This window comes from Diuraphis noxia, unplaced genomic scaffold (assembly GCF_037042655.1).
Source record: "Diuraphis noxia isolate RWA-SAM2 unplaced genomic scaffold, SU_Dnox_SAM2 contig0002, whole genome shotgun sequence".
Lineage (NCBI taxonomy): Eukaryota > Metazoa > Arthropoda > Insecta > Hemiptera > Aphididae > Diuraphis > Diuraphis noxia.
In genome coordinates, this window is record NW_028301712.1 from 54,151,962 (window position 1) to 54,388,424 (window position 236,463).

The 236,463-nt window shown below is 27.9% G+C and overlaps 5 protein-coding genes and 3 non-coding genes across 11 annotated transcripts; 2 read left to right on the plus strand and 6 right to left on the minus strand.

Moving 5' to 3' along the window:
* Window positions 1-45,743: 45,743 nt before the first annotated feature.
* LOC107170355 (G protein-coupled receptor dmsr-1-like) lies at window positions 45,744-164,566 on the minus strand. 3 transcript variants are annotated; one of them, XM_089221415.1, is made up of 5 exons: window positions 164,442-164,559; window positions 124,507-124,612; window positions 77,397-77,954; window positions 46,991-47,276; window positions 45,744-46,366 (listed from the first exon to the last, which is right to left on the minus strand). In XM_089221415.1, the coding sequence occupies exons 3-5, from the start codon at window positions 77,933-77,935 to the stop codon at window positions 45,980-45,982; spliced, it is 1,212 nt and encodes a 403-aa protein (XP_089077541.1). In that variant the 5' UTR covers window positions 77,936-77,954; window positions 124,507-124,612; window positions 164,442-164,559; the 3' UTR covers window positions 45,744-45,979. The 3 variants fall into 3 exon arrangements, with proteins under 3 accessions (XP_089077541.1, XP_089077539.1, XP_089077540.1); XM_089221413.1 differs by lacking the exon at window positions 124,507-124,612 and having other exon boundaries at window positions 164,442-164,566; XM_089221414.1 differs by lacking the exon at window positions 124,507-124,612 and having other exon boundaries at window positions 77,397-77,963.
* On the minus strand, window positions 100,864-100,935 carry TRNAG-UCC (transfer RNA glycine (anticodon UCC)). Its single transcript has one exon. It is a non-coding gene; the product is annotated as a tRNA-Gly (tRNA).
* TRNAG-UCC (transfer RNA glycine (anticodon UCC)) lies at window positions 110,800-110,871 on the plus strand. Its single transcript has one exon. It is a non-coding gene; the product is annotated as a tRNA-Gly (tRNA).
* Window positions 115,548-120,728, minus strand: LOC149058678 (uncharacterized). The gene has a single exon (XM_089218437.1). The coding sequence runs from the start codon at window positions 120,726-120,728 to the stop codon at window positions 115,548-115,550; it is 5,181 nt and encodes a 1,726-aa protein (XP_089074563.1).
* Window positions 129,037-129,108, minus strand: TRNAG-UCC (transfer RNA glycine (anticodon UCC)). Its single transcript has one exon. It is a non-coding gene; the product is annotated as a tRNA-Gly (tRNA).
* A 35,862-nt stretch (window positions 164,567-200,428) lies between the features above and the next one.
* Window positions 200,429-200,854, minus strand: LOC149058680 (uncharacterized). The gene has a single exon (XM_089218438.1). The coding sequence runs from the start codon at window positions 200,852-200,854 to the stop codon at window positions 200,429-200,431; it is 426 nt and encodes a 141-aa protein (XP_089074564.1).
* A 3,278-nt stretch (window positions 200,855-204,132) lies between these two features.
* Brr2 (U5 small nuclear ribonucleoprotein l(3)72Ab) lies at window positions 204,133-214,005 on the minus strand. Of its 2 annotated transcripts, none has more exons than XM_015513976.2 (33): window positions 213,776-214,005; window positions 213,536-213,699; window positions 213,302-213,473; window positions 213,024-213,219; window positions 212,802-212,953; window positions 212,475-212,739; window positions 212,077-212,415; window positions 211,818-212,011; window positions 211,599-211,754; window positions 211,357-211,527; window positions 211,117-211,287; window positions 210,864-211,044; window positions 210,691-210,806; window positions 210,378-210,620; window positions 210,136-210,304; window positions 209,857-210,074; window positions 209,542-209,775; window positions 209,059-209,468; window positions 208,770-208,991; window positions 208,550-208,667; window positions 208,156-208,482; window positions 207,245-207,364; window positions 206,953-207,165; window positions 206,568-206,804; window positions 206,296-206,498; window positions 206,070-206,220; window positions 205,770-205,994; window positions 205,570-205,657; window positions 205,220-205,503; window positions 204,958-205,134; window positions 204,648-204,890; window positions 204,452-204,575; window positions 204,133-204,393 (listed from the first exon to the last, which is right to left on the minus strand). In XM_015513976.2, the coding sequence occupies exons 1-33, from the start codon at window positions 213,818-213,820 to the stop codon at window positions 204,278-204,280; spliced, it is 6,444 nt and encodes a 2,147-aa protein (XP_015369462.1). In that variant the 5' UTR covers window positions 213,821-214,005; the 3' UTR covers window positions 204,133-204,277. The 2 variants fall into 2 exon arrangements, with proteins under 2 accessions (XP_015369462.1, XP_015369461.1); XM_015513975.2 differs by having other exon boundaries at window positions 212,802-212,956.
* Window positions 214,006-221,323: 7,318 nt separating this feature from the next.
* On the plus strand, window positions 221,324-229,516 carry LOC107165640 (signal transducer and activator of transcription 5B-like). Its single transcript, XM_089221009.1, has 12 exons — window positions 221,324-221,942; window positions 222,033-222,321; window positions 222,386-222,550; window positions 222,628-222,742; window positions 224,086-224,231; window positions 224,302-224,422; window positions 226,077-226,312; window positions 226,370-226,519; window positions 226,605-226,729; window positions 226,795-226,953; window positions 227,601-227,799; window positions 229,165-229,516. The coding sequence occupies exons 1-12, from the start codon at window positions 221,777-221,779 to the stop codon at window positions 229,250-229,252; spliced, it is 1,959 nt and encodes a 652-aa protein (XP_089077135.1). The 5' UTR covers window positions 221,324-221,776; the 3' UTR covers window positions 229,253-229,516.
* Window positions 229,517-236,463: the final 6,947 nt, after the last annotated feature.

The window sequence follows — 236,463 nt, forward strand, 5'->3', positions numbered from 1 at the left end:
TTTTGAGATATTAATAGATATTTTATACTGTCTATTTTTTAGTCAAAAAAATGTCGATAAAAAATTTTCACTAGGTCAAAAGCTTAAAAATTAAAAACAAGATTTCTCATTACTATTTACAATAACCCAGAAAATCGAATATTTATTTAACACACTATTACACTAACACAGTTTTTCTTATGGATATTTTTAAGTTCAAATTTAAACGAAATTAGATATTTAAATGAAGTAAACAAATTTTAGTTATTTTGATGACATTTAGCATAATTATTCGTGGGTACTCAAAACTTTTACAGTTCTTATTTTTTACTCATTGACATTATAAAATGAAATTTTTTGACGACTAATAATTCAACACTACGTTATTATTAGTAAAATAAATAACTTAAAACATCAATAATATCATAAATTAATATTACTTACCTACTTAGTTGTTTTTTAGCCTGACATTCTATGGTCTTTGCTCAGAATCGTTTTTCTTATACAAAGATTTTATATCACTGAGTTAAAATTTAACTAGACCTTTACAGTGACCGACATAATACCTAATGTACAACAGAGTGGTATCTGCATGTCCGCCTTTTTAAAATTATTATAATTAAAAGTTTTGCTGAGAAATATTTTTAAGTTTAGGATTTTGTTATTTAAAATTATATAATCAGTATACATAGAGAGAGTTATGCTAACAAAGCTCTTGCAGGAGTGCAGCTTTGGCACTTTGGCAGTTTAATTTTAGTAACCCTAATAGGTACTATTATGATATTTTAATAGCTTACCTATTATACTTTAATATTTAGATTGGGTCCGTAGTTGATTGAAATGTTCTTATAGGTATATAAAGAATAACGATAAATTACATCTACTACGCTATGCGCTAATAGTTACAGTTGTTCGAAGTATTTGTATATTATGTCAAAAATATAATAAATTAACTATTTTGTCTCTGTCGCAAAGAAGTAAAAAAAAGTTTTAATGTCGTCGAAACCATTAAACTTGAAATGTATGTATATTTAAATGCTTATAAGTTATAATTAGATTTTAGACTTTGTGTTGAAAGCATATAATGTAATAATATTATCAGTTTTACATAATGGAATGTGCCAATTTATCGCAGTTTAAAGTAAATGAGTAAATACCAACATTATTATTGCATAATATATTTGATACCTATATAAATTTAGGGGTACTGATTTTTTTTTCAATTTGCGTCATAGAAATATTAATTAATATCTGCATTATAAAGAATTCGTATCTGTCGAAAAAAATTTGACAGATAAGGCTTTGCATGTTAATTTCCCAGAACTCGTGTATTCCAATATTATATTATGTTAATATGCAACTATTTGGCACATTTTATACGTACTATTAATTATTATTTTTGTTTTTATGCTAGACCAGTAAATTTGATGTATTTATGAACCTACCTATAGGTAACAGAGATATGAATAATGAATTCACATCACACATAGATCAGTTGGGACGTTATTAAGTTAGTTACTAGTTTACTACGTTATACTCGGCCAGTTTCTCGCCCATATTAAAAATGGAAAAGATAAAATAAAATGTTTGAAATTTAAATATTGCCGAAGAAAAAATTTCGCATGCACAAATTCTAAAAGTTGGAACAATTCGCGAGGACAATGATTTTATCGCAAGCGTTCTCAATAACAATTTCTCTACCCATCATGAGAGTCGATTTTCGATTACCAATATCATAACTTTTTTTTTATTCCATTTGATATCAGTAATATGATGATGAATGCTCTTTATTACATTTTATCTAAATAATATACTGCGACAATTCGAACTTTCATTCTCCCATCATCGATTTGATCATAGCGATGGTTAAACCTTTCGAAGGTTCGTCCGGTGGTCGGCTGTTTTATTAAAATCTTTAAGGTACTACATACAATTTTGTTTGACGATCAAAAAGACTTGACGATTTTGATTAATCGTTAATATTATAAAATGATTAATAATGACACACGTCTTAAGTAACCGTTTACACGTTTTAAATTATAAAAAAGTCTTCTTTAGCGTTTATAGCATCAGATTGTCTCCACTCTATTATAGTTGTTAATGATGATTACGTACAACTGCTTTACCTAAATGAAAAATTAATTTTTTTAAGTCTCACTTGTGCGTTATCGTAGAAAAACAATCATGCGTTTAAGTTGCACTCGTTTTGTTGTGTTTGCATCCACAAAACAATCATTATTGTGATTACTTCCTAAACATTTTATCTTTTAACTTGCACCATGAATACAAATGTCAACAATGTAATAGATATAATATATAATAACGTAAACATGTAAAACTGCATTATAATATATTATCATTTTATCATTACAAATGAGGTAAACGAGTCGGCGTAAAAGAAATTCCGATTCCTATACACTGTGTTGGCGTTTGTTCGATGCGATAAAATTGCGTTCTTCTAGGGATTTTTGTTGCTTGGGCACGATACAGGTATTTTAAGTTCTAAATATACATATATATATTTTAAACTAAAACGAGCGACGTTTTGGAGCATAATAAATTTTTTATCAACCCTCGTGCGCTCTCTATTGTATTAAGAAAAATGCATTGTGACGATAGAAATGTTCAATGTATTGTATTCCGTCGACAAAAAAATCTGTTGGCTGGTACAAGAAAATACAAAGGGTAGAAATAAAAACAGATATTTTCCTTTTACACCAGCAATCTTATAATCGTATTTATTATAGTTTGCTTTGTGGTTTTTCGATGTACGCACCTGCACATAGGTGCACGTATATAATATATATATATATATCCCATATTTATATGTCCTACAGAGATCTGACAAATGAAATAACTTTTGTTCTAATCAATATTTTTAAATATAAATCATAGACACTTGCGCTACATTTTTTATTTTTTTATACTGAAAATAAAAAACTTAAAAATTGATAAAATTTTTTTTCGAAATATTCAATATAGCCAATTTGTAAATCTGATTTTTAGAAAAATGTATATGGTAAAAACACTTATTTAAGTCAAATGGCTGATTTTTTAAAATTTTTTTAAATATAAATATTTTCGAATAAAAATAAAAAAAAAAATTATTATATTTTAACATGCACCTATTTAAAAATTTTCTTATAAAAATATTTTTAAAAACTTAATATTATTTGAAATTAAAATGTTTCTAACATAAACTGGATTGTAATTTACTTAACGAAAATATTGATATTTAAAAAAATTGTAAAAAATCAGCCATTTTACTTAAATAAGTGTTTTTACCAAATACATTTTTCTAAAAATCAGATTTACAAATTGGCTATATTGAATATTTCGAAAAAATGTTTTATCAATTTTTTATTTTTTTATTTTCAGTATTAAAAAATAAAAAATGTAGCGTAAGTGTCTATGGATTATATTTAAAAGAAATTTTTAAAAAATATTGATTAGAACAAAATTTATTTCATTTGTCAGAATGTCAGATCTCTTTGGGACACCTGTATATATATATATATATATACATAGAGTGATACAAAAAAAGTTCTACTGAACGAAAAACTGTTTCTAAGTATAGTGAGACTTCCAGTTATAAATAGAAAATATAGGATGATTTTTTTACACTCATTTCCTCAGTCAATTTTTGTGATTTTAAACTTTAACATATATTTTTGTTTCTTGCAAGTTATTCATAATTCATATATATTATATTATTATAAATATATTATAATTATATACCATAAATTGTTTGTTTACTATATTTTTGCAAAACGTCTACAACACGTTACCGTTTTTTATCTTATCTATCAATCTGTGAAGTTGATATGTAAGTATCCGAATAATATGGTACAATTGATAAATCTGTTATATGTGCCAATCTATCAATGATGGTAGCCGATTAGATATACCAGTACAGTTGTTCAGTACCTAATACATTATAAAATGATCCTTCCTAACTCTCGTTGACTTCAAAGTCCAACATTCGAAGGGCGTTTCAATGATTTTAATTTATAATGGGGCAATTTACAATATAAAGATGATATTTACTACAATAATATAATGACTTTGGATAGCCTATAGTTCTATATAGCCTTATTTGATTTTTGAATGATCGACCATTAAATATGTACAATAATTCCCATAATATTCAAAACGAGTACGCGAGAAGGAAAATCGTATCACAGTTTATGCTATACCATTGAGTATGGAATATACACTCAAAGCCACTAAACAACAGATTTTAAGTTAATATCGTTATTAGTTTAATTTTAGGTTATATGAATACAAAATATCAACCAATTTCACATAGGTATATCGTATATTATTCTGTGTTATGTATAAGTAATTTACATATTTATTTATGTATACATGTGTTCCTTGGGTGGCCGGTGACATATGGTAATATGTATAATGTTTATCATAATTTATGAAAAAACTTCATTGAAAGATCGGAGGGAGTTGAGCTTAAGTATTTTATTTTTTTTATTAATTAAAAATGAATTTTTGAAAATTGTTTTTCCTTTTATAATTTAACAAAAATATTATGTATATTTCTGATTAAATTGTGTACATCCTTGTGGACAGAAAATTAAACTAGATTTTGAATTAAATTAAATAAAAATCAAATAAAAACTAAAATAAAAAAAAAATAATATTTAATAATAATAATAATAATAATTAAGTTAAAACAAATAATTTAAAAACATAAGTGTCATCGGTGGGTGGCTTCTTAGCTCATAATTTCATGTTTTTTATTGTCTTAGCTCATACTCTTATTGTGCCGATTGTGTACAGATTGTGTATTACAAATAAAAAAAAGAAAAAAAAAAAGATTTTGAATTAAAAAATAATTAGATACGATAAAAAGTTGAAAAGTTTTGAAGATATATCAGAAAATGTGTTGTAGGTTTGGTTTTAATTAAAAAAAGTTAAATAGCTCATAACAAAAAAAAAATAATAGAGTAAGACCCCTCACTTTAATGGTTATTTTTTCAAAACTTAATGTATAGTATCATCATTATATGATGTCGGTCAGTCACTTCCCTTGGGACGCATTGTATATAATATAAAATTGTGTGTACTTAATTATCTTTAAATCTTTTTCAATGTTTTATCAATTATAATTATTGCAAAGGCAATTAATGTGGTTTTGACACATTTTTGTGATCTAATATATAATATTTTTATACATTTTTATTTTATATTGTCGCACATTGATTACCTTTTTGATGATTTTTATTTAAGTTGGGTGTTATTACTTATTATCAGGATTCAGGGCTCATAATTTATAGCTATAAAAATATTATTATAAGCGAAACAATATGCTCTTAAAGCGATTTATATAAGCTCTTAAATATATACTAAAATATGAAAAAAATATCAGGTTAAAAATATTGTTGAAGTTGAACCATATAGAAGTTTTAGTAAAACGGGTCCTTATCATTCGTTTTCAACTCAAGGAGTATAAATCAGATCACGACTGCGTCTTCGGTATTATGTGGTTCGCTGGATTCCAAAAATGTGAAATCGTTTTCGGTTTATCGTAACATCGTACATCACTATGACGGTACCTTTATTTTAGACGGCACGTATCGTTCAAAATTGACGTCCCAAACTTTTGTTGGTTATAATTGTTCTCGGAAATATTCGTTTGAAATTTTAGGTATTTATAGAAATTCAGACGTGGGCCACACCTTGCAAGGACGACGTGCTATATCATGAACGACGTTCTACCGAACAAAGTAGATTAGATAATTATTGATTTTTAATTAAATGTTTTAATAATTCCGAATTTGTTTATAAAAATATCAACTTACGTTTGCACGAAGGTTGATACACATAGGGATTTAGTTTTAAAATCATTTTTGTCCGAAAAGGGAATCAGGATTCCAGGAATATTCGTAATTAGTTAGATTGTTTCGTTACGTTTTATATAGTAACAGTAAATAATATTCAGTGGTGCATATTATTATGGCATAAATTAAAAAATAAATTATAACGCCTATTTTGCAAAGTCAATAGTTTTCTGTGTTATTATTTAATAAAACTAAAATGACAAACATGCACTTAGTTATGTTTTATATATGTGTTGGCAGTTTGATACTCGTGGGAGGGGGGGGGGGCGGATTAAAGAGGCTAACTATATCCCATCACACTGACCACGTTAAAATATAATAATCAGAATTGAAAACTTTAAATGTAAAAACATTATATTAAACAGGGTGAGTAAAGCAATACACCATAACTTCGAAAATTCATATCGTGGCAACCAAACATTTTAGAGGGCTTCTAATTGTTATACTTGGTTAATTTCATTTAATTGCCGAAAGATATAGCTATAGGGTAATATCTATCGCTACGTAACGACTAACGTGACCTTGACATGCGTAACTGACATACTGATATGCTGTAGAAGAGAGTGTAGAATGAATTAAAATACCGTGTCAAGGACCAAGGTGGTGATATTGAAAATTTATGATCGTGTCTTTAATGGAAAATAACTTTCTTTCTTATAATGTGTACAATTATTTTTTAAACTATATTATCATATTTCAAGCTATAAATACAAGTATTAAAAGTTTCGGTATTCTTTTTTACTCGCCCTTATAATACAGTATTGAGTACTGAATGGCTACTAAACTACATGTTTTATCTTAGATTAAATCAACATTACATATTTATCTCGTTATTAAAATATTTAATGATAATTTCTAGTTTACGTAAGTAGAAATTAAAACATCAAATAAAATCCAGTAAAATATTTTTTCACTAATCCGTTTATCTATACATTATTAAATTAAAAATAATTTTTGACATTAAAAAAATGATGAACTTTTTACTAAATAATTTTTAAGTTTATCGATGGTGGAAAAATTATTTGTCGACAATAATAAAACAAACTAAAAAATCTAAAATTTCTCATGCCAATAAACAGCTCAAAAATAGTTTTTAATTATTGATTTACTTAAGTATTTATGGATTCTTTCCTCAAGACACTCAAGCCATTGCACTTAATACAGTAAAACCTCGATAAGACGGAATCGTACGGGCCATGAAATATTTCCGTGTTAACGGGGTTTCCGTCTTGACGGGGTTAAAAAAATTGAATTGAATTAAATTAAAGATTACGAACGACACGAATGTAACGATATACGATTTGATACTGAACCAAGCAACTCAGATAGTAATGTTGTATAGTGCATACTGTATGTATACATATCGATTTTATTAGTTCCTAATATCATCGTATGCGCTTGTATATTGATTATCTATGGGTATCGAAAATACGATAATAAATTTATTACATTAAATTCATGTTGTATTTCCGTCTTAGTGAGAGTTTTCATCAACTTTCATCATAAAAATGTGTCCGTTTCCAGCTTGGCGAAGTTTCCGTCTTAGCGGGATAAAATTATATGTAATTTGAAACGGGACCAAAAAAAATTTCCGTAATACCGGGGTTTCCGTCTTACCGAAAGTCCGTCTTAGCGAGGTTTTACTGTATAATAAAGCATACCTCATGCTTTTTGTACTTTATTTTTAGTATAGATTGTATATAAGTTCTAGATTAAAAACAAAATCCGTTTATTTAGTATTCTAGTACCTACTCAACTTTATGTCCACCAAGTTGTGTTTCAGAATTAGAAGATAGGTATCCAAAAGATATTGATGGTTTTTCTCATACTTGATGAGTTAGGAATAAACCTTGTTACATCGATAATGGTTTAAATTTATCAACTAAAGACAGTTATAATAACGTACTTAATCTGAACTTTCTATTTCAATTCTATTTTTATGCCTAACGTTGAAGAGAGTAACATTAATAATCAAATTAATTTAAGGATAACATTTCTAAACCCACTTAAAAATGTGGTTTTTGTATTAAAGGTGGTGGAATTCTAAGTTTTGTTGGTTTCATTTGTAAAAAATAAGTTTATCACGACACTGATCATGATAGTTATTTTAAATTTAGTATCTATAAATTTACATAACTTAATTATATCTATCCTAAACCTATATGCTCTATATATATATAGCAATAATATAAATGTATGTATCTAATACACTAGTTATTAATGTATATAGATACTATACTAAATATACTTCAATAATAATGATTATTAAAAAAAAATTTCGGAATTTTACTAACACTGCAGATTGTTAATCTTAAGATTTAATAAATCCCGTTTGTAAAAGTCCGAACTACAAAAATCATTTGTGTTTTGACCAAATAATTGTTTTTTTCCTAGATTTAACCGAAATCAATTGGTAAATGTCCGAATTTCAGACAAAATCATAGAAAAAACAATCGATACATGCATATATTTTTATTTTATTCAAAATAAATTCCTGCCAGCCAGTATTAAAAAAAATCAAATTACTGATATTTAACATACATTCATATTTTCTAATATTAAAAAGTTTTGGTAGAAAAATATAAAAGGTGATACATTCTGTATGTAACTTTAGTTTATTGAGTTGTATAATATAAAAATGTAGGAGCGTCTAGAACCAAGGAATTTCACAAGCTTGCGGGAGCTCTCCTAACTTTCTTCAATGCATATTTTTAAAATTTTAATATTTACATATTAAATAATAATTAATAAACTAATATTTATACCCGCCATACCTTGTTGCTATGGGTAACGTAAGTGTTAAAATTATATTATTTACATTCTCGTCTTATTAATCATCTGCTTGTTACAACGGACACTTTGAATAATTTATCATACAGTAAACAGTCTATAAGTAATAAAGTTTATAACGTACTTTACTTTTCATCAAAGACTTGTTAATATTATACGTTAAAATATATGATCATGTTAAATATTGCAGCACTGGAGATATCTTAAAACGAGATCTTGCAGTCTGCACTGTCTGCAACTGATTTAATGCTTTAGGTTTTTGCCGATCACCTGACTTATCACCCAAAATCATTATAAAATCGTGGTCTCGCGGGTTTGCGGTCACGCAGAAAATTTAGTCCGATGACCAATATGGAAGTGCAAAGAATTTTTGCTAGCGATACTTTGCTCGCTGATCGGCTAGAAATCTGCTGAAAAGTTAGAAAGTCGTGGTTTTGCGGGTTCGACCCTGCGCAGATAATGTAGTTCGATGACTAATATTGCAGTGCGCATTATATAGTTGTATAAATGTCTAAAAATCATCTTGTTTATATATTATATTGACAATAAAAACATGATTTTCCAAAATACCCAGAAGAATGTAATTAGATAATTGCCCAAATAATAAAATTATATCATAGTTAATACAACAATAAAAAAAAAATATATAATTTACTACTATAGTTCAACATATCATGTTCTTACTTTTATATAAAAAAGTAACAACCATTTATATACGTTGTATTAAAACAACAATTATTGAATTTTATAATATTATACTAGTGATATTACTATAATAATTTATAATGAAAATACATTTGTTATTACACCTAATTTACATTTACGATTTACTATATTAATTGTTTAGGCACTAAAATTTCTTAGGTACACTACCGTGTGCCAAATTCAAAATTGGAAAGATATTATTTACAGTACATTATATATTGTGTTTCAATTTTTTGTTACTATAATAATGAATAATGATCAATGCTTATCTTAGGATATTGAAAAATGGACACACGACATGTATGTAGCTAAGTTGCCTATCTAAGGTGCCGTGTAGTCATAGTATAATTTATTTTAATGTATTACGAGGATAAATTTATTGCTAATATTTCTTATGAGACTAGTTCAAAGTGTACATTTTAAGACTTTTTGAGTTTAATTATAAAGAGAATGAAAAAAAAAGACGGGTAAGTCGTGGATGTCGCTCTGCTGTACAGTACAAGTGGTTACAAGTGGATTACTGTAATGGATGAAATTAAATTTGAATCCAATGATATTATATCATTGTATACGAAAAACGATTCTGAGCGAAGACGGTTTATCTGTCTAGGATATATTATAGATATTAAAAATTTTCAAATCTTAGATTTAAAAAGACAATTTTTTATGAATTTCTAGTTTAAAATAATTTGCAAATTTTCATGATTTTTACAACTGTTCTCAAAATTTAAACATTGAATGCTTGCGGCCATTTGTTTTAGACTTGTTTGTTACAGATTTTGTTACACCAAAATAAGAAAATCGCTAAATGTGAAATCCAGTGAAAATCCAATGTTGTAAACATTTAAATTTCAAATGCTCATAAAAATTTAATTTGAATTTCCGGTGGACTTTTTATTTGTGATAAAGATTGAAAAACTTTTAAGGAATTTTGTATTAAATTTTCAAATCTTTGATTTAAAAAGAAAATTTTTTATGAATTTCTAGCTTAAAATAATTTGTGAATTTTCGTGATTTTTACGTATTTTGTCAAAATTCAAACTTTGAATGCTTATAAAAAAAAATTTTGACTATGAATTTCTTTTATTTTTCAACTGCTACTGTAACAATATGTTAAGAGCCTTGTATTAAATTTTCAAGCTTTTCTTGATTGTTTTTTTACTATATGCACTATATGCATTTATATTTTTGTTTTGTTTTGTATTTGACTGTGTATAAAATAATACTATCAGATATAATACAAAGTATTTACCATAGCGCATTATTTTCATGTAAACAACAATCGAAAAAAAATATTTTAGGTATTATATAATTTACTCATTTATAGTAGCTGAAAGTAATGCAATGCATAATAATATATATACATTAAACTGATTTATACTAATTTATTATTATATTAAGCTACTATAAATTTATGGTAAACATCATTTGTAAAACAAAACACTTAATCTTATTATATGTGTACGCATCGTAAGATAAAATAATGAATTATATCTTATTATAATATTATGTATAAAAATATAAAAAGTACGAAAATGTAAACAATTCCAGGCCTGTTTGTTCAGTAAAAATTAAATTAAATTAATTAAATGTTAATCGTATAAATACCGCTATGTGCACAGTTTATTTTATTAAAATTATGCCATGACTGAATTATAAGCCAGTCATTTAATATGATTTAGGTAAACCACCGTTTGGTTATTCGATTCTTTTATTTATCTACGACTTGTACACACCATACAATTCGTCCACGTGAAAAATAAAAAACACCGACAAATACTTTAAATAGATATTTGATTTTTATTTCGAAATCCTACGAATTTTCATATACGTGGCATATATAATCAATTGAATATATAATATAACATTATAGTCGTTTGGATTTGCAAACTTGCCTACATTTTTCGTAGCAATGTGAAAACTTAGTTTACTGGGTGATTTGAAAGAACACCAAAAAAGTCGAACGCGTTAACTCTAAATGACTAAATGTATAAAAGTGTACGTGATAGGAGACTTTAATTCTGCGACGAATATATTAAATAATGGTACAGAAATAATAATAATAATAATATTATATAAGTATAATATTGGGAGTGTCTACCGTCTGCAGTTAATAACACGGTAGGCCCGTTTAATGGACAGTGGCAACTTAAACAAGAAAATACAAAATTCGTCATCGTCGACTGTGACGGATCAATACGATTGAAAATTATACCAAAGACTATTAAAATACAAATATATTATAAGAATTTACCTTTATTTTTGCAGGCGTTATTACCATAATAAATAATAATATTTACTGTTTCATTATGGATCAAAAATCCTGCGCGACTTTATTAGGCACGATTCGTTATTTGTTTTATGCGCATACCACGAGCTCGAGAACGCAAGTAACATTTTGTTTTTGGCGGATTAGAAAACCTATTCAACATTTAATAAAAATTAACGAACCCACTCCGATATCTAGAACGATAAACACAACCTCAAATATGGCACTTAATGTGTTATGGGTACAGAATTGAAGTGGCGTACCAACGTCAGTTTTCATTTCTGTCTTTTTATTGTTTTTTTGTATTATTATTCTTTATCAATAACCGAAATACTGCAGTATTTTGAGACACCTGTTTCAAGATATTGTATCCATAAGACTGTTGTTGTCACTATCGCGGAGGTACTTTTACCCGTAAATTGTACTATGTACATTCTATATGCGATTATATGCATAACTGTACAAGAATAATATATACAAAGTGATTCATTTAACAGTAGGAGATTTACAATAATTTCATAAACTATTTAATTTTCAAAATGTTCTGCTTTTTATTAAAATTTGATAGTTATAGATAGAGACCGGATTTATATGCACTTAAAACCATAGAAATAAGATGTTTCTATGCTCTATAATTTCATCAAAATATTCTTTAATATGCAAAAATATTCTTTTTCGTAAAAATGTATTGATTACTGATAAAATAAATAACAGTAATAGTTTACAAAATGTATAAGATAGATAAATTAATCCTAATTGTTAAAAAATATTCAAACAGTCATAATTTAACCTATAATATGATGATATACTAGTGTAACTATATGTTTAATTGTATTTTAGATGTGTGAGTTTACAACCAATAATAATTACAAGTTTTAAATAATAAAAACATAAATGTATTGTGTATTGTTGAATAACAGAATAATATTATGTATTAAAACAAATCAAAAAAAAAAAAAAATTCAGGCTTATGAATTCAAAAAATAAAAATTCCGTGATATCAGTATATAACAGATAGAGATGTTAGCGTACTCTACGCACATGCGCAGAAGTATAGGACAATGAAGTGTGCGGAACACGATCAGTGCTACCCACGTAGAACGCGGGAACTACTACCATAGAATACTATTCTATTGTACTATATTATTCTATGCAACTACCATGGTCCATCTATAAAAAGAAGATAAGAGAATATAGTATAGGAAATAATTATTATTATTATAATTGATTTTCTTATCAATTTTATGTTCTTTTCAATATTCCTTTCGTCAAGATAAATAATATGATACTACAATAAAAATTGTTTTGGATTTTTTTTTATAAACTATTAGATTTTTAATAAAATATTCAAATTAAACCCCAATATACCAATATATTCTTAAAACATGTTTTTTGCACAAAATATTCTCTAACCTTGAAATATTCTTTTTTATGCTCTAAAAACTTTTTTATATCAGATCATAGGTAAATGAATCGTCCAGAAAGCTTATCCAATCGGAGCTGCATACTCTCAGTAAAAAGATGTAAAAACATAAAAATCCGGTCTCTAGTTATAGAATATAGGCAATATCTGTATTTTATATAATTTAGGGATGGATAGGTACATTCGTTTTTGTTACATTAGCAGTGCTTAACGTTGACTTTTAATTGTTATGTGGCAATACCTATATTTTTCATTTTAAAAACTAGATTAGAATAATTTTCAAAGCATTTTAAGAACAATAGAGTCTTTTTTATGGTTGTATAATTATATTATAGTTTTCATTTTTAGATTATTATTAATTAACATTTAAATCTCAGACAAACGTAGTCACTAGCTATTGGTGACAATACACATTTTGAAGGGGACATTTTTTAACTTATCTTTTATTCAAATTAAATACTAAGATAAAAAAATAAATTAAACATTCAATATATTTACACGAAATCATTAAAACAACAAATACAAAACGTTCAAATATATTAACACAAAATTATTCATGGTTAAAATAATCACTCTGTAGATTCCCATGTGCTACAAAGTGGAGGCTAGATTTGTAATAACAGGTTATATGTAAACAAACTTATAAAGTGTCTGGGTATGTCACAACTATTTGGTATGTGGCATATTATACATTTATATCGTTTTTAAATTTAATTTGACTTAAGTTCGAATGAACATGGTATATAAATATTTATAAAAATGGTTTTAATACATTGTTGATGCAAACGTTTTTCAAAATATATTATTATATGGCGTAGATAGACAATGTACTGCCTATATTATAAATATAGTTTAATATTATAATATTACGTTGTGTATGTACCAACTACACTTTACATTTTATTTTTATTTATTAAAAATAGCGAACAATGTACAAAGGAACTCGCAATATCACGTAACTACGTCTACATTTTAGTAGGTTCATGTATGTGTATACAAATATTGCACATAAATGCAAGCACAAAACAATTCGATTAAACTCGAAATTCTATATTACATTTTCTTAGGTATAAAATCATAAACGAGATTGTGTGTCATAACGAAAATCTTCTAAACTGAAATTGCGTGTAGACTTGACGAGAAGATAATATCTGTGCCGCAATGATACGAAAATATATTTATTAAAAAAGTTCAACAGAATGAGTTGTAACGCAAAAGAGCAACTTGTTGACTCGAAGAGAATAAAATGATGTTTTGTTTTTTTTGAACAAAATAAAAATTACTATGTGATAATTTTAATTTGACTAACATACCTGTTATTTGTATATTAAAACAATGCCATTTTCGACAATTAATTATTTTAAGTACAAATCATAAAAGTAGGTAGGCGCAGAAAAACATTTTTAAATTAAAATTAATTTCCGTTTCATAATTTATTAGGTAATCACGCGATGCGTGCAAGTTCAGTGATTACGTGAATGCATGTTCTTCTATTGTTATTTGTAAGTAATTTATTATTATTGCGAGTATTGCAATTATGCTTAATTTAAAAATGTATAATGCACTAATGATAATTGATAACGAAGCCGTCAATTTTTTTAAAGTGTTTATTTACACGTAAAATACGAATGTGTACTGTGTTGTAATTTTATAATATTTGGACTAAAATGGAAAACAAATATTCATGTGACATGATTAGATTAATAATATTACATGTAATTTTTATCATGGTACAGTTAAACCTCTCTATAACGAACCCTCTTTTAAACGGAATCCTCCTTATAACGGAAAATATCAATAGTTTCGGTGCAAATAATATTTGAAATTACTATCTCTATCTCTCTATGACGGAAAACTCTTTATAACGAAAAAATGTTTGGTCGCAAGAGATTCCATTATGAAGAGGTTTTATTGTATCAACATTAACCATTAACTACAAATTCTATACAATGTTTATTTCCGATGTTTTCGTATAAATATGAATGCGATATTCATTCAATGAAGAAGACTCGAATCGAGTACCTTGTGGATACATTATTGAAGAATATTTTTAAGTATTTAGTTAAATATACATAGGTATCTATACAGACTCTGTAAAATGTAAACAATGATTAACAACCACATTCATTATAATTTATAATGTTTGTGTACTTTTGGTTTGTAATTATTATACCGTAATAATCGTCGAGCAATATTTGTATAACTTAAGTACCTATGTAAAAAAATACATCATTATAAAAATATATATTTTTTTTTTAAATAATTTTTAACAAGAAATAATATATATTGAACTATATGAAGAAATAATTATAAACATCTATGGATTAAAAAAAGATCTTATAATTGTTCAACTCGATCAGAATACGTTTAATTCCATACCTCAAATAATAGAATTAAAATCGTAACATTTTAATTTTATTTTGTACATGAAATGAAAAGTATTAAAATTGATTTTCGAGATGAAAAAAGTATACATCAAAAATTTACTGACCATAAAATACATACAAATTTAAAAATTAATTTAAACAAATTTCAGATGTATCTTAGTGTGTTTTATAATTATTGAAAAATTTGTTTTTATTATATGGTCAATGGACAAGCATTTCCTTAAAAATAATAATGAAATGTACATAGGTAGGTATTATTAAGTATGGTGATGATTATTATTATTTTTTGTTAATATAATACTCTGAGTTCTAGCCATTGGGAGAAACATTTTTTTAAGAGGATCTCAGCGCACTATTTTTTTTCTTACTGGCTCAAGCTTAACATAGTCGAAACGCATTTACGCATTTCTGTGTTTTTAACTAGACTTAGAGTAAAATCATCCATTAAAAAAAAGATAGTTATTAATATTTTTGAGGAAATTACATATCGATATTGTGTTTTATTGTTATTTGTTTTGTATTTGACTTTCAAAATAAGCAAAAAATATTGTACATTTAAATTATGTTCAAATCGTTTTTAGACAATATTTAGAAAAATCGATATGTCATTCCTTCAAAAATATTATCCTCTATCTTTTTTTAATATGGTGATTTTATTCTGAGATTACTTAAAAACATAGAAAAAATGATTCCGCATAAATGCGTTTTGTATATATTGAGCGTGGGCCAGAGTGAGAAAATAAATGGTGCGCTGACATTCTATTAAGAGTATGGACAAATATTACATAAATATAAGAGTTATATATATCTTGAATAACAATAAATGTGTAAAAGTAGTATGAGCTTAAATTTTAGACAGCATTATTTTGGTGATTAAATTAGTTTTCCAATCTTGTCTCTTTAAGGGAGACGAATATGCTTGGTGTTGTAAGAACAGATATGTCCGAAAGTTGATTGCAGTTCCTTGTTTCGAATTATGACTATTATAATTTAGTATAATGTATGTATTGAAAAAATTAAATTTCATTGTTGTATGAAATATTAGCAATACCACTTATGCAGACTAGTTTTTAATGAATACGAGTATAAGGTAATCAGCATGTTAGTGCGCTGGATGGCTTGTTGAAAATCTGTTGAATTTTATCATTTTAATGTAGGATATACATTTATGTATGAGATGAATATTAATTAGTGTATTCAAGCAATATATATATACATACATACCTACAAAAACATTGGAAGTTTTGACGATTTGAAAATATCATCTGCTAACATCTATACTAGGAATGTTAAAGTGGTTTTTGTTTGTATTATATTTTTATGTAAATACAAAATTATATTTATTATTAAACACAAATATTAGTAATCCTTCTCCTTTCCACAACGTTGTAATATAATAAAATACTCTCTAACGATTATTGTTAATATGGTCCATGCCCCATGGTAAAGGTCAGGAGTCGGCAATTTTTTTTTATTAGAGTCAAAAGTTACAATATACAAAATTGTCTTGATTTTAAAGAGCCATTACATTTTTTTGTAATTTTTTAAATATAATTTTAATTTTAAATTTTAACAGCTATAATAATACAATTTTACAGCTATTAATTAACGGGTTACATCAAGAGAGACATAAAAGATATATAAGATTTAACGGCGTGTACTATAATAAACATTTTACTACGATAGCCTGTGTCCATTCGGGTACTATCAAGTTATTATTATATATTATTTCATATTTTTAAAAGCAACAAAAACAAATTTAAATTTTTATATGATTAAATATTGTGTTTGAACATAAAATATTAATTTTTGCCTGTTACTGGAGAGCCGCAACTTAAGATCAAATGAGCTGCAGGTTGCCGACCCCTGGTATAGATACCTACACAGTGTAAGTGTATCTATAAGAAAACACAAACATTATTTATAATACTATATACATTGACTATGTTCAAGAACACAGTGTTCTATGTATTATTATATCGTAGTCTTCTAAAAAGCGTACATAAAAACTATATTCATTTAGATATAATAATATATTGTACTATACAGAATAATCGTGTGCTTTATAAGACAACTATGGCGCGTGTACCGTATTTGTATATTCTTGGATATGAAAAATACTTAATAAAAAAAATGAGGAAACCAGCCTCGGGGGTTATACTATACAATATGCGAATGACTATTCACATTCTGTGTACGTATATTGTACAAGCAGCGCGCTGATGCAGCATGCCTCCATTTTTTATATTATTTATATGATTTTATTTTTACAATAAGTATCTAATAAAAAGTACATTGGAATATAACGGTTCAAAGTTAATGTACTTTTATTATCGAGTGTAGTTCCCAGCATAATTTTATCATGTTCGATGAAGTATAAAATACCAATACACATATACATTTCTCTAAACATGATGTTCCATTATTTAAGTTAGTGATAAATATTGTTTACAAAGATACAAAATACATGTTTTAGATTCTGAGCGGAGCGATGAATATATTGATTTTACCATGATGTGTGCTTTTTTTTTTTGTGTCTGTCATCACGTTTTAGGGCAGTAAAAGTGCTTCGATTTTTGACTTCAGTACCTCGTTCGATCAGAATGTGAATTTAGTTGGTACTTTGGGGGGGGGGGTCAAAAGTGTAAATTCTTATATATTTTTCTTAATAATCGGGATAAACAAACTAAAAATTAAGGGAAAAACGGGAAATTTTACGGATAATAAGTTTTCGACAAAATCGATTTTGATTATTGATGTAACTTTTAAGCAAATGACCATTGATACATGCAATTTTCACCGAATGTTTATATAAGTATATTTTAACCACCATGGAATTTTAAAAAATGTTCGACTTAAGTTGAACTATTCATAGGCGTATGCAATTTTCGATCATTATTAGTTTTTTTAAAATTAATTTCGATAAAAATTTATTTTTTGGGTAGAAAATCTTTAAAATTTAATACAATACTATTAACATATTTTTGCAGTAGCAGTTAAAAAATAAAATAAATTCATAGCCACAATTTTTTTTATAAGCATTAAAATTTTGAATTTTGACAAAATACGTAAAAATCATAAAAATTCGCAAATTGTTTTATGCTAGAAATTAATAAAAAATTTTCTTTTTGAATCTAAGATTTAAGATAAAATTTATAAGGAATCTTGTATTAAATTTTCAATTTTTATCACAAAAAAAATGTCCACCGGAAATTCAAATTAAATTTTTATTAGCATTTGAATTTCAAATATTGACAAAAATTCGTCAAAACCACGAATATTTGCAAATTATTTTGTAGTTCAAAATTCATAATATTGTTTGTTTTTATATCTAAGGTTATAAAATTCTACACTATGTTTTTCTTCAAATAGCTATAGAGGAAATTTGAAGGCGTTATTATAGGAAAAATGTTTTGAGTGTTTGAGTTTTAAATTTTTATGAAATCGTGTAATGATAACGATTTATCCTCAAACCAGGTTTATTTATATCTATGATAATACAGCCGAGTCGCGATAACTCGAAGCTGAAGGAGGATAAAATTTCGCTTCGAGATATGTATTATTGGAGAGGTTAGGTTAGAGGTAATCTAACTAATAATAGGAGAATAATTTTCTAGGGGAATAAAAAAAAATCGAGTTGTCAAGTTTTTCGACTTATCGAGGTTGTAACGGAGTCACCGGAAGCGAACATCCGTTACTTCAAATAAAGTATACAAATGCCTTTATGGTATCATCTGCTGGTTTATTTCTATGATAAGGAAATATTTATATACAATATAAGGGGAGTGGACGGCTCGCGCTCCCACACCGACAAGGTTGTGTATGGATGCGCGGCGGTCCTTACAAAGTTGGGTATAGGTTTAATTGAACAATGAAGGTTGACTATGATCAGCCCGCTCGAATAAGTGGCGTCGATCCTGGCCTAGGCAGGCGCGCTTGGGGGGACAGTAGTACACGTTTGTTATCGGCCCTTAAAAGGGCCGTTTTAGGTATCCGGCAACTTTACGGATTGAGTTGCGGGTGATGATCTGTTGGTGAGCCGTTACGTTGCTCGTTCTATTGGTGTTGTTGACGGCGCTGACTGTAATGCTCGACGAGCCGCGTGGTTTCCGTAAGTTTCTTGCTCGTCTCGGCTCGTAAGCTGCGTCGGTGTTATCAGCCCGGAAACGGGCTATTTTAATAATGCGGTGTGGTCGGCGTTGGCTTCAAAGATCGTCGCTGTTCGAGGGTCTGGACTCTGGTTAGTCGTGTCCGATTCGCTTCTTAATGACCTGCAACGTGTTTCGTATTCGGCTTCGTCGTCGGTCGTTCTCCTTTTCCTTCTTGTAGACAGCAATGAATCTTGTTTTGATGTCTTGAAGGTTGAAGGAGTACTGGGTGACGATCTGCTTTGCTTTGCTTTGGGAGGGGTGGCTATGCCGTTTACTATTCCAGGCTTGTGCCTCTACTAGTGGATGGATTTTGGGGTTGATTGGTAGGTTCAGTTATGTTAGTCAGTCCAATTTAATGGGTATGGTTTGAGTAAACGTTTGGTGGTTGGAGGGGAGTGGGTTTTACCTAAGAGGCGGATATGATCGTAATCGGAAAAAGAGTTATTGTAGAACATTGTTTTTGATTGAGAGCAAATGGAATTTTGGATAGATTTGAAGTTGGCTGATTTTAAAAGGGCCGAGTTTCTAACGATAGAGGGCATACCGGTTATCGTGCGTATGCCGATGTTTTGGACGGATTCAATACGTCTCCAATGGGAGGGGCCGATAAAGGGTGCCCAGGAAGAGCCAGCATATGTAAGTATGGGGGTCACGTAAAGTTTAAGTATGTTAAGTTTTGTTTTCAGCGGAACGGGACTAGTACGGTTAAGTAAGGGGTAAAGCATACCACGGACGCGGGTAGCTTTTTTGGTTACGTCTTGAATGTGTTGGTTGAATGTAAGTTTACGTCCAATCGTGACGCCTAAGTATTTGGCCTGTTTTGACCAGTTAACGGGTTGGTTATCGATGGTTAGAGGTGGAATGTGGGTTGTATCAGAACGCCCGAAGAGGACGCCTACTGTTTTGGTCGGGTTTATTTTGATTCGCCACCTGTGGAACCAGTTGGACGCGAGGTTGAGTTGGTGTTGTAGTTGTATGGTTGCACGTTTGGGGTTTTTATTACTAGTAAAGAACATCGTGTCGTCAGCGAAGAGTGAGAGGTTGGCTTTAGGAGTCGTTGGAATGTCGTTAATGTACGTCAAGTATAGCGTCGGTGAGAGACAGGAGCCCTGAGGGACTCCTGCGAGTACGTGTCTGGTAGTAGAGAAGGAGTGTTCGATTTTAGTGGTAAAAGTACGGTCGGTGAGAAAGGATTGGATGATTTTTACGATTTCTAACGAGATGTTGAGTTTGGAGAGTTTGTAGAGTAGGCCTTCGTGCCAGACGCGGTCGAAGGCTTTCTCCACGTCGAGGAAGACGGAAGCAGTGTTTAAGTCGTTGTTAAAGTTTTCGCTCAGTTGGTGGGTGAGTTTGGTCAGTTGTAGTGTGGTCGAGTGTTCTGGTCTGAAGGCGAACTGTTCGGGACGGATTTTGTTTTTGAGTTTGTCTTGTAGGTGGGTGAGGATGAGTCGTTCGTAAATTTTGGACAGGGAGGAGAGGAGGGCGATTGGTCTATAGTTTTCGGGTTGTTTATGGTCTTTGCCTGGTTTGGGAATGGAGATGATGACTGCTTTTTTCCAGGAAAGGGGAAAGTAGCAGATTCTGAAGGCGCTGTTGGTGATCCGAGTAAGGGACAGTATAACGTTGTTCGGTAGGAATTTAAGAGCCGTGTTGGTGATGAGGTCTTCACCTGGGGCTTTCTTTTTGCGAAGGTTGCGAATTATGTCTTGTATCTGGCCGGGAGTGGTAAAGAGTTTAGATCGGGTGATGTCAAGGCCTTGTAGGTACTGGGAGTGAGCGGTAACGTCTGGTAAGTCGGGGCCGGGGTTTGTTTGAAATTGACGTTCGAGCGAGTCGGCTATCAGCTCTGCTCGTTCGTTGGCCGGAAAAACTAGGCCGTCGGGGCCGGTTAGTGGGTGAGATGCTGGACGTTTGTGTAAGAGACATTTGTTGAGTTTGTATATTGAACCGTCTTGGTGGTCTAGTGAGTTAAGAAAGATGTCCCATTGGTCAGTATTGTGCGTTGCGAGTAAGGTACGTATGAGAGATATTTTGGCGTTTAGTTGTCGTTTAATTGTCGGGTCGCGGTTTATTTGCCATTCGCGGCGTATACGGTTTTTGTCTTGTATTTCCAGTTTAATGTAGTCTGGTACTACAGTGGACGGGTGATTGCGTGTCGGTACGTATACGCTGGATTCAACCGCTTGTTGGATATGTTTTGTGAGGTTTTCGATTGCCAGGTCGATAGACTCACGGTCGTTGGTCGGTTGAGTGGTTGAGTTCGGTAAGTTCGCGAGAGTTGTCGTGTATTTTTTCCAGTTAATAAACCGATTCGTAACCGGTGGAGAAGAAGAGATCGGAGTGCAGAGTGTATCTAGAAGAATGGGGTTGTGGTCGGAAGATAGTTCGTTGAGGTTAGTGATTTGGGTTTGATAGGGTAGTCGTACGAGGGCGATGTCGAGTATGTCAGGTCTGTATCGTGTGCATGTCGGGAAATGTGTGGGAGAAGAGGGAGCAGTTACAGAGTAGTCCGATTGTTGTACGTGGTCAAAGAGGACACGGCCGGCAGCGTTAGTCGTGTGGCTATACCACAGCGGATGTTTGGCGTTGAAGTCGCCTGCCGAAATTTGCCACTCGGCACTCTTTGTCAAAAGGTCGAGGTCGTTTGTCGTTAGTAGGGTTCCGGGTGGTTTGTATACGGCTGAAATAAGTACTTCGTGGCCGTTGAGTTGTACGAGGATGGAAGAGGTTTGGATGGTTGTGTTTAGGGTAACTGGTTGGTGGACGATACGTCGGTTGACGAGAACGGCCGTGCCTCCGTGGGCGGGCGAGCCCCACACGGGTGGCAGGTCGTTCCTGTACGTAAAAAAGTTAGGAATGTGAAGTCTGGCAGAGGGTTTTAGGTGGGTTTCGTTAAGTAGGATTATGTCGGTTTTCAGTTTTAGTGCTAAAGAGCGCAGTTCGTCAAGTTTGTGGTTAATGCCGTTTGAGTTCCAAAATAGAATTTTTAAGTTATCCATTTTGGGGGGATAGTATGGTTAAGAATGATTGTATTGCTGTTTGTATCAGGGTTTTGGGGTCCTGGTTGTTTACTATGGCTGTTAAGAGGTTGGTCAGGAGGTTTAAAATGAGGGACAGGTTAATTTGTGGGGCTTCGGGACTGGTCGGTTTTGGTGGTGGTGGTGGTGGGGGCGCTTGGCCGGTGGTGGCTGCAGCGTACGAGTGGGTTAGGGGTTTTATTGTAGTTGTTGGTGGGGGCGGGGGTGGTGTAAAAGATTGAGTTGTCGGCGGCAGGGTTTGAGGTTTGGTTGTTGGTGGTGCGATTTTGGGTTTTATCGTCAAGAGATGTGGGCATCCGCGGAAATTAGCCGTATGGGGCCCGCCGCAATTGCAGCATGTCGGGGTTTGCTCGGGAGTTTTTTGGCATTCAGATGCCAAGTGATTTCCTGCGCACTTGACGCATCTGGGTAGGTGGCCACAGTTACGGGAACCGTGTCCAAAACGTTGGCACGAAAAACATTGTGCCGGGCCGGAAGGTTTAAGGGCTTCTACCGAGATTGTAAGATAAAATAGGGAGTTGAGAAGGAAGATATCCTTGGCGTTCGGGGTTGCCGCAATGTGTACGAGGCACATGGGCATCGGTTTTTCGGGAGTACCGAAACGGCGAATGTATTTTGTTTGGAAGTTTAGGGTTTCTAGTTCGGATTTTAGATCGTCAGTGGTGATGTCGGTCGGTATGCCCTTTAGAACGACCTTAAGGGAACGATCTTCAGGGAGGCTGAAGGTATGGAATTCAGTTTTGCTGTCAACTAGGACTTTCTGAATTTGTCGGAAGTGGGTGGGGTCGGTAGTTTGGACAGTTATTTGTCCATTGGATGTGGTTTTGGCTGTAATTGCCGATGGAGTGAAGTTCGGAAGTTTGTAGATGGTTGGTGCGATTTTTCGCCAGGACGCAGAGTTTAAGATTAAGGGGGGTGGCCTGATTTGCTTGGGTTTGGCTGATGTCGGGATTTGTTGTTCGGATGTTTTGGCTGGTGGAGGTTTAGTAGTCGGGGCGGAGTGTTGGGCAGATTTGTTTGACTCGGTGTCGGAAGAGGAGCAGTATGACGACATTGATGAGTCGGTCGTCGGAGTTGGAGAGGGGGGGGAATCCCTCTGTGGACCTTTTTGGATGGTGGACGGTGGGGATGGTGAGGCACGTGGACGTCCCTTCTTGGAACTCCCGGGTGTATGCGCGGGGCCCTTCCGCTTGTTAGCTGTTTTGCCCATGGCAAGACCGTAACAAACTCAGGGTTTTTCCACTGTAGCTCTGAAAAGAGCGATTTTCTGGTGGTGTGACGGGTGGGTTTAGGGGGGTTTGGTTTGGTCAGGGATGGGATTCTGCGGCAATGAGAGGGCGCGGCCCCTCGACAGATAAACGGTGGGAGGTGGATACCCGTCGCTTTCGCGACGGCTTACCTTGGGCGCTGGTGCCCTGTCGGAGTAGCGGTGAAAACGGCTGTTGATTTGGACTACGACGTCGCTTCCGCGGCGGCTTTGGTGGGCGCTGTTGCCCTGTTGAGAGCGGTGAAAACGGCTGTTTGCGTTGCTGACGCTTCCGCGGCGGCTTGTTTTGGACGCTGATGTCCTGTTGGAGTGAACCGGCAGTTGACGGTTGGCGATCGGGTTTGACCCGTGGGCGCTGTTGCCCTGTTGAAGGTACTGCTTCAGAAGCTGGATGCAGTGTTGAACGGCAGAGTAGGTGTTCACAGGCTGGCTGTTGACTGAATGCTGACTGGCGTGTGGACGACTGTACCGTTGAGAACTAAATGATGATGCATCGTGACGATCAGTAAAATGCACCCGTATATATACCAGTTTTTGTTGTTGTGGCTGTTTTCATTGACGGAGAGTTCTGTTATGACGAGTGAATATGACTTCGATCCTATGATCTATTCTGCTCCGTTGATGTCATTTTCGCTCGTCATAATCGTTGAGCATACTTGTGAAGATTCACCTAGTTCTTATCCGTATGTACGGTTGCTCGTATGATTCTGTCTTGATATGTGCATTAAATTGGTGGCCGTGAGAACGGCCGTTTTATGTGTTGTTGTTTGTGCCGTATCAAGGTTCGAGTTATCGCGACTCGACTGTATAAGATATTATGAATTATGATAACTACGTCATGCAATGTTTTTGGAAAAATTGATTAACCATGCCTTATGCAAAATGCGTCTTAATTGAAAAATAAAATATTTGTTTCAAAATAGAATATATGACAATATTTAAATATAATATATCCTAGACTGACAAATCATCTCTGTTCAGAATCGTTTTTCGTATACAATGATGCCTATCATTGCATTCAAATCTAACTTACCCTAATCAGAGGTCCACCCCACCACCAGGCACGTATCCAGGGGGGTCCATGAGATCTGGACCCCCCCCTCAAAAAAAAAATAAAAATAAAAAAATAAAAAAATTTTTGTGCACCGGCACATAAAATCATTATCATTTTAATTAAAATAAAAATAAAATACGTGTTATTCAAAAAAAGGTATCCTCAAGTACATCTTCATTTTTAGCTGCAGTGGAAAAAAGTAGTTTTATTATTTCTTCGTTAGTTTGCGAACATCTTTTAAACTTTACGCTTCCGTTATCGCATTACCTACAAGATCCTGCACGTGACCTTTCATCTGCTATGAACTACGCTAACGACATTATAAATAAACTAAAACATTTAAGAAATAACTATATTGAAACATTCTCATCTATTTTTCAAGATGCTAATAAATTGAGAAAACTATATTTTGATTCAGAAATTGTATGTCCACGCATTATAAAATACCAAAAACACAGAGATAATTATGATTGTAATATAACACACCGGAAGAATACTATAGAACATCGATATTTGTACCATCGATAGACGGTTTCATTTTAAATTTGGAAAACCGTTTTAAACAAAACAATGTTGTTTTATCATCAATTGAAATCTTATTGCCAAAATTTGCCTTAAAACGAAAATGTTTCAAAACTTAAAAATTTAAATATATTTTACGAAGATCGTATATCGGAAAAAATGGCTTGTTCTGAATTTTTATTATGGTGTAAAAAATGGGTAAATGTAGAAAAAAAACCCACTGAAATGATGGATATTTTTAATGCATGTGATGCAAAGTTTTACCCAAACATATATTTCTTATTGAAAATCTTTGCAACACTACCAGTTTCAACAACAGCAGTTGAACGCTCATTTTCAACACTAAAACGCTTAAAAACATTGCTTTGTAACAAAACTGGAAATGAGCGTTTAACGGGACTTGCTCTTCTGTCAGTACATTGGGAAGTGTCTATCTCTACAGACGAAGTGCTGGATGTAATGGCTAAAAAAAACAGAAAATTAATATTATAGACATCACTACATCAGTGGAAAATTTTAAATAATAATAAATTGTATTTTGTATTGTATTGTAACTTGTAACTTGATTTTAATTTGTCAGCTAATAAAAAAAAAGGTTTTATATATCAATTAAGTATAAAAATTGTACTAACAATTTATTTCGACCTCCCCCCCCCAAAAAAAAAAAAAAAAAAATCCTGGCTACGTGCCTGCCCACCACCTAATGTACAGCAGAGCGATACCCACTTTCCCGCTTTTTTTTTTTATTCATTAATTTCAATGACAGAAGCCATCAGCGTAAAGCGAGCTTACTTTTTTACAAATTTAAAAAATGTACACAAAGTTTTTATAGACGATACCGGTGATGGTTCTACTGAAAACTCAACTAAAATACAGTAAGTATAGTATAATTAAATCGTTGATAACCTTTTCTATCATTAATTGGATGTACCTAAGTACCAAGGTTTATAGATTATACAGGTTGTTCTCAATCCGAAATTCTTAAAAAGAAGGAGTGGGGAAGATTATTTCGTGACGTCATTGTCGTACAGCTATCGTACGGGGCGCGGCGTACACACTACACATTACCAAATACCAAAATACAGATTACACACAATATTATGAAAAAAGTCCCCGATAAAAAAAATCAGTTGCATATTATATAAAAATATGTAAAATATAAAATTATAATAAATTAATTGATCTGCAGAATTATTTTCATAAAACTTTGACACAAAGTGTTCAATGGGGAACTTCATAATATAACAAATTTATTAAAAATGTTATAAAAAAGTAAATCTTATACAATAGGTAATATTATTTAAAAAATATAAAATGTATTTATTCAGTTATAAATGAATTCTTTCTTATATTTTGACGTATTTATTTTAAAAATTAGGAATATCTGCAGATTTATCTTCATCAAAACGTTAACATAAGGCGTTTAATCGAACATCATAATACATTTACCAAAAAATTTGAAAAATGTATATCTTATATAATAATATTATTTAAAGAATATAAAAATGTATTAATTCAGCTAATCAGTTATAAAGGATCTCTTCCTTATGACCTATCCTTAATAATTTGTTTGATTTTCATGGCTCCTCTTGAACCTTTATTAGCAGCATGACAATGTTTTTGTTCAAAACGTATGGTTTATAATTTCTTACGGTTCAAATCGGTAATTAATATTGCTGCACATTGCATTGATGCACTTTTTGGACATTTTTATCGAATGATACTTTAGCATTCATTATATATAGTAAAAGTATACTCGTGTAATGCAATTTTATCATTTTCTTTACTTGATTTTTACAAGTTCCACGTTAAATACACGCGTACAAATCGAAACTAATACGAAACTAGATACGTGGTACGATAGGTACCTGTAAATGATCAGCGTGTGTGAAACTGTCAAATTATAGCTTATATGTCAATTCATTGTCATCTACTATCTACAGATAAGATTTGTCAACCCAATTTATTTTATAAATAATATACAGTAAGTTCTCGTTACAACGAATACCGATACAACGAAAAATCCCGTTATAACGAAAGTAATAGAAGTTCCCTGCCGAAAAGCTATTAAAACAATGTTAAACTAATCTCAATATAACGAAATGATTGATTTTTAAAAATCCCGATACAACGAACTATTTGTACTTGCAATGTGAAGGAAGCTATCGAATGGATATGCGGAGCTTGGGATGATATCAGTCAATCAACAATAACTAACTGTTGGAAACATGCAACCACAACCAAAGACGCCAATTCTGTTTCAGAAGTGGCCGAATATGATGAATCAAATACCCACGATATCCAACAATCTGAGTTAGAGCAAATTTGGAGCACTGCAAAAAAGAAAACGTCGCTTCCCTACGACGTGAATTTAGAAGATTATCTTGGTGCAGATGACAACGTTTCAACATGTTATGAACTAACCGAAGTAGACATCGTTCAATCCATTAAAGACAGCAAAGATGAGGCCACCGATGAAAGTAGTGGAGACGAAGACGAAGAAGCTGTGATGGGAAATGATGTGCGCAATGTCACTTCATCAGAAGCCTTAACAAGTTTGGAAGTAATGCGAACATTCATTACATCACAGAGTGATGTACCAGACTTCATCTTTACAAACATTCACCAACTACAAAATTATTTACTTTCTATTAAAACAGCAAACCTTGTTCAAAAGAAAATTGTTGATTTTCTATAATAAAGTTATTTATTTTTTCGCAAATTATTTACATTTGAATTATTTATTTATTACATACATATTTGAACTATACATATTCGAATTTTCAAAATTTCGTTACAACGAAATTTCCGTTATAACGAAAAAAAAATGTGGTCCCTTGGAGTTCGTTGTAACGAGAACTTACTGTATGACATAGGTAAAAAGTATAGTGGAAATATCGTTGTTTTATTTATACTGAAACGGGAGACTAAATTACCAGTGACTTTTTTTGTTTACCATTATACACAATAAAATAGTTCAATAGTTGTTAATGTTTCTCTGTGCATTTTTTTTGTATTGAATATTTTTATTTTATTTCTACTTCGTGATTTACAATGGCAGCGAAAGGTGCAAAGAAAGACAATAACATAATTATTCATTTATTTTATTTTTATAATTATGTAGTATGACGTATTGAACAAATTACTGATATTCAATAAATTTATTTATTCCTATAACATTTCGATATTATTTAGTGTATATTTTGTATTATGTATATCATATTATTATAATATATATTAGGTATATTATTTATACTATTTGAACATATTTGTTTATTTAGATTGTGAGTGGTGATTTTAATGATTTTATAATATGTTTTTGATTATATTTTTTTTTCTTGAAAACAATAATTAGTTATTTATTAATTTATCATATATATTTGTATCACTTATGTATTTTTTTAGTAGTTATTTATTTCCTATTGCCTATTATTAACCTATTTCCATGTTGTGTTTTATTAAATACATACAATTAAAATAATAAATAAATTATTTATGGAAAGTAAAACACTAAAACTATAGGTACAAGTGTACAACCGCCCTGCTGCAGTATATCTACATCAAAATCTGTACGACAATGACGTCACACGGTATGATGGAGCTGCGGAGGGTAGGCAATATATACACGATTTTGAGGCAACCTGTATAATCTATAAACCTTGCCTAAGTACGTGGGGCCAAAATAAAATGTAAGTTCTGAATTTAATTATCAATGTTCATAATCACTGTTTAATGTCATTATGTTAATAATATTAATGTATAGACTTTAGGTCTTAGGTGTACCTATAATTTATAACCATGATACTGTAGAGTTACTATACCGAATTGCACGTAGGTACAATGAACATATTTATTTAGTTTGATTTATTATTTTATTCTATAACATTTTGTTTCTAAAACATAATTTTTTATAAATTTTGACACTTTCTAACATATATTTTTTAAAAACGTGATTCTTTTAATAATCTGCTTTTTAAAATTCGATATTCTAAAAGTTACTTACTTTTTTTAAATTTGCTCCGGAATCTTTACTTAGGTTTCAGGTATATCGTATAACACCTACCGTATATTATATTATATTATATATATTACTTGTGATAAAATAAACAACTAGGTATACAGGTATATATCAGCTAGTAATATTATATACACTGAGAGACCATCTCCGCTCAGAATCGCTTTCAGAATGGAATGATTTATCATTGTATTCAAATATAACACCAATATGACTATATATATAGTGGTTACTTAATGATGAGGTTGACATCTACTGCGCAACAGAGTGATTACCTTCTTACCCACTTTTATTTAGATTTTAAATTAATATCGATCTCCTTATAGCAGAAAGACATAATTTGAGTGAGTAATGTTTTAATCATTTAATCAGAATTTATCAGTACCTAAACTATTCAACCTATTCTGACAACCACCTACATCGTCTCAAAAAATGCTGATGTCTTGATCTCTTAAATTAGTAATTTAACAAAGTTTTATTAATAGATAGCCTATCTCATCAAGTTAATATCTATTGTTTTATTTTTTTATACAAATGTAATCATATTTACTTATTGTGCTTTTTTTAAATACTAAGATTGTAAGTTTTCTAAATAAAACTGTGCTTATATTATCTTTGAAAGTTGAGTCATCTGGGTTACTGCAACTTTTTATGACACTAGTAGTCTGTGCTCTATTAGTAAGTATTTATAAAAGTTAATCAAAAAATTAAAAATTGAAATTTTAAAAGTTTTCAAGTTGGATATTCAAATTGCAAATGTAATTTTATTTAGTCAGTGATAATATTTATAATCGTTTCAGTTAAGTTTTATTTTATTAAGCTTTATTGTTTTATGTAATTAGCACAATAATAGCTTATCTCGAAGACCAATTGTTATTTTAAGTGAACTTTATTAATATAGATATTGTAAAATGCAGTATATTGTTATGAAGTAAACCTATAATAAATCATCATTTTCTTTGATAATAATCTTTAAATATTTTAGCGAAATTGTGAGAACTGTGTCTTCAAATTATCACGAAAGAAATATTTTTAGTTTTATAGAAATAGATATTATAGTTAAAACATGATTGAGTATTTGAATTTGAAATCGTTATTTTAGGTTTACAATGTTGAAATATTATTAATAGTTTATAATGTTGTCATAATGTTTGAAATAATATCATATATCTATACATATATTTTATTTTAGTTAAAGCATAATACGCTTTTAGAGTTTCAGATTTTTCGAAACTTAATTGGAACATTTTTTCTACAAGTTTAGTGCTTATATGAGATCAAATTGCTAAAAAAAAAGTATTAATAATAAAACATGGTCATTATGTTTAAAAATATTACATTTTGTTGAAATTCAATCTTCAAACGCTGAAAAACTTATTTTAAACGATTTGTGAGGTTTTTGAATCGTGGTGGGGGTAATGAAAAACGAAATAGTAGGTATTAATTAAACCAATGAACTTCAGAATTGGTCACAATATAAAAATCTTTAAATGAGAAATTGAATTGTAAAATTAATTAATTTAGTATAGCTAATATATACTACAAAGCGAATTAATATAGAGATATGATATCTTATACATCAAAGTCGTAACTATTATAATTATTAAATGTATATTATTATATTATTATGTTTATCAGCGATATCTAATTACGATATTTGATATCCTTGTTCATCAATAAGTATAGAGACTGAAATAATTGTTTTATTATAGCAGCGTAGCATGATAATTTTGTGTAATTACTAAGTTAATAATTTATAAATGTATTGATTTATCGTAAATACTTCAAATATATATATATAATAGTTATTAATTAGTTACAGATTTACAACTGTTTAAAACTAGAATTTATAGACCGTTGACACAAGGAATAGAAGTTTTTATTTTTGTTTACCTATACTGTGTATTTTTAAGCAAAATGCACAGTTTTAAAATTGTATTAGTGTAGTTTATAATCTAAAACTTATATCGTTACTGGTTAGTAATGCCTAATAAACAAAGAGTGACTATTTTTTTACATTTATCTCAAAATATGATAAATACTTAATAGATAGAAACAGTATTCCTATTGCCTTGTTAAGCCACACGGATACAAAATGCTAATGCAGTACTTACCAAAAATATCACGTAAACGTGTTCACTTTTAAGTCGAGACGTACCTTCCCATTTATATGATGGTATGCCTAATACTGAAATAGAAGTCACAGACCATCGTTCAAAATTTCATAACCTTTCATTTATAAATATTACACATTATATCATTTACATCTTATACTCGTTCCTAATAATGTCCTTATTATAAATATTATATATATATACATAATTATATTATTATTATGTATTATAGAACTACGAATGTTTAATACAACGTCAATTTCTATATGGGTCAACCAAAAACAATTAATTAATACGTATGTATTATTATAACATGTATATAATATACATATTTCAATATTTGTGTAATACATGTGTAGTGGCTATGTGCGTATGTCAACAGCATTAAGCCAGAGTGATATCAATTAGGGTTGTTGGCAGCGTGATCCACGAATACGCCGAAGAGATTAACAGCTTTGACTGATCGTCATCGGAATAAAGCCGATCGTTTATAATAATATTTTGTATATTATATAATTACGTGTATTTTTTTAATGTAAGATACTTATCATTTCAAAAACAATGAATGTTCTTCAAAATATTTTTATTACACGTTCCAAAGTAATTTCTAGAGTATTTCGATAATATAATCGAATTTAGATCAAGAAGTGGTTAATTTGGGAGGTTTTTAAAATATATGTGCTGCAGATTGATGTGTCATAATATAATATATTCAGTGGGAAAATCATAATACCATATACACGCAATACGTTTTGTCGGGCTCAAGTAAAATCACATCTCATTATATGCAATATTCGCATATAATAGTCATAAGAACAATATGATATCCACAGTTTGCACAAAAAAAAGAGCCATATATTTCTCTCTTAAAAATTCCCTACACATATGTGTCCACCAAGCCTATTTTATATCGGCTGCTAGCGAGAGACAACTACCACTGCAAATGTCGGTGAATCATTTTGCACGCGAGCTTTTGTACCACGAAATAATGTATGATATATGATTTTTCCTGCGACCCGGAAAACAGATATAACGGTGATGCTTATTTTTTTTGTCTCTCGTCTCTCTCATACTGTATAATATATTATATTGTATAATGTTTCATATTGCAACGGTACTGGTGGATTTCACACATTTTGTTAGTAAGCGGGATGATTTAACAAACGTGCTCATTTCCATTTTTTACTTTTATAATATATTTATTTGAATTCTAATTTTTTGAATTTTAAGTAGGTATACCTTAGGGTAATATTTTCAAACTTTTGGATTTTTGCGTAATTTAAGGAATGTTCTGTGATGATACAAACTTCCATTTTTAAAATTAGAACCAACCTTTTTTACAGTAAAAAAATGTCGAAGTATCTAAATCTATATTCGAACGAGTATAGATTCTAAGTTATAATAATGTAGGTACATACCCAACAATGGCAATAGTCGGAAAATTTTTAAAAATGCTTTACAGAACTTTATTTTAAATTATACTTACTATATTTTAATCTCATACAATTTGTACAAAATATAAAATGTTAATTTTATTTACTATAATTTTTAAATCATCGTAGCTTACACATCTTTCAAAATCCTGGTCTTATTATCATTATCCTTAGCATTTATAGTTAAATATCTAAAATCTAGTCATTCAAATTTTGTTTTGGAAACATCGACATTTTTAAAATATAATATAATTACAGTGTAAAAAGTGATTATCATTCATATGAAAAGAAAGTTAATATCACCACAAGAAACTCTTTAAGTGGTACAAAAAAAAAAAACCATCTAGTAGGCATCATTGAAAATTAAAAAAAAATCAGAATTTTGAATAATTTTATTATCAAATGAAAAAATGGAAATTAGCACAAAACATATTCTGTTAAATGGAAAATCACTTAATACATTATGCTAATTCTATACTAAAGTTATAGGTATATCAAACCTGAGTAATCTTTTCGATTCACGATTTTCATTTTTCGCGAAAATGCATAACTGATTCACCAATTACCAGTCATTTAATCTAATAAATATATCACTCTAGACAAGAACTTAGACTAGTCTAACTAGTAAAATTTTTTTTTTATTCAAACCACCCTAAGGTTTTTTTTACTATGATGATCAATTTCTTGAGAAAAACATTTCAAAAGTGTACATAAATATTAAATAATTAATAAATAATTAGATATTTTACACTATGCTGCTAGATCTGAAAAAAATATTTTTAATAATGTAAATAAGAATAATTACACATTTTATAAAAAGAAACAAATGTAAACTGGTTATTACTTGAATATTACTTGTATAACATAATAGGATAAATTTCTTAAATATTATAATTTGTTAAATATAGATTACATTGTATACTATAACAACTAATTTACCTCACTACAAGCTATTCTTAATGTAGTAAATCATATAAAAAAATACATTGTAATTCATTGGAGAATTATTTTAATTAAATTAAAAAAAAAAAATTAATAATAGATGAATGAAAAAATATTTGGATTACTACTCTCAGTGAAGAGGCGCCGGCATTAGTCTAATATTTTGTACTTATATATTATTATGATTGATCGTCTTCATGTATCTTGAGAATTATCGAGTAGTTAAATTGCTTCTGAATTGATGTATCAACAGACTTATTCGTGTTAGCGGGTAAACTTAGTATTCACGTCCTGGAAAGTGGTTATAATCAAATCTTGGCGGTTGATGTTGTTTTTGTTGTATCGGTACCGGCCGTTATAAATTTATATTAATATGTACTTTAACTTTAAGATACATAAATATTTATTAAGTATAATATAAGCATGGGCTTGGTATTATATCGCTTTGACTCAGTTTTACAGATGGTGCTATAATACAGTTAACGTTCATTATCGTTTATTTATCAGTGACATACAGATTATTATTTATAATATGTACAAGTGGTTAAAACCGTTAATGTCGTTTCACATTCTCAAAAATGTATAATCTGTATGCAATGTGCATAATATAATATATCATATTGGTCACGAGTAGGTATTAAACCGAACTACGATTTGTTTGAATTTCCATTAAAACAAACAGTTTTCTATGTAATATAATGTTCGAGCGTGCGCAAAAATCGTTCTTTCGTTTCCCCAAGGTATTTCTAATCGATAAATTAAATCGTATGCAAAATGTGTAACTTTGTATGGTGATTAAATTACTGAAAGTAAATAGTAGCTTCGGTTAAATATCGTTAGTTAATATTGACAATTAAATGTACTTTAATCTGAAAATACTTTATGGATCTGCTTAAACACATTATTTGTTTGGAAATTATTCAACTGTGCTGTAATTTGTTTAATTATTTTGAGTACGAATTGGTTGAATAATAATTACACATTATACGACTTACAAAAATATCTTGAAGTACCTATGTAGAAGTGTATGGCTCTTAATTTAATTATTTGTTATTAATTTTGCAGAAAAAACGTGGGTACATAAAGATTTAATTATATATTTTATAACTTTGGTGCAGACATCGAAAAATAAAGACAAATCGTAAATATATCAACAAACTAACTTAACAATTATGGGTTATCTTGTAAGTGTGCTACACAATATAGGTACACTAATGAATTAAAGTAAATTGTTAACTTTTATATTTAACGAGTAATTTATTTCCTTTTTTTTTCTAAATACGTGATCAAACTGAATAATAGCAAGCAGTGTAAATTTAGTACAATACAGTGGAATTAGATATACATAGTTATATTAAGTATAAAAGTAAAAACTAATAGAAAACGTGATTAAAATGTAATGTACCTATCTACCTAACCTACCTACGTTTTATAATTTTTAATATGTAAAAAAAAAAAACTAAACTGTAATTAAAACGTTCTCTTCTGATGCATACCCTATATTTTTTTAATGTAAAAAAATGGTTGAAAACTGAGTTATTTGAAATTTTTTTAACAATAATTTTTTTTATATAGTTTTAATAGTCTTAATTTTAACGTTTTTTTTTTATCCCTTTAAATGTATAACCTCTTTGTCTTACTACGCGACTACGCATATTAACTATTATTATTTCAAAAGTTCATCTCCATAAATTTCTTTTAAATATTAAGATAACATCAATTGGAGCGTTACAGTTATATAGAGATATATTATAAATTATAGTGTAGGTGTGTAGAATGAAAATAACTATTCCTTTAATCGTCAATTCTAATTAAAACTTCAATAATTCAGTGTTGAATATTATGTTTAAAACAAGACCTGTAATAAATCCGAGATTAGAAATGTTTAAGTTTTATTCAATTAAATACGAATAAAGTCAATTTTTTTGAGACAATAAATTATGTTCGTGATTTCAAGATTTCAATTTTATTTCCAGGCTGCTGTGGACAGAATTTATTGTATACGTTTGTTACGTTTAATATAAGAAAGTTTATTTTATAATGATACGTGTATTTTTTTTTTATTACTTTTAATTTGGTATGATATATGTACCATATACACCAAATTGAATTAGTGAAAAGTTGAGTGAGCATTTGGAACAATTCAATCTGTTGAAATTTTAAGATTCCTAAACCTATTTTCTTTTCATTGCGGAGGTACGACCGTTGTAACATTGTTTGATTATTAATCGGTTGTTTGTGTGTTGCCCATTTTCCACTATAATTTGGTTTCAAAACTCCAATATTGTTTTTTTTTTTTAATTGACAGCTATATGTATAAAAAAAATAATTGATAATTTTTTAATAATTATAAAATATTATTGTTGAATTATTAAGACTAAAAGGCCTACCTAAGTAATTTATAAATAAAAAAATGTGTTTTTCTTATATTCATTTGTTCAGTTGTACAGTTATTGATAATTGTTAAATGTTTTAAACGATTTTTACATTACGGGTAAAGCAGATATTTTGAGTGTGTATTTAATAAGCTTTTAAAATTTTTTAGGTAGTTTCATCAAACTATTGGACGATATAATTTATTTTAGGTTCTCTATATGGACACAAAAGTTTAAAGTCAATTGATTAATTATTATGTATTTATGTAACTCATGTGGTTATATGTACCTAATTTTGTTTTATAATATACTATTTTTTATTCATTTATTATTAGTAGAATAGTATGACAATGTCATATAATAACATAATAATTATATTATTAGTTTATTAAGCTTAACTATAATATTTTAATGATATTATTGTTGCTAGTTCAGGGGCGTCATTTAAGGTTTTTTTCCGGGTGTGCGAAGTTTCAAGCAGGCCATTTTGAAATTTCACCAGGCCATATAAAAATAGATATACATACGTATATGTATATTATCCGGCATTCAATTATTTCCATACATTATAGACCGGTTATAACAATTTGATTTTAATCATATAAATAATTGTGCATTCGTGGCTCGTACATTATTTTAGGCTTCAGCAAGGCGCAGGCCAATTGTAACATTCTAAAAGTAAGGGGTGCAACCGCACACCCTGCCACCCCCAAATGACGTCTCTGTGCTAGTTATTATGAATATATCTATTTATGTTTTATTTTTTCTTACGAATGTTAAAATAAATAGATGAAAACAATATTATTCATTATTAATAGAAATATTTTTGTTCTTTAATTTTTTACCTAGAGTAAAAAATTTAAATTAATATTATTTTGTATTACGAATTACCATGTTTATCTATGTATTTTAAATAAAAGTTGGATAATATGAAATCATGAGTACAACTTTTAGTGCGTATTCTACTAATGTAATGTAAAAATTTCCAAAATATTCATGTAAACTTGATATACATAATATGGAAGTTTATTCTTAATATGTTTTAGTTATGTTATTTAATACCATTATAATATTCATTTTTTGTAAGAGTGTTAGTTTAACTAATTATGACGTTTCTTTAATTTAGTTGTATTCGCAGGTTGAATCATAATGTAATATGTAATATTCATAAAGAAATATAAATTAAAATCAAAACTAGTTAGAGGAAAATTAAATACTATACAGTTACCGAGTTTTCATTGACAGTTGTGTTTAAATGAGTTATTTTTACACAACAGTTGAAATGCGACAGAATACTGATACAACAAAAACATATAATTCGTGAAACATAAGGGTAAAAGTTTGAAACGTATAATAATATTATGTCGAAGAGCTTAATAATTTTTGTGTTTGAAAAGTAATAATTTTATACGAACCATTCTATTCTAGTTTCATCGATACAACCCAGCCAATACCATATGAGTGGGACTCTGCAGTATAGGTAGATGTTGTAAACACGTATACTGTACTGTAAACTTTAATTTGGCATCCGTTCAAAGTTTCCCCATTACTTCCAGATCTTATATCCATACTGAAAAACGCGTGGCAGAGAAGTCCACAGAATGCTGCAGCCTGCAATATTGTTCGCTGTAGCGTGCACACGGCGCGCGGAAACAATGATTTCCAAGTGAAATTGCCTCGGCGTAATAGTTTTTGGTAGGAATTCCAATGTACAAAAAAGATAGACCTAACTACTTGCAAACATTGTCGTTGTGCGTATGATGACTGTAATAGCACCGTGTAACCTTAAAAAATCTTACTGCCCCTGCAGTGCATTGCATTGTATTTTATTATTATTATTTTTTTTTATTTACCTCGAGACCAGAAACTATGGACATTAACTGTTTTAGGAAAAAGGTAGGTGTGTGACAAGGATTTGTCACTAAGAACCTGGGTGGTCACCCATCCGGGAACTAGTGGAACCGGTCGATGCCGTGATTTGTGACACAGTGTATGGTGTTATAATAACTAATAATTATATCCACCAAACGCCGAATTTAATTAATAAATACGTTTATTGTCCCCCTCGGAATATCCATAGCGAATTTAGTTTTCGTCGGGAAAATTTTAACGGTAGTATATAGTTAATACCTACTATGTACCTACGGGAGTAAATCAGTGAGTATGTTGCACCTGCAGCTATAACACGTTATGTAATTTTTAGGATAAATATAAAGATATTTGCTTATTTCCCGGAGTCGCTATAGTAATATATAAATACGATATTTTAATGTGATATATTATATCTCGTAATAAATGTATTAAGTGACAATGCACACGTGCATATTGCTTGACGAATATTTGCGTAATAATAATTATTTTCATGACAACTTACCTACAGGTATCATATTATATAAACGGATTACTACTCCGTAGCGCTTTTCATTTAGCCTCATCACACTTCCTCCACTATATTTTATATTATACATCTTTTCATTTTTATTTCTTACAACTGAAAATAAAAATTTAAAAATTTGTTTTAATTATTTTTGGAAAATTTCAAAAATGCCAATTTGTAAATATGACTATAAGAACACATTTGATGGTAATATATCTTAGTCAAGCAGCCAAGCAGTTTATTTGTTAGATATCGATATTTTTTTGGAGTAAATTAATTTAAAACGTAATAATTTTTTTTCAAAGTAGTTTTTTTTTGTGGGAATTTCCTGACATGCGTATATGTCTCAAATTATTTACCATCCATATAATTTTGTCATACATTTAATTATCTTCATTTTTTTTTTTTACCAGATATTATTATTGTTACATCCTGTATACACAAAATATTACAATAATAAAATAAGTAAAATTATAGCATTCACATATACGCTAGATCGCCGTGCCGTGTACCTGCTCCTTCCGTCATATAAACACACTACATTGGACAATTTTGCAAACATCGCCGACTTTTGATACAGAATAGGTAATGCGCGGAAACTCACTGTCGACCAACTGCAAGAAAATCATCGTACCACACCGTCGCTTCCGTATACATATAAACCATATATAGTATCATACATATTATTTAATTTATCATATATTCGAATGTTGTGCAAATGTGCAATTTATATATGTGTACACACATACACACACACACACGCATATTAGCTGTGATATTATATTCCATGCAAATTAAATGTGCACATGTTGTGTTATAACTAATTAATTATATAAATATATATAGTTATCGTTATATAATTACAGTCGCAACATATTTTGACTCAAAATTGAACAAGCATAGACGTCGGATTGTAATTGTTTTGCTGTATGTCTATACTTATTATTTTATATACGTCTACGCTCTGTAACTCAAGTAAAATTAGTATCTAATTAAATTATTGTACGCATGGTGTTTCCCGCGAGATCAATATAACACTCGTGCTTACAGAGTTATTATTATTATTATTATTTAATTAAGTATTGCGTACATATTACGAATTCCAGTAAACCTTAATTGGTTCTTAGGTTATCCGATTACATTCAGAAAATTTAATTTTTAAATTTTTAAAATAATATAAAATCAATCATTAATTAAAATATGAAATATCTATAAAAACAAACAAAATATTTTACAAACTTATTATTACAAACTTATTATTACTTATAAAAATAATATTAAAACAATATATTTGATTAATACAATAATAAAGTCGATTAAAATAAAAATAGTGTGGAATTTGTGTTGTTAAAAAATATATTTCATAAAAAATCCTAATACTAATTTCAATACTTTGCGTTGCTTGTGCTTACTAATTATACTACTTATGTCTCAATCAGAATTTTAAAATAGCTACGGGGAAAAATTTGTTAGGATATGTAGGATCAACAATCTGTTAGAAGATTTGGACGTAAGTAGCCATGGAACAATTCCTTTCCGTTTGAGATATGATATCCGGTCACGAGGACCAGGACCATTTAGTATAATAAATGTTTATGTACTAATAAGGCGGTTTTCATTTGGGTGACTGACCTAAAATCTCATATCGTTTAGGTGAATTCATATATCATTCGGATAAAATTTATTTAGACACTTTCACACCTAACATGTCTAATACGTTGTCTGGCCGAGATTATGCATGATATATCGTTTGGCCAAAAGTTATATGGATTATGGATATTGGATACCTTATATATTTAATACATTTCCCTTCTCTTTTTAGAATTCCATAACAATCTAAGATCATCAGAAAATAATATTATTAGGTACCATATGTTTTTCTCGATTTAAAAAACAATTAAAAAAAATTATTTATTCCCAAGGGAAATATATATTTTTTTATATATATTATGAATCTATTTATAGATAATATCCATTTTTTGTTGTATAAGTGAAAGTAGGAAAATCACGTTTTCTAACACAAATAAATTAGATAAAAATATATTCTACTTATATTAATTTTTTCTATATCCTTAATTATTTTTTTCTATTAAATATTTTTATCGGAATAGATTTCAAGCATAACGCGAATAAAACCGAACGGATATTCTTACCAGATTTTGAGTTTAAGTCTAGATTTTATTTTATTTTTACACGCACTGTACTACTGTTACACAGTACTTACTTCTTATTTGATCCAACGCCAAAGACTTTAGAGCGTGAATAACAAAGTTCAGGATATATTCACTAAAACAATCAGTTAATTTTTCATCTAAACTATGTACGCTCTTGTACTAAATTAAATGTTGGGTCATTCGCCTAAATGAATGACGACCCATTAATATACTGTTATCGTGGACGTTGACACGTTTACTGTGTATAGGTACAATAATAATATTGTATTATGGTCAGGTTTAGACGGTGATGTCGGACAGGTACACAAAATATGTTTTGTTTTTCCACAGAAACGTTTAGTAACGTTTACGTGCGATCACGTTCGTAGTTTCGTGTCGGAAAGGTGCCCAGGATATCAAAGTAAGTCTGTTTTTATGCGTTATACAAGTTGGTTGATGAAAAAAACACACTACAATAAATGTAATACCAACACGAATAGTTATACTTCATAACAGTTTAATATAGAATAATATTTTTTACATTATTTTAAACCAATATTCAACGTTAAATTTTATCAAATAATAACATGATAATATATATTATGTTTTAATATCCATTCAATTATTTTGAAATGTAGATATAATATATATATTCATAACAATATGGTGAACATTAATACGAGAAAATCGATTGAAACATATAATTTAATATAATATTACATCAATATATTATTGTATTTTTTTTCACTATGTAACTTATACATTTTATATGTTAAAAATATCCTGAAATATCCTGCTGTGTGTAGGATTTAAAAATACACATTACACAAATCTATTGATATAAAGTTTCACAATGAAGTAACTCGAAGTTATACCATTCGATATTTTATAATTATTTCAATTATTTTACAAACGAAACATTTAATAATGCATATTAAAAACATTAAATTTTAAAATTTAAGAGTTTTTATCAAATTTAAATTTCCTAGCCTAGATAATAATATAATATTATAAAAGTACTTATAATTACTTATAATATTATAGTCTTTTACAAAAAATGCAACTTTCGTTGATAAATTAATATAATTCTTACTAAATTATCAATGATATAACTTGAAAAGTTTTAATCTATTATAATTTTGGTATTTTCATAAATATTTCAATACATATTTATTTATTTATAAAGAGTAGCTATTTATATTTCAAATGCCGTTTATTTAATACCAGTACTCGAATATTATTAACAATGGCAGTTTGTATTGATTTTATTTACTTATTTATAGTATTTTAAATACATTTTTCAAAAGTAGGTATTAGGCATGAGTTAAGTTTTCTGTTAACAAAAATTAGTGTCATATTCTAATAATAATATATTGAAATTCATGGTAAATTATTTTGAAGAAGTGTATATTAAATAATATTTTAATTGAACTGTTTTGAAATTTATTACATTAGCAAAATGTGAAAGAGGTTTTGTTATTCTAATATAACATGTTATGTATATTTTATTATTTGTATGAACTAAAGACAACTGCTTTAATAAAATTATTCATCTACTATTTTAATCAATATGAAAAAGTTGTAACTAAATTGTTCGAAATTATTTCAAATAGTCATAAGTAGAGCCCGGATTTATATGCAATAAAAAATATCAAAATATACCATATAATATGCAGTAAAATCATTAAAATATGCAACAAATATGCATTTACAAAATTCAAAGTTATATTAAGTATATATGAAAAAAATATAATAAAATGTAATATAATAATTATTTAAATATAGTTTAATATAATGTGTTTTTAATTTTTATTCTTTATTATTAAAATGAATAATTTAATGGTGCTCAAGTGAATCCTCGGTAAAACTATGCCGTCTTTCTGTTAATAAATGTTTATATATAGAAAATGATCGTTCACAATTCACTGACGTTATCGGGGCAAATTTGAAAGAGCTTAAAATATTTGGGTCTTGATAGTTTTCATTTAGTTCAACTGCTTCCGTTTCTGAAGTAAAAACTTCTGCGTTTTTATTTGCGCAGGAAATCCACTCACGAATTTTATAACTAAAAGAACTACTAACTTTTGGCATTTTGTACTTTTGAAATTTTATATTAATTAGTATATTTTTTAGTACGGCAACTAAACAATGCCGATGTCAATTGCCAGCACGGTCGTAACTCGAGAACAGTTTACTAAATGTTTATTTAATAAACTGTAGGTAATATTATAAAATTAAATGAATTATATTGATAACGACGATATAACAATTAGATTACGTTTACAACAGATGAACTATCTATTTCTTTTAATACGATGGGATTACCTCAACTATTTCTAATGTATACATAATATGTTACATATAATACGTATTTTAAATTGAGATAGCTAAAACTGTGTCGTTATAATTCCACGTCCTACCCCGATTACCGACCAAAAATATTTTGCGACTGCTCATTCATTGAAATATGCAACAAATATGCATTTATAGACAAATATGCATTTATAGACAAATATGCATTTACAGTCAAATATGCAAAAATGTGCAAAATAAAAATTCAGCAGTGAATTCAAACTTGTATGATTCGTGGAGATTACTAATAAAAAATATAAAAAAGTTAAAAAGAAAAAATATGCAAAAACCTATGAATCCGGGCTTTAGTCATAAGTCATTAAAGTTAAAAATATTTTGAACGAAAACACGTACTAAAAAGTTTATAGATCACTTTAATTCTATACTAAGATTATGATATTAATTTTTTCAGCATTATAAATAGTGAAAAAAAAACAATTAATCAACTTTATTTATTGTCCAATACTAGGTTGCTATTGTAGAAATGGATTATAGATCATTTCAATGTTTAACTATCTAATTATAAACACAAAGAAGTTTCACTGTAATGGATGGTGTTATATGATGTCAACTGAACTGCAAATAAAATTGTGTAGATTGAAAATATAAGAGTAAGACCAAGGATTCACTCTTGCATTAGCTTTAGCTTCCAATCTTTTTTTAGTCACCACAATGAAAACATCAATATGTATTGTAGAAATACCCATTTTTTGGTTATTAATTTCTTTGATGTAAACATTTTGAAAAAATAATAAGTCTTCAGGGCTTCTATAAGCTACCAAAGTAAATTTCGTTTTGAAACATTAAAATTATAGAGACATTTTTTTTATTGTTACATAGTTTTGGTTGAGTATTGTGATTTTATAATAATAATTCAATAAGAGAACTGTTCCATTTATTTAATTATTTATCTCTCAATAAATTATTATTGTTAATTGTTAATTCTTAGTATTTTAGTTTATTTATTAATACCCATATAAGTAATTATAATTATTAATCATATATTATTTATGAATAATAAATATAGTAATAACAATGTTAAGCTTTAAGCTTCCATTTTAATCTATTTTTAGTTATGACAAAATAATTTTTCTTGTTTTCTGCAACAAGCTCTACTTAAAGAATTGAAAAAATTATAAATTATAAAATAGATTTGCTTAGTCATCAAATTAATAAAAATTTCACATGAATAAACTATTATCGAAGCTATTTTAGGTACATTTAGTTTAGATATTTATAATTTAGATCAGTAAAATTACCTATTGTATTAAATAGTCGTTTTTTTAATACTTACTTAGATATTTTTATAACATTATTAGTTATATATTATATATATGTATACGCGAGGATTTATCCATTGCGATATCTTCCGAAATAATGGAGATGAAGAAATTCTGGTTTTGTAATAAGAATAATTACAGGGATAAGAACTACAATTATTTCATATTTTAATTTATTTTAATGTTTTGGTAAAAAAGTTAAAAAAAATATATATTTTTATTTAATGATTTCCAAAAACATTCACGATAGTTATTTTGAATTTGAAGAGTTTATTTTTCTGAAAATATTGATGTTTCAAAATTTTATTTTCATAATTTCCTGTTTAAATTTTTTTTTAGTTTCGAGAAAAATTGAGAATTATTTAACACCGTAGAGTTATCAAACATGTGAAACGCAGTATCAGGCGCGTGCTGGTACGGCCGGTCGAACGATTTCTGTGTGCCTAGTTATAATCGTATTTTATTGCTTCAAAACTAGAAAAAATATTGAAAATCAAGATATAAATGAAAAAAAAATTTAGAATATTTTCAGAAAAATAAACTCTACAAAATGGCTATAGTCAATGTTTTTGGAAATAATTAAATAAAAAATATATACTTTTTTAACTTTTTTACCAAAACATTAAAATAAATTAAAAAATGAAATAATAATTGTAGTTCTTATCCCTGTGAGTCTTATAACAAACCAGAATTTCAATATCTCTATTATTTCATGAGATATCGCAATGGGTAAATTCTCGTGGGACATCCTGTGCCTATATTAAAACGATTTCTGTTTATTCATCATATTGATGCATTTTATGTTTATGTTATTACAAATCAATATATTATATATATATATATATATATATATATATGTATGAATTAAGTTCAATAATAGTATTAAAAACCTAATAAGTAATTATAACAACAATATGTATATGAAACATTTTCCATATTTTATAGGTAATAAGCAAGTAAAAAATAATGAATGAGTGATGTGTGAATTTGATTAAATAGACATTAGCAGGATAATATGAAAAATATCAAAATCATTTAATCAAGAAGTTATCATACCACCAATTTTATTTTATGCAGAAATATATTTTTTGAGTGTATTGAAGAATATATTTTGGATACCAAATCATTTTAATAATCAAAAACCATAACCTTGTAAATGCATTTATAAGTTGACAATATTGTTATGTATATAAATACACTCAAATATAATATTATGATAATTATAGTTACTTTTCAATAAAAAAAAAAGTAAAAAATTAATAATTATAATAAAAAATATGACATCCATTAATATTTGAGCAACTTAAGCTTATGTTATAAAATATATTGACTTGGATGGTGATATTAATTTGGTTACACGTTTTTTTTTAAATATATTTAAACTATGAAACAAATTAACTTACCTTTAACTCATATTAGGATTAAATAGCGAGCATATCGACAATATTAGGGTAATTTTCACGGTTTCAATCCGGCTGTCCTAACCCTCCTCCAAATCCTATACGAATGTCTCCAAAATATTGTTGGGCTTTAACATAATGCTAGGCTGGGTTTTGAATAATTGACCGAACGCTACACGAAACTGTTTGCTCATGCAACAATAAAATACAAAGTTTAACGACGCATTCAAGAGAGCTAACATGTCCATAAGTTCGCCAAATAAACTGTAACAAGTTTGAAAAAAACCCCTTCCTAGTATGCCACTTAGTAGACCTAGTATTCCTTGAGGGAATTCCGTGGCAAGAAATAATAACAACACCGCAATCATTATGCGACTAGTTCGGTCCATTCTTTTCTTAAGTTTCATGTTCCTTATACGAGCCATTTGTTGCTGGGTCGGAAGTCGTTTTGCTTTCCTTTCAGATGCTTCACTCAACGCATTTATCTAGAAGTTGAAATTACAATATTGATATTTTGGATTATAGGATTACCATTATATTTAAGTTAATTTGTACTGTATAAAATTGATATAAGAGAACGTAATTTTATATTAATTTTATTTTCGAGATAAAATATGTTATGGACGTAATAAACATAAAAATAATTCTTAATTTGAGAAGAATACTTTAAATGATTATTATATTGTTTACGTTGTTTTGAACTTTCAGTGAATATTAATGGAATAATTTAGTAATATTATATATATATAAAAAAAAGAGAATTAATGAATAATTTATTATTCCAGATTGTTGTTACAAAATAAAAACGTTGAAAAAAGTTACAAAAAGGATGATTTATACGGTGGTAGAAAATTAGTGCATTCTGGGTGGTTTACAGACATTTTATATTAAAAAATATTTGTTAATTTTCGTTTAAGATGTTTACTCGGAAAGTTAAACAAATAATTAAAAAAAGCTATTTTCAAGGGCATCTTTTATATTACTAATTTACACCAGTGTTGCGATTTTGGATCTTTGAAAGTGCTCATATTATAGGTATATCTTTTAAAGTGATAATTGCTCATCTATTATTGGAAAAATGCTACAGCACTGTGACAAGTTAAACTTACTAGAGATATGGTGACAACGGTAAGTATTAGGCAAGGTAGTAGTTTGATGATCACAGCATATGTCCACAGATGTATCATGTACAATAATTCATTGTTTACTCTTGCTATTGTGCTCAAGCCCAAATGGTACAACGTGGCCACAGTGCCATTTTCGATGACTTTCGTTTCCAGTATTTCAAACACAAGAAAGGTCGGGCTGCAAATAATAAACGGCAGCAGATACGATAATTTGATGGCTATACTACATCGCTGGTCGGAGCAGATGGCGTGCATAGAGTTGGGCAATCTGTAACACAATAATAATAAATCAATATTTTCATTGTTTTTATTTTTGCATTACACCTATAAACAATTCAACTACGCATAAATATGTTAAAAATAAACCATTACGAAAAACGTACTACAATTATTATTATTAAAATTTATGACTGACAGAAATGAAGTATGATTAATTATTTGGAAAATAATGAGAATAATTTAAGCCCAGTTAAGTTCATTAATATTACGAAAGTTACATTAATAAAACTGTACGGATTCAGAGTTGATTAACGTTACCATTTTATTGTATATATTTATGTCTTAGACAAAAAAAATTTACAGAAACATAGCATACAAACAGGTAATAATAAAAATTATTATAATGACATAAATTACATTACATATTAGTTATATTACATAGTTATGGTATTATAAATTTCATATAAAATTCTTTCGACAATGAAAGGTACCGGTGCATGTATTTTTTTGTTTTAATTATGTTATAGAATATAAAATTAGTAATAGTTATTGAATTTTTGACTTATTAAAAGCTTCTAGTAGATAATTATATTTTAATGTTTTAAACAATATTTGTTGTAATTCTAGAAATTTTTCTGTACAGTAAAATGTGTAAAAAGGCTTTAAGAACTGAGTAAAAGTATACTTTATTAAGAATATTATTTCTAAACGATCCAAACCAATTAAAAAATTATTACATAATTTGTTCGAAACTTTGATTGTTAATTAATGTTTAATTTTGTCTTTGAAAACAAAATATATTTATAAAAAATAACCTTATTAGTTATTTTATATGATGCTACCGTATTTCAAACATAACCACTAGGTAATCAGGTAAACTTTATTTCATAATAAAAGGAAATAAACTAATCTGGATAAAAATAGGGAATAAAGAATTCAATGCCAAAATAAAGCAGAAAAAACACAACATTTAAAATACATTCAATATTCAAAGTCAACGTCAATAATAATATTTAATAATGAATTAATAGATAATAGCTATTATGTTATACTAATTAAATGTTTTTAAAAAAAAATGTGTAAAATGTATTATTAGGTTATTCAGATATTTATGTGATAAAAAAAAAAAAATGAAATAATTATTATAAATGATTCTACCTACGCTTTAGCTCTCATCTAAACAAACTTTAAAAAAATCTAGCTGCATTAACCATCTCTGGTAACTCTCCTCGTCACCCTAAGTGAAAATGTTGCAGAGACCTACTAAACCCTTAATCCAAATAACAATAATAATAATGGTAATACTAACAAAAAAGAATAATTGTATAAAATAAAACAGTTAAAAGACAAAAGTGTCGTCGGTGAGTGGCTTCTTCATTTAACATTTTCAATTTTTCTTTTGTCAATTAGCTCATACTCTTATGGTGCCGATTGTGTATACTATTAATTAAGAAAAAACAACGCAAATTACATAATACATATTAAATTGTCAATTTAACTTTTTTTTAATCAAAATTAAATTCTGTATACGTAGATAATAAGAGAATCTATCATATATACATAATTTCCGTACAATAGAGTATAAAATATTAGTAGGTTTATTTCTGTATAATACAGTGAAACCACTAAATACCGGACACTCTCGGTCGCTGAAATTTGGTGCGCTATTCAGAGGATTCAGCATGGAGAAAGTTCGAAAATTGTTTCCAAAAAAATCGTTGGCTATTTATAGGATATGGGGGAGGTTTCACTGATTTTGGTATTAACTAGGCTAAATTATAGTTTAATAAATTGTTGAGCTCTTTTCCGCTCGATTAATTTATTCTTTTTTATTTAATTGTATTCGTAACATGTTGTTTAATTAAACTTATTTGCTCAAATTGTTTTATTTTAATAGGTCATGAATAAATCTTATTACTATAATCCCTATGACTAAGCTTAAATTTTAATCGGAGTGATAAATGTATTGATTTAATAATGATACATGTTTTTTTTTTTGTGTCTATAGGTATACACGAAAAGAAATTGAGAAAATGTTTCAATTTTCTTTTTTGAGGGTGGTTTCTGATAGAAAATTGGATGTAACTGGTACTTTTAAGAGGTTAAAACCCAAACCTGGCTGACATGATAATATCATTGAATTCAAATTGAAAAGTCCATTGGAGAGTAACTCATAGGACACCTAATGTACAACTGAGTGGTATTTACTCTTCCAATTTTTAGATTCTGGAGTGGAGCTATGAGTGTTGATCTTATAATAATTCAAAATTATTTTAGAAAAATACTGCTATTTATACACACACAAACGTACCGTTAAATTATTATTGAATGTGATTCATTAGATTGCATAGTTGTTTAGTTTTTAAATTACTGTTGGTAGTTTACTACAATTATTAAGTATATTATTAGTTCATTATTGTATGGTCTTTACTTGGTTAAATACATATATTTTCTGATATATTTAAATTTCTGTATTTTTGAACTTGAAAAAAGATCAAATCTTGTAATGTTTTACATATAAATTTAAAGTCTATTCAAAAATTGGTATTTAAAATTAAACTAAATTATTACATTATGATTATTGAATATCGAATATACAGCATTAGGGTTTATTGGTGTGGCCATTCAACGCACGCTGGTCATTCGCTTCAAGTTGGGCGCTGGGAGAACCTCTTGTAATGTTAATTATGGAAAACCTAAACTTTGACCGAGGTGACAGATTTTTGGGGTTATATATTCGTAGCTTTATATCATGACAGAATAAGCTGACTACTATAATATGCACAACCCATGTATACTACCGTGTGCAACCCGAGCTAACGCCAAAGTTCATGGAATATATAGGCCAATTTTAATATGATGGTATTAAGGAGGTACATCGTTTTAGTATAGTAGCTAGATAATTGCTGATTTAATCATTTTGATTGAATCAAAGTCTTGTTGCTTAAGATTTATACAAGCTCGTGATAATCCGTACAGTAATATAATTTCCTTGTAACTATGGAAACTCGTCTTTACTTATAGTGAGATATGACGTTAAATTAAGTAACCTACCGGCTACCATACATGTTTTGTATGAAAAAAAAGTCTATAACCACATAAAATTATGTATTCCCTTTTAATAGAACGAACATCCAGAAGTCTTTACCTTCATATAATGTCATCTCGCATACAGAGTATAGCTAGGTACAGGAAATTTATGAAAATAATTTAAGATGGGATAATTATATATTATAGTTTCTATACCAAATTACAGCAGATTATATAAGCATATAACTCATTTAGTGCTTTGAAGTGAAAAACCATTAAATTATATTATATCCGACAATTATCCGTACATTACTTATTTTTATATGTGGTGTTCTTAAAATTTTGAATATTATGTAGTATATAATGTAGCTATTAGATTGGCATTCCGTTTATGTATAAAATTAAGTAGAACATTTATAGAGTCTATTCTTGAAACATGCATACAATTTCAGTATAGTGCGAAGTTGTATAAAATAATTTGATCACTTCTTAATTATTTCTTAAGTAAGGTAATTAAGCAAGTTTATGAAATGTGAGATTTAGCCATTAAATGGTAAGCCTTCAGTATATAAATTATTTAAAACTGTAATACGTAGTTATAATTACAATTTATATATATTATACAATATATAAACCATTTTTAAATTTTAGAATATGGTTTCTTTTTATCTTTTAATAGTATTACTCTAATAGATAATTATATTTCACTACAATATATCTATATTAATTTAGTTCCAATGAAACGTTCGACGGGAAAGTTATAATTTATATTGCTATAACTATATAATTTATTTATTTTTTAATAATTTGTAATTACCTACAAATTATATTAAGCGAGTACTTCTTAAGTTTAAAATTATACTTATAATAAAATTGAAAATTATAGTTAATATTTTGAATACCGAGGTATGAAAGCAGTACCTATACGTAAATGAATAAAATAAAACTTGTATTGCCCACAAAAGAAAATTCCAAAATATTAAAATATTTTTAACCAATTTTTCGATGAAATGTAATAACATATATATAACTACGATCTGATGAATATGAATAATATTATGATTTATGAGGATGGACTATTGAATTGTATGTTATACTCTTGAATTTACATGTTTTTACAAAATAATAAAAATGATTAAAGTTTTAGAGAAATGATAGATCTCCTGACTTGTATTTACCCAATATCAGATCCAAATCCCAAAACTTGATTCTGCTCGACATGAAAATACAAATCCGAGAAATGTATGGGCATTATAATTAACTACATTGAAATTCGAAATAAAATGCCACGATTATAATAAAAATAATGATCGATTGTAGTATGATTTAATCGAATAACTTAAAGCTATTTCGTTCGAAATACTGTTGGCTCATTGTATTTTCCCTGGCTCGTGTATGTCTTCAGGAATTTCTTCATTTTCATGAATCTTATAACCTTTTAGTGTATCACTCGAACATTTTAAACAGAAACATTTTCTACCCTTTTAAATCAAAATAGTGATTTATATAAACAAAGTGTATGCATCATCATAAATTATGATTGGTCACGGCAAGAATATGTATTTCTAAAATAAAGTATATGTCCTGGGTAATGTTTTATCTTAAACAAGTTCTTTCCTTAAAAATGAGACACAATTTTTCCTACATTATCCATTGGATAAAAATGTACTTTCTATTACATTCGTCTTAACCTCATCTTTCGATATGACGCAGAAACGAATCGTATGATGGCACTTTAGATTTTAATACCAATAATATTATGATCCATTAATAATCAAAAAATATCGTTTTTATTTGGAAATTAACTCACATGCGCCATTAATATATACATTTTATTACGATCAAAAAGGATTATTATATCGCTGTTATGATCGTGATTGTACTTTTAGCAAAGCACAGTAAAACTGCGAAATTGGAGATTTATAAGCTTTACGCAGTTGGGTTTAATAACCTATATATATACCTATACATATATGGATAATGTATATAATAATATTATATGCATTATGTTTATTTGTTTTTTAGTGAAGTATCATGCACAATAATAGTATTATATTCGTATAAATTGTATATAATAAGGGCAGATCACAGGATGTAATATAATATGTATGCTGGGTTTTTAAATATTGTAAAACGATCGTCAAATATGTTCACTATTTTGGTTATATTAATTGATTTTCATTTTTATACCATATGAACTATTTTTTTATGTGACTTTTAAATCTATACAACCTAGCTTACGTCTGGTTATGTTAAATAGCATTTAAAAATTGATAATTTATTAAAAATGAAAGCTCATTTTTCTCGTTAAAATCTTAGGATTATCAAATGTAGTCAAACACCCAAACGTCCAGGGTTTTTTTTAATGATAGAATTTATTACTAAATAATAAATATACATGTAGGTACATTTTACGTATAATAATAATCTGGTAAAGTAAGTTTATTTACGTATTTTTGTTTTGAATTATAGATTTTGGTCATAATAAGTTGACAGGGTAGTTCAACCTTTTGTAATTAGCGATTACAGGAGAATCTCATTTTATAATTTGATGATCAGGTTAATGTTTTTTAAATAAAGCATTGTTATTATTTATTTTTTTCAATCGTTATAATTATAAAACATATTTAGTATTTAATATGTTTTTTAAGGAGATAGGACAAAAAAAACTTGAGGGGTGTGAGTAGGACCACCCTAAGTTTTAAGTTTTTATGTTTAATAAAATATTGAACGGTTTTAATTATAATAATTGAACTAATTATTATTCTTATCTTCTAGTTTATGATGATGACAGATATACTCATTAGACCTAATGATATGTAATATATGAATACGAATAATATTCCCTATGCTTTAATGCTTTAATTAATATATAAGATTAATATTCCCAATATTCATGCATATTTCAGTGCATCGATTTACTAATTTTATTCTATAGTAACGATAACCTCTCTTGCTGTTCATTGTGCTGTCTAGATCATCTTTCAATGATCCCTCATAATTCCCATTTCACAATATATAGGTATCAAACTCTCAACAATTAAATTCATTAATTTCATCGTCTCTCCCTTGGGTTCTGAAAATATATTCGCAAGTTTATGTTCTCAAGCTTTGAAGTGGACAGAGTTATTTCTCAGCAGATATTCTAACTTATAACACATCTTAAGAGGATTAAACTTCAAATATATAAACAATTCAAGGCTAGGATGAATAAAACATATTAATTCGCAAAACCGACGATTGAATAATTATAAAACTAAGAGAACTTGCACATAAGTATAATATCTGTTTCTATATTTGTTTAATATAATAAATGTAATTGTTAAGCTATAATAATGTGCACATTAAAAGTTAATAACAAAAAATAAAAATAAAAATTAATATGTTTCAATATATTAATAGCACCAAACTTATTTTTCGTTTATAAGTAATCATCATCGAAAATTTTCCTAACTTTGTCCGTACTTTCAAGTCTTCATTATCTCTCCAAAATATTAATATTGTTTTTGTTCACTGTCCAGCTACAAAATAGTAGGCTGATAATATTATATTATAATAAAGTTTGTACTTAATATTGTGGTAGGATATCGTAATCAAAATCGTAAAATAATAACAACTCTCATCGACCTACACCAACCAAAGACACCTCCATTGCAGAGAGATTCTATGTACAAAATTACAGCTGAACCGCTGAACGAGGTAAACGAATATTAATTTTTATACTAAGAATAAACCAATGATTTTGTATCAATCTAATAATATTTGATGGTAAAATTACAAGTTACAAAAATTACATATGCCGAAAATTTGTAAACTATCCCACTACTTAGATACACTAAATAAACCCCCATCCATTGAATTATTTTTACTTTAATAATTTTTATTTCTACTGTAATAAAATAGTTATAATATGCAATTTGGGTTGTTAATTGATGAAAGTACTAACTGTTATCATATTATCTTACACTGTTCCCTCATAAATTGATATTACTTTATAATTATTATTAGGGTTTGGAAGTTATAGGAGTTGCATTATTCTGTATGCTGTCAAATTATAGCCAGACCAAGATAAAAATCCAAGCTTTATGTTGAGTTAAAAAATTGAAAATTAAAAATGCATATTTTGCATATTTTGATAATTTTAGAGAAAAAGTGTATATTTCGTCAATTTTCATTGATTTTCGGATATTTATATTATGCATATTTAATATTTTCTACAAAAATTAAATTTTTTTTCATTCTTAACCAATTTATTTTAAATAATTTTACATAATAACACAACGCTAATAACGCGAAAAACAACTTAACAGGTATTATTCAGCATATATTTATTTCGTATTTCACAAATAATGAAAATATATTTATTTAACTATTTTTTCAGTTCAATAAAATCTCAAACGCCTACCGGTAACGCACTATATTTTTATTATTTTTATATATACAAGTTTTAAATAAGACAATTTTTTTCGTGTATGATATAATTAAACATTTATTTAATTATGTTATTTAGATTAACACTGTTTAGTTTGTTGCAATCTACTAAATTTCAATAATTTTTCAATTATCTTACGGCTTTTTTTTTATTACGGTGCTTAAAGAATAAAATATTCTTAAGTAACCCATATGATGGAGTTTTATATTTAAAAAGCTGTAACTTGAAATTTTTAATTTGTACAGCTAAATATAAAATGCTTTATTGCACAGGTGATTTATAAGCTTCAATCACGACAAAACAAGACTAGACGCTAGTATATTAGATGATTATATTGATACCTTTAATTACAAGCTAAAATTTAAATAACTCTGGTAAGGAAAAAACAAAAATATACTTTATGATGAATTCGTAAAAATCATTATAAAATAACTAAGTCTCAATGTTATAATAATTTTGTTGATATTTTTATTATTCATCCCATCATAATGATACACACCCTGTACAGTGAAGTGAGTAGGATATTACGAGCAACAAAATAATATTATATAAGATACACATTTAATAATGCGTATTTGTTTTGGGTTCTTTAATTTTAATGCGTTTGTTGAGTACTTGAGAGTAAATAAACTCGAACTATACACTTCACGCGTGGTGCAAATTAGACGACATTTTCGAATGTTATCATACATCATTTATACTCTCGGATGACGAAATGAAAAAAAATATATAATATAGGCAATAAAGAAATATGATATAACAGTAAAATCAAAAGTTACACAAAGCAATATAAAACCTGCAATTCTATACTGTTTTGACGATTCGACACAAATGCATTGAAACACGGTAGTATGTGACTCAAGTTGTTTAATATTCTTTTTATTTTTTATTAAAAAAAACCTATGTGCACTTATGGTTTTTCGATGTTCACTACGATAGTCTTCTTCTTGTCGTGTCCGATAATAAAAAAATGCCAATAACAATTATATAAAATAATTACAACAAATAATAATAAAATTAAATAATAAATTAATTTGGTACGTCTAGTAAATCACATTTTTGGTAACTTTCTATATGTTGTGTTGCGACCAGTAGGCGGCCACCTCTATTGCATTTGTGTTTGTCAAAATCAGATCTTCCCTGGCGCATTGTGCTGGAATCATGGTACATCGCAAAAGGTGTTCATCGGTCTGTCGTTCTCCACAGTCGCATGTGTCATCTTCTCCATTAAATTTCCATTTTACCATGTTAGCTTTCGTCCTCGCCACCCCGGCTTTCAATCTATTAAGAGTTTTCCATAATGGCCATGGAAGGTGTCCACCCATTGGGAGTTGTTGTGTAATCTGAGTCAGTTCTTCCGGTTGTAGCTCATCTTGCCACCTTTGCAATCTAGATTTTTGGGGGGGTTCGTGCAGTTCTTTTGCCGTTTGCATAAAACTTTTTCGGGATTTAAGTCATGTGTTCACGATTTTATGTCCGAACATGGGATGTCTTTCGTCCTTTATTTGTTTGGTTTTTTCTATATCGGTGGTTACTCGTCTTCTAATAATTTCAGGTGGAGCTATGCCTGCTAGAAGGTATAGCTTGTATGTAGGCTTTGGTCTAAGACATCCCGTTATGATTCTACAGGTATCGTTCAGAGCTACATTTTTGGCGTGTTTGGATTGGCTCCACACTGGACACGCATATTCTCCAGTTGAGAAGCATAGGGCTATTCCTGTTGTTCGCATGGTGTGAGGTCGTGCACCCCATTGGCTTCCAGCAAGTTTTCTAAGTAGGTTGTTCCTTGCTTGCACTTTCATTTTAGTTTTCGAACAGTGCTCCTTAAATGTCAATGTCCTGTCTAGGGTGACGCCAAGATACACGGGGTAGTCTGTGTTGTGCAGCGTTTTTCCCAGCCATTCTATATTAAGGTGTTTCTTGGCATCACGGTTTCGTAGGTGGAAGCAACATACCTGTGTTTTGTTTGGATTTGGTTTTAATTGGTTATTGTCATAGTAGTTGGTCATCACTTTAAGCGCGTTTGTTAATTTCTTTTACTACGATAGTAATTCCCCCTTATAGATATCAGATACCGTTGATTAGTTTACCAATAAATTCTATTTCGTGTCTTATTGTATAGCTCGACTTCAGTCACTGACGATCTGAGTATCAACCACACGGGTTGTTAGTAACAAATCATTGCCACACATACACGTGTTTGAATCAACCATATCAACAGTTTATCTAAAATATCTAATGACCAAAGTTGTTAGACTCAAAATAAAATAAAAATTCTGTTTCGATTTATATATATTACTAAGTAAAATATTACTCAAATAAATACAAATTCTCAAGATCTTCTTTTTCTAGATTTTCTACTTAAGTATAGCAATCTAATTGAGTTTAACTGATATTTATATTTTTCATTGAAAATATTTAACTTAGTTTGTGTGAAACTCGCATGTATTATACAACTAGATTAATCATAAGATTGAAAATTGGTACTAGAAGAATGAAAAAAAATAAAATTCTACAACGATTTAATATAATATTATAGAACAAAATAAAAATATGTAAATATTTAGCAAACGAAAAATTAAACTATTCTACACTGAGTACTATTTAGCTTATGAATTTATAAACCACTTAATAAATTATGTTAATACACACGAAATATTGATTCTATTGTTTTCAATTTAGTTTATAAGAAATAATAAAATAATTTTCGTAAAATAAAAATATTAGGTATGCTTCTTTTCTTAACTAGATTAAATACGTAAAAAGCGTTTGATTAAGTGTTGTTTCCTGTTATTATTATATATACTTTTATAGTGTTCATAAATTAAAATATTCCATTACATATGAATTTGTATATTTATTATTTTGCATAAAATTCCAGTAGTTTATATAATCAAATCAGAAACGAATTTGGTCGATTTTAATGAGGTTATTGCATTTGGCTTAGCATAGAATTAAGTTTAAAATTAAGTTATTTAACAAGAATGTCATGAAAAAGTTTTAAAATGTTTATATTAAATATATCTGTAACTTAAAGTATTTCAGAAAAAAATACATTAGTTTTTTTTTTAAATCAGTATCTATACTATATGTAGACATAATTTTGAGTTTTGAATTTGTTGTATATGATATATAATATATATTTAATATATACATTGATATTCAAACTATTATAACTAAAATCACTTAATAAATATATTTATAGTGAACAACATTATTTCAGAGAAAACTCGTTGAAATGATCAATGACTTTGAGTAATAAATAGGATAAAATTGAGGATATAACTACGCTGTGCAAATAATTAGAACTAATAAGTATAATATGTACTATCTATAGTCTTTAATATAGAGATTAATATAACAAATATACGGATGGTTAGATATTACTATATTAGGTGACATTTTACCTACTTATTTGGTACATAATGTTTTAGATTCTGAGCGGAGCGATGAATGTATTGATTTTACCATGATGTGTGTTTTTATTTTTTGTGTCTGTTATCACTCTTCACGTTTTGGGGCAGTAAAAGTGCTTCGATTTTCGACTTAAGTACCTCGTACGATCAAAAGGGGGAAATACGTTTGGGCGCATTTACCCAAAACAGAACACTTTAGGGCGTAAATCCATAACGCGTTTGGGCGTAATATTTCCCTTTATAAAAGTACGTTTGGGCGCATTTATTTCTTTTCATATATTAACATATTTTACTAAATCTGAGCCTATTAGCGTTACCCAGAACACACCGCAAGGAGGTTGGCTCAATAGTCTTCCAAAAATAAAAAAACGGCATCCTCGGTATCTGTACTAGTAGATACATATCTATAGCTTTATTTGGTGTGGTATTTTCCAATAGTATTATGGTCTACAAATCAAACGATTAAGTACTTATTAGATTAGATTAATTTTTAATATACTTTCGATTACTAGTTGCAATAACCATAGGCGTGCAGGTGGTGCATTCCTATTTTAAAATTTATCACTATTCAGTACTCACTACTATTTTTGCCACCATGCCAATAAGGCAATAACATACTTGAATAAAAAAATAGTTTTCAAGTTTTCGCAGGTGGGACATAGGTTGCACCACCCGTGCGCACGCGTATGGCAATACCTATTGTGCCTAAAGGTGTTTTCATTATATGCGCCCAAACGTGTTAACAATTTTCAGGTAAATTATTTATACTGCACCCAAACGGGTTCTCTCTGATCAGAAAGTGAATATAGTTGGTACTTTGGGTGTTTTGGGGGTTCAAAAGTAAAAAATTCTCAATATTTTTCTAAATAATCGGGATAAACAAACTAAAAATTAAGTGGAAACTGGAAATTTTACGCACAATTAGTTTTCGACAAAATCGATTTTGGTTTTTGATGTAAGATTAAAACAAATGACTATAGATACATGAAATTTTCACCGAATGTTTATATAAATATATTCTATTCACCATGAAATTTTAAAAAATTTTCGACCTAATTTGAACTATTCCTAGGTATTTGAAATTTTCGATCATTATTATTTTTTTTAAAATTAATATCGATAAAAATTTATTTTTGGGTAGAAAAGCTTGAAAATTTAATACAAGGTTTCTAACACATTGTAACAATAGCAGTTAAAAAAATATTAAAAATACACAGACACGATTTTTTATAAGCATTTAAAGTTCAAATTTTAACTAAATACGTAAAAATTACGGCAATATTCAAATTATTTTAGGCTAGAAATTCATAAACATTTTTCCTTTTAAATCTAAGATTTGAAAATTGTTAATAATCTATAATTCTATCCTAGACAGATAAACCGTCTCCGCTCAGAATCGTTTTTCGTATACAATGATATAATATAATTGGATTCAAATTTAATTCCATCCATTACAGTAACCCACTAAATTTTAGTGTCCCAGTTACTGTACTATTTTTTAAAAAACTATGGCCCAATTCCTGCAGGACGTCTCAAATATGTATTTTTTATTAAAATACATTAGGTAAACGATTTTTTATATCATACAAAATATATTATTTTCTACGTGTGACATTTGAATTTAATATAAAATTAATTGCTTTCATTATATCATACACTTTTAAGTACATAATTTAGTATACCTATGCTCCTGTTAGTGAAATTTACTCAAAAAACAATCTAAAAATATACACACATATTCTTTAAACTAATACAACTCATGAACTAAATTAAAAGTAATAAGATATTATGTTTATTTTTTATTTTCAATGAATAAAAATGCAATAGATTTATAATTTTTACTGTATACACTAGGTATACATATAATTAATATGCAAGCGCAAAAGCTGTAATGTAAATTGAAATATTTTCTGATTCATATTAATTTTAACACGAATCCCACAAATTAAATATCATTGTAGTTAAAAATATTTATGTTTATAATGGCATTACCTATTTTCGTATTTTTAAGTGTTCGTTTTTTTGTTATACATTTAAAATTCCATTTTATAGATTCGTGATTTTAGTGTTAGATTTCACCTTATCATAATCGATATTAAATTTTAACAATGTGTTGAAAAGTTTGATTGTAACTTAAAATAATAGCACATTACATTAATTTAACACACACATTTTTAATTCAATTTTAGTTAGCTTTGTGCTTTGAGGGTTGTATATAAAATGAACAAAAAAATAGTAATTCCATACGCGTGTTATAAGTAATAAGTATATATGTATAATACCGTATAGTGGGTTCTCTGTTATCAATGACAGAATAAAATGACGTAAAATAATTCATTTCTCGGAAATGAGGTTCATAGAGTTATCTTTTGCACCACGCTGCGCCGTTGGGCATATTATATAACTTCTCCCACGTGGTTGCGTTGCATCTAAATTGACTTTTTCAAATGTATAATATACATCTTAAAGTACCATAATAATATATTATTAGTTTGGAGGCTAGAGGATTTATTTTGATGAAGATCAACAACTGACAATAAGAAAAACGATAATTCTTAGAAGATCGACTGATTTAAAAATCATTAAGAGGTGATACATTTTTATAATAATATAACCAAATATATTTTTGGTATTTACACATAAAAAAAAACATTGAAAAATCATTTGTATTGTAGGTATATTATTAGACTCATTTTAGTAGGTTTAGGTGTATTTCGTAGATCGCAATAACGGACGAGTTATAATCAAATTTAATAATATATGATTCAATATTTGTATGAATTAGTATTTTCGTTATTTGATATATTGAAGTAATAGTTCATTTTTATAAGTATTGGGCATAATTATTAATTACATGTATAGCGTATTACCTATCATAACACTAGTCAATAATGATAAACCTAAGAATTAGGGTCGAAGAACCTTCAGGTTTTAAAAAAAAAACCCACCCGTTTGGCTTCTAATGATTTTGTCATCTAAAGTACAAACACTTACTTAATTTAATGCTTATTGTTTTTTGTTATAAGTCTATTATATTTAATATTATTTAAAAGGTATGGAATATAACAAAAATTTCTTAATAAATAGAATAACATGTATTTTATCATAAAAATTATTATTGTTAAATTTGTTTTTTTTTGTGTTTTAATGGGTTTTAATGGGTTGGGCCAGTACTCCGAAACCTTGCAAAAAAATGTGTGAATAAGGTTATGCCAATGTATTTTTAATGTTTTTTAATTGCTTTAAGAACAATTTATGAGAAACTTTGTATTAAATGATCGAGCTTTTTAACAAAGAAAAAGAATATAACTAACATAATTAAAAAAAATCTATAAATTGTTAAGAAGGGTTCGAAAAATTTTGAAAATTATATCATGGCCCAAAAATAGTAATATAAATATTTGGTGAAAAATCAAATATTTTACAGTTATTCCTTTCTGAATTGCAACAAAAAAAAAACATTGTGATTGCGGTGACAAACAATTTTGTCAAAAACTGGTGTTGCGTACTACGTTTTCCAATGTTTTTTGTTAGTATTACACAATTTTTAAGAATTGTGCAGAGAATTTCTACTTTGACATCTCAACTAAATAAAATACCTAAGCTTCAACAAACCATTATAGCTGCGTTGTAAATCGTTTAAAAGACGCAATGACAGACCCAAAGAATAAAAAATATACATAGTAGTATAGAAATATCATTAAATTCCTCGCTTTACTCAGAATCTATATCTATATATTCTATATAAATATTTAATTGGTTAAATATATAAATATACACAATATTATACTATTAAATCTGATTAGTACAGTAGTGGTAACAAGATAAAACTATTAATATAATTTATAAAATATATACATTAAGTTTATTTCGAGAGTAATTCTTGAAGAAAAAAAATTCTTAGCTATAGAATTTAATTAAAATACTTAAACATTTAAATTTATACGTACGTATAATGATGAAATCATTAGTATTAACAACTTTATGGTGCTTGAGTGGTCGTTTTATAAGTAGTAAAAATCTTAGTTTATTAAGTATAGTTATAAAATTTTGTTTAATAATTGAATTAACTTATTACGTCAAAATTTAATTATTTGATAAATATCTATTACGACTTCGTGGTTATACAATAGGAAGTTTTTTTTAATCCTAATAATAAATAAATAAATAAAAATATGGCAGATAAGATTTATAAGTATTTAATTCTTTTGATAATACCTACAACCTTTTAAATATTGAAATAGGTAAAAGTAAATTAACTAAAACAATACAAATTAATATAATATTAATACTTTATAGTATTTAACTCATTCCTATATAATTACATTTTTGACGGTAAACAATGTTAAAGTATACAAGTTTTATGATGAAATATTTATGGAAAAATTAAACCTTTTCCTTATTCAAAATTCAAAAGAACTTATATAAGAGGTACAAGTTATGGTTATTATATTATGGTCGTTACGGATATAAACAGTATCTAAATATTTTCGAATAATAGTTTTTAATGAACGAAGGAAAAACTTTGGTATTGTCGAATTAACTTGCCGTAGGTATGCAACTTTCAAACTTCACGATAAGTCTTTTTATTAGGTTTATTTTGTAATTTTTTTATGGTTTACTAATATATTATTTACTAATCCTGTATGCGTAAGTATGTCGGCATAGAGGTTTATTTATCGTTTTGGAACGTGTAGCCGTATATACACTTTAAAATTTTTAAAAAATGCCACGTCAAACTACAACTGTAAGTAATATCACGTGACACGTACCAACTAATTTAATTTATATCGGTTGATAAGTATTTGTCCAATAATGACGCCATCACGTTATCCATATATCCGTGAGCTCATTGTTGGATAATTGCCTGTTTTGTTATCGATACCCAAGGAAAATTATCAATAAATAAAGATAAAAGCTGTCCATATTAGAGTATACCATGTAAGAAAAAAATATATCATACGCAATGTAATTTTAAAAAAATATTACATTTCGAGACTTGTTGTAGAGGTATATTTAAGCGATTGTAAAATATCAAACACAAAAATGCAATGAAACGAAAACATGAAATTAAATCAATAACGGTAAATGATTTTAATGAGACAGGTCAGGTGGACCATATATAGTTCCAATATTTTACAGATGTGAAATATAAATGGATTTGTAACTACTAAGACTATATAACCCGAGATGTCAGTGTGTGTGTTTACATCCATTAGAAAGTAAATGGTCTGTAGAATGGAAGCCCAATTACTTTCCTTATTTTTTTTTGAATCTTTGAAACATCTAAAATATTTCAAATCAATAACCACCATAAGTCTGTAAATTGGTGGCATATTCTTGAATTTAAAAAAAAAAATTGGGTAATATTGTGTGATTGTTTATGGCAAACCGACGCATCCACAAAACCAAGGTAGTATTGAGAGGTTAAATATATTGACGAACATTCATTTCTATGTTGCTGAATCACAAACAATAACTTACTATAACTCCGAAAATTGGATTGAACTTTGTGTTGTGTCAGTAAAATAATTATTTTTGTAGAACAATTGGAAGGCCGTCTTAATGTCTTACAAGTGATTATAGTTTGATTATAGTTTGGATAAACCATTCCACATGATGTTGTTCATGGTTTAGCATCCAAAGAACATGGCGAAAATATAAATGTGGTGTTATCATACAATTTTTATAACTCAGTCGACGCTTTATTGTAATGTCCTTAAATGGTATGCATATTTAATATATGGTATACATTTTTTATGAACAACAATAAATATTAATCAAGCAAGTTTTGTTGTGAATAAATTGCGTGTAAATATACAATCAAATCAAAACATATTTTCTAAGCTATCAAACATACATGTTTACACAGTTAATATGTAACTGCTGCTATCATTACTCCGTAAGTTACAAATAAAATAAGAATAATAAGATTTAGGAATGTTATAATCAATTTTAGATTATATTATAAAGGAATAACTATTGAATCACAAATTTAAATATGGATACTCGTATATTTAAAATTTTAATCTCCTCCTTAAGGAGATAAGTGTTTAAACGATATAATAATAAAGGTTCTAGCATTGATTAAACATAAGACATATCCACAACACTCAATGCGTTTTAAAAGGCTGCGAAAGGTTTAGGTGGAGTTGTTAGCACTTTTTCAGTTGTTCTTCAACTTGCTTTATATAAGTATATATAAGTTGATTGAATGAAATTCTATACAAAAATTAAAATACTATTAATACAATCAACCTTAACAATAGTCTTTGCTATACTATTATACATATATAACTAGAAAAATCGAAAAAACAATAATTTTATTGTAGGTATTCGAAGTTCTTATTTTTTAAACTGGCGTAGGGAAGGGCATTTTGCATACAACCTAAAATTAAAATACTCTAAAATTGTATATTGCACCGACCCCGAGCACGTGCCTTTAGTATACCTACACTAAATACATATTAAACACATCATTAATACATAATAATAAATAAGTTGTGTATTTGTATTTTAGTTGAATATATTATTTCCCGGTAACTATTTTAAGGCCGGTAGTTCAATTCAATTGGTTAGTAAATTGTTTATCACTTCGATGTTTATATAGCGTTGTATACAATTCAAAGATTATACCTTTCATTATAATTGGGTGTTATTGTTGTTCTTATTATTTGACTCCTGTTGAATTTCAACAATCTCTCTCTTGATTTCATATTATAATATATAATGGGTAGGTACATATAGTGGGAGGATTAACTGAAGACATCGCTTAACTATACATCACTTACCACTAATCACTAATGACTTTATAGAATAATGGCATATTCAACTCGCCAACGCGACTATTATCGTAGTAAATGCTATAATGCTATATAATTTATTCGTTGAAGGTGTATTCATAAAAGTTTTATCTGAAATTATTTCTACTCAGTACGCGGTACATGTTATTAATTGTAGTAATCTAAAAGTCAAAAAAAATACCTGATTTTATACAAAAATGGTGCAATAGAGTTACTAAATTTACTTTGATAATAATAGCTGTAGCGAGATTGAAATCACGAGTTTGTATTTAATTATCTTTTCGTTGTTTGAAACTATTAGATTCGTGTATTATGTGGTTGAAAATTAATGTTTTTGTAAAATTGGTTTTAATTTTAGATTCAGAATGGATGTAGTGGGGACCAATGTGTGTATATTTTTATTTTTTTGCGTATCTGTTATAAAATTGAATGAAGCTGGTAGTTTGTGAAAGAAGGTAGGGGTCTGGATGGGGTCAGAAGTAATAAGCTCTTAGAAGTTTTCAACATAATCAGGAAAAAAATAGGAATTTCTAAGCATAAAAGATTATTAACAAAATCAATCTTATTTTTTGTAATTAAAAAAAGATGATTGTAGGGACTTGACATTTTTACTAGATATTTATACAAGTTATACTATATTTTATGATTTAGCAAATATACCGACTTTTTTTAAGCTATTTGTAAGCATTTTAAATTTTCATGTCACAATATTTATCTTATAATTTTATGTATTTTTTTATTTGATACATTCTTGAATAAAATAGTACGTGTAACATAAGTTTGATTTGAAAATTCAGTATCTTAGTTAACACGATTTGTCTTACTCATATGTTTAAAACTCTTTATTTAAATTAAACATAAGAACTCTATAAGTTTTATGTAGATTATAATATATTAGATTTGTTAACTTACGAATTTCCTATTACTTCTCTTTAAAAAAAACCTCTTCTGAAAATTCTGTAGATACGACTATGTCAATATATATATTAGGGTGGGTGTTCTTAGTTCAAAGGATTTTTTTTTTTAATTTCATGCTTTATTTAGATATCTTATTACATTTCAAAAATGAAAATTGAATGCAAAACTTAAAAATAATCTAATAACAAAAAAAAAAATATATATATATTTTTAAATAGTAGTAATATAAAAATATTATCACTTGTAGTGATTTTCCGAAGAAAATTGTATTTTTTTCGAAAATTTCTCGTACTTTGTACTGGTTCGTAGAGTAGCATAACTATTAATTTGCTACCTCTATAAAAATGGTAGGGGGGGACGAGGTGGCCGAGTGGTCTACCGCGCGTCGACTGTGGCTCAGCCGGACCGGGTTCGATCCTCGACCATCGGGCGGTATTTTTCTCCGGGCAAGTCACGGTGTCCGGAGAACAAGTGCCGCCATCCCCCACTCCGGGGCATGGCAGTGACATACGGGTGCCCCAATAGAAATTCTGCCAAAACTCTCACCCACGTGTAAAACCAACCTACAGTTCCATAAGAACCTACAGTACTACTCCCTTCCCAATGGCCTTAGTTGCCGCGGGATAATTAAAAAAAAAAAAAAAAAAAGGTAGGGTAGCACTTTCTAGCCTTCGCTACCCCGTAATGACGCCTATGTACCCAACCAAGTAATTTTAGACACAGCAAGAAATATGGGCGTATATAATTTGCGCCAAAATCAACCAAAAAAAAGTATATGTAATTTGCGTCACATCTAAAAATATATTTTGGTAATATGCGCCACTTTTTAAATTTGTAATTCGCGTCAAATAAAACTAAATAAAAAGGAATTATGTAATTTGTGTCCTATAGAGTACCTACTAAAATTGTAATTTGCGCCACTTATATTATAATAATATAAATAACTCCATGTTTATTAAATATGTAAATTATCGTTAAGTAATAAAACATAATATCATTACTTATATTTCGTCAAACTAATGATATATCATTGGTAGTAATAGTTTGTAAATTAGATATATTTTCAGAAATTTCTGTTCGTAATATCTTACTTGGTTTAATATACAGATTTCCCATAGCTTTTCTCTTAATCCGTTTGAATACATTTTTATATCTATACTTGGTTGATCATGCCCGTTATGTTCATTTACAATTTCAACTATTTGTACAATGTTTTCTAAGTATACACTTTTGCAGTGCAAGTTCTGACAGTGCAACGTCATCGTATTGAACAATTGTTCGATTCATGAACTTTTCAATACGTACAATTTTTATATAATAATAAATCTTTGTCTCTGATACTTTAAATAATTTCATCAATATTTGTATTCATTACTTATACTTTTAAATAATTGTGAAAAATTTTAAAATGTGAAAATAATATGAACGCACACGCGGTTTATATCGGACTAACTGTAAGTATCAAGATTCATGACATTGCTTTTCAATATTTTTCTATGTCTTACTTAACAATACATTGATAATAGATTAGACGTAATCGGAGATCGATTATGACGATTATTGCGACGATATGTGACACGCGTCGGACGCATCGGTACGTATTACTTTGGACACGGCGTTATTGTATATCCTATGCGATATCACTAAATTTATCTGCTGGTTAATTCCAACTGCTATTAAAGTTGAAAGTATGGCGCAAATTACATATTCTATTTTGTTTTCTTTATGGCGCAAAATACCAAAATTAATTAGTATATGTGGCGCAAAATACATGTTACCTAGGTATATTTTTATATTTTGACGCAAATTACATACGTACTTAAATGTACCTATTCGTGGCGCAAATTACAATTAATAAAAGTGGCGCAAAATACCATCTCCCAGAAATATAGATATTATTCCAATCTCGCATATGAATCACTATTTAAAAGTCAGAATCAATGTAGAAAGTTAGGTTGATAATGAGTTTTCGCTATCAAATGTTTCTCAATCATGAAGATATTCCTATAGCTAGTTTATTATTAATTAATGTTAAGGAAAATCAATTCAGAACCGTTTTCACTGACGACAAAATAACTTGTTTTTATGCAAATCGGTTGGTCACACAACAACTAACTGTAAAAATACACAGAAGATGAATTTAAAAGTGATCATCTGTTTGATTCTAATGAATCAACATACCTACACTAGTAATGGACTATTATTAGACACTATTCTCCAAATTGTAAAATATAATAAACAAACTACGCCTATAAAAATATTAAATCGTCTGTTTTAAGAACTACCACCTCAACAAAACCCAGCTTAAACCAAACATAAGCAATATAACACCTATATAGCTAACCGACTATTTCGACGGAACCACGAATGCAATGAGTTGATACAATTATACAAAATATGTCTCAATAAATTTTTAAAAATCTTAATCCTCACTCGATTATATTCAAGTTCAAAAAGCCAGGGCACATTCCAGGTATATCACTAAAACAAGCAAAACAGAAGCATGACAAAAATATACTAGTTTCATTAATACGAGTATTAACACTTGGTTCCTCAATAGAGATCTGAAGCAAAATCAAAACAATAAAGGACATTTATACCATCGCTTACTACCCTCGGTTTTCCAACATAATAATACTCCACTCTTAAAACCATCGGATGTAACCAAAGCTTTTACAGAAGTATAAGAAAAAAAATAATAGGGGATCAAATTACGACTTCGCTTTTCTCCATTCGACGACAGTTTTAAGAACAATATCACTAACAAATCAGAGCTAGACTCGTATTCCCACACTAACCTCCTAAACATACCTTTTAGTATTTCTGAGATGCAGTACGCTATGTCAAACTGCAACCCTAAAAGTCCCGGACCATATTATGATATCCAATACTCTTTTATAAAAAAACATTCCCTGTAATGGTTTGAATCAACTATTATAAACTAATTTTGGAAAAAGACTTTTACCCAGACTCATGGTGGAACGCAATAATGATACATATTCCTAAACCCAATAAAAACTTTAGCTTATCTAATTACACATCAATATCCCTCATAAGCGCACTAGGTAAATTTGATTAACAACCCCTAGTATGGTTCCCTGATGCACAGCAACCAATGTGGTTTTCAGCGAAATAGTAGTCTAAGGTTAAAGCCTTAGACTACTTCTTAAACTTCCACACGGATATCTGCAATCCAATAAATACCAAACAACACCTTATACAGTTATACTTAAAGCACTAGATCTTGAGAAAGCCTACGATATGGTGTGGTACAAGTGTACAACAGAGTATTATACCAGTTTATTCCATCATAAGCTTTTCCTGAAAAATGTTTTAATAACAGTGATTTACTGTTACGCAGATAAGTATTCATAAAAATTGATTACCTATATGGTTGTTCAATATATTTTATAATTTAAAGTTTTAAACAATTAAAAAACAAAAAAGTTGATTTAGATAGTCTTAGTTCTACTAGTATATTATTTTGTATCTATATTCACATTTTCAGTGATATAAACACCAAACAATGTACATGATAAACATTTGTCAAGACAATTTCGTATGTTTAATTTTACAGTTTAAACAAATAATCGGTTATAAAAATTCTTCAAAAGGAAATGTTATGCGTAGAATTTTATTTTTATAAGAAATAAAAGATAAAAGTAAAACAGTTGTCTACCATAGTCCATAGTAATTCAATAAAAATCATATTTTTAGAAATGTGCCAAAACACCGCTATAAGTAATTTCATACATCATAATCATACCTAAAATAGAAAAATTTAAATTGATGTATATTATAAAAAGAATAACTGTGTTTACCACAACCACTAGCCGTATATAAAGAATATGAACTTTATAGAAGTAGTTTAGAAGCCTTATTTGATATTTCTGATAGCATAACGTAAAAAAGATGTATTGACTAGAATATATAGAATAAACTTAGTATTCTAATATCAATAATATTAGTAAATATATGTATATATAGTATCAATGATAGAACACTATGAAACAAGAAATACGTATGGAGCAACACGAATTTCGTTTAATAATTTTAAAAAATGTAAAGGACAAAGTGGAAAATAAATTAACGTTTACTGTTGAAGTAGACAACAGTGGAGCAGAAAAAAGTTCATTATAAGTAAATATGAGTTTCACATATCTTCGAACAGTTCAAACAAAAGAAAACAAAATAGACAAAATTTTATGAGTGCTGAAATTGTAATTGCCTTAGATATAGTACACAAGTAAAAATGTTCAATAGATATACATAATATAAAAATAATAAATACTTTTTATGTATATAATGCGTACAATGCGTACAATGTACCGTTGGAAGCTGCTTTAATTTTACTATTTTTAGTGTTTCAGGGTATTCTTTATGCTTTGGGGGATTACACACAGTATGCCAGATATAATATTACACTAGATATTACATTTTTATCAAATGTTTATTGTTGTATCAATTAAACCTTTTGAAATTTATTTAAATCTGGTCTTTCATTTTCTATATCACATTTAATTACTTTTTTTAAAAATACTTTGAAAAATTCTGATTTATACTAATAGTATATGAAGTTTTTACTTTGAATTCGTTCTATTGATACATCTTGTTGTATCATACAAGTATTATAATATACCTTTATAAAATATGAAGGTTTTAATACATTGACAATATTTTTAGCCTTTTAGAACCTAAATGAGATATCACTGATCTTTGACGAATGTATTCGTTTGCCAAAGGTTTTTTTTTTGTTGCACTACTTTAAATGATTAAAAAAAACTTAAAATTACATAAAATTGTAATCATATTCATTTAAGTATCTTAAAATATGTCTTATTTACTATATTTTATTAAACTAAGAATGAGATACAAAAGCTGGTCTCATTTCCGTACGGAGTCATTTGCTAAATAATTATTCTTATCAATGTTACCCTGTGACCCAAATTTGACTGCTCGTGTAGTCGTGTATAAAAATCGTCATATTATAATATGAGATCAAATATTGAATCTCGATGTTTTATAAATATATTTATAGTAAATATCATATAAAAACTAGAAGCTCATTTACTTCTTAAATCTAATTGCAAACAATATATTTTTACATTTAAACTTACATTTACATTTAAATTTAAATTTAAATATAAAAATCTATAATCTTAAAAACTATGATTATAATAACTCTTGTGATGTTCAAATGAATAGGTAGAAAAAACTAATGAAATTTCTTGATACTACACGTATATTATGAAAATAATATTTATTTTCTATGATATTATTATAGTATTAAAATTTATGAACTATAGTAAGTACTATTTATGTAGTGGTACAAAAAATTTAAACTGAACATAATTAAGTAATTGAGAATGTACAGAACATAATAGTTCAATAAAAAAAAATTCAAAAAAATGAATAACTCTTTTCGTTGCTATTTGCTATAAATACCAAAATAATATGGCAACACAGTACTTATATATAATAGTAGATATTTGAATTCGATGAAAAAGTATCAATGAATAAGACCCATTCTTGGGCATTGTTTTTTTAAATCATCCGTACTGTAAGACCCAATTATGGATCCACTTTGTATTTTTAAATTTTGTTGATACTCAAATTCATGAAAAAATAAAATAACTATATTGAAAATCATTGGTTACATTCGTTGTTTTCTTACGAATCATAGTAATATAATGAAAATACTCAAGTTTATTATTTGTGAAAAAATGTATAAGATGTTTATATTTATTATTAATGAAAATGGAATAACAAATATAATATAGTGTAATAGATTTTCGTTGTATATGCATAATCCCTTTTTAACATCCTTAAATTTTAAATGGCATAAGTATGCATATTTATACCTATTTATAAAATACTAATATTTTAGAAATGAGTTTGAATATTGTTTATCTTTGTATGTTCCCTTTCTTAACTAGACGACCACTGATTAATTATGATATGTTTGACATTCTTTTAGAGTATACATGTCATAATTGTCACATATATTTAGTGAAATCAATCTTTTCATGAACTGGATGTCTAGATACTGAAATTCATCCAGATCATAAATTTAAACGCAAATACATATCTATAACGGTTTCATGAAATACCTACATGGAAGTAGAGTACACTTAGCGTATTATATAAGACAAATTATTATTGTAAGTTATTTAAACTATACTTCCCAATATTATTTTATGAACAAAAATTTAACAAAATTTTATATTTTGTTTTATTTTAATTAAATATCTGATTTAAAGTTTCATAGAACATTTCATGTTAATCTACTTATACAGAAATATGAGCATACAAAATTATTAGTATTAAACATTTTTATCATATCAACTTATTTTCATATTTTTTTTTCTCATATATAATATATACCTATGTTAAATTTTTCTTCATAAAATAATATGGGAAAATATAGTTTAAGTAACTCTCAATAATTTGCTAGGTGGATGTCGATGTTATTATGTATTTTCTTTGAAATTCCCATAGTATCCGAACTTTCGGTTAATTAAAATATTGATTTCACTAGGTGTATGTGACATATACTCGTACATATTGTATTTAGTAATATTGTATATAATATATCAACTTAACCATGTGTTGGTATAAAGTATAAGCACTAACCACGAATTTTTGTTAATCGAGAAACGGCTGTAACCTTGGGGAACTTATTGATATTCGCACAACTATCTGTTAAGCAAATCAATGAAAAGAAGTTAAGAATAAACCTTATTTATATTTTTATAACAAATATTAGGTACTATAAAAATGTACAAGAAACTGTAACTTCGTTGTTATTAGATTTTTTACCATTACTATTTGCATACGATAATGTGTAGCTAACGTAACTAGGCAGTAGGTAGAAACTATATAATTTACTTTAATCATTCATATACATTTATAAATGTTGTTAAAATGTATTCCCTATCTATATCAAAGATATTTGTTTTAGTTTTTTGCGAGTTATCTGATGGTTGAGTGCATTGAAGTGGAGAAAAAAATGAAATAAAAGCATTTAAAAAAGATTTTAGTTCTTATCTCATTTTGTCAACTTGTCGTAAATGTAATGTACTAAAACGCTGCAGCACTTAGGTGTGTAATCAAGATTGTTGTATGCAGCGTGAAATTAAAACATGTTAAGTGCTTAAATAGTAACAAACAATAATTAGAGATTATGTCTATACATAAAAATGAAGGCGCATTTTATTCATAAAACAAATCTGTGCGTAGAAAATAAAAGCAATGATAAAGTTACGTAGGTACCTATTTTGTATTTTAATTTTTAATGTCACTAAAAGACAAAAGTATGTTAATAACTCAGTTTTAACCGTTAAATGTTTTTTATTTATTGTTGTTTTTATTGTTAGAATTATAATTTATAACAGTTTTGCGTATAGATTTGATTTTTAATTTGATAGCAACGAATGCTTACCGCCGAATAGTGATAAAGATGTGTTGTAATATAAATGAATGTTCAAAGGAAGAAAAATAAGATTGCAAACGCGTAATATTTTTTTAGCATTATTTAAACTTAATAAATAATTTTAGAATTATAATAAATAATGACAGAAACATAGTGCATAAAATATAAAAATATTTCTCATCCAATATCGTCATTTAGAATGAATTACTCGCTGTCAATATTTAATAGAATAGTTTTCTGTTCAATTTTGTCAACAGTTGTCAGGACTAAATTATTCGCCCTTCAGTCAGTTGACCAGTTGATTATCAGTCGAACACCTCGAGCGTGAAATTAAATTAATTCAATGATTAGTTAACAACATGAAAATATTACATTATATTAGATGTTTTTTACATTTTTAGAATATTTTATAATTTTCAAAAATGAAAAAAAAACATTTCAAGCTCAATCCTAAAATATTTTTGTTAACAGACATTGTATTACTTTTTTCATATATTATTTTAATCGACGACAATTTAATATATCCTAGTTTCCATATAAGATAGGCATATTGAATGAAACTATATTTAACTATACTTTTTACATCATGAGATTGCATTACCTGTCTAGCCATCGTATGTTGTATGTGTATTTGTTTTCTTTAGTTTATGGTTTTATCTTGCAACAATGGCTTATACCTTCGTCGTCAAAGAGTTTCATGCATGTGAATTAAATTCGTAGAAATTTGATGCAAACAATATTTCCCTTGATTTTATATTATGTATTTTGTATATCAGTCGTGTGTTATGTGGGGGCGTAGTAACTTACTTGATTTTCAGGTGTTTAAAAAAAATCTATATTTAGTTCTAAATCTGATACAGTACAGATAATATATACGGTACTGGTATATTACCTAAGACATACAGAGTGTTTTTTCATTAACCAAAAATAAATACTATATATATATTAATTTTAATTGTTCTGTACTTTCAAAAGTAACTAACTAAATAACAACTATACAGAACCATAATAAAGTAAAATATCTATAATGTACTTTGTTCAAACATTTTAAGTGAAGACGTTAAAATTATCCAACGGGCTACGACAGGCGAGATTAATCATATCTTAAATGTCATTCGATGCGGATTAAAATATGTAATAAATAGTATATTATTGTAAATAAAATCCAGATTGTTTTATTGCAACACGTTCAATAATGACCTTAAAATAAATACCATGTATACTACCCAAAATTCGAGACCCATCATTATACATAGTAAAAAGTATTATGATGGAACTCATAATGTATTGCATAATATATAATTTATATAAATATATTGGTACCCTCTACTTACGAATAAGTAGATTTTTTTTTTTAAATGTACGCTTTTCGAATATGTAGACTGTAAACTTTTATTACTTTTATTCTCCTTTTTATATAGACATCAAACACTTGTATTGGGATAAAATGGGCATGTTGTCTCAAAATAATAAACTCTAATATTTTTTTCAGAATATTTATTCATCACGGTACCCAACTGGTTTTTAGTGCAGTACGCATAAAATAAATGGGCTGAATAAATGTAATTGATCCAAAGTTGAATTGTATAATAGCCTAATGCACTTAAATTAAATAATTGATTAAATCTTTCAGTTCAGTTAAATAAATGCAATAAAATGAACAAAATAAGAATTATATAAATAATATATTTTAATATTTTAAAAATACAGTATGACAATAAAAAAATACTAAATCGAAATGCAAATGTTTTTATAATATATCTATGACATTTATTTGATTTCATATACGAACATTCTCAATAAAAGTAACATTTACGTACATTTTATAAATTAATTTTAAAATAAGTGTTCGTATGTATGTTACAGTAAATGATGTTAAACATCAAAATAACGTTATTTTCTAGTAAATAACAATAATTAGTGTAATAAGAAGTGTAAAACAAATAAATGCACCTGTCGATTAGTAGGAAAATTATGCAATTCAAAATGTCACAGTTCATTGTCATGTGAAAATAAATAATAATATAACAATTTAAATACAAATAACATGATTAACTAATATTGTTTGGAATTAACGTAAATCCTTAGTTATTAACGTTATAAGCCTTGTAAAATATTTTTTATTATCTATTAACGTTAATTGCTAGTTAATAACGTAAATATAAATTTAACATCTTTTACTGTAACATGTATAAAAATCGACGATGATATAAATGAATAATAATAATTTTCTAACAACATTTTTACTATCAATAGATCATTAATATTGCCCTATTGATTTAAATATTTAAAACTTAGGGGTTTACATTAGTTATTCTATTTTAATATTAAATACTCGATTAATCACGTTTTATTGTTCATTTATTAATTGATTTATATTTTTAAATTGTTGTAACTCATAAGATATCACTCTCGTTTAATATGATTTATATCTATTATGCCAACATCATTGTTAAATTCTGGTTGAATACATTTTTTTTTCGTGCTATAAATTTATTTTATGATTGGAATACGCTAGAGTATAAATATTTTAATTTCTCATCTTATATGTGGGTAGGCAATTTGAAAATTTGCTACAAAAGTTTTTCATCGATTTATAATGATCCATTCGAAGAGATAATGGTATAATAGCGCCAGGTATATATCTTTATGATATGATATTCTGTTTAATACTTTCGTACATATTATTTTTTGTATCTGATGTAAAAATACCATGCATTGCCTTAATGGGGATTATGTCCCACCTAATAAACCGAGTATAAACAAATAAGCAAATCGATAAGCAAATAAGATAAGTAAATCGATTTTATGCTCTGAATTATTTGTTATTTTGCCAAGAGACAATACACAAGGCATACTTAAATACTTAATATCATATTTTCAAATGAGAAATTGTTTGTGCACATTTTGTAATAACCACATAAGATGTTCCTGATACATTTCATTGTTGAAGTAGAAATAATAAATTAACAACGTACTAACACCAATTATACCAATCCATACAAAGCGTGTGATTTTTAAAAGTAATATATAATTATGCTGGTTTTATTTTATTATTGAACTTAAGAAATAGTATTTTCTAAATGAGTTCATAACTTACGAATTAGTTTAATAAATCACCACCATATAATATTGAAACTTAAACATTAAACATACATTAATTATCGTGGCTGCTGTAATCGACATTTTCATAAATATTCTATAAATCGAATATAATTATAATCGTATTAAATATATATCTTATCTCATATTCAAAAAATGTCCAATAGAAGACCATTAGATGTCTAATATTGTGTGTTTAAAAATCATCAAAAGGAACTCACTGTATGTATAAATACAGGTACTTATATTATATTTTAGCTTTGTATCATTCGTGTAAATACTCAGCGCTGTAGTGATCGCCGTGCAGGACACGTTGAGCACAATCACAATTAATTATTTAATCGACGTAGCACGTCCTCGTCAGCCTTGAGATGTTGTGTTGAGAAATATGGGTAAATAATTGAACACTGGTTCGTATTATTATAAAATAAAACAATTTATTGTTAAACGTTAATCACAAATATATCATAAAGTAAACTGCCGTAAGCGTGTTAAGCCTTCGAGCAGTGCTGACTATCTTCTAAAACATATAGGTAGTACTCTACCCGTATTTTATGCGGATTCTGTTGATGACGTATAATGTCATGATATTATAATATTATAATTTTACTTTTATTGCTAGATCGCATTATTTTGCGTAAAGGGGAAAACTACTTGTTGTTTTCACCTTTGATCTATTATTTCCTAATATGTAGGCTTTTAAGCATTTTACATATTCTATGTCTCATTACCTAATTATAAATTATACTACGAGTGTAATTTATTATTCTACATTGTATTTATAAATTTACATTATATAACATTGTAATTATTACATTATTGGGTTTACTATACAGCGCCTAGCTTTGGGTAAAAGGTACAAGTGAGCTTTGGTCTGGTAAATCGATACCTGTAACACAATATAATAATGGCATGCGATAAGAATAAATTGGTATGAAATCGCGACGTTTACGTATAATTCAATCGATCTGTATTTTTTAACGGAAGTATTATAATAGTATGTTATCCGACCGGTCGTATATATATTTATACTCACTTGACGACTACGTATCTCCACATGGCCAGGACGAGCGTGAGCGCAATGGACGTGGTGTGCAGGACCTGTGACACGTACGTGTGGAGCAGCACGTACACCGCGCCCACGTGCGAGAACTCCTCCTTTTTGGACGTGTTCAGGTACATGTAGCACGCGAACGGCGTGTACTCGACCATCAGGGCCAGGTCGGCCAGGGCCAGGCCGCACAGGATCCGGTTGATCGGCGAACCGGCCAGGTCCTTGCGCGTCAGCACCGCGATGTTTAGCGCGTTGGCCAGCGCGCCGAACACGCACAGGAACATGCTGACGTAACCGTGCGCCGCCCGGAACAGCAGCGAGTAGCTCTTCACGACGCCGCCACAGTTGTAGCAACCGGCGTCTGTCGGGTGATGACGGTACGACGAACCGTCGTCGTCAGGATCGAACACCGTGATGTTGATCAGGTACTGCAGGTCTTCCTGCGTCAGGTTCAGGCTGACCAGATGCGCCATCCACGTGTTATTCCTCGCCCTGATCGACGACATGTCCGTGCACATCATGATAGTCCGGCTGCATGCGCTGCAAAAACTGCAAATGTTATTCGCCACCGATGCCATTCGGAACATCATAACCACACGTATGTATGATCATTGTTATACAAGTACATATTTTATGTAGAAACAATAATATGGTGAATGGTACGTGTCGGCGCATCCGAGTTGGGTCCCGAGTATACTAGGGGCTAATCGCAGGTACTATACTAGTTGGGTCCCAGATTTTTATAGGTACTATACTAGTTGGGTCCCAGATTTTTATAGGTACTATACTAGTTGGGTCCCGAATTATTTTAGGTATTCCACTAGTTCCTGAATATTTTTTGGTAAGTACTACACTATACTAACATTTTCATTCCCGTTTTAACAGACTGTCTATGATCTATTTAGACCGCACAGGTATGATTAAAAATGTTTTTTACAGTTTTTTTTTTAAATATTAAAATATATAATATAATATATATGATAAAAAAATTGCAGGAATAATCAATCGATTTGATTTTGTAAAATTAATGTCGTATACATTTTTACCAAAATACCAACACACATGTGATTTTTCAAAAAAAAAAATTATTTTATTTGTATTTATATTATATAATTATTTTAACTTTTTTTTATATTTTTGCCAACACAAAAGAGATTTTGTGTAGTTGATATTTTATAAAATTCTAATAACTTATATTTTAATGAAAAAGAAACAAAACAAAAAAAAAAACTGTAAAAAACATTTTTAACCATACCTGTGGTCTAAATAGATTATAGACAGTCCTAAGTCTGTTGAAATGGGAAGGAAAATGTTAATATAGTGTAGTACTTACCAAAAAATATTCAAGAACTAATGTTGAAGCAAAAATAATTCAGGACCAAACCAGTGTAGTACCTACCTATAAAAATCCGGGACCCAAAAAACTAGTATAGTACCTACAAAAATCCGGGACCCAACTAGTACCTAAAATAATTCGGGACCCATCTCAGATGCAGCCGTAAGTGTTAGTTAGGTATGCATGATTGATATCGAAAAACACATTAATCATTTTAATAAAATATCAGTAACCACATCTTGTCATTATCTGTGATATAAATTAATAGTAGTTGTTGTCAACCTTTATATTAATATATTATAAAATAAACATTTTTTGCGTTCATTCTTACTAATGGTTCTCCTTAATATTTACTTACACAACCTATTAGCCTATTATTGTACCTATTAAAGTTTTCGAAAACACATTATTTTGGAATTTGGAACAACTGATTTGGTAACCTTTATATTATTCAACCAGTAAAATGTCGATAAATATTTAAACTCGTTATCAGCTTCTCTTTTTCGAAATTGGTATTACAATATATCAATTAGATACCTTCCAGCAACATTAGAGATTATAATGAAAATTAATACTTTTCTAGGGAATAATAAAGCCTGAATATAGACTATGTTGATGTATGTAGACATGTAATACTATGCCACTTAGGGTAGCATTTAACTTTGTAATCATTTGTTGTTATTATTATTTTTTTTTTTAATTATTTATTCTTCAAGGAGATAATAGATCTCATTGAACATAACCATCGCGTGAGTGCCCACGAATTCTCGTGTGTTATTCATAGATATTCGATATTGTGTAAGCTAAGATTCATAATACATATTATACCTAATAGTTTATATAAAATATGAATATGAATTTGCATACCAATTTGAGTACCTATCCATAAAAAACGACAGGACCTCATGTGTATTTTTCATAAACAAAAAAGGTCTACTGAAAAATTCGAGGAATAATTTGAAAACGTTAGTTACAATTTATATCCTACATTATTTTTTGTGTTCACTAAAATATTAAGTGAACTCGTTTAATCTAAAACCGGACTCGATAACATGCGTATAACATTATATAGGGATATTGTATAAACAGACAACGCTCATTATATATCGATAATTATTAAAATATTTTAAAACATTTTTTTACATTATTTGAATACTTACATTATGAAACAAAATGCTTGAAAAATAATTGTTTTTTTTTATCGTTCTCATTTTAAATTGATTTTTTTTCTTATGAAAATACATTTTAAATGTCATATTCTAAATATTAATATTTCTTCACTAATTTTGTTACATAAAAACGAATTTCAAACGAGGTGTTAATTAGTTAAAAATTATAATTTAGTAATGTAAATAAGTAACGCGTATTTAAATAATAAGTAGAATGATGGAGTGGAACAGGGTAGTGTGGCATAATGTTAGTGTACTACTGCGCTCATTTAAACTATTTATTGAACTATACTAAGCATGTTAATTTATTTTTTGTCATTGTTTAAGCCCTTGTTGGATTTCGAAATGAAACAAGTGACAACGAAATTTCAACCACCCATGAGTGTATATATACATATCATACATAATATATTATACAGTAGAAGGACAAGTCATTAATTATTTTTCGGTCGAATCATGCGCGTACACTTGACTTCTGTTGGTAAAAAGTGGATTCAAGAAAAATCCATGATTGAGACTGTATAATATATATATATAGCATGTATTATATAAAATGCTTCATTCTCTCTTAAAATATCGACTCGTCTAACTGCAGATAAGACCACCATTCGAAACTTCAACAACTAATGTCTCATTACATTAGTTGAGACAATGGATAAACATTACAAATTATTACTTGTATAATGCATATAATACTATAAACATGGCTACACGTGTTCGCATATAATATTATTATATCATATATCGAATAATTTTGGGTATCGAGCCGTCATATAATATTAACAATAACGCTACGAGCAGTTAATTAGTTGTTCGATACAACGGGGCCCGTGTACAATATTATTATGCTTACAACTTTGAGCATAATATATAATAAACTGTAAGCTTTGGTCCGCTGTTGTCATCGTCGTGACACGCATCAATGCCGTATATGATTTATTTAAATGATAAAATATTTGGTCTATATTCTCCGCTAATGAGTACGCTAGTGAGTTACAGATATAGTCATCTCGCACCGCATAAAAATATTTTGACTATTCTAAATATAATAATAGAGGTAATAATATTATTACCAATGAGATGACACGTAGATAAATATTACGCGTGTACGATGTACCTATAATAAAGACAATCGACAATATTTTAACTAACACCGTTAGTAGGTCCGTATAATAGAGGTGCCATGATGTGTACATAATTTTGTGCGTACTGTAAATAATGCAATTTGCGAATTTCTACTGGTACATAATAATATAATAAAGTCTTTATAGATATAACACGCATAGTATTTTGTACCCTCGTGACCACTCAAGTGTAATAGATTAGGACACGCTAAAACTACCGCCAACATTGGATAGAAAAACCGCGAAACCCTGTATAAGATATTATTATATACGTGATGTATTCGTGATGTATACGCGTTATACGACAGTAATAATTATATTATATAGTGTACGTATAACTAATTTGTTCACTCGAGATAAAATGGAGAAGAGTCCAAGATTATTATCCATGATAAAATACAGAACGCTTTAATCTAAATTATAGCTTTTTTTAATGGTTCGATTTCGTTAACGACTATAGAAACACATCATCATCATGAAATCATGATTTTCAAAGCAAATAATCTTTTATGGGATATGCATTTTATAATATAGATTTTTAAGTGTAGTATTTTATTTTATTCCATTTAATTATAAAATTTATTATTGCATTATGGTTTTTAACGACGTTTTACTAAAATAGTTCGTTATAATAACTTTTTATTCAATTGTTGCTTTATTATTTATTGAGATCAGATTTAAATCAAACTTTAAAAAAACTAAAAATAATAAGGTTAGAACTTTTCTATCAATTCTTGATTGGAAATTATTAAAAATAATAGTTATTTTGAAAATTTTAAAATCTAGCTTGTATATTCAAAAAATTAACTATCAACGGAATATATTAAAATAATCTATTTAAGCCTTAAAGATGATTATTTTATTATGGACTAGGGTACCTCTTAGATTATACAATGAACCTTTAAACATTTTTTTTAGTTGAATGTATAATCATTATGTATTAATTTAAATTTATCAACAATTATCAAGATTTGTTCTTAAAAATGGAAAAGCTCAATAATTTTTATAAATGTTGTCTTAGTATATAATTTATGATAAGATAAATAACTACATATTATAAAAATAAAGATGAAATGATAAATATATTTATTAGACGATACTAACTGATGATTCTTACTAGTCTTAAATATTCAAAGTTAAAACTGAAGTTAAGTTTCAATTATACAGAATATGATGAAATATTAAATTTTATAACATATACTAAAATATTACATTTAAATAAAGAATGGTTGCTCTTAAAAAAACAAAAAAAAGTATAAAATACAGAAACATAATTAAGACGATAAATGTATATTTTCAAAAATATAATACTTTTACAATTGGTTATTTTGTATAAAATATATTTGTTGTTGGATTGTATTCTAAGCGAAAAATGTTTTTGTTTAATAATGGTTTTTTTTAGTGATCTCGTTTTTTGGACTACATAATAATATAAAAGCTCTAAAAGTTTCAAACTGCAGTGTAAGAATGAAAAATTTCTTTTAATTGTTAAAGGCTTAAAGTGGTTTTTTTTTTGTAGATTCAGCATTATAATATAAAATAACAAAAAAATGGTTGCATAAATTAGACTCGTAAAAGTGTTTGTTTTACGGTTTGGTCTCACATAATGTTATGTTCAATATGTTCAGTAGGTAACGCTTTTAATTAACTTTTATAGTCAATGATATGTATTAATTTAAATATTTTATTATATTTATTATATTCACTGACAAGTTTAGTTGAAACAGTTTTAAAAGTAAATACATTTTTGAAAGTTTCAAATACACTACATTTTGCAATAATTTATTCGAGATGGTATAGTAAACGAGTTTTCAGGGTAAAAAAGAAATTATGATAATTTGTGATAATTATTTGAGATAGGTACCTTCTATACACAATTTTCTCAAATTATTGTTTGTATATTGGCCGTAAAAACTTATGCACATTGAAAATAATTAGGAAATAAAAAACTTTTTAATTATTCATTTTCATATTTTTTCTACTAAAAATCAGTCTTCCTGTTTTCAAAAGTTTTTAAACTTGAAAAACGCATTGATTAACACAATTTATTATTGTTTTCACATAAACACAGACACACATTAATTCTTTAACATACTTTTTTTTTTAATTCTACAAACTAAAATATTTAAATAGAATGATCATTGATCACCATCATATTAATAGTTACCTATTACCTATAAAATGTTAATAGGAGATATACTCGGAGCCTCGAATCAATTTAATATTCCTACCAATGTATAATGTATATTATATTGAAGGTAAGGAAAAAATTTATATCATTGATTGTAACGTAGACATTTTTATCTTTATAGGTTGTACTATTTAATATTTATAATGTATCACACAAAAAGAATCATATTTTACTGTTTAGAAAAAAAAGACTAGAATCCATGACACACACGTATTTTTATACTTTATTTCTTAAATCTATTGATGTAATAATTGTAGTCGAACTCCCAAAATGTATTATTTTTGTATTTCATTATTATAAAATAAAATTTTAGTTCGATTTTCGCTTACTTTGTACTTTGTAATGACATCAAGAAGTCAGAACTGATTTCGTGATTGAAGTATCGTATTTTATGGGTATAATGGTATATAGGGTGATTGATTTATCATAAAACACTCTTTATTTCAAAAAGTATTGACTTTTTTCAAAATATTTTTTTACATGGTTTCAAGTTGTTAAACAACCAACGTGTTTATTAAAAAATTAGTTTTGATTGGCAGAGTGGAGTGGTACGGGGTTACCCCGCAAAATGTTTGTCCACTACTCCACTTGTCTAAGCTTTAAATACTTATAACTCATAAACTACTAGCCCCAAATTCGATTTCTATGTATTAAAATACTTAGAAAAATATTCTGCTTTGGAATATGAAATTAAAACTCTATGTTGTCATTCAAAAATGTAAAAAACATAAAAAATGATAAGGATAAAAAATATTTAAAAAAATTTTTTTTTAATAAAAGCGTTGGTTTTTAAACAACTTGAAACTATGTATAAAAATATTTTGTAAAAAATCAATACTTATTTAAATAATGAGTGTTTTATGATAAATCAATCACGCTATATTTATTTTTGTAGGTACCATAACTTTGATTTCTTTTTTTTTAATCGGTGATATTATATTACAATTTTAAGGAGTGCTTTAATTTAAATACAATATAGGCATCATATTTTTTAAACTAGTTTTTATTTTAACACAATAGCTATGATTTTATGAAATATTTTGCGTAGATTAAATATAGATACTCTACATTTGACTGACATTTACAGTAAATTATTCGACATATCATTTAATAATATAAAATAATTTGTAGCAAGTTTATTTATTATATTTCATGTAAAAATAACTTAGAATCCTAATTATTGTTATATTGAGTAAACGTCAAACTACTGCTGGTTTTTAATTCTATAATATAAAAGGTGAATTTATTATTATTAAATTATGTTCCAAAGTTATGATTATGGTAATCAGCAACTTTTTTCAAATAAGTAACAAATAACTTTTTTATGTTGCGTACAAATTGCATGGTCAGATTTTACCCACATACTTAGGTCTTGTACATCCAGCCTATGACTTTCACTCCCACCCCACTTCACCACATGGTATAGAAATACATCTCCATCCATCTCACCACTACCCTGGTTTCACAACCTTAATCTTTCCAGGAAAAGTATATCCTCGTTCTCATGTCTTCGTTTTGGCCACACAATTACTCCATTCCCATTCTTTCAAACTATCTTTGAACGATTCTCCTCTCAGCACACTCCACAATGACCCTTTGATTTGTGATATTACCCACCTAATCTTCTCACGCCACAGCCTATCGATACTAAAAATATCTTTCCAATCCAAAAAAAAAAAATTATATTATACATTTAATCCTTTTTCAACCATACAAGTTTTTTAAATCTAATCAGACATCATTTTTGTGTTTTGTTTTCTTATTATAATTTATTTATTATATCTATTACTTAATTTCACTTAATTGTTGAAACTAATTGTTAAACAAAGTTAAAATAAAAAAAAAACTTTTTATGTTGAACCAAAAATAAATGAACTGCGTCGAAAGATGTGTAAATTTCAAAATATAAAGTACCATAAATACCTACCAGAAAATATGAAACATTTTATTGAATGTCATTTCAAAATGTTATATTGTTCTTTTGTAGTTTGTCGAATATCATTTTGTTGTATCATAATTTGTCACGTTGTGTAATAGCATAACATTTGTGAAGATTTAACTTTTTTGATTTTTTTCTCATTCAGAATTCGATAGTTACTTATATCATGATGTACCTATATGTAATACTAAAATATGTTTGAATGGCATACTAATCAAAACAGAAAACCTTCAGCGAAATGAATTATAATAAAGAGTATATATTTCAAAATGTTTTGTCAAAGTAACCTATTTAATTCTGTAATTATGTTTCTATGAAAAACAATAATACTTTAAAACATAAATCAAATATTTATTAATATATAACTTGGTTATAAGTGTTTATTCATTTTTCAGTAGTATTTACCAATATGTCTGTATACATATTTATCATAGGTAATTATAATATTGTAATATTTATCATTGTAAACAATCAAGTATAAGTGTTAAATTATTATTATTCATTCACAATTTAAATTTTATGAAAATTAATCAATGTAGTAGCTATATACATTTTTAGTATCTTTACGAGTACTTATATTGTCTTAATTATAATCTAGTGTTTTATTACCTACCTTAATACTGTTGATTTATTGTTATATATATGTTTTTTTAAATGTTTTACTGTTTACCACTTGATCTTAATTAAAATGCTGAAATTTATAAATTGTTCAATAAAAAATAAAATAGTAAAAAAATTGTTTTAATCAACATTTTTCAATATTTTGACTATTATTATAATAAAATTATAAATTTATTGTGTATATATTTTTATTAATAATCATAAAACAACCAACCAGCATAAGTCTTGAAATAATGGCGCGTATTAATTTGTATGAGGTTATTATTGGTAAGTTATTGAAATACATAAATCCAATTAATATGATATATTGGTTTTAGGTCATATGAAATCCGAACCAATTTAAAAAAATAAATATTTTTCTAAAACTTAAATATATTATCTCTAAATAGAACATTTGTACAATGGTTGCTTTCTACACAACGCCGTTCATATCGTCTGATTATTTATTGTTGAAATAAGATTGTTTTTTGAATGTAAATTTATTATTATTTTTTTTTTTTTAAGTTGGATACATATCATTGCGATTGAGTATAAATTGAAAATATTTTTAGATAATTAAGACCAGATGCATATTATTAGTGCCAGACTGTAGACAAATTAAATTAACTAAAAAGTATCATTAAAACAGTAAACTTCCATTCTATTTTGTAAAAAATCTGTACTCTCTTTTCTTCGTTCTTTTGTATAGGTAATAAAAAAGTATGTATATTGTGAATAAAATTAATTATAATATACTACGTACTTTTAATGTATATATTACATATTATATGTAATATTTATATAAATATATAGGTAGGTAGCTGATGTAATATTAAAAATAAAATATTTTGATTACTAATGTAAAACAAACATTTGAAAGGAAACAGAATATAAAATACAGACATCCAGGACATATGAAATGATACAAGATCTGAATTTTTCATCCACATTTACTATAGGTGCCTATAAAGTCGTGTCGCGTAGTTATTGAACACTTTGTAAATCTTAAATTCTAGTCTTCTGCATTTGATATATATTATGTATGTATACTTGAACTCCCAAGGGTATTTTTTCATCGTAATATAAACCGTCTTCGTGTAAATGGTAAACAGATATCACACCTTACATAGAAAATATCAGCTAGTATACCTACCAAATTCACATCACCCCATTTTGCTTATCTGAAAAATTTATCTATTGTGTTTTAAATTTGGGTTAAAAAACTTCAATGTTTTTGAGTATTATTGTTTTAAAAATATATTATATCCATCAATAGATATCATGCAGCATATAGAAATAAACTATTTAGAACTATTTAAAACATAATGATATTAACATTAAGAAATTAAAATTACAAATTGATAATATTATAAAGCTAAGGTCCGGATTTTTATGCACTAAAAATGTATATACATATATTTATATGTATTTTATTAAATAAAAAAAAAATGTTAACTATATTTTTTTTTTAAATAATCAATGAACATTAAAATGTGCTATAATATGCATATAATTATTATTTATTTTTAAACAAAAATATACACAATGAAAAAAGTAGGTATGTTGACTTGTTATTTACTTAATTATTTGTAATATCATTGAATGTATTAAAATTATAATATTTAATGCATCGGTATACATGGGAACGAAGTCGCCGATAATCTGGCTAAATCAACGTCCAATTTAATATGTCCTGCTCTCACTCAACTCCCTCGTACTGATTTAATTCCAATTTTACGGTGTCATATATCTAACCTCTGGTCCACATACTGGTCAAATCTCCCAGCTGAGTTTGCTACCAGATACAAAAACATCGTACCAAATGTCCTTAACAAAACATGGTTTAACAACCTCAATTTACCAAGATCTAGTATCATACAATTCAATCGCCTACGTTCTGGTCATACTTTACTACCTGCTCACTCGTACAAATTAGGTCTAAATAACTCCCCACTCTGTACTCTACATCCCAACGAAAGTATCTGCGATCTCCCTCATCTTCTTTTTGATTGCCCTTCTCTGCAAGTGAAGCGCGCTATTTTATTCAATTCTCTCAACTCCATCAAGGTTCCTATCGACCTCTTCTCCATCCTCAACTCCAATTCGGAAATAGTAACAAATATAATTATTAATTTTATTTTGGAGGCTGGTTTCATAATATGATTTTCTTTATTTAATTTACTTTTTAATTTCTTTTCATTTCATTGTTATCAGTCATCTATACATTTTCATTTTTTTTTTTTTGTTTAAATATTGTATTCTATAGTACTGTATATCTTGTTATGTCTTTCATATAATTGTTGAGCTGTAATAGTTAAACTGAAAGCTAATAAAAAAAAAAAAAAAAATATTTAATGCATATTTAATATGATAAACTTCAAACAATGTTTAACAAAACCACAATTTAAAAATAATGTTTGGTGAATGATTAAAACAAAATAGAGTATAAATACCTCAATTAGTATTAAAATTTATAAGTATTATAATATACTCAATATTTACAGAATATTTGGAGATAATATTATGTTAAATAAATGTGTTTATAATCGATTAAAGGCTGCAGAATTGTATTTTAGATGATTTTTTCCCCACGTGTGTCTAAATTAGTAGATTTAAAACTGCGGTAGACAGATATACTACATAGCAGCACGCGGAAGAACATGTGGCGGCATTATAGAAAATAAATAAATACATATTTTTATTTAAATGTTTATAGTAGGTATAATTTTATTTTATGAGTTGTCTAAATGGGTCTAAATTATTATTTTTTTACATTATTTTTGTTAATTATGCTACATTTAAATTATTAAATTAGATATTCAATTAATGAAAACTAACGATTATAGTTGTTTTGCTTTGATTTAGAAATATTAATCATGGGTACCTACTTGAAATTTTTAAAGTAAATTAATCTACTTTATATACACAATTACTATTATTATATGCAATGTTATCAGAAAAAATTATTCAGCTTGCTATATTGCTAATAGTAAAACTAATTACTTTAATATATAAAAATTATATCATGCAATATTACTTAGTAATATAGACTGACAAACCGTTAGACCGTATTCACTCAGAATTGTTGTTTGTATACAATAATTTTACATCATTAAATTCAAATTTAACATATCTACATATCCATTACAATGACGTATATTTATCATTAGAGCAGTACCCACTTGTCAACCTTTTTTTAAATAAATATATTAAATAATTCATTGATTGAAATCGTAGGTACAATTTAGTACTTATAATTTATAAATATACATTGAATATTGATGTAATTGATTATAATATGCACCATAATAAAAAATATTAAACTGCTAGTTAGATTTTGTAATAAAGTATAGCATTGTAATAGCTTAATATTTTCCCTTAATTCTTTAGTAACTTTTTAATTATTATGTTATACTTAATAATACTTTATAAAAAAAATCATATTAAAACTATAATTATATTCAAAAGAAATGTTATTACATTATTTATAAATAAAAATATTAAAACTAATAAAGTATACTGTATACAAATTAATAGAATAAGAGAAATTTTTATTCTGATTGCGTAAAATATTATACGATAAGATATTTAGATATGTATTGAAATATTTATGATTACTTTTTATAATTAATAATATGCAGTTGTGCATCATTATAAAAAGGGCATTCAACATTTATTTTTTGTAAAACTAGAAAAATTTTAAACTATTTTAAGTTTCTATACAAATTATAATAAAACATAAAGCATAACTAATTTAGTTTTTATTTGACAAACATTTATAATTTTTGGTTAAAAGTTTGTGAAATATTGTACAAATTTTGTTACGAAACATAAATGTAATAAAAATGTATTAAAGTTATAAGGGTACCTAAAAAAATAAACTTTGAAGAATGTTACTAACTCAGTATAAATGACTAAAAACGTACAATAAAGTTTGGAATCGTATAAACATTTAACGTTATACTCTAATGAGTTCAAATGTATGCTTAGGTACAATACATCAATATTCAATACGCAACCACATGTTTTAGAAGTAGGCACCTATTTTAAAATAGTTTATACAACCTTTTAGATTTTAATTAAACAAAATAAAATTTTAATATAAATAAAATCTTAGTTTTAATAATACGGTAAATAATCAATGTAAATGCGTTTATTTAAAAATAATGCATGCATATATGTTTATTTGCTTATGTTTTAATGCTAGGATCGTTATAATAGTTTGATGTGAATTGCAAAAGTCTTGGTATGTTTTGGCGTTTATCTAGGTATATTGTATTTCTCATAAATGTTTTATACGTCCTACAGTCTCAAAAATTGTGTTGAAGTTATCTATATAGTATTAACCCCATTCAGTTCATGATTTGCTGTATATGCCAACTTAACAGCTCTCAAAATATTTTAAATATTTAAAATAAATAGCTATTATTAGTTCAGCACTATTATGCAGTTATACCTAAGTATTTAATAATGTTTAGATAATATGTTGAGTAGTGGATCAACATTTTATCCCCGTAATCCACGAAAATACTCACTTAAAGCCAGTTGCGCTGATCTACAAAAAATTCAGTATGGTGAATGTCAAATTTTAACAGTACCATCCCATCTAACGATTTGTGTACGCAGAGTCATTATAATCCAATCTCATATTTACATATGGGCTATGTGTCACCTACCCGGGTAATCAGTATACCTGCCAACTTATTCATTGAATAAAACCTTAAGAGAATTAAATGTAAAATGATTAATTTCATATTATGATGTTACAACTTAGCAAAAGACTGCAATTATTGATTATCGGTAGTATAATTCAAAAAGAAAGATATTTCTGTTTATTATTATTATTAATCTCCTATGATTTATTTCAGACATTTTTACAACAGGCAATTTGGCAATGTTATATAATATTTTCGTCCAATTTCACGCGCAATCGTATATTATTGAATAGTCAAAATAATATACTTTGTTATTCTGGATTTGCGCGCAATCGTAAATAGTATACCCTAAAAGGTAAAACGCGCTCTGCAATCGTACTCCACCGATGTAAAGCACGTTTTAATAATAGAGAAAATATTTCTGAATAAAATAGGTAGGTACCTGCGGGTAATAAAAATTGAAATGACAATTTTTGTTATAGTATCACATAAAATAAAATATCTTGAAATTATAATAATATAATTTGGTTAAAATTAACTCAATTATAATTTATAATTTATAATTTATAACTGTTTGCCTTGGCGTAGAATTCTAAAATTAATAATTAGCTAACTTAATTTATCAATACGTGAAGCTGGTTTTAATTTTTACGACTATGTCTAAGTTACACAAGAGGTGATTTTCTGTCTTTGTCTAACACACGTGGGACATACAATACGCCTTACAAAAATGTAAGGTACTTCTAGTAGTTCGATTTAAAATATGTAAAGATATTTTAATTGGTATACAAGTTTACTTCGCATAGGTCGAAGCACTATTTCGATTGTAGCAATATTTTGATAAGAATACATTTGTTAAATTTTATAAATTTGTAATTTTTTTTTTAAATTAAATATATTTAAAATATGCTTCAACCGATGCAAAGTAAACTTGTATACTAATTCAAAAATCTTTACATATTTTGAATCGATTAACTAGAAGAACTTTAATTTTCATCAGGCGTATTGTATGTTCCACGTGTGTTGGACAAAAACAGAAAATCACCGCTTCCAATCCCCTTAAAGGAATTAATATTATATAAACCAAATTAATATTTAATAACCGATTTATCATAATTTTGGTAAGCATATCAACGAATTTACAGTTAGTACAATATAGCGATAAAACGACGGAATTTAGTTTAGCTGAGTTTAGCTCACACACGCATTTTTTTCAGCTTGCAATACAATAATATTTAGCAAGAGCAATATCCGGCGAGGCAACTAATCTATAAAATTATAAATACATTTTATAAACAGTGTGTCATACCATCATACAGTCGTATACATAGATATCAATATTCTTCGATATTCTTTCGTCACCTACGAGTTAATCGACATAATACTTAGACTCAGGCAAACATCGCCTAAGCATCTTGAGCATTTAGGAATTGACCATTGTTTCTGTTTATCTGTATGTCGTAAGACAATATTTGTTATTTTATTATTATTATTATTGATTAATGTTTATTAATATTTAATAGTTGCCTTGTCCAAAAACTGTCCGTCTTCGACAGGAACATAACAATTATATATATTTGCTCGCTGTTCACGCAATAGCCAAATATACCATTTGAACGCACGCCGTCGATCACCAATTATTATTTTTGTGCGGGACTTAAAGATATCTATCGTGGGCCCTGGGACGAGAAAACATTTTTATTTAGACTTTCTTTTATTGTGCGTCTGTACGCGCCACCGCAACTCACGTCTTACTCGCCGTCCCGGAAATTAAATGCGAGCCCAGTATATATTCATCGTTTTTCGCTGATCTTCGTAGGCTGTTCGTCGTGCGTTACTGTTCCGTCGCTTCAGGTATACCTAACGTGACCATACGTACCGCTTTCGAAATAAGTGTCCCGCCGTCTCCAAAGAACCTAAAAATGTCCCGTTTTAAGAAAAGTCGACATGTGGTAGGTATTAATTATTGATCACATATCACAATCATACATTATATCAATTATTTCCATACATTATAGACCGGTTATTAAAATTTGATTTTAATCATATAAATAATTGTGCATTCGTGGCTCGTGCATTATTTTAGGCTTCAGCAAGGCGCAGGCCAATTGTAACATTTTAAAAGTAAGGGGTGCAACCGCACACCCTGCCACCCCCCCCCCCCAAATGACGCCCCTTACTGTATCTATACAGTTAACAGTATATGACGTATACCTACATATTTTATATAAACTGTGAAACACTAAAATCCATAATTGTTGGGAGACTATTATGATTAATATAATATTCGCATTTTTCATATAAACAATTAATGTTTTTTATTCAATAAAAAAAATTTTTATTTTACGCAAAATTATATGGTTTTCTTATTAAAATGTACAGGTGTCCCGCTTTGAAGGAAAAAAATTATGGTCACGTTAGGTATACCGGAAATCGACTCGTCTACCGTTACCTTTGTATGCATGTACTGCGTATGCGTGTAGTGCGGCTACATTCTCGTACTCTTTATATCGTAAACCAGTGTTGTGACGTTCGTCGTTATTAGCGTTATTTTTGTTACATTTGTATGATTTGCTACATTACTACGCTATACCATCCCGTCGTCGGTTGTATTGTAACGTAACGATTTATTGTCGTGCATTCGTCACGTAGATAGAAAAATGGAATCCGAATGCCCACTGTAACCATATTTGACTGATGTTGATCACCGACTTATTAGTACATATATATTTACATTAAAATCATGACATTTTGTAGTTTAGGTATCAAAGTTATACTTGAGAGTTTCGACGCGATAAGAAACTATACATGTAATATATATCTGACTAAGTTTCATCTTTTATCGAGTTCGCAACAAAAAAAAAAAAAAAGGCACACAGCTAAAACAGGTATTTGATTTTCTTTTTTATACATTTTGTGAAAATAACAAGAGTCTTGCGTAAGACCTATGGACTAATACCAAGGCTAAGTCTGCGTGACCAAGATTTTGAAAGTCTTGCTAAGTCTTGTTTATCTTGTTTTGGTCATCATTAACTACGCTGCCTGCACGTTTAGCATAAAGGTACGTGTCGATTCAGTCGGGTTAGGTAAGTCACACCCATCATTATTTACTTTTTTAAAACGATTGAAAGATACAATGCAGACAGACACATATATAAAAATAAACAGTAGGTACTAATAATAATATAAAAAATATTCCAAATGGCAAACATAAAAATATTAACCGTTTAAAAACTACTTAAGATGCAATTATAAAAAAATCCAAAGATACGATTATAGTAACTTTTGTATAAAGTGTTTCTTTTAATTATGTAATTTAAAAAAATATACATAATTTCATTGTACATATATTATTTGACTAAAGTATTATTATTACCTACTTGTATTATAATTTATATTTTAAGACATTTTGTATAATACCTATACATTATATTTAAACATGGATAATATGTGATTTTTTTAAAATACTTATTTAGTAGGTATAAAGTATAGCATTATTTTACCACGGTACCTATACATTATTGCTAACTTAATTATTTTTGTTATATTTTACACTATTTAAAAATAAATATTTTAGAATATTTTCTTGTTTTAGTGTGGATACACATTTTAAATGGTTCCCAAACAATATTGGTGGAAACGTTTTTTTCACGAAAATACATTTTGGTGGAAACGGGAATGGGATATTTTTCGTTTTTAGCAGAAAAAGGCCATGTCGATTTTGGGGTAAACTGACACTTTGTACCATCAATTTATTGTTTGTGTTACATATACCACGGAACCTTTGTACGGTGAAAATAAATTGGTAAAAATCGATCACGAACACTTTTTATGGTGATATTAAATTTATAAAAATTTATCGTGAACACTTTGTACAGTATAAATAAACCGAGACATATATTTTAGAAGATAATATAAGATAAAATCAAATGGTTCAAAACTTTATATCGCGAATTGTGATCGCAATCAGTACATGCAGTTTGATGAAACAGTAGATCAATAGAACATAACCTATACACTCTAAAATACACTATGAATCAAAGCCAAACAAGAAAACTAAATCTAAAAATCTTTAAATATATGGTTATGACTTATGACTAAACCATTTTGAGAATAAATAAATTACCTAACTATTCGTTGGAAGTCATCACAAATGAATCGTACGGATTAAGTTATACTTCAAACCCGATGACATTTAAAGTTTTAAATTATATTATTTTTATAACTAGGTATGATTTTTTTTTTGTGTGTCATAGTATGAATTATTTATAAAATGAACTGATTATAACCACGATTCGGGTGATAACATATATCAAAGCTGAAAACCTTACAATAATCAATATGAAAAATAATTGAACTATTATTTATTATAAAGAACAAAAAATCAAATTCTCTTGTCAATAAATCATGAAAAGAGTTCGAATCGAATTTGGAAAAAATTCACGAAATCTGTACATATCATGAATTTATTATAATAACTATTATTATTTTTATTTATGGCTGTGGTCACTGGTTTGTAATAACAAAATATGTGATAAGCATAATTATTTTCTACCTGAAATAGTACAAACTATAGTCCACCTTATACATTTTATTACTATCTGAAATGGTAAAAACTTTCCGCGGTTTTAATTTTTACTAGGTGACCGTACAAAGTGTCCTACAACAGATCTTGGTGGCTGTGAACTGCAATAAGCATATAAGTGCATAACAATACACTATAGTCTGTGTCTTCCATGTCATCTTCCATACCCCTTAGTCATCGTCATTTAAAATGGTCATGAGGTTACTGCTACTGCGTTACGCCATGCCGAACCGTCGACACACGTTAGCAGCTATAATATGTTAGACAGCTGCTGTCTTCATCGCAATGTCGCTATTATCATGTTTTGATCGTGCACTCACAACAACTGTGAGCTATATGCCGCCGCCGGCCGTTATTCAATGACCCGTCATAATATTATATCATTCTGTCTATACTGTAAAAGTGTAAACTAACATAAATATACTGTATACATATTTGTCAACAATAATATCGATAGCGCAAGTATTTTTTTATTTTTTTTTTATATTAGAATAAGCCTCGGCAGCGAAGGCCACTGACTGACGTTTGACAATTAACAATTATATAAGATTAGTTATTACAATGATTTTGTTAGTACATTACATATTATGGTTAATTTTTTTTTCAATACATTTTCGATTTGTATATCTTTGATGAAGCTTAGAGTATTTGTGATGGTTTCTATGTTCGAACCTAGTGATTCGTATAGATGTTGCAAGTATTTTGTTTCTGTTGTTATGATTTATTTTATTTATTGATTTATTGAATAAAATTTCAACAACAATATTATACAAAAACAAAATTATCGTTATGACAAGGGAGAATTGGTCACCTTTAAGTCAAAGACTGTGGGGAGATTTTTTTATTGTATTGCTATCACTAATCTGGTGCGTTCTTATAATTATTTGCTAAATTATTATTATTATTTACTGAGCACCCATCTAGTTTCTAGTATACCAAGTATTATTGTATTAATTATTGTGCAATATTTACACTAAAAAGTGTACAGAAGAAGATTATATACCCAAAAAAAATCAGGTTAAATTATTTATTAGTATTTACCCTTAGTGTCATCACTCATTCGTTACCCAGCTGTTAATAATAACTCCAGTACGTCTTATATTATTTATTGTTATACCTAATTATAAAAAAGAATACAACGTACTTCAACAGCTGCACCAATGAGTAATTTTATTATTATAACAAATGCGTGGCTCAAAAAGTATCGACCAAATTTTTATAATTTTTAAACGTGGTTCAAAGTGGCCGCTTTAGTAAATGTTCAATAAAATTATAAAATGTATGTAACAATGAACAAGACATTTCAATAATACACCATAAACAACGGCGCTTACGTGACGACATAGTTGGTACAGATGTTGACATATAACATAATCAGTTGTGGGCCACTGTTCATTACTCACCAGTCACCACTGCAAAATATTATCGCCAGGGCTAGAATTTGTATGCAATAAAAAATTGTAAAATATGCATTTTATTTACCAAAATATGCAAAAATATGCATTTTAATTTCTATCTTAGATTTTATATTGACCGACATACTTTTATTAATTGTGTTTATCTTTATCTGTCAAACTATTCAATCTTTAATCGCATACCTATTGTACCATAGGATTGTATTTATAAAAATAAAATTTGAGTTTGACAAAAAAACCAATTTTTATACTTCAATCAGCAGAGCTAGAATTAAATATGAAATATTAATATTAAATTATAAATATTAATTACGAAATATACTATAAAACATGCATTTTTCGCATTCTTATAATCGAAATATGCAATAATATTAATTTTATTCAATATGCATTTTATCCAAAATATGCAAAAACATGGAAAATAAAAACACTACCATTCATATCATCATGAGGTGATTCGTGGACATTACTGACAAAATCAATAATCAGAAGTCGCAAAAAAAAACATGCTTTTGCATACAAATCCTAGCCCTGATTATCGCCGACCGTTCCGGCAGACGATCGTATCAAAAAAGGTGCCGTGATGACGCGGTTTCGAGAGTGACGATATTCGCCGATTGGTTATAGTCCGTGTTTTTATGTGACAACAGCAGTGGTGGTGACGATGACAAAAAAAAAATAAAATAAAATAACAAAACGCGGATCCAAAAAGTAGTACCGCGGAACTGATACTCATCCTACTGATACTCTCTATATGGTTTTCGCTCTGCATACTGTCGGTGAGCAATGAAAAAATCGAATGAGCATCTTACCACCGAACTACGTAACCTGTCACGTACTTCCGCATGGCGTTATTTTGTCTAGATGACTTCAATTAAGGGCGCGGGGTCACCACGCCACTATGATTTGCCTCGGAAATAAAGGTAAGAACCGCGTAATGTCTTGTCCGACCGTATGGCGTTTTGCGCAGTTCGAATGTTGCTCCCGGATCAATCGTTCGTTTAGATTATCGAACGCATTGCTCACTTCTACACATCCGGAATTGCGTCTTCTTTAACACTCGCGACGTTTGGTGTGTCTATATGACAGTCGATTTTATCTTTTCACAATAGTCTCATCGTGCACACCTCACAACGAAGACAGTGCTTACACATTTTGTGTCAACATAATCTTAACTTCGATTTTTAAAATTCAAACTCATTAAGTATATAATATATTATTTAATATGTGTCAAGCATAGGCGTGTCTAGACCTTTGACGCAGAGGGTGCAACCTGGTGCGAACCCAAGGGACTAATGGGCCCTAGTCCTCTTTTTTGAACAATTTTTCTTAATTCATGGTGTCACTTTAAATCGCAGAGGGTGCAGGTGCATACCCTGCACCCCCCGTGGACACGCCTATGGTGTCAAGCAATCAAGGATTTATTTAATAAGGATAGTTGTATACCAGGCGTCCAGCCATCTAAGCGTTTCTTATGGAAACTGAGACAGCCAATCCAACTACGGGCCTACGCCGGATAAGCAGTGATGCCAACCTACAAAAAATGTAGTATGGTGAATATCAAATTTTAATAGTACTTACCCACCTATTACCCTTACCATCGTAATATATTTACACATCTATATCTATATCTATATTTACACATCTATATCTATATCTATATCTAATATCTATATCTATATACTATACTATATAAAATGAAGTTGCTTTTTTTTGTTCGGGATAAACTCCGAAACGGCTAGACGAATATGGATGAATTTTTTTCTAGTGTGTTCGTCGTTGTCAGGACAAAGTTTAGATGAAATAAAATTTTTGAAAAATCCACCGAAAAGTAGGAAACTTGGATGTCAAAAATACAATAGTGGCGCCATCTGTCCAGAAATATATTAATTAAATAATTATTTATTTTTGTTTATTGTAATGTTGCTATTGGTAGCTGTCGCCCCCGGAGATTCAGACTTCAAATAATAGGAAAACAAGACCACAATCAGATGATCATATTTCGATTGTATATTGTTCTATGCAAGGTGGATTGATTGGTTCAATGGTGTTACCATAGATAATAAAAGAATGGATAGGCTATTTCTATATTAACTACATAGGGGTTTGCAGGCCGGAATGTGGATGAGAGACAGATTGCTTTTTATATAGTGTTCTCACTTTAGTAAGGGGTATTATCATTTATTTTATAACAATTTTGATATCTTTATACTGATAAAACCCCTTGTAACCTCATTTTTCATGCCCGTGCGATAAGGCCTGATGGCCTCATTTAATATCTATGGATGGCCTATCCATTCTTTTATTATCTATGGTTGTTACGATCCGCCCGACGATATCCCCTCAATTGTATTCGTAGTTTATCGTATATATTGTTTATCAACATGCCATCCAGAAAAAGGCCTTCTATTGGCCGTGACACAAATGATTCAAGAAAACAGAAAAGACATCGTCTAGATAAATGCAATGAAGAACAATTGCAGCGATGCCAACGAGGGGTTATTAATCTGGAATTAGTAGCACTACATTATGAACCAGACGTCGATTATCACTTATACTTTAGGTTTTAGTTAGAGTTATGTCCATTTTGTCCATTTTGTTCTGCGTTGAAATTCCAATTTGAAACTCCTTCAATGTGTTGCTCTAATGGCAAAATAAAATTAACACCTCTCAAGAATCCACCCGAACCGTTATCGTCGCTCACACCAGGAACAACTCCAGAGTCAAAACTCTTTCTACAATAAAACATTCGAAAATACAACAGCTGCTTCCAAATGACGTCGTTTGGAGCAAAATAAATCAGAGGAGGTGGTTTTATGAAAACGTTCAAGATTCAAGAGGACAAATAAAGCTAAGTCCCTGCTTTTATAATATAGATTTTTTGTTTTGGAAATGAATTCAACACACATTTTAAGTCTTTAAGACATATAAGAGTTAGGATTTTTGACGGGCTACGAAGTGCACGGGTTCAGCTAGTGTAGCATAAATATAATTTTTTCATATTAAAGTGAGTTATCATTGTTATCAGTAATATATGATATAGGCGTTATCCTTATTATTTTAATCCAATCTCATATTTACACATGGGTTATGGGTGCCAAGATATGTGTCACCTACCCATTTCCCAGTATACCCACCCACTTCACATAATTCATTGTAGTAATCACTAATCGGCAATCGTTATACTTGGGTACAGGCATCGGCACCTCTGCCTAAAGTATAAATACTTACTAATTAACTACTCGTTAAAAATTTAATTATTATAAATGAGAGTATTCCTTAAAAATTCCCTCCATTGGGATATGCAATTTAACATATTGTGTTATCATTCAAAAAAATTAGAACTTCAACATTTAAACGATGAAAATAGTAAAAATACATTTTTTATCAAAAATTTTGTTTTATAATGACTTAAAATTATTATACCTATGTTCAAAAAATATTTTTGAAAACGTTATTAGTAGAGCCCGGAACCTGATGCATTTGCATCTTTTTTCTAATGCGCACATTCAACGCTCGTTTATACAGAAATTTGATTCATGAAGTAAATAATTTAATGGTACCTACAATTTGTATTTTGCATTTTTAAGGAAATTTATACTTTACTGTTATATATTAGTATTTTTGCACTTTTTTTTTTACATATATTTGCATTTGTCTTGTTGAAAGTTACACATGATGCAGTTTTCATTAGTTTGTCCATTTTTCAATGTGTATTATCTATTTTTTTTTTTTTTGTCGAGCGACAAAAAAAAAGAAATTTTACTAAAAGTACCTAGTATTTTTTAATATATAATTTTATTTAGTTAAATAAAAATAATTTTAGTAATAAAGAATAATATAATATAACAATTTTAATTATTTTATTTTATTTTTGTATCAAAACATTATTTATCTATTTTTACAGTAAAATATACATTTTTAATATCATTTTTTAACATTTTTACGTCATTAATTCATTATATTATGCATTTTTATATATTTTTAGATCAAATTCCGGGCCCTAGTTATCAGTTATCAAGATAATAATTGTATACTTTTCACATTTTTAATATATTGTTTAATTCCTTCATAATATGCCGGGTTGCATAAAAGTGTATTATTTTAATGGATTACTTAAATTTAATGAACCAGTCCGTGGTCCACTAAATTAAGTTAAAAGGACAATTAGCTTAATATTTTAATCAATACAATATTATACCTATATAACCGCGAACATGTCGATAATTTATTAATAATTATTAATTATGTTTTGAGTTTATAATTATTAATTTCAGATAAAACAAAATTACGGTTTCTAATGTTGCAGAAAGTAATGCGTATTTTGAACGAAGAACGGACTAATATAAATTAAAACTTCATTAAAATATTCATAAATAAATATTAAAAAGGCAAAAAATTCATAAATAAATATAAAAAAGGCGAAAAAATTTTATGCGATGGCCGGGAATCGAACCCGGATCAACTGCTTGGAAGGCAACTATGCTGACCATTACACCACCAACGCAGTTGCGGAATTGTATCTAATAATATTTATTTAACACTAGTTGTATTATAGCTCAAAATTAAATTAAATAGGTGAGTTGATTCTCGAGACCTATTTTATATATTAATTGATTCCCGGGTTCAAACAAACTGAAATTTTAATTAAAATAAACAGTCTATACTATTAATCATATACATTTTAAAATTCCAAAACTAAAAAAAAAAAATCGTAAGAAAATATGGTGCTTCAAAAGTATAAATTAGAGAAATTTCAGTAAATGAATATACTGACAACCTACGTCCTATAAAGCTATCTACTATTCTACATAAAAAAATTGTAAAAGTTTAAATTTTAATGATATGAAAATTAAAAGAAAATATTTGAATAATATTGATAAACACCTCCTTGTGTTGTCTTTAGATAACTTTTAATGGTTCCCAAAATAATATTACCAAGTAAATACACCAATTAGTACTAATTAGTACTAATAAATAATTATATATCAAAAGATCTGGGCATATTTTTTTATTTTAGCTGAGATTCATAAAAATTATTTCTACCTAAAATCAGACCCGAATATACAAATAGACATTATGAAATTTTTTTTTCTCGGGCTTAGTTTTCAATAATTGCTCCAACTCGTTATAGGGGTCCCGTAAAAAATGGGAGACCATTTTTTTAACTATACATAGGTAGTATTAACTATACATAGTACATATTTTTATTTGTAGATTGTTTGATGATCAAAATTCAAGTCATATAATACCTAATATAATATGTCATATGAATATACTGTATATTGTATACATTAGACATTTTTTTTTTTTTAATGTTTAATAAATGGTTATCGTACATTTTTCAAACTAAGCAATACACTTTATTTTAAGTTAATTTCTTTGGTATTGTTGGTAAAAAATCATTTTTTTTTTTTTAATTTCTAGAAAAAAATAAATATATTAATTAATTAATTGGTTTTGTAATCAACCAATGATACATTTTTTGTGTCTTTAAATTTAAAACCTTGAATGTTAGATATATTTTATCTACTGCAACCTTCGTAAATTCTTATCCCCGTGTAATATACGCATATATAACAGTTAATTTATTTTGATTGTTACCTATATATTTTATCAGGTCAATTTTGTACATTTGGTAGAACCAACTCTTTAAAATTATATCTGTTTTTGTCGAATAAGAAGGTTAAAAAGTACAAATGAAAGAAGCTAAAAATTATTGTAATATATTTATTATTAGACAAACAATTTTTATTTTATCTCGAAAGGTATTGTTTAATGTTTTTAATTAAGTTATTACACGCACCCGACACACTTGACTTTTATCAATTAATTTTTAAGAAATATAATTTAGCATTTTTATTTTTTGATGATTTTCAATTTTCATTCTTTAGAGGATACAATTTGATTTTCGATTATGAACGTTTAAAAAAAAAGTCAGCATATTTTCAAGATTCAATAAGTGGATAACTAACGCTGGTTAAAAAATCTTTACCTTTTGTTTTGTAAGATGCTGAACCAAAATTGGAGTTCGTTTCATCAATATAATGCGAAAATAAAAGGTTTTTTCTCTATCATATATCGACCTACATATTATAGTAACCTATCAATAAAATATATAAATATCATTAGATATTTATTACCTATACTTTATTATTTTTATAAATTAGATTAATAGATAAACTAAGGTATATTCATCAATTTTTGAATTGTACGTTTTTCATGATTTCGATGTTTTTTCGATGTTCCCCATAAAATTTTTAAACCTTTGTGGCTTATATATATATACCTACGATATAATACTAATATAGGTATCATAATATAGTACCGTACGTAACTTTCCACGTGTTTATAGTTACTTATAGGACAGCTATAGTACCTATATCTATAAATTATCTACCTATATCAAAAGCGCTTTATTTAACTTGGTACCTAAATAGCAGAGTTGGCCACAACAAGGCTCGCGAGACGCATGCGGCTCCCGAGTGAGTGTCATGTGGCTCTTGACACCAAACTTAAAGTAAAATTCATATAATATGTATAAAAAGCACTTCTCAAAAGTAAAATCCCATTTCTTAATGTGTACCCACTTGAACAATAATTCTCTGTGTAGTGTAAAAAATGAATGTTCCTTTATTTGTTATAAAATTAAAATTGTGTTTTTATTTTATAAACATACTTAGGTACCTATATTATTAACAATGTGGCTCACTTCGAAATAGCTTCATAAATTTGCGGCTCCCAAAATTAAGGTTCGTGGGCACCACTGTATAGTGTATATAGACTTTGATATAAACTGAAAGGTGTTTATAATATTTACTATATCTATATATTTTACAGCTAAGTCTTTGGGTGGTATTTGAAAGCTGTATATGTGCATACCTAACGGGTATACCTAGGTATACCTATGTTTAGGCGTTCAATTGAATTTACAATCACTGCATTATACCTAAGAATTATAACAGTTTAGTCGTTTCTCTAAACGATTGATTAATTAATTCTTGGCACCTTGCAGGTTGGTTTATGACTTAAGGTATAATATACTATATATATATTATGTTCATAACAGGCATAATTTGTAATAAACCAAAAAAAAAAAAAAAAAAAAAAAAACATAAAAATAATTAATACTACAAAACAAAATGGATTGTAATGAGGATTGTAGAACCAAATATTATACACCACATGCAAGCAAAATTGGTTGGTATACAAAACGCCAACAGTATCATTATAAGTAGGTACCTATATGTTTTTGTTGTTAATGTAAGCCGTGAGAGTTTTTTAAACAAATTTTACGTGAATAAAAGGGTGGGGATTATGTTTGTTCTTATGTGATCTCCATAATTTTTATCACACAGAAATTTTGTTAGACGCTGTACATATTACATATTGTATATACGATATACATATAATATTATACCTATTCACATTTCTACAATAATATACAGTTTTAAGAACATTAACTAAGTATACCTATATTGATTTTGTGACTACATATCAATACGTATAGTATGAATTTGAATAAAGCCATACGTAATTAGTATTTTTACTAATCTATTTACTATTATTTGATGTGATTTATTATCATTTGTATTTTCTTATTGTGGGTACAATTTTGTGATCCCGGTTAACCTTTTGCTCGGTATCCGAAGTCCGCGCGTAGAATTTCAAATCTGGATTAGTTAAAACGGTAGATAGAAACTCCATTTTTTCTAAATCTTTATGTAACTCTTTAGTTTTTATAAGCGTCTTTAAGTAGCCAGTTCTATATTCGCCTCCAACTTCTGGTTGATAAGTCGTCATTTTTTCAATGTATAGGATTCGTTTTTATTTTATTATTAGTTATTAGTTTATTGCCATAGATTCATATAATATTATACACTATTACTCGTTTTATTCAGTCTTAAGTAAAGCCAGTTTTATCATAAATATTATTATACAATATACATAATTCAATAATGGTAATATTTATGTTCTTACCTAGCAGCTTTATATATAGAGTTATTAATTGAGTGCATTTAAAAATGTTACACTCATTAAAAATATGTACAAGAATATAATTGATCTAAATAATAGTAGAATTCGATTGAATACCATAAAATTATAAATCAGGGTTATAACTTGAAGTATTATACGATTTGGAGAATAAATAAAATATTTTTCACAATTTTAATATTGTGCTATATACAAGAGCGTAGCTAGAAATTGCATTGGCGGAGATGAGCAACTAAATGTATTTTAAAATTTTATTAAAAATTAATATATCTGTTAGCTATAAACGGGGATTTAGTGTGTTTATTTAAAACGCCTAAGCTGTTTTCAGATTTTCTTTAATTCACGTGGATGGTAAATATATCTTCAAATGAAAAAATTACTAAATTCTTTATATAAATTACAAATATTTATGATTCAATCAAAAAAATAATACATATTACTTTATATCGACGCACTTAATTTTACCTTTGAAGTAAGTTTGATTGTCAAAGTTTGGTAGTTTATATTGAATTAAACTCATCGAAGGAACAATTATTTACATTATAGGGTCAAGAGTTATTTAATTCAAATTTATAAGCACAATTATCCAATATAATTATATTCTTGTTGAGTATTGATTTCATTTAAATGTATATAATATTAAAAGTAGCAAACCAAAATTGTTATTGGTTGAGCTTATTGAATGTTAATTATTATAAAAATGTTATCAGTAGAAATTTGTCGTAATGAATATAATATTGAATGAATATATAAAAAAAAGAAAACATTTGAATTAGAATTGTTTCAAAATAAATACTTTAATAATTTACAAGTTTGAATTTCGATTTTTATATTTACATTTTATACAACTAACCTCATTTGTTAGTACCTATATAAGCTAGTATAATTCATTTTTATTTATACATAATATATATTTTTATAAATATTTTAATTTATACACTTATAATCTATATAGATATTAGACATGATTTTTAAGTCTAATAGCAATAAAGTCTGAATAAGTATAAAATGTTGTAATTTAAATTAATAATTTTATTCTATCAAATTTGATAGACGCAAGACGAGTCGTAATAATGTTTCTATATTTTAGGGTGATGAAAAGTTTAATTTAGTCTTGTTTAAAAATACTAGTTGCCTATGTCAAATCTCTGAAACGAAAAACGCTTTTAGGGTTGCGGCTATTATATTATAATCTCAATTATTTGATCAGATTTGAAAAAAAAATGTAAACCTCTTGTTTCTTCAACCTTTATGGTCTATCTTTATCGTCATTGAAATATTTTTTGTTACAAATCAATACATTTAATTTAACTTTTTCTCTTTGTCAGGAATCAAAAAATAATAATTCCGATAAAATATTTTGTAAAAATTAAAAACTAAAAACCATTTTATATAAAATGTATATTTTATACAGTGGAATCCACCATTTTCCAAGTATGCCCTCCCCTTCTTAATTATTATTTATTCAAATTCTGAACCATGACATTTTAAGTATACTTGAGTTCCATTTTTTCAATTCTATACATTTTTAAAACATATTTTCATAGGTATAAAATGTCCTGTCGTGATAGAAACTTATTTTTCCAAATGAGGTCGAACCTTTTTATTATAAATTGTAAAATAAATAAATTTTCTGAACGTTACAAAGTTCAAATGATTGAAATCTAAATTATTACAATTTATATATACGACGGACATTATAGTCCTCAAAAAGATTTTACATAAATATATCGAATGGATATTTAATATTGAACCTTTAGCACTTATTAAATTCAAAATTTTTTTCTGATTTTAAATTGTTGATAGATTATTATGGATAGATATAAATTAAATAAATTAAAATAAATCATCATAGCCCTTTTAAATAACTTAAAAACTATTCGTTGAATATCGATTTAAAAATTTTAATATTCTCCAAAAGTCATCTGATTTTAAATGTACAGCAAAAGTGTGGTTTTCTCCTTTTTTTTTCAATGAATTTGTATCATCAAAGTACACTATTTATTTGAACGGTACAAAAAACCAGAATTTTAATAAATTCTTCATTAAAAAAAAATGTGATGGTAATAGTAACCACTCTTCGTTTTTAATTGGTGTATAAAAATATATGAGCATATTTTAATTAACATTTTTATGAACATTTATAAAAAAAAAATTTAAGGAGTTCAACAATAGATTATTTAAGAAACTCTATACCTGGTATAGAAATTACATGATATTAAACATCCACAAAATGTATCACTATTCACTGTTATTTGTTTTTAAGTAATCCCAAAAAAACAAACTCGGTTATGTTCAATATGCTAGGCTTGCATATACATTTATGTTTTTCTTTAATTTCTTTTTGATGTTCTATGTACAATTTTATGTCATTTGTCATTTTGAAATTTACTTTTCATTTTTTTTTTACTTTTGATCCCTAATAGTAACAACAAAGCCCAATTTCTGAGAAACACCCTCAAAGTTGAAAATCGAAACATTTTTACTCCCTCAAAAAGTTGAAGCCCACATTATTGTATATTCAATATCACATATTTAGTATTTTGGTAGCACAGACAATTTCACTTAATTAGAAATATTAAATATTGTGTATCCTAGTAACGATATTCGTAGATAGTGATTACATTTCGCGGTTATACTGTTTGATTTTGAACCCAAGTATACATTGTCAGAGAAGAGTTTTGAAATTATACACCAATGTGGCAATATATACCTGTTTAACAAGAAAATGGGTTAACAAACAGGGATAAACTTACACATGAATCTCATTAATTTAACGTGTTAATTAAACAATACTTTTCAGACGTTAACTCAGGAAATTTTGGTTAAGTAGAGACCATTTAAAATTACAGTTGAATTTGGGTTATGGTTATTTGCACCATGAAATATATTTGTATTTTACCTTTTTATCCAGCATTTATCTATATAAAAATAGTTTTAAAAATAACATCTCATTTGGTTGGTAGTTATATACCACTAGAAAATATATTGTTTACAATTATTGCATGATACGTGATAAAATTTCCATTCATAAAACCAGTATGAGTAATAATTTAATATTTTTTGAAAAAAATATTTATTTCAATCTGATCTACCTAATTAAACAATAATGAACATAGATGACAGAAGATTAAGAACAACGACATACAACATTTGAAGACGAGCGACCATTCAATATCAAAATCTCAGAGTTTAATTATAAACATTTATAAACAAAAAATGTAGCTATTAGCATATTAGAATCCGTTTATAAAAGTAAGTATGCAGGCATATATATTTTTTTTCCAAAAATAATAAAAAATATACAATTGATGGAATATTGTCATGTAGATATAGATACCTATAATAGCTAATCCCATAAATTATAAAAATCCTACAACTAAAAACACTAAAGAAGCAAATTATTATTTTCACTACCCACAGAAAAATCAACACTAATGTGATTGGAAAAAATTTACTCAATAATTTCAACTTCAAAAGTAAATAATGATAGAGTATTTCAAACTTTCAAAATGCAGTAACTATATCTGACATAATTTAATGAGTTTATAAGTATTGAGAACACCAAAAAGTACCTAAGCGTATTGAAATAGTATTTGGTCATTTGTTGTAATGATGATGTTATACTAAAATAGGCGTATAAATAAAAAAAAATTAATATAATATACTTAAACAATATATTAAAATATATTTAATTTTAGATTCTGAGCGGAAGGACCAAAGGTTTTGATTTTACGGCAATGTTTTTTTTTTATGTTTAAAATAGTATAAATTATAAAATATACCTATGCTTCAACATTGAGGGTGGTTTTCAGTAAATAATCTTAAAATTTGGCACTTTTGGACAGTCAATAACCAATGTTAGATAATTTTAGCTGTTCAAATTAATTATGAAAAAATAAAAATAAAATTATGGAAAACGGAAATTTATACGTCTCATTAGTATATGACAACATTTATTTTGTTTTATTATTGCAATTAATAATTCATTAGCTAATTACCTGGGTATGAATACTACATTTTTTCATAAAATATAAATAATACAATATTTTTTACATACCTACCTAATATTATTTAATATTTTCAAACAATTTTAACTCTAAGAATTATGACATTCATAGACATTTCTAACAAAAATTTTTAAAAAATTTGGTATTATTTTTATAGTTAATTATGAAATCGGAAACAACATAATGATTTTTCACCTAATAGTCTAATGATTTTATAATTAATGTGATGTAATTCAAAAAATATTATTTATAGAAGTTTAAAACTTTTCACCATTACATAAATTATTATTTTCTATATTGAAAATATTTGGACAAATTTACATTTATTTATAATTAATAGACTTAAGATCACTGTTCTATGGTACATCTACATTGACTTATGATTTAATTTTATACAATATAAAATTTTTAGTTCAACCTATGATTACCTTATTATTAATATAATAATAAGCTATAACTACCTAGCCCTCATAAGCTATAAGACACAGTAAATTCAAAAATTATGTAATCTAAACAAAATTTAGTTTATAACAAATATTCAGATGAATATACTGTAAGTCTAACATATTGCCTTGTAAAAATAATATGAGTAATATTCAACCACCTACCTAAAATGCCATAATATTCGTCGAAAAGAGTGCATATATTATTATACTTGCGGCATAATTATTGTATAAAATAGTTATAATACAATAATTTATAATGTACCTTTCAAGTATTATATATTACGCTGTAACAAAACCCAAATAATTCATTCATATTAATTTATATTTAATAAAATAACTTATACCAATACTAAGGGACAACTTGAAAAATAAGTTATTTAATTAAATATTTATATATTCATATTTATGTATTTTAATTATTCCATTACATTTTTCAAGTAAATTTACATAGAAAAACATATTATATCATGCTTTAAAAAGTAAAATGTATGATTTAAAAAAAAAATAATGGTTTGTATAAAAATCCGTTTTTCTACAAAACATTCAAATGTCATTTACGGCATTTTAGCTTGTGAGAGTTCAAAATTGTTTTTTTGTAACCAATGATTTACTTTGTTTTTATCTCATTTATATTTTATACAAATCATCTCATCATTTCATTAAATTAACGTTGAACGTTATAAATAAATAATTCTAAATAGTTAGGTATTCAATATTACACTCACAATTTTTTATGATAAAAAAAACATGGTTTATTTGATGATTTGACTTATAAATTTAAAATTGTTTTCTGATTTTTGTGTTACTAGAAATCTATTAGCATTATAATAAGTCATAGCTTGAACAATTCTTAGAAATAAAATAGTAATTCATAGCCGAGAATCTCGGACTTGCAGGATGTCGTCCAAGTATAATCTTTAAAAGCCATTAACAAAAATCAGTGTCAGCTGATTTATTTTAACCCAGCCTCGGTAAATGACATATTATAGTAATAGATATAGAAGAATAAGCAATTATTAGTATTATAAATCAAACAGTAGTATCTATCGATGAATCGATCTGAATTCGGTATTGGTATGATATGATATTCTGATATTTAATAGGTATTGTATCGTTGTCACAGTATTTTCGATTCAGTGTCTAACCTACCTATAGTGACACATATTATTGATACATGTGGTTCTACAAAATACATTTAATATTGTCACTGCCGGAAATTTGTCAGTGGAAAACGCGTAGAGCTTACAAATGCCGACGGATAATACATTAATACGTTTGTACTTCAGCGGGTATCATCGGAACCAATAAACTACAGAACAGTTAACAGTGTATATAAACACTGCGACAACGATTATGTTATCGACTTGTCAGTTACGATAGTAATATACCTACATGTAGATTATGGTTCGGAAGTTTATTTCAAGAGATTAACACCAGTGTACTGTGTCTACTTTATACTAGTAATGCCAAAAAAAAGAAAAAAATACACAAAAGAAACTTTAAAAAAAAGTAGGTTACTGCAAGGTACCTTGAGTATTAAATATTAATGCGACTCCGCTACATAGGCACATGCCAGAATCCAGATTATAGGCTATAGCCGGTATGTAGTGGATAAAAAATGTACTTAATACTTACTTTTATATTATATTACACAAGTCAGTGATTAAGGATAAAAAAGCGTTAAAAAAAATTCGTAAATAATCCTCATCTTTTTTTAAAGTGAAACGGAACTGGTTGTCGTATCTCGATTTTTTTTGTTAAATGACATTTTCTTAACATCATTTATTTTGAAAGAAACGATTTACAAATACTACTAATTAGATACTGACAACTTGACTAGTATACATTGTAATTAATTTTAATTTTTATGATTTAAGATTAATGTTTGAAGTAACTTAAAACATCTCCCCCCTTCCAATTGCGATGGTGGTGTAATGGTCAGCATAGTTGCCTTCCAAGCAGTTGATCCGTGTTCGATTCCCGGCCTTCGCACATATATTTTGCATTTTAAATATTACAAATAGCTTGTGCATTACACTTGATAGTAAATAAACTTATACACATATAATAAATGAATGTTTAAGTATAATATCAACGAATTTTTTTTTTAAACACAAACCTGCTGCGTTAAGTTTGAGTTTGAATTCTTTACGAGATTTTTAATAAAATTCATAATGAAACGAAGTTTATACTTAATATTAATATTTTATAATTCATTTTTGTTTTTAGTACTATATTTAATTACGCATTTCACCAAGATAATATTTTGGTCCATAAACATAATTGCACTAAATATGCTTTAAATTGTAATTAATTTTACTATTTTTATAATAAAGCATTAAGTAACAAAATAATAATAATAATAGTTAACACACTGTTAAGAGCATAATAAATGATTTTTTTTTGAACTCATGTAATAAAATTACTTTTCAATCAAAAATTAGTTACATAATTCTTATAAATTATAATGTTATTATGTCTATTGATAAAGTCATATGGACAATAATGCAAGTAAGCAGGAGAATAATGCAACTACGAATACACGATCCCTATTCATTTTGTGGTTCAAAAAGTTAACAAAAAAAGTATGTTATGAAAATTATGATCTGACAAAGACCGCGTATAAAAATATTTCTAAATGAAATTTTATCGTTTCACCATCAAAATAAGATATATTTTTTTCATCTGAAGAAGACCACGAATCGCATTGTATTAGTATTACACTGTTATTCAAATACAAGTAGTATACCTGCCTTGGTTTATTATATTATAGGTACTATAACGGCGTCTTTGACACATTAAAACGTGAGGCGATGAAATAATGCTTTTCTTTGTACGTTATATTCACATATTATTATTATTATTATTATTATGTTCAAGACATGCATTTTGATCTAATTTGCAAAACAAAATGTATAGAGTTCGAATGTGTTTTGAACGTTAAAAAATATGGGCTCGCTTCTGTTTTAAAACAAACTAAAAATAAAAATATGACAAACTTTAACAACCATCATACTTTGCTATTTTCCCCACTTTACGCAGAGCATAAATATCGTGCTCGTGGCAGGCGAGCAGGACACAAAAGAAGAGTTCACGTCACATACAATATAATATATAAAATATATTATGGTATAACATAGTAATGGTAAATGTATAATGTTTATTATATACAGGGTGATTATTTTAAGTGGGTACACTAATTATCTCGAAAAGTATTTACTTTTTTCAAAATATTTTTTTTACATGGTTTCATGTTGTTAAAAAATCAACGTTTTTATTAAAAAAATTATATTTTTTTATCCTTATCATCTTTTAAGTTTTTTACGTTTTTGAATGACAACAGAGTTTTGATTTCATATTCCAAAGCAGAATATTTTTCTAAGTATTTTGATTCATAATAATCGAATTTAGGACGAGTAGTTTATGAGTTATATGTATTTAAAGTTGTGATTGGCAGAGTGGAGAGGTACGGGGTTATCCTGCAAAATGTTTGTCCACTACTCCGCTTGTCTAAACTTTAAATATATATTATACATAAATAATACGGCGAACACGCGTATTACACAATCAAATGCCTGTTACTGAATTAATCATGTGTATAATAATATTATATATTTATGCGGTATACCTACATAATACATATGCATGTGATTAGATCCACGCTATACACACTTATTATAATAGTTGCTGGTGGATAATATGAGTGGTAAAAAACTATATAATTTAAGAAAATTCTTACAGAATTTCTCGCTGCCATTATAATATATCCCAAGAATTTTTCACCATCGCCCAAAGCAGATGATTTCGATGCAACGTTATCCGATATCTATTAAGTTAAGAGTGAGGTGAAAATAATGCTGGTATTCATAAGTAGAGTTTAGAGATAATTTTTATATAACATCGACAAATAGGTATTAATTATTTTTATAACGACATTCTATTATACCATTATTATAGCAGTCTGTAAAATTATAAGCATTTTTGACAAGAATTTTATGTATAAGATACATAGCCAAATTCGTAGATATACGCATTGTCATTATTATTATAATTATTTATTTTCAACTGAAGTAGCCAACATTTCCGTCATTTGCACTATGGTGGTATTTTATACTGCCAACCCAATATTGGTTTTACAAGCCGGGTTTTCGTCTAGTTCATACTAAAGCTTTGTTCAAATAATGAACGACTGTATAAAATATTTATGATACATCGAGACATTAAGTAATAATAATCTACTTAAAACCTACGTGAAGAGTCGACATACCTCTTGTGTAATAATTATAATCATACGCACTTCGAGAATCACTTGAATCAATAATAAACGGTCAAATCATACGCACACGCACAGAGCTAATAAAAGGTAACTTTCAGAGGGAGATAAACAAAAACTAGAATCTCAAACACATTTTTCAAAAGAGCTCATTCTGTATGATTTTAGTAATATTAGTTATAAACAATTTATTGTAGCGTACTTATTATTTAATAATTCTTAGTTTATAGAAAAGTTCACATTTCTTTATTAGTTTTGTAAATGTAAGTTTGTGACTTATCTAAACTAAAATTTAAAAATCCTACCTCTTTTATGGCTCAAACTGTGTGTTAAATTCGTTTCCTGTGATTATACTAACAGTATATTTTTATATACATATAACGACGATGGTTCAAATATATTAAGCAATAATCTTACAACGATATTCAATTTAGTTTATCATTATATATACATTTTTTTGTTTTTTCGAGAAAAGTCTGACAATTTAAATATTCAATTGAATGATATTTGGGCCAATTATTTTTCGACTTAGCGTTTTAGCTTATCTTCTGCCCATAGGTTTAATTTATCTCTGCACTAAATTTCGTCGCAATCGGTTAAGTAGTTAAGGAATGCATAAAGGACAAACAGATAGACTGACAAAAAACAATTTGTATATTTTAGAAGTGCATATTTCGTCGATTTTCATTAATTTTTGCATATTTGTACGCATATTTAATATATTTTTCTAAAAAAAAAATAATTAATTTTAAATAATGTTACATAACCCCGCCAATAACGCAGAAATCGTACGTCATATACGTAAAACTCAATAGATATTATTTTTTGTGGTTATGTAATGTTATTTCCTATTGTCTGCTATAATAAATAAAATATGTTTATATTTAACGGTGTGGTTCACATTTAGTCTTATCTCTCCAATAATGACATCAAATGATGTTTGTGGGCGCGGCAAGTGCCTAAATACAAATAATAGGCTGGCTTGTTCGCCTTAAATGAAAATAAATAAATGAGCCTTATAATAATAAAATGTAATAAAAACAATGATTTATAGAAAAATGATAATAAATATAATAATAATAATTTATGCAATAAGAAATATTTGTGCAATAACAATAATAATAAGTATAATAACAATAATTCGAGTAATAACAATAATAATACTGGCCTTATAGCTGCACAATGACTACAATAAAATAATGCAATAAAAATATTACAAGAAAAATATGTGGCCCATACGGCACACAATAAATAATTAATAGGAACACTATTTTTATAAGTATAATAATAATAAATAGCCTTTGCGGCTAGGCCCGTCGGCCTTAAACAACAAAAAAAACAAACAAACAAATATGGTCGACCAATACTTACATGTGATTGTGATTGATGGCGGATTTAATCCCAACGCGACCGTACCAGAACTGTAATGACCTGCCTAAGACGGCACACAGCAGTATTATAAAGTAACGATCACAGTCCAGTACGTGCGACCACCAAGCCACAATCACCAACGAAGACAAAATACAAATTGCTGTGCTCTGCAGACCAAGAACGATCACACAATTGACAAAACAACGTTATTCACAGGCGACCGCTGGCAAGCTAAAAAACAAAGAAAGGTTTAGACGTTGGACAATATTAAATTGCCTCGAACGATACTTTACCAGACGGCCGATTCACAAAAACGAAGAGGTGACAAAAACGTGTTTTTCAAAAGAACAAAATGGCTGCAGACACAGGAACATAAACGAATTGATGTGTACACTACGAGAAGTAAGCGCAAAAAAAAAACGACGGTGCCGACGACATTCACCACGAAGGCTATGCCGCCGGACACAACAAAATGAAGATAAGTGTCTCAGTGCCACCACACAAAACTGGACAAACACGCGAAATTAAGAAAACTTGTGACACTGAGAGCATGACTTTAACTTTTTACTAAAAACATAACCGAAAAATCAAAAATGTTAACACACAACGAACATTTCCGTGCCATGATAACAGCGCGATTACGTAACCGGTCTGTCGCACACGGAGGCTTTGTTGCCGCCGCCGACAATGACCGCGGCTACGTAACGCACCGATACGCAACGCAATGCATCGCGCGAAAATACTAAAACGAAAACAACAACGAATGCAACACCATGACATATAAACGCGAACATTCTCCCCGCCTTGAAAGGACGCAGGAGTTTCAATTCAACACAAATTAAATATGATATAGTATAACATGAACATTCGATTAGCTAACAATATAAATAGATTATAAACATTTAAAAAAGAAAACAAAAAAAATAAATAAATAATAGCAATCCAAAAAAAAAAAAATATAATAACAAATAAATAATGGTAATCCAAAAAAGAATATGATAACAAATAAATGAATTCAATGAAATTAAGAAGGAATGGGGTCTTCGGAATCTGCAATGTCGACAGTACTGGGTAAGAGTGCAAGTTTGACGACAGGTCTCTTCATTTCAGCACCAGCACTCTGTTTGATGGTCACAACTCGAATGATTCCGTCTGCCCCGGGGTGCACGGCACTGATTCTGACTAACTTCCACTGTAGAATGGGGACATTGTCTTCCTTAAGTATTGCCAGATCACCGACTTGAATAGCTCTGCTTGGAGAAGTCCACCTACCGCGTTTTTGCATCTGTGGTAGATATTCCATGCTCCAACGGGTCCAGAATCTTTGTAGCTGTGCTTGCATTAATTGAAATCTACGCAATCTGTTCATAGGAACGGCCGATAAATCCGGCTCTTGTGGCAACATGAGATTCCCTCCAATAATGAAATGACTTGGAGTAAGGGCCTTATATTCACTGGGGTCATCAGACAACGATGTCATAGGACGTGAATTTAAAACAGCTTCGATCTTACACAACAAAGTATTCAGCTCTTCCGCAGTAAGTAGTGCACCCTTTGTGATCTTTAGCATAAGCCGTTTGGCGGACTTTACAGCTGCCTCCCAGAGGCCGCCAAAATGGGGTGCAGAAGGAGGAATAAAATGCCACTGTATTCCCTGGTTAGCCATCAGATCCGTGACTCGCTGGTTTTTGCTACTTTGTGAGAAGTACTGTTTCAACACCTTGTGAGCTCCTACAAAATTTGTAGCATTGTCACTATACAAATGCGAGCACATTCCCCTCCTGGACATGAACCTTGATAGAGCAGCAATAAATGCATCGGCTGTCAGGTCAGTAACCAGCTCCAGGTGCACCGCTCTGGTAACAAAGCATACAAAGACGGCGATGTAACATTTAATAGCAGTGACTCGTCTAATACCACTCCTAATTAAAACTGGTCCGCAGAAGTCTACTCCAGTGCGATTAAAAGCTCTGTCAATTGTCACACGCTCCTTTGGTAACGGAGCCATTGGTGGGGCTGAAAATCTAGGATTCGCTCGAAAACATTGTACACATTGCTGGACAACCTTTCTGGCTACAATTCTGCCTCGAATAGCCCAATATTTTATAGATATATGAGCCAGTAAAGCTTGAGGGCCTACATGCATGAGGCGACAATGTTCGTAACGAAATATTAATTTAGTTATTGTGGCTCGGGAAGGAAGAACGATTGGATGCTTGCTGCTGCAATGCATATGCGCATTTGTAAGTCGACCACCAACCCTGATTAAGCCTTCGTCGTCAATGAACGGACTTAGCGAAGTCAATGCACTTTTGCGATGCACATTTTTTTTAGCCTTCAAGCACACCAATTCATCATGAAATGCAGAACTTTGAGCCTTGATTAACCAAAAACGTTCAGCTAGCAGTAACTCATTTAGTGTGATAGAATCAAAAACACGTCTCTCAGGGTGTTTTGATAGGGAATCCTTGCAATTGGAGACAAATCGGCGTACCAAAGCAGTGATTCTTATGAGCATAATCCAACTTGAATATTTATTCAAAATCCAGAAATTTTCTTCTGCTATGGCCGACAATACCATATTGATAGGCCGAATTTCTGGTAATTCTGATGGTAAGGTAGGATTTTTGGGCCAACTTTGTTTATCTTTACTCAACCATTTTGGACCGTGCCACCAAATGTAACAAGTGCTTACTGAGTCTGCATCTACACCTCTGGAGATTAGGTCTGCAGGATTTTCAGAAGTCGGGGTATGATGCCATTGTGATGCATGCGTTAGATCATTTATTCGAGCAATGCGATTGGCAACGTAGACTTGAAAGAGAGATAAACTATTGATCCATGCAAGGACGATAGTTGAGTCCGTCCATAAATAAGTATTATTTGACGTCACGGTAATATTTGATTTTTTGAGTTCGTCCTTAACCTCAGTAATTAATTCAGCCAATAGTAAAGCACCACATAATTCAAGGCGTGGAATGGTAGTGGCCTTGATTGGTGCAACTCGAGATCTGGATGTATATAAATTTACAACAAAAACATTGTCGCTGGTCTCTGAACGGATATAGACACAAGCACCAAATGCATTCTGTGAGGCATCACAGAAGCCATGAAGTGTATATCTGGTAGAACAATGTGCTAGTGCTAATCTTGGTATGATCAATTTATCAAGGTTACCCAAACTCGAATAAAACTTGATCCACTTTGAATATAATTCTCCAGGCAATGGTTCATCCCAATCCATTTTAAAACTCCACACTTGTTGCATAAAAATTTTGCCTTTGATTAGCACACAAGAAATGAAGCCGATAGGATCATACACACTATTTATATTTGATAAAAGACTGCGCTTGGTAATGAACTGAGGTGGCGTCCATTTCTTCATTAAAAAACGAAAACTGTCAATAGATGGCTGCCACAACAGTCCCAAGGCACTCACTACATCGTCCTCACTTAATTTGACCATAAAGTTTGGATCATCCTGCGCATGAGGCAGGCGATTGAGGAGATCTTTAGAACTTGAGCACCATTTTCGTAGAGGAAAACCAGCAGAGCCCAAAATGGATTGAAGCTGTTCATATATTGAAAAACAATCCTGATCAGAGTCACCTCCACTAATGAGGTCATCTACATAAAAATCATTACAAATAGTTTGACCAATTGCAGTATCACGATGTTCATAACCAAGTTGGAATAGGCAACGTGTTGCCAAAAAGGAAGCAGACTTTGTACCGTAGGTCACAGTTTTTAAGTTGAAATGTTTCAAAGATTCATCAGGATGCGAGCGATAAACTATTCGTTGTAGATAACAGTCTCCTTCATCCACTAACACTTGGCGATACATCTTTGCCACATCAGCAGTTAGTGCAATACGGTTTAAGCGGAAACGCAATAAAATATTATAGATATCAGGTTGGATCTTTGGTCCTCTCAGCATAATATCATTTAATGAAAGTCCAGAAGTTGATTCCGCAGACCCATCAAAAACTACACGAAGTTTTGTTGTTGAACTGTCTGATTTGAAGACCGCGTGATGTGGTAAATAATACATAGGCTTGTCACTGGCGGATGTTGTTAATTCCATGTGACCTAACGCTATGTACTCTTGAATGAATTCATCATACTGCTTAGCTAATGAGTTGTCTCTGGCAAGTCTTCTTTCTAAATTGAAAAACCTTTTTTCGGCCATAGTGAGGGAATTGCCAAGTACATCAGGATTTTGAGATAGTGGTAACCGCACGATAAAGCGACCATTTGTACTGCGACAAAAATTCTCTTTGAAATGCTCCTCGGCCCTGAGTTCCTCCATAGTACGTTGATTACTTTTTGATATAAAAAAAGACAAAGCAGAATCGTGATTTACCATCAAGGCAGATGACTTGTTACAGTTTGATGTCTCCAGAACCTTGCCAGTAACTATCCAACCAAATTTCGTATGGTGGAGAGCAGCATGTTTATTCAGTGCGACCTTCGTTCCAGAAAAAATTTCAAAAAATAGGTCAGCACCTAGTAATAAGTCAATTGGTCCTGGTAGATGAAATTGTGGATCAGCTAAGAGATTTTGCAAGTTATTAGGAATTTTCAAATTTTCACGGATAACTAAATGGGATGGAAGTGAGTTGACAATGATTGGCAATGAATGCAACGTAATTTTTGTAGTATAATCACCGAAACGTGAACACACAGTAGTATCTTCAAGTTGTTTGGATGAAGATGACATAGACGAAACACCAATAATATTGAGAGACTTCATTATTTCAAATAGTTTCAATTTTTTAGCAAAGGAATCCGTTATAAAATTTAATTGAGAGCCCGAATCCATAACGGCTCGACATGAATGCATAGTTCCGAATTTGTCACAAATGTTCACAATAGCAGTGGCTAGAAGTACATTTAAATTTGAAGAGTGTGTGTTGGCTACCCCAGTGCACATGGCAGTGGCAATGGGATGTGATGTTAGTTCATCATTGGTTTGAGAAATGCTTGGTCTTTCACTAGAAGGTTCTTCATGCAATTTTGAATTATGCCTTTTGTTGCATTTAGGACAATGCGAAAATTTACAATCTGCACTTTGATGACCATAATTTAAACAATTGAAGCAGAGCTTGGCATTTCGGACCACAGTTCTCTTCTCAGATAATGGCAATTTATCAAACGTATCACAATGATATATTCTATGTGCAGATGAACACAATGGACATTTGATAGTCTTTTGATCTGATGAGCGAGTAAACAACGATTTGTTATTGCCATGGTTATGATACGGAGGTTTAGCTTTGGAAATTTTATCTGATATATTGACTGAATTAGAGCATACTTCATATGCTGATACACGCTTAGACAAGAATAGTTCGATCTGCTCATAAGTCGGAAGCTCTTTGTTGTCTTGACGTAACTGCCACTCGCCAGCGGTGATTGAATCAAGTTGGCTACAAATTAAAGTCACCAGCCAGGCGTCCCAGTACTGCACCGGCTGACCAAGAGCTTTAAGAGCACGAACATGTGAAGCAATGTGGTGGTGCAATTTTCGTAAATCAGCTGCAGAAGGTGAAGTTATTTTGGGTGATTGCAGTAAGGCACGTATGTGTGTCTGAATGGTTAGACTTCTATTTTCAAATTGACGTACCAACTCATTGTAAGCAACCTGATAATTTTCAGCAGTGATCGTGAATGTTTTTATAATATCAGCTGCAGGTCCACACACACTGGTTTTTAAGTAATGGAGTCTTTGCACATCATTTAAAGTTACATTATTGTGAAAGAGTGCATTAAACGTATCAAAGAATGAAGGCCAGTCTTCAAGATTTCCATTAAAGGTCGGAGGCTGGATTGTTGGAAGTCTTAAAGAATCTCCAGTGGATGAATGAGATGAGTGTGAAGTGTTAACGATTTCAGCAGGTGTATTTTTGGCAATAAGATCTTCCATGGTAGCCTTCAATGTTAAGCATTCATCTTCAAACTTCAATCGCTCCCTTTCTTCATCATGTCCTTGATCTAAATCAGCAATAGACTGTTGAGCTTCATTAAATAAATCAATACATTCATTTAATTTAGTTAATCTTATTTGCAATTGTCTACTGGAATGAATTGCTGGATTGAAGTTTTTGACATATTCATTTATAACTTGGATAGTGGATTTAGTCGAGACTCGATGCTTGATCAATTTGCGCATTTCCTTGGAAGGCCCAGCCTCAGGAGTCGACATGGTGCAGTTGAGTTTGTGATTGATCTGTTGAACTTGAATGTGATGTGTTCGACAATTAAGGAGAATACAAAATCAAAATAACAAAAAATATGAATATAAGTACAAATCACGTCGAGGTCACCAAATGTGGGCGCGGCAAGTGCCTAAATACAAATAATAGGCTGGCTTGTTCGCCTTAAATGAAAATAAATAAATGAGCCTTATAATAATAAAATGTAATAAAAACAATGATTTATAGAAAAATGATAATAAATATAATAATAATAATTTATGCAATAAGAAATATTTGTGCAATAACAATAATAATAAGTATAATAACAATAATTCGAGTAATAACAATAATAATACTGGCCTTATAGCTGCACAATGACTACAATAAAATAATGCAATAAAAATATTACAAGAAAAATATGTGGCCCATACGGCACACAATAAATAATTAATAGGAACACTATTTTTATAAGTATAATAATAATAAATAGCCTTTGCGGCTAGGCCCGTCGGCCTTAAACAACAAAAAAAACAAACAAACAAATATGGTCGACCAATACTTACATGTGATTGTGATTGATGGCGGATTTAATCCCAACGCGACCGTACCAGAACTGTAATGACCTGCCTAAGACGGCACACAGCAGTATTATAAAGTAACGATCACAGTCCAGTACGTGCGACCACCAAGCCACAATCACCAACGAAGACAAAATACAAATTGCTGTGCTCTGCAGACCAAGAACGATCACACAATTGACAAAACAACGTTATTCACAGGCGACCGCTGGCAAGCTAAAAAACAAAGAAAGGTTTAGACGTTGGACAATATTAAATTGCCTCGAACGATACTTTACCAGACGGCCGATTCACAAAAACGAAGAGGTGACAAAAACGTGTTTTTCAAAAGAACAAAATGGCTGCAGACACAGGAACATAAACGAATTGATGTGTACACTACGAGAAGTAAGCGCAAAAAAAAAACGACGGTGCCGACGACATTCACCACGAAGGCTATGCCGCCGGACACAACAAAATGAAGATAAGTGTCTCAGTGCCACCACACAAAACTGGACAAACACGCGAAATTAAGAAAACTTGTGACACTGAGAGCATGACTTTAACTTTTTACTAAAAACATAACCGAAAAATCAAAAATGTTAACACACAACGAACATTTCCGTGCCATGATAACAGCGCGATTACGTAACCGGTCTGTCGCACACGGAGGCTTTGTTGCCGCCGCCGACAATGACCGCGGCTACGTAACGCACCGATACGCAACGCAATGCATCGCGCGAAAATACTAAAACGAAAACAACAACGAATGCAACACCATGACATATAAACGCGAACAATGTTGAAAGAAGTTTTTCTTGGTATAAAAATCTTCTGTCAAATAATCGTCAGGCATTTCACATGGTAAACCTTAAGAAAATATTGGTGGTTCAATGCAACAACTTAACAGGTACTATACAACATATATTTATTTCGTATTTTAAAAATAATAAAAATGTATTTGTTTAACGTTTTTTTCAGTTTAATGAAATCTCAAAGGCTAACCGGTTATTCGCCCATATTTTAATTTTCAATAATACAACTTTTTTAAATACAGGTTTTAGATTTTTTGTATATATTAATAAATATAATTAATACATTTTTAATAAATAATTAAATACAATTTTTTTTTTCATATTTCACATTTTTTCATGCATACTTGTAGATTATAAATTGTTTTTACATATATTTTGCCTGTTTTGACCCCTATACTTCCGAATCCTAATAACAGTGATGAATTAAGGCTTGAATTTTTTTCTTATTTTGTTACTATTTTTCAAGAATTTTTTTTTACTTCCATCCTAAATCCATCGAATTAACGTTAAATAAATATACCATATTATAATGTTTTTAGTCCCTGAGCATATTGGTACAATGAGCAATTAGTGCCTTGATTTCTTGCCGAGTACCACAAGTACATACATTTTTATTTCTTGACCACTTTGTATCGTTACTCAGACCTGATTGAGCTATGCTACAGATCCATTCATAACTTATAAGACTATGAGAGATAGACTGGATGTCTATAGTATATAGTATATATATATATATATATAGTTTCATGTAGAACTTAAATCTCTGACCTCTCTATATACAAACTATATTCCCCTATAGGCTATAACTATCTTCTTATTCATCTATATCGATAGGTTAAAGTACTTGATGTTAGACGACCAATAGTCATATTGTACTCTAGGCTGCGAATATGAATCATAATTTTCTAATTTTTAATATACATATATATATATATATATAATCTTCTATAAATGTCTTTTTATAATCAAATAACTTTAAAGTTTAAATTGTATTTTTATATGTAATTCTTTTTATTTATTTTCTTATTTGCCGACATGGTTTATGGATTAGAATATGAAAATTATTGCTAATATTTCACTATAATAATAAAAAAAAAGTGGTGTTCTATACTAATATTGCACGTCTCGTATAATGTGGGACGTAAAACTATAAGGTTGATGGTATTATGTTATTATTTTATAGGTGTTCCTACTATGACACACAAGAACGCTACGAATTTCTGAATTTCTCACTATTATTAATTATTATCAATAATATAAAGGATATAATGACGTATTATTTAGATACCCTTAGCCTTTGTCTTTTCAGATGGCGAAATATACGAGGTTGTGTTTCGCGAGTTCGGATAGGTGAGGCTGCACCCATTATAATATAATACGTATTATTCCTTCCTTCGTAAATCATAATATACTGGTCAGATACGTGAACTGTCCGGTAGAACTTTCATATCGTAAGATACCTATATTATGTCATTCTATTTTGTAAATTAGATCTTACAAAATATTATTATTCGTATTCACATTTTACATCCGTTATGCATAATAATAATAACTATGGAGTCATCAATTTGTTTCTCATGCTTTTACTTCTTTATTTCATAGAACGAAAAAACTGCATAGGTATTGCCTTTAATATTATGGCGTCTGCTATGCCATATTATTAAATTGTTTGCTGATCACTGATTTAAATATTAATAGGGCATTTAATATCACATTGTAATATTCTAGGTTAGGTTTAGTAATGTTTTTATAATGTTGAATGTACAATATACCCACATAACTGAATCGCATTATATAATGCTTAACAAAGAAAAAAATATGATCTGTATTTTTTAATAGGAGTTAGCCAATTCGTTTTTATAGTCTATACTCTATAATTATACCTCTTTTTTTTTTATAACGAGTGTATAAAGGAGCTTCTCAATTACATCGTTTCCATAACTATTAATTTCTTAATCTGGGCTGAATAACACAATTACCATAATCATAGTACGTGTACACATACCTATATATACATTAACATACGCCCTACTTTTTTATATATACATTTTTGTGCTATAGTTCTGTTTATTTAAGGATTTTTTTTAATGTTATTGTTGTCATAATAATTGTTTATACGTTTATATCTAATATTAATTAATTTTGACTTTTGACTTCGTAACAAAAGAAATATGAATTATTATAATGATTTTTTTTTGTCTCGACGGATGACACAGTACACCAGCTCTAAGATAACACTAATAATTATTGATCATTTATACGTACCAATTTAAGAAAGCTTATTGAAAAAACAAACAACTTTAACAAATAAACATAGCCAGTGGCCACAGAATAGGAACGAATAATAGATAAGTATTAAATTCCCATGTTTTAAGAATTAAAACAAGTATTTTCGATTTAAAGTTTAAACTTACTTATGTCATGAATTATATAACTCTAAACTTTGAAATTACAAACATATTATATCCGTATATAAGTAAAGTTATTTATTTTTGACAGCCACTCTGTATATTTTGCTTCCTGAAAATAAGAACGTTCCAATGTGAATATTAAAAATACAGAATACTGATGTCTAAAATTATTGTATATTTAAAAATATTTTTTATTCAAACAAATTATAAATAAAATCACTTATTTAATTTAAAACGATTTATGAACACGCCCAGATTTAGGTATCTAAAACTATCCAGGTGCCAATACATGATTGCTTCTGACTTATGGACCACAAAAATGAAAACAAAACTACAACAGGTACTTATACTAATTTTAATTGGCGCATTGGTGCACAAATAAAGTTATAATCACCTGCTGTTTGAAATAATTTTACCATTGATTAATTAATACATCATAGTATCATACGTCAATTTAATCAATGATAACATAAATCTAATTAAATTTAAAGAATAATACTAAAATGTTACTAAAAAAGAATGAATTTTCTTAAAAAATTTAATACGCTGAATTGTAATAGGTGTATAATAATTATATATTTATATATATATATTTAAAAATTCGCAATTTATTATCTTGTCTCACTAACTCCTTTGCCGACAAATATTAAATGTTAATATGCAGGATGATTTTTTTTTTTATGAATCACTCATCTTTTCAAAACTTTTAACGTTTTTCAAAATATTTTAATACAATTTTAAGAATTAAGAAAATAAAAATTTTCTAAAAAATTATTTTTTTACTATTTTAAATATTAAAATTTGTTGTATATTTAAAATAAATAGCTATTGAATCTTACGTTCTTCATTTATATGAACAATACTTAGGTTAATTGATATGTAAATATAATATACAACTACAGTGAAACCTGACTCAACGGACAGCTCTCTTAACGGACAAAATGACCAGGTCCCGGCAAAAAGATAGGCATTCCAATGTATTTCGAACTGTCTATAACGGACTCCTTCTATTACGGACACCAAATATTATAAATGATAATACGAGAAAGTCAATGATAATCAGCAGTGACATACGGAGCCCTTAGTTGTACTGTTTTTGCCTATATCCCAGGCGTAATTTACATAATAAATGCCGCCAAAATGTAAAATGGCTGTAAACAAAAATAACCATTGGCTTTCGTATAACTGTATAAGCACTATCGTCTATCAATAAACAGCAATGGTTGCTTAGTACTTAAAACTTATATAAGACTAACTACTAAGATGTATAGGTACTAATTGTAGTTAATTAGTTTATGTTTATACTTCATAGATACTATTTATTTTGTAAATTGTTTTCATTAGTTTTGTAAAAACTTATGAAAATGTGTTCTAAAAAGTCATGTTCAACAAAATATTGTTACAATACAGGGAAATTAAATCCAAACTTGGTTTTTCATAGATTTCCAGCCAATGAAGAACTGTAAGTTTCTGTACAGAAAAATATGTTTCTAAATAAAAATAAATAACAATAATTGTAGATTTAATAGTTTGATATTATTTTTGGTAATATAATTTTGAATATATTTATACAACCAGAAATTGCATTTAATGATTGAAGTATAAACTAATATAGGTGTAAAAAATGGGTCGATTGGTGTGGAAGTTCAGAAATTATGGATGTTTTTAAAACTCAAGGTGCTAGATTTTTAAACAAAAACCGAGTTATATGTTCTGATCACTTCAAATCATCTGATTATATTATCTGGAAAGGTGTAGGAAATAAAACGTGAGTTATTCATCATTGACATAGTATAGCTAGCCCTTAATTTTACTATATATTAAGACATTAAGTCATCTAAGTAATTATTAATTAAGTAAATATTATAGGCCGATATTTAGTTTAAGTTTCTTGGATTGAAATAAATTATTTTCTATATATTTGATCTGAATTTGTATTATATATGACTTGTACATAGGTACATTTGAATGACTTCTGTATTAAATTAAATTATTATTGCTTATATTTTTATTAAAATTCTTGATTTGTATTGGAATAACATGTAATTGCATTATGGTTAATAATTCAAAATTCGCGTGCTTTTTTCCATAATTTTGCGGTACAATGACAAAAATTCACCGCTAGGCGCGTGGGCATCAGCGGCCACTTTTCATTCACCCGACTAATGAGAAGTAAAGCAACATACACTGCCAAATGTATCTCATTTTTTGATAGCCTTTTTGACATTTTTAATAGTATAACATACAATGAACCAAAACTTTTGAGGAGACCGTTGACCAAAGATTCCTGTCCACTGAGAATTTTTAAAAAATGCTGATAAGTTTTTAAATAATTTGAAAATTCATAATAAGTCAGGAAAGCAGCCTCCGTGTATTAAAGGATGGAGAGAAAATATAAATGCACTTAAGTTACTGTTTGAAGAATTAAACACAGAATATTCCATAGAATTTTTACTAACCAGAAGGTTTACTCAAGATTGTATTGAAAATGTATTTTCCATAATTAGAGCAAAAGGTGGTAACAATACAACTCCAGATGCTACTAAATTTCAATCTGCAATAAGAATGTTGATGTGTAATAATTTGCTTACACCATCAAAAGAAGGAAATTTATGAAATGGATGCCTGCCAATTTTTAACCAAACTTAACGAAATAAAAACAATTAAATTACAAGTAAATTCATTTAATACATGGGATAATACAATTGAAAATGACGAAAATACTTATAACAATATACTAGATGTACATTTATCATCAACAAATATCAACAGTATACTCATGGATCCACATAATTCATCTGCAGTAAACTTGAACATCCTGAATGCATCAATCAATTGGCAGCAAAAAACAAAAGTAACACAGCTGTATTCAACCCTCGTACTACTTTCATTGAAATGAAAGAATATGAAAATAGTGATTTGCTGTATCCATTTGATTCAACGATTGATTTTTGTAAAAGAAACTTGTTTATTTAAAGAAAATATTCAAAAAATGCTATTGGAATCAAAAGCCAGTGCAAGAAGTAAAATTATTAATTTGATTCAGACTGTATGTATAAGGACAATAAATATATGTAATACATGTAAACTTAATTCATCAAAAAATTTATAAGTGTTTTAATTAATAGTTATATAAAAAGTTGTAATAATAATATGGCCAAATACAAAATTAAAACAGCTAACAAAAAGTTAAAAAAAATTACCCATTCATAAAAATAAATTTTTACCTATTTTATATCACTATAGTCTATAATACATATTATTGGTTAATATGTATTTATTTATCATTATTATGTAAATTTTAAATATATAAATATATAATAGAGTTTGAAAGTGTATTAAATTATTTTTATATTACCTAAACTAAATAATAAATATTATTACTATCCTCTTTGTTAGTTTGTCTATTGACTATTAATGAACAAAAATAATAATAATAAGGGGCAAAGGTAGGCCACCAATAGTGAAACTGGGGGCATTAGTTTTCGCTACATTATCATTGACTTTCTCGTATTATCATTTATAGTATTTGCGGACACGGACACTTATATTTTACTCGACAATTTCATAACGAACAAAAATACATACATACTACGTTGATAAGAAACGCAATTAGGACATTGAAAACACGGATTACGACCAATTACATTATCGCCGATTACGATAACGCTAATTGCGAGTACCTATTGAATTTATAAAGTTTAAATTTTTACAACAATTTAGGTTCATACAATTTAACAGAAATATCCAAATATAAATTGCAATATGTACGTATAAAGATAACCACGAGAGTATCAAACGTTTTTATTCAGTTTCTATCGGTTCGCAATCAACGTATTAAATTTGTAATGTACCTATGAGTATAATATATGTAATACATATTAATACAGATTATACCTAATACATATTATAAAATAAAAAACAATACAAATGTACGTACAAATTGTAATTTTTAAAACATTGAAACCTGTCTACAACGGACATTTTGGTCCCGCGACTGTCCGTTATATACAGGTATCGCTGTATTATATAGCTGACGGAATCAGTATAGCTGACACGGATTTTACAAATTTTACAGATTTTACACACAATTTTACAAATTGTCGGAATTGATAAAACGCCCCTATGAATAAAACGCCAAGCCAGAGAGATTTTTTTACAATTTAAATAATATGCAAGTAGTTTTAAATTTTTTTTTCATCAAGAAGAAATTCTAATTGAAAATTGCACTTTTATAAATCGTCAGTTTAGATCATCCATAAATGATAATTTATAAACAATAAATTTGATTTAAATATTTTAGCTATATAGGTGAGTAACTTAATATAATATTGAAAAGTACCTTTTATAAAAATACTTCGTATTAAATTTGAACATTTTATCTTTATTAAATATTTTAGAAGAATATAGCAATCTTATTCATTGAAATCAACAATATTATATAATTACTAATGTACTTATATACTACGTTTACAGTACGTTATACAATAAATGCTGAAAATAATTATGTTAAAAAGTTTCAAAATAATATATTGCGATGGCCGGGAATCGAACCCGGATCAACTGCTTGGAAGGCAACTATGCTGACCATTACACCACCAACGCAAGTGCCTTAAGAAATTCTAGTTTAACAATACTTAGCAATTAGCACCCATTTTTTTAATTTTAGATAAGTTCTAAAAAAGATAAACAATGCATATTTAATGCTTATCACCAGGGTTAGTGAGTTTATGACCTCACAAACACGAAAAATGCATGAAAATATTCTGGAAAAAATTTCAAAATATGACATTAATAAATTTAATGCATTAATTATTTTTAAGTTATTACAGAAATGTGAAAAATAGATTTAGAATTTTAAATTTTAACTTCTTGTAACCTCTCAGTTTTTATCGAAATAGGTATGAAAAATAAATATGCATTAATTCCTCAGAATTTCCAAATATGTTTGCAAAAATATATGTAATAAAATTTAATGTAGGTACCTACCAGATTCCATGTCATACGAAATGAATAGCTTGGTTTGCGATGTGCACGACCAAAAGAAAAAATACGAAAAAGGCAGAAATATCTTAAACCTATACTTATCTCTAGCAATTTCATTGTTCGCAGTGCCGTAACTAGACATTGGCAAGGTGGGCGGTGGCCAAGGGTGCAGTTTAAAACGATCGCGCTAAGGGCGCAATTTTTATTTCATATAAATACTAAAAATTCATTATTAATTTATAACATTGGTTGCCAAGGGCGCACATAAAGCTAGTCACGGCACTGATTGTTCGTACTCTTCATTTAAAAATCGTTATACAAAATATATACTATTGTTTATAAGTAAGTTAATACCATACTTGTATCCTATCAAATAGGTACCTATTTTAATTTCCAGAATTCTAAATTAAATTTTATAAAAAAAATCTTTATTCTATTGGTGTACACTGTTGGTACTTTGTTTTCTTTGACAAGCGTGTTATAATATGCAGATAACGGGACCATATAGAGGTCCTACCTTTTACATACAGAACAAAAAGCGTCTCATCTGAAGTTTATCGGAACAACTGAACAAGGGATGCGACGCTAAAAAAGGGGACGAATACAATCCCGTTTTAAACATGCTACGTGTCCATTGTGTCCAACCATAATTTACAATTCATAAATATAGGTACCTGTAACTTATATAAACATTCTTTTAAAATATACTAACATACCTACGCTACGGCAGTAGCCGTTTTCCTCCAAAAAATAAAAAATAATTCTTGACCATTTTCCTCCTATGAATAAATAAAAAATAAATAAAATCATAAATTTAATTGACAGTATACAAATGATGTAAACATAGCAAAAAAAAAAAAAAAAAAAGATAAATAAATTGATTATAATATTATTGTTTTTTATAATTTTTATAATCATAGGATATTCTAAGAACAAATGAATACCTTTTTAAAGAAAAAAATGAATACCTGTTTAAAGAAAAGAAAAATTAGATATAATATGAAAAATTATTTTACTTTTTGTAATTGCTAGGACTAGCGCGATAGCTGATATATAGATAGTCTATACCAGAATCAACCAATAAGTGCAAACTCTGATCATAGCCTTATACTCTATCTTTATAATACAAAACGTATAACAGTGGCTAAAATATTGAAGGAAAAGAATCATAATTTTAGTCGAGAATAATGTAGAGGAAAATGGTATCTCTTTTTTGGAGGAAAATGGAACGCCACATAGGTAAGTACTTACCTGTATTGATGTTATAATGTTATATACAAATATAAAATATGCATATCCTAATTTTATGTTGGTATCTAAGGATAAATAGTAAACTGCTATTAATTATTATTATTATTGAAGTATATTAGGTGCTATATTAATGACTAGTCTATTAGATACACACATTTTTAATATTGCTATATATAAATTATGACTACAAATTTATATTATTATTACATATTGCTTTGGTGTTAGTATAAACGGACTTTTAACGTAGCATATATTTATATATATATATACGGTTTGAGGCTTTGCAAAGCCCACCCTCCACAAGTTACTGTGGCATAAACTTTATTGATGTGGTTATCATTACAAAAAAGCCTGCAGGTGATACTTATTATTTACGTGGAAACAATACCTAGCTAGGTAGTAGGTATAGTGATTGATACGTAAATTGAATACGTTCTTTCTACTGCCAATGAATGTAACACATATATTATTATTTATTATTGTAGTTAGTATTAACGTTGAGACTATAGAGATGTAAACAACAGTGAAAATATGTTATAAACAAGCGTACAATAATATATTGTACGGTACCTATGCATATGTCGTAGGCATATAGTCAAATCAGGCATTTTTTATTAAATGCCTAGGCATATAGTCAAAGAATTTAATGTTTATGCAATTTCGCTATCCGCCTAGACATTTAGTTAAATGCCTAGTCATTTAATTAAATTACTAGGCATTTGACTAAACGCCTATTTCATGCCAGGCAATTAATAAAAAAAACATTTTGTATTATTTTAAAAATTTAAATATATTTTCTATCAGTTATTTATTGCTATTTTATATATAAAAAAAGCTGTATATTATTTATTAGTATGAAAAACACGTAAGTATATGAAATAATATGTTTAAATTTGTGTTAATTATTATTTAGTATTGTTTTAAAAATGAAATCATAAATATAGGAATGTATAGGAACTCTGTATACCAGAAACGAGCTTGCTCAGTTGGTATACGTATCAGCTCTTATCACAATTATTGTAATAATTTAACTTTTGAAATTTGATTATTGTATTGAAATAATGATATTGATTTTGCTGAAATAAATAAATATATTCAGGTAATAAATAATTAGATGCGATAGACATAAATGATAGTATGAGTATATTGTATAGCCCATATAGTCAGTATAGTCTATAGTACGAGTAGTGAGTACCTACTATATATTCTTATTAAATAAAAATAAAAGTTCCATTGATTTTTACCTTGGAAAATTAACGTAGGTACTAGGCTGTATGAGAACCTTATCTATAAGGTTGAGTACCGTGGGACAAATTATAATCTTGTCGATTATAACGACAAAAATATGGCGTTATGGAAAAAGATACAGAACATGCGATTGAATTGTACAATAATTTAGTTTAGTACGTCTATTACGTTTAAATAAATAACTGATAGAAAATTTATTTAAATTTTTAAAATAATACAAAATGTTTTTTTATTATTTGCCTGGCATGAAATATGCATTTAGTCAAATCGCATAAACATTAAATTCTTTGACTATACGCCTAGGCATTTAATAAAATGCCTGATTTGACTATATGCCTACGACACTAGACACGGTTTCAAATATGTTTGATTACTAAAACAGATATTATTGCACTTAAAATGTAAGATTTCAATACTAAACAGTAAACCGTAAATCACATGTATTACTAGCATTTGATCCACATTATACGTGACTTATAGGCATATTAAACGTTGAGAATATAACGTAGTGTATAGGTACAAGGTGAAGTTATATTGAAAAATAGATAGCGTTGAAAAACGAAAAACTGAACGCGTGATTTGATTGAGCAGTATACAATGGTGAATTCATGTAAAGAGTATAGATAATTTGAGTTAAACAACCATTCACAAACTTTTCTTAGAGGTGCATTTGAATTTCTATCTTTTTTTTTTAATGAAATTGAAAAAAATATTATTAACTACCTATTCAAACTTAAAACTATAATACCTTTATAATATAATACCAACTATATTTTTTTATATAAATTCAAATCAAACATTTAATTTATATAAAAAAATATTATTGTAGTTGCCAAAGCGCAATCAATGGATAACGTTTTCAATCACACCTATTTGCACCTTGTACACACCGCCCATCTTCTTATTGTAACTACAATGTGACAGATTGTTGATTTATCTAAAATTAAAATAATTGTAGGTACCTATTTTTTTTATACATTATAGTTAGGTAAAATGTATAGATTGGGTTAATACTCATTATTTAAAATGTAGAAGAAGATTGTAGTAAAATTAAATTGACTATGTTGAATGTTTATAAAAGTTAAGACATAGAATGAATAATACTTTTTAAGGTATATAATATTAACTATAGATAATGTACAAATCTAAATTATAAACAATGGTACCATAAAGTTAAGTATTTTTTGATCTAATCAAGAAAAACAATAAGTCAATACCTACTTATTATCAATTGATATTATTACATAATACATAATTAATACACTATAATAATAAAGGAAAGTATAAATTATTAAAATTATTAGGTACTTATCTTTATTACCTTATTATACCAACAAACTACGTATTAGGTAGTTAGAATATTTTTTTTTTTATGTTATAGTACCTACTTATTATTTCTTTTTCGTATTGAATAAGAGGCAAAAGATGAAATTGACTAATTATATTTAGTAAAAGTACTTTATAGTACCTAAAGGTTTAAGATCAATAATTTTGGACAAAATTACATTATTAGAAATGTTACATTTATAAGAATGTTTATACAACGTGATTCACAAATAATGTTCACCAACTTTTTTTTAGGTAGGTGAGTATTACATAATTTTTACGATTTAACTTAATATAACATATAATTTAAGACAAATTATTTGTATTGTATTGTATAAGCGATAGTAAAAAATATGAAAAATATCTTATCTGATATAATGCCGTTTGCAATCAACACTTGTTTATTATCCAACAATATATAATTAATTAATTCCTACTCATGCTCTATGGCAATTGGGTCATGTAGAGTAATGTATATAGACGCTTGAGAGAATTCCACTTTATTGTGTATAAGATTTGAATGTTCTCGTCTGCAGCCCGTTTCGTGATCACGTCAGATCGTTGTGTACACAATTTGATAATAATAATGATAATAGTAATAATAATTAATAATTAATAATATTAAGCGTGTCGAATTTGTGTGTGCGTGCATCCGCAAATTTCCGCGTGCGTTCGTATAATAATAACAACATCTATTTTGGAAAACCGCAATCCCGAGCTGCAATAAAACTGGAATCTGAGCGTATGTTGAAAATGGATATTTCTTTTGATGGCTCTAAACTTAAAGATATTCAAAAAATATCTATGCATAGATTAATTACATACATTAACTGAAGGAAACGTTTGTCGTCGATCGAGATCAAAATGGTTTCCAGCTGAGATGGTATATGTAGGTAATATGAATTAACTTATTATAACATACAACAAACACATCATACATGTACGCATGAAAAGGTCCATGGCATACTCATTACCTACTCGTGTTGTCATATACGTTTCATTTACTAGGTTGATGAATTATTTTGTAAAAATATTGTACATGTTATGGATCATTATATTAGAACACTGCAGTAGCATTATTTAAATTTTTTTTAAGAGAGAGAAGTATTGTAACTGTGTCTTAAAAAAAACAATCTAAGTTTATTTAATATGATTCTTAAATTCTTTATTGCCTTTGATTTAAGGTCCTAAGCTCTTTTTCTTGATAAAAAAAAAGTATTTTATATTTTACTGTACTTAGTTTGTATATATCACTTCATTTTTATTCTATCCAATTGATCTGTATGAAAGATAATTTGAATACTTATCAGATAAACAAAAAACATTTTAACTGTTAAGTATAACTTAATATAACTAGTAAGTAAGGTCAAATTCACTAATCCCTGGTTCGTAAAGCTGCTTAGACACTGGATATTTTGACCTTGTTGGATATTTTTACTTGAATATTTTATACAGGATATTTTGTTCTCAATTTGGATAAAATCATGCCATATCCTTTTATTCAATTCCAAATTACGTCAATTTAAGTACAGTAAATGATTCAATTTATAACATTTGGAAGAAAAAACTTGTAATAAAATATTGATAATAATACGTCATAATACTAAATACAAATATCACTGCAATATTAATACTGGATTTGAATCTTTAAATATAATATTTAAAATGTTAACAAAATTTCACAAGTATATTGACATTTTTAACAGATGGTTTATAGCTTAAGAGTGTGATGTTATGATTTTAGTCTACGTGCACACGTTTCTCATTTATAGTACCTACTTACTTGCAAAGTAACCTGTGTTGCATCCTTGACATGATCACATGAATTAATAAACACTATTTAAGAAGTATAAGCTATATATATTGACACTTTTTATTTAGAATTTTTAACATAACCACTGTTTAAAAAATGTCGTTAAATACCAAATACGAAATATCAATAGTGAGAGAGAGCAGTAATTTGATTTTTTAAACTAGAATATAATAGTGTTGAAACCTCATTGAAAACTAAAGAATATAATTTTTTTGACAGCCAATATATACAGTAATAACAATATTATATTTAAGTGTCAATTTAATATTGTGTCAGCTGACTCATCTTCTCAAGTTTTCTTCGTTATTATTTCCCAAGTATATTCATCAAATTTAATTCAGTATTAATTGTTCAAAATGGAGTTAAATTAAAAATAAAATTTGCAGGATAAGTTAATTTAAATCAAAGTAAAATAATTGTATTCTGCGCTTAGGTAATAACTATAATTTCAAAAATGATTCATTTCAAAATAATAAATACCTAGCTTAATATCTGTTTCCTAATACTATGCAATGTTTATTTTGGTACAATGTACCTTTAATATCTATAATTATACATTATTTTCAAGTGATTTATTTATTTTTTGTTGCAAGCTTAATAAAAAAAAGTTGTATGTAAATCTAACAATAATAATGATAGTAAAGTAATCAAATAAATAATGAAATAAATTATTTAAAATATAAACACAATATACATCAAAATATACCACATTGGCACATCATAAGTAAATATTATATTATATATATTAATTGTATTTAAGTTAACTATAGTCAAGTTCGATAAGCTTATAATAAAAATGAGTATTTTAAATACAAACTGAGAAAAGCATATGTTAAATAAGTTAACAAAATATGTAAGTATATTAGCTATTAAAATAAGTTTGTTAATTGTTGAAAAATATGGTTACCTAATAAAGTAACTAACATGTTTTTAAAACACTATTCGGTAATATTATAGTTAACTACAAGTTAATTGCGGTAAAAATTAAATATTTAGAATGGATAATATTGTATAATATGTAAAACGATGTGTTACGAAGCTTGAATTATTAACACAATTGGTTTAATTGTTTTATTACTATTTAACAAGTATGTCAATTATCTGTAGTCAAATTTATAATGCTGTGTATCTAATTATTCAATTACAAACATACAATAGTTTAAACATATTAATCACGCATCTAAATTAATAATGATGAGATGCAATTAGGATAATGTGGAATTAATAAGTATACACTATACAGGGTGTCCCGTGAGGATATACCCATTAGCCATAGAGGGGGACTCGCCCCTTGAATAAAAACCAATTTTTCGCCATTTTATCTATAAACTAAAAAATTATTAAAAATCATGAGATTAATGAAAATAAAATATCGAAAGGTCAACATTTTCAGGAAAATAAACTCTATAAAATAGGTTTTTTATTTCTTTTCAAAAATTAAAAATATTTTTTTTAACTTTTAGCGAAAAATGTAATTACATTAAAAAATAAAATACATGTAGCCCTTGTCTATGTAAGTCTAATATAAAACCAGATTTATGATATATCGCAATTGGTTAATCCTATCGAGACATCCTGTAAAGGTAGTATAGAGAGTAATTATTTTAACACAGAATAGTCATTAAAAAATTACTAACATAGGTAGGTACTTGGGAAGTTAGTTATTTTTGTTTCTTGGTTTGTTAGTGAACTTTTAGAATATTAGAACTCTGAACTCATATTATTATCTTTTCATTTTTAAACAGCACCTATAAATTGAGTAGCATAAAACATCAATAGAACTTAGAATATTTAATTAATAGTTGTTCTTATTCAATTATAATTTAATATTTAGTGTATCAAACATTTAATTGGCCACTTCTTGACATTTATTTATTTCTCTTTTCTATTCTTTAACCATTTTACTCAAATCGTAATATCGGTTTATTTAAAATAGTGAAACCTTCGAGGTTTTTCATTATAAACTCAAATCATTTTTTAATAACTTAGTAATAGATCAAAAATGGATTCATTGATTGGTAATTCTCTAAGCTGTAGGACTCACATTAGTTTTATCAACTAATCTATCAAGAAAATCAGAACAGTGAATTTTCATTGAAGACTGGTCATTAAGTTCATCACAAATAGTAAAATAATACTTATTCATAATTTATTAATATATATGTACCTATTTTAATAAAGATAAAAACGTTATAATGTTTTTGAATAATATTGTAAAATAATGTATGTTAGTAGTATCAAATTTCGTATGAATAGTTTTTGAGTTAATATAATAATGTTTATATACTAAGAATCATAATCCTTAAACATCGTTTTATAAAAATAAAAACTATACGAGTATGTAATATTAAATGTAGTATTTATTGTACTTGGATCATTTTCACAAATTATTTATATTAATAAATTAATTGTAATAATTAACTTTTTCGTCTAAGCACCACTACCAACCCATAACCATATACATGGTTATAGACTGCCATATATTATTATAAATATTTTGAAATTATTAGAGAGATTATTTCTGTATTAGACGAACAAAATGCAGTTTCAATTTTCAAAACTCAATATTGTTTTCAAACATAAATATTAAATTTAAAACGTAATTTAATATACCTATATTAATGCAAATTTTAGTGCTTTTACAACATTTATTATTCAACTAGAAACTTCTAAACTATCTTTAATTAATTCTATTAACATTTTCAAGAAAATAAAGGATGAAATTCAAACAGCAACAAATTAAATTGGAAAAAAGCGGGTAAGTCGTAGATGTCGCTCTGCTGTACAGTAGGTTACAAGTGAGTTACTGTAATCATTACAGCAGTGTTTCTTAACCTTTTTGATATCACGGAACACCAGGCAATAATATTTTTTTCATGCGGAACCCCTCTGAAAATATCTTTAAAAAGAAGGATACACAAAACATGTGGTTTGGCGATAAGCGGCAACATTAGAAATGCACTAAACTTTAGTGATTTAAATACTAAATACACTGTATAAAAATACAATTAAATTATTTATTTAGAATTTAAATTATATTGAGAAGTAACATTATATAATATATTTAGATTAGATTAAATTGATATTAGATTGTAATAACAGGAAAAATAATCATACAATTATTGCATGAATCTTAATGGGATGGTTGCGCTTGAATATGACTGCATATGTTATCAATATCTAGAGTAAGGTTTGTTAATGAAAGTCTTAGTGTCGGCGTCACATTCAATCTATTTCGATATTTTTTTGATATTTTTAATGTTTTGATAAAAACACAGCACAGCACTTTCGCGGAACCCTAGGGTTCCGCGGAACACAGGTTAAGAAACACTGCTGTAATGGATGGAATTAAATTTGAATCCAATGATTTTATATCATTGTATACGAAAAACATTTTGAGCGGAAACGGTTTATCTGTCTAGGATGTATTATAGATTATTAAAAAATATCAAATTTAAGATTTAAAAAGAAAAATTTTTATGAATTTTCTAGCTTAAAATAATTTGCGAATTTTAGTGATTTTTACGTATGTTGTCAAAATGAAAATTTGAATGCTTGTAAAAAAAATTGTGACTATGCATTTCTTTTATTTTTCAACTGCTATTGTAAAAATATTTTAGGAGCCTTGTATTAAATTTTCAAATCTTAGATCTAAAAAGAAAAACTTTTATGAATTTCTATCTAAGATAATTTGAACATTGCCATAATTTTTACGTATTTAGTCAAAATTTGAACTTTTAATGCTTATAAAAAAAAAATCGTGCCTATGTATTTTTAATATGTTTCAACTGCTATTATCACAATGTGTTAGAAGCCTTGTATTAAATTTTCAAGCTTTTTTACCCAACAAATAAATTTTCATCGATATTTATAGAAGAAAATACCAAAAAAGTTGAAAAATTAAAATGTCAATAAACAGCTCAAAACAAATCTAAATATTTTGAAAATTGTATCAAATATATAAAATGCATATCTAAACATTCAGTGAAAATTTCAAGTATCTGTGGTCATTTGTTGTAGAATTACACCAAAATAAGAAAATCGCTAAATATGAAATCCAGTGAAAATCCAATGTTGTAAAAATTTAAATTGAATTTCCGGTGGACATTTTTTTTGTGATAAAGATTGACAAACTTATAAAGAATTTTTTATTAAATTTTCAAATCCTAGATTTAAAAAGAAAATTTTTTATGAATTTGTAGTTTAAAATAATTTGCGAGTTTTCGTGATTTTTACGTATTTTGTCGAAATTCAAACTTTAAATGCTTATAAAAAAAAATTGTGGCTATGAATTTCTTTTATTTTTCAACTGATATTGTAACAATATGTTTAAAACCTTGTATTAAATTTTCAAGATCTTCTACCCAAAAAATAAATTTTTATCGATATTAATTTAAAAAAAACTAATAATGATCGAAAATTGTATTTGCCTATGAATAGTTGAACTTAGGTCCAAAATTTTTGAAAATTGCATGGTGGATAGAATATATTTATATAAACATTTGTTGAAAATTTCATGTATCTATGGTCATTAGTTACATCAATAACCAAAATTGATTTAGTCGAAAATTGATTGTGGGTAAAATTTCCGTTTTCCCTTAATTTTTAGTTTGTTTATCCCGATTATTTAGAAAAATATTAAGAATTTTTTACTTTTGACCCCCCTTCCCCAAAGTACCAACTAGATTCACTTTCTGATCATAGAAGGTACTATAATAATAATACATAATGTAATTCATTTTTTTTTTTAATGTATCAGTAAAAATGTAAAATTCAATAAGTAAAAATGCATTTTTATGTGAACCCCCGTTAATCCGCCGTTTTTGTTAATCCGACTGTAACGTGGTCTGATATATGTCAGATTACCGAGATTGTACTGTACGCTCTCGTGATTCAATGTATAACAATTTAAACAATGTAATAGCATTTTCAATAAAATAATATTTAAAATGTAATATCATTGTACTTAATTTTTAAGCTACGAGTACTATAAAAAATTCAAAGATATTTTTTTGAATTTTTAAAAGGAATTAAAATAGGGTATACCCTATTTTAGGGTATTAAAATCTCAGCCCTATAGATGAATACGTATTTACTTTAAAGTAACCAGGGTTATTATTTTAGCCGAGGTAAGGTGAAAAAGTATATTTTTATTCATTCATTAGATTAAGTACGACGATGAACAATAGGCTCAAATAATAGTATTATTAAGTGACTAAAAAAATATATCTAAACTTTCTTTTATTACTTCTATTGAATATACAACACAATTATTATTTTGAAAATTTCACCATTGAGTTATTATTTAACATTTCATACAAAGCCGTTTGTTTCATTAAACATTCTTTATTTATGATGATTCTTTTGCGAAAAAATCGGTCAAATTTAATTATCTAATATGTTCCAAAAAATCTATTTTTTTTAGAATTAATTAATTAATTTTTTTTTCGTATTTAAAATAATATAGGCATGTTGTTTATCTTTTATCTATCTGCTAATACGGCTAAATATCCTTTTAATCCATAACTATTAAATGCAGTTCTACACTTCTACCACATATGATTATAATATTAACTTGATAAATTATAAAGTTATGAGAAGTGCTTACACATTTCCAGTATTATGCGTCAATTTTATGGAAGCAATATACTTGATTTTATATTGCTTAAGATCGAGAAGAAATGGGCTTGTACACAAACTATAATTTTAAAAACAATTTAATTGAAAATCGTTTAAAGATAAACATCTGTTTGAGTATCTGACACTCTTCGAAAACTGTTGAAGAAATTTCATTAAGCACGATCGTAAAATAAATTTAAACGAGTGGTTTCAGCCGCGCTCTGTTTTAGATCAGCTTTTGGGAATGCGATTAATAATTAATTATTTTACTTCAAAAATCATTTAATTTCGAATACGTCATATTACAATATTTTATTATATAAGTTTTACATAAAATAAATTTAAACTTTCTTTTATGCGTCAGGTAATTTAATTGTCAATTACAACTATTTTTGATCAATTAAACAAAATTTTCGATTAATATAATAGACTTAAAAATATTTAGATATAATATGATCGGCATTTTGAATGTATTATATTTATTCTTGGAAAAAAAAAATCCACTAACTTAAAAGTAAGGAATTCACGCACTGACTTAAAATTGCCTATGTTCAGACATGTTATATGATAACATTTTTTTTTTTTAGTTTTTTTAGTTCTAAATGCCAACTAAATCTTAATTTTAGTCGTTGAGTAAAAAAGCTTCAAAATTTAATACAAGTCTCCTAATATATTTTCACGTTGGTAGTTAAAAAATATTAAAAATACATAGTCAATATTTTTTTTTATAAGCATTGAAAATTTAAATTTTGATAAAATACATAAAAATTACGAAAACTTGCAATTTATTTAAAGTTAGATATTCATAAAAATGTATCATTTTATTTCTAAGATTTGAAAATTCAATACAAGGTTTTTCATGAGTTTGTCTACTTTTCTCAAATAAAAATTTCTACCGGAAAGTCAAATTAAATTTAAATGAGAATTTGAATTACAACATTGGATAGTCACACAATTTCTCTTGTACCGAAATTCTTATTTTGTTGTTATTCAAAAACGAATTGTAGAAACTTGAACTTTAGAACATATGTTTATTTTATCGATTCCTATACTTGATAACATTTTCAAAATATGTCAACAATTTTTAAGTTATATATAGATATTTGAAATTTTCCATTTTATTAGTTTTTATTCTATCAATGTCAATAAAATTTTATTCATTGGGTCAAAAACTTAAAAATCGAATACAAAGTGCCCTATTAGTTTATATAATAGCAGTTACAAAATATTAGAATCATAGACACGTTTTTTGTATCCATTTAAAGTTCAAGTGTTAACAAAATGTATTTAACTGAAAATTTACAAATTCTTTAGTTTTTAAAAATTTATAAAACGTAGAAATTGTATAGCTAAGGATTGAAAATTTAAAAAAATGTTCCACGTAAGTAGTTAAGTTAATTCTGCTGCAAAAAAAGTCTAAAAACTAAACAAACACAGTTTTTTTATAATTATTTTAAGTTCAAATATGAATAAAATTACATGTTAAATAATCAAGAATAACAATTTTAGCTATAGTTGTAATTTTAAAAATATTATTCTTGGGTATTTAAATTTCTAGAGTATTCTTTATAATCTAAAATTAGTAGTTAATTTCGTTAATGACTTAGGTATATTAATTTTTAATACATTTATATGCTGTTAGATATATACATTGGTTGACCATACATAAGAGGTCATAATAGAATTCTATTATTTGAGATTAATGTTTGGTATTGTTATGAATATAACCCAAAAAGATATTTTATGTGCATACAAAACAATAAAAGATTGTCATGATGACTTTAATTCAATGTTAAATGCAGTTCCCCCATTACCTATGGACTATAATAATTAACCCGTTAAAAAGGAAGACAAATTAAAATGGGAATCAAAAAGTCTAGGGGCATTTCTGAAAATATGAACTTTAAATAATATAGTATAAGTTTCAAAATTGTGGTACTGCAGGTCACTGGTCACTGGTCAGCGATTTCAAATTTCTATTTTTTTTATCACCTTATATGTGATAAAAAATATTTTTTGATCAAATTGTATTTTAATGTAATTTGTATAGGTATATCGCACTCTTTTAAACTGTGCTCTTTTAGCTTACGTGATTAAATTACTTGTGAACATAAGCTCGCTCTTTTTCATGACCTAATGACGTGTAACTATCTAAAAACTAGAAAGTTTATTTTGTACAACAATTTCATACTCACAAAGTTGATAAACACGTCTCTTCTTAAAAGATATACGGTGGAAATAGTTCTTCTCCAAAATTGTGTCGACTTACTCGATTACTGGAGTAAGTCACTGAGTGTATTTTATTTGAATTATAAATGGTCATATCATGACATACAAAAAACAATTCTGGACGAAGAGAGTTAGGATATATATTTTTAATGATTTTGTATCATGTTTATTTGTTTTGCTATAAGTATATAGGAAATATATATTTATTTATATATAAATCCATTTTTTTTTTGTCAGTAATAGGAACATTAAAAACAATAAGTAACCAAATACACATATTTAAAACAATGTCAATATTTGAATGGTATATGATATAAATAGCTTTATTTATATTGTGCTTAGTAAATAATAAACACTACAACTATAAGTTTCATGTCAATACAAAAATATTTTTTAAATTATAAAATTCAATTTTTCATAAAAATTTGAATTTGTAATGTGTATAAAAAAAACTGTGCATTTCAATTTTTAAGATTTTTAGGTATTTTTGTATGAAAAAATCAAATATGAGTAATAATTGTTGTAAATTTCAAATCCTTTCAAATATTAAATCTTCTATTGTTTGACAAATAAAATTGTATCTTCATAGATCAAAATACAGTTACTATTAAATATTTAAATGCATTAATGTCTTAAAAAGTTAAATGTGTATATAATATATTTATATACACACATATACATTATACATAAATATACTAGTGTATTGTATTTTTTTAAATAGTATTATAGGTACATTGTTTATGAAATATTCAAGCCTTTATAGTTTCATAATTTTTTAACCACGATAAAAAAAAATTGAATCTAGTTTTGTGTAAAAAATATTTAAAAAATGTTTTCTAATATTAAGAGTCTTCAGCTGCCTCTTCTTTTCTCCACCCCCCCCCCCCAAAAAAAAAAAAAAAAAAAACAACAACAACAACAAAACAAGACACAACGTAGTAAAAGTTAAACATAATTCTCTGCTCAGAAACTAAATTAATATTTTAAGTTGAAAATTTAAATAAATATGACATTTAGTTGAGGATTACGACAAATATACAGTTTTGTATTTAAACAATTTGGCACTGAGCAAAACAAACAAATTACCACTTTTAAATAATGCTGTTGTACTAGTTCAGTGGTTAATATATCTATACCTATACAATAGTTTAGTAATTAAGCTATTAGTTTAAAACAGAGTGATCCGTTTTAGGTATTACAGTGATTTTCATAGTCAAATTTGAGTGAAAAATTCAATTAAACTTTTTTTTTCTAGATTGATGCAAACATTTTTAGATTACGCCAACTTTTCAATAAATTACATCAACTTAAATAACGTATGTCATACAATGTTTTCTAAATAGGTACAAATTATTATATTAAATGTATGAAGACGCTAACCACGATAAGCTGTTGACTAACTACTGTTTTCAATATATGTAAATTTCATATATAGATGAATTAAATTTTTAATAATGTAGTACTATACTATAAAATATAAATTGTATTTCAAAGAGCTTTAATTGAACTAAAATAGTTTTAAATAGTTAGTAAAACAATAACCAAAATTGAAAATCCTAACCGATGTGGTCACAATCAACTCCGATAAAACTAATTACATCAGCCAGATTTCCAGCAACAATATAAATAATTCAGATAAAACTATTAATTTCACTAGCATTACAGTAAACGAGACTACACCTAACAGAGAACAAGCTATAGTCTTTAATTCAATCAATGGAGTTACACAAAAACATTACATTATAGTTATCGGCCAAATCGTTCAACCAAGAAACATACTATTTGTTTCAAGAATTTCCAACAATAGATTCTGTATATTTTTAACCAGCAGAGAAATTCTTGAGTCTTTTGACTAAAACACAAGTAATAAATATAAACGGTCATGAAATTCAAATACGCAGACTATTAAACCCAGCTAACCGTGTAGTAATATCAAACGTATGCCCGTCTATACCCAACCTGGTAATACTCCATTCCCTCAACAACCTAGGTATATCTCCCACATCGCATATTAACTACCTTAAAGCTGGAATTAACCTAAAGGGCTACGAACACATCCTAAGTTTCCGTAGACAAATGTTTATCAAGCACAAAGACACAACAAAACTTCTCGGGTCACTGATCCTAAACCATAACCAGTCCCAGTTCAGAATCTTATTCACAGATGACACGACTACTTGTTACACATACAAGACAACAGGGCCCACCCTGCAAAAGACATTTCCCAATAAACATTGAAAAATCATCATCTCCTAGCACATCCTACAAAAACGTTGACATAAACACACCAACAAGCGATCTGGCATCGCCTTCTATCGATTCAGACCTACTTGGTCTGCCAAACTTCTCAACACAATATTCTACACACGAATCCGGAATCAGGATTCCGTTTCTCTCCCTCTAAATATCAGAGTGTCATATTTACTCGAACTAAAAATATCCTTCTCTAGATATTAGAATGTATAACATCCCAATTCAAACCTCAAAATCAATAAAAATTCTTGGAATCACATTCAACCGCAAAAACACCTTAAAGATCTCCGAAGAGTAATAATGTTAAGAATGAATATTCTCAAAACTCTCTCTCACACTTCATGAGGAGCAAATTCCATATCTCTTTAACAGATATATAAATCACTCATCTTATCCGAACTAGAATATGGTTTCTTCCTTTTTTTCAAATCTAAGCCAACTAGCCTAAATATGATTGATACCATACACAACCTAGGACTGAGATTAGCCTCTGGTGCATTCCGATCAAGCACTATTTCCAGGTTGCTCAACATCTCTTATACTCCACCCTTAAATCTCATAAGAAAAAAAACCATCATACTTCTATCTGCAAGAAGAGCCCAGAACAACCTTCATCCCGTCATGGCATCAGAATCGAACTTCAAGACTCCAATTTTAAGTACACTGACATAATCAACCGTGTATGTCCAATCACTCCTCCCTGGGCTATGGACATCGTTATTAATCTCAAATTGTCTTCCCTACCGAAAAGTGGGCGCTGCAGTCACATTCAATGAAACCAAACGAATGCTCAAGCTCCCTGACTATGGTTCAATCTACACGGCTGAAGCCCTGGCTATCTCACATGCATTAGATATTATAAAACAAGACACAATCAACAAATTCATCATACTTAGCGATTCCCTAGCACACTCACAAGCATCAAAAACTTCTTCCAACCTAATAGCATATCACAAAAAACACAGAACCAGATATCATATCTTCAAACCAATGCACATACTATCATCTTTATATGGATACCAAGCTATATCGGCATTCCTGGAAACAAGTTAACAGATACATGTGCTAAACCGTCCATCTCATTACCATACTCTCTAGTCCTCTGCTCACATACACTACAAGACTCTAAATACTTCATCACCGAGTATATCCTAAAAATTGGCAACACACCTGGTCAACTCAACGAGCCCAGCTAAACTAAATCAAACCAAGCATTCTCCCATGGCCAACCATCCCTCTTCCCAGGCGCCAAGAAGTAATTCTTAATAGAATCAAATTGGACACACATGGTTAACTCATAAACACCTAATGACCAAAACGAATCCCGAACCTTGTCTCACTTGCGGTGAAACCCCTTCAGTCAAACACATTATATGCTTCCGAGAATACAACGACATTAGAATCAACCTCCAACTAGCTGACAACCTTCAAGAAGCACATGCCCTGATCCGGATAACAACTAAAAAATATTCACTTACTAAAAATTAACTAAATTATATAATCTAATTATGCCCTCACGCCTCAAACTTGAATTGTATAACTCATCCACCGATTCCTCTTTATATGTATAATATGTAATACTCTATAGTCTATATCTAAACCCATATTTATATTACCTCATTTTGTATATCAAAAAAAGCCAATAATCTATGTTGTTATGGCTTATTAATAAAAAAAAAAAAATGATTACAAAATTCCTGCTAAGGGATAAACTCGTACGATTTAGCGTTCGAGCTCAGTAGTCGGATAATGGATGTTTAGGTCGGGTGTATTTACCAACTTACGGGGTATTACGGGTGGTGTGTCTAATGCAAATCGATTACACGTTTTGGTAGGTTTCAAGCTTCAAAAGTGATTTTTCTTGCACGCGTTGGCGATTAACATAATATTACTATGTTAATGAACGAGTTTTATTAATGATTATTATCATTTAATCCTTTGACTGATGTCAATTGTACACAGTCACAGTATGTTTCATGTACTTGTTGCTGAATAGCGTGATCTGTTGATGGTGTTGTCGGGCGGCGAGTGGACAGTTGTCGTACATACGGTGATACACTCCGCATGAGTTGATACGGCACAAACAACAACACATAAAACGGCCGTTCTCACGGCCACCAATTTAATGCACATATCAAGACAGAATCATACGAGCAACCGTACATACGGATAAGAACTAGGTGATTCTTCACAAGTATGCTCAACGATTATGACGAGCGAAAATGACATCAACGGAGCAGAATAGATCATAGGATCGATGTCATATTCACTCGTCATAACAAAACTCACCGCCAATGAAAACAGCCACATCAGCAAAAACTGGTATATATACGGGTGCATTTTACTGATCGATACCCAACGTCGCTCCAATCCTAACGTACGCTGGCTCTTCGTGGGCTCCCTTCATAGGTCCCTCACAATGGAACCGCATTGAATCCGTCCAAAACATCGACATACGCACTATAACGGGTCTGCCTTCCTTCGTTAAAAACTCGATCCTTCTAAAATCCACTAATTTCAAATCTATTCAAAATTCTATTCGTTCCCAAACCAATTCAATGTTCTACAAAAACTCTTTCTCAAATCACGACCACATCCGACTTCTAGGCAAAACTCACACTCCTCCAACTACCAAACGCATACTCAAACCCTACCCACTCACCTGGGTAAATCAATAAAAAACTAAACCTTCCAAGTAAACTTCCACCCACTAGTAGAGGCATAAGCCTGGAGTAGTTAACGGCATAGCCACCCCCCCTCAAAGCAAAGCAAAGATCGATACCCAGTACTCCTTCAACCTTCAAGACATCAAGAACATATCAAACAAGATTCATTGCTGTCCACAAGAAGGAAAAGGAGAACGGCCGAGGACGAAGCCGAATACGAAACACGTTGCAGTGCGTTAAGAAGCGAATCGGACACGACTAGCCAGAGTCCAGACCCGCGAATGGCGACGATCTTTGAAGTCAACGCCGACCACACCGCATTATTAAAATAGCCCGTTTCCGGGCTGAAAACACCGACGCAGCTTACGAGCCGAGACGAGCAAGAAACTTGCGGAAACCTCGCGGCTCGTCGAGCATTACAGTCAGCGCCGTCAACAACACCAATAGAACGAGCAACGTAACGCCGAGAACCAAGAACGCTGAGAAACAGATAATCACAGCCACTATCCGGTTCACCAACAGATCATCACCCGCAACTCAATCCGTAAAGTTGCCGGATACCTAAATCGGCCCTTTTAAGGGCCGATAACAAACGTGTACTGTCCCCCCAAGCGCGCCTGCCTAGGCCACGCTTCCCGTCCGGAGCTATAGATCGACGCCACTTATTCGAGCGGGCTGATCATAGTCACCCGGGCCGCCCGTTCATTGTTCAATTAAACCTATACCCCACTTTGTAAGGACCGCCGCGCATCCATACACAACCTTATCGGTGTGGGAGTGCGAGCCGTCCACTCCCCTTATATTGTATATAAATATTTCCTTATCATAGAAATAAACCAGCAGATGATAGGTACCATAAAGGCATTTGTAAACTTTATTTGAAGTGACGGATGTTCGCTTCCGGTGACTCCGTTACAGAGTGTGTGGCCATTTGTGGTTAAAGAAGGAGTAACGATATCTCGTTACAAATGTAGTTTAATTAAATTTAAAGTGTGTGCAGGCGACTTGCCATACCTCTTAGTACAGCGGTCAGTGTCGTATTATTATCTGATCACGCAATATATAAGCCTAGAAAGAAAACAACATATCCCGGCGAGATTGTGGTCGTACTTATTACATGCAACGGGATTACCGATACATCATGCATTTCTGAGCAATCAGATAAACTGGCGTCTCGGACTTAAAGAATAAGGGCCGAGAGCATGCCAAATTTGATAACACTAGAATTTTTAGTATACGCTCGTATAATTGAAAACAGTAGTTTACAAAACTCTCGAAACTGGACACAGACTATACGTGTCTAACAGTTATGGTTTATATACTATTTAAAAACAATGTTATTTAAAACAGTAATGTACCCACATTTCCTTTACATCATACCTTACGACACTCCTTGCATAGTTTCCCAAACGTGTCCCTGATTATCTTACAGCTTGTTTATGTTGTATTATTATAATGAATTTGTCAGTAATGTAAAAAGTAATGCAAAATAGTGTTTACAAAAACTTTAAACGAATGTTCTGCTCATATATATTTACGTGTTAGTTATCTATAAACAGTTTTAAATAATAAGTTAAACAAAATAATCGCATCATTTTTATTATTGATAAAAATACTATCCAAAAAGTGAATCATTCTGAAACCATTTAAATCGAGCTTTCTACATTTTACTTCAATACTAAAATAAATAATATACAAATTAAACTTCATACAAATACTCAACAAATATCTAAATGTATTTAGAGATATACCAATTATGGTTTCAAAATGTATATAAATAAAAAAATAAATATTATGGAAAATTTCACTTATTATTCAAACCATAGAGAATTATTTTATATAAAATATTCTGGATGATAACTGATAAGCAATCAATCGATATTGTCATAACTTCATAAAATAATTTTTAAAAATATGAATATGTTTGAATTCTCTTTTTGTGCATTTTAAACTTATAAAAATTAAAGATCCAAATAAATTATAGTTAAGCTTAGATTTTACATTTTTGAATTCCTCAACGATAAAATAAAAAAACCTTATCATTTTTTATATAAATGTGCTTTTGATCATGATGATATATTAATGTTTTTTAATGCCAGACAAAAATCTTTTCACTTTCATGTTTTAAATATACCACCAAACAAATAAAAGTAATAAATCTATCAACACTATTTTATTATTCTTTACAAAACTTGCATGATATCATCGTAAATTATTTTTTATCGGTCGTATCAACATTTAAATTGAAATTGTAAATTCTCAAAAACCACAGGATCCAACCGTGTTAACATTCGTCAGTCAAAACGTAGCTTGTTGCACGTGATGCGAATAAAGATATTTGATAGATTAGACGGATTTTATGTGGTTTAATTAATAATATAATAATTAACTATTTAATATAAGTATTCTGACTGAAAACATATTATATAACACTGCGGATTTTCTATAAAATATTTATTCATGCAATTGAATATGCCATGTATCGGTATCCATAAAATCAGCTTAAAATTATTATTCATAATTATGAAATACTTTTTTTGTAAATATTTGTTACACAGAAATTTTAATTTAATTAAGTTTATACAATGCAGACTATACACGAGCATACTAAAACCTTATTTTTTCGTTGAGAATCTAAAATAGAATAATAGTGATGCTTATAATGTATTTTATTATAATTAAGCTCAATACTTATTCAATATGTTTGAGTTGAGATTTATAAAATGGTACTTAAAATCAAATAAACCATAAGAGACAAATGCAACGATCATTTTCAAGAGAAAATTAGACTCTTTATATTTTGATAATGGTATGGACCAAATGAATACATTCCATGTTCATAATTTTATCAAAAAACTATTACTAATTTAAACCAATGTGATGATCACACCAACTATAAAACAACTTTATTTTAACATAATTACCAAAATTACATTGATATAGATATAACATATAAGCGTTACTATAATAGGACAATAATAATGCAATAAAATAAGGCCAATAATTATATGTAATAAAATACCACAAATATTGTTCAGTAGCAAAAATGATATAATTCCATAAACCATTAAATATTTAACATTATTTGAAAATGTTTGTAAGTTTGACTTAATTTATAATTTTTTAAATGAATTACATAAAAAATACTTATTGAAATATTATGTTTATACGCGAATAACAGATACTCATTGGTAAAAACTATCTGTAAATAATTTTACTTATAAATTAAAATTAGGTCCAAAGCAGCAGGCATTTTATAGTCAAGTATTTTGTTTTGTGTATTAAATTAATTTAAAATCAATTTTTCTGTTTAAAAAAAAAATCAACACGATACGAAAGGTATAACTTAATGCGTAATATATTGATCTTTGTACTTATAAAAACACTGTGCTACATATCAATATATCATACAACATAATATAAAATAAAAATCATCTTCTTCTTACAATTTGTATAATTATTCATTAAGGACCTTTACTGCCTCTATTATCTATCCATTTCCTTGCTGTTATCTATTCTTTTTTCTTGTAGGATTTCGGGAAGATTAGTTTTCACCATTCGTGCTCATTACTTTCTCGGATGACCGCTTGAGCTTTTCCATTTCAGTCTCCCGATAAAAGTTATGCTCTTCAGATTTTCACATATGATCTATCAATTCTAATCTTTTATTATTCAAATATATACTGATAATTGGTTTCTAGGATAAAAGTTTGATAAATTTTTTCGTTTTCTATATTCTTTCAGAATATCTTTATTCTTTTAGAAAGCAGGAATATATAGGTGTTCTTTTGATCTTTTGGATAGGACTTCCAATTTATAAAACTTAACCAGTGTATAGTATCCTTTGTTTTCTTATACGATTCTTAATTAGATTTCTTTGTGCTACACAAATTTTGCATATTTTTTTGGTTATTTTATTAGATCATAGGAATCGGAAATCTGTTATTTTTTTAAAATAGAAATGTCGTCCATAGACTTGCAGATCAGCTTCATCTCTCAATTCTCTTAATATAACTATTAGGTATTACTTAATATGAAACAAATAGTCACAAAATGTAAAGTTATATCTAAATAAAGATCAAATATTTTAAAGAATTTAACTTAAACCTAGTCAGTATATGTTACAGTTTAAATAGTTTAAATAATTTCATTTTCATCAATTATATAAACTCTGAGAACATCGTATTATGTTGGGTGCCCATAAATATATATTTAAATAGTCTCATATATGATTTCGTATGGTTTATTCGTATATTATTATTTATTTATCTACATTCATACGAATCTTAAAGGCTTTTATGTTATTTTATCAGCAAGGTAGCCATATCATGGAAATTATCCTCGTTATCAATTTTATTGAGTTTATGAATAACATAACTGACAGTTTTGTTAATGATACAATGTTATGTTCTCTGCGGTATGTTTCTATATAATATCACCTAATCACCTATACCAGAAAATATTTAGCTCAATGATCGGTTAGAAATTCGACTGTATCTAACTGGTCAGAAGATATAAATATTCCACAACTTGTTGATATAAATTACATAATTTATATACTTGTATTATTATTATTTAAGTACGTACTACATAATATAAGGGATATCGGTCATTGACATTCTGTTTAGCCCAGATATAAATTTAATATTTTCCTGTTCATACTAAATTACGTAGGTACATTTTGAAACATTCTAAATAATTTATAATATGAAGTAATGACTGTATTATATTTTATATCAAAGTAAAATCTACTGTCATAATATGAATACACAAATCACGAACTATGAAATAAATAAAATTAGTAGACTTTGAATAATTTGTACTCGTTAGTGTTTCTATTTCACTTCAGTATTTGTCACCATCTATAGTGATTTTTATAATAATTATTGTACTACATATAATATTATGTGATTGTAAGCCACAATATTTGACGAATGTTTAGGTAGAAAATGAAAATGAAAATTTTAGATTCTGAACGAAGTGATGAATGTATTGATTTTACAATGATGTGTGTTTTTTAGATTCTGAACGAAGTGATGAATGTATTGATTTTACAATGATGTGTTTTTTTTTTTTTTTTTTTTTGTGTCTGTGTACAGCATAACTAGTCGAAATAATAATTCGATTTCAAACTTTGGGGGTAGTTTCCGATGTAAAATTGAAGATCCTTGGTGCAATATAGAGGTCAAAAGTAAACATTTTCCAACAGTTTTCAAAAAAATCGAGAAAAACAAAAAAAAAAATGACAGAAAAACGGGAATTTTTACGCAAAATCAGTTTTCGACCAAATCGATTTTTTTATATGGTTGTAATTCAAAAAATAATCACTTGAAATACTTGAAATTTTCACCAAATGTTTATGTTAGTGTTCTCTATATACAGTTTAATTTTCAAAAATTTTTGACTTTTTTTGAGTTATTTATAGACCACTGAAATTTACACTTTTTTTGAGAATTTTTTTTGAAGTGTCGGTAAAAAAATGTTGGACGACCAAAAAAACTTGAAAATTTAATACAAGGTTCCTTATGAGTTTTTCTTATTTTCTAGCTAAAAAAAATTAAAAATCGTAAGTCACAATTTTTTTTAATAAGCTTTTATAGTTCAAAATTTTACGAAATCTGTCGAAAACACGAAAATTTGCAAGTAATTTTGAAGTTGAAAAATCATAAAATTTTTTGCGTTTATAACTAAGGATTAAAAATACAACACTAAGTTCTCCATAAGTTTTCCTTCAAGTAGCTATAGAGAAAACTCGAAGTATCATTATAGAAAAAATTTTAAGTGCGTTTGAATTTTAAATTGTTACGAAATAGCGTAACGATAACGATTTATCCTGAAACGATTTTAAATATTTGTTATTATTCAAAAAGTATAAGTCCTAGATACTTGAAAATTTTACCAGTTATTAGGATTAGTATTTTCTTTACATGATTAAATTTTCAAAATATTTTTACTTTTTTTGAGATATTTATAGATGACTGAAATTTTCAATTTGTCTGAAAATTTTTTTTGAAGTGTCGATAAAATTTTTTTGGCCCTATCAAAATACTTGAAAATTTAATACAAAGTTCCTCATAAGTTATTCTTAAAGTGATTAAAAAATTATAAGAATACATAGGCACAATTTTTTTTTATAAGCGTTTATAGTTCAAATTTTTACGAAATCTGTCGAAAATGTGAAAATTTGCAAGTAATTTTAAAGCTGAAAAATCATAAAATTTTTTGCGTTTATAACTAGGATTAAAAATACAACACTAAGTTTTCCATAAGTTTTCCTTCAAGTAGCTATAGAGAAAACTCGAAGCATCATTATAGGAAAAATTTTAAGTGCGTTTGAATTTTAAATTGTTACGAAATAGCGTAACGATAACGATTTATCCTCAAACGATTTTAAATATTTGTTATTATTCAAAAAGTATAAGTCGTAGATACTTGAAAATTTTATCAGTTATTTAGATTGGCGCTTTCTTAACATGATTTAATTTTCAAGATATTTTGACTTTTTTCGAGATATTTATAGACAACTGAAATTTTCAATTTGTCTGAAAATTTTTTTTTGAAGTGTCGATAAAATTTTTTTGGCCCTATCAAAATACTTGAAAATTTAATACAAAGTTCCTCATAAGTTATTCTTAAAGTGATTAAAAAATTATAAGAATACATAGGCACAATTTTTTTTGATAAGCGTTTATAGTTCAAATTTTTACAAAATCTGTCGAAAATGGGAAAATTTGCAAGTAATTTATTGAAGCTGAAAAATCATAAAATTTTTTGTGTTATAACTAAAGATTAAGAATACATCACTAAGTTTTCCATAAGTTTTACTTCAAGTAGCTATAGAGAAAACTCGAAGCGTCATTATAGGAAACATTTTAATTGCGTTTGAATTTTAAATTTTTACGAAATAGCGTAACGATAACGATTTATCCTGAAACGATTTTAAATATTTGTTATTATTCAAAAAGTATAAGTCGTAGATACTTGAAAATTTTATCAGTTATTTAGATTGGCATTTTCTTTACATGATTTAATTTTCAAAATATTTTGACTTTTTTTGAGATATTTATAAACGACTGAAATTTTCAATTTTACTGAAAAATTTTTTTTGAAGTGTTGATAAAATTTTTTAGCCCTATCTAAATACTTGAAATTTGAATATAAAGTTTCTCATAGGTTATTCTTATAGTGAATAAAAAATTATAAGAATACATAGGCACAATTTTTTTTTATTAGCATTTGAAGTTCAATTATTGACAAAAATTCGTCAAAACCATGAATATTTGCGAATTATTTTGTAATTCAAAATTCATAATATTGTTTGTATTTTTATCTAAGGTTATAAAATGCAACACTAAGTTTTCCACAAATTTTCTCTATAAGTATTTGAAGCGTCATTATAGGAAAATTTTTTTGAGCGTTTGAGTTTTAAATTTTTATGAAATCGCGTAATGATAACGATTTATCCTCAAACCAGGTACATGTATATCTATGATAATATAAGGTATTATGAATTTTGATAACTACATGATAAATACACTAATTGATTAACCATGCCTTATGCAAAATGCGTCTTAATTGAAAAATAAAATATTTGTTTCAAAATAGAATATATGACAATATTTAAATATAATATATCCTAGACTGACAAATCATCTCCGTTCAGAATCGTTTTTCGTATACAATGATACCTATCATTGCATTCAAATTTAATCCCATCCATTACAGTAACCTACTGTACAGCAGAGCGACATCCACGACTTACCCGCTTTTTTTTTAACTGACTATGATGGCATCTTTATTTAAACGACCAAAAGTCTTTATAAATATAATACATTGTGGGTGAATACAGTATAACAATAGTAATACATAAGTAGTATTAAAGAATAATAATAATTACTTATATATGTATATATATATTATACAAGAACATGTTTGGAGTTGTACCTCCAATGAGATAGCCCCTTTTCTTAGCCTAAGTTAATTAAACTAAGTCGTATGGCTTCAGGCGTTTGAGGCGTCTAATGTCTTGCGAGTTGTGAAGAAGTTGTTTAGCAGTTGCATTTGGGTGCAACTCAAGTTTTTTCACGTGTTTGTTGGCAAACTTTTTAATTTCGTCCTCTATGGATGGTATATTCAAGTCTCGATGGACGATTTCATTCCTGTCGAACCGGTATGTTGCGACAATGGTACGAAGGGATATATTCTGACGACTGACAGCGTTGAATGACTTCGATGTTGGATTTGCTGGCACAGCCCCACAAATGTATGCCATAAGTCCAGATCGGTTTGATAATAGCTAGATATTATAGAAGCCGTTTGTTTGGCAGGTCTAGTGTGGAATGTCTACCAACTAGCCAGTATAGCTTGCGCATTTTTTCTTTTATTTGCAATTTTTTCTGTCGGACATGATGTTTCCAATTAAGGCGAGAATCAAGGTGCATACTCAAGTATTTGGCTGAATCTTTTTGTGGGATTGTCATAACGTGATCCAGCGACACTTGGAGATTTTCGGTTTTACGTAGAATATAATTCACATGTACCGACTTATCACTATTGATCTTGATTTTCCATCGCTTTGTCCAGTTAGATATACGATCGATTGAGGTTTGTACGTTTTCAGTCGCAGTCTCGTGATCAATACTTGTTGCTGAAATTGCTGTATCGTCAGCAAACATAGAGGTCATTGAGTCACTATTGGTTGGGATGTCAGCTGTATATACCTTGAGGTACTCCGGCAGATATGTTTTTCCAGTTTGTTTTTGCTTCTTCGTGCATAACTCGAAACTGTCTTTCAGTCAGATAAGATTCTATAAGTGCGCACCAGATATGTGGTAGTTGTTCTCGTAGTTTTATTAGTAGTCCTTTATGCCAAACCTTATCAAAGGCTTAGGCTACGTCTAGAAATACTCCGCAGCAATATTTGTTTTCTTCCAACGCCTTGCTTATTACGTTTGTGTCACGATGAAAAATGAAAATAAAAATATTTGTTTTTGTGTCCCTTAAATATCTATAAAATAGCTAACAATATATATGCTTTAACCAAATATGACACACGCAATTATCCCACAGCATTCTAATGCCAAAGGATATCACCCGATATGTACAACCTGCAGTGTTCACAGTCACCATTAAACACATCCTCACCGAGTGCGGAAAATTCCACATCACCAGAACTAGTCACGACCTACTCGAATCACTTAACACAGAAATTCTTAACAATCACCCCAATCCATAGCCAACATCTCCCAATTCATCATAAACGTCACCTATCAGAACAAAATTTAAAGTTTATTTTTATATTAAGATCATCACTTTATATTATTTAATTGTTTTAGTTTTTGTCAAAGCCTATCGGCCATGCGCCATATAGCCGAAGCGCGAAGGTCTAATATTACAACTTTCAATAAAATGAACCTATTTATTGAATGTACAATACTTATTGCGATTACCGCACCTAATGACATCCAATCAAATATTATTTATTTATATCAATGTTTTTGTACCTATTGCCAGTGTAGGAATTATCTATTGACTTTCCCAAAATTATAAATCCTGTTTATTGCCAAATTTTAAATCAAAGTTTTGAAGAATAGAAGTGTGTTCAATATTTGAAAATTATAGTACATTATCAAATGCATCAGAAAAATTTATTGAACAATTGCATGACTATTTATCTATATCTGAATATTTGAAGACTGTATAATATTAGATTTCAAATCTTTTAATGTGTAGCTTTGAATAAAAAAGTGATTGGTGGAAACCCCACATCCGAACTTCTTAAAGTTAATACGGGTTATCAACATTTAAGAAAATTTGAAGAATCAGTTTTATGCATACCAATGGCCACTGCTACAGTTGAGCAATCATTTAGTGCAATGAATCGAATTATGTCAAAACTTCAAAATCGGATGGGACAAGACAAATTGGAATATTGTATGAAAATAAGTATTGAAGGCGAAGGAGACCCACCTCGAGAGTTTGTTGAAGAAGTAATTGATTTATATGCAAGAAAAAAACTCGTCGTATAAGATTAATTTAAAAATATAATATAATATAATATATAATTAATATAATATATAATTAATAATACAATTTATAATATGTGACAACCTTAGATTGACTTCAAATTAAAAAATAAATAATTTGTTTCCAATTTGTTTTATAGTTGTATCTAAAGTTGAAATGTCTAAACTGTAATTTTATATTAATAGGTATAATTCATAATACTAAATTGTTTCACTATTCACTAATGAAAAAAAAGTGAGCCCCCCATAGAAATTATCTAGATTCAATACTGGTTACATTGGTATGTAAATATTTTACTAGTTAAATAATAAATTCCTATCAAATTTGAAAATATAACCCGCCTTGCCACCAGTTATCCCTTAACCAGGGCGTACAGAACTTGACATGAAGGACAATTTAGGAAATACGTTTAGAGATAAAAATTAAAACTAACACAGAAACTATACAAACTTACAAAGGTCATAATCCTGCATGCTGTTCTGTTTTGAACTGAATCTTAAACATCGGGCCACCATATAGTCTCGTTAATTTCACCTTGATGCATTCCTATTTGGGCTGATGTTTGTGTTTTTCAGTTTATGAGAAATATATTACTGTATCAATTAATTATGCATAAAATTCAAATTGAGCAGGCCGTATGCATAATGATATGCAAGTATTAAATAAATGTAGATCCTGTTGGCACTAGTATAATAAATTTAGTATATCTGTTTGAGAGATACAACTTTAATTGAAAAATATGTTACAATATGTTAAATATGTTATGATATTTAAACAATATTATGATATAAATAATCTAAAAAATAAAATAATTGTTGTTATCGACCTTCACAAAGTGTCCGTATTTATTTCAATAAACATATTATACATATTATATTTTATATAGATTTAAAATAATAAAATTTCAAGAGCTATCAGATGTAGTAATTTGAAATCAAAAATAAACTCTTATAAAAACACACAAATTTACATAATAGATCATAGTATAATGTCCTTGTTGAATACATAATATACATATATAATATTTATGCAGTTAAATAATAAATAGCGTTGTATTTATTTTTATCATTAGAAATCTAATTTTTTTTTTAAAAACCTTCAATAAGAACATCAAAAACAAGTGTATTTTGATGAATATTGATAAATATCATATAATATGTTTATTATTTATTATTTTAATTTTATATACATACAATCAACTCTCAATAATTCGAAGTTGAGGGAACTGTTGAAAAACTTGGGAATACCTAGAGTTCGAATTATTGAATACCTAGTTCAAAGTAACGAGAGCGTTAAAAAAAATTCTATTCTAATTACTGAGAGTTAAGAAAAAATTTAGTTTTTTTAGTTTTGTACATTATTATTAATTATTTCATAAAATCAGGTGGTACCTACATATTAGATTTATATATATATATATTGTAAATTAAATTATATACTAAATAATTATACCATATAAATTAAATTATTATAGTAAAAGATTATTATTTTTTGAAAAAATCTGTAATAGTTTTCTGCTTCATCAAATTTTCGTAATTTTTTAAATTTGGTGAATATACTTCAAATTACCGAGCGTTGGACGGATGATACTTCGAATCGTCACGTTTTAGTGTCCAATTTTCCAAAAATGTAATTTCAAATTACCGAGTGTACTTAAATGTATTCCTTTTATTCGAATTACTGCGTGATTTTCAATGGTCCGAGCATTTACTTCGAATTACTAAAGGTTTCGAATTGTTGAACGTTTGAATTATTGAGAGTCGACTGTTTATGGTTTAGCATATTATGATTTAGGACAAAATACAAGTAAAGTCATATGATCAATATTCTCATATTACGTTTGGTTATACATATTAAATTTAATATTTATGTTACATGACATATATTTATTTGTATAGAGATTTAGAAAGTATTTATTTTTCATACATTTTAACAACGATAAAAAAAAATTATTCAATGAAATGAAATATCGGTTAGAAATTAGTAATTACAGACTTCTATAGATATATATTTATCTGTACATTTTTGTATAATATAATAAGGCTAATCATATTTAATCAATAATTAATAATGATTTATTCAAACTATAAATAAGATACTGGGCTAATACTCAGAATCGTAGAATCGTATAATATACAAAACTATTTATTTTATATTCAGTGAAAATCTAAAAAGTATTGACTTTACAGTGAAAATTTTCTTTTATTCATTATGTTTTCTGTGAACATTTATTTTTATTTTTTTTAGTAGTGAACGATGTACCTACTCAAAAAGTTTTATGTCATAGCTAGTATCTTTATAAATTGAAAAATAGCTTATTTTACAATATATATGGTACTTTGAAAATGTTTTTAAAAATAGATTCTTTATTGTTGAGAGAACTCCTCATAAAATGTAGAAAACATTTCGGCATGCCAAATTTTGATCAAGGTTTCCTTAAAATTGATTATTCAAATATTTTTAAACGCTTTCAAACATAATTATGTACATTGAGACTAGTGAAAATTCCATATAGTCTGTATATCAGTACCATAATATAATGTCTAATTTGTCATTTGTATAAACTATGTACATACATTTCGGGTAAAAATGTATAATTATTCAATAACCTAACGGTATTTAAAATATACAAGTATCACGAGTAACATCATTATTATAAGTTTTAAAAAGAATATATAGTATATGCATTCCGTAAATACAATTACGAATACTTTTACTGAAATAAATATATTATTAGCACACGTCTAATCAAAAAACTTTTTTTTTATTTAATTAAAAATGTTAACTGTTCGTTACAAAATACTAAAATATTATTTATAAACTTCTGTCAATTAAAAATATTCAATAGTAATCAATTTTACAATTACTATTTTTAAACGTTTTTTTCATGATTTTACAAGCCATATAAGTGCATATTATTATTGTTAGGTAAAAAAAAATATTATAATTTCAAATTTTCTCACAGCAGTTACTAATTACTATTTAGTAGTTCATACCAAGTATATACTATACTATATTTATTAATTATTATGATACATTCCTACACATTAATAAATAAATTATATTTCATTATATTCACTGATTTAATCAACTTTAAGCTTTTATTAAATACGAAATCGGTAAAAACCAGATTGCAAAGAGATTTTAAAAATGCATTTACAAGACAATAGGAAAGCGTGTTTGTTTAAAAAAAAAGTCTCTATAGAAGGAGTTAGAATTGGATTTTAGACCCTCAAATCTCGAAAATAATGTAATTTTCCGAGAATCCTTTAGGTTAGGTGACTGGTGATCCGTATCAATCTTCATGTGATTCGAAAACCTTTTAGTAAAACACAAGGATGAACAAATTAGATATTTTTCAGTAAATGATTATATGCATATTTCTCACAAAATCAAAAAACTACGAGTACCTATAACATATTATTTATTTATTATTTTGATAATAAAGAGGTTTTTCTTATTTAACGAATATAATATAATATAATTTTAGTCCAAGTTTAAATATAATCACAATTAAACATGATTGTAAGTTGTTTTTTTAAAAACATTTTCATGTTTTATTAAAAAAATAGTTACAAAGTTTCTATTTATTATATTATTTATCTACTCATCTACTCAAAATTAATATCTTTATCATCTTGTTAGTTGGTGCATTATTTGTCAATATTCAAAACAAATGTATTGTAAAAGTTTAATCATACTAGTATTTAGCTACTAGGTATGTTATTATTGTATTGTTTATTTTATTGCATTGTATTATTGTATGTTTAAAAAAAAGGATTAATCATTATTCCTTCGAATCAGCACTGTAAAATTTATTACAGACTTAATCACAAAATGGTATTCGGTAGTCGTATTTTTATTTACATAGACTTGAACATTTTTATTGAGGTACACTTCTACTGTATTTTTAGATTCTAAGTAAAGCGATTAATAGATATTATTAATTGATTTTATGATAGTTTTTTTTTTATTATTAATAATATTACTTTCAGTGAACAGTCTTAAAAGGTGAAAAACGTACTTTGAAAGTTTCATGTAACACTTTTTCAATTCGTATTTTATAATTTATATAATATAATTATTATTTTGTGAAAAATTGAAATTAAAGGTTGTATCAGTCATTGAATTTAATATAACTAAGCAGGCCCGAGTATAAGAATTCATTTAGAAACTAAGACACCTAGAAGTTTATATTTTAGGCTATAAATATAATCTAAATAGTAACTATGTAAATATTTAAACACCAATAATAAATATATTTATGTAAATTAAGATTAAGAGTTTAAAATACCTACCGTTAACATTTTAAACTAAGATTATTTTTTAAGATTCTACTGCGCAACTTTTTACATCAATTTTATCTAATAATTACTCGGATACAATTTATTTTCTAACTCACAAGTAATTTAATATTATTTTAATAATTCATTAAACTTTTAAACACGGAAACCGAAAATGGGAAAAAGGAAATAATAATTTTAACGCTATTTGCTGAAATTAAATCTTAAGTTACACAAAACAGTATTAGGAAAAACTACATTTAAAATATAAATTGGTACCTATATATTCATTTTTATCAACTTCGTAGTCGTTTAATTGAAAAATCAATCAATTTCATCATCAGTATTAGAATTAAATATAAAATATTATGCCAAAGGTGGGCATATATCATTAAAAAGTTTATTATTTTTAAACTTTTTAACCTAAATAGTCAGTTAGATTTATAACTAACTTAAATCTAAATGGGCTATATTAACTTTATATTAAATAATAAATTATTTATTAGATTCCAGTGATTATTGTATTGGTTCTACAATAATATATTTATAATTTATGTGTATTTATTTCACAACAAATAAGTTGTTATAATTATCACAACAACGAAAAATTGAACTGATAACACTGCGGGATCTTTGCCTTTTTACATACATAGGACAACAATAATTAGGAAAATCAAAAATAAATTTGATGATACTGATTATTTAAAGATATTGCAATAATGTGTCATCTCAAACAATTTTTGTATTTTTGTTGTAATTCAATAAATATTTATCATTGAAAGTTGAAATATTTAAATTCAACTTAAATTATTATTTTATAAATACAATGAAATTTTTAAAATATTTAGACTAATTTCAAGCTGTTTATACCAAAACATCTTATTCACATCCTTCTATACATAATATATACATAACAATAATAAATAATATAATTTATTTCTGGTTTTGGGTAAAAATATGTTTAATATTTATAAAATATTAATAATAAAAAATGTTCATAGATATCAGTATAAATAATTATCATTTATATGTATATTCCTAGAAAAACAGACCGAGGTTCTGATTTTTGCTCAAGCCCGTTTTTCGATAATTTTCATTTTACCAACTTTTCTGTTATTTTTTATATTTATACATCTATGTTATTACTGCAGTTCCGTATTTTGTACTGATATGCAGTTGATTATCAAAAAAAATATATATATATCCTTGGAAGCTCTTTATAAAAAAAGGTTTTGGACCAACAGGTTTGTATAATTGAGGGTTGTTATAATATAGGTCTCTATATGTTTATATATTGTATACTTTAATGTTTTTTAAACCTATAATTTACTAGCCAAGGATTAACGTTTATAGATTAACAAATAACTAAATGTTTATTAAAATTGAACATATAATTTGTGTAATGATTAAATAGTTGTTAAATTCTGGATTAAAAAACTTCTAATTTCGTGGAAAGTTTGATATTAAACAATACCTTACAAAACGTTCCAATATAAAATTTGTTAATGGTATTTAATTATTTAATGTTATTTAACTAAGTAAAATTTTAATGAACAATATATTTTTTATTTAATTGTTTTGAATAAATAAATACCTACAGTATTAAGTTTTTCTTTGATTAATAAACACAAATTTATTATATCTATATAATATGTATAATAATACAATCGTAATTCATCATATGTTTACAATTTCTTTTTTTCGTTTTTCAAAATAGTGCATTTACAATATAGTTCTCACTTAGTGACTATTATCTCATTTAATCTGAAATATATTGCAATACTAAATAGGTACTCTTTATCTCTCATATGATCTGTTTTGATATGTTACAACATTTTTGAGATCTTAAAACCTAATCTAAATCATTTGACTTCAACATTTTGGGAGTATTTAGGTATCAACAAGTCTGTTAGGGGGGAGGATTTATTTTCCATTCGAATTAAAATTTAAGTACTTGACAGTAAAATCATAAAAACTACTCTAATATAAGTATTAAGTACCCTTAAATTATATTATATAATTTAATTACAATTAATTATAAAATAAATTATATTAGATATTTTGCATTCGCCAAACGTAAAATATATTTTCGATTCCTGCAGTCAACGACATAAGGTCCTTAACTTCAAAGTGCGTACAAAATAACCATATTATTCATACTACACCTACACCACTCTATAATATGGCCGATCATAAAACATAATAACAGTACCTACAATGTAAATAGCAATAACTTACCCGAACGAGGACAATATCAGATAACAATATTAATTATTGTTGTGTATTATGATGACGATTCAAAACTATGCACTCGGCACGACTAGTAATACGCTATACAAACGATACGCCAGTGACGACGGTTTTACAACGACTGCTCGGAGACTATACATCATATAATATCACACGCATTTTGTATTTTGCTACCCGTTAGTGGCGCTGCCGCCCTCACCCAGAGACCCTACACCAAAGTTTTCGGACAGCCGCAGAGTCAAATGTATACAAATACCGTTTTTCGAGGAATGATGTAAGTTATAGCCTTTAACCATAACTTATTACCTACGATATACTAATATTATATTATACCTAAACATTCTTTGAGTACATTAAACGACGACTCTTCACTTTGGTTTTAAACATGAATTATTGATATTATTTTCGAACAGCGGCCCTTCGTGAAACTATCGTTGATTCAACGTAAATCTACATTGGCAATATTTCACGTTTAACATTCGTTATAGGTAACTATAAATTATAATACGTGTTATATATCAAGTTGTAATAGTTTGAATATTACTGAAATAATGTTTACCGATGATAAAGCGCTGCATTTACGAATTTGTTAATCTTTACAACAAACGATAATTATTATTATTATTATTATCAGATAACGATTTAGACTAATAATTAGTTTTAAATATGAAAATGTGTTGAAAATTAAATGCCTGAGTTTTATGATGAAAAATTTAAAAAAGTAGGTAGGTATAACTATAATACAAACATATTATGAAAATCGATACTATTTTGGAGTAGTCGCAAATAATAGGTGCAGTTGCAAATTTGGTGAAACAAATATATTGTTCTGACGTTTCATCATAGTTGAATATTAAACCAAAACCGTATTAATTAGTTTAACATAATATATTAATATGTATAGTATATATTGAAATAAGAATAAACGCTTTTAGTATAATATAAAGTAACGTTTTATTTTCGTATTATTTTTTATTCTAAACATTTGACCGTGCCCGATAGTGCATAACGTAAAACAACCTTTTCCCCAAAAAATTAACATGATTCTGCGAATTTATTTCTCATAACACAAAATATCTGTAGAGTTAACCCTTCCCAATGGATAACCACAGCAGAACAAAATTACCTTACTGTTCACTAAAATTACATATTTTCGAGAAAACGTTTTGTCTTCGTTTATATTTACTAGCCGGCGCGTTGAATAGGCAATTTCGGTACGTACACGTCGGGGAACCGAATACGAAAAACTATACAATGAACCACCCGGGGTAAAAAAAAATAGCTTTAGTCATGTAATAACATTGTAAATTATGTTATCATTCCACGCGTTGTATGTAGCTGTAATTGTACACCCCACAACTGTATGACAAAATATAATATATGATAATAAAAAGTAATATAACCTACCACGAATATAGAATTTGATATTCCAATTTAATCGAAAATGTTCACTAAAATGTTGACTCATCTATACCAATTACGTTAAATATGTATCTATCACAATACAATTTTATAAGATATTATAAACTTTAAAGATACTTACACATGTGTATGGAAAATTTTTCCTTCCGTTTGAGCTCAATGATCACAGATAGGTAAGTGTAATACTGTTGTAGTAGGATTATACACAAAATCGTTTTTATAAAAGTCTATAATCATCAATTTGATTATTTAAATGTTTTAATTAATTGTATTGTTTTAATTTTTCAAATTTTTATTTTTTAGTAAAATTAATATTTATTTTTCAGAGAACACAACGATAAAAAAACTTAAACTTTTTAAAAAGTTTCCTTAATCCTACTTTATATATTTCATAAACACTAATTTCCAATGTTCGTGTACCCTAAGTATAAAAATATTATACCCTAAAAAACTATTCAATTAGTTTTAGTCTGAAATAATATCGCTAGGTAATAATATGTCAAAAATGTTCTTATTTTAAAAATGAAATGTAACTTTTTGTTCAACAAATAAAAGGTAACCTAACTACATAAATGTTATATTTAAATACTTATTTGTTTACTGAATAAGATAGGTATCTCTACTAATTTATGTAAATTATCTGTATTATGGGCCACGATCCATTTTGTCATGAAATAAATAAATATTTAGTTAATAATAAAATAATTATTATGCATTATATGTTTTTAAATATATCAATATTCTTATTTTCGTACTTATGATTGAACTTAAGATACTCGTATTTATACTTACATTTATCTAAAGAGACAAGTGTTTATTATTTTATATTAATGATAATTTGATAATCATACCAAAGTATTTAAAATAACATCTCTATAATTCATTACATTTAATTAAACGCATGTTAATTCTAACTCTAACTTAATCGGAAAAGATTTTTTAAATTTTTTTCTAACTTTAGTTAGAAGAACGTAGTATGGTTAACTTAGTAAATAAAAAATAAAAAATTGTATGGCTTAAAAGTGAATTGATTGAAATGTTCAGTAGGACATAATACAAAGTTTAGGTAGCTCCTTAAATGTATTTAAAGAATTGTCATTGATTTTTAAAATAATTATGAAAATATGAAAATAAGATGAGTTTGAGTTGCAAAATATTAGATAAATACATATTGTAATGTTTATCATCGATCACAATAAAAAAAAAAAAAAAACAGATAAGTTACTAAATTATCTATATGTATATACAGGGTTTACACATGGGATTTACCCATTGCAATATCTCCCGAAATAATGGTGATATCGAAATCCTGGTTTTGTAATAAGACTCGCAGGGATAAGAATTACAATTATTTCATATTTTAATTGATTTTAATGTTTTGGTAAAAAAGTTAAAAAATATATTTTTTTATTTAATTATTTCCAAAAAAAAATAAAGATAGCCATTTTGTAGAGTTTATTTTTCTGAAGATATTGACATTTCAAAATGTTATTTTCATTAATTTCCTGATTTTCAATATTTTTTTTAGTTTCGAGAAAAATTGCGAATTATTTAACACCGTAATGTTATCAAACATGTGACCCACCACGCCGCTTGCATTCCCATACAACCGGCTGAATTATACCTTTCGTGTTCCTAATAGTTATAAATTATAATCATATTTTATTTCTTCAAAACTAGGAAAAAATATTAAATACATTCATCACTTCGTTCAGAATCTAAAATCAGGAAATTAATGAAAATACAATTTTGAAACGTCAATATTTTCAGAAAAACAAACTCTACAAAATGGCTACCTTTAATATTTTTGGAAATAATTAAATAAAAAAATCTATTTTTTACATTTCTTACAAAAACATTAAAATGAAATAATTGTAGTTCTTATCCCTGTGAATCTTATTATAAAACCAGAATTTCGATATCTCCATTATTTCGTGAGATATCGTAAATCCTCGCGGGACACCCTGTATGTATGCCAGTGGTGTTAAAAATATAATATTATGTAAAGGTAATTTATTAATTCTTCGTTCTACCACCACGCACCACCAGTGGTACACGCATACCATTTGAGAGCTACTTGTCTATATATATAGTTGTACTTAAGCATCATGTACTAAATTCTCTACACCACATTAGTGTCATCATTGATGTTTCCATTTTCCCAAGATAAGATAGATGTGAAATGTATGGAGAACGATTCTAGTTTTGACCGCTTAGACTGCAGATGTCAGATAAACTAAATCTATTGTTATCATATCTTGATGGTCAATAACCATTTTAAATAGTGAAACAAAGGAATTAACGATACGACCAGATATAATTGACGCAATCAATACAACTCCGTTAAATAAGTCGTGGAATCATCGCAATGGCGGTTAGCCATTTTTATTCTAACTACTTGTACAATAAAATTAACTGAATTAGTACAAAATAACAAGCTAAGGACTTAAGTCTTTAGGTATTTTCAACAATGAGTGTTTTCAATAGTGTCCACACATTTCAAACAATATATAATTTCCAATTTTTAGTATTTAATACAATTCATACTATTTGATATTTAAAATTTGTCAACAACTTGTTATTGAAAATACATTTAAAATGTTTACGATTAATTACAATTAAATAATAATTCAATAGTTAAAAATCTATTTAAATCCAATTATATCATTAAGACAAATTTATGCAAAAAAAAAATTTTGAAACTTTGCGGTTGGTTACATTGTTGAAAGTACTCGTGTCTAATAACCTAACCTAAACAATATCAAGAAAATCATAATTATATATCAAGATATATAAGTATAACTATATCAAGATCCTTAAAGTTATGATTGGTTCTAAAGTATTACATATTTTAAGCATTTATAATATTATTTACAAATTATCTTTTTAGTAAAAACATTTAAATTTATCTTAACAAATAAAAAATAGTTAAAATAGGTACATACGTGTAATTCGCAAATAAAGAGATAATCTCATAAAATACTTTAAGTTCCATTGTTCCAAAAAAAAAAAAAAAAAACTAAAATATTAACCATAAATAATTGTACATACGAAACTAGCATAAGTATTTACAATTATTATAATATATAAAATATATATTAATTACCCCAAAAGCATCGAAGAATAAAATAATACTTATGACTTACTTAGGATAAAATACGCATTATACATATATAAGTAATATAATGGCATACGTAAAATTTGTTCATTGTTTAAAAATAGTAAATAGAGTGCTATAGTACCCTTACATTTTCACTTTGAGTTTTTCTTTTGGTAGGTACCTATAATGTTCTATAATTTATAACTTATCATTAAAAGTACGATTTATATCATCTTAAGTTCATCAAAATATATTATATTATGCGATTTAAAATTGGCAATATATTTTCTAAATATTTTTTTTTTAATACCAGATATATGAAGTTTTATGTCCTTTTATGCAAAATATTCTTATTATATTTAAAAAAAAAAATTTTTTAAATTAATTGGTTTAAATTTATTATCTATTAAATAATAAACCAATTTAACTGCATACATTAGAAGCAAATATGTAAAATAATGAAACTTTACGTTTACTCATCATACTAAAATATAATATTGATATTGTGTGTGCTTAAAGTTTCCTATAATTTCTATGATCAATAATACTATCATTATTTAACTTATTATATTATAATATTATTGTCTAATAATAGTTTTTGTAAGTTTTTTAAATCCCAAAAATCAATAAAATTTAATTTTTTGCAAGTCTTATACTAAAATATCTTATATATAGGGTGTCCCACAGAGATCTGACATTCTGACAAATGAAATAACTTTTTTTCTAATCAATATTTAAAAAAAAATTCTTTTGAATATAATTCATAGACACTTGCGCTACATTTTCAATTTTCAATTTTTAAATTTTAATACTGAAAATAAAAAACTTAAAAATTGATAAAAATTTTTTTCGAAATATTAAATATAGCCAATTTGTAAATCTGATTTTTAGAAAAATGTATATTGTAAAAACACTTATTTAAGTCAAATGGCTGATTTTTACAATTTTTTTAAATATCAATATTTTCGTTAAGTAAATTACGAGTAAATTACCAGTTTATGTTAGAAACCTTGTAATTTCAAATAGTAATAAAGTTTTTAAAAAATATTTTATAAGAACATTTTTAAATAAGTGCATGTTAAAATCTAATAATTTTTTTTTATTGTATTTATTTTAATAATATGTGATGTATAAACTATAAATTACTATAATTTATCTAACGAAAATATTGATATTTAAAAAAATTGTAAAAAATCAGCCTTTTGACTTAAATAAGTGTTTTTACCTTATACTCTGAAAATCAAATTTACAAATTGGCTATATTGAATATATCGAAAAAAATTTATCAATTTTTAAGTTTTTTATTTTCAGTAGGTATTAAAAAATAAAAAATAAAAATATATTCTAAAAATGTAGTGCAAGTGTCTATGAATTATATTTAAAAGAAATTTTTTTAAATATTGATTAGAACAAAAGTTATTTCATTGTCTTTGACATTGTCAGAATGTCAGATCTCTGGGGGCACCCTGTATAATATAGTTTATCAACATGATGTGAAAGTAGCAAGATGTCAATGTAATATAATCTATTACAATTCTTAAATAAAAAATATAAATGGTGATGTAGGTATTAATGTTTCGTTGTCATTTTTTTTTTTTTTTTTTGATCATGGTTGATGATTTATTCAATAATCGCATTAATAATTATAATACATCAAACATAAACAATATTTTTTAAATTATAAAGATGTATATAGTTGAATTAAATTAGATATACTAAGATTGTTTCTGTATTATATTATAATAATATGAATGGTTTCTTTTTTTAATGTTAAAAAATTTTATTGCGCTATTATAAATCAAAAAATTTATGTTCGAATATGAAAAACACAAAAATATAATACAACAAAACTATCTATAACCTTAGAGATAAATATAAATAAAATTTTGACTTTTATATATGCTTACATTTAGGTGAAAAAAAATAACTTTCACTTATAAAATATAACACTATCATGACCTACATGATAGTTTATACAACATACTGCTATCCAACTTCAATCAAATACATTATCACAGAATCAGAATGCACAGACACACAATATGCTTGACAAAAATATTTCATGCCGATGCCTATGCCTTCACGACGCAATAGGCACCAATGATGATTTCTTTAAATTTTTTTTATGATTTATGAAATATATCATATTATGCAACTTAGTTTAAGTTATTTGAGTATATAATACAAACCAATGGCCTTGTTATCAAGGCTACAAATTTAATAAAAAAATTAAAAAAAATAGTATATACCTTATGTTATAAATCTAAATTTATAAAAAAAAATTTAAGCAGTCACCTCTCCTTCAATACTAATAGAAATGTAGGATATACAAAAATACAATATGTATAGTTGATAGGTTTTTACATTATTATTCACTTACAAATAATGTAACAACATATAAATTCAAACTATCAATGATAATTAAGAATTACAGTTCCAAAATCCAAAAAAAGTTGAATTAAAACCTGCTTTGAAGCGATCATCATTTTATCATCGCAGATATCAGCTATAAAATTTATAACCTTATATTCCTTACAAATTGTGTACCTATACTTATTGTTGGTCAAATAAAATCAACATTAAATTTAAAAATAATACATCAAATAAAAGTCACGAAATTTGATGGTTTAATTGTTTATTAATTACATTGAAACTATTATTATTACCTATTAAATTTTTACTCAAGGTTCACATTTCACAAAAATTATTAATTTGCATTATATTATTGGTAAGTATTTAAATTTTACACATAATTAAAATCAATAGTTTTGATTATCGCCTTCTCAGCGTCCTTCACTTGTCACTTTCACACTATTTTGTTTTATCGATGAAAAAAGATCATAAAATATTTAAGGGCCATTAAATTATATTGTAAAATAATGTCCCGGGTTCATAAATCATGCTCTTTATATGTACTGTTTTCGCTCAGTTTATAATTTGAATAATAAAAAGATGAAAAAACTTGTGGACTGTATAATGAGTAATTGAATAATTTATTGTTAGTAAAAAATATTGAATTAACACAATATAACTGATATAATTTAAATGTCACTATACGACGCGCAATGATCGGCAATGCTTCCGACGCGTCGTTGAGAATGGACTGGTGACCCGTGCCTTAAAAGTTGTTTCACTACCCAGGGCGATATCACGAACACCTACTATCTGCACGATAATGATGTCGATTGATAATATTTATTAGGTACTTATACGTTAAACATGTACCAATATGCTTTTCAAGTTAAGCCCGGACGCACGTAGGTATATAGCAAAGTTCCAGATAAATGACACCTTTAGTTTTCAAAGACGTGCAATGCCATTAGTTATTTTTTTAAATAAGCTTCCTTAAAAATTTTAAACGAAAAAAAAAATCGAATCAATGCTTTATTTAAGATATTTATATGATATAGAGTATATAAACTATAGAATATCCAGATGTACGAGTATGTGTATAAACGAGAAATATTAATTTGTTTCATGTGACACATCTGTAATGATATACTCACATATCATGATTGTAACTTTATTATTTTTATTCAATAAAATAAATAAATAACAGTGGGAGAAAAACGTACACTCATAGACGCGATAAGAGGAAGACGCTGGGAAATGGTTGAACACGCTCTGACTGCTCTGAGACACCCAGAAGAATTGCATATTATAATATTAGAGGGTATGATAGAAAGAAAGAAAACTGCAGGACGTCCCCGGAACTCTTATATAGGACATAAGTCAAAACCTTTATTACACCTAAGAACTTAAAGAAAAAGCGAGTAATCGGTTAGAATGGAGAATTGGAGTTGTAAACCAACCTTCGGGTTGAAAAAATAAAAAATAAATAAATAAATAACGGTAAAGTTGTTGCATGCAGATAACCATTAAACTCTAATAAATTCATTTAATCACTGAAGGAAAGAACGATCTGCATTGTTTGGTCACGTAAGAACCCAGACGTAGTTGTAACAATGTATCGCCGCACGTGTGATCTATTTCGCGTGCCGCCGGAGTCAAGGGGTGGCCCAATCAGGGTCTCTGTCGCCAAGGACTAAGACAAATTTCTTTGGAAACGCAGAGGGCTTTGATGGAGCCGCCTGCGACTCTGGCAGACTTGACCAGATCGTATCCTCGCATCAGTACACGAGCACCACTCATCAGTGCATAAGCACCAGTAAAACAAACAAGTGCAGGAGTACCTAAAAACACTTCGGCACCAGACATTGCGAGCGACAGCTGGACCATTTCTTTTTTTAAATCGAAATTTAACGGTGTTGTTTTACTTTAATCTGAGTGTTTAATAAAAAACCTTTATTTATCTTATTACATCAACTGCGCATTCAAACACAGCTGCGAATAAGGTAAGGTGCATGCGCATCAATATTAATATACTTATATAATTTTATATCTTATATTGTATTTATTAAAATTTTCTATAATTTAATAATTAATATTTTATTATTACGGTGTACTAGCTTGATCATTCTCGAATCACGACCTCGAGAACCCTCCGACAATCAAGAGGAAGGCAATTTCGCAAATCTAAATAACTTATAATAAATCCGGCATTCATTCAAGGCTTATTATTGGTAATAAACTTTTATATTTTTACCTATCTCCTGATATATTTTTATTTTATTTTATTTTTGTGTTATTACACATATATAATGCATTGTGTGAAACGGGCTGTTGGCGTGGCAACGTCACCACTCGCAAAACATCTAACGCGCCCTTAATATAAATAATAATTTTTCTTAAAAAAATTTTTTTGATTATGTCATGTTTATTTCCTTTTTAATAAACCATCTTTTAAATTTGCACGCATATTTTCTATACATAATAACTTCGATGTTTTACATCAACCAGGCGTCCCAAACAAACTTCAAAAAAAAAAAAGTTTTAATTATCAACTTGAATTGTAAAATACAATCTATATACAACTATAATATTAAATCTGTAACGTTTGAAATAGTATTTTACGTATAGATGACGTGCGCATTATCGCACCGGGTCTGCGTGCCACACTCTCACTTGGTCTATGTTATTATTTATTACAATCACATTGTTTCTACTTCAAACACCCTCTCCTTCTTAGGCCTATAGAGAAAAAAATGAAAAAAAAGCCGTAAATCTAAATGGATAAAAGTAGGATCACTATCAAAACAAAATTTTATTACTATATTATTAATTCATATTTATATAAATATTATATATACTTATTGTGTTTAATGATATTGCATCTTTTTTGGCATTATATATATTGTATTTTAAAATATAAATTACCGCGATACATATCTTATTATTTGCATGATTATCATGAATATCATCCCGCCTTATTTTTCATCTTTATTAATATATATTTAACCTAAGGATAAAAATATCAAGAGTGCTCAGACTTCGGTCACAATCTATAGTCGGCGATCCCAATTAATAATTGTCAAATAAAACACTGTACACTAACTATAAATGAGCAGGATATTAACAGCCATGATGATATATATAATATTATAATGCTAATATAAAAACTGTGAAACGCTTGACTACTATTTAGTTTCAAATCATTCTAAAAATAAATAGTCAATTTTTAATGTAAAAAAAATGCCATCATGACAACTTGGATAGGTATATAATATTGAATTTATAAAATCCAATTGTTCTGAAACTAAAGTTAAGTTAAAATCATCCTCCTCTTTTTATTCGTTTTATTAGATCTAACAGCTTTCAGCACATAAGGAGGAGACCTCTATACCCACCTCACCAGTTGAATGCGGGTATAGATACCGATTTTAGAGACAAAATTGTTAGAATTATTACATAAGTCACACCTGTAAGTCGTGTACAATGAAAATCGTTGAACAAACTCATATACCTAATGTTATTAGATATAAAAAATAATATTTTTTATTAGTTTAAAATGTGAAAACATGCTGATCATTAAGATAATATTTACATCTATATGTATCAAGTTTCAAGTACAAACATGAAACTTACTCAAAGTTTTTGTTACACGGTATGGTTACACGCATTTGATGAAGTCCCGAGGGTATAACAATCAAAAGTTAAGCTACCTACACATTTGTCAATTAATTGCAATTCTATTAATGTATGGAATTATATATCAATGTTTTTATAGTCTTCAAAATGGAATTGAGTACCTATGCAGATAATTCGATGAAAAATTAACTTATAATATAGTAATGTAAATTTATACAAAAAAATCACAACTGTTAAAAAATATTTTATACAAACAAAAATTATGATATTTTTACAGAAAAGTGGTTTGGTGAGGCGCAGTCGTACGCTCAATCTGCAGCGAAAACGTACTGAGCGTACGTATCGGACGCAGTTAGTAGCTCCCGGATGGGTGACCACCCGGGATTTTCAACAACTTATTCTTACCACACATACACAAACACGTGTTGCAACCCTGCCAACTTAAACCTACAAACAAAAATATACAAAAATAGCCTTCACTGAACAACCACACACCCAATGGCCTATGTTGCCGCGGGTTCCCCTCTCAAAAAAAAAAATACATTAATATATTCATAAATGTTTAAAATTGTTATCTATATACTTGAATATTGTCATTGGGGCTTTTATTGTTTGCAGCAATATACATACGTTTATTAATGTACCAATCAAAATTATATTTGATTTTAATATTTGAACATTTAATAATACTTCTCGATTCTTACGTCAAATGCAATTAGGTGATAAGACTCAACCAAGATAAATTACTGATATGGAATAACCATATTCAAACTAAAATATATTGGCTCTTAATCCCCATATGTATATACTCAGCACTTTTTTATTTGAAAAAAACAATAGTAACTGTCTAAAAACAAAATTTATAATTTATAAAACATTAGAACTCTCCTTCAGACCATATTTGGAATTGTATATTACAGCTTTGGGCACGGGAAAAGATTTAATACAAATAAAATACAAGCGTTTCAAAATTTAGCACTTCGGTGACTCTTCTCTAGTGCTCCACCATATTTCCCAATCTATTTCTATATAGTAATTTCAATATGAAAACTTTTATACGCAATTTCAGAGGCAAGTTCAAACTCATTCCAATCCCCTTTTAAAGAATCTTTCGTTTTAACACCATCAGAAAATCCTCATCGTAGGTTAAGAAGGAAATGGTGCACAATTTGTTACAAATATATTAATATTTTATCCCAACACAAAATAAAAAAATAAGAAAAAAATCTATTTTCAATCAAATTGTGTCACTAATGAGTCGCTTATTCTCAATATCGTTCATGTTACACGTACTCTTAGCATATAGACTTAATGAGAAAATTGAATATTATTTATAGATTATTTATTACAAATTTAAATTTAAAAAAAAAATTCTTTAATATTTGTATTATTTATTAAAGGTTATTAATAGTTATCGCTTGTTAAATTTATAATTACTTAAAATATATTAAAAAAAAAAAAAAAAACGAATAAATAAATTCATGGTTCAAACTAGGTAATATGTTAATGCATCTTAGTATAAGTAAAAGTATCACGCTGCGCCATTACGCGTTCATTCATAGAACCATCAAAATTAATTATTATTCATTTGCTATTACCTACCGAAATAACAAAAAAATCAAGTGTCATTTTATATTAATCTAGTATCTTATAAAGTTATAACTTTTATTTCGTACTTGTCATATAAAAAAATAACATTAATTCAGTCATTAAGTATACTCCAAGACGTTGTAGAACACTAATTACACGTCTTGGTAACGAATACCGACATTTTAATTCTTTGTGCTTATTTTAACGGCAATTAAACAAACCTTTTTTAATAGACTGAGAAATGATAATAATTGTCCAATTACGTAACTTGAGATGCAGGCCGCTAGCAAACGTTTATTTTTAAACGATATATTATTCAATAATTATATTGTTGTCTTTTTAATACGGCAGTGATGCAAATAAGAAAATCTAACTGCACGTGTTGTGCCTCTCATTATTTCGTTCCTATACATTTCCATAAAAAATACACATGTTTATGAGTACTGATAAAATAATATCTGTAACTAGCCCACGTGGCTTGTGTTAATATAATAATATGATATAAGTATCCTATTATATTAATTTCAATAAATAAGTACCTACGCCCGTGGATTTAGCTCACGGGACTTAAAAGGAATCTCTTGACGGCGTTGCTATGATCGTTACAATGTCTTTTAATACACATCTATACGATAAATACTGTTACATAGTATTAGTTTTTTGTCGCGAAATTAAACGTCAACGCGGAACTCGATGTGATAAATGCGTCGCATACGCGTGGTACCCAAACTGACATTCCCATCGCTTCACACACGTCTGGTCGAGGGTGAGGACAGGGGATGATCCGTTTAACGTTTTCCGGCTATTTGAAATTGAATCGTAATGATTTTCTCCAGAGGGTTATATAGTACGGGCACAGATTGTATCGTACGTGCTCGTCGATTTGTTACGACATAATAATTGCATTAGGTACATATATGTGTGTATGTTATACCAAATCGCATCCTGCACTCAATGCTATCCATTTCCATGTACCGACTACGGTAGATACATTTTTGTTATTTTCAAACAGATATTTTTTCGGCATTTGATTTTGGTCTATTATTTATTTCATGGAAATCAATGGTTATTTTTTAATTTTATATTCAGGAAAAAAATGTGTCTTAAGTAGTTTGAAGTATTTAGAAATTATTATATCTTTTAAATAATATTTAAAAAAAAATTTTCATATGAGTTTCATAAGTCAAATGAAGCCAAAAGAAATATCGTTCATAAATGATAATATATAAAATCGATAGTAGATAAGAAATCCAGTTAGAATTTAAATCGATCAAAATCTATAAAACGCACCGAAAAAATTATGCCTACGAACTTATGAATGCGCTACATCATCACCGTAGCATCTTATCTAATATAAAAACCAAAAGGTGCATAACCATACAACAAATTACATACTTAAAACTTATAAAATTAATGAACAAAAAAGATTATCAGATTTGATCGTAGTGCGTATATGTGACATCGACGTGTAAACAAATCACGAATTTTATTAAAATTTCTGGATAACGTTAAATGATACTCAAATATTATAATCATTGTCAACATAATTTTAAATTGGTCTAAACTACTTTGGGTGAAACAGAAATCATATAAAAATAAAATTTGGGTGAAACGGGTACCCGGACGAAACGGAGAGGGTCATTTTTGGGCGAAACGGGTCCCGCCTTTATATTCTATACCACTTTGTTGTATGAGTCATGTCTCATGTACAATAAACAATAAATAATCATAATATACAGTTGTACCTACCAATCAGACTAAAATAATTTCGAAATTAAAATTCGTCATTAGTATGGTGCATAGAAGCTACTAGATATTTTTCCACTGCTAGGAAAATTGAAAAATCATAGATGCTTTTATGGTACTAATTACCGTGAAAAAATATTTATATTTTTTTAGGAATTTAATAACTTAATGAATTATTTGAAATCGATTTTCTCTCATTTTTGATATTATCCTTTAAATTTCTAAAAACTAATCAAAAAGTTGTTATATTTCAATTTTAGAAGAAATTAAAATCAAAAAATCTAAAATGCTGGAAAACTTATCTTAAGTAGACTTGATGACAAATTCAAATCATTTTCAGAATTATTATCGTTTTATTTTATCAATCCATACGTTTGGGAAAGAACACTTCTAAAATTATATGTCTCACGTATGTTCAATAAAGACAGAAAATCACAGTATCGAATCCCCTAAAACCAAAATTCACTATTTAAAAAAAAACGTAGCATGCAAGTAAATATTATTTATAATATATGTATACGTATAGATACTAGCTGAATTACCCGTCGTTACCGGGCTTAAATATAAAAAATGTATGTGCCTATTGTTGTTATCTGGCAAGATTGCCAGATTAATCTATTTAAATAAATCTTAAATAAGATTGTTTAAAAAATATTTAATTTATATTATATTAATTAGTTATTAAACTCATTATTGTCATTATTTATTTTATTTATTAAAGATTTTAGCAGTCTGTACCTTTGCTTGTGCTAGTATACAGATATAAATTATAAATACCCATAAGAATATAACACGAGTACGAGAAAGGAAATCCGAAATCGCTGTAAAGTAATACTGCTATAAACATTTGCATTATGCTCATGACGGCCAACCGTCATTTAGCACAGTACAAGAATCTCCAGTGAGATTTACATTATATATTATCGATGGTATTTTTAAGACAAAACTATTATGAAATTAGCAGGCACAACACGCATTTTATGCGATCGGACGGCATTAACATAATATACATAATTCGATAATAATATGAAAAATACATAAAATCACTTACAGATATCCAAATCCAAGATAAAATTGTAACTTTTATAAATAATAGTTTTAATTTCCCGGAACACGTGCACCCAAACTTTATCAGACAATTCCTATGATTATTTTATAGTTTATTATATAAAATTATAAACACAATATATGTATGTAGATTTACAATTTACACATACAAAATTATTTTTATCAATTTCAGCCCCTTAAAATTAAAATTTTGAAAATTCCTTTCTTGGTACACGATAAAATTAAAATATTGATCTATCCTCAAAATTTCAAGTCGATAACTTTTATCGGTTCCACTCTGCGTTGATTGTGAATTTAGAGATACTACACACAGCGGTCCATGAGGATTTACCCATTGCGATATCTCCCTGAGATAATAAATATATCATAAATCTGTTTTTTAGATTCTGGACGAAGTGATGAATGTATTGATTTTACAATGATGTGTGTTTTTTTTTTTTGTGTGTGTTTGTGTACAGCATAACTAGTCGAAATAATGCTTCAATTTCAAACTTTGGGAGTGGTTTCCGATGTAAAAGTGAATATTTTTGGTGCATTTTCCAATAGTTTTCAAAAAAAACGAGAAAAACAAAAAAAAAAAGACAGAAAAACGGGAATTTTTACGCAAAATCAGTTTTCGACCAAATTGATTTTTTTATATGATGGTTGTAATTCAAAAACTTATCACTGTAAATACTTGAAATTTTCACCAAATGTTTATGTCATTGTTATCTATATACTGTTTAATTTTCAAAAAATTTTGACTTTTTTTGAGTTATTTATAGACCACTGAAATTTTCGATTTTTTTGAGAATTTTTTTTTTGAAGTGTCGGTAAAAAAATGTTGAATGATCAAAAAACTTGAAAATTTAATGCAAGGTTCCTTATGAGTTGTTTTTATTGTAGCTAAAAAAAATTAAAAATCGTTAGTCACAATTTTTATTTATAAGCGTTTATAGTTCAAATTTTTACGAAATCTGTCAAAACCATGAATATTTGTAAATTATTTTTAAGTTGAAAAATCATAAAATTCTTTGCGTTTATAACTAGGATTAAAAATACAACACTAAGTTTTCCATAAGTTTTCCTTCAAGTAGCTATAGAGAAAACTCGAAGCATCATTATAGGAAAAATTTTAAGTGCGTTTGAATTTTAAATTGTTACGAAATAGCGTAACGATAACGATTTATCCTCAAACGATTTTAAATATCTGTTATTATTCAAAAAGTATAAGTCGTAGATACTTGAAAATTTTATCAGTTATTTAGATTGGCGTTTTCTTTACATGATTTAATTTTCAAGATATTTTGACTTTTTTCGAGATATTTATAGACAACTGAAATTTTCAATTTTTCTGAAAATTTTCTTTTAAAGTGTCGATAAATTTTTTTGGCCCTATCAAAATACTTGAAAATTTAATACAAAGTTTCTCATAAGTTATTCTTATAGTGATTAATAAGTTATAAAAATACATTGGCACAATTTTTTTATTAGCATTTGAAGTTCAAATATTGACTTAATACGTATAAATTACGGCAATTTTCAAATTATCTTAGATAGAAATTCATAAAAGTTTTTCTTTTTAGATCTAAGATTTGAAAATTTAATACAAGGCTCCTAAAATATTTTTACTATAGCAGTTGAAAAATAAAAGAAATGAATAGTCACAATTTTTTGTTTTAAAGAATTCAAAGTTTGAATTTTGACAAAATACGTAAAAATTACGAAAATTCGCAAATTATTTTAAACTAGAATTTCATAAACTATTTTCCTTTTATATCTAAGATTTGAAACTTTAATACAAGGCTCCTAACATATTTTTACAATAACAGTTGAAAAATAAAAGAAATATATTGTCACAAATTTTTTTTATAAGCATTTACAGTTAAAATTTTGACAACATATTATGTAAAAATCACGAAAATCACGAAAATTCGCAAATTATTTCAAACTAGAAATTCATAAAAAATTTTCTTTCTAAATCTAAGATTTGAAAATTTTTAATAATCTATAATATATCCTAGACAGATAAACCGTCTTCGCTCAGAATCGTTTTTCGTATACAATTATGATATAATATGTTGTACATAGGTTTACAATTATAATAGTGACTTTGAATACATGTGAAGGGAAGCTATCCAGTGATAGGACCCTTTTGAGTTTAGACAATTAGGACATGGAGTGGTGTTTCAGTTTAGGAGGTCGCGACACCGACGTCTTTTGAGTCGACGAGGGGGGTTACCTGGAATTGAGACTGAGTGTTGATTTGCAATCAGAGGATTTGGATGATGAAGTAATTTGGAATGAAACTTTTTGTAGTGGGTTTTAACTAAGTTCTCAACTGTTTCAATGTTTAAGTCTTTATGAAGGGTGTGGTTAGAAACAATCCAAGGAGCTGACGTTATTGTGCGGAGGGAAATGGACTGAAATGCGTCGATTGTTTTAATTTGGGTTGGTTTTGCACAACCCCATATTTGGGCTCCATAAGACCAGATTGGTCTTAACAATGATTGGTAAATTTTTATTTTATTATGGATTGGGAGTTTGGATTTTAACATAGGACGTATTACCTAAGTGAGATCTTGAATTGAGAGACTTTTTATAGGATTTAAGGTCGGTGTTTGTCAATTGCGCCGATTTTTCTAGACTACCTGAAATGTATACATCTTTTGCGTCGGTGGATTTATCCCAAACGAAAAAGGTATACGTCTTTTGCGCCAATAAATTTATCACAAATTAATTTGGTATACATAATATATATCTATTGTGCCAGGAAGATATTATAAAATATCATATTATTATACTATTATTAGATTATAATATAATTATCAAACATATAAAATAAAGTGTAATTTAAAAAATATAAAAATTTCATAAAATTAAATCATAAAAATTAAAATACATATAAATAAACGATGATAATTAATTACATATGAATAAATTGTCAAAAAGTATTAAAATTTCATTTCTTGTAATGGTGACTTACCGACTTCACAAATTGAAACATATTGATAGTACCGTTTTTATATCTTGAAATATGATCATCGATGTTTGTTTTTTTGTTTTTTATACTTACTATTTTGTATTTTATTTTTTTTTTGAATACTATTGATTTTTATGTATGTCTGTACTTGTATAAGTTTCAAAACTTCCAAAAATACAAAAATATTTGGGTGTGCTAGTAAAAGTATTTTCCGAATGCTGAATGAAACGACTCGCAGGCATTTGTAGTTTTTTTTTTTATACATATATATTATATGTATACAGTTTTACATTAATTGTACATTTGAATTATCTATCTTCTGTAAGCTAGGCTTGTGGCGAAGATAGAGAGTTATGAATTGATCTTTCACTTGATATACTGCACGACATCCACATAAATGGTGGAAAAGTTGTGTCTTCGTCAATATACATATTAATAAGATAATCACTAAATTGAGTTACCCATTCACCCGTAGATTTTATACTCATAAAATATACTTATTTTTAAACTTCAGTATTGCCGGCGCAATTAATGTATAATCTTTTTTGGACCTAAATATCGTCCGGCGCAGTTGATGTATAACCTTTTTGAATCCCATAATTTTTTTTTCCTTACCTGTGATTTCTGGCGCAATTGACATATACCCTTTAAGGTGAGGACCCCAAGTTAGTCTAAAAATTTGTCTAAAACTATTCCTAGGTATTTTACTTGAGCCAAGGAGGGGATGGGATCTCCTTGAAATAAGATAATAGGTGTATTTTTTTATTGAGGGTAAAAGAGACAAGAACGGATTTATCGGCATTGATTTTAATTTTCCAGTTGGAGGCTCAAAGTTAAAAATGAAAAATAAAAGATATAGGTATTTAATTTAAATAAAGTGTTAAATAAATACAATGTATTTTAAATATAAGAACAATTTATCATTTATTAGTACGTTATAAACTGTTATCCATTTTAAGTTGCGCAATAGTTATTCAATCAGCATCTATATTTAGCCTGTAATCCAGAAAATTCAATATTTCTAGAACGCCAAATGAAATGAAATAAAACTTCACTAAAAATAGTTAATTAATTTAGGCTGCAGCACTAACCATCTTTATTAATTGATAAAAATGTCTATAAATATTACCTATCAACCGCATATTTTGTTCTTGTCCTCTATCTAAAATAAAAATACAACTAAAATTTACTGAAAATTTAGTACAGAATTTTATTTATATATTTATAAATAAAATTATTGCCATTATTATTGTACCGATAAGTAAAAACCCTTAGATTTAATTATTCAAGATAAAACAAACACTTACCATCACAATACTCATTAGTCATTACCATATTATAATAGAATAATAACAAATTATATCAAAATGTCTACACTTAATGTCAATTAAGATGAAAAATTCATTTTATTTCTACTGACGAATAAGCAAATACCTTCCTACTATATTAAATTGAAAATGCCATGTTTACAATAAGTGACACTACGAAAGTTCTGTAAAATGTAATCAAACCCTAATAACGATCACATCCATTAAGCTAAGTCTAACATATTACTGTGATTTTTTTATACTCATTGCTCAAGAAAAAACTGTTTACAAAGTATTGCATTTATGAATCACATATAATAATGAAACATTCTATATTTTAATTTAAAAATCACAAATGCTTCAGTAAAAAAAAAAAAAAAATTAAATTATAAAGATCGAACATTTTTAAAAGAAAAATACATTATCTGCTTCTGAATAATAAATCAAATTATGATGATTCAAATCATATAAAAATAAATATAAATATCAATTATGAAGGTATTAAATTCGATTTTTTAATTGGAAATTATTTATAAGTCCTAAATGTGCTTTTAGGTATGTAGTAAATATTTGATCAAAAATATAAAGTATTTTACATTACAGTATAATAGGATATAGGTACTATAAAAATACATAGTATGTAAACAACTATCATTCTCTATTAGACTCGTCTATTGAATAAAATAAAAGAATAATACATTAGTAAATATATCTTTATTTACATCATTTATCGAGTTATCGTCATAACTTATATCTTATGTATATATAGATATCGCTCTGCTGTACTTAAAGTAGGTTACAAGTGAATTTCTGTAATGGATAGTATTAAATTTTAATCAAATGATATAATATCATTGTTCATGAAAAACGATTCTGAGTAGAGACGGTTTATCAGTCTAGGATATGTTATACACTATTAATTATATTGATATAATTTAAAAAAAAAATAAATAAAATAAAATAAAATGTAGATCCCTATAAAATAAATTTCAAATTAATCAAATTAGATTCATTATATACCAGACTCACTCGGTTATTAACAGCATATAAATGTATTAAAAATTAATATACCTAAGTCATTAACGAAATTAACTACTAATTTTAGATTATAAAGAATACTCTAGAAATTTAAATACCCACGAATAATATTTTCTAAATTACAACTATACAACTAAAATTGTTATTCTTGATTATTTAATATTATGTAATTTTATAAAAATTTGAACTTAAAATAACTATAAAATAAAAACTTCGTTTGTTTGGTTTTTAGATTTTTTTTTTATTTGTAGCAGCAGAATAAACTATTTACGTGGAACCTTGTTTTAAATTTTCAATCCTTAGCTATACAATTTAAACGTTTTATAAATTTGTAATAACTAAAGAATTTATAAATTTTCAATTAAATAAATTTTGTTAACATTTGAAATTTAAATGGATATAAAAAACTTGTCTGTGTATTTTTAATATTTTGCAACTACTATTATATAATAAACTTATAGGGAACCTTGTATTCAATTTTTAAGTTTTTGACCCAATGAATAAAATTGTATTGACATTTATAGAATAAAAACTAAAAAACTGGAAAATTTCAAATATCTATGTATAACTTAAAAATTTTTGACATATTTTGAAAATTTTATCAAGTATAGGAATTGATAAAATAAACATGTGTTGTAAATTTCATGTTTCTACAATTCGTTTTTGAATAACGATAAAATAAGAATATAAACACAAGAGAAATTGAGTGAATATCCAATGTTTGTAATTCAAACGCTCATAAAAATTTAATTTGACTTTCTGGTAGACATCTTTGATTTAAAAAAGGATATCAGCACTAGAGAAATTGATTTAATGTCCAATGTTGTATACGAAATTGAAATTCAAACACTCTAAAAATTTTATTTGACTTTCCGGTACACATTTTACTTGATAAAAGTAGACAACGTCATGAAGAATCTTGTGTTGAATTTTTAAGATTTAAAAAGATAAATTTTCATGCATTTTTAACTAAATATAAATTGGAATTTTTCCTTTTTTTATGTATTCTTTCAAAATTCAAACTTTCAATGCTTATTAAAATAAAAGTGTCAATATGTATTTTTAATATTTTTTAACTGCCGTTGTGACAATATATTAGGAGCCTTGTATAAAATTTTGAAGTTTTTTACCCAACGAATACATTTGTATTATCATTTATAAAATAAAAAGTAAAAAGATTGAAAATTTCAAATGTTTATTGATAACTTAAAAAGATTTGAAATATTTTGAAAACCTTATCAAGTATAGAAAATGCTAGTATTAATATTAAGTAAAAATGTCATATGTCAACGGTAATTTGTCTTAGAGTTATATCAATATCTAAAATTTTCTCAAAAATTTATTTTGCGTAAAAATTCTCGTATTCCTTAATTTTATTTTAGTTTTTCTCTTTGGTTTTGAAAACTATTGGAAATTTTGAAATTTAATCTCCCCAATGCACCAATTTGATTCACCTTTTTAATCAAAAAGACTACTGAAGTTGAAAATCGTTATAATTAATAAAAATATTAATAAAAGGCATAATTCTTGCAAACCGTGCAATGCATTCACTGTTTAGACATCACCGTTGATCAACATTGTATCATGTCAACACATCTACGATCAATGAAACAAACTCGTGTTCTTAAATAATAGATTAACTGTTAAAAAGCCTTCTCCATATAGTCTCTTAAATTTGTTCTTTAAATCAATTAAATTAATTTAATTACTGGCATCACTTACACAGTTACACTTATTATTCTTATTTCTTACGTAGGTAATATAATAGATTGTGGAATATATTTCGAAGAAAAAAAGGTTATTAAATTATTTATTAGATTTTTGTTGATGAATCATCAGTGATAATATTGATATACAAGTATTCAGTTTAATTCCGTTATAAACTGTAAATAATTTCACATTAATTTTACTTACAATCATATACAGGACGTACCATTAGTATTTACTGAAACAACAACACAGTTTTATATTGTATCAAGAAAATATAAGAGCAGATATTACACTAGAAAAAAAAATTATGTGATATGAAACAGAACATTTTACAATTTGTATAATACATTAATACCTAATGAATTACAAATGAGAATATGAATTATTATTTGCTAATTTATAATAATATTAATGTTGTATTTATTTAAAAACTAGTGTATGCCATACATTTCTCTCTCTTGATGTTTTCGTTCTTTCTTTAAAGTAACATATGTGTTTGATTTTTATACTAAAAGAAATTTAGATTACGGGCTACAAAAAACTTTTTGACCAATTTAATGGCCACTAAAATAGTTTTCTGAATAAAAAAACGCAATGATGTAAAACCAATACATTCCCATCACACTGATCGGAATCTAAAATTGCTCATAAAATAAAAATAAAATTAAGACTAAAGAAAAAAACATTGAAGTTCAGATATAAATATTTTGTTTATCCGCGCACATGAACACAATAAGTCAAAACTTAAATCATCTATTTTTCTTTTTCTTGAATAGTTTTTACTTTTCTTATTATAAAATTAAACGACGTCAGTTATTGGTTTTACTACAATATTAAGTAAACTTAATCTACTGACTATTAAATTATTAAATCATTATACATTAAGAAAGTCAAATAGTATTTTCTTTTAAAAAGACACAAATACAAAATTTAGAGGTTCCCTTATAGGTGTAGGTAACTACTAACTATTTATAAATAATAAATGTATTAAAATATATTATTCATACATTATTATATGAACCTTAAAATCAATTTTAAAATTTAAATCATAAATTTAATCACGGTCACTCAGGCATCAAAGGCAATGAAATGGCGGACAAACGTGTCAACCTAGCCATATCCAGTAAAGTTGCAACCATTCTCGACATAATAATTCCCTACGACGACTTTAAATTCCACATCAATTCACTCCTTCGTAAAAAATAGCATCACTCCTGGAATAATAAGACTACCAAACTAAATAGGATAAAAAACACAACTTTTAGATGGGAAAACCCAAATCTATCACGAAAATAAGAGATTATCGTAAATCGACTGAGAATAGGCCACACCAGACTTATAGTCTTATTACCCATGGATTCCTTATGGCAAAAGAAGATCATCCTATATGCGGTTATCATCTCACTGTGCAACACATAATGACGGAATGCCTAATATATATGACCAAGTTCGCCACAACCTCAATATGACCCAAATCCTGTACACAATATTTGGACCCAACCCGGACCAGAAAAAGATAGTCTTCAAATTTCTTCAAACAACTAATTTAATTAAGCTAATATAATAAAATTGTAAATATGTAATATAGGTAATATTAGGTATGTATAACAATATGAAATTTGTAACTATTTCTAATGGCCTATGCTGCCGAACTGTATTCTAAAGATCAATAAAAAAAAAATGTATCATACAATTATGGACTTAGTGAAAAATAGGAATTTCAAATTTTTGTAACAAAAATTTAAATACTTATTAAATAAATAGTAACGTAATTTTTGTATAAGTACTTTTTGTGTACTTTTAAATTTAAAATATAGCAACAAAAATATATTATGGTACATATTGGATTTCCAATGTTCTTTACTTTGAACATCAGCAAACATATTTTTCAATTGTAAAATATACGTATGGTCACAAAGTTTTATTCGTATCAAATGTTACTAAACAGAAATTGGATGTAAATTATACCACGAATATTAATCAAAAGAGTATAAACTACGATGTGCGTAGCATGGTAAACTATATTGTAATAAAGTTGAAGTTTAAAATATATTTTATTTAATTAACATCGCTTTATAAATTAAATGAAATTTGTTTAATGAGTTGGACGTCAGTCTCATCAGAATGCCTTCAATTCCTTTCATCGGTCTACAAAATAATTTGCATAGTATTTTTATTCATCAACATCAAACGAAATCATGTAGACGTTAAATTGAAAAAAAAATGGTTTTATGGAATTTCTGACAATTATAACATGGTATGTAATATATTAAATAAATAAATAACTGATATTTTGAATCCTTAATTAAATCGTATAGATTATAATTTAAACTTAATACTTATACCATGCCTATGTTGAAAAGAATACAAATCAAACATGGAAACAAATTATGTACACGATTTTACTGAAAATGATGATAGTTTAACGCATGGGCGTATGTAAGGGTTCAAACACACCCCGAAATTAAATAAAACAATCTTGAGCTTTTTGTGAATTTGTTCGAGAATATTATTAACTCGCATATTATGTAGATACTAGGTATAATTTGTGGGAAACCACAATTTACATTGTATGCTAGTTGAATTGCAATTGTTGGTAATAACATAAAAAAATAGGTATAGTGTATAAATACCATAAATCGGTTTTATCGGCGGACCGCACTTATCAGCTAGCGGCATTTTTTTTATATTTTTAAATTTTTAAATGATATGGACAAAATATTGTATTTATATTATAAATTATTATTATTATTATTATATTATTTAATACATACAAATAAATGATTCTTAATTTTATCATATTAATATAGGTTTAGACAAAAAACCCCTCCGAAAATATTTTCTACCTACGCCCATGGTTTAACGTTTAACCAATAGAGGTCGAAAAAATAAATAACAATATCAGGTACCTATATTTAAGCAAACTTAAAATTTATTATTTTTAAAAGCTATAGCTAGGTAAATCAAATAAATGTACGTTCAAATTTTATCATTATTATTTACGTTATTTGTTACCTACCTTAAAATGTATATTTATATTTAATCTAACGACAATATTTCTCACGTTATTTTAACCGAGATAAAATATTATTTTTAATAATATTTTTGAGAGTAAAATGTCTTATGAATTATGATTTACAAGAATATGTTTAAATCTCTTTGAACCAATTATTTTTTGTTGTTATTTTATTATTATTATTATTATTTTAATACTTGTGCAGTTATAAATTATGATAGTTATTATATTACAAAGTTATATTGTAATTATGTGCGTATTAATCTTAAGCATTAGGTATTAATTTAATTATGAACATTTTATTTTATTAGGCAATAATTAATAACTAGAGTTTAAATAATTTTTTTTATACCGTAGTATAATGTAGATAATTATTTATTTTGGTTATTTTGTTCAATTTTTAAAAGTACGCTTTAGAAAAAAAATTGGAATAACTTCACTCAAAAACTTTAAATTTTTAAAAACTTAAATGCACACGTAATTCAGTATAAACAAATACAAATGATATATACACGAATAGACCAATTAAACTGTTTAATTAAACTGTTTAAATTAAAGTGAAGGTGCCGGGGGTGTTATAATTTCCCTGGTACCCATTTTGAAAAACATTTATCAACAGCACTTAAAATTACAAAAGCATACAATAGGTAGTAAAAGCTGGATTCATTTTTAAAATTCTAAAATAGTATACTAGGAAATTTATCAAAGAAATATACTTGAAAAATTATGGCCTTTTTCATTTTAGTAATTTATTTTTATACATTTTATTACTTTTTTTAAATAAAAAAAGTATTTTTTACACCATGTTAAAAAATGTTTTATCAAAACATATAAACTGTTCATTATTTTTAGATTTCATTGATATCATACAATTTTTTGAAACTATTAAAGTCGTACTATCATTTAGATATTATACTTTACATGATTAAAATAAATAGGTAGTTACTTTTAATTTCGACCTTAAGCTTTACAGAGAACCAAAAAATTATAAAAAAGATTGTAGCTGTATATTTAAATAATTTAATTCATTAATTAATACTATCAGTAGGTAGATAAAGATAAAAAAAATAAACGAGCTGAATTAAAAAAATTTTAGTTTTCTGAAAAAATTTCAGTGATCCATTCTGTATATATATTATTTTTTATTTATTTATTTATATATTTATTATTATAGAAGATAAAGCAAATCGTGTTATTAATGAAACGGGTTTTATAAAAATTGTATTGGAAAAAATAGGAAAAATACAAAATATATTTTAAAGTTGAATACTTCTTGATAGAATAATAAATTTCTTATCTAAACAAATCATATGCCAATCACCACCACGACAATTTAAAGTCGATTTTATATGTAACATGTCATATTATTACCTGTTTAAAATGTAGTCATGATGTATTATTCCAATTATTTTATATCAAAGATCATTTTATTTATCCAATGTTTAACCACTTTTGTAGTTAATATAATACACTTATACCTTTATCAAAAGTCTTATGACATTAAGGTAGATAAATCTAGCGTGTAAAAACTAAAAAGTAATAAGTGATATCGATTTTTAACCAATAAAAATGTAGAATCAAGTTTCATTTTTAAATAAAGATTTTCCAGTGTTTTATTATTTACGGGTAATATTAATATTATTTGTTTGAATAGTATTAAATTTAAATAGTTGTATCTTGTATTTGACCTTATACATATTAAATAGTATAATATTTTAAATAATTCAGAATATAAAGCCCCTAGATACCTACCAATAAGATAGAAATCTCAGACAATAATTGTATGAATTAATTTAGAATATTTCTAACTTGACAATTGTATTTGTTAGTTTAATGAACAGTAACTTGTAAAACTAAAACAACAGTAATGTTGTATTTGTTATTATTATTTCTTTTTCAAGTAAAAAAAAAATAGTATTATTTGAGGCCGGAAGAATATACATATGGACATAATTTTAGGACAATTTAGAGTTTGAGACTAGTTTGTTTTTCATTGCATTATTCCTTTTATACATTTGAGACAAAATATTTGTTTCTATAAATAAAATCGTACACAGAATAATAAGCTGGCTTAGTACTTCGCGTAACTTTTTCATTTGTAATACGTTATAAACTAACATGAAAAAATTTAACTTATAACAAAGGAGGAAAGCTCACTTGATGAGCGTTCTAAATTCCCAGTTTCTAAACGTATTTTAGTATAGTGAAATAAATTATGAATTTATAAACATATTCCATGTACATTAAATACCTAAACATAAATCAAAAATTATAACTATGTAATGGTAACTAACGACAGATACACTGGAGAAATAAGATGTTCTGAGTTGTGAAAATATGTTTAGAAACCAAAAACAAGTTTTTAAGTTTTTCATAAAAAATTCAAATGCATATAATAGATACTAAATACTGGGGTAATAATACAAATATAATCTTTAACTAAAATTTGAAACAAGATATATATTTTATTATGTAAGAAATAACAATACCACATTGCCACTTCAAAATAAACTATTATTTAATTATTAATTTTCAATGTCGATTCCAATATCATATTTAGTTGATATTTTTATACTATAAAAATATCAACCAAATAAATTTATAGTAGGTAACCATATTATTCATTTTTAAATATGTTTATCGTATATAACGGAGAATCTGATAATGTAATACGTAAAAAAGTTTTTAACACTTATCATTCATATCATGCTTAATAAAAAATCTGTTAAGCCTTAGCCATAAGACATTGAGTGCAAAAACTTTTATTTTGTGCTTTAAGTACCTATATATTTTAAATATAATAATTGAATTAGAATTGAAAAGTGGTCCAAATAAATAACTATTGATGAGTCAGATCACGTTTATTTAGAAAGTTTTTAACAGATCCACAAATATTTTCTAAGGTAGCGCTAGAAAAAAAATAATGGAACTAGATACTACATTTTATTAAAAACTCCGATTTGTGTTATAAAAGTTACAACAGTAAAATCATTAACTCGGTGGTAATAGCATTGATTTTTTTTACACAAAGTTGTTTACCTACACAGTACTAAACTAACAATCTTACTAAGTTAAAAATTGTTAGGTAAGTAAAATTATTTTTACCTTAACATAGAGTTTTATCTGTATCACACAAATAAAATCCCATAATTAAAAAAAAATTACGAGTGCTAAAAAATTATCTCAATTGCTTTTTATGTTGCACTTATATGCTAATTTTTAACCTTTTCCATATTAAATTAAAATTTATTATTACATACCTAGCAAATGTACAATATGTTATAATAATATGATACACACATATTATGTACGATGTAAATTATTTTTTAACGATTGAGAAAGTAATATTAATTAAAAATATTTGAAAATGATGTACGTTCAAAATACTTAAAATTAACTGTGTTCAAAAATTATAACATTTTACACTTGAATGAACTTGCAATAACATGTTAAGTGTGCAGGTGTAGGATATACAAATATGCTGGCCATATCATGCCTATTTATGGCGTCGAATCACGGATTTGTCCGAAAAATAACTAAAACCACTCGAGTGAGTATAAGAATATACTTACCTTCAACGTACCATTAAGTATACCTATGCGTACATATTTATACACGACCACTGAGTCACCACTGTAATAGTAATTTATTATAAAATAAAATATTACCAATAATAATAATTACGTAATTGCCTTTGTCGTCGTTAAGTATTTATAACTACCTAAGAGTTGTCTTGTTGGGGTGGTATGAGGGTGAATACCTAACCTCAAATGTATAAAGTCATAAATTTATAAATATATATAAATAAATTTATCGCTACGCTCAGAATCTAAAATCTATATATGTGAAGTAATTATATCCGTTATTATTTCAATATTTTTGTTGTGTGTATGGTTAAAATAAGTAACTATAGTATAGGAACCTACTCTAATGTTTGAGTAAAAACGTCAAACAATCGACTATAGTCTTGACAAAAGAAAAAAATGTTCGTGTACATAACATGCATGACACGAATGTCGAACAAGGGCCTTTGATAATGTTATCGGTCAACTTAAATAGGTTTGTGGTATGTATATTATTCAAATAGCGTAAAAACCAAAGAAAAAACGAATCAAATAAGCACATATTATGTGGATGGGAATGTTCAAAAGAATCGAGGTCGCCACGCTCGATTTGGGCTCGCTATTTGTAGTCTGCGGGGTCTCGGAATCCACAGGGACTCGAAAAAACGAAAAAAAAAATGGTATAAAATAAAATAATAGCGTCACAATAACATCGTGAAAATCGTTTCGTTTCGTGAGCCGAAAAACAACAATCCGTCATTCCTACACACGCGTGCCTTAGTAGAAAACTGTACGACACAATATTTACGGAAACTCAGGATCTCACGTTACGAAGCGGACACGGTGAAACCCGAAAGCGCAAATCAACCTTTTTTTTCGATGACTCAAAAGCGCAAAATGAATTTACGCTTTTGTACCTTGGTAGTGGGATAAAAGCGAAAAAGAAAATTGTTTTGTTTGATACAATATTTTACTGACCTAAAGCGTGATGCTCGACGCTTTCCATGTATGGGTACGCCAGTACGCGGCCTTATCCGTTCCACGACAGATTGCAGCAACGCATCGCGACGGTTATTGCATTTGTCTGTGTCTTATCGTTACACATTACGATGGCAGTTGATAATCATTTAAGATAATTATAGTCTATAATACACAATATAATATATAATAGTGTACCTATATAATATAAACTTACATATTAAATAGGATTTTTGATAACTATATAGCTTTGCGACTACACAGGTGCCTATATAGTCATATCTGACTTATATAACAATTATAATTATAATAATAATTATAATGCACAAATTAAATGTTGCCGGTTTCATCTCGGGCAAACCTGCAGGTATAGACAAATTACAAAATTGGGACTTAAAATTGAATACGACCAAAATGAATTAGAAATTTCACATCGGTTAAAGTATTTCTATGGATTGGCTTTTTACCGTGTTCTGAAATTTCTGAAGCATTTTATGAACTATTTTCTATTGCTCCGGACAAACAAAAGATATTAGCATTCTCAGATTATATTTTAGCGAATTTTATTGAAAATAACAGCAGATATCCACCACATCTCTGGGCTGAGCCACTCGAACGAGCCAAGGACTACCAATGGTCCAGAATCATATCACCGTCATTTGAAAGATCAATTTTATAACCCACACCCATCTATTTATAATTTTATTGAAGTGATTAAAGAACATCAAGCAGAAGTTTATTTAAAATTACAATCAAATGGTCAAAAATCTACGAATCGAAAATCTAAAGTCATCTCCAATACAAAAACTTGGACCTTGTATAAAGAAAAAAAAATGTCTATGTTGGAATACTTGAAAACAGTAGATTTCAAGTTTCAAATTTAAGGCGTTTAAATAAAAGCTCGTTGAATAAATCATTTACGAGTTTTCATCAAATAAAATTGCACACACAATATATATTGTATTGACCATATGGTCTACATAAAATAATTGCACCTAACAAATTTACTCGATATAATATATCATTTTTTTGTATTTTCATTTATACAAACAATTTTTACATATTTTTTATATTTTTTTAACGTTAAAAGTTTAAAATTTAAATATAAGCTTTTTTTATATATTTATTATAATTTACTTAGAGTACTACAAGACATTATTAATTACGCCTCTTTTAAGATAGTCCTAACCCTGTATAAAGTGAGAAGGAATTAGAGGCCGTATGTCATTTGTGCATCGTCTGCTTACCTGTACCAAATTATCGTACATCAAATGCGCATCAATATTCTTAACATTAGAAGATTATAACGAATTGTGTTAGGCACATGTTGTATAATATTATATAGATGATAAATAATTTAAGATTTTTAGAATAAAAAAATAATTTATATACATAAACATTTTTTTGTTCAAATGTTGACAAAATTCATCAAAAACTTGAAAATGTAAGTTACAAAATTACATTTTTACTTAGTATATTGTATATCACCTTATACATATTATGCAATATTCGAAAATTTAACATTACGTGAGTAAATTTAGGACCATAGTTAGAAAACAATTTGCACTTGGGGTACACATTTTTTTTTCATTTCTATTGTAGTATTGTTGAATAATTGTGATATGCAAAATTATGCAGGACCTTTTAAATCGTCAATATGCAAACGATGTATAATTCAAAATCGAACGATACGCAAATGTCTTACAAAAAAGGTTAAAATTAACAATAGTGATGCGCAAACGATAACCAGCGGAATTTGTGTTGTAAAAATATTGGAGCCGTTTAGGAATTAACCGGTTCGTTAGACCTTTTTTGATTGGAACCGTTTGGGAATTGACCTCTATGTAAAATGGGATGAGCCGTTTAGAGAAACAGGAGCCGAATGGGCTACCACCCCGAATATATCCTATATTTTTTTGCTCTTAATTTATACTTTATAGTGCAATACCGTTAACCGTATGAATAAGTTTGAAATGTAAATAACTTAAAATTTAACTAAATATTATGAAATTATCTCTGTAAATATAAAAGAATAATATGGCAAAGAGGTACCTAAGTAATGGCGAAAAGTTTCAGACTCCTAATATTGTTTATGAATTATAACTAAAATTGTTCGAGTATAAATCGTCATCGTACGTTTGAATAATATTATAAAGTGTGGCTTGGTGAGGCGCGGTCATACGCTCAATCTGCGGAAACGCACTGGTGTACGGTACGGCCGCAGTTGCTAGCTCCCGGATAGGTGACCACCCGGGATTTTTAGCAACATATCCTTGCCACACATACACAAACACGTGGTACAACCCTACCCACTTAAAAAAGAACCTACAAACTCAATACACAAAAAGAACCCCTACCATACCACCTCCACTCAATGGCCTATGTATAGCTAATGGCCTTAGTCGCCGGGCTTTAGATCAATAAAAAAAATAAAAATAAATATTATTAAGATAGGAACATTTTCATCCAATGACATGAAAATTTGAACTACAAACACTGAAAAAATTATTAACGCTTATTCATCTTAAACTTTTTTATTTTTATTCCAGTAACAAAAACTTATCAAAAATAACACTTTGAAATTTTATTTCATCGAAATTTGAACTATTTTTTTTATTTAGATTTAGTTGAAAACTTTTTCCATAATTTTCTTTCTACTTTTTCCCGATTATTTTATAAGGTGCTCGGGGTATTTTGACTTTTGACTCTTCAAATTATTGCCAAACCATTTAGTCACTACCTCATGGAACCGGAACTTGATTCGCCGGATGGACGGCTTTATAGCAAACAGTAAGAAAAAGCTAATCGTAAAAACCCGTTTTTAATAAATATTAAATAGGCACGTAAAAAGCAATGCACAGTTAAACTTTATGAGTTCGGAAAATATATATATTAATGTTAGCTGTAAGTATGTATAGAATGTTTTTTTTTATCGTAATCCAAACTCCATGTGATTTTCCATTTTTTTAAATTTTTTTATAATTCAAATATTATTACTCTTAAAAATGAAATAATTCATTATTATAATAAATATTATAGTGACTGGTTTGTGATAAAAAAAAAAATGATAATAACCCTCATAGATAGGTTCAATTTAATATACATTTTTTTTTTATTCATAGTAAAATAATATTCTAAATTAATCGAAATATGGGACTTAATTAATTTTTTTTCCAGTCATTTTATCTCAACTGGTATACCTCTATATATAATACTCGTATCATATTATCTATACATATCTAATAAGCGACATGTGTATATTCTTCGAAATCAAATAATTTTAAACTAAACTAAATATCACCCTTCACGATATCGTTTATAATGACATACATTGATTTTGCATATCAATGTCTTAATAATATATTGAACATCCTTACCTATTTAAATGGCTATTAAGACGCGATATTGTAATAACGACACAAATATTACATAGGTATGTACACTTACAGGACAATTTGTAAAAATTCCAATACAACATCTTAACTAAAAATTGAAACAATAACGTATTTACTTTTTATGCACTTTTTTATTTTTACTTAATGGCCTACGCGTGTTTAATTTAGAAAATATGTAAATAATTTTTCTTTTTTATTACTTTTCGTTTATAACGGATATCAGCTATAATAATAACATGTCTTAATTTGTCGTTATACCTAGTTGATCTATTTTTAAACGTTGTTTATGAAAAATATTTTATAGCTCTGTTTTTAGTGTAACTCACGACTCAAAGAAATGAGTTATTTGAGTGTAGTCGTTTTTTAAGAATTCATTATACAACGTTAATCTATAGTGTGTTGTATATAAATATATAATACGTGCCACGGTGATCTCTATACTCTTATATCATATGCTTCGGTTATAAATATAAATGGAACAAATTTTTAAATTATTTATATATAGATATTATGTTTGTAAAAATAATAACGATATATTTTTCATTGGATAAATATTCTGTACACGAATTAAATTATTCCAAGTAAATGGACAAACATCTTAAAGTGTAGGATGGTACTTACCCCACGGTATGATATCTCATATTATATTTTCCAAAAAATATATGTATATATTTTGGTTAACTTTGTTTTTATTTATTTATCTTTGATCTGAATCAATATAAAACAGCGGTTTCTTCTGAATTCTGAACGGAGAAATGTATCAATTTTACATTGATGTGTATTTTTTTTTTTTTTGTGAATAAGTAGGTCTACATGATAAGTATTCGAAATAATGCTTCGATTTTCATCTAAATAAGATACAAAAATATCTTTATTAGTTGGAAGTAAATCAAGTTTGTTAGTAAGTTTGGAGATAAAAATTAAAAGTTCCCTGTAGTTTTCAAAAGCGTTGGGAAACCGAAAAACAAAAAGTAAAGTTTGAAAACAGAAGTTCTTAAAAAATTACAGCAGACACATGAAATTTTCATTGAATGTTTATTATATTAACATTTTATAACATACAATTTTTAAAATATTTTAAATTATTTTAAACTATTTATAAACAGATGAAATTTCCAATTTTTAATTATTTTTTTTTATGCAACCAAAAAACTTGAAATGTAAACAAGATTCCTTACAATAACTTTGTCTTCTATTATTAAATTAAAATACCCACAGGAAAGTCAAATCAAATTTTTACGAGGGTTTAAAGTTTAATTTTTTTGATTGGATAATGGATATTAAGGAAATTTACTCGAATTCTCATTGAACGATTTTTTTACTATATATTATAATTAAAAAACGAATAATCGTAGGTGCATACAATTCACACAACACGTTTGTTCTAACTATTATTTCCTATATTTGATAAATTTTTTTAAATATTTTTGTCCACTTTGAGCTGTTAATGGGCAGTTATAAATTTATAATTTTCAATTTCTTAGTTTTTTTTCTATAAATGTACATAAAATGTTGTTAATTTGATCAAAAAACTTGAAAGTGTAATATAAATCTCTTTATATATTGTTGTTGATATATTGTTATAATAGCAGTGAGTATTTTTTTTCAGTAGCTAGTTAAAAAAAATTAAAATATATAGGCACAAATTTTATAAGTTAAAAATTTAACAAAAATGTATTAAATTAAAATTGTGTTGAATCAATTTTTGTTTGCAAAACATTGCATTCAAAGTTAATTCCACAGATAACAGTTATAATGATTTTCTGTTATTATTGTTTATGGTACTCAACTTTAATTGTACTATTTTAGTGTTCATCTCGCACATTCGATGTAATTCAAAATAATTGCACTCATATATTTAAATTATTAATCGTATGATAAATATTATTAACTGTCTTAACTGAATTAATATACATGGAATTAATAATTATTACCCTTTTTGTCAGATTTTTTATATACCTGAAGCCTGAAAACTATAAACTCCATTTACTAAACACACATTTACAGCAACAGAATTTCCCATAAAGAATTTAAGTTTAACATTGCATATTATTATTCTTTTGCATCAATTTTCCATTAAAACGGCTCTGAAACAATCATTTTAATAATTGATTTTTCGCACTCAAGTATGGTTTGGTATGGTTAATTATTATTATTTACAATTATGTGTTTTGCATTTAATTCAACCGCATTCGGCTATACTTAATATTTTTCCTTGACACATCATGCTACTCAGAACAGTGAGATACCACTGAAGATCGCCTGGAAAAAATCAAACGAATGTGTATCAAACTTGATAAATATACCGCGATATATATTACTATAGGGTGTCAACACTGTCAACAGTGTCAACCATGACAGAATCATTCTTTACTGTTAAACAAAAAATAATCAAACGTGAGGAACTGTTATTTTATTAGACTCCGTAAATATGGTAATGAATACGACGTAATAAATAATATAGTACTATGTTCCAACTGTTCCAACTTTCCAAGGTTCGCCTTTTAATTACTCCCACGCACTAATTTCTCGATTACTCACCGTGTCCACGTCAAAATCCTTCCCTCTGAGTTTGGTAAGTACTGCCCTTGACATAGGTAGTACCTATAGCATAATAACAATAACTTACACTTTGTTCATTTATTATTGGAGGTGAAAGAATGCGTCCTTTGAACTGATTGGTTCCTCTTGGAAATTATTTTCTCCTTGGACTGCTCTCCGTGAATAAGCCCTACTGTGCTCTATTCCACGAACATTGTCCCTTAAATAATATTTTTAGATGGATTGCTCGTATAACTAAATGGATGGATAATTGTCGTAAATGTCTCGATTGGGTCAAACGTGGTTCGTCAGCTAGTTTCGTATTATTCAAATACGTCAGAAAATCATTTTTTTTTTTATTCGATATCAGACACCACATTTCTGTGTAGTGGTCGTTGTGTAGGACACGACAATCATCGATACCACAATTATTATTATTTTAACGACGAAGCACGTGCGTTGCAATCTTTATAGACTTGTTGAAAAAGATAGGTATAGTGAATTAGTTATGTACTTGACTTGTTACTTTAGATTTTTTTTTTTTTTTAGCATTATAGACCATTTAGGCCCTTTGCTGCCAATATCAAATTCTTCCACTCTTCTCTATTATATGCATGCATTAGGTCTCCATGCCAATCTGGTCTTAACTCCTGGATATCTCTTTTGACTACATCTATCCAACGCTGTTTCGGTCTGCCGCGAGGTCTTTTCCTGTTCAAGTTGTTTACAAGTACCTTCTTGACAATTCTATTATCCGCTCTCCAAACGTGACCAGCCCACTCCAGTCTAGTGCCTTTTACAAATTGTACTATATTTCCTTTTCCATATAATTGTTGTATTTGTTCGTTTGACCTTTTCTCCCACAGTTGGGTATCAGGATTATATACGGGACCATAGATTTTTCTTAACACCTTTCCTTTCAAATATATTAAGTTTATTCTCATCTCCTGCTGTTGTAGCCCAAGTACAGCATGCATAAGTCACAACTGGTCTGAGGTACGTAGTATATAGCTTCTCTTTATTTTTCCTAGATAATAATTTTGACCTAAACAGATGTGACATAGCAAAGTAACATCCATTCCCAGCTTTTAAACGGAGTTTTATTTCATTATGCATACAGTTTCTATTATTTATGTTGACTCCGAGATATTTGAAATCATGTACTTGTTAAAATGATATCCCATCGACTTCCAAGTCTGCATCATCTTCATTATCTCGTGCTTCTCTTGTCATGAACATATATTTGGTCTTCTCCTGGTTTATAGACAACCCTATATGTTTTGCATACTTTCATTAGATTTGACATACTGTTTACGGTATCTTGCTTCGTATCGCCTAAAATTAACTTACTTTAGTTACTTTAGATTATAAAAAAAGAATATTTTATTCATACAAATTTAAATGATAAAATAATTAAATGCGCAGTCGTAAGTTTATTAGACCTTCGACTGATCTTCTAAATAATACTGGGTGATTGCTTTGCCCGCATTTATATGGGTTCTATCAATGACTTATGGTGTGTGGTATCGTTCATTTTAATATTACTTCCAGATGTTGTCAAATTGCATTATTATGTGAATAGGTAAAAACAACTTGTTGTTTTCGCCTTTTATCTGTGCAACTTAGTGTTATTTAGGCTTTGCAAGTACACCATGTTATGACTATTAATTCCTACATTATATATCTTATAAATTATACTAAATGTATAATTTATTATCTTTAAAACCTATAATATTAAAATTCATAAGATAACTATATTGAGTTTTGAGTTTACTACAACGATATGGGTGGATCCAACATTCGGGGAAAGTGATTTCAATCATCGCCACCTTCCATAGATGAAAATTATTTAACATTTACTCAATGGGGCACGGTATAAAAATATACTATACCAGCTATCTTACGTAAATGTAATAAATAATAATGTACTTGATTTACGTCCAGGTGGAGGCTGAGAGATGCAAATTTCTGACAGATTTAAAAGAAGCTCTTATAAAAACATTTCATTCAACATTTTCTTCGAAACGTAGTACGTTAGATACAACGCCTAATGTTGAGGAAAATATGTCAAAAGCAAATATTATGGGTCTATGAAACCTTTATTTTGATTTATTGAATTGGACGGACTCCCTGCAACAATCAGACAAGTCCATATTTTTAAATTGTTCATAACTATTTCAAAATTTGTTCCCGGCTATTTATCCCCACAAAAAATAATTAATGGGTTACGGGGTTTATGATAATTTAATAGAAATATTTATTCTACATAGAAAAGTAATGAAAATTGATTTCATTGAAGTACCTACTATACGAATTGCCAAATTTGCTGTAAAATAAAATTTTCATGAAATTTAAATGGACAGCCAGAGGTTAAAGTGGGAAAAAATTCCAGAGGGGACTAATGTTTCCAAAAAGTTTTAAGCGTTCCATATATAATTTTATGTATAATGTCTAATGTATAAAATCCTAATTTGTTAAAGGGGACGCTTTTTAACCGCCGTCAGAGGTAAGGGGACTGAGTCCTCCTGCGTCCCCCCCCCACTTTAACCCCTGTGGACAGCTAGTGCGGAGCTACAGAAATTGTCTTATTTTACTGTCAAAAAAGTTCACGCTGCCACTGTGCACAACAACTTATTATGAATAAAGTACACTGTTAAAAGTCGTCCAGTTATAAGTATTAAAGTAATAGTTACGCGTATCAAAACTTGTAAAATATTCAAAGTTCAACTTTGCAAGATAAATATGCATATCTAATGTATGTATTCAGCCATATAGTTTTATAATATATTAATATGTTTAACTTCCAAGATGAAAAAACTACATTATAACTTTTTTTTAAAGCTGTTTTCTAATTTGATAACTAAAATCGTAATTTACAGTTATTATTTTCAAATATGGGTAGGTATAGATACTTTATAAATATATATATATAATAAATATTAGAAATGCCTAAGTTAGTATTTATTTTATCAAAGTAAATGTAAAAATGTTTTTCGATATTATTTTTAGTAATAGTTATGTAATAATATAATAGGTACTATAAGTTTGAGGATTTTAAACATAAGTACCTATCTACCAAGATATATACGCAATTACCTACATATGTTCATGTTTTTTCTTACAAGCTCAAGTTTTTGATTAGTAAGAATGAGTTAAAATGTATTGCTATGTTTGCAGCGTTAATTTTGAATAATTTTGAATTTAATCCTTACACTAAATACAGTTCAACACATCTGCCATACCTCACACACACACAATAAACTTTGTTTTTTACTATTTTGTCTAGGTACAATATGATAGAATAACCAAAAAATATTAAAAGTTCAATGCTAAAAAAACGAATGATTATAGTTTTAAATAATTTATTATAGGTATTATATGACATGTATTAGTTTACCTATTACAAAATCCACAAAATACATTACAGCGGATTATTTAAAAAATAAAGCCTTATTTAAATAATTAAATTGCTTTTTCAATCTATACACAGAAAAGGAAATAATAATTGTTTATTTTTGTGATAAACGCAGCTCTGTTCATATCCGTTGCAAAAAAAAAAAAAAAGCATTTAACTTGTAGGCAGCAAACTGCGGTAAACAACGTTATAATGTTATCGTTGTGTAGGTCTGCGGTAAACCCTGAAGATGACAATGTTGACACTTGACAACATTATCACCTCCTCTGTCTGCTCTGAATTTTAAAGGTGATTTCAGTTTTTTCGTATAATAGATAATTAATATTAAATTTTTAACTTATCGTATTGTAATTTATATTTTATAGTATGACTCATGTATTATAATTCAATTTTTAACTATTTGTAACAATTTTTATATAGAATGTGTAACCTCATATTTTTCAAGTTATTTATAAGGTAAATATTGAAAATTGAAATACATGAATACAATCAGCACCCAAATTGTGGAGCCCAATTACGTTATATAATTAAGTACACAACACAGCTGGATTAATCAAAATAGTGAATTTTTTTTCCATATGGCAAAGTAATGAATATATAGTAACTATACTATATTATTAAATTATATTGACCAAAATGTCTTCATTGTTTTTTTACGCAAAAACGCTTATTAACATACCATTTTATAACCTTACTAGTTCAGTAGGTCTACTAATAATTATGTAAAAATGAAATAAAAATAGGAAGAATAAAAAACTATTGTTCATCAGTTTTTTTTTTTTTTTTTTACTATCAAATAAATTCAAATATACAAAACTGATAATAATAAACAAAAATGTATATGATGTAGATTATTCATATATTTTATAGTAAAAATTAATAATTGTTTACATGACAAAGAATTAAAATATTATAAGAACATTTTCTTTTATTGTACAAAGTTGTTCTCTTACAAAATTAATGTTTTAAAATTAAGTCCTAATATTTAATCTGACTCACTTTCGGCAGATTCATAATCGCCAACGTCAATATTCATTTTATATTCTTGATCACAACCCATGTACGCATCACTCATGAAATACAAAGTATAAGAGTAATTTCCTAAGACAAAATCACAAAGTTAATAACAAATCATTGAAATATTACATTAATGACTCACCTGGATTGGGTGCTACAAAATCTAATTTCACTTTAGCTTTTTGTTGTAGTGTTAATCTTTTGATTGATAGCAAGGAGTTATTTTTAGGATCTCCTATTACTAACCACCAACCTTCTTCCCTTTTCTATAATAATTAATTATATAATGTTAACAAATTGGGTTATTAACTTTATTTAAATTCTTTTTAAATACTTACTTGTGGGAAGAAGGGAGCAATAACAGGGCCAACAACTTCGTCTTCTCTTTCTAAACTTACAGTGACATTTACACTGGAACCAGCAGATATGCGGTTTTTGTTTGCTACCTCGTAACTTAATTCAATATTAGGATAACGGTTACAGAATCTAGCAACATCAGCCATTTCACTATCGCTAAGCTGCAGTAACTTAGTACGGTCTTCATCTTCCAGTTCCATTATATCAAAAACTGTTTCTATACCCTAATAGTACAATTCAAATAAGTATTTTATGTTTCAGGCTATATAATTACATGAGAAAAATATCTACCTTGTCTGTACATCTCTTAATAATATCTGTTGTAAAATGAGGTAATTGTTTAAGATATGAATCTTTAGCCCACATTGCTTGAGTAATCATTTGAGCTAGTTCCATTGCAGCAACAGCTGGAGATAACCAACCATTAGAACTAAGTACATCAACACAAGCTTGAATTAAACGTATTGCCTGTTAAAAAAAGGTGAATGTGCATATTATATAAACTGTATCAATGAATAGTAAAAATAAATATTATTATTATTATATTAATTACTCTAGCCAATATGACTTCAGTATCTCCTTGTAATTCTGCACCAAGTTGTAAACGTGATAAATGAGCTTGAAGTAACAAATTAACCTTGACATGAGGATCATTGTACCGTATAGATGTTTGGCCAGAAGCTGGTTGCAACTTATTTGGCAAACGCTGGGCAAGACTTTTAAGTAATGTATCTTCACGATGTCTAACAGGTATCTTTTCATACTCAGCCGCCGAACTAATAATTTCCAACAGCCCCCGAATTTTGGTTTTATTGTTGAGTGATAATGAAAATAATTCTAAAAAATGTATTCAGAAAGTGTTGTTTAGATATAGCAACATAAATTTAATTTGCTCTACATTACCAATAGTTGTATAGTTGATATAATAATAAGCAGCAATCATCCCCAAATTTAATGGAATACAGTCAATCTCATCTTCAATACTGATACACTAAATATAATATTTAAACTTTAATATATAATAATATAATTTGACTTTCAAAAAATTATAGGCCTAATACAAATATAAAATTATAAACCAATTTTAGATTATAAATGCATACCTTTGATTGATTTAAGTCATTTAATGTAGTCTCAACCAGTTCTGACAGATAATCTGATAAATGTCTATGTGAAACTCCTTGTAAATTATAATAATTGGCATTTTGAGTAAGTCGCCTATAAAGGAATGTCCAAGTCATATAATCAACTGCATCCTGTTTATTCTCAATGGTTTTTGTTACAATTTCAGCATTAAAATGATCGTGTAATCGATGATCCAAATGACTCTGAATCATTTAAAAAAAGAAAACATGATAATAAATGTACATTATGTGCATTAAATTATTAAACTATAAACTTACTTCTACCGGTAATGGTTCGTTTAAGAACTTCTTAAAGAAATCTTTTTTTGATGATTGACACATCAATACACATTTAGAATCATCATCATCTAATGGTCGATTAGCTCTTCCTACCATTTGAATAACATCAGTTATAGGATAATCTTCATAACTGGAGATAAAAAAAAAAAAAACGAAACATATCAAATTCTGAATGTCCAATTTTTTTTTTTAATTTAATATTTACGCATGTGTTTTTCCATCATAGAACTGTGTATCCATAATAATAACCAAATGAGATGTAATACTTAAAGCCCAACAAAGACTTCTTGTGACAACTACCACTTGAATGGCTCCAGTGAAAAATAGTTGTTGAACCCATCTTTGATCTTGAGAACTAACACCTTCATGTAAATATGCCACTCCTTGAAGAAGAGTCTCTTTCAATGTCTAAATCATTAAGTTTAATAGATTTAAAAAAATATCAAACAAATTTGTAAATTGTTTATTTAATAATACTTTATCAGAAATTTTCTCAACAAATGGCTTGATATCATCTTCTTCAGCATGGATAAAACGGTTGGATTGGTTATCAGCAGCAGTATATGTTAATAGATCAATAGCTGTAAGTCGAGCCTGTTTTCTTGATGGAACAAATATTATAACTGGTTTTTCCAAACTGTACTTTAGTATAGCATTGTATGTTGGTTTTCCCATAGCTACTAATCTGGTAGCATTGTGAGTGACATTGTAGCCCTAAACAATTTAAATAATCAAGAGATATTTCTCTTTTTAGTATGAACCATAAATATTATAGTAATAATAAGCGTTAGAATTAAGTTAAAAACAGCTTAAATTTAATTAATTATATTATGAAATCAATAAATTGTATAGTAAGTATTACTTGCACATGAAGTTCTAATGGTACAGGTCTGACACTGGGATGAAAATTGAATGTGGTGGTAGCTGGAGCTCCCAACCACAGTGCTAAATCTCTGGCATCAGCTAATGGAGCAGATAAAGCAACAACACGCATTTGTTTTTCAGTTTGAGAAGCAATATACCGCATTCTAGAGCAAACAATTTCTAATACTGGTCCATCTTCACCACCAATTAACTACAAATATATAAACCAATTACTATTAAGTATTCATAGTAAATACACTAATAATATTGATTAAAGATATGAAAATTACCTGAAGTTCATCAACAATAAAAAGATTGATGTTTTGGACATTTTTCCTTTGTTTCCATCTACGAGATAATACATCCCACTTTTCAGCTGTTGTCACAATTATTTGTCCTTTAGCTAACAACTAAAAACAGAAATAATTTAATATAGATTACTGATAAAAACAATTCCCATACAATAAAATTTAGCACTATAATCACACAGCTATACTAATTGATAGTCATATTTAGTGACTATATGTCAACAAACCAGAAATTCATACAAAAATAATGGTAATTGTGGCAATGTCATACTGTCTTATTATTATTGTCTATATTATAGGCATATTAATATCAGGTCAGAAGCTATTAAGTAAAACTTGTTCACAAAAATATGTATTATGCACCTATTTACTGATAGCTGATGGGCAGCAACTGTACATAACACTGCTGATGCTCTTTGTTTTATAGTTTTTATAAATTATTAACTTATATTATATTATTTATATTATAACAAGCACATATCCAAGATCAATTTTCCGGGAGGGGGGGGAGACCCCTAAATCTCCTCCTGTATACAGGCCTGTATTACAATACAAATACACATAAAATTAATATGCATAATAATAAATAAGTCACCTCTGGTTGTGCTTGAATCTTTAAATATTGTTCTAAACATCATTGATCTTGTATAATACACTTTCTTAATAAAGTTAAGGTTAAATATTTTAATTTCGATGACTTTGCCTTGGATAGACAAATCAACTTATTAGTTAAGAGTGACATTGTAGGCAACAAAATTATAACCCTCACACAATTAAAGCAATGTACATAATAAATATAATAATACATTAACATTCTTAATAAAAATAACACCAAACTTATTGCTTGCACTACTAAGTATTAATTAAATACATGATAATATTGAAGGAATTACCTTTAAATCTGTACCGATTTCTCCTGTTAACAGAACAACTTTTCTAGCAAGACCAATTCCAAAAATAACATGCCAACTAGAATAAATAAGTTCGGCTTGTGATTCTTTAGCTACTAAATAAACACAACGATGATCTGGATTTTGACTTAGGAGACGATACAGTGCAAATTCAGCTATAGCAGTTTTTCCAGATCCGGTTGGAGCACCAATAAACACATTTTCATCACTATTATATACTGCATTAAATACTTGTGTCTGAATAGGATTGAATTGATGAAATCTCTCAGCGTAAAGTTCCTCAAACACTTTGTTACGTAAGGCAGATACCTAGAATGAAAATTTATGATAACCCAATAGTTTATTATATCATACGTCAAAATGAGCAAAAATTTACAGGAAGTGGCTGCAAGTCCAAAAGTTCAGTAGGCGGAACATTTTTTTCTGGAAGTAGCAAATGTCTAAACGAAACAGGTAATTGAGTTTCTGAACCAATCCAACGATCAGAAACAATTCTGTAAGAAAAACATGTATGATACTAGGCTAAGTTATATACATAAAATTAGCAGATAAAATATTAAATGTAAATGCTAAAAATTAAAAAAAAAACTGTTTACCGTAAGAAGTACTGAGGCGGTAAAGGTTCAAAAACAGGGACAAAAAATTTAAGCATATGTTCATCGGTAGCATATTTTGCTTTTAATAAAAAGAATTCATGATGAAGAATCACTTCGGAATCCACGTCTTCAACCAACACCCAAAATGCTTCAGAATTTCCATGTAATTTTTCATCCCACTGAAAGTCAGGAGTAATTGTCAATTCTACTCTTAATGTTGATCTAAAACAATGAAACAAATATTGATTAGTTTCACTATTTTAAGATAAATTTAAAGGTTTGTTATTACCTAGTTACTGGTTGGATATGTGTGGACAATTCTAATTTTGGAAATTGATGAACATATCTATGAATTGTTTTTCCAAGTTTGGGAACGCGAATTAATTCACCAATCTCACTAGGACCAAGATCATATAATCTTTCCCAGGGGAAATTCTTTTTTTCAATTTTTCTAACAATTTCTTCGGGCATTTTTCTAAATTGTCTTAATGGTGACATGCTTTGCCACATACGTCGATCAATCATCTTACAGAGACTAAGGGCTTTATCAGCTAGCTGCGCCCAACCGCGATGCAAAACAATTTCAAAAATAGCACGCATTAAACGAGCAGCAGATTGAGTCACAAATACCATATCAGACATCAATGCAAAACCTTCAAGTTTCAACTGAGATATATATGCTTGAAGCAGTATATTTATCTAATTTTAAATTAATATACAAATTATTATGAATTATAATACACAAAAATTAACTAGAAATAAATATTCTTACCTTGGCACTAGGTTCTTCAATACCTTCTTTAATAGGAATCGGTACTCGTTCCATTAATTTTTGTAATTCTAATTTTTCTTCATCTCTCACTCCAATATGACGAAATTCTCCCGATAACGAGAATACTCTAAATAATTCAATTTCACTCAATGTTGGTTTTAACAATTGGTTATATGTAGCCATAGTGTCATGAGTACAATAGTAATGACTAGCAATACGCCCAAGTTCAGTTACCTGTAATAATTAATAATTGTATAACACACACATTTATAATATTCCACATCACAGTATAAAGATTAAAAATTGTAATAATACCTGGAAATAACCAGACTTTCTGTCATATTTAATGAGATTACTTCTTTCTAATTGTATTGCAGCAGTGTGAATAATATCTGCTCTATGCGTCTCTAATAATGGATCTACTTCCAACTTCTCTGGAGTAATAGTGTACAAAGCAGGAGAACGTAGCATACGGATATACAAATAACTATAACCCAACCATGTTACAGCTTCTTTAACACTTTGTATAGTACCTAACAAATAAAAACTGTTAGTTTCCATTTTAATTAAAAAATAACTATTTAAAATACTAACCAAGTACAATTTCTGCATTTAACATATCTGGTAGTTTTGAAACCATTTGTGATTCAATTGGAAGCTGTTGATTCAATAAAGACAAGTAATATTGAAGTTCACTGTGATTTGTAATAAGTATGCCTTCACCTTTTGTATCATATTGAGGACGTCCAGCTCGACCCAACATCTAAAAAGAAAAGTTTATATCAAAAAAAATGTAACTTCAAAAGTATTGCACACTAAAAATTAAAATATAATACTTGTAAAACATCTAATGCACCAAGTTCTACCCAACGACCCTTTTCTGGACTATAAACTTGAGTTCCTTTAATTATAACAGTATGAGCAGGTAAATTCACTCCCCAAGCCAAAGTTGCAGTAGATATTAGTACTTGAATATGCCGATCAGCAAATAAATCTTCAACTAAAGTTCTGTCCACGCGGGTCATACCAGCATGATGAATAGCGAAGCCATAAGGAAGTAAATCTCTAAGTTCTTGATTCTTAAACAAAAATAAAAATATTTTATATTAATTATTAGAAAAAATTAAGCAAAAATATATTTGTGTTTACTTTGACTTGTTCAGCTTCAGTGCGCAGAACTTCCATAGATGCAGATCCTTCACGTAAGAATTGTCCAAGAGTATCCTTTTCCAAACACATATCCCTAATAGCTCTTGCAGTTTTACCTGTATATAATTATAAACTACTAAAATTTGGCCATTTTATGATAATAAGAAAATTACCTGTTTCTTTTCTAGAATGAACAAATACTAAAATCTGATTACGCCCAGCATGCTCCATAATTTTCTCATAAACGATTTCGTTCATAACTTGGAAACGTTTGACAGCTTTTTTTTCTGTAATACCTATGTACTGTTGTTCTAAAGGAACTGGTCTAAATGAATTATCAAAATAAAACAGCCCCTGAAAGTTATATATATTCATGAGCATTGCAAATAAATATTCTCAATTACTTTGTTAATTATATTTACTTACACTATCAGGATTAACTCTGAGTAATGTTGCAACATCTTGATAGTTAGGTAATGTAGCACTAAGTCCAACTAAACGAACATCTTCTTGTATAGTTTCTATATTACGAATTGTTCTGGCAACTAGAGCTTCAAGGACAGGTCCACGTTCATCATGTAATAAATGTATTTCATCCTAAAACAAAAATATTAGCTCTAAAATACAATAATATAAAAGTATGCAATATAATGGGTTTATGCTTACAATAATAATTAGTCTCACTAATGATACAAAAGTTTTTTCACCACCTTTCCTAGTTATAATATCCCATTTTTCTGGAGTACAAACAATAATTTGTGTAGCTTGTATCTGCTCACGCGTTAGTTGATGATCACCAGTTAATTCAGATACTGTTAGATTATAACTACTTAACCTCTGTAAATTAATATAGATATTAAATTATTTCAAAATATAGATGAGTACTACACTTTCCTAGTGATTTATACCTTTCCAAAACTTCCAACCATTTCTTGTACTAATGATCTCATAGGAGCTATATAAATGATTTTGAATTCATCAGCATTTATAGTACCATCGCTATTAATATGTTTTCCAATTTCTCTCAGCATACACAATAGGGCAACATTTGTTTTACCAGCACCCTAGAAATAAATTATAAAATACAAATTATATTTAATAGTAAATTATTTTAAATTTATAATTACTGTAGGTGCACAAAGCAACAAATTTTCATCAGATTCTAAAGCACTTTTTTGGAGCCTTGACTGTATTCTATTAAGAGTTTTGAAATCTTCAAAAGCAGGTTGTACATACTTTGGTAACTTGTCAATGGGTACTAAAGACTCATCCTGATTATAAGGCTTAGGTTTTAATGCGGGCACATGAACTTCTTCATAACCTTTTGATATAGAAATATTTATTATTAATTGTATGATAAATATTTATCTATCATTTATCAAATACCTTTCCGTTGTTTTCTGAATGATCCATCTGGAAGCTGACATCTTTTATTAGACATAAAATGAGATCCTTGAGCAAATATTAAATCATCCAAATCTAAAACTTTTCTGGTACCAGCTACTTGTTGTTTAAGATCACCAGTACTCATGTCATCATCGTCTTCATCAGCAGCACGTCTCTTCTTATTAGCAGCACTTGCGCTGCTTTCTTTGATATCATCTACCTCTTTGGTATCCATTTGACGTAAAATCTTTGATAAAAATGGATCAGATTCCATTTTTTTACGCAAAGCTGCACGTTCAGACTCACTCTGTGATGATGCCAATAGTGTGCAATACAAAACTAAAAATAATTATACATTAAATTATGTAATATTAAACAAAATATAGAAATTATCATACTCATGAGTCGATTTTTTTTCAATATTTTAATGAAATCAAAGCAATCATAGCCAAGTAAGAGAACTAGTTGATTTTCACAATCTCGATCATCGCCAGCATTTTTCAATACAGATAATACTTCAGCTGCTTTAGCTTGAGATGCCATAGCATCACTATAATACTTAGACAAACTTCGTTGAAGCCAATAAGCATCAATATCTAGTGCATGCAGATTTTTTTCTTTTTTAGCTTGTTCAACAGGCTTTTTCCCAGAGCGTTTGTCCAGCTAAAAATAGTAACAATGAAGTCTTCAAATTAAATGTAATTAATAATAACAAAATAACTTACATTTTCTGCATGAATAGTAGCATCTAATTTTGATTCTTCACCTTCATCTTCATGATCATCGCCTTCACGAATTTCACCATACACGTCTTCATCATCTTCTTCCTCACTTTCTTCAAATTGGACGTTGATACCGTATGTTTCATCAATGTTATCTTCTATAGACAAATTACTTTTCAAAAATAAACTCTTCAAGTATCAAAATAAATATGAAATAAAGTTTACCTGTATTGGCTGCGCCTTTTTCATCAGTTCCAAAATCAGTAATTTTTTTCCCTAAATTTACTAAAAGTGCAAATCGTTCATCAGCTAAAGAACCCAGTAAACTTTCGGTATCAGATTTTTTCTCCTTATCCTTGAGACGATCATTTTTTAGTACAGCTAAAACTTCGTCAGCAGCACCACACAAAATATCTCTGGGCTAAAATTGTACAATTTATTTATCATCTAAAAGTTAATTAATTTATGAAGTTTAAGATATTCTAATATTGTTAGAATCTAACCTGATCACCAAGAGCCTCCTGAATAAAACTTAGTAACACTTCATATGTTTGTCTAGTCTCCTGTGTTTTAGGTCTGTACATAATTCCAACCATCTCATCAACACCATCTGATAACAGAGTAGTTCCTTTCATTCGAGCAAAGTCATATTGTGCTTCGTCACGCTTTTGTCTCCTGAGTAACACAAAATGAAATTTAATAGTAAAAATATGAGTATATGATAAAGTTATACTAACTTAGCTTTTCTTTCTTCTGCTTTCACAGGTTTAGTTCTTTGAAAACGATCACCCATCTTTGTACCTTCCAATTTTCCAACCAATGAACATACTTCACCTGTGGCCTCATCGCGGTTACGTCGATCAATGAGTCGCACATCAGCTTGTAATACAAGATTAGAATTCTAGAATTAATTGTAAAAATTGAATAACCACTGAAATAATAATTTGTTTTACCGTTTAGTGACACTTTTTACTTACCGCTTTGTACTCATATTGAAGCTGACGGGCAGCTGCGTCGGCCATGATTAATTATTAATTTTTAATCGTCAAATATTTTGGTTTATTTTTAATTGTCAAGCACTAAAATCATTATAAGATAATAATAAATACTGTAAAAAAATAAAAACGTTTCTTAACGTTCAAACGCAACTTGAACGTATAATATCAATATCAAAGTAGGAAAGTGAGTATTAGAGATACAACATACAAAACGAGTATGAGAGCCGATCAGAAACGAAATCCGCGTGATTTGTTTATGCCGCTTATCAATCATTCAATGATGCCAACTATACATTTTTAATCATCTAACCTTTTCTTTCTTTTGTCACACTGTACGAAAGAACAGCGATTTGAAATTTAACGTTGTCCTTGTCACACAATATTTATTTTACGGTATATAAATATTATAATTTTAATTTTAATTATAAAAATAGTTGTTACTTTGATAGGTATAACGTTTGTCTGTCTGTCGTCTGTCGTATGTTTGTTAGCTAGAAAGTTAGTGTATTTTTCAACTTTTAAAAAATTAAGGATAACTGAAGGGTAGGTCACACATTAATTTAATTTTTTGTCTTCCTAAAATGTAGTCACTAAACAGTAAACACTGGTGTGACATTGTCAACCAGGCATCAACATAATCTTATAAATAATTAAAACCTTACGTACTATTTTAATTTAATAATTAAACAAATTATTTAATTGAATATTGTAAAAATTATTGATAAAAAACTTCAAAAACTTCATATTTTTCGTTACGCGTATTGTTTTTAAAAAAAATATTTACATTTGAATATTTTTAATTTTTTTTTTTTAAATATGTAGTTTTTAATGTTTAATAAATTGCTAAAATCAAAACTTACCTAATATACTTACTTTTGAAATTTTTGCAAGTAAAAATTGAAAAACACAATTTTCAAGATTCATAATAAATCCTTTCTAAAATTAGCTGAAAATCGGTTTGTTTAATATATTTATTTTTTTACTATGTACAGTTTTTGATGAAAAGGTTTTTAGAGAATTCAGAATTGTGCAATCTAGCTTAGTTTTAGGGTTACAGGTATTAAAAGTTTCCTAATTTATGAAAAAATGTAATGCAGGTAAACAGGTAGTTACAAATTTACAATTTTATTTAAAAAATCCGTGTTTTTAATACTGATTTAGGAACTGTTTGAACTTAGTAAGTAGGTACTGTAAGTTGTAACCTTGCCAGTTAAAGTAACATTAGTATATTATAGTGACTCCCTTCGCCTGCCGGCTTTGGTCGTAAAACTCGCGGTCCTCTGATCGTCCCCCAACCCTTAGGGGGCTTAAATAGCCAACCTATGGTAGGGGGAGGGGCGTCACCTTCGTGGTCACGGGGGGGGAGGAAAGCATACCTACCCTACGGGCAGACGGATAATCTAACAAGTACCTATAACCTGAACCTCGTTATTTAAAGTAACACAAGTATAATCGCTCCTGTTTTCAAACTCAACGGACAATTTATGAGAAAATGTAATACAGGGAAAAAAGAAGTTACAATTTTATTTAAAAATTATTAATTAAAAAAATCATCTTCCTCATCGTTTGAACCAGAATCAGAATTGTTTGGTGTTTTTTCTGACGTTTCTGTGTCGAAAATTAATCCATTTGGATCATACACTTGTGCTGCAAGTTTGAAAAATTCAACCAAAGAGTTTATGCCCAAAGAACGACATCCCTTTAGGAACATATATTTGGCCAAATACCCTGCATAAAAATGTTTTTCCCAGAGTACTGTGCCATAGAAGCTTTGGCATGACGCCACATAATTTCTTCGACGTTATTAGTATTAAGTGTGCGCCACTTAGCTACCGGGTTCTTAAATTCTATTGAATGGATTACCGTCAAATTACTATATTATCCTTCGTCTATAAACAGTCATAACACTAAAAACATTGAACTCATTTAAATTTAACACATTTGAATTAAATCAATCAAAACACAAACTTACTTTCCAACAATCACTCATTTAATATGCATCAAAAAAAGTTGTAAATTGTGAATACATTTTTAATATTGCATACTTATTACTTAAGACTTAAAAAATTATTTTAAATATAATAGATACAAATAACTTCGAGAATTATGTATATGAGTGTTGTTTGTTAACATAATATTTTTCAAATTAACTGGAGTAAAATACATTAACTTTCTAACTAGTTAAAATCCATAATTGTTGGTTCACAGATAATATAAATTAAAAAATTTAGCATGTTGCTGATAACATTTGTATAATTTGTCAGAATAAAACTAAAAAAGGCGGGTAAGTCGTGGATGTCACTCTGCTGTACAGTAGGTTACAAGTGGGTTACTGTAATGGATGGAATTAAATTTGAATCCAATGATATTATATCATTGTATATTTGTATACGAAAAACGATTCTGAGTAAAGACGGTTTATCTGTCTAGAATATATTATAGATTATTGAAAATTTTCAAATCTTAGATTTAAAAAGAAAATTTTTTATGAATTTCTAGTTTAAAATAATTTGCGAATTTTCGTGATTTTTACACATGTTGTCAAAATTCAAACTTTGAATGTTTATAAAAAAAAATTGTGCTAATATATATTTCTATTATTTTTCACCTGCTATATTGTAAAAATATGTTAGGAGCCTTGTATTAAATTTTAAGATCTTAGATATAAAAGGAAAATTTTTTATGAATTTCTAGCATAAAATAATTTACGAATTTTCGTAACCTTTACATAATATGTTGTCAAAATTCAAAATTTGAATGCTTATAAAAAAAAATTGTGACTATGTATTTCTTTTATTTTTCAATTGCTATTGTAAAAATATGTTAGAAGTCTTGTATTAAATTTTCAAATCTTAGAATTAAGAAGAAAAACTTTTATGAATTTCTATCTTAGATAATTTGAACATTGCCGTAATTTTTACGTATTTAGTCAAAATTTGAACTTTAAATGCTTATAAAAAAAAATCGTGCCTATGTATTTTTAATAATTTTAAACTGCTATTGTTACAATATGTTAGAAGCCTTGTATTAAATTTTCAAGCTTTTCTACCGAACAAATAAATTTTTATCGATATTTATAGAAAAAAGTTGAAAAATTAAAATTTCAGTAAACAGCTCAAAACAAATTTAAATATTTTGAAAATTTTATCAAATATAGAAAATGCCTATATAAACATTCAGTCAATTTCAAGTATCTGCGGTCATTTGTTTTAGAGTTAGTTATTTTGGATAAGGAAATCGCTAAAAGTGAAAATCCAATGTTGTAAAAATTTAAATTTCAAATGCTCATAAAAATTTAATTTGAATTTCCGGTTTTTATTTTTATTTTTTATTTGTGATAATGATTAAAAAACTTTTAAGTAATCTTGTATTAAATTTTCAATTATTAGATTTAAAAAGTAAATTTTTTATGAATTTCTAGCTTAAAATATTTTGTGAATTTTTGTGATTTTTACGTATTTTGTCAAAATTCAAACTTTGAATGCTTATAAAAAAAAATTGTGACTATGAATTTCTTTTATTTTTCAACTGCTATTGTAACAATATGTTAAGAGTCATGTATTAAATTTTCAAGCTTTTCTGCCTAACAAATACATTTTTATCGATATAAAAAAAAAAACTAATAATGATCGAAAATTTCAAATGCCTATGAAGTCGAAATCGATTTTGTCGAAAATGAGTGTGCGTAAAATTTCCCGTTTTCTCGATTATTTAGAAAAGTATTAAGAATTTTTTTACTTTTGTGCAAAGGCCCAAAGTACCAACTAGATTCACTTTCTGATCGAACGAGGTACTGCCCCAAAACGTGATGACAGACACAAAAAGAAAAACACACATCATGGTAAAATCAATACATTCATCGCTCCGCTCAGAATCTAAAATCAAAATAATATAAGATTTACATATTCACTAATCTGTTGCATGTTGCTGGTAACATTTGTTAAATAGGTAAAGTAATAAATATAATGTATAATACATTACACAGCAATATAATAAATAGTAGTTATAATAAAATAGGTAAATTAATTCAACTAACACACGTGTGGGTAATAATAATGAGTATAATCCAGATAATAAAAACTTTATTTTTTTGTCATAGAGTAAGTATGGTCATTTGAAGAGTGGATATTTAATATTTCACCATTTATATCTTTCATTAATACCTTTAATACAATATTGGCATGTTTTTTTCGCATATGCTTATTCAAATTATAAGCTGTTGAGTTTCCGGAATTACATTGAAAACACACATTACTAGAACTCATGGTAAATAATAATAATAAATGTAAAATTGGTTAATACAATGTTAAATACTGTGCAACGCACCACTGCTGTAAAACTGACATAATATACAATTATAGCAATTATTGTTCTCTTTTATTTCATAATAATAAAATTGGGTGTAGGTACATGTGTGTATATGTAGCTGTAATTTATAGCTTTAATGAAGTCATTCATAGCAATCTTTATTGTATTTTATACTAGATCAATTTTATCTCGTTATGATTGGGATCACCTATTGTGCTTGTGCACACATTTTAAAATTATCTATATATCACCCATATATATATATATTTAGAAAGTAAAGTTTCCATACCAAAGAACAGTGAAATATGAAACACAATAAAAATTTTTAAAGGTGATATATAACAATAATGACATAATGATCTATATAAAATAATTTTTTTTTGTTACAAACAACAAGTCTAGAAATAATAAAATACAATACGACATCAATTAATATTTACCATAAATACATATATAATATTGCATACTATTTGCCAACCGAGAAAATCTAGTTATTATAGAAGTCTGTGTTGAACTCTTTTTAAATGGCGGATGGTAACTTCAACTTTCAAGTCTTATCACAGTTAGCAATCTAGTTTATTCTATATGTCTGTGAATCTGCCTCTATTGTAACTAGTAACTACCGACACTACTGTAGTACCGTCTTGGCGTCTCGACTTATCCAGATTTTCAGTTATTTTATTAATTATTACAAACTAATTAATATAAAGTGTCACTGTTATAAATGTTATAATACACTAATTAATATTATAAATGTAAAGTATATTATACTGTTATTTGATTTACTATCATGGTTATGTACAAACTTAAAACTTATTAAAAAATTTTAAATAAAAATATAAAATATTTATTATTTAACTGTTACTTTTCATTATTTAAACTCTAGTAATAAATTATTTATAAATTTATTCTTGTGTTCTGTTTTCTGGTACGTCAATGACAAGAAGCCAACTATAAAGAATGACCTACTAAAACTCTATGTTGTCATTCAAAAAAGTAAAAACTTAAAAAAATGATAAGGATAAAAAATATAATTTTTTAATAAAACGTTGGATTTTTAACAACTTGAAACTATGTGAAAAAATATTTTGAAAAAAGTCAATACCTACTTTTGATATACTATCGTGTTAATATGTTCTTTGATATAATATCGTGATTTTACGAATTTTGTCAAAATTCGAACTTTAGACACCGGCCATAAAACATTTTTGGATTTAAGCTCAAATTTCTTTTTAAATTTCCACTTACAACTTATGAAGAATATTGACATTTTAAATTTTCAAGTTTTTTGACAGAATGATAATTTCTTATCAATATAAGTTTATTTTATTATAATTATAATTTTATGTTTTTGTTCATTAATATGGGTATCCACGGGACACGTGTTTGACATGCCTAATCTACGGTAATTTTTTTTTCAAGTTACTAAAATCAATAAAATATAAAAATAACTGTTATAAAAACTATTACTGTATAGGCGATATCAAAATAATAAAATTAAAACTTGACCAGAAAGTTGCCTAAAATTATGATGACTGATTAAATACAAAATACGTTGTCATAATTTATTACCTGTTATCCGAGACTAGCCGATAGGTTAAACATGCCATGCTAATAAGTAATAGCACCATTGAGTATACATTGATTTGGTGCCTAATTGCCCTAATTAGTAAGTATCTACCTATAGACTATAGTTTTAATTTAAAGATTAAGGCGATTAGGTAATAATATATTAATATATAACTATAGATATAATATTATGTCTATGGGTATAACATAATTATAGCTAATATTTATATTTATTACAAGTATAACTGTAAAAGATATTCCATATTTAAACATTTTTATTTGTGCCTTCCCCACGTACTTGTATGATACCATTTACCACTGATATTTATATAAAAATTATTTTCATTGATCTACACACGGGCTAAGCTATAATAAACTAATAATGTCTTAGTCCGTGAGTGTGTATACTATTTTAAGGTGCCGTGGCCTAGGGCATAGGCATGCGCACGGGGTGGGCCACGGCCCACCCTGTGAGCCGTATACTGTACTTGTTATATACATATCGTAATCCGATACATTTTTATCGTGAAACTTACATGATAAAATTAAAAATCACAATTTTCTATGATAATAATTAATTAAATACATTGGAAAATTGAAAAATTTACTAAAGTATCTATTTAAGCACCTATATCTAAATCATAACTTGGTTTGGCCCACACTGCCAAAAAGGTTTGCGCACACCTGTGGCCTAGGGATTACAATTAATAATTATGAAATTATAACATACCACATATTATCTATAAGTTTATGGCTACATTCGTTTAGGCACAAAATATTATTCAATTGAAACATTTGAAACTTCAGAAATTTCACTTTGGGTCGACTCACTATAAACTTCCTGTAAACGCTATTGATTATTATTTATTACCTATTTTACAGTTATCACTTTATTATGCTATATAATATGCTTATAAGTTATAGTTTATACTTGGTCCTATGTTCATAACTCAGTCATTAACATCTATTTCTATGATACAAAATGCAGGTACCTACCTATCTTTTTTCAGTCTTATCAGAATACGGGCTAGCGTATTTTTAGAACTATAAAAATACCCATTTATGAACTAATAGAAACTGGATTGCAAAAAAAAATAATAATTCATTTCTCATAATGATAATATATCACCCCTTATAAGAGTAATACTTAATAAGTAGAAAGCCTAGAAATTAAGGCTCTCTAGTATTTGAGCATCTACATGGACAAATAGACATGGTATTTTGGAACATAAATACATTTTGTTTTTTAAGCAGTATATGGCCCAAGTGTTTCTTTTTCGCGTGATAGTACGAATAGTACGATACAGTTTTTACTAACGCCCATCAAAACATGATACTCCTAGTGTCCTCTTAACTCTTTGATAGATCTTCAACATGACAATATTATTATTCATTGATCAGTATTTTAATTAATATGTAATATTAGTTAATAATAATAATTATTTTATTTATATGCAAATTTAATTTTTTATTTAATTTAAATACATTCTTGGATATAATAACTGAATGTATTGTTCAGTTTTTATACCAATGTGACAATGTGGAATGGGAAATTATGCATCTGAATGTGAATCCATTTGTTAAATAATGTTAAATTGGGAAACGATGAGAGTACGATTGGTATGATTATCGAATACGAATTTTCGGTTGTTTTCATGTCAACAACTCAACAACGTAATATTTGTACAGTAAAACTATTAAACTTTACATAAACTGTTGGTAACGTTTATTGTTTTTCATGTTACAAATTACAATTAACGTTTATCGATATTTGCGATTTGATAGTTCCTACAGTTAAACCGCTGTGGCGCTGTATCGGTATCGTGCCGTGTTCTTACATGCACTGCCGTCTGCCATCAAATAATTGTTATTATGTTATTATTAATAACCCGTGCACAACCCGTCGTGGCGTCGTCTATATTTAGTTATAATAATATGTTATACATGATTTGATTGATAAATATTTTTAATGCTGTATTGTTGTAGAATTTTGTGGAAAATAATATTTGGCTCGTAAAATTCTTGTAAATAAAGTTTCGGAATTCATATTTTCATCCCATTGTTTGTGTTTTTATTATAAAATACCTACACCTTTAATCACTAATGGAGGACAACGGAAAATTATCCCAAGAAAACGAAAACAATGGAATCATGCAACGGATGGATTGGATCAGTAACCACGCCGAGCACACGAATGAGATTCGCATGACAATTCAATTAGACATCGAATCGTTTAATGCTTTGTACTCAGAATGTGCTAAGTACTCCCGTAAGTTTTGACAATTATTATGGTAAATTAATTCGTTTTAATGTCCATTATAATATTCTATATTAAACATTAAATATTTTTATACTCAAGAACAAGTACAATACGCAAAAAGTCAAAGAATGAGCAACACTTCAGTACTACCCGAAATTGAATGTAAATTTATTCGAGAAAAAGAATTGCACCAAGAACAGCTAAAGGCTAAATCATTAACTCTTAATAATTCTATTTCTGTTTACGTTAACAAACTTAATGAATTAACAAACTTGATCAGTCCTGTACAAGCTTATATTATTGAATCTTTAATTCAGTGGAAACGTCAACAACAATTAGCTGGTAATGGATATAAATGCATGAAGAATATAGATGTCATACAAACTTGGTAGATACTCTTTAATATACCTATTTTATCAAATTAAATAGTGTGAATTTATATTTTTTGTTAGGTGTGAGAAATTGTGTGATTTAATATGGATAGCTCGTTCACAAATTAAAGAAGCTGATCGATTCAGAGTGAATTTGAGTCGTTTTTTTGAATTACCACAATCATGTGAAATTATTAACACACTGCTCAATATGACTACTCAGTATCTTTCATCCTTGGTGACAAGGTAAAAAAAATTTAAATTTTTTTTTAAATTTCAATTGGTTTATGGTTATTATGTTCAATTACCTATTTATTTTTCAGTACCTTTGTTATTATTGCTCAACCGCCTCAAGTATTGAAAACTAATACAAGATTTTCTGCAGAAGTGCGTCTATTAATTGGTGGAAAACTCAATATCCATAAAACATCTCCTGTGGTATGAAATAACTTTATTATAATGAAATATAATGTAAGTACTTATGTGCCCATTGGAGTGGGAGGGGAGGATATAATCTACCCTTTAAAATCATAGTTTAGCTGTCATATATTTATATATGTTTAAGCAAAAAGAGAGGCGATCACTGAATGGGCTCTTCCCCCTCACTATTCATGTTTTTAAATTATTGTAGCAAATATACTTAATATGCCTTTGGGTATAGATCGTATATCATCTAAGAAAAAAAAATTTTAACAAAAAAAAGGATGGAATTAAGTGCCAGGATAGAAGTTGCTTAAGTAGAATTGTAGCCTTCTATTCCTTTTCTACTGAACGTATGTACTCAAACTGGAAAGCCAATACGAGAATTGTTTTCTATCCATATATCATTATTTAGTTTTAATTCATTGTGGCCTGGTACTTAAAGGGCCCCCAAAAATGTTATTTCATAAAATGATAAAAACAATGCTTATAAGTAGTGAAATATTATATTTTTAGTACTATCAGGGCCTCTCAATACAAATACAGTCAAGGGCCCCAGATGCTTTCGCGGCCATGGCCAGACCAACACTGCTTTAGTTTAATTCCGTATTAACTGTATGAATAACTCATCATATAGACTTTTCATCACATTATATCTAGATATATAAATATATTTTTTGTGTTATATAAGTACATGGTAAATTTAAATACTAGTAACAGCCATTTGAGAATTTCTTGTCTTGCCAAAATCTACTGAATGTACCTACACCAAAATTTACTTTTAATTTTTTTTTTTTTATTGACATTGTAAATTATATAGGTATTAATAAGTTGTTTCATACTTTTTCACTATTAATATACAATATTACCCTAATAAACATACTTATTTGGGAAACATTATTACCACTACATAATATATAAAAATTAATTGAAACATTTTGAATTCTTACTGATTACTGGCTCATCAAAAGTGCACTGATTTTTCTTAATTTTAATTCACTTTCAGCTGTAATATTTTCACTCTCCGGGGTATCTCCAATAATCTTAGTAATTTTGAGTATGATTGTGCTCTAGTGAATACTATATGGTACCTACTTTAATATCACCTTCTTTTGCTCATTTTCTGATTTAAATTCGTAACATATATTCCATTAGTTAAACAGTTGTTATTATTCAGTTCCACCATTTGTGATGATATTTACTAAACATTATATAAAACAACTTTTTACAAATACTAAAATTAATTTGTTTGTTTATATTCCAACAAAAAGCATTGAGTCTTTGGTATATTTAAATTATACAAATGTGTTTTAAGTATAAAACGAGGTATAAAAATAAAAATAACAATAACTGTGTTCTAGGTTAAAGTATCTATAGTTAATGAATCTCAAGTTAATCAAATAATTGGAAGAAACAGACCATATGGTGAATCTTGTGGCGAATTAATAAATTGCACAGGAAAAATGGAGTACCACCAAGTGCTCAGACATTTTTCTGCCAACTTCCGGTAAATATAAACTTAATATAATTATTTTAAGAGTCAATTAAAATTATAATTTTGTATTAATTTACTGTAGAAGTATGCAACTTAAAAAAATTAAACGCACAGAAAAAAAAGGAACAGAATCTGTTATGGATGAAAAATTTTCAATTTTATTTTCTTCAACATTTTTTATTGGTAATGAACTTCAATTTGAGGTGAGATTTCATTAATTGTTAAGGTTTGGGTTACGTTAGTATATAATAAATTGATCATAAAATTAATATTTTAATAAAGATTGTATGATTTTTATTAAAATGTTTTAGTATTTTAATAATACATATTATGACCACTCAATTTAAGTTTTAAAATATTTAAATTTAATTAGGTAATTATAATCATTATAATTCATCATGTTTTCAATAGGTATATATTTACTTATTCTACACTTTGTCTATTCATGATAAATAAGAAATTAGAAAAATACTTGTATAGTAAATACTACTATCGTTAGGTTAGTACATTTTTTTTTTATTGAAAGAAATAGTAATTTCATTCATGCCAGTGGTCGACCGATAGTAAAGAGATTATGAATGACATTTTTATATACATTTTACTACTTTCTTATTTTTTTTTATTTAAATATATTCAATCTCTTCAATTTAAAAAACAATAATTAATAAAGATAACATATTTTACTACTAGAAAATGAAAAATAGGTGTTAATCACATAAAATTTCAGTTTTAGAAATCGCGGAAATTCCAAATCATATTTAATAAATTATAAATTTTGATGAGAATTCACAAAAAAAAAAATTTGGTTTTTTATTTTTTATTATTATCACTTATTTATTATTTGTTATATGTTATTATTATTTTGAGTTTTTTTTCATGAATAACAGGTAAATAACAATCCTGAATGACCGGGTTATAACAAACAGGACTCTAAGAATTTGAGTTTAAATTATAAAAATATTGACCATAGAGACTTGAAAATGTTAGCCATCGTGTTAATTATTAATATTTTCAAAATATTTCAACTAGCATTTTGAACCATTTAAGCCAGGGATGGCCAACTTTAATAAACTTGTGACTGACGTCTTGAGATTTTATTGGTTGTTGTTAATTAGCATAAATTTCCCTATTTTAATAAATGACCATGAATAAAGTTTAATAATAATTTCGTTTATTCATTATCTATTATTATTTTATTAGGTATAGATATCTAGTAATGTTAACCTACTTTATTAGTAATAGAAAAATATTACATAATATTTTTAGAATACTGGCTGACATTCTATCTAAATTAAAAATCATTATTTTAAGCAATGATTTACATTAAGTTCATATTTAAGATAATGTCGCCACTCGCATGTGATGTCTCTATCTTACACACATACTACATACCAAATTTTTGTTCACTAGTTTCAATGTTGTACTGTGTGAAATGACTTTTTTACTTTTTAATGAGTTAAGTATTTGCATTTTCAAATGTTTATGCTTTGTATGCTTATTATTTATAACTCATTTAAAAATTAAGATATCGTAAAAAATTAACGAAAGAACTCGGATAATATTCTTACCTATGATGGGTCAATTCACTCTAATATCAAAACTAAGAGTACACTTTTGAAATTAGTGAACTAAAATTTGCTAGGCAGTTTGATGTGTGTAAGAGGAAGACAACACATGCAGATGCGACGTCTTCTTAAGGCGCCCATTAATGTGACCTATTCAAAGAAAAGGTTCATTAAAATCCTACTATATTCTATATTGCAGAGTGACTCTCCGGGTTTTATATTTGATTTTAACCAGGTTTTATAATATAACTTGTAATATAATGTATTCATTATTTTCTTAAAATTGTCTTAGGTATGGAATTTGTCATTACCAGTGGTAGTTATTGTGCACGGAAATCAAGATCCTCATGCTTGGGCTACTGTAATTTGGGACAATTCTTTTGCTAAACTTGGACGAGTCCCATTTAATGTTCCTGACAAAGTGCCTTGGAAAAGTGTGGCAGAAGCTTTAAACATGAAATTTTCTGCAGTTACAGGTCGTGGTCTTTCGGAAGAAAGCTTAATGTTTTTGGCAGAAAAGGCCTTAAGGTTTGTTAAATATATTAATTTTAATGCAATACAAAATAATAAAACATTTTTTTTTAGAACTCAAAATGTAGATTTCAATAATATGATTATATCATGGTCACAATTCTGTAAAGAACCGTTGCCACAAAGAAGTTTCACATTTTGGGAATGGTTTTATTCAGTGATGAAATTAACTAAAGAACATCTAAAAGGTCCTTGGATGGATGGGTAATATCTAAATACTATAAAATATCGTAATTATAAATACTACCTAACATCATAAATTTTTAAAAAATTTAAAAAAAAATTGTAGAGCTATTATGGGTTTCATAAGAAAGTCTGATGCAGAAAACATGTTAACAAGATATGCAACTGGTACATTTTTATTAAGATTTTCAGATTCAGAATTAGGTGGTCTAACTGTTGCCTGGACTGCATGTATGTTATATATTAGATTTAATTTATGATTAATAAAGTGTTGAATTTTAATCATTTTTTTTCAGCTAATGAATATGAAGTTTTTAGTCTACACCCTTTCTCAGCTAAAGATTTATCTATTCGAAACTTGGCAGATAGACTACTAGACTTACCATACCTCACCAAGTTATATCCGAATATAGATAAAGACCTAGCATTTGGAAAATATTATACACAATCACCAAGTATTCATATTATTTATTTTTAGTTTGAATTTTTGCTCATATTAATAATGAGTCATTAATGACTAAAGTAATTTTCTTATGTTTAACTTCTCTTATATTCTCAATTTTATAAAACTCAGCTTTAGTCATCATTAAAGGTTTGGAAGCTTTTATTTTTTTAAGAGTTATAGATATATAATTGTTTTTATGGCTGTGATAGTATTCTACTGTTGTTTGAGTTATAAATAATCATATGTGGGAGTAAATACTCATAAATCAACCAACATTGACTAGATTTTTAGTGATTGCTATACAATTAATTATTTTGTTCCTGTTAGCTAATAAATTTATACTTAAAAGTCTGATAAAATTATCCCTTCATTATAAATAAGTTTTTAACTCTGTAAATTATAAATATAATCTATTATAGCTCATTGGAATTTTTTCTAAGTTACTGTAGAAGATAATTTCTATTAACTGTTTAAATTTCTTATAAAAATACATTAAAATAATTCAAAACCGGATTTCATGTGCAATTAATTGCTGTTTTATCATTTGTATTATAATAAAATAAATAACTAATTATGCAGCTTCTGGTTACCTTAAGTGTTAAAAGTTTAAGATAAAATTTAAAATTATTAAAAATTCACTATTTTTTCTCTTCACAGATATTAGCATACCTGTTACAAACAATGGTTATGTAAAACCATTATTAGTTACACATGTTCCTGGATGGAATAGACCAGGTACAAATGGACAAGGAATAAATAGCTATCCTAACACACCCCAGAACCATATATTTCACGAAAACAGTTTGGGAAATTTTAGCACTAACGAAATGTCAGTGTATAGTGAACCAGAAAATAAGTAAGTAATATACTCCAAATTGGGGTTTGTTAAATTTTAGCTTGCATCTTCTAAGTAGGTTTGTTTGTATATATATATATATAAGTGGTACAAATTTGCAGTGATTAATTTTAAACAATAAATAATGCTATATTATTTTAATTTTTAATTTTAATTAAATAATAATTACTTACTGAATACCCGCTTTAATTACAATTTTAATTCATTAAAAAATAAAATTAAAAAAGATATGTTTTGCATACTATAGTCATATTAATAATAATTTATATTAAATATTTTAAATGTAAATTTGAGCAAGCTACAATTAAACTATTTCTGGCTAAAACATTAATGATCTATATTCATATATTATATTAAATTAGGTTTATAGTATAATTTTATTTAAATTAAATAGACATCTTTCTTATTTAGTATAATAAAGTTTTAGAATCAATTACTGTTAAATCACAAACAATACCAAAAATAGTTTAAAAATTACATTACGTTATGTATTTTATATATTATACACGATATATCAGCTCTATTTGACTAGTACTATAACTTTTTCTATTTAACGTTTTAAGTTTTTTTTTTGTTGTTATGAATTTTAGAGCTCTGTGCTATGATCATAATTATTTTATATTTTTATAGTTTTGGACTGTTGGCACTTAATCTTTTGAGGAGTAAAAAAAAAAGATTTCAATTTGAATGATGTCAAAGAAGTAATCGAAAAACAAACATATCCAAACCTTTATAAATTGTTACAAGTAGCTTTATCTATTCCTATAAGTTCAGCCACTTGTGAAAGGTCATTTTCTTCAATGAGACAAATAAAAAATTGGCTAAGATTCTCGATAGCACAAGATTGCTTTACATTTTTATCTATTTTGAATATAAAAAGAGATATACCTAACAAAGTAAACTTGGATAATACCGTTAAGAAATTTGCAGAAAAGGACAGAAAAATAATGTTAATTTAACTAGGCTTTGTAATAAACTTTTAATAGGTAGAACAGTTTATTTCATCAATTATATATTTATATCCTTTTTATTCAAATTAATTTAGGTAGCTAGTCTGTAAGTGAAAAAATTCTTCTTTGAAAGAAATTAGGACTTCTGAGCTTATAAATATAAATATGTTAGTGTTGATAATCAATAGACAATAAGGTTGGTGTGGGGGCAAAGCCCCCATGGGTCACTGGTATCATTAAAATGTAACCCACCCAGAAATAGAGGTCTAGTTGCGCCTATGTAGTACCACCATTAGTCAAAATAGACATGTTTACCTGTATATCACATACATTGTACTAATTTTAGCATTATTAAAGTAATTTATATCTTTTATTTGTTCAAATGGTTTATAAAAATAATGTTTTATTTGTTTAGTATGACTGCATTTGGGAATTATCCCTCAGAAATGGAATTTTCTTCAAGCATAGATGACATGTCACAGGCAGATGGATCATTTTTTTAGTTATTTTTTAATAGGGGTAATATGCTTTCTTATAGTATAGTTTTTTGTGACTATTGTTATTCAATATCATAATAATACTTAAACTGTATCTGCAATATTACAACTTCATCATATTTTTTTGTTATTTTTTCTATACACAATATTTTAAATGTTGACATACATATCATACTCAACAGTTATGTAAATTTAATTTAATCTTAGAACTTGTGTAGCTGGAATACCTACTTTGAGCTGTATTTCTATTATTTATCTCCATGAGCTTATTATACATTATTATTTTATTATAGATTAATTATAGTTGTAAATATTTAAAAGAAAAATTATAATAACTTTTAAGATCAAGTTTAGATGGCTTGGTTTCGCTGTTATTACTTACTATTATTGTAACTAGTACTTTGTATATTTACAATTTTTAAATATTATTTCATCAATATAGTTAAATGTATTTATATTATATTTATTTATTACCCAAGTTGTTATTTATGAATACGCAATTTTAAAATCAAAATGTATAAGATATTTTGAAGAAGAAAAAATCAATAAAACATCATAAATCCCTATGTTGGACAGGTTAAAGCAGATTAGATCATTATGCAGATGAAAATAACTGCTTTTATGAACAATATTTTTGTAACAACAGTTTATATTCTTATATTCAGTCTTCATATGTGTAACAAACCAAATTTGTAATCAAAATGTTTTTAATTTAATTATAACCTTAATACCTTATAATTTTTTTCTAAATCTTGTTTTTTATTAAGAAAAGTCCGGTTTCCTGTATTGAATCCCTTTAAATCAGTTGTTATAAAATTATCTTAACTAAGTCCATTAAGGTCCTTTACCAGTCACCACATATAATGATAATGATCAAATGTTGTATACTCGAAAGCACAGATTAAGACATCTATATCTGTGCTCAAAAGTAAATCACGATAGTAAAGAAAACTGAAAAGTTCTTTAAAATTTTAAAGTAGGTACACTATAATCAGTGGTTTTTATTTTTTTGATAACACAATTATAAAAAAAGAAATTTATTGATATATTATTATTATTAAATACTCTAGTATAATAACATAAAAGTAGTTATGGAAAGTTAAATAACTCAAAAACTACTCATTAGAATATTGATTTTAATACATCAAAAATCTTTAAAAAAAATTATCTGCTAAATAATTAAAAGGCTTTTTTTTTTATTTAATAAATTAAGATGTTTCAGCATATTATATGCTATTACAAGTTTACAATATTGTTTAATTTTACATAATATAATGTTGTGTTGGTTGATTAAATAATAGGTATAGATATTTTTAAATAATACAATGTGAAAAGGAATATAGATAAGATATTATGTTTAATTAATTAATTTTAATGTGGATAAGGTTATGGAATAGTGCTATTAGCTGTAAATGCATTTAAGACTGATGAAAGAAGGGAGATAAGTGGACTAGTTAGTGAGTTTAAATTTGATATCAAACTTGAGAGAGTGTCGGTGATTTTGGGTTCCGTGTGTGAATTTTGATAATTTTTGGTAGCTTCAGCGTAAGATTTGGTATTTTGGTAGGGGTTGGAATCAGAGCCCTTGACAGGGTGGACGGTTATTTTGTAAGCAGCTTTGTAAACTGGGCATCCTTTAAAGTTAGCAGTATGTTCCTTAGTGCAAAGTGCACATTTGGCGGGACTATATCGGTCTTTGGAACATTCGTTCGTATGATGGTTTTCGCCACATTTTACGCATTTATTAGGTTGGTGGCAGCAGTTATTTTGCGTGTGTCCATAGGATTGACAGTTGTAACATTGTGGTGGGCCACAATATTTGATAATATTTATTTAAGATATATAGGTATATAATATAAATTGAGAAATATTAGAAACTCATATATAAAACTCAACACATTGTTTAACCTTGATGAATGATAATCTTCTAAAGTAGATATATTATTGGTTTATAGCACTTATGAACCAATAATCACTTGAAAGTTGGAAGCGGCATCTAAAGGTGGGTTTACACGTTCAGTTGAACTGCGCAAATCAATTTGAGGTATTTTTTTGCAGTCAGTTTATGCAAATGAACTGAGTAAATTATTTAGGTTTAGACGTTCAGTTATTGACACAAATTTTTGTTCAGTTCTAACTTGACACTGTAGCAAAAATGTCGTTGATTACCGAACAGGAGCTCTCTATTCTCGCAGTGTGTGTATTAAAAAAAAAAACAATTAATGAAAATAAAATAAATAAAAAGAAGTGGTCGAAGAATTGGTTGTTATAAAGACAACAATTTTTGCACGTAAATTTAATTGGTGAATTATCTGGTGAACCAGATGACTTCAGGAACTACCTTCGTATGGACGAAGAGACATACCAGTTTACTATTGTCATTAGTTTTTAATACCATTCAAAAACAAAATATTATTATGAGGAAATGCATAAGCATTGAAGGCTCATGAAAGATTTACAGCAAATTTAAGGTTTTTATCAACTATAGCCGAAGTCATACCGATCTACAATATTCAACTATAATATCAAAACCAGCACTCAGTAAAATTATTCCCGAAACATGTGATGCAATTTATTCTGCCACTTACTTAAAGGTAAGATAGATAATTAAAAGTTAATATCTATTAATAATATAATAGCTATTTAGTTATATCCTTAGAAATAATATAAGATTAAGTATAATATTATATAATATTTTAATATTGTAGGTAGGTACCTTAAAACACTTGATATAGAACATTAGCCAGCAGGTACAACAAACACAAATACTATTTCATATACAATTTAAAATGACAACTTGTTTTATTAAAAAATAAAAAGCTAGAAATAAAATAATATTCATACTGGGAAAACTAATTAAATACAATGTATATTAGGTATATGATATTAAAATTACATTAAAATCAAATACAGACTTTTCACTTTTATGAAAAAAAAAACAATTCTTGGATTTATAATGAAAATATTAATAATAAAAAAGTGTATTGTATATACCTATTGTGTATTATATATTATAGTGTTAATAATTAATTATCTGGTGTTTTTTGTGTTTCTATGTTAACTAGTGGGTCAAAGTTGTGATGCATAAATGATTGCTGAGTATCGACTGAGGGACTTTGTTGAAAACTTGGATAATTTGGCACCGGTTAAAAATATTGAGGATATTATTGAAGAAAAAATGACTGTCTGAAAGGAGGTTGAGGATGTGCCTGATATCTAGTTGATGATTGAAGGGAAGCTGAAGTATCAAAATATGGTTGATTTGGGTGAATTGATAATGTGTAATGACGATTTAAATTCCCGAGTTCGGCTTCATCAGAGCATATTTTAAGTAATTTTCACTGGGGGGCACTTCAATAAAATTGTCTACCAGAGGAACATAGAAAGAAAAACAACTCTCCTATCTCAACAATTTTGATATAGGTTTATTAACTGCACTCTACTGAAAAATACATCTACAAGTTGTATATAGGTTTATTTATTGAGAATTTGAGATATTATTATTATATCAAAATAACCGATTTTTCAATAATAAAACTTTGATAAAATAAGTAGAACAGAGTATATACATTTCTATCAGTATCTGCATTTAAAAAAATACGTGTTAAAATTTGAAATTATATGTTTGAATCTATGGAAAAAATTTTTTGTATAAATTCTTGATTCTGGTATAGCTCTGGGTCAGGTAGTTTCCTTCTTTTCTCTTTAGATTCCAGAAACTTAGCATTTTAATGACAGTTATATTATAATAGTATACACTAGGTATACAGCCAACAAACAGGATAAGATCATTACTATTTATTAATACTAAAATTCGTCCAATATGGGCTTTTATAGGACCGATTGAAAAATATTTCTCGAAGGGCCGAGACTATCCAATCCGGCCCTGGACGAGTATAAGTATTTGATATTTCAAACACAGAACAATGCTATGAAATATGAATACTTCTAAACAATTGTATAAAAGTAGTATACAATTTACCTATACAGTGTATGGTCGCCTCGCCTGTCTTTCATCAGGAGTACAGGACGAAAATTCAAAATATGTAGAAAATTAGAAATGTTGTAATATAGCACCTTATTCCCACCCAACCTTCAATTTACGGTGACGATCGACGACTTCCGAAGAAATTGATAGCATTGTTAAAATTACGTGTACTATTTTCGTACTACATCAGTACAACTATATATATTCGTATAATTTATATTATCAATAGGTATATAATATAAACAATTCCGACAAAATAGTAAAATTATTATTATTGTTTATTATATAGTATGGGATAAACTATACAAGAGTCGAAAGCTTAAAATAGTTTTATGTTCTTTATACATTTATTATATACATAATAATTGACATTGGTACCTATCGGTCGTTATGAGAATGTATTAGTCAGTGGCAGTGTGGCACGATCACCCACCAGTGGGTAGCATTAAAATATCACTGGGGGGCACTAGTGCCCCGTACTTTGTATGTTAAAATATGGTATGGGCTTCATAGTACCAAGGAACATAGGTGTAAATAGTGTTTGAAATTTGGGGGGGAGGCTCAAAATTGTTCATGCATAGTCGAATGTGGTGTAAAATCATTAGGTTTTTTTAGGGGGGTTATTAGCTCTTCCGCAATTTGTTCCTACGCCTACTAAGTAGGTAGGTAGGTACTCGGTATAAGTGACTTGTTCTCAACATTCAACATTATGTCTAATTTAAAGTTTTATTGTATTCCACTTTTATATAGTACTATAATATATATGTAGTAGTGTAGTACATAATATTATAAATAATATTAATTCAGTATCATGTAAATTTAAAATTATTATTTTGTCCAAAACGCTCAGTTATCCGTTTACACGTATAGGAGAAATGTGCAACTACTATGACTGCACAGTTTTTTTTTCAGGCATCGCCTGAACTCACACAGTCCAAAATTATGAACTGTACAGTCATACGATTTTCATTTACACATACAGTTAGTTTGCGCAAACTTGAGTTCATGCAGTCCGTTTGCGCAGTTTAACTGAACGTGTAAACCCGACTTTACGCGTTTGTAAAACTGAGACAACAAATGCGTGTGTGGTATCCTCATAAGTCATAAGTTCATAACATATCAATTTAGTATTAAACTCATAGGTAGTTTCTTTTTTTTTCTCTTTATTTTGTATTCTTTATTCTCAACCATATTAGATTTTATATTGTAGGTAATTATCCAATCAGCACTCTCACGGAAGTAAATAAAATTGTAACAAATGGCCTTTTCTACAAATGTTTTAGATTCTAAGTGGAGCGAGGAATGTATTGAATTTATCATGATGTGTGTTTTTTTTATTGTGTCTGTCATCACGTTTTGGGGCGCTTTGATTTTTGACTACAGTACCTATATGTTACATCAGAAAGTGAATCTAGTTGGTACTTTAGGAGGTCTAAAGTAAAAAATTCTCAATATTTTTCTAAATAATCGGGATAAACAAACTAAAAATTAAGGAAAAAATTGGAATTTTTACGCACAATAAATTTTCGATTTTGGTTTTTGATGTAACTTTAAAACAAATGACCATCGATATATGACATTTTTACCGAATGTTTTATAAGTATATTTTTCCACCATGTAATTTAAAAAAAATTTCGACTTAAGTTGAACTATTTATAGGCATATATAATTTTCGATCATTATTAGTTTTTTTAAAATTAATATCGATAAAAATTTATTTGTTGGGTATAGAAAAGCTTGAAAATTTAATACAAGGCTCTTGACATATTGTTACAATAGCAGTTGAAAAATAAAATAAATTCATAGTTACAATGTTTTTTTTATAAGCATTCAAAGTTTAAATTTTTACAAAATACGTAAAAATCACGAAAATTCACAAATTATTTTTATTATTTTTATTTTTAAATCCAACAATCTAACAATTTTTTTTTTTTATAAGCATTCAAAGTTTGAATTTTGAAAAAAATACGTAAAAATCACGAAAATTCGCAAATAATTTTAATAATTTTTTATTTTTAAATCTAAAATTTGAAAATTTAATACAAGATTTCTTACAAGTTTATCAATCTGTATCTCAAAAAAAAAAAAAAAAAATGTCCACCAAAAATTAAAATAAAATTATTATGAGCGTTTGAAATTAAAATTTTTACAACATTGGAATTTCACTAGATTTCTCATTTAGCGATTTTCTTACTTAGGTGTACCTAACTCTAAAACAAATGACCGTAGATACTTGATGTTTCCACTGAATGTTTATATACCTAGGCATTTTCTATACTTGATAAAATTTTCAAAATAATTTGATTTGTTTTGAGCTGTTTACTGGCATTTTAATTTTTTCAACTTTTTTAGTTTTTTTTTTTATAAATATCAATAAAAATTTATTTGTTGGGTAGAAAAGCTTATTTGAGACACCTAACATATACAAAAATATTAAAAATACATTTGCTCAATTTTTTTTATAAGCATTTAAAGTTCAATTTTTGACTAAATACATAAAAATTACGGCAATGTTCAAATTATCTTAGATAGAAATTTATAAAAGTTTTTCTTTTTAAATCTAAGATTTGAAAATTTAATTCAAGATTCCTTATATGTTTGTCTACCTTTACCAATAAAAAAAAAAAAAAATGTCCACCGGAAAGTCAAATATTAATAATAAAGTAATAATAATCTAGAATATATCCTATACAGATAAACCGCGCGTTTCCGCTCAGAATGGTTTTTTGTATACAATTATATAATATCATTGGATTCAAATTTAATTCCATCCATTACAGTAACCCACTTAGTGTATTCACTCTTTCTCGGTTTTTGTTTTTTTTTGTTTTTAGATAAATAAATAAAAATATATTTAGTATTTAATAATCAATGCTATACTTAAGGAAAATTTAAATTTAAAATACGTACTACGTAGTTAAAAAAAAAATGTATACAAATTGTATAGCTTTATCTATTATTTTTATTATTATTATTATTTAATACGATGGCGGATGAGAAAGAAAATAATATTCAAAGATTTGGAGTTACTCGCCGAATCGGTGAATTCAATTTACAAAAATACGTTGCAACTACCTATATATCGTATGAAGTAAAATACAAAAATAAATAGATACATACGAATAACGCGAAATAAACCGATATAACCAGTTTTTTATTTGTGTATTGTGCATAAAAACAAAAACCAGTAACGGAGGAATACGTAAAATTATAGGTACCTACATATTTG

Coding starts and splice junctions, on each gene's coding strand:
- LOC107170355 (XM_089221413.1), bottom strand. CDS start 77,935: ATGATGTGCACGGACATGTCGTCGATCAGGGCGAGGAATAACACGTGG. Junction 47,277..77,396: donor TGGAGATACGTAGTCGTCAA/GTGAGTATAAAT, acceptor ATTGTGTTACAG/ATTGCCCAACTCTATGCACG. Junction 46,367..46,990: donor CCGTTGTCACCATATCTCTA/GTAAGTTTAACT, acceptor TTCAACTTCTAG/ATAAATGCGTTGAGTGAAGC.
- LOC149058678 (XM_089218437.1), bottom strand. CDS start 120,728: ATGTCGACTCCTGAGGCTGGGCCTTCCAAGGAAATGCGCAAATTGATC.
- LOC149058680 (XM_089218438.1), bottom strand. CDS start 200,854: ATGCATGCTGTACTTGGGCTACAACAGCAGGAGATGAGAATAAACTTA.
- Brr2 (XM_015513975.2), bottom strand. CDS start 213,820: ATGGCCGACGCAGCTGCCCGTCAGCTTCAATATGAGTACAAAGCG. Junction 211,288..211,356: donor TAGTGAGACTAATTATTATT/GTAAGCATAAAC, acceptor TTTTTGTTTTAG/GATGAAATACATTTATTACA. Junction 208,668..208,769: donor CCGCCTCAGTACTTCTTACG/GTAAACAGTTTT, acceptor TTTTTCTTACAG/AATTGTTTCTGATCGTTGGA.
- LOC107165640 (XM_089221009.1), top strand. CDS start 221,777: ATGGAGGACAACGGAAAATTATCCCAAGAAAACGAAAACAATGGAATC. Junction 224,232..224,301: donor CATTTTTCTGCCAACTTCCG/GTAAATATAAAC, acceptor AATTTACTGTAG/AAGTATGCAACTTAAAAAAA. Junction 226,730..226,794: donor AACTGTTGCCTGGACTGCAT/GTATGTTATATA, acceptor ATTTTTTTTCAG/CTAATGAATATGAAGTTTTT.